This window comes from Physella acuta, unplaced genomic scaffold, assembly GCF_028476545.2.
Source record: "Physella acuta isolate Inbredline_101_S28 unplaced genomic scaffold, ASM2847654v3 ptg000175l, whole genome shotgun sequence".
NCBI classification, from domain to species: domain Eukaryota; kingdom Metazoa; phylum Mollusca; class Gastropoda; family Physidae; genus Physella; species Physella acuta.
In genome coordinates, this window is record NW_026731694.1 from 500,454 (window position 1) to 753,945 (window position 253,492).

Sequence of the window (253,492 nt, forward strand, 5' to 3'; positions counted from 1 at the left end):
TCATTTGCATAACGCCGCCTGTGAAAATGACCCGGGTCATTTACGAGCTCATCGCTCCGCGAAGTTAGAATACAACTGGATGACGTCAACGGAGATAAACAACAACAATAACAACAACGAACATCAAAATAGTGTCAAGGTCACGGAACAGGGGGCAGGGTCTCTGCCAAGGTCAAATCTGGGCAAGGAGTTGACTGTCTCGACCTGGTGTCAGCAGACGATACAGGCGAAGTTGTCTCCCTGTGACCCGAGTGACCCGCGTGACCCGTACGATGAGCCCGGGTCCCCGGAGATTGACGTCACGGACAGTGAAGACGAGAAGCCATTTCCGTACCCGGAACAGCAGACTTGCAGCAGAACCTAGGTGGGAATGTTATAGGACTCATGGCGCCGATATAAGCAGAAACTAGATGAGGATTTCATAGGAGTCAGTTGATGCTGCTAGAAGCAGAAACTAGGGGGGGGGGGGGGGATTTCATAGGAGTCAGTTGATGCTGATAGAAGCAGAAACTGTGTGTGGGATTTTATAGGAGTCAGTTGACGCTGCTAGAAGCAGAAACAAGTTGGAGCTTTGTTAGGAGTCATATTTGGCTCTGATAGAAACAGAAACTATGGCGGAGTTTGTATATAAGCTAGATTTGGAGCTGCTAAAATAGGGTACCTGTCTGGGATTAGAAAAACCCCACCTAAGCAGCGCACAAACTAATTATTGGTATTTAATTACTTGTACATACACTTTTCGTGCTCAGAAGACAATGTCGCAGGTAGTTTTTCAATTAAAGAGTTGACTTTTTGTTTCAAGTTTAGGTGAGATTTATGGTGAAACAAAATATCGTTGTGAAAATTATGGTGAGACTTTCCATTGTGAGATATTCAGTGAGACATTGTGAGATATGTTCAGAGTGAGACTTATGCTGTCAGTGAAAGATTTATTACACGGCATAACACTCAAGTTTAATATTATTTCTTAAAGTGTACTGTAAGAAAAAAAATAGCTTGCCATTATGTGTCTTGTAAGACTTAATGAAACATGTGGTGACATAGGATTTGACAAGGCGTGGTGACACCATTTTTGTCACTTAGTGATACAGCTCTCGTGTCACCAATTTCTTTGTGTGGTGATACAGCCATTGTGTCACCAATTTCACCGTGTGGTGATACAACCATTGTGTCACCAATTTCACCGAGATTTGATACAGCCCTTGTATCACCAATTTCATCGAGATTTGATACAGCCCTTGTATCACCAATTTCACCGAGATTTGATACAGCGCTTGTATCACCAATTTCACCGAGATTTGATACAGCCCTTGTATCACCAATTTCATCGAGATTTGATACAGCCCTTGTATCACCAATTTCACCGAGATTTGATACAGCCCTTGTATCACCAATTTCACCGAGATTTGATACAGCCCTTGTATCACCAATTTCACCGAGATTTGATACAGCGCTTGTATCACCAATTTCACCGAGATTTGATACAGCCCTTGTATCACCAATTTCACCGAGATTTGATACAGCCATTGTGTCACCAATTTCACCGATATTTGATACAGCCCTTGTATCACCAATTTCACCGAGATTTGATACAGCCATTGTGTCACCAATATCACCGAGTGGTGAAATCAGCATAAACTTGTAGCCGGTGATAATTATCTTAATGAAAACAAATGAATTTCACACCCTGAAATAATTACGCCACGGTAATTAAGCAAATTTGAGACTTGTGATTAAACATTGTAAATAGGTGTATAGTTATGTTAGCATACATAAGAAAGTAGCGAAAAGTATGGTTTATGTGACGACTTACGTACAACTTGCATGTTAACAATTTCAGCTTATTTGTCTACACGAGTAAGATTTCAATGTTTACATTAGCATGAAGGTTTCTAATTTCATAATCTACGGCGCTAACACCTTCAAGTAAGATGGTTTAAATAAGGTTTATAAACATAAAATGTAATGAAAAAAGAAAGAGAGAGAAAGAGAGAAAGACAGTAAAAGAAATGGAAAGTGAAAGCATAAATTATAAAGGAATAAATGCTAGAATGTTTCGATGAGTGTTGGTTATGGAGTAAAATATAGTTTTTTTTTGTCATACAATGTGTGATAAAGTAATACAGAGTTGTAATACAGTGTGTAATACAGTGTGTAATACAGTGTGTCATACAGTGTGTCGGTGTAGCGTCAGTACTAGAGTGTCAGCAGAGGAGTGTATGAATTAGAGTGTCACTTTAGATTGTCAGTGTATGTGTGTCAGTGATTCAGTGTCAGTTGTGGAGTATCAAAATTGGTGTGACGGTATCAGTGTCAGTGATACAGTGTCAGTATTAGGATGTCAGTAATAGTGACAGAGTTAGAATGCCAATATTTGCGTGTCGGTATTATTGTGTGTTTATAATAGTATGTCAGTAGTGGCTTCAGTATAAGAAGATCAGTATTACAAAGTTTATAATAATACGTTAGTAGTAGCATCAGTATTAGAAGGTCAGTATTACTATTTTTATAATAGTATGTCAGTTTTAGAAGGCCAATATTACTATGTTTATAATAGTATGTCAGTATTAGCTTCGGAGAAAGTCCGTATTATTGTATTTATAATAGTATGACTGTTGCAGCGTAGTATTCGATTACTATGTTTATAATAGAATGTCATTAGAGTCAGAATTAAAATGTCATTTGCAAGTGTCAGTAAAACAGTGGTGGCATTAGAAAGTCGATGTGAGAATGTCAGTTGTATGGTTGCTTCAGAATGTCAGACATTTTATGATAACGCTAGGCTGAACATATCACTGTGTGTAAATATTAAAACCTGTTTATTTATTTATTCATACTTTTATTCTCTTCAACACAATGGATGCGAACCTGAATTGAATATGTTCTTCACCGGAGTATCTGAAGTAGTTAATGACTTAAACATTTCTACCCCCCCCCCCCCCCTTAATCTTTCAATAATTTCTACTGTATTGGAGAATACAAATAATATCCCCCCCTCCCCTCCATCAACAAAACATTACTAGAAGAGTCACCCCTTCCCACACCTTTTTCTACAGTAGTGGCATATGCCCCCTAAAGTAAAGGGGCATGAGCAAATAGTTACTTTTTTCATATAATGCCTAACATAGATTAGCGTCTTCTAATAAAATGAACATATTTTATTCATCGTCTGATTTGTTATTTCAATGTTTATATGAGAATGTGGTCAAGGTGTAGAGCTCATGGGTACGAACCCAGACGTTTAAGTCTCGACATTGGGGTCGGAGTGGTCGAGTCGGTAAAGCTCATGGTTGTTAAACCGAAAAATCTTAAGTTTGTACCTCCGGGCAGAAGAGTCTCGAAATCTGGGGGCGGCCACTCTACAAGGTAAGACAACTCCAAACTCAAACAACTGCTTTCCTGTTGGACAAATACTATGGATGCAAAACCAATAAAAAGACACATAAGGTGCATAACAAGTTGACACGTAATATTTAATTTGTATTGTAGGGAATCCCTTTTAACATTAAAAATTAAGAACGATGATGAGCTCTCGACATCAAACAGTCTTTACTAACATTTTTACCGTTGCCTTGTTTTAAAATAAATATCACAGGCAGAGATATACCTTTATAGCACGGTTCATGATAAAAAGTTTCTAATTTCAAGGGGTAAAGACGAGTTCATGTACACATATAGAGCTAGATGATCTTGAAGACTGATCTTGATGTGCAATGTAAGATCGTCAAATCAAAGCTTTAAGAAGTTGCTGGTCGACTTGAATTCATGCATGCTAACCAGAAAGTCTGGAGTTCGGAACCCAGCACTGATGGGTACCTGACTAACATTGGGTAAATCAAGGCGGCTGAACATACTGAAACAGATGCACTCTACTTCATCTGCCCCATTTATCTCTTTAATACGAACGGGAAAAGATGAAGATCGATTAAACCATGTATAAAAGGAACAACGTTAAAAATTGAACTATGTTTTTAAAAAGAAAAAAGAAAAAAAAAAATTCTCATTTAAGCGTTAGATTGTCCATAAATGCAACTTATGATAAGACAGTATTGTGAGGTGAGCGGTAGTACTGGGCTTAATAACAAGATTCGACCCAGTTCCAAATTAGAGACAAGTAAATTTATTGAAGAGCCGGACCCGAACTCGAGACTTTTCGGTTACCAGTCGAGTGCTCTACGCCATTACTATAATTAACTAACAATAATATTAATTAATTTCGATTTGACAAATATAAAAAAAAAATGATACGGCAGCAAAAATGGCACATCATTCTGTTCCACACACTTTCACTTTATCAGACCATTTGGTTTGTTTTAAACCAAAGAGCGAACTCAATTTTTTATATTTTTGCGTTAATTAATTACATACAACCAAAGATTGGCTATAAATTAATTTAATTTACCCAGATAATTCTGTGCATATGCATATTTCCGCCAGACCTTGATTAAAAATGCTGTTTTGTGTTTTTAGACGGCAACACAACACAACAGAGCGCTCTAGTATCTGTTGACAGACGCCTTAATTAGCACTAATTAGCTCAACAATATTGCTTGATTTGATTAGGCCCTATTTTAAAAAAAAAAAAAGGACATCTCGCTCAGCATGATAAAAACTGAAACGGTTTTGGCTCTCGTAGTGTAGCTACAGCACAACAATACAGCAAGGGGTCGTCATCAGCAATCCTATACCATTTGCGTAATTACCAGAATCTCTAAAAAAAAATAAAAAAGGAGCATTAGCCAGATTACTGCAGTGGTGTAATACACACATAGCATGGCCCTCCTGGCATAAAAATTCTGGCCCCCGTGGCACACAAAACCTGGCCACAATCGCAAATAAAACCCGTACTCACCCAGATAGGATTCGCCGTGCTCAGATTTTCAAAAAGAATTATAAATATCACATGACCCTAGAGACCAGCCCATTGGCTGGTCTCTACACGAATTCTCATTAGTTAATTCGGCGGCGCATGCGCACTGATCTCGCGTGTGACTTTGGCGTTTTGGTGGAGTGTTTTTTTTTTTCGTCCGAGGGCGCAGGTGCCGAGTCGTGGAACGGCAATCAGTAAAAGTGGCAGAAAGACCATCAAAATTTGGACCTTTGCTGTCGTGCGGCACGCGACGTCAGCGTTCATCGTCTGCTCTGTACCGTGCTGGTCTAACGTTTTCATCGTCAAGTTTTAGTCAAATTTAGTCATGATCAAGTTTTAGTCGAATTTAGTCGGGTCAAGTGTTTTTTCGACCTAAGTCGTGGTCAATTTTTATTCAGCTGTAGTTGTGGTCAAGTTTTAGTCAAATTTAGTCGGGTCAAGATTTGTTCAAAAGTAGTCATCGTCAGTTTTTTTTCAATTTAAGCCGTTGTGAATTTTTGGTCAGCTGTAGTCGTGGTCAAGGTTTAGTCAAATGTAATCATGGTCAAATTTTGCTTACATTTAATCATGGTCAGGTCTTAATCAGTTTTAGTCATGATGAAATTTTAGTCAAGGTTAGTCATGGTCGAGCTTGCTTTAACTATTGTCATTGTTAAGTTTGAGTCAACTTTAGTCATGGTCAAGGCTGATTCTAGTATAGTATTGTCTAAGTTTTTTTTTTACTAAGTCAAGGTCAAGTTTTGTTTTATTAGTCAATGTCAAGTTTTTTAGTTAATGTCAGATATTGTAAAATTTAGTCAAGGTCAAGCTTTGTTTAGGTTCCTCGAGGTCAAATTTGTTAATGTCAATTTTTTCCAGCTTAGTGAAATCCAAGTTGTTGTTTTTTTTTTTATCTATGTTAGAACTGTTCAACACTTTCGTTTGTTCAAAATTAACTTCTGTCCTAACTTAGTCATGGTCAAGTTTTGTTCTAGTACAGCTTGGTCCAGTTTTGTTCTGGTACAGCTTGGTCAAGTTTTGTTCTAGTACAGCTTGGTCAAGTTTTGTTCTAGTACAGCTTGGTCCAGTTTTGTTCTGGTACAGCTTGGTCAAGTTTTGTTCTAGCACAGCTTGGTCAAGTTTTGTTCTGGTACAGCTTGGTCAAGTTTTGTTCTAGTACAGCTTGGTCAAGTTTTGTTCCAGTACAGCTTGGACAAGTTTTATTTTTTAACTCCGTGATCTCCAAGTACTGACCGAGCTAAGCCCGTGCAAGTCAAGTCAGAATTTAGCCCGCTCATGACCAACTCTCTAACTCTAGCCCCAGCATATCGTGGTCACATTTTGTTCCAACCTGTTAGTTCAAATATACTTCACACACAGACATCTTATCAATCAATTCGTCGAAATCTTTATAAAACAAAATAAAACATATTCTAAAAATTTTAAGGTTTAGTTTTCTCCTTAGTAATCATGTTAAAAAGTAAAAAAAAAATTGTAATTCTTTTTTTTACAAACTTCCTATGGTGTTTTGGCCGGAATAGGGAAAGATTGAAAAATCTGGCCATGCAAATATGACAGACGACGAGTTTCGCAGATGAGTGACTCACGCCCAAACTGTTATGTTTCATTTTGTGACCAAATCAGAAATCACACCCATCGTCCCCACACCCGGCGCCCCTCGCAGCGCCCCTGGGGAGTGGGGGTGTTTTGATTTAGTCACAGTCAGGGATTTTATAGGCGGGGCAGTACAGGGTACATTAATGTGATGACACTAGGGCGATACAGGGTACTTTAATGTGGTGACACTACGGTGATACAGGTTGCATTAATGTGGTGACACTAGGGTGATAAGGGTACACTAAAGTGGTTTAGTACAGAGTACATTATGGTAGTGACACCACGGTTATACGAAGTAAATTAATGAGGTGGCGCAATTGTTACTGGATGTTTCGGTGTGGTGTCACCATAAAGACAGCCATCTTGTGGTGAATTCATATGGTAACTTCGTGCATGTACAAAGGGAAAGGTTTAATAATTATACATTAAGAAATTCCAATTACTTAAAAATGTTTTAGTTAAAGAACCAACAAACACAATAGTGTGTACTGTAATATATATTTCGTAACCAACTCTTTAAAACCTAAAAATCAACATATACAAAATAAAAATATGGCTGTATAAAGTATTTATTTGACAAGAAAACATAATTAAAATAGACAAATAAGTTTTAAAATTAAATATTATACAGGGCATACAATTAACGTTTTGATCCAAGGTTATCGTTAGCAATTAATTTAAGCTCTGTGGGATACACAACACAAAAAAAGTAAAGAGAAAAAAATAACATGATAATGACGTAGAAATCTAATAATAGTCACACTTGACCTTGTGGTTCATCTTAGCCTCGGGTTTACAATTAAAGGCTTTAGAAAACTCTTCCAGTTGACCCAATGCCATGTTGACCCGGATATCGTTAGCAACTTGACCCCTCATCCAGGCATTTAACTTCTGACGGTCGTCGTTTGCCACACAGTATGATTGCGCATGCGCTAGGAAAATCATCTGCTCGTTGGTCAACCCAGTTCCGGGTAAAACTTTTTCAACGATCCCTTGACCTTTGACCCAATCTTGATAACCAATCAACGCGAGCCTTATCCCATTGGTCCAGGCGATCGCCATGGGCGTGTACCATTGGACGTTTAACTGGGCGTTGACTGACGTCCCATCCGGGTAGGTGTACGTCTTCGTGACGTTGCTGTAGACGTCTGAGACGCATTTCCGGACTGTCTCGTACGCCGTGAGTGAAGCGTTGGACCACCACGTCCCATACTCGTCCATATAGTCGCCATTTTTGTCGTGCCATTTCCCCCACTCGTCAACCACGTGATGTAGGGTACGACCGAGGATGGTGCCGAGTGAACCAAACGTCGCGTGGTGCGGCTGTTTCTTAGAGTAGATCGGGTACTGAAGAATTCCTAAGGTTAAAAAAATATTTTTTTTTTCTACATAATTATAACCATTATTTATCTTGATAAATAAGAAACTGACTTCACTAAAATTCTCATAATTTACACAAAAAAGTTATAAATAAGTGCAATAAATAACGTTGCTCGAAATAATATCTAATAATATATATATCTGCATAATGAGATCTTTGCTTGTTTGCGTTTACAAAATTATAAATGGAACCAAGCTTTATTAAACAACCACAAATAAATTACAATTTGAGAGTTTAAAGTTATTGTAATAAAAGTTCTTATTCAATTTGTTTGTTGCCGTAAACTTACATTGTGTTCTGATTCTTATTTTGTGTTTTTGTGTTGCATATTTTACTACTGTTATCATGTAAAACAAGATATTTCTTCTACACAAATGTTATTCTGTAATAATTCGACTATACTTACATTGTATTTGTATATGAATTTTTACATCGCAAACGCCTATGTTTAAGAATTATTCCACCAATCCACCACACTAGTGTTAAATCTTAAAGGTCATGGGGGGAGGTGGGGGAGAGGTGGAGGGGGGTAATTAACATGGGCAATTGATCCAGGCTTAATGACGGATTGGAGTGGGGAATTAGCAAGGGGGGGGGGTGGATAAGTCAAACGGGGTAATTGATAACGGGGGGGGGGTGATTTACTAGACCAAGCCCACCCAGCTAAACCTTCACCACAACCGCCAACAACAACCAAACATTACAACCGCCCACAAACAACGGCGTACCTGCAGGGGCCGACAACTCGTTCCACGGCCAGTACAGGTAGAGCACGGTGGAGTAGGTGGGGTCGTACCACTCCTCCCGATCCTCCCCCACCCTGGTCAGCTCCTCGATCATCAGGCTGCGGTAGTACTGGTTGATGCTGAGCAGGTTGGCGAAGTGGTCGCTGGCGTTGATGGTCAACCCGTTGTACATCTCGTCAACCTGGTGGTTACATCCAAACATTAGCAGTTAAAAAACAATTTTTCGACGATTTGAAAAGTCTCAAATTGTACTCAAGGAAGGTTTCTCGAGCCGGTTTCTTGTCTATGAGAAACAAACACCTCCTACCACGTGGAAATGAACTCAAAGTTTAACTAGAGCATCCATGATTGAACCTCATTTAGCCAGATAGGCCGAAACAACAACACAGTTTGGCTAACTGGTTAAAACAAATACCGGCTTCAGCACATTTTATGTGACTATTTTGGAGATCTTGAAGCTTTTTTACTTGTGATTGTATTGGATTGTATCGCAAATCTTAACGATATTCATACATAAAAAAGCTATAATATATATATATATATATATATATATATATATATATATATATATATATATATATATATATATATATATATATGTAATGGAATTATTAAACACACGGCAACAGACTATCATTTCCCCTATTTCTAGCCGTAATAATAAAAGCCATAGTGTTGATTGAACATCATATGTGTACCCACATTTGCCTGGTTGCCCATCCAGTCTGGATACCCCATCTTGAAGAGGATGTTATCCAGCTTCTCCTTGGCGTATTGTTTGGTTGTTGCATCCATCCATGGCGTCTTCTCTAGCTGTGACTGTAAGGCCAGCTTGATGTTGTCTGTGATCTCGTGAACCTGGACAGGGGGAGAAAGTCAAATGTAATAATAGACAAAGCTAGTCGTTCTTTAACGTCAAAGTAAAAATAATACTAGAAAAACCGAACACATAACAAACCAAGGAGAACTACGGTGAAAAGAGAAATAAATATCATATTTTAGACTTTACAATTTGTCTTTTTTTTGTTTTACTAACGGGTAGGATTACCTGACTTATATTTGGGAAATTAAAGACGGTTTGTGATTTTACGATCGATGGAAAACACATAAGCTAGACTGCCTTTATCTTTTTTTTTAGACTCTCAGTGTTAAGAGTTGTTTACTATCATCACTTGTTCACACACTGTCTTATTGTCATTCGGCACACACAGAGCTTGCACTTGACCATGTCTTACCACCATTCATGCCCCTGACCCTGTCTACCACCATTCATGCCCTCGAGCCTGTCTTACCACCATTCATGCATGTAACCATGTCTTACCACCATTCATGTCCTCGACCCTGTCTTACCACCATTCATGCACTTGTCTTACCGCCATCTTGTTCTCCTCACTGAAGAAGTGCCGCACATAGAGTGCACTGAGTGCGTCCTGCATATGCCACTGGGCAGTGAGGAAGCAGTACTTGTACAGACCCTGAAAGTTCTCCACCTTGTGAAGCAACACGTAGACCTCCTTATTGGCGTGGATGTAGTCCCAGGACATTTCCGTGCTGTGGAGTGGGGAGAGACGTACCGAAAGGTGAATCGGGATAGGTGAAGTAGAGTTAATCTGTTACTAAACGGCCAGCAGAACCGCGAATGTTTCCCATGAATTATTTTTTCTCTTCTCTATTCCCTTGTGGTCCCTGGGGAGCAAAGGGATGCAGCCACACCCCTCAGTTTTGGGCTGCTCTATCTATTTGTGCCCACGTGAACCCCGCAGGCCTTGTCTGTTTTTCAACTCTTCTTCACCTGGCCGGCCTACTTTCCTCTTCCCCGGGAATTCCAGTCTAACGCTTTCCGGTGAAATACCATTAAATTTAGCATTTATTTTCATGGTATTTCACTATAGGGCTGGTAAGTAGGTCACCAACCAGCTCTACGGCTCAATAAAACCTGCGTGAGCCATAAAACTAGTTGGTGACCTACTTACCAGCCCTATATCATATTTTTTAAAATAAAATAAAATTATCGAGTGTTTTGTTACAAAAATTAGCTAGCTTGCCGAACTAAGGAAGGATCATTGATTATACGACCAATATATATATGATAGTCTTAACCCTGAGACTTCAAACATAGCTTATTTTCATGATCGCCGCCGTTGCCAATAGTTACCATGGCAACCGTACTTTCAGAAGAGTGTCTGATTCTGGCACTATGCCCAGCTGCCTTTACTTTCTCTAACGTTATTGAGGTAGCCTACCCATCAAAATGTGCTGGACACAGGGGCGTGCCACTGACTTGAACCAGGGATACGAACTCACGACTTTCATGTAAGCAGTCAATTGTTCTATCACCAGACCACACCTGTCACGTTACAGTGCTTTGAGTTTTTATACCAATATAAGCTTGTAACTATACTTTTTAAATGATAAAAATACCAACACATAACGTTCAACCAGGCGCCATATCAGGTAGTTATGCAACATCCGGCTCCGGTGTTCGGCAGGAAGTGACGCAATCAGCTCCGTCAGTTCCCGGATGTAGTTCCTGCGTGTCAGCACGACCTTAGTGGCGCCGGTGATCCTGGCGGTGCTGAAGAGATAGGACAACTGCTGGACCCAGTTGATCAGGTTGTTGGACTCACTGGTCAGCTCGGTCAAGGTCACCTAAAAATAAACAGCATTCTAATTTAGGTCAAGGTCACCTAAAAATAAACAACTTTCTATTTCGTTTGGGAAAGATCTCTTAAGAAACATTTTACTATTATAGATGAAAGAAAGACAACTTAGCTTTGTTTCAAAGTTTTAATTTATTTTAAAGTTAAAAAAAAATTCCCTTTTAAACCTGATGGTGTAAGGGCAAGTGAAGTAGAGTTTACTTGTTTTTGTGACCTCGGCATATGAAGAGATAGTGTGATCAGCACTAAGTCCAGCCGCCTTTTCTCTCCCTAACGTGAGTTAGGTACCTATCAGAGCTGAGTGGACTCAGGGACGGTCTACTGACTTGAACCCGGATTCAACCTCGAGACTTACGGGTTAGCAGTCCAGCTCTCTACCGCTGGTATAATGTTTTTTTAAACAAAGTTTTAATCTAGTTTAAACTTTGTTGTGTTCAGTGCCGGCGCCAGGTTATTTAGCGCCCTTGGCAAGACTTATTAAAACGCCCCTTTTCACACAAATAAATTATTAAAACATATGTATCAGAAAACAATTCATTAAAAGTGACATATTAATTTATTATCAATTGCATACACGTTATAAGTAGACATCAAAATCTAATTTTACTTGCCTCCTTCGTCTCAAAAATTTGTACTAATTCCTTCAATTCCAGTTTGCAAGCGTAATCACATTTTATTGAAATTGTTGCTCAGCCCACGATTCTACTTTGTACTTTACGACATAGTCCCGTCCCCCCCCCCCTCCCCCCCCCTTAGAAAATTTTAAGTGCTGGAAAAAACCACTGAAAAAAAATTCTTGTAGTGTTGGACTCTGCAGTCCTCCCAAGGTGAGTTCCAAAACGGAACTTACCTGTTTTAAGCTTGACTGTCTTTAGTTATAATTGTAAAATGTCTATATTGTGTGATTATGTAACGATTTTTCGCTTTTTGAAAAATAAAATGTTATAAATGTATAGATTCCAACCTAAAATTGTTATATATGAATCCTTTAACAGAGGGTGAAAAATATGAAAAGACAATCAATTAGATGTTTAATATACGACTAAAACTGTATGTTTACTAACATTAAGTATTGCAATCTACAACGGCTACTGATGTATTTGTTTTAAACTTGATAATGCTAAAAAAAAAAACCTACCAAACTATTTTTTTAGACCTTAACTTAAGTTCTATATGATTTTTACAGTAGCAAATAATAACTTAAAGTTGTATTTATATGTATCTTCTTTTGAAAATCAAAATAACAAAATTGTATTCAAGGGAAATAACTTACACTAGAATTGCTAAATTAACCAAGTGTTACTAAGACATGTTTGAAAAACACAATAAAACTGTATAAATTTAATTACGTAATAATTATAACACATCTTTTAAATTAGCTTTGTAACCTTGTAAAAAGAATATATTTTACCTATTGATTACTTAACTGTAGGTTTTGTTTGAAAGTCTAAAAATTGTAGCTTTATTATAACATATTTCTGTTGAATTTTGATGACATACGTAACATCAATGGGATCTTAATGAAACTTTCATGAAATTTTGGATCCCCTAATAAAGGGATGTCATACAAAAAATCAAACACGGGTGACTGTTTTAGACTGCTAGAATTATTGATTAAATATAGACAAAAGTGTAATTTAAAAAAAAACAAATTTTTACGGTTAGTTATAAATTCCATCCTATTTAATAAATATTAATACTTTAAGAGTGGTAATATAGATTCCTAAAAATCAAGATTTTTCAGCTAGAGAACGCCTACCTTTCTTTGTAGTGTGTTCCGTACTGAATTAAAATAATCTAACTTACGATAAACTCGACTACTCGATATACTCTACTACATTCACAACACATATCAAACTTCGATATATAAACATAACTAGACTCAATGCTCCAGAACTACGACACTAACTCGCTTAACTTCACCAAGCTCTACAAACGGTACTCCCATCAACAACGATTTCACTGGACCTACTAATACACTTTAACAGTCACTATAATTCGATACCTTAGTACCACAATACTCGATAGTCCCGAACTCCAGAACTATCATACCTCATCACCAACATTCTCATTTCTCTACTACCAATCAGATTTCACATTTAGTTTAGTAACGTTTAAGCCCGTCTAATTTATGAGTGTACGAAAGGGTAGGATTTAAAGATCGTCGGTCACATTTGTTACATATTTTAGTGACACTTAAAATAATATGATGCACACTGAGCTATTTAGGCATCTCTCGAGGGGGTGATGGGGGGGGGGGGGGCGGTGTTTTTTGCGCCTGGTTGAACAAATAAAAAAAATATTTTATTCATATAGAAAATATATAACTTAGCCAGTGTCCACTCCCTCCCTCCCTTCCTCCCTCATCCACTTCGGAAGTTTCAAGTGAAACCCTGTATTCCGAATGTTTCTAATACTCTCCCCTTCATTTGAAAGAAACCCTGTTTACTGTAATGAATGTTGCGACGCGATCTGACCTTGTTAGCGTCTTGATAGGCGTCATACGTGTATTCAGATTCTGACGCCACTGACGCCAGGTGTGACTCTATGGTGAAGGTATCGTTGACAAACTCGTCCAGATCTGACTCTGTTGTCCCGTTGTCCTGGGTGATATTCATAGTAATGGCGTCATTGACTAGAAGGGAGCCAACTCTTCGAATAAACTTTTTGTACGCGTCCCGATATGATTCAGCGTTTGGGTTAGTGTACCTGAATATGCGAGAAAAAAAAATCTTTGAACAAACCATTTGGCAATGATTACAAAATGTAACTAAGCTAATCAAGGCTTATAAACCTACAAGAAGATGGGGAAAATATGAGTGTATACCACAAGCATATCACGGCAATTGTCAATATTTTCCTTGTTTGAGCAAATAATTTTTTCAGTACTCACCAACTCCAGTACATGTACTTCCCCGTACCTGCCGGAGAAATTTCAATGGCTCTTTTAGTGTGGTCGTACCAATCTCTTCCTACCTGTAAAAGTAGATAGTTTTGTCCGTTTGATTTTATTTTAGGGCAGTTATGAAATTATTCCAGTTATTTACGTTTTTATTTTATAATGTTGGAATGGATTTCCACCAACATAAATAATACTTGTGAATTTATTATGCCCCTATAGACCGTTGACTCCGATTCCAACAACAAACTAAAAAGGAACAGTTGTTTTATTTTGGAGTTGTCTCTCTTAGATGAGTGGCTGTCCCCAACTCGAGACTTTTCGGTTCAGCAACCATGAGCTTAACCGACCCGACGACGCCGACCTCTTCTCTCATTGACAATTCTTTCAACTTCGTAGTCAGAGAATATGTATACAATTTTTGTAACTATTTAACATAAAAACCCAAATGAATATTTTAAAGTCTCCACGTGAACAATATAAAATCCCCATTCCATCTAATTCCTACTTCCACATAATAAAAAGAAATAGTGTTCTAACTTTAAGAAAACCGATCAACAATTTTAACCCAGAGTTATGCTCACCAACACACATGTGATAGAAGGCAACCTCCCAAGAATGTACTCACGTGAAGGGAGTAGAAGGCCTCCACCCAGAACTCCGACTGAACTTTCTTCAGGGCGTCGTTGAAGTCCCAGTCTTGTTTCCAGTTACCCAAAAGTTTCCACCCCCCAAGTTCAGAATTGATTAGTTCCAGTAACGGTCTTCCTGTACAATTGGACGACCACATTGACAAAAATGTTAGGGGTGTTAAAATCTTGTTCAGTAAAAACGAAGATTTACAGATTTGTTATTTGTAAAGCGTCCAGTGTAAATAAACGAATGATAAGCATAAGTCATTAGTAACAAAACAGACAGTGTTAAATACCTCATAAGTTAAAGACAAGTTACAAATAGTTTGGACGTTTCGACCTAAGGTCTTCGTCAGCACACAAAAGTGTGGTGGCGAAGACTCAATGCAGCTACCATTTGTATTTATCTTTAAGTAATATCTACCTTCATAAATTAATGGGTAGTGTGTTTGAATATAGTCGATGGAGATGGTATTCAATATATATTTGCAGTTATATGGGTGAATCAAGAGGTGGTTGGTGGATTGGTTGCGATGGAGAAGCTGGGTGGTGTGTAAAGGTGACGGGACCTGTGCAGATAAGCCCCGCAAAAAAGTAATTCCCGGCCACCAAAAAACTATTATAGAAATATTATATAGAAATATTATAATATTATCTATTATATTCAATAGATTTTATTGAAGAAAGTGATATTGGGACATGATAGTGATAATTTGAATGAAAAGGTTTGCATTTTGGTACCTTTAACCATAACTTTAACTCTAAGCTTAACCCCCAACCCCAATCCTAACCCCAACCCCAATCCTAACCCAAACCCCAACCCTAATCCTAAAGGCAGATAAGAAGTTTCTTTAATGCCTTGTGTTTAAATATTCAAATGTAAAGACATCGGAAATAAATTATGTGTGGCGGGGCTTAACTTTTCGCCCTTGCACTTTTTGCATTAGTCGCGGGCTTTAACTGGACAATATCCAAGGTGGCATAGTGGGTGGGGTCGGATGAGGCACGTATTCAAGTCTGATTATTCACGTCAGAAATATTGGACATGCCGAGCTTACAGCTATAGAGTTAGATGTTGGAACTTTGAAAGTGTACAGACATCCAATTTACACGTAAAGTCATATTTCTACATTATACTCACCTCTCTTCTTGTCGCGGGTGTACAAATTGTTACAGCCCTGGAAATATTGTTTGAGTTTTCTTTCAGACGAAGCGTCGTGCATCTTTGATATGGGAGTCTCCATCAGGTCGATGAGACGATCTTCGTTCTGTCGCCTCAAGTCTTGTAGCACACTACGGGTGCCTAAGGTGATACAAAATGTCTTAATTTTTTTTACATAGAATTACACTCATTAGAACCGATATTAATGCTCAATGGCAAACACCCACAAATACATAGATACGTGGGTTTTTTTTTTTTTTTTTTTTTTTTTTTTTTTGTGAGGAAGAAATACTAGATAACATAGTAAGGGAATTAACTCAGTAATTGAATAACTTTCCTGGTTCCCGCAGTTGTTTCCCATTGCAATATTTTAGTATTTTTTTTTATTTTTTTATTTTTTTTTTACAAATATGCATTATGAAATACTGAAGTTACTAGATTTCTTTACCAAAAAGATGCAACAAATTAACCTGCACTTACCCCCATCCAGGTAAACCGATGCTACATTCTGGTAGTTGCCACAAGCGTACTCATAAAAGTTCTCACACGGGTCAACACTTTTGTTCCGTAGTTCCATGGCCCTGGTGGCCGTCTCCATACAGCCGATATCAACACACATACGCTCGTCTGGTTAGAATAACAACATACGATTTAATATTTATTAACCATTGTATCAATTTTTAATGACTAGATGAAAGGACCGTTAAGGAGAATCATAAAAGGCGCAAGGCTGATAGTGCTGTATTTTCTCTAAACCGAAACCAAAATCTCCACCTCAACCCGGAAATTTTCCCGGAAGGATGCTGAAATTTAGGCAGAAATGGGAATAACACACATGTGTTTCATAAACATACAGTACGTATATGCAATAAAACGTAATTTAGGTTTAAATTCTTTCCTATATTGGTTTCGAAGCTCAATTTGTTAACATTTTTGTGCGTTTTGAACAGAAATAATGTAAAACGGGATTCTAAACACAATAACAGTACAGCATTAACTGTACGGTTGTTTGCAAATGTTTTCTTAAAATACTAATTATCAGGTGGGAATGTGGTTGAGTGGTAGTGCGCACGACTGCCAACCTGGAAGTCAAAAGTTCGGATGCCGGACCTAACTTGAGTCTGCAGCATTCCCTGAATCGACATATCTATGGTAGGTACCTAAATCACGTTAGGGAAAGTAACAGTGCCCGGACACAAGGCTGACCGCACCATCCCTTCAAATGCCGAGGTTAAGAAACACACGCACTCTACTTCATCTGCCATAAGGATCATAAGGTCTTAATGGACCTTTACTTATATATATATATATATATATATATATATATATATATATATATATATATATATATATATATATATATATATATATATATATATATATATATATATATATATATATATATACAAGGAAAGAACCTTAATGTGAAGCCGATGTCGACATTTTGGTTGTATTTGAACGATTATTACAAAAGGAAGGAATTATCCGTATCCGTAGCACGAAACTCTTACCAATGTAAGCTTGGCTTTGTGTAGCCGCCAGTTCCGATAACTCATTGTTGGCTTTACCAAACAGACTGGCTAAAATGACGCAGAGAAACAAGAGCAAAAGGGCGATGGCTCCGAGAATAATCTCCCTTAGACCAAACTTCCATCTGTTTAGATTGATGAGGTTAATGATGGGTGTCTTGTCAAACGACTTAAATTCGTCCGCCATTTTGAAAATACGTCAACAACTTGGTCGATGTATTAACATCCGCTTGATCGTCTGTGAAAAAATATATGTAAATCGATGAAAAGTAACTTGCACATTTTTGATTTGTTAAATATGTCTGGACTGAGTCAAGTTGGTTTCTTTGGTCAGATCTGCTTTTTTCCCCCCAAAAATAAAATAGTAGTAAAAAAAATAAAATCCTTGATAAGAGATTTAATTCCAATAAAATTTAACTGATGTTTTCTATTCAATTTCGAAAATAAATACATTTCAACTCTACTTAAATCGAACAATATCAAAAAGTCACGAATAATTTAGTTTATACTTAACAATATTTTTGTAATAATAAGAACTTAAATTTCTTAAATCACAATCGTTTAAATACAAAAGTCTTAATTAGATCACGACAAAACAAAGACGGAAAATGTGATTAGATATTGTTAGCACCTTCGGAAAATAAAATTGAAGATCTTTAACATAAAATAGATATCATAAATTTATCTATAGTACACCGAGATGTGTATATTTTTAAAAGTTCTCTAAATAGATTTAAACAGTATTTGGAAAATAAAATTAATATTTGGAAAAACAAAAAACAAAATATTAAAATATACTTAATAGTAATATCGGATATGTAATTTTATAATAAAACAAAATTTTACAAATTGTAACAATATTTACACACTATTTAAACGTAATATTTATATGTCACAAAATACCAGTTCAACAATCCACATAGAAAGATAATCAAGAAAACGCTCACTAATTTCCCTTCATTCCAGCGTCTACCTGTGGTACAGCGTCACCTGCAGACAGGTGTTCAGGTGCTGACCTGTGACACGTGACCTGTGACACGTGACCTGGATGCTATGGACACCAGGTCCGGTTGTGAATTTTAATTGACATAATGAAACGTGATCTAGACTTGTCAGGTACTGTCACGCTAACTTTTGTTTCGCTTCCTACAAAAATTATCTCTCGGCGACTGCTTGTAGAACTTTAAGCTCAGTGGTAGGTGTAATAGTCTTCACTCATGGTTGCCTATAAAATATTAGCACAGGGGGGATTACTCTTTTAATTGACATTCTCAGAAACTTGCTGGGTTATCGTTGCTAACTCGTTATTGAAAGAAAAAAAAAAAACGAAATCATACAAAAGTTTGGAAATAGAATTACAAAATTTAGTTTCCTTTCAGTAGCTTCTGCAATTGAACTTGGTACAAAACACCACGTAGCTTAGCAATTCTTGTGACTTCACCAGCAAAGATCGAGAGAAGAATTACGAAGTTTAGGCTATATAAGGTCCCCAATCTAATGCCCCGATTCACAATCTAATATTCTACTTAGCTGGGTACCTCCATTGTCTAAACAGATAAAAGGAAGACATTTTTAATGTCTATATATAAATGTGTGTGTGTGAGCGTGTGTGTATGTGTGTTATGCATGGCTCCCATTTTGTCTTAAAGTATGTGGATATCAAACTTTAAAATCCTAACCTTGTCCTTATGAGAGGGTTAATTTGATAACACATTGAGCTGTCTGGTTGGATGACTAAATAACGCCGTCACCCACCCTCCTCCCTCACACAAACACTGACATACACGCACAGAAACAAACCTACCCTCGACTCATATCTTCCATTGTTATTCAGATAATCAGATACAGGATCGAGTTGTGAGATAATTTTCGTTTTTAAAATTTGTTTTTAATTAATATTGTTCATTTGATGTGATTTTGTCTTTCTTTTATCAAATGATTGCCCAGTACTAGATCTTTACATGCCAATGCTGGCCATGTCTAAAACTGACAGCCTTTCCTGAGTCAGGGCTTTGTTGTATTTATTTGCTGGTAAAAACAACAACGTTGTCTTGTTTGGTATAACTCAGTGTATATGGCATGTTTTATTTCGCCGTTGTACCACCTACCAAATAGCCCATGGTTTATTATATTTAAATATGTGTCTTGTTTGTTATAACTCATTGTATGTGGCATGTTATATTACGCCGTTAAACCACCTACCAAATAGTCCATTGTTTATTCTATCTAGATATTTGTCTCAGTATTCACACTATGAATACAAGCAGACGCATTCAGTAGAAAATTGATTACATCTGTTGTCCACACAAACTGACATTTGACAAATAAACCACACGTGATGTATCACAGATACGGTCATTAAGCCGATAGTTGTGGCTGATTCATTAACTTACGTATCATTCTGTACCATGCACAAGCCTGAAGTACTACATCGTTTGTTAGGTCTCATAAAATGAAACTATTTCAGTCATACACATTACAATGTAGTCAGCTATGGGTAAACAATTGAATCTTACAATGGTATTGATCGATTGCTTAATAAATGATGTTATCAGAGGCGTAGCGAGGGGGAGGGCGGGGGGGGGGTGGTACATATGTCCCCGGGCGCCCACTCTAGGGTGCGCCAAAATGGGTTTAAAAAACAAATTAAAAGCTCCTTTTAGCTGGAGTTTTGCATTATAACTATTAAAATAAGTGGGGGGGGGGGGCAAATTAAAAGTTTGTCCCGAGGGGGGGGGGGTCGCCAAATTGAAAGTTTGTACCCAGGCACCGGGAGGGGTCGCTACGCCTCTGTGTGTTAAAATTATTCTTTAATCCTAAGAATTAAAAAAAAAAGCAATTGAATACAGTCCACTTTCAGACAACGATCAAGCAGTCAGTAGAATAGAGCTTTAGTTTATGGGACGGTCGTCAGGCTTCGTTCTAACGCCTTAGAGCTTAGATCGTGTTCCTATATAACAATGTTCATGAACAAATCCAACCATTTTCACCAACATATGATACCTTGTTCATAAAAAAATCCAAAATTTTCGTGAACAAATGAAACAATGTTCATAAACAAGTCAAAAATGTTCGTGAACAAATCAAACAATGTTCAACATACTTGAAAGTTGTTACTACACCACACATACTCGGATTGTTAAATAAATGAGGTTGACCCTCATGAAATAACTACTTTAAAATATGTTGGTAGTTACCCCTGAATTGTGAATTAAGTTGCTTTTTTTCCGAACCGTCAACTTTAGTCACAAACAACCTTTAATGTAATGTGTCTTTAAACTAACATTCATTCACAAATTGCAGAGCAATGTAATTGTTGTACGTGTTTTTATTGAAAAGAAATTATTCTTTAAGCAGTTACAAGCCATTGAAAAATCTGATAACATTCAAAATTGTAGTGATTTACAAAATTCAGTATAGCAATGACGATAAATTTGAGTTGTAAAATTTAGAAGCGAGGTACTAACAAGAAATTGATAACATTAAACAGAAATTCAATAGAAATGTAACAGAAGTTAAGGTATTGATAATCTCCAACACTGATATAAGCAATTAAAATAATGGCGTATAAAATCTAATAATAGTCACACTTGACCTTGTGGTTCATCTTAGCCTCGGGTTTACAATTAAAAGCTTTAGAAAACTCTTTAAGTTGACCCAGTGCCATGTTGACCTTCACATCGTTAACAACTTGACCTTTCATCCAGGCATTTAAATTCTGACGGTCATCGTTTGCGAAACAAAACGTCTGCGCATGCGCAAGGAAAATCATCTGCTCGTTGGTCAACCCAGTTCCGGGTAAAACTTTCTCAACGATCCCTTGACTTTTGACCCAATCCTTGTAGCCAATCAACGCGAGCCTTATCCCATTGGTCCAAGCAATCGCCATGGGCGTGTGTCTTTCAGCATTTAGTTTGGCGTTGACTGACGTCCCGTCAGGATAAATATACGTCTTCGTGACGTTAGTATAGACGTCCAAGACGCATTTTCTGACCGTCTCGTACGCCGTGAGGGAAGCGTTAGACCACCATGAACCCTGTTCTTTCATGTAGTTGCCATTTTGGTCGTACCATTTCCCCCACTCGTCCACCACGTGATGTAGGGTACGACCCAGGAGGCTGCCGAGTGAACCAAACGTCGCGTGGTGCGGCTGTTTCTTGGAGTAGATCGGGTACTGAAGAACTCCTGGGAGTAAAAAACAAACACACATTTTAAAAGGCTTTCTTGCATTCTTTACTTTTTAAGTTGTGATATGTATACATTTTTGAACAATTTAGACCGTTGTTGGTAAAAAGAAAAACTATTTCGATTAAACACTAAGTAACAGTCCAAACATCAGTCACTACCTTAGGAAATGTGGGCTTAAAGTTTAACGTTGAAGAAGGATGTATAAAAATTATAACTAAGAATAGTCAATTAAATGTATACTTTGCTAAAATAACGTACAAAAATATAACCTCTTCTTACACTATTCAATTCTGATTAATTACAAAATGGAGCATTTTTTCTGGATTTCTATTTAATTAATAAGAATTGGTCTATCCCCCCCCCCTCGTTCTGTTGAAATAGCTTTATAGTATCCTACAATGTAAATAGATACAAATTAGCACAAATATTGAATTCATAAAAAATGCATAGGTCCCGTTTTCCTTTCTTTATGAGCAATCATTTAATTATCGCCTACCTGCCGGAGCAGCCACTTCGTTCCACGGCCAGTACAGGTAAAGTAGAGTGTAGTAGATAGGGACCAGCCACTCCTCGCGCCCTTCGTCAGCCTTGATCAGATCGTCTATCATCAGACTGCGGTAGTACTGGTTGATGCTCAGCAGGTTGGCGAAGTGGTCGCTGACGTTGATGGTCAACCCGTTGTACATCTCGTCAACCTGGTGGAGACAACCCGTTGATGTATTATACAACACACGAAGTTAGTTTTAACAAAACCATTTGGTTGTTGTTAAGTATAACGTTTAAAGCATGATAAAAATAGTTTCGATCCTCTGGGGTAGCGAGTGTGAGTTGTAGTTAGTCCTGAGTTCTCGTATTATTTGCCCTAAGGTCGAATGGGGATATAAAAGTGGTGTGAACGATTGTTACGGCAGAGTTTTGACTTAATAGCTTGTTGTTGTGAAATGTGTATAACGTAAGAAAAATAAAGGACTAAACAGTGTGTATTATTTTGAATTCGGTAAATCGACTTGAACAATAGTCCCCCATTGTTTAGGAGATTAAAGTCTATGTAGAGTTAAAGGGAAAATGTTAATAACAAGGGAGACAAATAAATATGAGTGTAGCCGTTGTTGACATGTGCGACATCTAGAACGTAAAACGTAGGTAAAATACTTTTCGGGGTCATCCATAAATGACGTCACGCTTTCTTTGACGATTTTCACCTCCTCCCCCATCCCCTCCGTCACACATCGTCACAAAAATCAAGACCCCCCCCCCCCCAAATGACGTCACACCTCAGCCTACAACCTCCCCTCAAAATTGCAGTTGAATTTTTCTTAAAACATCGATATTTTTCCAAAATCTTGTCTGAAGTCTGTCAAAATGGAGTATTTCAATCAATTCATAATACAATTCATTAAAACAGTTTTCTAAAACGCGAAATAACGTCTAAATTTCGTTTTCTAGCATTGCTTTTTTGTAATGCAAAAGTGTGACGTCGCACCATCTGAACCCCCCCCCCCCCCACCCCCTCTCCCCCTCATCACACACCGTCACACGTACGGACCCCCCTACGAGTGTGACTACATTTATGAACGACCCCCTTCGATAATTTAGCTGATATCTTTGTCCCAGTCTAACGCTACCCTTATCTCTAAGGATATTTCTGCCACTTATCATAATCGTAAACCTGAATGTACTAAATTAAAAAAAAAATAACATTCATTAACAATCGGAGTAGCCGATTTCATCGATAATGTATTGCTTGATTGATTGATTTAGAACTTAGCGCCGCTCATGCTAACCTTTTGAAACAACTCCCTTTAAATACTCCAGTCGTGTGTAGTTTATGATAAGATTCTCGGGCAACAACAAGGAAAACACAGCTACTTCTCTTATTTTATAACACACCATACAACAAAGTAGGACTCACATTAGCCTGATTGCCCATCCAGTCGGGGTACCCCATTTTGAAGATGGTTTTATCCAGCTTTTCCTTGGCGTATTGTTTGGTTGTTGCATCCATCCATGGCGCCTTCTCTAGCTGTGACTGTAAGGCCAGCTTGATGTTGTCTGTGATCTCGTGAACCTGGAGAAAGAAAGAATTTAAACACATTACATCAGTAGCTTGCTAACACAAGAGTCAAGGTAGCTTGCTAATGTAACCAAAGGCTATTTAGCGACAAAACAGCTGGTTATTATTATAAAAAATAAGAAATGGAAAATGGAAATTCCGAATAAACTATTAGCTTTCTATATTTAACAACATCAATAATTACGTAGCTAAGTATTCAAGTAATGAAGAGGTGAATGTCTTCAATTTTAGCAAAGAAAAACAAAACAAAAATATCATTGAGTAATTGAAACTTGGATAAATTGCGTTTTGCTCTTTGTCCTTTTCTCAGTAGCGTAGCGAGGGGGGGGGGGGGGGGCAAAATGGGTTGGAAAAATAAATTGAAAGGTTGAGAGGGGGGGGGGGGGTGCAAATCGAAAGTTTGAGGGGGGGGGGGAGGGGGGTGCAAATCGAAATCTTAAGGGGGGTGCAAATTGAAAAGTTTGTCCCCGGATGCCGGGAAGGGTCGCTACGCCTCTGCCTTTTCTCCCTAACAAATTTGAAATTCTTGTTTATCAATTGAACTAAAATAATTAGATAATTGACTAAAACACATTTCAAACCAATTCAAGTATAAAATTTATTAAAATTATAAGTTTTGCACTTGTTACAACCTAATCACTGAAACTGGTCACGTGATTAATTAGTTGACTAAAATGCACATAAGAAAATTAGAGATCCATTATTTAAAAAACGATGAGTTTGCCACTTGCTACAGCATAATCACTAAACCTGGTCACGTGACCACCACCCACCGTCTCTTTGTTCTCCTGGCTGAAGAAGTGACGCACATAGAGGGCGCTCAGCGCGTCCTGCAGGTGCCGTTGGGCAGTGTACAGACAGTACCTGTAGGTGCCCAGGAAGTTCTCTCGCTTGTGCAGCAGCACGTAGACCTCGCGGTTGGCGTGGACGTAGTCCCAGGACATCTCCATGCTGTGGGGGACACACACGTGTGAGATAACCATCAATGGTAAGTGGGACAGTAACGTGTGAGATATTCATCAATGGTAAATGGAACAATAACGTGTGAGATATTCATCAATGGTTAATGGAACAATTACGTGCGAGATATTCATCAATGGTAAATGGAACAATAACGTGTGAGATATTCATCAATGGTTAATGGAACAATTACGTGCGAGATATTCATCAATGGTAAATGGAACAATAACGTGTGAGATATTCATCAATGGTTAATGGAACAATTACGTGCGAGATATTCATCAATGGTTAATGGAACAATACCGTGCTAGATATCATCAATGGTTGGTAAATGGGACAATAACGTGTGAGAGATCAGCAATGGTAAATGGAACAATAATGGGTTGTAAATTCTTATAGTACATATGGGATGGAGTCTGGTGGTTTGTTAAATTGGGTTGTATATTAATACGGAGCATTATTATAGTATATAACAATGTTTTAATACGTCGGACCATTACATACTAATTCCAAAGTCTAGGAAACACTAATCCTTGAAGACAAACAGTTAAAGGAATTTGTTGAATTAATATTTTAGGAAAGTGGAGTCATAACTGTTGTAGATGTCTTCAGACGGCTATAAATAGAATAGGAAAAGCTTATATATTCTTTGGAGTACTGATGAAATCGGGAATGATAAAATGTATCTACCAAAATACGTATATTTAAAAGTAATGTGCTGCGTGTCATTTTGTATAGCTTTGAACAGAGGGAAAACAATGTTTAAAATATAAAACGAAAAGCATTCCAATATACGTGCTAGCGCTAAATATTTAGAATATGATGGTCCAATACAATGTTAAATGAGGAGTATGATAAGAACAACAGTAATTTGAATATTAACGGCAGTTATCGGACCCAAAAGATGAGATTGTTGGATCTTATTCAAAGAATGACAGTTGACGCATTGGACTCATTATACCACTCCTAGGCGTAGACCAGAGGGCAAGAGAAAACGATAGGCCAAGAAAAAACACGGAAAAGATCAATGGGAAAAAATGAGTATTTAGGCTTAATGCCAAACAGGCAGTTTTCTACATAGAGGTAGAACAAAGTAGTGATAATTTGATGCCTCTTGAGACAGTGGGCGTTACGATCATACATTAGTACCAATAAAGGTTCAAAATAGATTTCTCTAATTTTTTTTTTTTTACATCTTTTAACGTACACGTAATTCTCTGCTGCGCGCCATATCAGATAGTTATGCAGCATCCGGTTGCGGTGCTTGGCAGGAAGTGACGCAATCAGCTCCGTCAGGTCCCGGATGTAGTCCCTGCGTGTCAGCACGACCTTAGTGGCGCCGGTGATCCTGGCGGTGCTGAAGAGATAGGACAACTGCTGGACCCAGTTGATCAGGTTGTTGGACTCACTGGTCAGCTCGGTCAAGGTCACCTAAAAATAAACAACTTTCTAATTTCGGCCAAGGTCACCTAATAAAATTGATTCACAAATCAAACGATTACAAGATACTGATACTGATTAATAGTAATTATGGAGTAAAAGATGGGTTTTGGAGTAAATTTGTATATTTGGCTTTAAAGCAGATTATTTAAAAAGCGCAAATACAAATTAAATACTGAGAAATTGCATAATGTATTGAAAATCGTTTTTTTTTGTATTGTTAAATGTTAAGTAAGCAGTAACGTAGAGTTCACCTTTTGAATTGACGATTCATAGGCTAGATAAAGTAAAATTCATTTTTTTCTTGACCACAGTATATTAAAATAACGGTGGGGTTAGGACTATGCTTAGTTGCTTTTACTTTCCCTAACGTTAGCCAGGTACCTCTTAGAAAATAAACCGGGAGTGATAATAATAATAATAATAATAATAACATTAACATTAACATTAACATTAACCTTAATAATAATAATAATAATAATAATAATAATAATAATAATAATAATAATAATAATAATAATAATAATAATAATAATAATAATAATAATAATAATAATAATAATAATAATAATAATAATAATAATAATAATAATAATAATAATAATAATAATAATAATAATAATAATAATAATAATAATAATAATAATATTCGCTGCGTGATTATTTTTTAATCAAACATTTTCAAATCCATGTAATTTTACAACAAAATACCCCAGCTTTCTACAAATAAATAAATAAATAAAATTTGGAGCAAATAGCCACAACATTTCTAGATTGGACATAATGTATCTGACTTGTCCTGTGACGTAACACCCGTTACCAGGTCAAGGAGGAAAATTGATAAAAATAACTTTCTGAGAAAAATTCACCCCCCCCCCCCCCTTGTCGGGGTCGTCATTATACAATTTAAATACAACCATTAACTGGGAAAAAAATCATTCATTCTAAATATCTTGCATTTTTTTCTTGGTGTCGCCCCCCCCCCCCCCCCCCCTCCTTAATGGTGTCATCCGATGCGATCCGTACTCCCCGTCCTCGCATTTCGTCGCATCTGCCACAGTGTCTAATATTAACACCACCAATGATCAACTTATGCAATTACTTACCTTGTTAGCGTCCTTGTATACGTCGGACGTGTAGGCAGATTTAGACGCCACTGACGCCAGGTGTGACTCTATGGTGAAGGTATCGTTGACAAACTCGTCCAGATCTGACTCTGTTGTCCCGTTGTCCTGGGTGATGTTCAGAGTAATGGCGTCATTGACCAGAAGGGAGCCAACTCTTCTAATATACGTCTTGTACGCGTCACGGTATGATTCAGCGTTTGGACTTGTGTACCTAGTATGATAGGATGAAAACCATGCGGATAATTGAATATTATAAACCAAGTAAGTGTCAATCTTTGAAGGTCAATTTTTCTGTAATTAAAACAATAAGTACAGCAAAGCATATGGGACGGAGTGGTCTAGTGGTAGAGAGCTGGACTGCTAACCCGTGTGTCTCAAGTTCGAATCCGGGTTCAAGTTAGTAGAACGTCCCTGAGTCCACCCAACTCTGATGGGTACCTAACTCACGTTAGGGAAAGTAAAGGCGGCTGGGCATAGTGCTGACCACACTATCTCTTCATATGCCGAAGTCACAGAAACAAGTGAACTCTACTTGTCCTATAGACCGTCAGGTTTGAAAAGGGAACTTTTATTTTTACAGCAAAGCATAGATTATCGATTATTTTGATGAAATAATTTTAGATAATTTTTAAAATTTGCAATTCTGTGGCTCGTGTATTTATAACTTCTTTTCAAAATGTATGGAGCTTCTATTAAATTTAAAGACATAAATCTTTCAATACTCACCAGCGCCAGTACATGTACCTGCCCGTCCCCGCGGGGGAAATCTCAATAGCCCTCTTGGTGGAGTCAAACCAGTCCTTCCACACCTAGACACGTTTAAAGTTTAGTCAAATCTTTTAGTTCATTATACCAGTCCATTGTAACAGTCGTTTTTATATCACTCAAACTAGTCATTCCACACCTAGACACGTTTAAAGTTTAGTCAAATCTTTTAGTTCATTATACCAGTCCATTGTAACAGTCGTTTTTATATCACTCAAACTAGTCATTCCACACCTAGACACGTTTAAAGTTTAGTCAAATCTTTTAGTCCATTATACCAGTCCATTGTAACAGTCGTTTTTATATCACTCAAACCAGTCCTTCCACACCTAGACATGTTCAAATTTGTGTCAATTCTTTTAGTTCATTATACCAGCCCATTGTATCAGTTTATTATATCAGTCCATTATACCAGTCCATTATATCAGTCCATTATACCAGTCCATTATATCAGTCTAGTATATCACTCAAACCAGTCCTTCCAGACTTTAATATGTTCAAAGTTTAGTCCATTATATCAGTCCATAATTTCATTCCATTTTACCAGTCGATTATATTATTATACCAGTTCAATATATCAGTCCATTATATATGTCCATTATATCATTACATTATACTAGTCCATTATGTAATTCCATTATATCAGCCCATTATGTCTTTCCACATCTAGACATATCAGCCCATTATATCAGCCCATTATATCAGCCCATTATATCAGCCCAGTATATCATACAAACCAGTCATTCCACAGCTAGACACGTAAAAACTTTAGTCAACGACCTATCTGTCTCTACTGACCAGTTACAGTTCTATTCTATCATAAAGTTTGATCTTTACCCTAATTGAATAGAAGGCGTCGACCCAAAACTCCGACTGAACCTTCTTCAGGGCGTCATTAAAATCCCAGTCCTGTCTCCAGTTGCCTAAAAGTTTCCACCCCCTAAGTTCAGGGACGATCTGGGTCAGGATAGGAAAGCCTGGGGAAATGTGTACCAACATGTTTACATTATCAAACATTATTCATCATTTCAAAAATAATCTTTCATTATTTACACATTAAATGTGACTTCTTTTAGTTGAAAAAAATGTACTTGCTAATTTATTTAATACTATAAGACTTATCATAATTGAATGCAGAAGGAGAGCATTTTCTATACCATGCATGAAGTGTATTGTAATCTATTACTTCTTTAGTTTATTTTCATTAAAACATTTCCCACGTTTAGCTTTTTTTTTCATTATAGGTTTTTAATCTGGCAAAGTGTGATTCTCTATTTGAATCTTAACCTAATTAAAAATTACAATAATAATTAATCTCCACACTAAAATTAGTGATATAATCTACACTATGCAACATTTCAAAACCAACAATTTAAAACATTAAAAGAACACCAGTACATTTATATTTAAAAATTGAATATCTGCAAATGAATGCTACAAAGTGAATTAAAAAGAAAATGTTTATTCCGCAGAATTCCGTGAATCTTCTCTTTCCTCTTTATCTGATTTTTCAGGGGATCTTGTCTTTGACCGACTTCTTGAGCCATTTTCTTTCTTTCTATCATATGATGCTGATCTACTTCTGGAATGACTGTAGGATCTCCTTTCTCTTTTAGGTGTACGACTTCTTGTCCTACTGCGTCTGCTGCCTTTATAAGGACTCCTTGAGTGTGATCTGTTTCTGGGGCTTCGACTTCTAGAACGATTGCGTCTACGATCATAATCATCATATCTGGAATATGGAGAGCAACGTGAAGACCTTTCTTTACCTCTCATCTGACCTGGGATTTTCTGTCTCCTCTTCTCCTCTTGCAAACTATCTCTAACTCTCTTCCATAAAATTGTGTGCGATCAAGATGATATAATACATCATCTGCATCACGAGGATCTGCAAATTGCACGTATGCAAATCCACGTGGGCGGTTTTTTTTTTTGTTTTTTTTTTTTTTTTCGCCTCAGACACGTAATTTATAGCGTCAGTTGTGTGTTCGCTTTAGTATTACAGTTTTCATCATCGGCTTGTGAGGACTGATACAGATTTACAATAGTAATATTTCTTTCTTACTTGTAGCCTGCTTTCATTCATTTAAGCTGGTTTACTTATACATAGATCTAATACAAAACGTCTAAATATAAAGAAATTTTTTTTTTTTAAATTTAAAAAAAAAACCAACCTGAAACTGAAAATGCAAATGTGTAATTAAATGATGATTCAATGGATTTTTTTTCTCGGCGTGATGGACTGAGGGGACGGGGGAGGGGGGGGGGGGGGTAGAATTTGGGTTTTTAAGAAGAGCTGAAGAAAAAATTGGGATTACCGAGAATTAAAATCATACAAATTTTAAGCAATCGGAAAAGTTATGTTATTACAATGAGACACATCAAAGCAAACATTCTTCCCTTTCAAACATCTATATCTATACAGTCCTCAAACAGTTTTTTTTAATTTAATTTAATTTTTTAAATTTTTTTATTAATTCAATTGTTTTAAACATTTAAATCAGTAATAATAATATATTTGATAGATTTTACACAGCATCAAAGACATGAACAATGAACATCAATTGCATATATAATAATTAAAGGGAGAAAATAAAATGGCATAAGAACTAGACTAAAATAAGGTGTGCAAACTAGGTTTCTCTTGACTGCTTAGTTTACTGTGCTGCGGAGTCAAAAGTTCACATTGTAGCCACCCATGGACAGAAATAGAAACGACCGTGGGAGAAGTGTCTCTGTAATACACATACTGATCTATCATTCCAAAACTTTCCATGACATAAAATTGACCCTTGGCGATGAAGGCACGCTACCTTGAAATATCCGCCAGTCCGGTTGAGTGGGGGGAAGTGTGTGTGTGTGTGGGGGGGGCGGGGGTTGAGGTGTGTATCTCTTTCTACCATTCAGGTTGTGCACTTTAAAAACCTGGGAAACAGAAGACTGTTCTAATGTTAATTTACTTGGGGGCTGATCGAGTGATGTTTGGCTTGAGACTGTCTAAATTAAAATTAATACTTTATTTATTTATTTCCTGTACATTTCTTTTTTTCTCAGTTAAGTGAGAGTTCCCAGTCTATGTCTTAGCTTTGCTTGAAATATTTCTTTTAACTCGATGTCCGTGTATTTTGTGAAAAAATATCTGACTTTATTCCTAATTTGCCATATAGTCGATCTATAAATAGCCGTTGCTACTAGTCTGTTTTCGTCTTCTGTTCTTTGTCTAGTCGTGTTAATTAAATTAAGTGTGATTGCTTTATTTGTTGTGGCTGTTTGATTGGTGGTGTTTAATATTTTCGCAAGTGTTTGCTTTGCTTTCCGTACTAATATACAATCTAAATAAATGTGTTTCTCAGTTTCTTGTATATTTTGTTTACACGTTTGACATGTTATTTTAACATTTTGATTTGACTTTGTGTTTCATGAAACTGGAGTTGTATTAAAAATCAGTCTGTATGCTACTTCCCTTTCTTTTGATGTAATGCGTTTATTATATATGTAGGTTTCTAAATGTATCTTTAATGTCTATTATATTGTGTTCCCTGGCCCAACTAATTCTCGTGTATAAGGGTGTCGCTTGTTGTTTGATTAGGATGTCGTGTATATTTTTTTGTGTCGTCCCCAATAATGCTTTTGTTTCCTTGAAATGTTGCAAGCATTTCTTTATAAAAGCTGCCTATGTCATTTCCCCCATAGTGTGGTGTTATGATGTTTAATTTTAAAATGCTCTTTATGTTTAACCCTATGTAGTATTGTGCTAATGGATGATAATGTGGTTCTATCCTTATTCTATCCAGGTGTTTTAAATGAAAGGTGTTTATTTTAGTTTGAATGTCGTGTAGCCCTATACCTCCATTTAATTTATTTTGTATTAAGGTTTTGTGGCTAATGTTTCTAATCGTGTTTTTGAAAATGAACTCTCTAATGTGCTTGTTTTTTTTTTAAATAAATGAGTTGGGTATTGTAGAGTTCGTCGCTATGAAAATTATTTTTGGAATGATATATCTGTTTACTAATGCAGCTCTGGCAAAAATGGTTGTATTACAGTATTGGTATTTTTCCTGATTGTGATTTATTTCATTTTTCAGTGTGGTCCAAGTTTCTTGGTCGTTTATTGTGGGATCGCTGGTATAGGTTATTCCATAAATTCTGGGTTTGTCAGTTATTGTTATATCTATGTGATAGTTATCTTTACCTTTCCATTTACCTATACCCATTACTTTTGATTTTTCTGCGTTTATTTTTCCCCCGCTCCCTTTCCCAAAGTTGTTGAATTTTTCTATTACAGTCTGTATTGCTTTTTCTGTTTGTACTAAGAAAGTAGTGTCGTCTGCGTATGCAAGTATTTTCTTGCCTATCGTGTTTGGAATGTACAGTACTTTAATCGAGTTGTCCTGTCTAGTGTTTTCTAGTAGGGGTTCTAAGCTAAGGATGCATACTAGGGGAGATAAAGGACAACCTTGTCTAACTGATTTCTGTATGTGAAAAGCGCTTTTCGAGTTTTTTAACTAAAGTTTTTGTCAATATTTTATAATCACTGTTGAGTAAAGATATAGGTCTGTAATTTATAATTTTTGTCCTGTCCGTATCATTTTTGGGAATGAGTGTTATATATGCCCAGTGTTTCTTCCAGACTTTTTTCTCCGGGGGGGCACTTGAAATCTTCGGGGGGGCGGTAAACTTTCTTCGGGGGGGCGGACACTGTTAAAAGTATATATTTTCTATATAGATTATATAAATTTCATTTCGTTCGGGGGGGGGGCGGTAAAAATTTTTCGGGGGGGCTTCGCCCCCCCGAAGAGATGCCTGGAAGAAACTCTGTATATGCCCTGTTAAAATCTGTAGAACAATCCCCTCTTTCATGTATGTCTTGAAATGTAGCGTGTAAAGGGAGTATTAAGTCATTTTTGAAGGTTTTATAAAATTCACTGGTTAGTTCGTCTGGTCATGGAGCTTTATTTAGTTTTAGTCCGTCTACTCTATAGTCTTGGATATTTCCTTTGTTTGTTTTTTTAATTTTTATTTTTTTTTTATATAATAGTAATCATCGTTTTTACGTCTGGAAGTAATAAAAAAAAAAAAAGTTATTTTTATTTGTTTGTTTTTTTAACCGCAAGAATCAGAATATCCAATTAGTTTTTATAATGTCAATACTTTTAGTACTTGTTTTACGTACAAAAGCTATTGTTAAATAGTTTAAAGTTTCACACTTTTACATATTTAAACATATATAGTTATCAAAATTGCATATAAAAGGCGTTGACTCCTATCTTTATTAACATCGCTAAAATAATAAAACAGTTTATAAAAAAGCTCAGATTATTTTTAGGGTGGAGTAGCATGCTTGGGATATATTTATACTTTCATGTTTGGAAGATATCTCTGAGTTACCTCTCTTGATGTCCCGCCTGTACATGTTATTACATCCCTGGAAATATTGTTTGAGTTTTCTCTCAGACGAAGCGTCGTGCATCTTTGATATGGGAGTCTCCATCAGGTCGATGAGACGATCTTCGTTCTGTTGCCTCAAGTCTTGTAGCACACTACGGGTGCCTAAGACGACACAATTTTAGTTTACGGATACATTTACCCCTTTATAAATAAAACAGCAGCAAGCGTGAATAGATTTGTTGTAGAAATAATTAACAAAAATTTGATCCCACAGAAGTAAAAAGGTAACAACGCAATGTATTCGAGATCTAGGATCTAAACTTGGGATGTAGTTTGATATGGGTAAATTATTATTTTTATAAATAATGATGTTTTCGGTTCAATTTTATCTCGCCACTAGAATAGTTTCGTATCTCAGATTATGTATATCTTTCTAGCACCAACCTTATATCTTACTTTCTATGTATATTCTTATATCTTTGACAGTGTATATCATAGCACAGCATTTTAAGGGCTACTTTTTTGTTTACGCCGACAATGTGGTCGAACGGTAGAGCTTAAGACTGCTAACCCGAAAGTCTCGAGTTCGGATCCCGAGCTCAAGTCTGTAGGTCGTCTTTGAGTCTAACCGACTCTGACTCATGTTAAGAAAACTAAGGGTGGCTGGGCATAGTGAAGAGCATATCACGCTGTGGTTACTAAAACGTGTGAACTCTACTTCATCTGCCCCATGTGTCTTAGGCACGAACCGGATAATATGATGATGTTATATATACCTAATAAGCCTTACCTCCATCCAGGTAAACCGGTGCCACGCTCTGGTAGTTGCCACAAGCGTACTCATAGAAGTTCTCACACGGGTCAACACTTTTGTTCCGTAGTTCCATGGCCCTGGTGGCCGTCTCCATACAGCCGATATCAACACACATACGCTCGTCTGGTTAGGATAACAACATACGCTTTAGTGTATTATCATAAATATATAACTTATTTGTGTGATATGGGACTTTATGGTAGAGTTATAGAGCGCTCGACTGTTAAACCGAATGTCTTAAGTTCAGCACGCAATTCTCATGTCTTCCTCAGTATTAGGTACCTAACTCACGTTAAGGAAATTATAGGCGATTGATAAACGCTGACCATTATATCCTTTCATAAGCCGATTTCAAGAAACATATTAACTCTTCTTCATCTGCACTATGGATCGTTATGTTGTAAAAGCTATCGAATATAAGTTGGATTTGAACCTGATCAGTCTAATCTCAAGCTAGTGAATCTTCAAATAAGCTTTCAGAAAATGGGTCACTTAATCTTAATTCCCATGAAAACAAGAGCTTATTATGTGACGATTAAGACTTAGTTATCTTACTTTTCGCTCTTTAAAAATAATACAAAAATTATATTTGTTTCAAATTCGTGAATACACTACGTTAATTAATCACTTACATTCTTTAAGTCTTACCAATGTAAGCTTGGCTTTGTGTAGCCGCCAGTTCCGATAACTCATTGTTGGCTTTACCAACCAGACTGGCTAAAATGACACAGAGAAACAAGAGCAAAAGGGCGATGACTCCGAGAATGATCTCCCTTAGACCAAACTTCCATCTGTTTATATTGATGAGACTAATGATGGGTGTCTTGTCGTATGTCTTAAATTCGTCCGCCATTTAGAAGAAAAAAACCTAATATTAAAAATACCACAACAATTTATTAATTACCGTGGCAACGTAAATTAAAAAACAAAAACAATTCAAAGTTTAAATTAATTCAAATTCTAATTAATCAGCAAAAACGAGTTTATTGTATTTCAAGTTTCGAAAAACCATAGTTCCATAAAATAATATAATAATATTTAAACATTAAGTAATCACAAACTATATCTCAATAGAATTGAGTTCAGTACAAACCAGCTTTTTAAAAAAATTTAAACTTCCAGCGTTACTGAGTACCATCCAGTTGAAATTGTTTTTTAAAAGTGTAAAAGTGATAAAAATAGTGTAAGCATTTGTGTTGATGTTTTACAAATTCCGTATAGACCAGTGCAAACGGAATCTTCTGCACTTTAACACTAGCAGCATACGAGGTGTATGAGTCACGTGATAATAGGGTAAAGGTGCCATAAATTCACCCATGACAAATATGCAATACTGTAATAGCTCAACATTTTAGAAGACCACGCTACCACCAATAACATACTTAAAAATACGTTTATATATGAACTGAAAATTTGGAAAAAATAATTAAAAATTAAAAAGAAACTTGCTTTCTTTAATAAAATGTGTGAAAGATTTGAAGCGCGAACAATGCTTGCAATGGGTAAAACGTTTCCTGGCATACTATAGTTAAACCTGTCTTTTCCATCGCCTCTTTTTGAAAGTTTTACTATAAGTCATTCTCAGAGGCGTAGCGATGGGGGGGGGGGGGGCAGGGGGGGACATATGTCCCCGGGCGCCGACCTTAGGGGGCGCCAAAATGGGTTGTAAAAACAAATTAAAATGTCATTTTAGCTGCAGTTTTGCAGTTTGAGGGGAGGTGCAGAATGAAAATTTGCTCCCGAGGGGGGCGCCAGGTTGAAAGTTTGTCCCCGGGCGCCGGGAAGGGTCGCTACGCCTCTGGTCATTCTTTCATATCCGTAGGTAATTTACACATATTTTGTACTTACTATGTTGTGGAGTTTACATGTATATATATATATATATATATATATATATATATATATATATATATATATATATATATATATATATATATATATATATATATATATATATATATGTATATATGTTATATAGATACATACATATATATGCTTTGTTTTGATAGCTATGGCAAGTTTACCTTCCTCCCCAGTAGCTTTTCCAACCTTTTGTATTTTTATGCTATTATTTATTTGTCATTTGTGTTGCGTTGTGTTCAATAGGTAGCTCTGAGCTGGTTTAATATCTAGAGTATTTAATTGGTGTTGGTTTAGTTAGAAGAAATTACTGTACCGATTTTTTTCTTGCTCCTCCACAGGTTTTACATTGTATTGTATTGTGTTATTGTGTTACTGAAATTTCCCTGATAGTTATTTAGTTATTCTTTATATGTCTTTTTTGTGATCTTTAGATGGTGATATTTTTCCCTCCATAGCCAGACTGTCTATGTATTGTAATTAGTCTAATGTTTTCGGTGTTTCTCTGTACCTCTCCGCAAGCTTCTGAATACGGCTCTATGGACTCCCGTAGAGCAGTTCTTAGTCGGCTTTACATTTAACGTATTTCATGGCCGGAGTACAGAATTATTTGTCATATATGAATTTTAACGTTACTTGATTGCGTCTATCTTGCCTCGTTTACTCCAAGTAGACTTGCATATATTTTCTCATTTCCATTGAGCCTTCATCTCACACATCCATGTCAAAAACCAACCTAATATTCCAGTTCTTTCTCAAAGTTCGGTTCCCTTCCGGGGATAAGCATAGTAAATACAAAATATTGACAGAAAGAAGTTTGCATAACAACAAGTCTGAGCTACTTCTATACGTCACCGTCTTATGAAGGGTATAGAGAGCTTGGAAATCGTTCTTACGTTCTTTCAGTCAGAGCATAACATGATACAGAATCAAGCATTTTTTGTATTCAGATTACTACATACCATATTCGTTTAATTATTTAGACTAACCCCGCCTACTTCCTTGGAATTAAAAAGATTTCTAGTATGCATGTGGATGTCGATGTTGTCAGTGGAAGCTAGACCATTACAAAATGAGTACCACAGGTAACTCTTACGTAAACAAAGCGAACATTCTAGCCCTATACGATAACGAGTTGACTGTAAGACATGTTCTATTCTGCAAACAACAGGTACTTATACGAGTAAACTAATTACATCCATACCTACATAGGTGGACAGGATGGCACATGAGCACGCATGACAGGTCACAGATATGGTCATTACGGCTATCGTTCCGGCTGACCAATTAAAATACGTATAGGTGTGTGCCAGGTACTTGGATAAAGTTAGTTGCCCTAGTGTCCATCAGTAAACTTTCTATTTAAATCTCACATATATTTTTACGGTACTGTCCATAGAACTGTTTGTTCTTATTTGTTCTTATTAATTTCAGACCCCCACAAATAATAGGTCGTATATTATTGTTTCAATTAGTAGGGTGATGCGTATATAATAGGTTAATGTTGCAGTTTACAGCCAGCTTTTTGTATTTGAACCACCTTTTTAGATTTAATTTATGTTATTGTGTTTGCAATGTAATATAGTTATTGAAGTTCAAGACTACATTTTTATTTATTTGTATCAAGCTTAAGGGGATATGCTCTTTTTTTACAAGCTTTTATTACACTCATTTCCTCGTCAGAATGTCGGACACTTCTAACTAACAGATACGGTTCGTAATTGGTACGTTGGTCAAGACATGAAGACAATGCATCGTGACATTCAATTTGACTAAATTAGTCGCCTATTTATTTTTTTATAAATTAATTAAAATTTGGACCGAATTAGTAGGCAGCTCTATCCACACGCGTCATGACGGCCGTGTTGGGCGTGGAGCGAGGGGGGCTCTACGTCACAAGCGTCATCACGTTCCATAGGCGCGCGATGGGTTATAGTTTTATAAAAGCTTGTAATTATAAACGTTTTTATGTATTTATTATTTTTCTATTTTTTACAATGTAAGATCAAAATCTTTTTGAATACTTTTACCGTGTTTGGCACATGAAAGTAGGTATTTATCAGCAAAATAGTGGTATTTTAAATACATTATTTTTCATTATTTATATTATTTTCTATATAAAAAAATGGACAAGTATCCAAAAAATGCTAAAAAAAAAAAAAAATTATCATGACAAAAAACCAGGAATTTTGTCGTTAAATTATAACCTAAAGTTTCACTTTCGTAAGACAATCATTAATTATAGGAACTCCATGGTTGACTTTCTGAAAGACACACTTAAAAAACATCCTATTTTAAATTACATTTTAAAAACAACCAAAAGGCTTAGTTTAGCCATTTTATTTTTATTTTACAATTTAATTTTTTACATTTATGTTTGATACCGAAAATACTAAAAAAAATCAATTACATCCAATCTTGAGTAAAATCCAACAAAAATCAAGAATATTTTTAGAATCGTGTCTTTATAACATCGTACATGATTTTTAAAATATTTAATGGACCTTTTGAATAATTTTGAAATAATTCTCGGTTGAGCATATTGACGCGGGAAGTACAATGAGTGTGATGAGAATAAGACAAGGTAAAAGTTGGCGCTCTTTCTTCTTTTAACATGCCATTAAAAAAAAAGAAATCGCTAATGCAGACAAAACGTTAATTACAATAAACATTAAGAAATGTTAACGCGCAGATTGAAATAACCAGCAAAAACTAATTAGGGCAATGTCGTAGATATCTAATAACAACCGCATTTGACCTCGTGGTTCATCTTAGCCTCGGGTTTGCAATTAAAAGCTTTAGAAAACTCTTTAAGTTGACCCAGTGCCATGTTGACATTGACATCATTCCCGCTAAAGTACATCAACTTCCGATCGGGTAGATCTTCTTTTACGTAACAGAACGTCTGCGCAAACGCTAGGAAAATCATCTGCTCGTTGGTTAACCCAGTTCCGGGTAAAACCTTTTCAACAATCCCTCGACTTTTGACCCAATCCTTGTAGCCAATCAGAGCTAGCCGTACGCCACTGGTCCGGTCGATGTGTCCTTTAAGTTCCAGGGAGTCCTGCGTCTTGGAGACATTTGAGACACATTTTGAAACTGTGTCGTATGCTGCGATTGAAGCTTCAGTCCACCAAGCGGCTGTCGTTTGGTCGTACCTGCTTCCCCCAAAGTCTATTATTTGAACAATGACCTGGCCCAAGATGGCGCCGAGAGATCCGAAAGTTGAATGATGGGGTTGATTGCTGGAGTAGATGGGGTACTGGAGAACACCTAGGATCAAAATGAAAATAATTACACAATTATTTCTTTACTCGTTCTAAATTACAATATCTCTGTATCGTAACTGAAATATTAGGCCGATTTTTTTCAACTTAACACTTCAATACAAAGTTATATCTGTAACTTATTTTATGAAACTAATTTCTCTTGTAATTATCCTACCAGCTGTAGCGTACACCTCGTTAACTTGCGGCATTGCGTACACCATTGTTTTGAATGTGGCTCCGTACGCGTTATCAAACCGTACCCTTTCGTTGTTTAGCTGCTTGATAGTGCGTCTTAAACGGAAACGCTGCACGCTGAGCAAGTTGGCAAAGTGATCGCTGTCGCTTATGTTCAAGCCGCTGTACATATGATCAACCTGAAAAAAAAAATTCAACAGTTTTCTAAGAAAGATGGAAAGTGAATTGGACAAGTTGTGTTGCATGATTAGTGAGAGTTATCAACTCTACAAAGCATAGTTTCTGTTACTGAGCTCTAAGTCATCTGAACTGAAACAAAGATTGAGGGATGATTTTTAAGCAAGCACACAAAAAGTGTGGATAGCGATGATGACAGTAGCATAAAATATATTGTATGTGAAAGTAAATGTAAGAATAAGAATGAAGATGAACACATTTTTGTCTGGATCACATGAAGTTGTGCCTGTTGGCGAATATTACGTTGATATTTTAAGCATAAAGTGTTTTAGTTTTGATTTGCTTTGAAAGAGAGAAATGAGGTAAGGTATTATGAAGCGGAAAAACTCAGGACGCAGCATGTCCGTGAAAATATTTGCAGTAGAGAAATCTTTGTTAAGTCGAAACTATTGATAATGTACCTAAGGAGAACATCGCGACACTTTTGCCGCAACCCATAACATAGAGGCACTAAACGAATAATAAGAAACATGTTATTCTGTTAATTTAAATTTTGGAAAGTTAAATTTTCGCTAACTATTTTTTCTCAAATCACACAGTGTATTCTGCTATTTAATACAAGAAATGTTTGTTCACAAGCTTTTTATCTCCAATTTTCCTTCGCCAACTCCTATTTCTAACTGCCTTTTCTACGATAATTCAAATTTGTCACATGTAAGTCTATACTTTCAAATATGTTTTTGTTTCTAGATGGGTTCATTCTAGACTGAAAAAAAGCGAAAATTTTATTTGTGTTGAGGGGCTAAATTGTTGTCCAATATCTCACTCGTTTTTCCTAAACGACTTGGTGATGGGGAGAAAGGTAATGGCTGTAAATCCCACGGACATATTAGGCTCGTCAGTTAGGGACAGCAACACACTTTAGTGTAGTAAGCTCCAAATTCAACTTGGAGTGGTGCCCCATTAAACGATAGGAATACACGCTCTGGTATCTTTGTCCAACTCTGGATCTTTTTCTGCAGCTAAGTTGGAAGAAAAGCAAAGCTCGGCAATGCATATATAAATATATAAATATATATATATATATATATATATATATATATATATATATATATATATATATATATATATATATATATATATATATATGGACCCTTTACCTGCAACGTATACAATTATCCGAGGTAATACTACCTGTGATTGATTCTTCATCCAGTCTGGGTACCCCATCTTGAAGATGGTTTTATCCAGCTTCTCCTTGGCGTATTGTTTGGTTGTTGCATCCATCCATGGCGTCTTCTCTAGCTGTGACTGTAAGGCCAGCTTGATGTTGTCTGTGATCTCGTGAACCTGGACAGGGAGTGATTGAATTTTAAAAAAAAACAATAATGACTTCATTAAACTACTGTTTATTGGATTTCACTTAATGTTCCTGCTAGTTTTTATCTATCTAAAAGCTGGTTTGAGTTACCATATACAAAAGTAAATAGTTCATATACTTTCCACCAACACACTGCTTAAAAATAATATCTCTTTAACAACAAAACCAGGGGAATTATATTTTCCTTATTTAAATTGCATCGAGCCAATAGCTTGTGCTAAACGTTTCATTGGTTATCTTGCAAATGTTTTGGGTATGTCATCGAATAGGCATTCATCTTAAATGTTAAAAAAAAATAAGATGGTATTTACGAATTAAAAAGAATATATATTCAATTTATTAATGTCTTTTTTTTTACATTTCGTTTGTTTATTACAATGTCAACACCATTTACGACTAAATATCAGGACTTAAAAACGGTTCAGTAGCATGAAAACTATTTGCCACTTCTTAGTCCAGTGTCGGCTCCCAGTAATAAAACCAATCTACCATGACCAACATTTCAAGCTTATCGATCGATATTGTTGTCATTGTTTAAAAGAACATTGTCAATCTTGATTTTATATCACATACTGTATTTATATCAGGTTGCTTTATTTGTTTATTTGATGTGTACGTTGGTGATATTCTATTGTATGTACACTAGATTTTGGTTTCATTTGTGTTTTTGTTAAAGGGTACTAAAATATTTTTGTACCTTACTTCTGATTGATTGATTGCTTTATTTATGAGATCCTTCATTGTTTTCGAATTTGGCTTTTAGTTGGTTATTTTTTAGCATATTTCTTTAGATTAATTATACTAGCCGTCCCAGCCAGGCCCTGCTCTGGCTTCTGTGAAAAACCTTTCTGTTAAAGACCATTACCTGTGTGTTTAATAATCATCATAAACCCTGCACTACCCACCCAAACTACAACCAACCAAACCCAAAACAACAAAACGCAAACATAACGCTAACACAATTACAAATACAAACGAAAACAAAAACCTAACAACAAACCCAACCACAAACACCAATACAAACACAAAGAAAAAACTAACAAAAAAGCAAACAAAAACCAAACCAAACCACAACCACAAGATTACTTTCTCGTATGTTACATTTTAAAATGAAATAGAATCACGGAGAAAAAGAAAATGAGCACCAAATGAACGCAAAAAATGTTTGTATAATAAAGCGGAAAAAAGTGCTTATATAGGAAACATGGATTTTTACAAGCTTTTATTTAATTCGCTTCATCTGTTTCTCTGTCTTTCTTTCTGTCCTTATATATCAAAACTGGAGAGCACAATTTCGAGCACTTCTAACTGACCGTTCTTAATTTCTCCTATTTTAGCCAAGTCACTATATAAGTCAATATATAAAAATATATAACCGTCCTTTTAATTAATTGGTCACTATATTAAAATATCTCACCGTTTGTTTTATTCACATTGTCTGGTCACTATATTAAAATATCTCACCGTTTGTTTTATTCACATTGTCTGGTCACTATATTAAAATATCTCACTGTTTGTTTTATTCACATTGTCTGGTCACTATATTAAAATATCTCACCTTTTGTTTTTTCACATTGTCTGGTCACTATATTTAAAATATCTCACCGTTTGTTTTATTCACATTGTCTGGTCACTATATTAAAATATCTCACCGTTTGTTTTATTCACATTGTCTGGTCACTATATTAAAATATCTCACCGTTTGTTTTATTCACATTGTCTGGTCACTATATTAAAATATCTCACCGTTTGTTTTATTCACATTGTCTGGTCACTATATTAAAATATCTCACCGTTTGTTTTATTCACATTGTCTGGTCACTATATTAAAATATCTCACCGTTTGTTTTATTCACATTGTCTGGTCACTATATTAAAATATCTCACCGTCCTTTTGTTCTCCTCATTGAAAAAGTGGCGAACATAAAGTGCACTCAGTCCGTCTTGAAAAACAGAAATGGCAGTCAAAATACAAATGGTGCGAGGTTGAACTGTTAATGGTATCCTTAACTTGACCAGATTTTCCTTGAAGAGGTGTATATAATTTGAGGACACAGAGAGCCTGTTTTGAAAATTGGACATATTTGGTATGCTACGCTGAATTTACATTCTTGCGAAAGGTTTACCCGAAAAAAAATCATTTTAACAATAGATTAGCTCATGTCACCAATTTTTTGAAATGTGTGATATCAAAAGATATTCTTAAATTGTAACATACTAGACGGTCTTAATGCGGGGGGGGGGGGGGGGGGGGTCAGACTTTTAAGGCGTGTATTGGGTGTTCGCATAGTTTGCCCAGCACTTTTTTGGTGATGTAAACGAAGAGAAATGGGGGGGGGGGGGAAATATGTTAAAATCAACAACGATTCGCTTGGTTGCATCGAGCGAAATTCTAAGCTGTCTATGCGGCGTTAGCTGTCAAGCTGAAACAAAGCCTATTCAAAATTGAATTGAGCACATGGACTAAAGCTTATTGGAAACGTGCGGAAACAAAGAATAGCTATTCAGAAGCAAATAACAGTTAAGTTTTGCATAGTTATTCTGAATATATTGGAAACGCATTTGTAAATAGCTAGTATGTAGAAAATAGATTGATTATTGTAATTATCATTTAAAAGCCAGGTAAATACATTTAATGAACGCTATTTTCATGGGATTTCTATTATATTATAGGAGCGTTGTTTGTATCAGAGGCGTAGCGAGGGGGGGGGGTGGGGGTGCGGACCGCACCGGGTGACACCAGTTAGGGGGGTGACACCAAGGCAAAAAATAGTAAAATATATAGAGAAAAAGTTGAGGGGGGGGGTGCAAAGCGATAGTTTGAAGGGGGGGGGGTGCAAATCGAAATTTAAAGGTCTGTCCCTGGTAAGAGTCGCTACGCCTCTGAGGGCGTGACACCATTAAGTGCCGCACCGGGTGACGCCCGACCTCGCTACACCTTTCCCCTTTACAGTTTTGGATTAGAAGAGTTCAAATAAAAAGCTAGTCTCTAATATAATGTAGTTAGCAGTATACCGGTCATTTCAAGATGTGTAGTTTTATTACCCAAATGATTCAGCTACTCGCCAAATGAGGTAGTTATGTAGCATCCGGTTCATTTCATGAACAGGAAATGACGTAAGCCAGCTCGTAATTTTCTCAGTGAAGGTTCTGTTAAACAGAATCACCTCTTGATCACCTGTGATGTTGGCTGTGCCCAACAAATTGCCCAGTTGTTGGACCCAGTCCATGAGACCATGAGACTCGGCGTTTAGAGCAGTCAAGTTCGTCTAAAGAGATATCTTCCATGTTCAAACTTACATACACTTTAAATAGAGGGATTAAGATTTTAAAACTAAATTGTTTGAAATACATCAATTTAATTACACACACACACACACACACACACACACATATATATATATATATATATATATATATATATATATATATATATATATATATATATATACATATAGCTTTAAAAATTAAATACAAAAATGAATTTAATACAAACTTGAATCCTATCTTGATGTCCTAACATTGCTGACGCCAGGTGTGACTCTATGGCGAAGGTATCGTTGACAAACTCGTCCAGATCTAACTCTGTTGTCCCGTTGTCCTGGGTGATATTCATAGTAATGGCGTCATTGACTAGAAGGGAGCCAACTCTTCTAATATACGTCTTGTACGATTTTCTGCCCTCTTTCGATAAGTACCTTATAATAGTATCGGAATCAGATTTGAAATTTAATGCAATGTCTGATATCAGAGGTGTAGTGAGGGGGGGGGTGGTGTGGACCGCATCGGGTGACACCATTTAGGGGGTGACACCAAGGCAAAAAATAGCAAAATATATAGAGAAAAATTTGAGGGGGGGGGGGGTGCAATTCGAAAGTTTGAGGGGAGGGGGTGGTGGTGGTGGTTGTGCAAATCAAAAGTTTGAGAAGGTGCAAATCGAAAGTTTGAGGGAGGGGGGGGGGGTGCAAATCGAAAGTTTGAGGGGGGGGGGTGCAAATCGAAAATTGAAAGTTTGTCCCCGGGAAGGGTCTCTACGCCTCTGGGGAGTGACACCATTAAGTGCCGCACCGGGTGACACCCGACCTCGCTACGCCACTGTCTGATATTCAGAGTGCTATTTCAAAAGGCATGCATCACATGTTAGACTAAAACAGAAAGGTTTCAACACAACCCATGTACAACTTACACTAGCCGAAAGCCGAATTGGCTTGTACCTGAAGGATATATTGCAATGTTGAATTTGTTGCTATTAGACGACTGTTTTTCCACCTTAAACCAAAAAAAAAATTGTTTCCACGATATAATGCAATTTATAACTCAAAAACATTTTATGTAATATAATGGGTTAATACTTACTATAACTCTAAACATAGCCCGTACACCGAAATCTGCCTGAACCTTTTTCAGAGCGTCATTGAAGTTCCAGTCTTGTTTCCAGTTGCCTAAAAGTTTCCACCCTCCAAGCTCAGAAATTATCTTAAGCAACGGAGCACCTGAAGGAATAGTTTACGAAATCGTCGTCTAAAGTTACAGCAAACCCTTGCTTACACGATAGTAAGGAATTCAGTTCACGGGATCATGATCCCAATGCCATTACTTTAAGTGAATCCCTTCCCCCCCCCACCAGTCTTCTCAAACTATTTCCAAACCAGTTGGAAACCGGGAAAGAAAAAAATCGGTAATTGCAAAAACAAATCGAAATTTTTTTAAGGATAAAAATTATGTTTTTATTAAACGCTCTGAAAATGAAATCATGTTCTATCGCTATTAACAGCATAGAACGTTCATAAAATATCTTAGTCATTCTAACTATTTCTTACAACATAAGAGAGATAGAAAGCAGGGTATGTTTACCCATATTCAGTCATTAGAAACGAATGCAGTGTTAAGTATTTTTTTAAATTTATTTTTCTCTACATTTTAGTGTTTAACTATTGTTAAATTTTAAGTGAAAATTAATGCTTTATTTTAAAAACAACTTGACCACCCGTCATCCTTTGGATAACTGTGGGTTTCGGGGGTCATCCATAAATGACATCACGTCTGTCACTTATCGTAACGAAAAATCAGACCCACACCTCAGACGTTTTTGTCTTTTAAAAACACCGATTTCGGCTGAGCATGGGTCTGACCACACTATCCCTTCATATGCTGACGTCACAAGTGAAATCTACACCTACCCAACTCCTAGTTCACTTGCCCTATGTCCCGCCAATTCTCAGACAACATGTTTTATCGTTTAAAAAAAGATTTCGGCCGAGCATGGCTCTGACCACACTATCCACTTCATACGCTTAATTAGGCATCCAATTAAGTCAAATTTAATATCATCTTGCATTGTCCTCATGTCTGCTAACGTTGAAATAGATATGTCGGCTTGAAGTGGCCGAAATTTAGCTCGGGCGTTTTGATCTAGACAGACTGACGACAGAAAAAGGAAGTGAGTTAAATAACAGCTTGTAAAAACATGCTCCACTCCTATTCATAGCACGACATAACTAAATATGATTGTGGGGAAAGGCTACCATTGGTGTAAACAGATCTTGAAAGGTTTACTGTATTACGTTAAGTTATAATTATTTTGCCGCTATCATTTAGGACTTAAACACTAAACACTTAAGCCGGGTCGCAGCCTCTAGAACAACAATGTAAACCATTGTCATGAGATTTGCCTTTAGATCTTATTTACGATTTTTTTTATCGCGCTATATTATTTTAGAATAACCTTGAATGCAGTAGACACAAGGAAAGTTGGTCACCGTTAGATCAGTTAAGGAGTATCGAGGATGGGGGGAGGGGGTGGTCTAAACCACCTGTGTAGGCCTAGCTGTCTAATATTCGGTGTTGTGACACACCATCGCTGACACTGTGTTGGGAGATAGAAACGTATTAGGTTATATTATAAACCCGGAAATATACAATTAGAAAAACACAGTCTAGAAAGTAAAAAAAAGAATTGATTCAGGAGCGTTTTTTATGCGCATAGTGGTTTTATATTGTATATAATTTCAAAGCCCCGCTGTGGCCAAAGCATCTATGGTCAAAGCCCCTCTGTGGTCAAAACCCCATATAGCCAAACCCCTATGGTCTAAGCACCTGTGGGCAAAGGTCCGTGCACCCTTCTTAGCCCTCGCCGTGCGAGCAGAGGCTGACCGATAGATTATCCATAAAGCCTATACATTTATCAATGATTATGGAAAAAAATGAGCCAGATGTACAGAGCCAAAGTTCCAAAACATTGTTTTGAAAGTATCCATCGCTTTTCACCAAATAACCAATGTTTATATAGGGAAAATTTGGACCGGTGAGTTCTTAAGCACTTCCGGAATTTTCCGGAATATATCGTCGGTCTACGACCTCGGGAGTTTTGAAGAGGTTTCTACGTGGGAAATCTTTTTCGATACATAGCTCATATAAGGCGCCGGTCAGTCGGGGTCAAATTTGAACCATTATTCATGGACTTTGTGGCCAACCGGCACAAGGCCCTGTGTTCTAATGCCCCAAGACAGGAGACTGCCAAATTTGACGCGAATGCGGGGCCGAGTAGTGCCCTATCGGGCACCCGAGCAATTTGCTATATATATATATATATATATATATATATATATATATATATATATATATATATAAAGAGAGAGAGAGAGAGAGAGAGAGAGAGAGAGAGAGAGAAAACAAATCGCGCCCTGCCGGGTCGCCACCCCTGCGAATTTAATTTAAAAAAAACTCACAGAAACCTCCCAATGTGTATTCTCAACAACTATATATATACATATATATGTATATGTATATATATTTGTATATATATAAGTTGATGTTTTAAATCTATCGCCTTCCCCTCCCTACCCCCCCCCCCCCCCCCCATCCCCACCCCCCTCCGCATGAAATTATCTTGATACGCCAATATCGACTACGATCTCCCTAATCCTGAATTTTGTTTTAGAAAGCTCGCATATCACCACCCTTACCCCTGGGAATGTCTATAATTAAGTTTTACCCTGACTTTTAACCTACCTCTCTTCGTGTCCCGATCAAACATATTGTTGCAAGCCTGAAAATATTGTTTCAGTTTTCTTTCATACGAGGCATCGTGAGCATCTGATATAGGGCTATCCAACAGGTCCATCATGCGATCTTCGTTCTGTCGTGTTAAATCTTCCAGAACACTTCTGGCGAAAGAATAACTATTATCCGATAGGGGTGCAACCCTTGACATTCTTAACAGTTGCGTTGAATCTATAGAAAGAAATAACGAAAATAAATTTATTACATAATTTGTTCAACTTAAAAGAAAACTAATGTATATTCAATCAACTAAAATTTTGAACTCTAATATATTTTAGTATGTTTGATTTCCGCACACATATTGAAGCTTGTTTAAGAATTGAAATAATTAGTATATATTGATGGCATAATTAATTTTCAAAAGCAGGGGCGTAGCAAGGGGGGGGTGGGGCGGGGGGTGCGGACCGCACCGGGTGACACCATTTAGGGGGGTGACACCAAGGCAAAAAATAGCAAAATATATAGAGAAAAACTTAAGGGGGGGGGGTGCAAATCGAAAACTTGAGGGGGGGTGCAATTCGAAAATTTGAAAGTTTGTCTCCGAGAAGGGTCGCTACGTCTCTGGGGGGGGGGGGGGGTGACACCATTAAGTGCCGAACCGGGTGACACCCGACCTCGCTACGCCACTGTTCAAAAGAGACCGTATACGTTATCCAAAATGACAAATCTATTGATGTGTAAAATACCCAATACTTTACTACAAAGCTCGGGGTCGTTAAGTAGCGCGCACACCCACTAACCATATATGTTGAGTTCAGAACACTGGCTTCATCTAGTGTATATTGTACTTTTAACAGTGTCCGCCCCCTCCCTCCCCCGGAAATTGTATCCTGCCCTCCCGGCCACCCCGACAATTTCAAGTTACCCCCCCCCCCATAGGTACATTACTGTTTCTTTTAACTTAGTCTTCGAATGACGTATATATCACATACACGTGTACAGTATCATTTATTATTTGTCAACGATACTGCTCTATGATATAATCGTAACATTTTAATTGTTTAAAAAAAATGTTTAAACTATTTACCCGAATCCAGGTAAACCGGTGCCACGCTCTGGTAGTTGCCACAAGCGTACTCATAGAAGTTCTCACACGGGTCAACACTTTTGTTCCGTAGTTCCATGGCCCTGGTGGCCGTCTCCATACAGCCGATATCAACACACATACGCTCGTCTGGTTAGGATGACATAAACTTTAATATTTTTTAAACAATATACCAAAATATGAATGATTATAGGCTACAGAACTGTTGAGTAAAATATTTTCAGAAAGAAAAATATAAAATTTAAGAAAAAAAGTGAATCCAGCCTTTTTACCTAGGTAAGCTTGACTTGTTGAAGCCGCTAACTCGTTGCTGACTTTGTTAAACAAACCGGATAAAATAAAGCAGATCAACAAGAGCAAAAGGGCGATCACCCCGAGAATAATCTCCCTTAGACGAAACTTCCATCGCTTTATGCGAATGAATTTAATGATGGGCTCCTTGTCGTTCAGATCATAACTGTTGGCCATTCTAGAAATGTGCATGTATACTTTACATATAATACAGTTATTGTATGATATATATATATATATATATATATATATATATATATTGCCTTGAAACGTTGAAGAGTTGTTGAAAATATATATATTAACAGAAGTTTTTAGGACATCTGTTTTTGAAATGTATTGTCATTATAGATATTTAAAAACTCCAGAATAATTGTATGTAATATACTTGACATTTTTTATAATAAATTAATTGGCTTGTTAAGTTATTTATAAGTAAGGATCTATAATAGAAACGAAGATGTATCCTTTCAATCGATTGCCTTGAAACTTTGAAGAGGTGTTGAAAATATTCCTGGAGAGGTTTCTGAGAGAAAATGTTTAATTTTGCAAGAGAGGGCACCCCGGTAGTGTGCGATTTGGCGCCCAAGGCTTTCCCGTGAGCGCTAATGCGCCAACTATTGTTTTAAAATGTGCGATAGACTATGGACAAGATGGGGTATTACAGTCGTTCACTAAATTGCATTAAAGTTAGGAAATTTAATTTAGAAAATTCTAAAATCCTATTTAAATCAAACGTTTAAGTAGTTTTTAAGATTATATTTTATCTAATTGCTTGTTTGCAAGAAAGGACATCGAAACCATATAATCAAATCAAATTCAAAATATATGTATTTAAATTTTAACGACACAATATGCTATTTAAACAATCATAACATGAAATAGTATTACATTTCAAATGTAAAACATTTTGTAAAGCAAAGAAACTAAAGTGTAAAGAGAATACATTGTTACTACATACGTGATGAGATTCCCACTACCACTTTATACACTGTTGACCAAGTACAGACTAATTTTGTTCTCAGTGCTGAAGTGACTCACATTACATCACGTTTAGATATCTCATAAGACAAACCCAGGGGGGGGGCGAGGTGGTCTGGAGGGCGTATTTAGGGCAGATAACATGTCAAACAAATACATGTTCATTTTACACTAGGTCAAAATGTTCCCTGACCAAAGTCAATGTTCATTTCTCACAACACAGTCTTCTGACACATACAGAAGATGGTGATACAAACAGTGTTTCTTCCAGACTTTTTTCTCCGGGGGGGGGGGGGCACTTGAAAATTTTCGGGGGGGGGGGGGGGTCGGTAAACTTTCTTCGGGGGGGGGGGGGGGTGGTGGGCGGACACTGTTAAATATATATATTTTATATATAAATTATATAATTTCATTTCGTTCGGGGGGGGGGGGGGGGCGGTAAAAAAAATTCGGGGGGAGGGTCGTCCCCCCCCCCCCCCCCCCCCGAAGAGATGCCTAGAAGAAACTCTGGATACAAAATAGGAGGATTACAGTTTATTTAATCAGTAGCAATACTGAAAACCGGCTTGATCAATATAAGGGCTCAACAGCAGTTCAAAATAAAAAGCCTAAATATGTTTAATATGTCAGGAATTTACATACATCATGCAATCAACTTACAAACAAAAATATTAAAAGCCCAGTCTTTTCTTTTTTCGAAAACACATAATGATAACAATAATAACACTATCTAAATAAACATTTTTTTTTAAATATCTAAGTTTATCTTGAAGAATGTTACTAATATTATTGCGGTTGTAATCTAGTAGTAATATAATGCGGTTGAAATAAAAGTGCTCAAATCTGTGACAATCGTGTTTTGAAAGCCTTAGCTTTATAAGAAGAGAAAATCCTTTTTAAAAGGCTACATGCCCATGTTATGTTTAAAAGCGCTCGTCTTTTTAAAAGCTTTTATTTAACTTGATTCCTCTGTCTGTTGTCAGTCTGTCTATCTGTCTTTAGTCTGTCGTCATTGATTGAAACACTCGAGCAAAATGTCGGGCACTTGTAACTGACAGATTTTTTTTCAAAGGTGGCACGTGGGTAAAGACATGAATGCAATGCAATCTGACAATAAATTTTACTGAATTGGATGCCTAATTAAGCTTTTTTTAAATTAATTATTGTGTCCAAATTAGTAGGCAATCTTGTCTAAATTTTCTGCACTATTAATCGCGTATTATCATGTTTATTAGAAATGCATTGGTTTTTAGTCATGCAACTCTATTGCAAATTTTAAAAAAATAATTAAAGTAGGCCCCCCCTACTGAAAAAATAATTCACAAAAAAACGTTTGAATAACAAGCTTTATGTTATAATGTACTAAAAAGTAGAAAAAAATATTTTCTATAAATATATAATAATACACTACTATTAAAATAACTATAAAGAATAGCGTGGGTATCTTCCTAATATAGTATCCAATAGACAATAAAGCGACCCGCTCTTCCACACGTAACATTTCAAACCAGGTATGAGGCAAGAGTGTCTTAACGTTCATTGCGTTTTTTAAACAAATTAAATTAAATTTCTAATTTTGTTTCGGATACTTACGATAAGCTGACAATCACTGTCTGCATATATTAGAGACAGACTGACACACTACCTGCCGTAATATATTTTATAGCTTTTTTCAAACAACATACTTTGCACACTTTTGTCCTAACCCAATCCCAAAACAAAAACAGTTTTGGAATAAAAAGAAAACTTAGTAGTAAATTGTTTAATATTTCAAATAAAAATCAATAGCAGATGAAGATCAGAAAAATAATTTAACTAATATAACATCAGAATAACGGCATTTAAATCTAATAATAGTCACACTTGACCTCGTGGTTCATCCTAGCCCCGGGTTTGCAATTAAAAGCTTTAGAAAACTCTTTAAGTTGGCTCAGGACCATGTTAACCATGACATCATTTTCATTTCGGTACATCCTCACCCAGTCGGGAAGATCTTCTTTTACGTAACAGAACGTCTGCGCATGCGCTAGGAAAATCATCTGCTCGTTGTTTAACCCAGTTCCGGGTAAAACTTTTTCAACAATCCCTCGACTTTTGACCCAATCCTTGTAGCCAATCAGAGCTAGCCTCACGCCATTGGTCCAGGCGATGAAAACCGTGTCGTCATTTTCGTAATTCTTGTCTTTATTCAACGTGACGTCGTTGTAGATTTGTGAAAAACATCGCCTCGTTGCGTTATATGCTGTGAGAGTAGCATCAGACCACCACGTAGAAAGTAGTGGTGTGCCATTTTTGTCGTAGTCTCTTCCAATGTCACCAATCATGCCGTGAATAAACCGGCCCAAGATGGCGCCGAGGGATCCGAAATTTGCATAGTGGGGCTGCTTGTTGGAGTAGATGGGATACTGGAGAACACCTGGGTAGAATAAAATGAAATATGAATCATCATTCTTTGAACACTGTATATACAGGGTTTTTACCTAGCCTCCCATTATAATTTTATATATATATATATATATATATATATATATATATATATATATATATATATATATATATATATATATATATATATATATATATATATATATATAATAGACAAACACAATGTCTATGATAGACTGAAACACTAGAAAAAAGGTGTATATAATTTTTATCCCACACGAAGATAGTACAGAGTATTTTGTCAGAATGTCAGAAACATGTACATTAAAATGTTTAAACACCTTACAGTGGTGATCCGTGAGATAGCTTTCTAGCCCACATAAATATAAATGTACATAAATATTTGGCATACATAATGTGTCTTTTATACAGTTTATTCAATTCTTGCATTCTGTCATGACATCGTAAAATTAAAAAAAATAAAGTTAATGTGTTAACAAATCCGCTATTGTAAGCTTCGTACCTGCTGAGGCATGCACTTCGTTTCCATAGAATTGTGGGGTAATAGTTGTTACGAATGTTTGAGAATACGAGTCTTCAGGCCAAACACTTAGATTGTTGAACTCGTTTCTTCTATGTCTGACAAGGAAACGATTAATGCCGATCAGGTTATCAAAATGATCGAGAGCGGTGACTGTCAGGTCGCTGTACATCAAATCAACCTGGATTACAGATTTGTAAATATAAAAGATAATCAAATCAGAATTTTAAATACAAAAGATATTTTGTACGAAGTATTTTGTGGGAGATATTTTGGTCTAGCATGCAGCTCTTGTTAAAAAGAACGCTCAATATACCGCATCTTGAAAAATGGGCACCAGACTATATGTTTGTATGTAGTTCATAATGGGTTATTTTTAATCAGAAGCTCATATCAAGTACACCAGCACTGAACGAACAGTACATACCTCTGATTGATTCTTCATCCAGTCAGGGTACCCCATCTTGAAGATGGTTTTATCCAGCTTCTCCTTGGCGTATTGTTTGGTTGTTGCATCCATCCATGGCGTCTTCTCTAGCTGTGACTGTAAGGCCAGCTTGATGTTGTCTGTGATCTCGTGAACCTGGACAGGGGAGGGGGGGGTGATTGAGTTTTAAAAACATAATGAACTGAATTAACGTGCTTTTCTCTATCTTGTTTTCTGGTCACTATATGAACATATCTCACCGTCCTTTTGTTTTCCTCATTGAAGAAGTGGCGGACATAGAGTGCACTCAGAGCATCTTCAAGTAGACTCTCGGACTTGATGATACAACTGTATCGTGCATCTAAGTGGACTGCTGGCGCTTCTAAATGGACTAAAAACATCTTGAAAGCTTGCGTATAATCCCACGACAATTCGAACCTGTTTAAAATGTGAAACTATTTTAGTGACCTTAAGAACTAATTTAAATACGCTGTCTAGTCCATGGTTTTAGTCGAAGTCAACCAGTTGTGATCTGATACAGACTTAATTCACATAGTGTGGAATATAATACAGTTAAATTAAAATTACGTCTACATTAGAATTTTTACTTAAATAACATATGTTGTGTTTTTCAAAAATGTGTCCATGCTTTTGTATATTGTATACATTAGTTTTGGTTTTGAACTAAACTGATATTATTCGGTTTGTTTCGCGCCATGAGTTGTTTTTTTTTTTTTTTTGCAATTTTAATTTACTATTGTATTTTCATATATTTCATAAACATGATTGTGTTAGGTGACGTCTGTATTCTCTTTATTGTTTTTTTTCCGGGTTTTTTTTCTTTGTCGGATAAATCGGACTGTTTCCGCAAGGTAGAAAAAAAATCTTCATTTAGTTGTTGGAGATGTCTGAATATTTTAGCCTGGTCCAATATAGCAAAATGCAAGTCGACCTACATTTTTATGAAGTGCTCTATCAGGTCTGTTTTTATGCTCTAAGTTGATTGCTGTTTATATTTTATCTATTTTTTTAGAGATTTATTTTTTCTCCTATCTTTTCAAGTACTTCTTAATACGTCATTGAGTATGTTAGAAAGCTAAGCCTCATCATGTGAAATTTATAAGTTTTCCAGATTGTTTTTCTATTAGATTATTTGTCTTTAGGGGAAACGTATGGCCAAGGAACAAATTTTCATTTTCCCTTTAACAAACTTACGGTTGTTTGAACGTCCCGTACAGTGGGGTAGAACAGGTCAAAACACTAGTCTCTAATATACCACCAGTCGTTTCAACATTGTTTTATATTTGTAATACCCATATGATTCAGCGACGCGCCATATGAGGTAATTATGTAGCATCCGTGGCAGATTTTGAACAGGCAGTGATTTGAACACAGACATTATGTCCCTAAAAAAGAATCTATGAAAGTGCTTCACTTCTGTAGCGCCGGTTATGTTGGTTGTGTTGAAATAATAGCTCAGTTGCTCGGTCCAGTCGATGAGACCAAGAGATTCAGCGTTTATTGCGGTTAAGTTCATCTACAGAAAAATGGCAATAAAAAAAGTTGAAGTAATATCCCATTTTATAACATGTATTCAAAGCAATTTGTGAAATATATTCAGGTTAATGAGACGACTTAAAGTGTAAAACTATCTGAAATAAAATTGAAATGTAATACTTGAAAGAATTCATGATATTCAAACATTGCTGCAGCTGCTATGTAAGACTCTATGGTGAAGGTATCGTTGACAAACTCGTCCAGATCTGACCCTGTTGTCCCGTTGTCCTGGGTGATATTCATAGTAATGGCGTCTTTGACTAGAAGGGAGCCAACTCCTCTAATAAACGTCTTGTACGTTTGCTGGTGTTGTTCAGCGTTCGAGTCAATGTAACTGATATGGTATAAGGAAATTTAATATAACATATGTCAGCCTACAACATATAATGAATGAAATAAAAGTGAATAAAGAACATGTAAATAGCTCACATCAAAGGCGACATGTACCAGCTTGTCCCCGATTCATAAATTTCAATGTCGAGCGTGTTGCCGTGTGAAGATCCTCTGAGCACCTAAAAACCATAAGAAGTCTGTACCATGGAAGTGTAAATTTTATAGCTCAAAAACTGTATTTATGTAATACAGTGTGTTGATACTTACGTCAATTGAATATAGGGCTTCTACGCCGAAATCTGCCTGAACCTTCTTCAGAGCGTCATTGAAGTTCCAGTCTTGTTTCCAGTTGCCTAAAAGTTTCCACCCTCCAAGCTCAGAAATTATCTTGTTAAGTAAAGGAGCACCTGAAGGAATAGTTGGTTTTATTGTTAATCTCTACCGCATAAGTATTGCTAATGTAATTAGCCTAATGAAAAATATTGCGGTCGACACTTAGAGCATGTGCTTGTTGACTTTAAAGTCTTAAGTTTGGTAACTGTTTTTATTATGTGTTTTAGTAATGGATTTAAGTGCGAAAGAACAGTGGTGCACGTAAGTAATTACTGTACTGCATGGAATCATGACACGATAAATAAGATAAGGGAAGCCTCAGTTGCTGTGAAAAGAAAGCCTAGTTTTATTTAGTCTTTATTGTTCAGGAGTAAGGAAGTTTTAGTTCGTCTGGGTATTGTAAGAAAGAGCCTCGTGTAGTTGGCCTAAGAAGCCTGGAGCAAGTCTTCGGAAAGAATGAAGAATAGCATGTGTAAATCACCCAAATTTGTAGGCTATTGCTTTAATTGATTAGAGACTGAGCATGCGCATCCTGTCCCGTCAAGTATGGCTTATTGAATCACTACCCTCAAATGCTTAACACACGACACCAAATGCTCTCCGACTACCTCAGTTTTAAAACAAGGGTTGTGCAATTAACATGGGTTACATAGTACACACTATGAAACGCATGTTCCCCACTTTCTGTGATCTCGGCCTGGTGAGGGGATAGTGTGGTCAGACGCGTGAGTCACCTACTGTAATAAGGATACGAGCTCTTGATACTTCGGTTAGAAATCTACATATCAACCATAAAGTCCACGATGCACCGTGGGTTAAAATAAATGACTGACAGAAGCCGGAGCATCTATATAAAACAACATCAGTGAGAAAATACTCAATTTTTTATGCAATGGAGGCCACCGACTTGACGGAAATCCTTCGATCATATTGTTGACATGAATGAAATTCGTTTTTTTTTTAAATATATGTGACTTTATAGCGGCCGTAAAAATATTAAAAAATAAAAACTTAAACCTAAGTATAATTCCAAAATTTAATATTTTAGAATCAATGTTATAAAGTTGCCCATATCCAGAGAACTTGAAAATATTTTTTTTTTGAGTTTAAGGCGACATTTCGATTTGTTTTTATGAAGCCTGAATTATAACCGGATGTTTCACTTTCGTAAGACAAACATTGATTGGCTGTACAGGATCTCCGCGATCGATAGTTATTTATTTACAAAACTTTGACGATAAAGTTTTCAAATAACATAATACTATTTTTAACCAGATAAACTAGTTCTGCTAATTTTGTTTATATCTGCCTATCGATTGGCAGGATGTCTTGTTTATATCGCCATTACCATGTTCAAATTAAATTGCTTTTGCCTTTTTTTTACTTTCTCGAATGCAGATTATAGAGGAAGTATTGTAATCGTGCACAAAAATCACAGGAAAATTAGGACAATTTTCATCGTTTTACACATCAGTACAGAGTATAGGAGTCTTATTTTAATCGGGCAAAAATTATATAAATGCAGATTTATCAAATTTTCGGCGTTTTATGAGTAATCGAGTCGGAAATACGGGCTTTGCAATTCTGGTCGTAAGTTTGTGTGTGTATGTACGTGTGTGTGTGTGTGTGTGTGTGTGTGTGTGTGTGTGTGTGTGTGTGTTAACACGATAACTTGAGTACCGTTACAGCTAAGTTGATGAAATTTCATATATAAGGACTAACAAATGTGTAGTTCTGAATCAAATTTTTAGCGATTTCCGATACACGGAAGTGGAACTCATTCTACTTTTTGTTTTTCAAAAGCCTATAACTTGAGTACTGTTTCAGATAGTTAAACTGAATTTTTCATATAAGCAAAATATCTAATACTCTGCTTTTTTTTAAATTTTGAGTAATTTCTGTCGACCGGAAGTAGTAGTTTACGCTATTTCAAGTTTTTCAAAAAACACAAATGAATTTTTAAAGTACTAATAATATTCAGCACTATTATACACATATTGTTTGCTGTTCACTTGGTGCGCAATTCTTGTTTTTACGAGATTCTATTCTATTTTTAGCAGTTTAAATAATTAAAATTTATTAAAATTCATGTCAACATCCCTAGTTGCAATCCCTAGCAGAGTTGTATAAGAATATTTGAGAAAGTTTATGAGAGATCACTCCCGCTTTATTTAAATAGTGTTCAATAACCGAAAATACTGAAACGTCAAATACATTTACTCTTTTTTTAGTCTTAAAGAACCCATCACTCAGTATTTTATAATTATATTAATTTTAATTTCATCGTGCATGAATTTTGGGTCCATTAACGCCCGCAGACTTGTATTGATAGCTCGAATCAGAATAGAAATCAAGCGGGAGTGAACTCCCCTTAAGTTTACAAGCATATTGATATATAACAGGGCTACAGAAATATTTTTATTATTTTTATGTAAAAATTGCAAAAAATTTAAAAATGTTCTTTAAATTATTTTTTTTTGCCGATTACAATACGTCCTCTTTTCTCTGTATAATATAATCAAAACTCATTTAAGCTTTTGAGCAATGATCATAGAAACATCAACAACCGATGCATTTTTTATAAATAAATTACTGTCTGTAACGATACACATATAGAACAATATCTTTTTTTTTCTTACAACTATCAATTGCATTTTCAGTATATAATGTGGAGAAAAAAAGTAAGTAAAATTGTTGACATATTATGAATTATATACTATTGTCCTTTCAATAACTAATTTATATAACATACCGATGTAACAAAACGATCCAATTAATAAAGTAAGATTATCCAGCTTTTTACTTTGTATTAAATTTATTAATTACATTTTACATCCAGTTCGCGATTTTTTTGGAGATACCTAGCGCGAACCTTAGCGCTAGGCCACGCTGAACCCAAAATTTGTGAGTTTAAATTCTACCCCGACCTTGAACCTACCTCTCTTCGTGTCCCGATCAAACATATTGTTACAAGCCTGAAAATATTGTTTCAGTTTTCTTTCATACGAGGCATCGTGAGCATCTGATATAGGGCTATCCAACAGGTCCATCATGCGATCTTCGTTCTGTCGTGTTAAATCTTCCAGAACACTTCTGGCATAAGGGGGACTTAATCTCGATAATGCAGATCTCCATCTATATCTCATGATTTTCCTTGAATCTGTTCAAAGAACATCATACAAATTAACACACACATTATATATTTTTTTAATCAAGCTCAAAAAATAAATTAAAATTTAAAAAACAAACATCTTGAAAACTGTATTTCCAAAAAATATATTTTAACACAGATGGAAAGTTGTTTTAGAAATCAATGCATTCATATGTATTGCGATAATACAAATAATCTTCAACGAACATCGTTTTGTTCTTAATGTTGTATCAATTAGAGATTCAATACAATACTTCCAGCTGCTTTATTCTCTAGACGTTAAATAGTAAAGAGCCACAATATTCTATGAGCAGGAGAACGCACGATTACTAGCTCAAATGTATAGAGTCCAGGAATTGTAGGAATTCCTCATATTAAACCATCGCTACAGTACAAGACATTGAGCTGACAACACTACCTTCACATCAGCCGATGATAGAGAAACTTATAAACTCTAAGTTTTCTACTTTTTTGGACAAATAGTCTAAATATATTATTTAGTTTCTGTACCATACCAGAGATGTTTGTAGTACTGCCCAAGGTAAATTGCCCTTCTTTTTACAAAGTATATAGGAACAATTGTAATCGTGCTAAATAATTAACATATATTTTAACCGTTTTCGCCGTGTTACACATTCATAATTTATACGCAACATAAAAGCAGGCATTACACTAGTTCCAAGAAATCTAAACATAGATTTTGACAAAGTTTGATGCTTTACACCCTTCCGAAATGGTAAAATTTAGCTATTTTCTTTGTGTCTGTGTGTGTCTGTAAACATGATAACTTTAATACCGTCTCTGTTACGTTGAGAAAATTGTATACATTAGTATTGTATCGAAAGTGTAGTTCCGTATCAAATTTTGAGCGATTTCCAGGAACCAAAAGTGGTGTATACTCTATTTCCGGGTTCTTAAAGGCAAATAGCTAGTGTTTAACAAAAACGGAATTTCATATATTATGCATAGTAAATTGCATGCGCAAAAATCTTTACACTTTTTAACGATTTCGGGTAATCGGGTGTGATACATTACTTTCTGTAAGGTGAAAACTTTATCTTGAGTACTGTTTCAGTTAGTTTAAAGAAACTTCATATATGAATTAATAGAAGAAAGAATGATTATACAAGAAAGTTTAGGGTAGATTACTCCCACTTTATTTTTCCCGCTGCTGATAATAATAATTTATTTGACAATGACGGTGTTCGTTGAAGTCAAAGAATTTAAATAACCGCAAACCTCACCTCTATCCAGGTAAACCGGTGCCACATTCTTGTAGTTTCCACAAGCGTACTCAAAGAAGTTCTCACACGGGTCAACACTTTTGTTCCGTAGTTCCATGGCCCTGGTGGCCGTCTCCATACAGCCGATATCAACACACATCCGCTCGTCTGGTTAAGATGACATACATTTTAATATTTTTTAAACAATGTACCAAACTATGAATGATTATAGGCTACAGAACTGTTGAGTAAAACTATTTTCAGAAAGAAAAATATAAAATTTAAGAGAAAAAAGTGAATCCAGCCTTCCTACCTAGGTAAGCTTGACTTGTTGAAGCCCCTAACTCGTTGCTGACTTTGTTAAACAAACCGGACAATATAAAGCAGATCAACAAGAGCAAAAGGGCGATCACCCCGAGAATAATCTCCCTTAGACCAAACTTCCATTTCCTTATGTGAATGAATCCAATGATGGGCTCCTTGTCATACATTTCCAATATATCTGCCATTTTCTAATATATGAGGATTTTTTTATATCTGAAGTGTTGAATGGCTGAAATTGATAAAATGATTACAATAATTGAAATAAATATATACTAGCACAGGTTCCATCGCTTTATGTGAATGAATTTAATGATGGGCTCCTTGTCGTTCAGATCATAACTGCTGGCCATTCTAGAAATGTGCATAATTTAAATACTTTGCAAATAGTATTATGGCATTATATGTGTTATCTATATAATTAGAATTTAGATACGAGGATGCTTGGGTAAGAATTAAAAAGGAGTGTGTAACCTTTATAATTTTACATTTTCTAACAATAATTTCTATTTTCAAGTTTTTTACTTGAAACGGAAAGTGTTAGTTCTTAGTAGTTAAGTCATACTTTACATCTACGTTATTTATAGTTTTAAATCGCAACATTTTTTAAAGACTTGAATAATTCTAATCTAATCATTTATAAAGTTTGCATCAAAAGAAGAATAAGTCCGAAGTCATCTTTATTACAATTTACCTAAAAAATAGTTTTATAATTAAAATATAAAACAAAATATCTAACCTGCAGAGAAACTAAAGTGTAAAAAAAAATTTAAATAAAAATTGTATCACATACGCGATGAGATGCCAACTATAACTTTATGCACTTTTGACCATCTACAGATTGGTTTTGCTTTAAGTGCTTAACCGGATAATATTAGAACAGTTCTTTGTATCTCAGAAGACCAACCTAGAGGCGAGGTAGTCTGGAGGTCAAGAGGCGTATTTAGGGCAGATAACATGTCAAATAAAAACATGCTAAATTTGCACTGGGTCAACATGTCCTCTGACCAAAGTAAACCAAGATTTTCCACAGCGTACACGCAGAACTGAAATATCATAGCGTTTATGTATTAGTGGTACTTCTGATTACTGTCTGGTAAAGTCTAGTTCACTTAAAAGTTCGAACAACACTACTTTTTAAAATCGCAAACCTCAAAGTCGACAATCTGATAGATATTTAAATAAATCATGTAAACTAGCTACATAGTTCGCTATTTTACTACATTGGTGGATTTTTTTTTAATGTGACTTATCTCACATAAATTTAGAGAGATCATGTAGACCACGGGTTCCCAACCTGGGGGTCGCGACCCCCCTGGGGGTCGCGAAGGTCTTTCTGGGGGGTCGCCAACTGGTATACTAAACCTTAGTAATTTGAAACAAAACATAAATATTTAGAAGAATTTTTGAAATTCGGCTTCATTAACATCACTGGAAATGTAATAGAGAAGAAACACAGCGCACTGTACAAAGTTGTTCTCAGTCACGAATCTAAGATTCAAAACTAAAACGTCATTTGAGACGAGTCATTCGGAACACACCAAAAAATATATGGAGTTCTTTCGTCGGTAATAAGCTAGTTGCAAACGCCAGAGACTTGATCGAACAAGAAGTTTTCACCAGCATTAGTGCAAGCATCAAATGAAGTCGCGATAGAAAATGCCAAGCAAAAAAAAACAAAAAAAAAAAAACAATAGGAGAAAATCCCATCAAACGCTACATGTACGTAAATGTTAAATAACATTTTTATTGAAATTAAGCTTTCACCATTGTTTGCTTTTCAAGATGATAAATCAACAGACGTGAGTTCGTGTTCGCAGTTGCTGGTCTGTGTCTATATTCACGCGGATGATAGCAAAGATAAAAGAGTTGCTCTTTTGTGAAGATAGCATGGAGAAGATAAATATCTTTTTTGAAACTGGATGATTAAATTGGGTTAGAACGGCTGTGGGGGTTTGTACGGATGGTGCGCCATCTATGTTTAGCTCAAAATCGGGCTTTCAGAAAACAGAAAAGATTTAGCTCCCTAACCACTGCCCTAACCAATCGACATCAAGAGTCCATTACTAGTATAAGTCGTAAATTATAAAAAATCTGGAGCCTTCAAAGAACTGAGCAAAAACATTAATATAGATCACGAGGTTCTGCTCTTCTACACAACAGTACGCTGGCTGTCAAACGAAATGTTGTGAATCGTGTTTTTGAATTGAAATCTGAAATCCAATTGTTCTTGGAAGTGCAAAGGAAACAAGACATTTTGGCATACTTAAAACGAAACGACATAGAGTGGTTGGAGAGAGTATCATACCTAGCAGATGTGTTCGAACATCAAGATAAGATTAACCTGAAGCTTCAGGGAAAATGAACGAATATTATCACTTTCCATGATAATCTCGGGGCATTTTTATCAAAGCTGCAAAATCGGTAAAAAAACAAATCTTGGAAATACTGTAAATTTGAGAAACTCTGCGGTGTGGTAGATGAATCTGATTGTGAGATAATTAAAATTTTGAAAGAAGCGATTTCTGGGCATCTTGAATCTCTTGAAAACGAACTGCATCGCTATTTCTCTGAGCTGAAAAAAGAAGAATCTGCATTTACGCATTACCCATTCTCTTCTTCCCTTGATGTTGCCAGCATTCCCGATGAATTACAAGATGAATTCTTTGATTTGCAGAATGATTCCGTGTAAGATGAAAAACTGTAGACACAATTTTTGTGTAGTATTCACCATTCATACCCAAGCGTAAAATTGATTGACTTTTCGAGAATATATTTATTTTCATTACTATTCTTCGATTAAAAGCAAAATTAAGAAAATTATAATGACATAGGTTGGCGTTAAATTTTTTTTTTTTAAATTAAAAACTTAACCACGAAGATTTAGTGAATAGTATGCAATTTTACTCATGCTATAAAACAGTTATCAAGAGTAGTTCATATTGAAAGTCTACTAGAAAATCTTATTTTAGTGCTTATTAATTTCCATACTAATTTCAGCTTTTTAATTCTATGGGGGTCGCGGGTCACTTAATTTTTATAAAAGGGGGTCGCCACTCGAAAAAGGTTGGGAACCACTGATGTAGACTAACAACAAATAATGATGATATTACTGACGTCTATTGTTCATAAAAAACGGTAGACAATAAAGTAACACTTTTTTATCGTTAAATAACTCAAATTAAATATATATATATATATATATATATATATATATATATATATATATATACCGGGTGACACCATTTAGGGGGGTGACACCAAGACAAAAAAATTACATGATATATAGAATATATGTATTTTGCCAGTTCAATGAATGCTTAACTAGAGTTAAAAGTATTATAAGTACATAATGACAATCCCTACAAAGGAGGGGGGATCACACCATAATAATTTAAACTATAGAGGAAACAATAATACATCCGGCTGTATTAGCAGCCGACTATAGATAAACATCATTAGTATTGAATGTGAACACTTTAAAGCTTTTACTGGGAGGGGTGTCGAACTCAACTGCAAAATTTACACAGGAAAAAGAAAAAGGGGGGAGGGGTGACACCATACGTACCGCGTCGGGTGACACCTGACCTAGCGACGCCACTTCGTCCTTGCGAGCGCGCGCGTGTGTGTATGTGTGTGTGTGTGTTACTCATACCTAGTAGATAGAGTACTTGCAGGTAAGTTTCAGGGAAATGGTATGGCAAAAAAGTTTGCTGTTCACTCTAGTTGTAAAGGGAAAAACAGAGTCAACTCAATAATCGAGTTTTAAATAGCCGAAAACGGACCTAGAATGACAGCGGCCTTGCACAAACTATACATTTTTAGGAGGTTGAACTAGATCGACCACTTGCAGATGAGATTCAAACTTAATATTTGGTCATGAGATAGCCCTGATGCAGTAGGCACCTTCAAATTATATTATATTTTCATAGATATATTATGGTGTTGAAAACTAACCAGCTTGACTTACAGAACTGCTTTACCTATCAAAGGGAGTAACCGCATAAAATAATATAATTTTCATTTTCCACATTCTTTGACTACACTAAAATAAACCGGGAGTGATCTCCCTTAAACTCTTATATAAAACAACAGGGGATGGGAACTCGGGATATAGTTATGATTTTTAATTCATTTTAAATACTTACACTTTTTAAAATAGAATAGAATCTCATAGAAAAAATAATTGCGCACCAAGCGAACGCCGAATAAAGATGTGTATAATAGTGTGGTATATTATTGGTACTTTTTAAATTCACATGCGTTTTTTAAGAAATCAGAAATAGTGAAAATTACTACTTCCGGTCAACGAAAATTACTCAAAATTTGACAGAAGGTAGAGAATTAGATCTTATACATACATGTGAAATTTCATTTATTTATCTGAAATTGTACTCAAGTTATAGGCTTTTGAAAAATTCAAATTAGAAAAAGTTCCACTTCCGGTTATCGGAAATCGCTCAAAAGTTGATACGGATCTACGATTTCATCAACCTAGCTGTAACGGTACTCAAGTTATTGTGTTTACACACACATACAGACACACACAGACACACAGACATACGAACAAGATTGCAACATTTTATTTTTTAGTCTCAGTGAGGTGTAAAACGTCAAGATTTGCAAAAATCTCGATTTTTTTTTTGCACGATTACAAGACTTTCTCTATTCTTCGTATATACGAGAAAGTAAAAACGAAAACATTTGAATAAAAGAAAGATTCTATTAAACTTTATACTAGACGGTTTCCAGATAGCAGAGAAAAATAATTAATAATGACTAACAATAATGATTGCTTTACGGCTGATGTCAACAAAACAAATACGTCACAAATACCATTGGCGACTACTAATGTTCCTAATTTCCTTCTTGAAAATAAACCGGGAATGATCTCCCCTAAACTTTCTCGAATATTCTTATATAAAAAAAACAGGGGGTGGGAACTCGGGATATAGACATGATTTTTAATCCATTTTAAATACTTAAACCTTTTAAAATAGAATAAAATCTCGTAGAAAAAAGAATTGCACACCAGTGAACGCCAAAAAAAAATGTACATAATAGTTAGGAATATTATTAGTATGTTATAAATTTTCATTAGTTTTTTGAGAAATCGGAAATAGCGCAAATTAGTACTTCCTGTCAACGGAAATTACTCAAAATTGACAGCTGGTAGAGAATTAGACCTTTTACTTACATGTGAAATTTCATTTATCTATCTGAAATAGTACTCAAGTTATAGGCTTTTGAAAAATTCAAAGTAGAAAAAGTACCACTTCCGGTTATCTGAAATCGCTCAAAAGTTGATCAGGATCTACGATTTTGATAAAATACTTATATATGAAATTTCATCAACCTAGCTGTAACGGTACTCAAGTTATTTTGTTTACACACCCATACAGACACACACAGACACTTAGACATACGAACAAGATTGCAAAATTATATTTTTCAGTATCAGTGAGGTGTAAAACGTCAAGATTTGCAAAAATCTCAATTTTTTTTTATTTTTTGCACGATACAAGACTTTCTCTATACTTCGTATATACGAGAAAGTAAAAACGAAAACATTTGAATAAAAGAAAGATTCTATTAAACTTTATACTAGACGGTTTCCAGATAGCAGAGAAAAATAATTAATAATGACTAACAATAATGATTGCTTTACGGCTGATGTCAACAAAACAAATACGTCACAAATACCATTGGCGACTACTAATGTTCCTAATTTCCTTCTTAAATATAGTCAAATTTGAGTGTTGTCACCGTCTTATTTCTCTTGTCTACAATTGGGTGTGCGAAATTTTAATACTTCTAAACATTTGTTTAGTTTACCAAAATGTTTAGTGTTTAGTTTTTTTGAGCTCCAAAAAAATTCAATTTAAAAACATTTTGCAAAACATTTTGCCAATGTGTGTGTTTTTAAAAACAGTCATTTTGTTATAGACGTTTTAAAATTAAGAGTAGGTTTCTTACCAAAAGAAACAATACACAATGCTATTAGTAGCAGTATTGTTGTCGTTCTTGTACTGGCTTTCAATCGACCCGATTCCTCGAGATTAGTCACTTTCTTACAGGCTGCGTCATGGGTTGAAACCAGAAAATCAAATTTACATTATTAAGCTGAATCCACTCGTTTCAAATTGGACACGAATCTCCAATCCCAATAACAATCAAATGTTACACAAACATTGAAATAGCTAAATGTTTAATTTTTTTTAAATTTAATAACAAATAATATATTTAGCACTAATCTTTACAAGTGCTTTTACTTATTAAATTGTATTTTTAAACATGTACCTACAAATGTTTCTAAAAACAATCTTTCAGTCTGTATATGCACTAACGAGAAAAAAACCCAATGTATTTTAAGATATAATAATACAAACCCTATTTAAACAACAATAAAAGAAAACAATTGGTCGCTCATAAAATATAACAAAGATTTTATTCTTTTACTACAAAACTTCTGTAAGGCTGCTTGAAAGTTCATAAGCTACAAACAACGACATAGACCTACTTCTACTGTAAAAAAAATTAAACAAGTGATTTTTACAATGATTTTAAACACATTATTTTATTATTAGATAATTTATAAACTAATTTGAAATATAATGTAGCACAAACTATCAATTAGAAAGTAGGTAGTTTAATTTTATATATGCATATTAAATTTGTTCTTTACTATATTGTTAATGCTGGAAAATCATCACCAGATTTTTTACCACTTTGATTTCTTAGGGTGTTTGCTGATCTTTTTTTCTTTTTTAATTGTTTTATATTTTACTTTAGTTTTGCTACGTGATCGGCTAGGTATAGTCTAAGCATTGTATTGGCTGCCAATGTCAGGTTTCTTATTTTTGGATATCACACGCGGTAACTGCTGTACAAATAACATCATTTAATCTTGTAAACATCTAAAACCTTCTAGATTACTGTTCGGTAGGCGGGTTGTTGTTTTTTTCTAATTCTTTGCACAACACTTGAAAAGTTCAAAAAGAATATGTCTTTTCATTTAGTTAAGAAACCTTAAGTGTATTTTGATTTTTCAGTGGGGAAATTTTAGTTTAAAACATAATCCCATTTACTTTTTATTAAACATCTTTTGCAGGTAGTTTAATTAGATTTTTTAACCTCATTCATGCACGTGGAGATTGTATGCCTTGAATTGCGTCTTCGCAATTTTTTTAGTGGAGGATCGAAACACAACTGGCTTAAAGGCTTAATGTATTTCTGCATAAATTGACATCAAATTAACACTTTTGTTCCAGATATTCACTGTAAGCAACTAATCAATGTTTTAACTTGCGATAGACGGACTGACACACTACCTGGCGTATTATTTTAGTGTCGGTTACATCTAGTGGCTTGATATATTCGTCCTAATCTTGAACGTGTCTATCACCCTTTGGAAAATTTGAACATTCTATTGATTATCCTAACACATTATAATGCCGAAGCAATATCAAACAAACATAAACATAATAAAACAACTGACATAAACTATAAGGAATAAAGATACATAAATCTAATAATAGCCGCAATTGCCTTTGTGGTTCATCTTAGCCTCGGGTTTACAATTAAAGGCTTTAGAAAACTCTTTAAGTTGGCCCAGGGCCTTGTTAACCCTGTCGTCATTTTGTATATCAGAAAATCTTAACCAATCAGGAATATCGTCTTTCACGTAACAGAACGTCTGCGCATGCGCTAGTAAAATCATCTGCTCGTTGTTTAATCCAATTCCCGGTAAAACTTTTTCAACAATCCCTCGACTTTTGACCCAATCCTTGTAGCCAATCAGAGCTAGCCGTACGCCATTTATCCAGGCGGTTAAGTCTGCAATGTCCTGTCTGCCGTACCGCCTTACGTCAGTTTTTGTGGCATCATTGCAGAAATCGGTTAAACATGTCCTGACTTTTTCATATGCTGTGACAGAAGCGTCCGACCACCATGTCTCTGAAAGTTGGTGGCCCTGTCTGTCGAAGTCTTTTCCTATGTCTCCAATCATGTGATGGATGGCCCGACCCAAGATGGCGCCGAGGGATCCAAAACTTGCAAAATGGGGTTGCTTGCTGGAGTAGATGGGATACTGAAGAACACCTGGGTTAAATGAGAAAAAATTTGCACATTGCATTCACTTTATTCCTTTCAAAAACAAATGTTACATCTCAACGGAAGAAGAAATACAATTCATAAATTCACAAAACGTTTTAAAACTGGTAAAAGCATGGACGGAGTGGTAGAGACCTGGACTGCTAACCCGTAAGTCTCGAGTTCGAATCCGGGTTCAAGTCAGTAGACCTTGCTTGAGTCATCCCAACTCTGATGGGTACCTAACTCACGTTAGGGAAAGTAAGGCGACTGGGCATAGTGCCACACTATCTCTTCATATGCCGAGGTCACAGGAACAAGTGAACTCCACTTGTCCAGTTTGACTCTTTTGTTTAAAATCATGCTAAACCTCTAGCTATTACGGCTAGGCTTGCTCCAGAAATTTCGAAACTATATTTTCGCGATTGAAACAAATAACGTACTGTACAACTGCTATTAACTCGGTTACACGATTTTTTTACTTTAAAAAAAATCATTGGTGTAACAATAGATTATACAAAACAATACATATTAATATTATTATAAACAATAATTGCAAAGCTTGATTAGTGGTCATGGCTACAGTATTTTTCTAAATTTATTAATTAATTAATTCCATAACTGACCATTACGAAATGCGAATTTCGAATGCACCTAAGCCTAAATCTATTCATAAACATAATATACCTTATGTAAGGAAAAAATCGCCCCCTCCCGTGAATTTTTTTTTCCTTTCTCGTATACGAATTAGGCAATAGAGGAAGTATTCCACATTTTTAGTGCTATGTTACTGCTATGTTTTTTTTTTTTTTTTTTTTTTTTTTAATGCTGTTATTGAATTGTTGTTTTTTTTTGTTTAAATGGCCAATGTGAAAAAAAGGCCTTCGTGCCTACAATTGTTACTGTTTTTTTTTTAATAAATTTGAATTTGAATAAATTTGAATATTGTAAGCGTGTAAAAATAGCGAAATTTTTACAAATCTCGACGTATTACACCTCCCTGAGTTAGAAAAACATAGTTTTGCAATTGTGTCCGAATGACTGCGTGTGTGTATGTAAGTATGTATGTTTGTGTTTGTGTGTCTGTGAACACGATAACTTGAGTGCCGTTACTTGGTTGATGAAATTTCATATATAAGTATTATATCAAATTAATAGTTCTACATCAATTTTTCAACGTTTTCCGATAACCGAAAGAGGAACTTATTCTAATTTTAATTTTTTAATAGCCTATAACTTGAGTACTGTTTCAGACTGATAAATGAAATTTCACATGTAAGTAAACGATCTAATTCTCTGCCCTCTGTCAAATTTTGGGTAATGTTTGTTGACCGAAAGTAGTAATTTACGCTATTTTTGATTTCTCAAATGTGAATTTATAAAGTAGGCCTATCAATTAATATTCCGCGCTATTATACACATATTGTTTGGCGTTCACTTGGTGCGCAATTATTTTTTCTACGCGATTCTTTTTTACTTTAAAAAGTTTAAGTAATTCAAAATGAAAACAAAATCCTGTTTATATCCGAGTTTCCATTCCCAGTATGGTTATATAAGAATATTCGAGAAAGTTTAGGGGAGCTCACTATCGATTTATTTAAATGCCACTTTTAGCACATTTAGAAAATGACACCAAAAAATTGAGAAAATTAAGTTTAATTATTAGATTAGTTTATTTTTTTTTATTTTGGTATACAAACCCGCAGTTTTAAGTTTCGTACCTGCTGAGGCAAACACGATATTTTCTTCAATAAGTGGTCCCAAAGTTGTGATGAAGTCGGAGAACAAAAAATCTTCTGGCCAAAATCGTTGGTTGTTGAATTCATATCTTTTACATCTCACGAGGAAACGATTAATGCTGATCAGGTTGTCAAAATGATCACTAGCGTTGATGGTCAGGTCGCTGTACATCACATCAACCTGAAAAATAAAATCAGAATTTTAAATATGAAAGATTGTGAAATCAGAATTTAATTTACAATATAAAAGATAATGAAATCAGAATTTTAAAATAAAAGACAATAAAATAAAAATTAAAAAATAACTACTGTCTGATGTAATCGTTCTGAGGTATTTGGTCTGATATATGGTGTTTCTATTTTTTGTCTAATGTATTAAGTCGAAGGCATTTTGTCTGAATCGTTTTGTCGGCGGCCTTTTTGTATAACGTATTTTATTTAAGGTGTCTTTTTAGAATAAAGGTTTTTAAATGTTTTTTACGGCCACTCTTAAGGGAAAATTGTCGAAATTGAATTGTATCAATGACAACAGTAATCATGGAAGGATTTTTGTAAATTCGTTGATATTCACTCATAATAAGAACTAAAATAATGTGCGTGCTCCAATCAATTTTACACCACCAATGAGCAAATATCGCATACGTATGTCTGGTTACCAATCCAGTCAGGGTACCCCATTCTGAAGATGGTTTTATCCAGCTTCTCCTTGGCGTATTGTTTGGTTGTTGCATCCATCCACGGCGTCTTCTCTAACTGTGACTGTAAGGCCAGCTTGATGTTGTCTGTGATCTCGTGAACCTGGACAAGGGGTGATTGAATTTTAAAAACTTAATGAAGAGAACCTACGTTTCAATGTGTTATTTTCTAGTCACTATATGAAAATATTTCGGGTCCTTTTGAAGAAAACATATCAACTTCATTTTGCTCTCATTATCCGGTCGCTATATCAAAATATCTCACAGTCCTTTTGTTCTCATAGTGTGGTCACTATTTGAAAATATCTCACCGTCCTTTTGTTCTCCTCATTGAAAAAGTGGTGGACATAGAGTGCACTCATAGCATCTTCAAGTTTATTCTCCGCTGTAAGGATGCAAAAGTATCGTGAATCCAAGTGGACAAGTATGCTGGTTAACTGTTTCCCAAACGATTTGACAGTTTGCATATAATCCCACGACAAACCCAACCTGTAGAACATATTAGGCATTTTTAGTTTACATAAACAATTAGCATTAGCAGTTCCCTTCCCGTGGAATTAATGATGCCTTATTTGTATATCAATAAGTCATTAACTGGTAGACTACATTAAAAAATTAAAATTTAAAATTTAAAATTCCTATTACATACTTACGTCGTGGTCTAGGCTGCTAACCCGAGTCTCGAGTTCAAAACCGGGTTTAAATTAGTGGAACGTCCGTGAGTCAACCCAGCTCTAATCAGTACCTAACTTATTTTAGAGAAAAAGGCGACTAGCCATAGTGCTGACTACACTATCCATTCATATGCCGAGGTCGCTGCAGTAGATAAACTCTACTTCATCCGCCCCATGTGTCTTGGGATGATTTTTTTTTTAATTTAATTAAAAGGCTAGTCTGTAATCTAAGGCAGTTAGCACTGAGCCATTTGTTGTACATAATTACAATACCCATATGGTTCAGCAACGCGCCATATTAGGTAGTTATGCAACATCCGGCGCATATGTTGAGCAGGAAGTGACGTAATCATATCCGAGAGAAAGTCTTTGTTCTGGAACTTGGCCTCCGTAGCACCTGTGATGTTGGTTGTGCCGAAGAAATAGTTCAGTTGTTGGACCCAGTCGATAAGACAATGAGACTCGGCGTTTAGAGCAGTCAAGTTCGTCTAAAAACAATATCAAGTATGAAATATCTTCAATGTTCGAACATAATAAGATTCGAATTAAGAAATAATTTTAGCGGAATTATCTGACTTTAGTGTTAATTGTATATTATGTACATATCTTTTTTTTTAAATTAATTAAATACAAACAAGAAAATTATCTGTATTATAAAATGCAAATTTTGCTAGACGAGACTCTATGGTGAAGGTATCGTTGACAAACTCGTCCAGATCTGACTCTGTTGTCCCGTTGTCCTGGGTGATATTCATAGTAATGGCGTCATTAACTAGAAGGTTACCAACTTTTCTAATAAACGTCTTGTACGCATTCTGGAAACGTTTGTCTAGGTACCTAAAATGGTATGGGAAAAATTAAGTTTCATTATAAACTATCAAGTCTTGTTTCTTGTCATAGCGGAGATAGAATGGATGAAGGTAAAGAAAAATTTTAAGATTCACTATAATCTTTTAAATCTTTTAGGAAATAGAAAGGAATGAAAATCTACAAGTGAAACAACTCACATATCTACACCCATGATCTCACTTGTACCGGATTGAAAAATTTCAACGTCAGCCTTTTCGCTGCTAAAGTAGTCTTTTCGCACCTAAAAAAATCGTTTAATAACTAACACTTTTATGCACCTGAATATTTGTTTTATACTTTATTTCTTTTAGCCATCACAAATAATATATTTATTGTAACGTGGATTGTCTGTAACGAAAATGTGTAGGCACGGAGAGTGTGTGTGTGTGTGTGTAAGTAGCCTCCCTTTGAAAGTGGTGTGCTAGCGGGACAAAGTGTGTGAACCAGGCAGTGTGTGAACGAGGCGGTGTGTGAACGAGGCAATGTGTGAACGAGGCAGTGTGTGAACGAGGAAGTGTGTGAACGAGGAAGTGTGTGAACGAGGAAGTGTGTGAACGAGGCAGTGTGTGAACGAGGCAGTGTGTGAACGAGGAAGTGTGTGAACGAGGAAGTGTGTGAACGAGGCAGTGTGAGAACCAATGTAGTGTGGTGTCAACTTCGTGTACATACTCGCCAGTTTTTCTTCTGGTAATGTGTTCTTGTGATTGATGATAATTATACACCCATGATATAGATTCTCGTTGTGGATTGTGTTTATATACAATTGATACACTTGGCTAAAATGGGCAAAAAATACATAAGAAGCCGAGTGTAACAAATTGTGTGTTTGTCCAGGATTTAAACACACACAACACAAGATTCAAGCTTGGCAAAGAACGTAAAAAATGGCAGAGCATCAGAAAGACAGTAGATGGGGAGCTAAAAATAAAATTAAAACAAATGAAAATTGAGGGACAGAAGGAACTTGAAAGAATGAAAATAGAGAAAGAATTGGAACTGAAGGATAGAGTTGAAGATCAAACAAGTAGTGGCTGAAAACGAAAAATAGGTAGCAAAGGAAAAAAATCGCAGCTACAAAACCAAGTACATGAGAGAGAAATAATAGAAAAAAGCCAAATCAGAAACAGAAGAACTCAAACTAGAAATTGAAACGGCAGAATTTAAAGTGCACATTGACGAAGAGAATATCCCTAATATTGACACACAAATGAATAAAGAGCTCATTAACATAATTTTACAAAGATTTGAAACCAAAGGAGAAAATAGAGATTGAACTTAGCAAAGATTTCAAGGTAATAGAAATTTCAAAGTTTACTAATCAGATTAACTTTATGTTGAATCATACCCTTGTGAGCGAAACAGACAGTATCGTTAGACCATCAGAGAATGGCAGTAATAGTGATAACATAAGACCATCAGAGAAAGGTAGTCAAACAAATAATATAAGACCATCAGAGAAAGGCAGTCAAACAAATAACATAATACCATCAGAAAGTGGCAGTTACATTGATAACATAAGACCATTGGAGAATGCAGTAATCAAGATACAATAAGGCTATCTGATGACAGCGAACAAGTTAGTCAACGAAACAAGTAATACTGGAGAGAACGCAAATATAGCAGAACTCCTACGAAACCTGAAGTCAAAATGTAAAGAAGATGTACTGAAAATTAAAAATAAATTTTACAGAGAGGTGAGGAACTTGACAAATAAATTGATATTTGAATTAGTGTTAATACTGAATCACAATTAAGTTAATAAATATGAAACCAGAAGTAAAAACTACAAAGTAATTAACCAAGTCCAAACTCAAAGAAGTAATGTATCGAGTTGTGGATACAGTGATCCTAAATATAAGAGACCACAGTCTAATAGATATTTTTACTGCGGGAAACCAGGTCACTGCCATGATCAATACGAGTATAGATCGGCAGATCAGAGAAAGAACAATATTGCAAAGAACTTCAAATCAAAATAGACATGACTATAACCAGAACTTTAGAAAAATGCATCTTATTCCGATACAAATAACTAGAGTAATGTAAATGTAAATATGTGTATCAAATTGATTGATATTCCAAGTAGGCAAATTGAGAAAACTACTGATGAAAGTCAGAAACTAAAGAAGAAAGAAATTATGCAGATACCAAAGAAAATAAAGATAAGGGTGAAGAAAAACATGACAGCAACAATATAAATGAAGTGAGATATATTGAAAGAAATCTATTCAATGATGACAGAATGAAAGCTAGAAGCTATTCATAAATTACAAAAGAAAGACGGCGAAGATGTCATAACTTATATAGGGGTTAACAATATACCAGTATCGAGCAATTAAAGGTTCAATTATGTCTAATGAGCACTAAGTAACTAAAGTGTAACATTGTGTAAAAAAAAGTTTGATATTTACTTTAATTGAATATAACGCCTCTATACCGAAATCTGCCTGAACCTTCTTCAGAGCGTCATTGAAGTTCCAGTCTTGTTTCCAGTTGCCTAAAAGTTTCCATCCTCCAAGCTCAGAAATTATCTTAAGTAACGGAGCACCTGAAAAAAATAGTTGGTTGTATTGTTAATCTCTACCACATAATTATTACTGGTGTAAGTTATGGTATACAAGAAAATCGTGGTCCAGCTTTACAGTGTGTGCTTGTTAATGACGGGTCCTGGTCTGTTGTCTGAAATTCTTATTATTCTTAATGGCTTCCTCCGCCCTATTGGCAAAATTGTCGTGTAGAACTTCTTCAGATTTTTGCTAAGTCAAAACCATTTTTAAAAATTATTTTTTCTCCTAATAATGAGCATTCATTTAGTCAATAATTTGTGTTGTTTTTTTTAATTGCGGCTTGCGGCAAATTTTGTAACTTATTTTAAACCACTTCTAAAGCATTGATTTCGTTTTAAATTTTAATATGCATTCATCTTCGGCGACAACGCCAAAATATCTAATTCGTTATTTTATTAGATTTTAAATTGATCATTACAAATTAAATAAGCACAAAAGGAGATAATTATTACATTAGACTATAACGATATTTTGATCAGCAAGCTCTAAACTGTTAATTGGATTTGATGAGTATTAGTCTCACGGGCGTTAAGTTGTGGTAGGTAATTGTCTTTTTAGGTCGCAAGCTACTAATCGGGTTTCAAAGCAAATATTTTAACTCGTATTAGGTTTATACTTAATTTAAAACTATCAACTAAAATAAGGGAAAATAAAACAAATATAAAAACAGTTATACGATAAGCTTTTAATTGCATTGAATATAATAACATAAAACACATTTGTTTTCGTTAATAAAATCTTTGGTGGCTAACTTGATCTATAATATGTATTACAGAAATGCATGATTATTTTATTTTCTTATTTTCCGTGAAGCCTCCAGCCTATTATTACAGAGTTTTTTTTTATGTTTGTTTAAATGAATACCCAACTGGTTAGCAAGCGCGCGCTGCATCTCTACCTCGCTGTCGCATTTATCTTGTTTAATTTGACCCTGACCTTTAACCTACCTCTCTTCGTGTCCCGATCAAACATATTGTTACAAGCCTGAAAATATTGTTTCAGTTTTCTTTCATACGAGGCATCGTGAGCATCTGATATAGGGCTGTCCAATAGGTCCATCATGCGATCTTCGTTCTGTCGTGTTAAATCTTCCAGAACACTTCTGGCATAAGGGAATCTAATCCTATTCTCCACAAACGGTACCCACCTCCTATATCTAAGAAGTTTCATTGAATCTATAGAGAAAAAAATAATATTAATCCATACTTTAATGTATTGAACTAAACAAAAATTTCCATTTAGGTAAATAATAATTTTAATCATGCGATAGAAACAAAAATTAGTTCATTTTTTGTTGAGGTCATAGAATTTAAATAACCGCAAACCTCACCTCTATCCAGGTAAACCGGTGCCACATTCTGGTAGTTGCCACAAGCGTACTCATAGAAGTTCTCACACGGGTCAACACTTTTGCTCCGTAGTTCCATGGCCCTGGTGGCCGTCTCCATACAGCCGATATCAACACACATACGCTCGTCTGGTTAAGATGATATAAACTTTAATATTTTTTTTATTTAATGTGCCAAACTATGAATGATTATAGGCTACAGAAATGTATAATAAAATTTTCACCAGAAAGCAAAATATAAAATTCGAGGAAAAAAAAATGAAGCCAGCCTCCCTACCTAGGTAAGCTTGACTTGTTGAAGCCACTAACTCGTTGTTGACTTTGTTAAACAAACCGGACAATATAAAGCAGATCAACAAGAGCAAAAGGGCGATCACACCAAGAATAATCTCCCTTAGACCAAACTTCCATTTCTTAATGTTAATGAATCCAATGATGGGCTCCTTGTCATGCATTTCCAATATATCTGCCATTTTCTAATATATGAGGATTTTTTTTTTACATGTGAAGTGTTGAATGGCTGAAATCGATAAAATGATTACAATAATTGAAATAAATATATGTTTGCACAGGTTCCTATTCTTTATGGTTTATTTTTTAATTAGTTTGAGGACAGTTCAAAGCTGAATGAAGAAGGAAAATGCAAAACAAAACTGAACAAGACAAGACTAAGCGTGTAGTGTATGCTATCACATTGGCGTAGTACATGCATACGTCATAATTTAAAACATTTTACTAAATTACAATTAGACTTTCGTTTACTTTTAATTAAGCGAGTATACTATCACAGTATAGATTTCTGGGTCACTTATTCTAAAGTATAAAATATAAACAATTTACAATTTACATCAAAGTCTCCAGATGAAGCGATTACTATTCATATAACAACATAAATCCAGCAGCGTATGCAGTGGCGGAACTAGAAATCAAGGGCTCCCCCGCAAAGAAAAATCTAGGGCCCCCTATATCAGGGGTCGGCAACCTGCGGCTCGCGAGCCGCATGCGGCTCTTTGATATAAAGTGGCGGCTCTCCAGCTCCTTGCACAAATACTAATAATCTTAATAAAAAAAAAATATTTGAAATAAAAAGATGTTAGTGGCTCTTTAAAACCAGGGAAATTTTGAAAAGTGTAACTTTTGGCTCTTCCGCTTCAAAAGGTTGCCGACCCCTGCCCTATATATATATATATATATATATATATATATATATAAATATATATATATATATATATATGATCTATATCCTGAGTAATTTAGTTTACTTCATTGCAATATATAACCATTCTGAGAGAACAAAACAGAAAAAATTTAGTCCAAACTCAATGTAAGTCAGAAAGAACGTCATAAATATGCTGATCAAAAATATATAAAGACGTTAGTTTGATTCGTGAATGGTTTCTCGCGTTATGTTTATTTTTTTCATTTTTGGCTTTTATAATATCAATTTTGAAAACATTGATTTCTATAGCTATACTGTTGTATAGTACGTCTTATTTAAGTAACAATTCAGAGAATCAATTGCTTTTTAATATACATAGTACAAAACTATTTAAATGAGCTTCGTGGGCATCCCTATTTTAAAGAAGGGCAGTAAGTCATGGAAGTAGTGTGAATGTTTACCTACCTTTCAAACTATAGCTCTTGTAGATTTTAAAATATTTTTCTACGCAACAATCTCTGCTATAGTAGACCTGTTTTTTTTTTGTTTTTTTTTTTACAAAACCACTTTCAAGATGCATGAAAACATAATTTTTGAAAAAAAAAAATGCATTGTTTTTTGGTCGGAACTGGGCCCCTAAACGTCCTGGGTCCCCCCGCATTGCGGGGTCTGGCGGTATGGTAGTTCCGCCCCTGAGCGTATGATAAACTATACTCACTACCAACCTATGGCGTAACAACCATGCAACCAGGTTGGACTGAGTCCACGGGCCACGAGGTACAGGGCCACCGAGTTGTTAAGGGAAATAAAATTGAGCCATTGAAACAACTGACGCTGATTGAATTTTTTAAATTACTAGTATTTTAAAAGAGATATTCGATCTAGTTCATTTTGACAAATCTTTACGTAGAAACTTAGTTTTGCGATCTTGTCCGTCTGTCTCTATGTCTGTCTGTGTGTACATGAACACAATAACTTGAGAACCAATTAAATTAGGTTGACGTAATTTCAAATTATATCAAATATTTAGTTTACTTTTATGGCGATTTACGGTAAACGGAAGTGTTACCTTAGTCTCTTGCTTGTTAATATTTAGTTAGGTAAACAAAGTTTCATATTTAATTTTAAAATCTTGTACTTAGATAACTTTCAATTCTTTTTTTGGGAACTCAGAAAACCGAAAGTGGTACTTAACTCTATTTCCGGTTTCTAAAATACCGATAACATAAGTACAGTTTCAGTTCGGCGAACGAAATGTCGTACATAGGTTTAAAATCGTATTCTCTTGATTTTCGCCATTACTGAGTTAATTTCGGTGACCAAAAATAGTACTTTACGCTAATTCTGATTTCTCAACAACAACAAAAATTTCAAACATTTTCAAGCATTGTAACATGTGAATTAATTAGAAGTTGAGGTTGAGTTAAAAAAATTGATCAATGTTTATTCATAAAGTAGCCCACTAATCTTCCACTCTATCATATACACATTGTATATGACATTATTAAAAAAATTTAAAAGGTCGGAAAAACTTAATTCTACTTAAAATTTCACCACATACCCAAAAGATCAACAACGTCCTCTATGTCCACTCAACGACGGGTTTATTTTTTCTAATGCTGAGCTAAATCACTCTTACATGAGATACAATCTCCCACACTTGCACGTGACAATCTACCACAATTACATGAGACGATCTTCCACACTTACATGAGACGATCTTCCACACTTACATGAGACAATCTCCCACACTTACATGAGACAATCCTCCACACTTACATGAGACAATCTTCCACACAACCAGCTCTTGGGCCGAAGTCCTCTGAGGGCGTATACAGGGCAGATAAGCATGTCAGACAGGGGGTCATGCTGACCTATACAACCTTGGCGTTAATGGAATTCAATTATATCTTACGAGCCGACCCGCGGCGTATCTTACGCCGCTATTTAGTTGTTTTATTTTCTACTTTTCAGAAATTCATAATTTATGAATTCGACAGTACCAATGCTGCAACTGAAAATATTTGCTTTAAAACACTACCCCCCCCCCCTTTCCTCAACCCCTACTTTATACCCCCCCCTCCCGTGAAAGCAGCCTCCTCTTAGTTACCTCCTCTAAGTTTAAAATAGTTTCAAACTAAATTATCTGCCCCTAATAGCCGTCACTAAACCCGGCTCTATGATTGTAAACATTTAGAGTGAACCACCGCTCACCAGACCATGTGGGGGTGGGGGGGTGGGGGTGGTAGTGATAGAGAGGAAGAGAGGGGACTGCAAGGCGCGTTTGCAGCTTGTTTTCTAACGTCTCCCAGAAGAGAATTATATATATAGATAGTGTGGTCATTACCCGGGTCATTACACATCCCCGATATCCCCGTCCCCGAGTGTACCGACTCACACCCATAAACCTTGTGAGAATACATGAATACATTATACCTAATCATTTCAATTTGTATACACATCATCTTATCCCTAGCTCTAACCCAAGCCTATTTGCTATCCACGATTTTAAGTTGCGTAGTCGACACTAAAATAAATAAGGAGTAATATTTTCAAGTTGTTTGTACCATTAGTTTATGAAAAAATATTAAGAATAAATTATCAAAGCATTTAATTTGGTGATTTGTTGTTTTTTTTATCTAATTGTGTTTCTTTTTAAATGACCTTAATGCACTAATGTAAATAAAGTTACGTATAAATAGTACAGTCATTGAGAAAGGAATTTTAATAGTCACCAACAGCTGTAACTTAAAATGTATCTTTCATTCAGTCAGTTCCTGGGGTATATGGTACCCACCCCTCCACATCACTGAATTACTTTGCACACGAACTGAAAAATTCATACATATTTCAGTGTTCACCATTGCAGATTCGTCCCAGTTGGCCTATATCTACGTTCCTCTCGGGCATACAAAAACAAAACAGTCTCAGATTTCTTTGGTTGCGTCAGTGTCTGTTACTTAATTTACATCTGCTAATCTCCAGACAGGGCGTATTTGTACTGAAGTTACAAGCATGCCTGTCATTGGCTGTAATTGGAATTGTACAATAAAGTAGAATTGCTGGTTCGGTCTTAACTAATACGTTGCTGTTTTATACATATCAAGGATTTAATTTTCCCTGTGTTACAGAAATTATAAATTTTGGAACGCTTTGAAATTTTGATACATTACTTTACGTGTGTGTTGATTATTTTTTTCACGTTTAGACAAATTTATCAAAAAATTAATTTTCAATATGGATGACGAATTTCAAACACGCATGACTCTGCCACTGTTTAGCAGTTTCAGCACGATAAGGAGATACACTTTCAGTAAAATGGAAATCATCCTCGGAGTGATCGCCCTTTCCTTGTTCGTTCTATGCATGACTTTGATGGGTCTTCTGGGTACAGCCAATAGTAAATTAGACGTTCAAGGTAAAACTATATTCAAATAAACGACAGAGTGGCAAGTTGAAGCTCATTTTTTTTTGTAAAACATGCATGTCACATTAAACACACACACATATATGCATATATATATATATATATATATATATATATATATATATATATATATATATATCACATACATATATATATATATATATATATATATATATATATATATATATATATATATATATATATATATATATATATATATATATATATATATATATATATGTATATATATATATATATATATATAGCTGCATTCCTTTAAACACATACACACACATATATATGTATGTGATATATATATATATATATATATATATATATATATATATATATATATATATATATATATATATATATATATATATATATATATATATATATATATATATATATATATATATATATATATATCACATACATATATATATGTGTGTGTGTATGTGTTTAAAGGAATGCAGCTATAGATAGGGTAGACCTCTGAGATTTTAAAAAAGGACATTTTTAGAGAGAAAGTAATGTGTCGCCTGCCATTACACCGCTCCACCTATACCAGCTTCCCCCCCCCCCCCCCCCCCTCACCGCCCACCATCTCGCCCGCCCACATTCCGACGTGTTAAAATTGTTTTCTTTTCTACTCTATAAAGTCGAGTATTAAACCGCTGAGTTGATGACTGACACACTACCGAGCGGATTTCTTTAAAGCTCAAAAACTAAGTGTGTGCATTGAAATGTAAGTCATGTCTCTTTGATGCTGGATATTATTTTTGCTAGATGACCACGTGTGTTTTGATATCGGCTGTATGGAGACGGCCACCAGGGCCATGGAACTACGGAACAAAAGTGTTGACCCGTGTGAGAACTTCTATGAGTACGCTTGTGGCAACTACCAGAACGTGGAGCATTTTTATGTCGACGGGCGTAAGCGAGTTTTTATATAGTATCATCTACTTAGTTATTGTCATACATATTTCATCAATAAACTGACAACTTCATAATGCATGTATTTTAACCATTCAGAAATATCATCTTCAAAGCGAAGTGTGCAGTTGGATATGCTGAGACAGAATGAAAATAGAGTCCTTGATCTTTTAGAAAAGCCCATTAAAAAAAACCATGACAGTTCATCTGAACGTAAGGTGAAAGAATTCTTTCGGGCTTGTAACGATATAAATAGCCGCAAGAAAAACAAAGGTAAACTCCACCCACAAAGTTTTACGTTCAATTTAAATGAACAATAATACGAATATTTATTATATATATATATATATATATATATATATATATATATATATATATATATATATATATATATATATATATGATATTTTATTTATAATGGATTCGTTTTGTGATATAAAATAAATTGGAAATTATATTTATTGTGCTTCCTGCATATGGGATAACGAATAACCTTCAAATATGTGTTTTTCTCTGTCTGAAAAGTTGGTTAGAGTTATTTACATTTGTACACATAAGCTATACCCCCCTCCCCTCTTCCCCACCCGCCACAGGAACACCAATAGTGAGGCAGATAATTTCAAAGTTAGGGGGCTGGAAACTTCTGGGAAATTGGAAGCCAGACTGGGATTTTAACGATGCACTGCAGAAGGTTCAAACTGATTTACTGGTTGACCCATTTTATTCCGTTCACGTAAGTTCTTTTAACATGTCTTGTTGATTGGTTTTAAAATATACATTTTTATAAGGCTAGTTAAATGTATCATTGTATATAAACATTTATATAAAAAACAAAGTATTATGATTTACAAAAAAATATTTCATTTATGATAATTTATAAAAATCAAGCACGACTCTTATACATATTATAGGTTTTCAGTTTTGGAATATATGTGTACCCACTTGATGCACTTTACAGAACTTATCATCGGGAAAGTTGGTCTGTATCTGATTCATAGTGATACATTTGTTCGAAAACTTGTAATAGAATAGCTCTTGTACATGTCCACTTTAGACGTCTAAACATTACCTGACTGTTAAACTTCAATAACTTAAATGCAACCGATTATAACAGGTATACATAAACAAATGACATCAAGATATATATATATATATATATATATATATATATATATATATATATATATATATATATATATATATATATTCCAACAACTACAAACGAAAACGATTTATTTCAAACTAGACACGTTGGTAAAGATCTGATGACAATGCAATAAGTTTAATTAGTTTTTAGACTATTAACATACAATTTTCTAGATAAAGAAACCTTTTTGAGCGATTACAAACATTTGGTTAACACGAGTTTTAAATTTGCGATGTGATTTTATTCAAACTAAAACGTATTAATTAAATATTTGGACCTAGATTGATTTTATTCTCAACCCGTTTGTTAACAATATCGATTGTAATTGAGATAAATCTCTTAAACTACTTTTTTAGAAACTAAATTTAAGAAAAATAGTTGTTGTCCAGTGATAATTCTTGAGTGAGATTGGTAAAAGTAAAGTTCCCTTTCAAACCTGACGGTCTATGGGGCAAGTGAAGAGTTCACTTGTTTCTGTAACCTCGGCATATGAAGAGATGGAGATTGGTATGGTTACAAAAAGTCCTTTATACTTCGTGTATGTAAAACGGCAAAATAAGACCGAATTTCATGTGAGTTTTCAGCACGATTAAAATACTTTCTCTATACTCAGCATACAATGAAGTAAAAGGTGGAAAGTAATTTTATAAAAAACTTTTTCATGCACTATTACTTAAAATTGTTGGCATTGGACATATATATTAAAGAACTAAACTTTTTAAAAATTATTTTTAGAAATTTTTATTTCAGTTTTATACAATGCTAAACATATTAAGCATGATTTACTTGCTAAAGATGGACCCTCTTTCTGTAGGGTAAAACACAAAACCTACCGCACAGCCTACGGTATGTTCATTAGAAGAGTGGTCACCCATCTAGTTAACGACGCCATCAGTGCCAACCTGACACAGAAAACCCGTGTACACAACGCTGATGTTGACGAATTTATAGACGATGTTTTCACTATATTCAATGGTTCGGTAGCACCTGAAAAAACTGTCTACCAGCGATTTAAGAAAGTAAGTACTTACAAGTACAAGATATATATATATATATATATATATATATATATATATATATATATATATATATATATATATATATATATATGTGTGGTGTGTGTGTGTGTGTGTGTATATATATATATATATATATATATATATATATATATATATATATATATATATATATATATATATATATATATGTATATATGCATAGGGGAGATAAATAGCTAGACGCGATCACCATAACAGTCTAGTGAGCTGTAGTTCACGAATGTTTACAATCGTAGAGCCGGTCGATCTAGTGAAGGCTTTTAAGGACAGTTAATATAGCTTTAAAATGATTTCAAAGTAAGGGGAGGTAACAAGATCTGTTTGATTTGGTAGCCGTCGTTTGTAAACTGTAACCACGGACGGTTATTTCCGCTAAGGATAGGGATATGAGGATAATTGTCTTTTAAAGGAAATATGTTTAGTTGCAGCACTAGTTGAATTTTATTATGAACTACTAAACAGTAGAAAAATAAAACAAATATTAAAAGCATCATAAAAGCTTTGGTTGCTAAAATATATAAAAGATCTCATAAGATTTCCAAGCCATTGTGAGAGACAGTAAAAGAGTTTTATTTTTTTTATTTTCAGTGCATTTGAAAGCTTGATATTAGAAATGTTTTCTGTATTTTGTTATATTGCTTTTCTGCAAACGGAAAGATAGAAGTAAACATAGAGGATATTTAGGAGAGGCTTCTAAACTGTTATTGATTAAAAATAATAATTAATAAATAGTACGTTCAGTGTATAAAACCAAAATAGGCAGTATTCAAAATTTCCGTGTTTTACCTACCACATTGCACTTTATCAATCCATGCTAATAGTATAATTATTCTTTTCCAACATCAAAACAAACTTATAAAAAGTATATATATATATATATATATATATATATATATATATATATATATATATATATATATATATATATATATATATATATCAAGAAAGAGAGTGAGAGTATGAGTAAAAGAGAAAGAGAGTTAATCTTTTGAAATAGACAAGTATTTGAGGACAAATGTGCGCAAACGTATTTATCTTTATTTTATATTTTTAAAAATAAAGTAGCTGTTTTTGGACGTTATGGTTATCCCTTGACAATTTGAATCTATAAATTCATTGTTGATTGTTTGATTGAGATGTTGTGTCAAAATGTGTGAGCAGCTTGTCAGTATACTATTTTTTCACCAACAGAAACCAATGCAAACGGTTTAAAAAAAGTGTGTTAAATAAATTGTTTATAGTGACATTAATCATGTTTACAATATGAGGCTGTAGAAAATGAAAGCAATATATATATATATATATATATATATATATATATATATATATATATATATATATATATATATATATATATATATATATATATATATATATATTATATTGACAACACCCAGCATTTTGCAAGTCTATTTTATATGTTTTTTTTTTCTTTGTACACAACGGTTGTGTTTTGTTTTAGTCCTTATTTTTTTTAGCTGTGTTTTGAATTATTTTCATATAAAGCGACACGTTTCCGTAATTATACGCTTATCTGACTGTGTATGTTTGTCTGCAATTTAATCTAATTAAGAAACAAAGTATGTTAGCCTGAAGGTGTCGAGTGCGATCTTGGTTCCGGAGTCTGGTGGACCTGCCTGAGTCCACCAGCTGTAATGGGTACCTGAATTAAGTTAGTGAAACAAACGCAGCTGGGCATGGTGCTTACTACATTATCCTCATTGAAACAAATGAACTCTACTTTGTCCGCCCCATGTGTCTTAAGCAGGAACTGGAAAAGATGATGATGATCATGGAGAAATAAACACAGCTTGTTTTAGCTGAATGAACTAAGTCGTTTGTTTCTAAAATACACTTCAAATATGTCTTGAGCCAGCAATGCTCTTATTATATATTATCTAAAATTTCTCTTTTTTACTATTCTGTTTACTATATGTATAAGTATATTTCTAGGTGTCATTAGGAGAGCTAACTAACGTCACTGAGAACCACATTAACTGGGTCAAGCAATTGTCCTACTTTTTCAACAACGACTCGGTTACTAACGAGACCATGGTAACATTTGACAACGAAGCGGAAATCCACTTATTGCGTAACCTGATGACTTCCCTTCCTGTCCAGAACCAAAACAGAATTCTGCATAATTATTTAATTTGGTGCCTTGTAGAAGCCTACAGGTTCGTATCTGTAACAGACTGTACGTAGGGTCAGTGTTTCTTCCAGACTTTTTCTCCGGGGGGGGGGGGGGGCACTTGAAATTTTCGGGGGGGCTGTAGACTTTCTTCGGGGGGGGGGGGGGCGGACACTGTTAAAAGTATATATTTTCTATTTAAATTATATAAATTTCATTTCGTTCGGGGGGGGGGGGGGGGGCGGACACTGTTAAAAGTATATATTTTCTATATACATTATATAAATTTCATTTCGTTCGGGGGGGGGCGGAAAAATTTTTTTCGGGGGGGGGGGCTCGTCCTGGAAGAAACTCTGCGTAGGGTATATAGTATTTATATTGTATTTAGTATGAACTTAGTATGGGAGAGGAACACCCTTGCTTACGGAAGGACTGTTTGAGCGATTGGTCATGTTTTTCCATGCTTTTTGTTGATCTCTCTCACTGTCGTTGGGGAGAGAATAGGGGTATAAGAAGGGGGATTGGAAGATGGACCGGGGTGCCTCGGTAGAAAAATGTAAGCTGTTACTACGTCAGTTCGTTTGTGGATTGTTCCTGTATTATTCCAACTGTGGGTATATATTAGTGCTTGTCTCAACTTCAAGGTGTACAAAAGTGTAATAAAGTTACCAAGTTCAACAAAGAAGTGTTACTCTCACGCTTATATCACGAACCCACAAACCAGTGTTACCAATCATTTAGCACTGTTACAGTATCTTTTAGAAGCAAAATCACCCTTGTGTAGGTTAATGACACATTACTCTTCTTTGTTGTTCATTGCATCATTGAAGAGGATATTCTTCGAGTCATGTAAAACACCTGTAAACACGTTATGCGCCGTATGACATGTTGAATCAAATTAGAGACTTCTTTACTCTCTGTATTTGCTTCCATAGCCAGTGTCCACCAAAGAACAATCTACAAGGTAGTAGTTTCATTTTTGTGTTTCCTCCCCTTAATTTGTTGATACCCCATCTAACAAGCTTCGTCAGTCCGGGGTCCGAACTCGGGAATTTGGAGATAGCAATCATACGCTCTCCTTCCTGAAGCAATCATACGCTCTCCTTCCCGAAGCAATCATACGCTCTCCTTCCCGAAGCAATCATACGCTCTCCTTCCCGAAGCAATCATACGCTCTCCTTCCCGAAGCAATCATACGCTCTCCTTCCCGAAGCAATCATACGCTTTCCTTCCCGACATGTTTCGTAGGATTTAGATTTTTAGCCAGAGCTATTTTCAGAAATATTCCAGCGATATCACACAGAGAACTAATGTATAGTTAACACACACTTTAGTCTTATTTTAGTTAAGAGTTACTTGAAATAGCGACGTCAAGGTAACAAAAGTGTCAAGTAAAATATAACTTTATAAAAACCTCATATTTTATTCTCCATAAAGAAGCTAATTATAGCAATAAACGTGTCGGATACATTCCTTTTTAGCCAATAAAATATGTTGACAATGGTCTTTTATACGTATTAACTGATGAAAAAAAAAAACCACTGCACAATAGTAAGCATAGCCTATAGGTCTAAGGGGTCGTCCATAAATGACGTTACAATCGTAAAGGGGGGGGGGGGGGGGGGGGGGGGCTCCGTGCTTTTGTGACGTGGGTGATGAGGGGGAGGGGGGGGGGATCAGATGGTGTGACGTCATATTTTTGCATTAAAAAAAAAGCAAAGTTAGAAAACGAGTTTTAGCCGTTATTTCGCGTTTCAGAAAACGGTTTTAATAAATTGCAATAGGAATTGATCAAAATAATCTGTGTTGACAGTGTTCTGACACGATTTTGGAAAAAATATCGATGTTTTAAGACAAATGAAAACTGCAATTATGAGAGGGGGGTAGGCTGAGGTGTGACGTCATTTTAGGGGGGGGGGGGTGTCTGGATTTTTGTGACGATGTGTGACAGAGGGGAAGGGGGGGGTGTAAAAATCGTCAAAAAAGTGTGACGTCATTTATGGGTGACCCCTAAAATGTTAATGATGATCTATGTTTCAACAGGAAAGATTTATCAATGGAATATTTTAACGCTGACAGCGAACTGTACGAGCTTGAGACAGACCGACTCGAAGTTTTGAGTTTTCCCAGACTCTGTTTACATTCAGCCTCGTGGGTACTAACCCATGCTGTCAACTTCCTTTTTATCAAACATTATTTTAGCGAGGAACAGAAGAAAGCGGTAGGTAGAACGTTAATTGACTCAAAACTTTCATTGTTATTGCAATAGTTTATTTTTATTATAGTTTGGTACGGCAAGGTATCATTTTTCGATATACCTTTCAAACAAAGTTTACCATATAATAAAGCAACAAAGTGCATATGTAATCTTTTATTTTAGATATAGGTTCCTAATACCTTGTAATACTTAACACTAGAATTCTGTATCACATATCGTTGACAACTTGCAAGGATACATAATCTTAACACTACTCCATAATCTTAATAACTTAGACCTTAATTTAGCACTAACTCTTACACTAACCCTAACCCTTACTTTTTCAAACCATCGCAACAACAATTATAGATAAAAATGCAGCTGTAAGCATGTATGATCAAAATCATAATCTCAGATTTTAAAAATCTAAATCACAATACCCCAAAATATCAATCTAAAATTTTCAAAATCTCTTGGGGAAATTACCCCTTTTAATAATATGGTTATTGTTTACGTTTTTGTTTAGGCTCAGGAAATCGTAAACAATATAAAGCTAGCTTCAATCGCACAAATGGAGAGGGCTCAGTGGATGAGTGCAAAAACAATACAAGAGGTCAAGGGTCAGCTGGAGGCGTTTACTCTCCACGTCGGATACCCGGATTGGATGGGAAATCAAGAAAATGTAATTTCATTTCACTGTTTGCGATTTTAAATTTTTATATTTAACATTTTTAAATATAATTGTCATTACTGTGAATATCTTTTTTTTCTATTTTAAAAATAACATTTTTAATATAATTGTCATTATTCTGAAAATCTTTTCTTTTCGATTATAAATTGTCAAATTTAACATTTTTACTTTCTCGTATTTACGAAGTATAGAGAAAGTCTTGTAATCGTGCAAAAAAAATCAACATTTTTGCAAATCTCGACGTTTTACAGCTACCTGAGCCGGAAATCATAGTTTTGCATATTAAGTCCGTATGTCTGTGTGTGTGTGTATGTGTGTTTGTGCGCGCATGTGTGTGGTGTCTGTAAACACGATAACTTGAGTATCGTTACAGCTAGGTTGATGAAATTTCATATATAAGTTTAATTAAAATAGTAAATCCGTATAAATTTTTGAGCGATTTCCGATAACCGGAAGTGTAATTTTTTTTTACTTTGAATTTTTCAAAAGCCTATAACTTTAGTACTATTTCAGATAGATAAATAAAATTTCAAAAGTAAGTAAAAGATTTAATTCTCTACCTTCTGTCAAATTTTGATTAATTTCTGTTGATCGGAATTAGTAATGAACGCTATTTCCGATTTCTCAAAAATCGCATGTGAATTTAAAAAGTACTAATAATCGTCCGCACCATTATGCACATATTTGGCGTTCACTTGGTGTGCAATAGGTTTTTCTACGAGACTCTATTCTATTTTAAAATGTTTAAGTACTTAAAATGGATTAAAAATCATGTCTACATCCCGAGCTGCCATCCCCTGTTGTTTTATACAAGAATATTCGAGAAAGTTTAGGGGAGATCACTCCCGGTTTATTAAATTTATCATTTTTTAATATCATTATCGTGAAAATCTTTTCTTTTCGGTTTCCAGGACACATTTAGCCACCATAGAATGTACTTTCCACTTCAGTAAGTGGAATATTGCGAGGGTTAGGGTTAAGGCTAGGGTTAAGGTTATGGTTAGGTTTAGGGTTAGGGTTAAGGTTAGGAAAACAGTCAGAATCTTGTTAGTTATTTTTCGACAGTGCGTTTTTACTTCTCCCTCGCCCTTTCCTGTGTTCTTTCCCCTGAGTCGTCCATTTCTGCGCTGTTGCTGTAATTTGATCTGGCCTTATCATTTTCCGAATGCAACTGAAGCCTCTCAAAATTTCCGTTTCTCTAGTAACTTATCATTGGAAATGGTGTTGGGTTAGTGGATGCCTTATGTCCCTTATGTCCCTAGCACCAACATGCACTTAGTATGAAATAAATAAAGTGGCTGAATAGTAGCGGTGATTTTTTCCAGCATTCACTGCATTGGGATGAGCGGTGTTGAACCGCATTCGATTTTTATTTTGTATATATCCTATATAGAGTAAAATTGCACCCTCCCGGGGCCCCGCCCTTTCGAAATTAAAAAAAAAAAGATTTTTATTCCTTCCCCGATGTGTTTTAATCAAATCCTCAACGCGTCATGACGGTCGGATGAGCGGTGTAAAACCGCTATCGACTTTTATTTTTTATAAACCATATATAGAGAAGAATAGATTCGTGCCCTGCCGGGGCGCCCTCCCTGCAAATTTGAAACTTTTTCCACAGAAACCTCCCCAGGAGTATTCTCAACAACTTCCCAAAGTTTCATGGCGATCAGATGAAAGGTGTAGTAATGCATAAAAGACAAACAAACAGACATTCATTGCTTTATATTGCTTTATATATAGAGGTATATATGTGTATATATATATATATATATATATATATATATATATATATATTGCGATTCTTTCAACAAGATTGACGAAATGTACAAATACTTGCGGATCAATGTTAGTGACCACTTTGAAAACTTACTGGAGAGAAACCAGCACTTTATCAGAGTGAGAAGCGCTAATCTACAAAAACGTGAATCATTCGATTGGATAGTTTACGGTGTTTACTCAGCTCAATTTTCCGATTACCTTTACATCACAGCAGGTAATGTTGTTCATCTAAAATATTTGTCGAACATCATATTTAAAAAAAAAAAAAAAAAAAAATTAATCCAAAATGCAATCTGGTTTTAATTTGTTATTTTCAACATTCAACACAATTTGCTATTTCAAGATCCAGCACAATTTGTTATATTCAACAACCAACACAATTTGTTATTTTTAACATCAACACAATTTGTTATTTTCAATATCCAACAAAATTTGTTGTTTTTAACACCCAACACAATTTGGTAATTTCAACATCCAACACTTTCTGTTATTTTCATTATCCAACACAATTTGTTATTTTCAACATACAACACAATTTGTTATCTCAAAATCCAACACAACCGCAGTATAGCGGGACTAAAACGTCTACAAGGACGTACTCGCAAAAAAAAGATAAATACAATATTTGTAAAATTAATATTTTTAATAGGTGGTTTGCAGCCTCCAAGCTTCTCAATGAATCAGCCGTATTTTTATAATTTCGGCTCCATTGGTGTTGCTGCGGCGCTACTACTACGTATGAAAATCATCTTGCACGTTTTCGATGTTGTTCCGGCTTTTCATTGTATCCAAGATCTACACAGTGGAACTTCTATCGATGACAAGTCACTCGCTTATTATTCGACTATTAAAGCTTTTGTGTATTCAAGCAGCTTAAAACTTGCTTTGAATGGTTACCAGAACTGGCTCAAGAATCGAGGTAGTGAAGAGAAAATATTGCCCGGGATGGGTTTAACCAAGGAACAGATATTTTTTTTAGCACACGCACAAGGACAATGCTCTGTGGGGGGAAATGAACTGCACCCGTATCGAAATAACGATGAAGAGGAGCTCAATATGGCTATTGGTCAGCTGGAGGAGTTCTCTAAAGCATTCAACTGCAGGCCAGGCTCAAAGATGAACCACAAGGTCAAATGTAACTACGATTAGCATGACCACACACACAGACTTATATACAGACACACGTCCTCACACCAACTGGATCTGTGTTTTGTAGCTCCAATCACTTTTTCATTATGTTTAATTGTTAATATCGACTTTATTAGCCAATTGAATAATTTACCAAAATGTTTTCAATTAAGAAAGTAGCTTCAATATTCAGAATTATTTTTCATAAAAATCTCAAATGTGTCGGAACAATAATCTTATAGCCACGATAACTTTCGTGAACAAACGCCCCTCCTATAAATAAATTTCCGCGACGAAATCCCATGATTATTAAAACTTCTTTAAAGTTTACAAAAGAACGAAATAAATGTTGTTGTTAATAATAAGATTGGTAGTTCATTTTCCATGTTTATTTGTGCATTTATTATATTATATTATTTTTAAAAATCTTTGCAGTTTTATAAAATAAATACATTTATTTATTTAAACGTACTGTTTTGAAGTTAAATCGGACAAAATATAGAACAATACATAACAGATAAAGAGGAATGACTTATTTGCATTATTCGACATAAAACATATGATCACAGAAAACGTATTAACTCATTAGAACAACTGTGACAACTAGTGCATTATTATTTCATCACATTGTTTAGCGTAAACCTTTAAAATAAAATTATTCCTAGTATTATTACAAATTTTTATTTTAAAAACGTAAAAGATGTGTTTTTGTCAATGTGTGTTTTTTCTTAAATAATTCACAACGTAACATAATTGTGACGGTCCTTAAATTATAATTGGCCTTGTTTGAGTCCAGATCAAGGAAGTAACCTAGAAGGTCAAATAAATAAAGCATAGGTTTATCATCATGTTTGATTGAAAACAAAACTTTTAAAATAAAATAGTATTCACATCCAACTTATTCAGTCCTTCATGAGCAGCAAAAAGATCTGCTCTAGCGACGTCTGCTGGGCCGTGAAATGTTGAAGGTCAAAGGTCGACTTGGCATGTAATGAAAGCCTGAAGATTTCAGACAATCGTGCGGTTTCTGGAATTTGTAGGTGGCAGTAAGATGGTTGGTCGTTGAAAACCTTAGGATGGAGAGAGTTATGACTTCATAAAGAAATTGTAGGTGGGTAGTAAGAAGAATGATCACTGAAAACCTAAGGAAAGACAGTAATGACTGAGTATGCTACTTGTAATGACTAAGAGACGAGAATTTTAATGTCCAATTCTTATAACGATTGGTCTCTTGACGCCTGTGTCTTAACTAATCAATGCCGCAAAGAATGTCCATATTTTAGATGCTTTATTTTAGGCGCTTAACGCTTATGGCTAATTACAGTTGTTTTTTTTTTCAAACATTCCAAAAGCCATTTCGACACTGACTCGAGTCGGCGTGGGCGGGTCGGTCATTGTTGGCTTAACATAAAAGTCCAGGGTTCGAATCTGGGGCAGATGAGGCTCGATAGCTAGAGACAGCAACCCATCTAACAAAAAACTCCAAAATCAAATAACGGTTGCGTTGTAGTTTGTTCTTGATTGGACAAACGTTATGAAAGTAAAGCCAGAAATGAAGGAGGCTGGATTCGGAGTCAACAATTAGATTCTTAATACATAATTTTGTTGGAAAAAATCCATAGCAACATTACAATTAAGAAAGGAGAAGAAGAAAAGGAAAAGAAAAAAATGACTTCAGATGTGAATACCGTCCAGGATTTAGACCAGTCATTGCTATGAAGTAATAGTTTTACTTGTCGCTCTATTCTCAATCTGACTACATTTATACCAGGTATACTATTTGCTATTTTAAAAGAAAAACATTATCATACTTTGTTATAATTTTAGATTATTCCACCACTTAGGTGAGTCTTTACGAATAAATACTTATAAATGTAACAAAACTAATAAGATAGACCACACTCTGTCATATTTTCAACCCTAGCTCTATATAACTGGAACTTCGAACAGACGTATTTCGTCGTGTGGTTACATATCGTATTATTAAAAATTAAATTGACCTTGGTCCCTGGTATGGACGATATCAGGAAATCTACGGCAGGTTTTAAGGAAAAGATGGTCCCGTCCTCCTGGCGTTTGGCGTGGAGGATGACGGTATAGCCCTGGGCGAACTTGTTCTTCAAGTGCTGCGTGCTACCTAGACTTATCAGCCGCCCCTTTTTGAGGATCGCAATTTTGGTACACAGCGCTTCGCATTCCTCCATGCTGAAACACAATAAATATAAATTTTTTTTTGCAATATAATGATGTAAACACAAACAATAATGTGTTTATGGTGGTTTGCTATATTGTATAATGAGACAGGGGTGGCTTAATCTCCTTCATTAACCTTTAAGCCAGAACGATCTATAATCTCAGCTAACCACTACTGTAAATCAACGAAACAATATAACAAACATCAATGTAAACCAAGGAAGTAACACAACATACGTGAATGTAAACCAACACAAAATACATCAATGTAAACCAAGGAAGTAACACAACATACGTGAATGTAAACCAACACAAAATACATCAATGTAAACCAAGGAAGTAACACAACATACTTCAATCTAAACCAACACAACATACACAATGTAAACAAACACAAAATACATCAATGTAAACCAATGAAGTAATACAACATACATCAGTGTAAATCAACACAACATACATAAATGTAAACCAACACAACATACATCAATGTAAACCAATGAAGTAATACAACATACATCAGTGTAAACCAACAAAAGAACACAACATACATTAATGTAAACCAAGGAAACACAACATACATCAATGTAAACCAACAAATGACGCCAACCACATCACTAAACCAACGAAGCACACACAACCCACACCAATGTGAACCAACAAAAACTTACAACCCCCAACCAAGCCATACCACTCCAACTAAAACACTAACGTAGAGTACTCACCTGTGTGAGGTCAGCACCAAGGTTCTCTCCATTGACCTGATCATGTGCAGACATTGCCACAGACTTCTCCTGGAGATGGGATCCATGCCAGCAGTCGGCTCGTCTAGCATTATAAAGTGGGGGTCACCGATTATCGCTATTCCCATCGACAGTTTTCTTTTGTTGCCTCCGCTGACAGAGTATAAATATGTTTTTAGAGCTCCAAACGTCATCTCTATCTTCTTCTTCTTAGTTCTTAATTTTTTTTACTGATGGAAGGGATACCCTTCCACACAGTTAAGGATACGTGTCAACTGGTTATGTGCCATTGAGGCCATTCACTTCGATTTCAGCCTGCTTTTCTTTTTGGATTTGCTTCCATAGCCTTTGTCCAACCAAAGTACAAAGCAGCAGTTGTTTCATTTTGGAGTTTTCTCTCCTAGAAGAGTGGCTGTCTCCAGCTAACGAGTCTCATCTGCATCTCTATCAATACTTGATTTTTTTTTTTTAAATATCCAGTTTTGACAATTTAAAATTGATCAAAAGAACAACATACTTATTTAAGCGGATTTGTAATTAGGCAAAATTATACTATTTTTAGTTTAACATCTATAAAAACAATATCAAAATATTAAAAAAAAATATTCCGAATATTAATTAAAATGTTTATTGTTTAATGCATTTTAAGGTTGTAATGTTGATGTACGTTATGATGTTAGTCTTTCTAAAATTTGAGAATTTAAAGAGATTGGATCTCTAACTCTGTTGATTTGCTACATTGTTATCCCTTATTACTGTTGGTTTTCATTGCGACCACCTTTACAGCAAATTTCTACTGATAACCTACCTGTAAGTAGATGTTGTTTTGTTCTCGTGTGGTCTCAGGGTAATAAAATCGAGGATAATTTCCGTGATTTCAGATAGATACTGCTCTTTAACCCCCCTCAACCTGCCGTACAGGTACAGCGTCTCACATCCGGTCAAACCGTCATGGAGGGCGTTAACCTGGGGGCAGTAACTCATCATAGACTGGACCTGTAACATTAAGGGCAGTAACTCATCATAGACTGGACCTGTAACATTAAGGGCAGTAACTCATCATAAACTGGACCTAACATTAAGGGCAGTAACTCATGAAAACTGGACCTGTAACATTAAGGGCAGTAACTCATCATAAACTGGACCTAACATTAAGGGCAGTAACTCATGAAAACTGGACCTGTAACATTAAGGGCAGTAACTCATCATAGACTGGATATAAAACATTAAGGGCAGTAACTCATCATAGACTGGATATAAAACATTAAGGGCAGTAACTCATCATAGACTGGACCTGTAACATTAAGGGCAATAATTTATCACGGAGTAGACCTGGAAAATTAAGAGCAGTAAATCGTCATGGGCTGGATATAAAACATTAAGAGCAGTAACTCATCATAGACTGGATATAAAACATTAAGGGCAGTAACTCATCATGGACTGGATCAGAAACATTAAGGGCAGTAACTCATCATAGACTGGACCTGTAACATTAAGGGCAGTAACTCATCATAGACTGGACCTAAAACATTAAGGGCAGTAACTCATCATAGACTGGACCTAAAACATTAAGGGCAGTAACTCATCGTGGACTGGACTAGAAATATTAAAAGCTGTAATTTATCAGGGAATAATTTAAAATAATGAAATTCACTACCCTACGAAGATTTTTTAAAAATTATAAAGAAAACTGTAGACTACTATAAGCTATTTACAACTCGGTATGTCGAAAATAATTAGGTCCAAAATTTGCGGCACCTACTATAGAATTTACAGAAAGGTGTATCGTTTTTTTTCCATCAGTTGATACTCTACAAAGAAATACCTGTACACCGAACTTTACATCATAGTCAATACTATGACATATGGCGGAAAAAGACACAATATCATTAACACTATACAATATTAAATGTAAAAGAAATGCAAAATATTCTCTGCAAAAAAAAAAAAATAAAGTGGAAAAACTAAAGGAGATTTTGAGGAGTGGAATTACTGTATCAACAAAAATGTAAAAACTCTTAAACAATCCAACAATGTTTTTTGATGGTGTTCATAAAATTCTGGCAAAATACTACGCAAATTTTTCCATTTTCATTTTTATATATTTTTTAGGATATCTTTTTCTTCATTATCTTTAGTAAATTGTGTACATTAGGCGTACAAAGAAACCCAACTAACTTTTTTGAGATGTTGTTTGATGTTATATCCCCCAACATAAGCTTCTCCGCTCGACAGAGTAATGTCCCCTGTCAAGATTTTGAAGACGGTTGTCTTGCCTGCACCATTCTGTCCCAGCAGCCCTAGACACTCCTTGTCTGGCACCCCAAAGCTTAAGGGCTGGACCGCCGTCTGGGTCGTACAGCAGTTGCAGTAGACTTTCTTCAGGTCGATCAGAAGCAGAGCGTCTAGAATCGAGAAGATTTAGGGTTGGAGCATTGCAGACAATCTGAATCTTTGTTTAGTTAGACACTGTACTCTATGTCGATTGTGTTATGCTGTAAAATCTAGAGTATAATGTACATCATATAAATTGCGTCATGTTATAAAATTTAGATGACGACAGAGTATCAAGATTTATGTAAATAATTTCCTGTTAAAATCTAAAGGTAAAGTAGAGTTGACCTGTTTTTGTGACCTCAGCATATGAAGGGATATTGTGGTCAGACCCATGCTCAGTCGAAATAGGTGTTTTTAAAAGACAAAAACGTCTTAGGTGTGACGTATATTTTGATGTGGAGTACGGTTGTTGTTTTTGTGACGATAAGTGACAGACATGAATGTCATTTTTGGATGCCCCCCGAAACCCACAGTTATCCAAGGATAACGGGTAATCTAGTTGTGTATAAAACGAGACATTCTACCTCACTTCACATTTGTTATCGAAACAATTATGCATAAAATCTCACCCTAGACATAACGCAACTACTAATACTAAACAATACTAAACTTCAGACTGCTGTAAATTTAACTTCGACATTCTAAATTTATGTACGAATATTTTTAATCATTAAAAAAAGATGAGACTTACTTTTTTCAGTTATTTTCATTGTCTAACCGATTCAATACATTTGATATTTAGAATGTTAGGAGATAAACGCTGAACCTTCATTCCGCAAATTTTATCACCCGTAAAATAGTTTAAGGATTCCCAACTATCCTAACGTCAATCAAACTATGAACTATGTGAGTGGTTGTGTGTGGGTGTGGTTGTGGGTGTGTGTGGTTGTGTGTGTGTGTGTGTGGCTGTGTGTGAGTGGTTGTATGTGTGTGTGTGTGGCTGTGTGTGTGAGTGGTTGTGGGTGTGTGTGGTTGTGTGGTTGTGTGTGTGTGTGTGGCTGTGTATGGGAGTGGTTGTGTGTGTGTGGTTGTGAGTGTGTGTGTGTGTGTGTGGTTGTGTGTGTGTGTGTGTGGCTGCTTGTGGAAGTGGTTGTGGGTGTGTGTGGTTGTGTGTGTGTGTGAGTGGCTGTGTGTGTGAGTGGTTGTGTGTGTGTGGCAGTGTGTAGTTACCGCTTGTCAAAAGATCTTCCTTCCTAGTCTCGTGAACCCGCTTGTGCTCATTGATGACGTCAGCATCCTCTTCAACACTCTTCGAGTCGTCTGGTGATTTCTGGCCGCAGGCAAGTTCCTGAACACACAACACACGATACCTTGTAGACAGGTGAAGCAGAGTTAAGGCAATTCATTTTGCTTTGTATGGGTGGGTGTGGCACGTGGTGGGAACGAAGAATATCACTCCCAGCTTCCGCCCTGCACCCAGTTCCATTGTGTCTTAATTTATCAGGCTTTGTTTTTGTTAGCAGCCATTTTGTCGGCAGCCGAATTGTCGAGAAAAAAATTGCTTTAGGCCCATGAGTAAATGTCCAGCTGGTCGCAGACTGTTGTAGGGAGTCGTTTGGTCAAGAATTTTTCGAAGTGGGTCTATGAGCCAAGAGCCGTTTTGTATTTGTCGTGGGTCTATGAGCCAAGAGCCGATTTGTATTTGTCGTGGGTCAATGTCTAGAGCCACTTTTTTCAGAAGAATTTCTTGAGAGACTGATTTTCAGGTCATCTTATCATTTGCAGCTCTGGTGGGGTTTATCTAATTATGCCAGTCTTTCATCTACACAAAGTAAAGATTCCCCTCTAGGCCTATTGATGCATCGGGTAGATGAAGTAGAGTGGGTACCTGGGCATAGTGCTAACCTAACAGCGCTGATGTAAGTTTGACTACCAATATATCGATACAATGGAAGTATTTTTTACAAAAACATTATTCACAGTTATATTATTTCTTCTCAGCGATGAAGCAGATATTTATATTCGTTCCGTTTATACCTGGAATACTATCTGACATGTATATTTTAGGTCATATAGCTTGAGACCTTAATTAGTGTACTTGAGTAATTGGGTGTAACGATATTTTAATTAGTGTACTTGAGTAATTGGGTGTAACGATATTTTAATTAGTGTACTTGAGTAATTGGGTGTAACGATATTTTAATTAGTGTTCTTGAGTAATTGGGTGTAATGATATTTTAATTAGTGTACTTGAGTAATTAGTTATAACGATATTTTAATTAGTGTACTTGATTAATTGGGTGTAACGATATTTTAATTAGTGTACTTGAGTTATTAGGTGTAACTATAGTCTTTAGTAAAGCAGAAAACGTTACTAACCAAATCAATCTGTGAACTTTGAACTCGATCAACATAAGGACTACCCACGACACTGCTGCTTGCCCGAGTAACCTGTAGTACGTTGTCAGCAATTCATAATCCATCGCAGCCATAAAGCTTGTGAAATCGCCTGTGTACACAAACGATTCATGTGTTGTTTTTTTTTTATCCTAAGCTTTTATTTAGTTCACAATAGTCTACAGTTTGTATATGCCTGTTTGTCTTTTGATTTGTGGCAAATTTGCAGCTCAATTTTTGACCAACTAATGCAGTAATTTTGTTCAGACTTTCCAGAAATCTTCATCTTCAAAGACAATAAAATAATATCTAATTTGTAATCTAATAAGATATCAAATTTTAGTGTTTCGTGACTAATCACAAATAGGATCAACCCCCAGCCCCCCTTCCCATCCCTCTGTTTACAGTTTGTTTAGCTACTCACCAGCTTGTGTGTTGACAGACACCATCAGTAAAATGCCAGACAGCGAGTAGTTTGGGGACAGGTAGGCAAACAGTCGGTCCAGATGAGAAACGGTACTGTCAAGTTTCTCTCCCGTAAACTTGAAAATGGTGATCACTAAACTGACGATAATACCTGCAACACAAGGCAGAGATAATGCTGAACACTAAGGGGGTCATCCATAAATGACGTCACGCTTTTTTTGACAATTTTTACCTCCCCCCTCCGTCACACGTCGTCACAAAAAGCCAGACCCACCCCCCTAAAATGACGTCACACCCCAGCCTACAACCCCCCTCAAAATTTTCCGGGTGTGGCGGACACACTGGTAAAAGTATATATTTTCTATATAAATTCCATTTCGTTGGGGGGGTACACTTTCTTCGGGGGGGGGGGGAGGACTGAGTACCCCCGTCCGTCCGCCCCCCCTTCGTCGTCGTCGTCCGTCGTCCCCCCCCCCCCCCCCCCCCCCCCCCCGAAGAGATGCCTGGAAGAAACTCTGTATAGAGCCAACATTTACATAAATTATATAAGCCTATGTATCCAATCACTACATAAATATTACTTTCATATAGCTAATCACTACATCAATCACTTTTATATAGCCAATCGCTACATATGTTATATACTTTTATATAGCTAATCACTACATCAATTAATCACTTTTATATAGCCAATCACTACATAAATTATACACTGTTATATAGCCAATCACTACATCAATTAATCACTTTTATATAGCCAATCACTACACCAATCAATCACTTATATTTATATCTAACCAACTTACCAATGTTGATGTTGACGACAAGAAGGACGACGATTCCTCTAGACGGGGTGGAGAAGATGTTCTGGAGTAGGTAGAGATAAGGAAACGATGCGATACCAAACGCTAGGAACCCAAACAGCAGAACCACCCAGCGGCTGTTGTCGGTGAAAGCCTTGGAGTTGTACGTCAGCATGCACAGAAGGATGATGGTTATGGCTAAAAACACCAAGAAGTCACATACAAACGTGCCGAGCCAGTAGGCGACTGGGTGGACCCCGCTCAACGTTTGGAGATGTTTGGCGCCAGTCTAAAGGTGAAAATAAAACTCTGCCGTTTGTTATTTAAAGTATGGTGTGGTCGGGTAGTAGAGCTTATGACTGATAACCCAAAAGTCTCGAGTTCGAATCACGAGTTGTAATCTGTAGATTTTCCCTGAGTCCACCCAGCTCTGATGGGTACCTGACTCACGTTAGGAAAACCTACGCGACCGGGCAGTGTGCTGACCAAACAATCCCTTAATATACCAAGGTCGTTGAAACATAAACTCTACTTCATCTGCCCCATGCATCTTAGAACGTACTTTGAAATGATGATGGGATGATTTTTTTTGTAAATCAGAAAGAAGACAGAAGACAAACGACCAAATAGGAGACGGAAAACTAAAGACACACAACCGAAGACCAGAGAAAAGACACAGTAATCATAGTTTCTTCCAGACATCTTTCCGAAGAAAGTCCACCGCCCCCCCCCCCCCATCGAACGAGATAGAATTTATATAGTAAACATATACCTTTACTAGTGTCCGCCCCCGCCCCCCCCCCCCCCCCCACCCGGAGAAAAAAGTCTGAAAGAAACGCTGACAGTAATTGAGACGCAAAACTTGAAACAACAGACGGTAAATTTCGACATACAACATGATTGTGTGCTCAGCACTATGCCTTAACGTCCGTCATGTACCCACTAAGGAAATTCTACAGACTTGAGTCCGGGATCCGAACTCGAGACGCCTAGGTTATAAGTCGTGAGCTCTACCTCCCTACCACGCAGTAAAAACAACATACCCTTCAAGATAAATGTCAGGAAAATATGAAAATCTAAGCTCTCGCATACTAATGTTCAATGTTGCTGATAAACTTACCGCACATTAAACACGAATGTTCAACCTAGCTGATAAACTTACCGCACGTTCAACTATTAGACCGTAAATAAAAAAGACGGGCAGGAGCGCCATGGCAAAGAGGACGCCATACAAGGTGCTGATCACATGATTGGCTATGTCCTCTTTAGCGAAATACTGGAGCCCTAGCTGTACCGTGTGGTCCTCGCCCAGAGCGTGCTGTACCTCAGCGTTCAGCATCAGTTGTAGCTGGAAGATGTGTGATGATTGTTATGTAGCCAAAGCTCAAGATTTGGTTTAGATTTTGAATTGAAATTAGATTTAACTTAGATCGGAGGCGTAGCGCCCCTTCCCGGCGCCCGGGGACAAACTTTCAATTTGGCGCCCCTCTCGGGAGCAAACTTTCAATTTTCAATTTGCACCCCCCCCCCACCCATATATTTTTAACATTTATGCAAAACTGCAACTAAAATAAGATTTTAATTTGTTTTTCCAACCCATTTTGGCGCCCGCTAAGGTCGGCGCCCGGGGACATATGTACCCCCCCCCCCCCCGTCGTTACGCCTCTGACTTAGAACAGCCTAGTTGCTAGTCGTAAACAAGAGTAAACAAGAACAGGAGAAATCTAACCACTAGTCCTGGGTTGTGTGTGAGCCTCTCATTGTACAAAACCTCCGTCAGCGTCTCGTCTTTTATATGCACCCCAAAGGCCATTTTGTCAAATTGTTTTTGGCTGTTGGCGTCAGCCCAGTCGCGAACGTAAATTAGAGGGTTTGTCTGGAAAATGTAACCACCAAATATGAAAAAAATCAAATACACACATAGACATCAAATACACGTGTAAACATAAAAATAAATATGTAAATATCAAACATATCAAACACACATGTAAACATGTAAACATCAAATACCAACATTCATCATCTTTTCCCGTTTGTGCCTGAGACAAATTTGGGCAGATGAAGTAGAGTTCATCTGTTTCAATAACCTTTGCTTAAAAGGGGATAACGTGATCAGTACTATGCCAGCCGCCTTTATTTCCCTAACGTGAGTTAGGTCACAGTTGGGTGGACTCAGGGACTTTCTACTGGTTTAAACACGGATTCAAACTCGAGACAGTCGGGTTAACAGTCTAGCTTTCTACGGCGAGGCCTAAATACCAGTTAACATCAAATAAACATGTAGAGATCAAATATAAATGTAAACATCAAAGACACATGTAAAAAGCAAATATACATATAAACATCAAAGACGCGTGTAAAAAGCAAATACACAGATACTCAATATAAATTGTTATTGTGAAGTAACTGAAAGCACTTTGAATATTGGCTGTTTTAACTTTTTTTATTTATTCAAGAGCGGTATCTATGACTTTAGGAGATGTTCTCATTTATTAATGAATGTATGCTAATTTTATACTACAATTTTATACGCTAATTACCGTAGCTAAATATGCCAGCTCTTACATATTCTGGTTCAATAAATTCAGAATTTGGAAGCAGTTTTTTGTACGTGTCCAAGAGATCTTTGGGGGTGTTGGGGGACGTAAAGAAGGGCGTGATCAGGTTGGGCAGACGCTCCGGGTGGTACGTCATGGGCTTGAGCGCCCCCCACGTCGTCTGCATGTCCGAGTACAGACCAAAGGCGACGAAGAAAACGGGCAGTAGAATTAGAATCGAGGAGGACACGACGTTTCTTCGGAACAATATGAACTTTTTAACAACGATGCCGGCTAGTTGCTGAATAAAGATAGTCCATCTCGTGGTACTCTTGCATTCGTTAAAAGTTCTGAAGATTTTATCTGTGAAGATATTTAGCATTTGGTTAATAGGAAACATTCTTGAACACACTTCAAGTAATGAACAAGAATAAATAAAGTTGTAGGTCATAAATTGCAAAATACAAATGAAATAAATGCTTTGTTCATTGTCCAAAAGCTTTAGGTTAGACAACGATAGAAAATGTATTTAAAATGACAAAATCAAATAAAATGTGAAATATAAATCTAAGTATTAAATTGATGACCTAGCTATAAAGAGTTTAATAAAGAATAATGTATTCCCTTAGATCTGCTGTATAAGTGGGCAATTTAAAGGTAAAAGTGTGATTTTATAAAATGTAAAATAGCCTACTCTTTCGTACCAGATTATCAATCGGGTAAAGGCTTCAATTGTATGAGTGTGTAGGGTTTGACAAACGATGATTTTTAGGGTCAGATGCATTGTGTGTGCATGAGTGTGTAATGAGAAGGGTAATGAGCAATTTTAGTCAGGTGAAACGTTGTGTAGGGAAAAGTGAATGAATGTAACTGTTAAACACCGCCCCCACTCCCCCTCCATGGGCATAGAAAGCTAGACAAACTAATACACACAACCTTCAATGCTCCCCACCACATACTGTGTACATGTGCTACGGAGCTGACAGGAGCAGATATTTTGTTACTCTATCTCATTGCCTCAAATCTAGACAGTGTTATACAGCTGACTAGGGCGCTGAATACGATGTTCATTTCGACGGCAAACTTAGATCAGAATACCACCCTCAGTACGACTCTGAATACGATGTTCATTTCGACGCCAAACTTAGATCAGAATACCACCCTCAGTACGACTCCGAATACGATGTTCATTTCGACGGCAAACTTAGATCAAAATACCACCCTCAGTACGACTCCGAATACGATGTTCATTTCGACGGCAAACTTAGATCAGAATACCACCCTTAGTACGACTCTGAATACGATGTTCATTTCGACGGCAAACGTAGATCAGAATACCACCCTTAGTACGACTCTGAATACGATGTTCATTTCGACGGCAAACGTAGATCAGAATACCACCCTTAGTACGACTCTGAATACGACCGTGAACACGGCTCTAACTAAAGCCGGAATCCGGCAGGTAATGGCCTGATCAAAGCCCTTAATTCTAAACACTTCAAAGCTAGTATTATATATCCAAAAATAAGACCAAAATGTGGTTGTAAATTCTGACAAGCTTACGGCGAACATTAAGGATCTAAAATGGCACAAAATATGGTTGTAAATTATGTCATGCTAACGTCGAACATTACGGATCTAAAATGGCACTAAATATGGTTGTAAATTATGTCATGCTAACGTCGAACATTACGGATCTAAAATGGCACTAAATGATGGTTGTAAATTCTGACAAGCTTACGGTGAACATTAAAGGATCTAAAATGGCACTAACTATGGTTGTAAATTCTGACAAGCTAACGTCGAACATTACGGATCTAAAATGGCACTAAATATGGTTGTAAATTCTGACAAGCTTACGGTGAACATTAAAGGATCTAAAATGGCACTAAATATGGTTGTAAATTCTGACAAGCTTACGGTGAACATTACGGATCTAAAATGGCACTAAATATGGTAGTAAATTATGCCAAGCTAACGGTTAACATTAGGATGTAAAATGGCACTAAATATGGTTGTAAATTATGCCAGACAAACGGCAACTAAAACGGACCTGCATATGGATCTGAACACGCATCGACCGGCTGCACGCTAGTACCTGTTGGTTGTGGTTGCGTTACTTTAGGTGGGTCCACAGCCGAGGATTCAAAGCTGCAAGAAAATGTTGCAAAAGCATCAAATCAAAGATCTATGTAGTAAGTAGCATTATGGTCCTTTAGAAGCTTCTGTATAGTATCTATTATTTACCAAACCGAACTGTAGAAGGTAAAGTTTAAGCTGGTGTACCAAACCTAACTCTGCAATATCTTGTCAATATCAGTTCTTTCAATACGATGAAACACTTTGAGGCGTAACAAGGCAAAACAATTATTTGTGCTAATAGTGTGTCTGTCTTTCTGTCCTTACAAGTGACCAAAACAAGACTTTTTTGAGAGTTTAATTAAGTAAGTGCTGAAGCTATTCTTCTTTCTTATTCGTTCTTAGTTTTTAGTGTTGAAGGGATCGAGCCTTATCTGCCATAGGGATCGAACCCGAGACTTTTCGGGTTAGCAACCATGAGCATTACCGACTCGACCACGCTATTAAAATTATTTACCGTTGGAACATATTTAACTGGATTTGGTTATCACAACAGAATGCAGACTATGATTTATAAGTTTAAAACAAAGTTTTGAACGTCAACGACGGAGCTTCGATTGGTTTTTTAATGTAAAACTTCTACTAAATCAGTGAACTATTATAATGTGACGGCTTAGTGTGAAAGTAGATGTTAGACCTAGGATCTTGTTTACACACAATTATTTTGTTTTTGTTGAGACACTACACGTAGCAATGGGGGAGCAGAGTTTCTTCCACGCATTTCTTCGGGGGGGGGGGGGGGGGCAGAGCCCCCACGAAGAAAGTCTACCACCCCACCCCTAAACGAGATGGTAATTATATAGTAAACATATACTTTTACTAGAGTCCGCCCTCCCCCCCGAAAAATGTTGACCGCCGACCCGAAAATAACAAGTGCCCCCCCCCCCCCCCCCCCGAGAAAAAAGTCTGGAAGAAACACTGTAGGGGAGTTGTTCCGATGATTGCTTGTGGTTACTATCGGGAAATTATTGAATGATTGCAAGACAGACTAATACATACACAAACATAAAATAAATTCAAAAACATACTTTATTATTTGTACTAAGCTAGCATAAGTAAATAACAAAAAAAACAAAGCGTGCACTTGCCTTTCATTCTGTCCTGAATCGGTCATTTCGATAACACTAAAAATAAGTAAATATATATATATATATATATATATATATATATATATATATATATATATATATATATATATATATATATATATATATATATATATATATATATATATATATATATATATATATGTTTTGTTTATTTATTTACATACTCATGTAATGTAATACTTATGTATTTACATACTCATGTAATGTAATACTCATGTATTTACATACTCATGTAATGTAATACTCATGTATTTACATACTCATGTAATGTAATACTCATGTAACACTACCTCAGTGAGGATAAGGTGTAATGATCGCCCATGGTATGTGTTACACTCATACAATACACTATCTATGTTTATGTTCTTATGTGTGTCCGTCTATGCGTAGGCATATGTGTACGTTCCTTCACAAATGCATGACGTAGGCAATATCAGTAAGTATGGCGATAGTGTGATACTGATAGTTTATGAGGGGCTGATATTCCTAGTTGGACATGGTTCAATGAACCTTTAATTTAAAAAAAACATAACATACACTGTAGACCTGCCATCCGTAGTATTAACCTCAGCTATATCCCCGGGTGATCTGCCGTCTCCAACACTGTAAAATAAACATCGGTATGGTGTTATAGTGAAGTGACTATTCGATGAATTTGTCTTGCTATCAGTGTTTCTTCTAGACTTTTTTTTCTCCGGGTGGGGGGGGGGGGGATTGGCTTACTAAATTTTCTGGGGGGGGGGGGGGAGAGAAGAGACGCCTGGAATAAACTCTACTTGCTATGAACACATGAAAACATTTTGCCGTATGCAGGTTTGTACTTCGCCACAAAAGTAGCGCGGCAAATAGCTGCGCCAGTTGTGAAATATGTCTTGTGTTTGGTTGATGGCAAATGGGTTAAAATGTATGTCTTATTGTCTCATGTTGCAAACGCAAGGATCCAGCTGGTGTAAAGAGTTGATATACTTTTGCATCATTTTGGTTCTAGCTGAATTCTATGCGACTATGTTCTTGTCCTCTATGTTCTTATCACTGCTTCACTGTTTCGTCCCTCGCCTTCAAACAAACCGTCGTGACAACAGCTTTTTTATGTTTTCACTACATAGCTATTCATATAGATATGCATCGGGGAACTCACATCTAAAAAACCATTTCTAGAATAACTCAAGGCGAGTTCAATGTCGTCTAAAGACCGAAATCCAAAATAATTTCAGACAATGGTTGACAAAGGGAAATAGTTTGTTTGTAGGGGGGGGGGACGTATGGGGTAATATTTTGTTAACAGAGAGACCGCTGAAATAGTTCTTGACAGAGTTATATTTCTAGCTGAACAAATATTTAAAAATCATAACATACACTGAAGACTTGCCATCTGTATTATCTACTTGAATTAAACCTTCAGATAATCTGCTTTCTCCAACTCTGTAAAAAAATAAACATCGGTACGATGTTACAGTTATATCCCTTGAGACTTCGGTCTTTGCGAAAAACGAAAAGCGAAAAGGGTAAAAAGTCTAGAAACAAAACAAGACGGACTTTACAAAAAAAGGTAAAAAGTCTAGAAACAAAACAAGACGAACTTTACAAAAAAAGGTAAAAAGTCTAGAAACAAAACAAGACGAACTTTACAAAAAAAGGTAAAAAGTCTAGAAACAAAACAAGACGAACTTTACAAAAATTGGTAAAAAGTCTAGAAAACAAAACAAGACGAACTTTACAAAAAAATGTAAAAAGTCTAGAAACAAAACAAAACGAACTTTACAAAAAAAGGTAAAACGTCTAGAAACAAAACAAGACGAACTTTATAAAAAAGAGTAAAAAGTCTAGAAACAAAACAAGATAAATTTTACAAAAAAAAAAGGGTAAAAAGTCTAGAAACAAAACAAGACGAACTTTACAAAAAAAAGGGTAAAAAGTCTAGAAACAAAACAAGGCGAACTTTACAAAAAAAGGTAAAAAGTCTAGAAACAAAACAAGACGAACTTTACAAAAAAAAAGTCAAAATCTAGATAGGACCTACAAACCAAGACGAATTTTACAAAAAAGGGTAAAACGTCTAGAAACAAAACAAGACAAACTTTACAAAAAAAAAAAGGTAGAAAGTCTAGGAACAAAAAAAAAGACGAACTTAACAAAAAAGGTAAAAAGTCTAGAAACAAAACAAGACGAACTTTACAAAGACATCCTCCATCGAGGTGGCTGTTAGCCCAAATCCGTTGATCGCCAGCTTCTCCGCGTCGTCTTCTAGAACCGTCAGCAAACGTGGGTACATTTCTGTCATGTTCTCTGGCAGTAGGTAGTCGATCTCTGAGTTGGTTTCACTCTACAAGAGAAATTAATAGATGGTCCAACAGTTGGCTTGACAAGAATAATATATACATACATACATATATATATATATATATATATATATAAATATATATATATATACATATATATATATATATATATATTATTCTTGTCGAGCCAACTGTTGGACCATCTATTAATTTTATTCTCACTTCGACTTGTGACTTTGGAACCTAGCTTGACAGTTATAATCTTGCCCAAAGTTTCCACACTTACTATATACTGGGCTTGGGGAATTAGTTTGAGGATCTGTTGAGTCACCTTAGCTGCCAAGCACTTTGGCCGCTTCACAATCTTCAGCTTGTATCCCGTACCTGATGAACATAGCATTTTTTTCAACATTACTGGCCAAATTAGAAATATCAAAGTTGTGGTGAAAAGTGAACGTGTTTATTAGTTGATGGCAAGGGTTATATGTCAGGGGTTATATGTCAGGATTTATAATTCAGGGGTTACAATCATGGGTTATATGTCAGGGGTTATATATCAGGGGTTATATATCAGGGGTTATATGTCAGCAGGGGTTTATGTCAGGAGGTATATGTCAGGGGTTATATGTCAGGAGCTATATGTCAAGGGTATTGGCTAGGGGTATATGTCAGGGGCTATATACCAGGAGGTATATGTCAGGGGTACATGTCAGAGAGTATATTTAAGGAGTTATATGTCAGGGGCTATATGTCAGGAGGTATATGTCAGTTGTATATGTTAGGGGTATATCAAGGTGTATATGGTAGTGTGTATATGTCATGGGTCTATGTCAGGGAGTAAATGTCAGGGGTATATGTCAGGGGCTATATGTCAAGGTGTAATATGTCAGGGGTATATGTCAGTGTTTCATGTCAGTGGCTTTTTTTCATGGGCTATAATTATGTCAAGTGTATTTCATCAAAGCCTTAATTGCCATAGACTATTTAGAAACATAGGCGTACCACAACACTAAATCCTCTAATAAACTTACCGTACACCCTCTTTAAAAACATAGATGTGCCGCAGCATTTAACCCTCCCCTCCGCCATGATGGCGATTCTGTCGCCCAGTACATCTGCCTCGTCCATGTAATGGGTCGTTAAAAGGATGGTTCGACCTTCTCTCATTGTCTTTAGGAAAGCCCACATTTCCTGTCTGGCGGCGGGGTCAAGGCCGGTCGACGGCTCGTCCAGAAATAGGACCTGTGAAATACAAGACATATCATAGCTGTGATTCATATCACGTATGGGCCAGATATAGGATCTACGACTAATGCCCGAAAGGCGACGCTTGCTCTAATGGACGTTAGCCCCAGTGTTTCTTCCAGGCATCTTTTACCACACACCCCTCCAACGAACTGGAGTTTATACAGAAAATATATACTTTTAACAAAATCCGCCCCCCCCCCCCCAAACAACGGAAATTTTAGTCCGCCCCCCCCCGAAAATTCAAGTGCCTCTTCCCTCTTCCCTCTTACCCTGGTGAAAAAAAAGTCTGGAAGAAACACTGATTAGCCCGAATGCGAGAGATTCATTCTGGCAAACGTCGATTCGGATAAATGTCTTTCGGTAAAACTATCAGTTCCCCATTAATGTTATTGCTGTGTCCAATACATCTCTTACCACAATACCACAATGATGAAAAAATATAGTTCTAATATCCACTGCGGGACAAGATATATATATATATATATATATACATATATATATATATATATATATATATATATATATATATATATATATATATATATATATATATATATTTACGCCATTGTGGGACCAGATACATCTCTTATAACACCGATGGGTCCGCGAACTCTTTTATCCTATTACTAAGCCAGATATTAATTTACATAAAAAACCTCTTAAGCTGAGCTGTACCTCCGTGTAATGTATCTGTTCAAAGGTTGAATGACTCACCTTTGTGTTACCGCTGAAGGCACAGGCTAGTGACAACTTCCGCTTTTGACCATCGGACAGTTTCGACGCCAAGCATTTCATCTTCTCGCCCCCCAGACCAATAGCATCAAGACGCTTAAGGCTTTCGGATACATTTTCTTCATTGTACAGGCCCTTAATCTTGGGAAAGTAACACAGAAGATATAGACATCCGAAAAGGGAAGTGGGGTGAGGGAAGTTTCATTATTTATAGAAATAGAGCTCTGTCCTATTTCTATACGGGGATCGCCTTTCTATATGGGACGGCGAGGCCAAGCGGTAGAAAGCTAGACTGTTAACCCGAAAAGGCTCGAGTTCGATTGCGGGTTAAAGTAGAAAGTTTCTGAGTCTAATCAATTAGATAATTATTCTATTCTACCTCTCCTTTCTTTTACCTATTTTTCAGAATTACCCTTGACATCAATGGAAATGTCACACACGAGCAGAAAGGAAGTAGAGTTTATCTGTTTCTGTGACCTTGACATATGAAGAGCCACCTTTATTTTCCCTAGAGTAAATCAGGTACCCGTCAGAAATGGGTGGACTCAGACCCATCCTACGTAAAACAGCCCGAGATCCAACCTCGAGACGACTCGGTCATGCACTCATCCATTCAACCCCGTTGTCCCACATCACCATCAATTTTCTTTACGTTCCTTGTGGACCATAGGGCCTCTGTCAAAGCTTTCCACTCCCCACAGTCTCCTGCCACGCTATTCAAGTTGTTCCCAATTCCTTCCTATCCTTACAGCCTCCTCCAGCATACTACATCATCATGTCTTCCTGAGCTGACCCCTGCGTCGTCATGTCTTCCTGAGCTGACCCCTGCGTCGTCATGTCTTCCTGAGCTGACCCCTGCGTCGTCATGTCTTCCTGAGCTGACCCCTGCGTCGTCATTTCTTCCTGAGCTGATCCCTGCGTCGTCATTTCTTCCTGAGCTGACCCCTGCGTCGTCTTGTCTTCCTGGGTCGACCCCTGCGTCGTCATTTCTTCCTGAGCTGACCCCTGCGTCGTCTTGTCTTCCTGAGTCGACCCCTACGTCATCATGTCTTTCTGAGTCGACCCCTGTGTCGTCTTGTCTTCCTGAGATGACCCCTGTGTCGTCTTGTCTTCCTGGGTCGACCCCTGTGTCGTCTTGTCTTCCTGAGTCGACCCCTACCTCATCATGTCTTCCTGAGTCGACCCCTACGTCATCATGTCTTCCTGAGTCGACCCCTACGTCATCATGTTTTCCTGAGTCGACCCCTGCGTCGCCATGTCTTCCTGTGTCGCCCCTGCGTCGCCATGTCTTCCTGGGTCGCCATGTCTTCCTGGGTCGACCCCTACCCACCATGTCTTCCTGGGTCGACCCCTGTGTCGCCATGTTTCCTGGGTCGATCCCTACCCACCTTATCTTCCTGGGTCGACCCTTGCGTCATCATGTCTTCCTGGGTCGACCCTTGCGTCATCATGTCTTCCTGTGTCGACCCTTGCGTCGTTTGCTTGAGGGATTCCACTTCAAGGCCTATCTGACAGTGCCAGTGTCCTACAATAGCGTGTTCCCAATCCATCGCCATTTCCTCTCCATGGTTTACCTTTCTATTGCTCCCTGTCCACACATCTCCCATAGTTTAGTTTTGTGGGTTTTCTACCTTGTCTTGCCATTTTATTTTAACCTACTCCATTGGCACCCATTTACTAAAGTCTGGATTCTGTTTGTAGTTAATTCGGTTGTTCTCGCGTCGCCCCACTCGTGTGCTTTACCCAATCTAAAATATTAGACTACACCAGAGGCGTAGCTACCCTTCCCGGCGCCCGGGAGCAAACTTTCAATTTGGCGCCTCCCCCTCCACCCCGGAAACAAACTTTCAATTCGGCGCCCCCCATATATTTTTTATATTTATAATGCAAAACTGCAGCTAAAATGAGCTTTTAATTTTTTTTTCAACCCAATTTGGCACCCCCTAGGGTCGGCGCCCGGGGACATATGTACCCCCCCCCCTCGCTACGCCTCTGGACTACACATCCCACTTTGCTAGTCTGTGGTTACGATTTGAACATCACTGATTAACTAACAAGTGTTTATTCGACTTCTGAGTAGTATCCTTACCTTCAAGAAAAAGATCATGTGTTCTGCGCATGTTAGCTTAGGAAACAGGATATCCTGTTGCGGGCACAGACCAATGGCCGTTCTTGCTGCTTTCGTGTTCTTGCGCATGTCCAGACCTTCCACCATGATGGTTCCACTGGTGGGGGGCAGGAAACCTAAGAGGCATCAAACAAGTCAACAATCTTTCGTTTGGCTGCGGTCCTCCGCATTAAGACTCAACAAAAAAATTAATAAATGCGATGCCATTTTTTAAAGTTAGTCAACAACCTGTGATCATGTTGATTGTAGTTGTCTTCCCTGCCCCGTTGTGTCCTAGCAACACGGTTATCTGCCCTTCGTAAACGTCCATGCTTAACCCAGCAACGGCGACCTCTTGACCAAACATCTGGGGAGCAGGAGAGAGCAGTATAATTTATATCTGGGGAGCAGTAGAGAGCAGTATAAATTATATCAGGGGAGCAGTAGAGAGCAGTATAAATTATATCTGGGAGCATTTGAGAGCAGTATAAATTATATCTGGGAGCAGCAGTATAAATTATACCTGGGAGCAGCAGTATTATTTAAACATAAAATGTCTATGCTCTGAAAATAACTAGTATATTGGCCTACCCCATCTTAAACGTTTTGCATGGTCTTTTAAAGAAACAAATATCTCCTTACTTTGATTAAATTTCGGACTTGGATCCCAGATTTTAAATCGCCCTCCGGTTTCTCAAAATAGTTTTCGTCCTGCGGGGGAATAGTTGGAATCTGCCCTTCATCTACGCCTGTGGGGACCCAGTAGCTCCGCTAGTAAATTAAACAAGAATAAATGCATCCATACATCCATTCATCAATCCATACATCCATACATCCATACATCCATACATCCACACATCCACACATCCATACATCCATACATCCATACATCCACACATCCACACATCCACACATCCACACATCCACACATCCATACATCCATACATCCACACATCCATACATCCATACATCCATACATCCATACATCCATACATCCATACACCCACACACCCATACATCCATAGCAAGTTCTCACACTAAATGTTCATGCCCCTCGCTCTCAACCACCCACCCTCCCACCCAGCCCACCACCACACGCCCATCCAGGCCCATCCAACCACCCACGCCTCCTCCCACCCACCCACCATACCCACCAACCCTCCCACCCACCCACCGCATCCCCCCCCCCCCGACCCACCCCCCCCACACACCCACCCACCAACCATCCACCTCCATACACCCTACCACCCTACCACCCCCATACCACCATCATCCACATACCACCCACCCACCCACATCCTACACCAACCATCTCATACACATCATCATACAGTCATACCTTCCACATCACACATCCATACATCTACACATCCACCACACCACACATCCATCCATCCATACATCCATACATCCCTCCCTCACATCCATACATCCATACCCTCCCATACAACCAACCTCCATACATCCATACATCCTACATCCATACATCCATACATCCATACATCCATACATCCATACATCCATACATCCATACATCCATACATCCATACATCCATACATCCATACATCCATACATCCATACATCCACCATACATCCATACATCCACACACCCATACATCCATACATCCATACACCCATACATCCATACATCCATACATCCATACATCCATACATCCATACATCCATACATCCATACATCCATACATCCATACATCCATACATCCATACATCCATACATCCATACATCTATACATCCATACATCTATACATCCATACATCTATACATCCATACATCCATCCATCTACACATCCATACATCTATACATCCATACCTCCACACATCCACACATCCACACATCCATACATCCATACATCCATACATCCATACATCCATACATCCATACATCCATACATCCATACATCCATACATCCATACATCCATACATCCATACATCCATACATCCATACATCCATACATCCATACATCCATACATCCATACATCCATACATCCATACATCCATACATCCATACATCCATACATCCATACATCCATACATCCATACATCCATACATCCATACATCCATACATCCATACATCCATACATCCATACATCCATACATCCATACATCCATACATCCATACATCCATACATCCATACATCCATACATCCACATATCCACACACCCATACACCCACCCACTACACTTACAGTAAAGAGAAAATTCAACGGTTTGGCAATGCCATATTCTCCAGGGAAAACGTTGCTGATGTACCAGACACAAAAGACATTAAACACAGTGTTGAACATCATCAAATTTAGAGCATCCAGAAAGGTCCTGTTTGGATCGTTTTCATTGACATCAATGGTTGAAAAATATATCGGTCTATCTGTAAAACAGTTCATTTAAATTGAATATTAAATTAGACTTTGTGGAGGCAAAAGGATTGGGAAAAAAAAACCATCTTAATACGAACATTTGATGTGTTTGAAAAACAGTGATGTTATTTTAAATAGGGTTGGACGGGGGGAGGGTGAGTCATAGGAAAAAATTAATTAGACATATAATTAAGTCAAATTTAATGTCATGTTGCACTGTCTTCATGTCTTGATCCACGTGCCAACTATGAAACGAATCTGTCAGATGTGCCCGAAATTTCGCTCTGGCGTTTCGATCTAGCTAAAGATAGTGGGTTAAATAAAAGCTTTCAAAATATGTTTTGTTATGAAATTAAACTGCATTGTCGTAGGGCTTTCGTGTGTCAACTTTGTCCGTCAACATTGTGTACTGCTGACGTTTTACGTAAGCATCGGCTTTTGAGCTGTTACATAAAGTTTATTTTCTGTAACTTTTTACCTAGATTCGTTTCCTAAGTTATTCGTTTATTCATTGAAAAATCGAACCTTTCTTACCTGTGGCGTAGCGAGGTCGGGTGTCACCCAGTGCGGCACTTAATGGTGTCACCCCTCTAGAGGCGTAGCGACCCATTTTCGATTTGCACCCCACCCCCTCAAACTTTCGATTTGCAACCCCCCTCAATTTTTCGATTTGCACCCCCCCCCCCCTCAAACTTTCGATTTGCACCCCCCCTCAAGTTTTTCTCTATATATTTTGCCAATTTTTGCCTTGGTGTCACCCCCTAAATGGTGTCACCCGGTGCGGTCCGCACCCCCCGCCCTCCCTCCTCGCTACGCCCCTGTTTCTTACATTGCCGTTAGGTTCAGTACAAAGTGTAGGGAAATGACTAAGTTTATGCTCCGCTCGTTCTACGTACAAATGCTAAGTTAGCTTCTCATCTGAGGCGGGTGGACATACAAGCACATTACACATGTACCAATCAATTACCTGATTCTTCGAGGTCTGCCAAAACGTTGATCGCCATTTTTAATCCGAACCCGAACACGACGATGCCGAACGGGAACACCAAACTCTGGACAAAGTCTAGCAAGAGGATGATGTCTGCGACCATTGGCGCCACAAAGAAGCCGTACACCACAGCAAGGACGCCTGCTAGACGACCTGAGCACACGTTTCAAGATGAGAGTGGTGGATGGTGAAATGTACACTGTTGAGGACCTGGCGGTTCGTGGGGCAGGTGAAGTAGAGTTCACCTGTTTCAGTGACCTCGGTCTATGAAGTTTAGTGTTCAGCACTATGACAACCCGCCTATACTCTTCCTGACGTGAGTCAGGTACCCATTAGAGCTGGGTGGACTCAGGGAGGTTCCAGGGACATGAACCTGGGATTATAATTGTTTGTATTTCCCGGAAATTAACTGAACGGTATTCATATTCTTAAAAAAAAACCTGAACCCGCCACATACTTCTTTATCATGGAATTGAACTTTGACTTTACAGACTACAGCTAGACCTAGCTCATAGCTCACACGTCACGATGAACTTTGAACTTACAGACTACAGCTAGACCTAGCTCATAGCTCACACGTCACGATGAACTTTGAACTTACAGACTACAGCTAGACCTAGCTCATAGCTCACACGTCACGATGAACTTTGAACTTACAGACTACAGCTAGACCTAGCTCATAGCTCACACGTCACGATGAACTTTGAACTTACAGACTACAGCTAGACCTAGCTCATAGCTCACACGTCACGATGAACTTTGAACTTACAGACTACAGCTAGACCTAGCTCATAGCTCACACGTCACGATGAACTTTGAACTTACAGACTACAGCTAGACCTAGCTCATAGCTCACACGTCACGATGAACTTTGAACTTACAGACTACAGCTAGACCTAGCTCATAGCTCACACGTCACGATGAACTTTGAACTTACAGACTACAGCTAGACCTAGCTCATAGCTCACACGTCACGATGAACTTTGAACTTACAGACTACAGCTAGACCTAGCTCATAGCTCACACGTCACGATGAACTTTGAACTTACAGACTACAGCTAGACCTAGCTCATAGCTCACACGTCACGATGAACTTTGAACTTACAGACTACAGCTAGACCTAGCTCATAGCTCACACGTCACGATGAACTTTGAACTTACAGACTACAGCTAGACCTAGCTCATAGCTCACACGTCACGATGAACTTTGAACTTACAGACTACAGCTAGACCTAGCTCATAGCTCACACGTCACGATGAACTTTGAACTTACAGACTACAGCTAGACCTAGCTCATAGCTCACACGTCACGATGAACTTTGAACTTACAGACTACAGCTAGACCTAGCTCATAGCTCACACGTCACGATGAACTTTGAACTTACAGACTACAGCTAGACCTAGCTCATAGCTCACACGTCACGATGAACTTTGAACTTACAGACTACAGCTAGACCTAGCTCATAGCTCACACGTCACGATGAACTTTGAACTTACAGACTACAGCTAGACCTAGCTCATAGCTCACACGTCACGATGAACTTTAACCCTGTAGACTACAGCTAGTCCTAGCTCATAGCTCACACGTCACGATGAACTTTGAACTTACAGACTACAGCTAGACCTAGCTCATAGCTCACACGTCACGATGAACTTTGAACTTACAGACTACAGCTAGACCTAGCTCATAGCTCACACGTCACGATGAACTTTGAACTTACAGACTACAGCTAGACCTAGCTCATAGCTAATACGTCACGATGCACTTTAACCCTGTAGACTACAGCTAGACCTAGCTCATAGCTCACACGTCACGATGAACTTTGAACTTACAGACTACAGCTAGACCTAGCTCATAGCTCACACGTCACGATGAACTTTGAACTTACAGACTACAGCTAGACCTAGCTCATAGCTCACACGTCACGATGAACTTTGAACTTACAGACTACAGCTAGACCTAGCTCATAGCTCACACGTCACGATGAACTTTGAACTTACAGACTACAGCTAGACCTAGCTCATAGCTCACACGTCACGATGAACTTTGAACTTACAGACTACAGCTAGACCTAGCTCATAGCTCACACGTCACGATGAACTTTGAACTTACAGACTACAGCTAGACCTAGCTCATAGCTCACACGTCACGATGAACTTTGAACTTACAGACTACAGCTAGACCTAGCTCATAGCTAATACGTTACGATGAACTTTAACCCTGTAGACTACAGCTAGTCCTAGCTCACAGCTCACACGTCACGATGAACTTTGAACTTACAGACTACAGCTAGACCTGTAATGAAACTACACCTCCCATCTCTGTAATGTAACCACACCCCCCCCCCCCATCTCTGTAAATAAACCACACCTCCCATCTCTGTAATGTAACCACACCTCCCATTTCTGTAATGCAACCACACCTCCCATCTCTGTAATAAAACCACACCTCCCATCTCTGTAATTAAACCACACCTCCCATCTCTGTAATGAAACCACACCTCCCATCTGTAATGCAACCACACCTCCCATCGTCTGTAATGAAACCACTCCCCCAACCCCTGTAATAAAACCACACCTCCCATCTCTGTAATAAAATCACACCTCCCATCTCTGTAATAAAACCACACCTTCCATCTCTGTAATAAAACCACACCTCCATCGTCTGTAATGAAACCACTCCCCCAACCCCTGTAATAAAACCACACCTCCCATCTCTGTAAGAAAACCACACCTCCCATCTCTGTAATGAAACCACACCTCCCATCTCTGTAATAAAACCACACCTCCATTACCTGTAATAAAACCACACCTCCCATCTCTGTAATGCAACCACACCTCCCATTTCTGTAATGCAACCACATCTCCCATCTCTGTAATAAAACCACACCTCCATCGCCTGTAATAAAACCACACCTCCCATCTCTGTAATAAAACCACACCTCCCATCTCTGTAAGAAAACAATAGTCATATTCTTAAAAAAAAACTGAACCCGCCACATACTTCTTTATCATGGATTTGAACTTTGACTTTACAGACTACAGCTAGACCTAGCTCATAGCTCACACGTCACGATGAACTTAGAACTTACAGACTACAGCTAGACCTGTAATAAAACCACACCTCCCATCTCTGTAATGAAACCCCACCTCCCATCTCTGTAATGAAACCCCACCTCCCACCTCTGTAATAAAACCCCACCTCCCATCTCTGTAATGAAACCCCACCTCCCATCTCTGTAATAAAACCACACCTCCCATCTCTGTAATGAAACCCCACCTCCCATCTCTGTAATGAAACCCCACCTCCCACCTCTGTAATAAAACCACACCTCCCAGCTCTGTAATAAAACCCCACCTCCCATCTCTGTAATGAAACCCCACCTCCCATCTCTGTAATAAAACCCCACCTCCCATCTGTGTAATGAAACCCCACCTCCCATCTCTGTAATGTAACCACACCTCCCATTTCTGTAATGCAACCACACCTCCCATCTCTGTAATAAAACCACACCTCCCATCTCTGTAATTAAACCACACCTCCCATCTCTGTAATGAAACCACACCTCCCATCTGTAATGCAACCACACCTCCCATCGTCTGTAATGAAACCACTCCCCCAACCCCTGTAATAAAACCACACCTCCCATCTCTGTAATAAAACCACACCTCCCATCTCTGTAATAAAACCACACCTCCCATCTCTGTAATAAAACCACACCTCCATCGTCTGTAATGAAACCACTCCCCCAACCCCTGTAATAAAACCACACCTCCCATCTCTGTAATAAAACCACACCTCCCATCTCTGTAATGAAACCACACCTCCCATCTCTGTAATAAAACCACACCTCCATTACCTGTAATAAAACCACACCTCCCATCTCTGTAATGCAACCACACCTCCCATTTCTGTAATGCAACCACATCTCCCATCTCTGTAATAAAACCACACCTCCATCGCCTGTAATAAAACCACACCTCCCATCTCTGTAATAAAACCACACCTCCCATCTCTGTAAGAAAACAATAGTCATATTCTTAAAAAAAACCTGAACCCGCCACATACTTCTTTATCATGGAATTGAACTTTGACTTTACAGACTACAGCTAGACCTAGCTCATAGCTCACACGTCACGATGAACTTAGAACTTACAGACTACAGCTAGACCTGTAATAAAACCACACCTCCCATCTCTGTAATAAAACCCCACCTCCCACCTCTGTAATGAAACCCCACCTCCCATCTCTGTAATGTAACCACACCTCCCATTTCTGTAATGCAACCACACCTCCCATCTCTGTAATAAAACCACACCTCCCATCTCTGTAATTAAACCACACCTCCCATCTCTGTAATGAAACCACACCTCCCATCTGTAATGCAACCACACCTCCCATCGTCTGTAATGAAACCACTCCCCCAACCCCTGTAATAAAACCACACCTCCCATCTCTGTAATAAAACCACACCTCCCATCTCTGTAATAAAACCACACCTCCCATCTCTGTAATAAAACCACACCTCCATCGTCTGTAATGAAACCACTCCCCCAACCCCTGTAATAAAACCACACCTCCCATCTCTGTAATAAAACCACACCTCCCATCTCTGTAATGAAACCACACCTCCCATCTCTGTAATAAAACCACACCTCCATTACCTGTAATAAAACCACACCTCCCATCTCTGTAATGCAACAACACCTCCCATTTCTGTAATGCAACCACACCTCCCATCTCTGTAATAAAACCACACCTCCATCGCCTGTAATAAAACCACACCTCCCATCTCTGTAATAAAACCACACCTCCCATCTCTGTAAGAAAACAATAGTCATATTCTTAAAAAAAACCTGAACCCGCCACATACTTCTTTATCATGGAATTGAACTTTGACTTTACAGACTACAGCTAGACCTAGCTCATAGCTCACACGTCACGATGAACTTAGAACTTACAGACTACAGCTAGACCTGTAATAAAACCACACCTCCCATCTCTGTAATGAAACCCCACCTCCCATCTCTGTAATGAAACCCCACCTCCCACCTCTGTAATAAAACCCCACCTCCCATCTCTGTAATAAAACCACACCTCCCACCTCTGTAATAAAACCACGCCTCCCATCTCTGTAATAAAACCCCACCTCCCATCTCTGTAATGAAACCCCACCTCCCACCTCTGTAATAAAACCACACCTCCCACCTCTGTAATAAAACCCCACCTCCCACCTCTGTAATAAAACCACACCTCCCACCTCTGTAATAAAACCACACCTCCCATCTCTGTAATAAAACCACACCTCCCACCTCTGTAATAAAACCCCACCTCCCATCTCTGTAATGAAACCCCACCTCCCACCTCTGTAATAAAACCACACCTCCCACCTCTGTAATAAAACCACACCTCCCACCTCTGTAATAAAACCACACCTCCCACCTCTGTAATAAAACCACACCTCCCACCTCTGTAATAAAACCCCACCTCCCACCTCTGTAATAAAACCACACCTCCCATCTCTGTAATAAAACCACACCTCCCACCTCTGTAATAAAACCACACCTCCCACCTCTGTAATAAAACCACACCTCCCACCTCTGTAATGAAACCCCACCTCCCATCTCTGTAATGAAACCCCACCTCCCACCTCTGTAATAAAACCACACCTCCCATCTCTGTAATGAAACCCCACCTCCCATCTCTGTAATGAAACCCCACCTCCCACCTCTGTAATAAAACCACACCTCCCACCTCTGTAATAAAACCCCACCTCCCATCTCTGTAATGAAACCCCACCTCCCACCTCTGTAATAAAACCACTCCCCCAACCCCTGTAATAAAACCCCACCTCCCACCTCTGTAATAAAACCACACCTCCCACCTCTGTAATGAAACCCCACCTCCCATCTCTGTAATGAAACCCCACCTCCCACCTCTGTAATAAAACCACACCTCCCATCTCTGTAATGAAACCCCACCTCCCATCTCTGTAATGAAACCCCACCTCCCACCTCTGTAATAAAACCACACCTCCCACCTCTGTAATAAAACCCCACCTCCCATCTCTGTAATGAAACCCCACCTCCCACCTCTGTAATAAAACCACTCCCCCAACCCCTGTAATAAAACCCCACCTCCCACCTCTGTAATAAAACCACACCTCCCACCTCTGTAATAAAACCCCACCTCCCATCTGTGTAATGAAACCCCACCTCCCATCTCTGTAATTAAACCACACCTCCCATCTCTGTAATGTAACCACACCTCCCATCTCTGTAATAAAAAAAAACCACACCTCCCATCTCTGTAATGTAACCACACCTCCCTTCTCTGTAATTAAACCACACCTCACATCTCTGCAATGCAACCACACCTCCCATCTCTGTAATGAAACCACACCTTCATCGTCTGTAATGAAACGACTGCCCCAACCCCTGTAATAAAACCACACTTATTCATAAAACAACCACTCTCCACTGAAACTTTACCGTTCTTGAAAAACGTTGACATAAGAAACGCCGCTGTTATCGTGTTGGTGACTGCCCACAGCTCAAAAATAACAAACAGACCGGACGAAGACTGGAACAGCGGCCCGGAGTCGGAGTAGTTCCCGTAGACGACAAAAAAGGCGAGCAGGCTCATGAAGAGGCCGTAGATGAAGTTCATGGCGAACCAGGACATCCAGTAGATCGACTCGCCCAACCCCATCAGTTTCATGGACTCCTGGGGAGGGATGGGTATACGTGTTAGTTAGACACAGAGTTTCTTCCAGACTTTTTTCTCCGGGGGGGGGGGGCATGATATTTTCGGGCGGGGGGGGGGGTACAATATTTTACGGGGGGGGGGGATGGCAGACACTGGTAAAAGTATATGTTTTCTATATGAATTCCATTTTTTTCGGAGGGGGGGTGGGGGGGAGCGGTAGACTTTCTTCAGGAGGAGGGGGGGGGGGAGCATCATTGGATGCTTGTAGGGCCTACAACTAGTTTACTTTTATTATTAGATTATTGTAAAACTAGTTTACCTTAATCATTAAGTGCTTGTAAACCAGTTCACCTTAATCAATAAATTCTTGTAAAAACCAGTTTACCTAAATCATTAAATGCTTGTATTACGAGTTTACCTTAATCATAAAATGCTTGTACTACAAGTTTACCTTAATCATAAAATGCTTGTATTACGAGTTTACCTTAATCATAAAATGCTTGTACTACGAGTTTACCTTAATCATAAAATGCTTGAATTACGATTTTACCTTAATCATTAAATGCTTGTATTACGAGTTTACCTTAATCATTAAATGCTTGTATTACGAATTTACCTTAATCATTAAATGCTTGTATTACGAGTTTACCTTAATCATTAAATGCTTGTATTACGAGTTTACCTTAATCATTAAATGCTTGTATTACGAGTTTACCTTAACCATTAAATGCTTGTAAAACCAGTTTATCTTAATGCTTATACAGCCAGTTTCTCTAATCATTAAATGCTTGTATTACGAGTTCACCTTAATCATTAAATAATTGTAAAACTAGTTCACCTTAATCATTAAAAGTTTGACCTTAATCATTAAATGCTTGTAAAAACCAGGTTACCTTAATCTTCCTCTCGCGTTCCTCCACCAGCGTTATTGTGGCAAAACAAAACAGAGGCATGTACCACAATGCCAACAGAGATTGCATGAATCTCACGGTACTTTCGCCAGTTCTATTCAAATCATGTTTGGGTTTGCTCGGCATTCTGGTCAAGACGAGTTGTTTCATAGTTGCCTCGGTGCCATTTCGGTTCTGCCAATAGTCCATGTATAGCCTCGTAACCTGATACATGGCGCTGTGTACCTCCGGCCAGTTCGAGAAAGTGGGAATCAGTGGTAAAACTAGAAAAATAAAACGAGAGTTGTTTCCCATAAACTTTCATGTATATATATATATATATATATATATATATATATATATATATATATATATATATATATATATATAATTCTCTTCTGGGAGACGCTAGAAAACAAGCTGTAAACGCGCTCCCTACCATCCCCACCCCTACATGGTCTCAGTGAGCTGTGGTTCACGCTATGTTTACCTTCGTGGAGTCGGGTTTAGTGACGGCTATTAGGGGAAGATAATTTAGTTTGAAACGATTTTTAAACGTTGGGGGGGGGGGGGGGAGAGGAAAGGGGGGGGGGGGGGGGTATGGTCCTTAACGAGCTACTTATAGTGTTTTAAAGAAATATTTTCAGTGCCAGCGTTGGTACTGTCGAATTCACAAATTATGAATTACTGAAAAGTAGAATAAACAAAAACTAAATAGCGGCGTATGTTATGCCGCGGGCCGGCTCGTATATATATAATTCTCTTCTGGGAGCCGATAGAAAACAAGCTGCAAGCGCGCCTTTGCAGTCCCCTCTTTTCCTCTCTATCACTACCACCCCCACCCCACCCCCATAAGATCTGGTGAGCTGTGGTTCACTCTAAATGTTTACAAATCGTAGAGCCGGGTTTGTTGACGGCTATTAGGGGCAGATAATTTAGTTTGAAACGATTTTAAACTTACAGGAGGTAACTAAGAGGAGGCTGCTTTCACGGGGGGGGGGGGGGGTGTAGGGTAGTAGGGTAGGGGTTGGGGGAAAGGGGGGGGGGTAGTGTTTTAAAGCAAATATTTTCAGTGGCAGCATTGGTGCTGTCGAATTCACAAATTATGAATTACTGAAAAGTAGAAAATAAAACAACTAAATAGCGGCGTATGATACGCTGCGGGTCGGCTCGTTCTTTTATAAGAAGGATGGTACTGTCAGTGCAATCGTGCTGTATTAATGTTTTTTTATCATTTGTTAAAGACTTAATGTTTTAAATAGAATAGACTCGAGTAAAAAATAAAGCGGGAGTAATCTTCCCTAAACTTTCTCGAACATTCTTATTTAACGGTAAGCGTTATGGCTAGGCGTGAGAGTGGGGATTGAAAAGGAGGGAACAACGAAGCCGATGTACGTCAACATCAATTGTGTCGACTGTTTAGGATGGTGGCCGACTTGCTGCTATATTTACCGCAGCTCAGGAGGAATAACTTTAATGTATTCTAATCTAATAGTGATCGATTGATTGTGAAAAAAAAAAAGAGAGAATTGGGACTACACAACGGGTTAAAAAAATTTTGAAGACGATTTTTTGAGAATCCTCATCGGAAAACTGGCCTATGGTCAACTCAGAAACTGAATAAGCTTATTACTCCATTAGGTTTATAACATATTACTATAAGCTTAAATTGGAAAAATTGACTCACTCTCGCTTTTTCCATAGACCTTGTATGGGTGGTATTTGTAATCCACAACGACGAAGAACTTGAGATGTTTGGGCACCGTGGTGACGTCATCCAACTGAAAACTGACCACAGGCGTCGTGTTGTTGCCCTTAGCCTTGTTCTTGTCATAGCGAATGGTAGCTGCTTCCACCGTCGAATGGGAGGAGCTAGAGGCAACTAAAGATGATTGACAAAGTAACCTTTGGGGTAGTGGGAGGAGCTAGAGGAAACTAAAGATGATTGACAAAGTAACCTTTGGGGTAGTGGGAGGAGCTAGAAGTAACTAAAGATGATTGACAAAGTAACCTTCGGGGTAGTGGGAGGAGCTAGAGGCAACTAAAGATGATTGACAAAGTAACCTTCGGGGTAGTGGGAGGAGCTAGAGGAAACTAAAGATGGACAAAGTAACCTTCGGGGTAGTGGGAGGAGCTAGAGGAAACTAAAGATGATGGATACAGTAACCTTTGGGTAGTGGGGGGGGGGGGGGAGCTAGAGGCAACTAAAGATGATTGACAAAGTAACCTTTTGGGTAGTGGGGGGGGGGGGAGCTAGAGGCAACTAAAGATGATTGACAAAGTAACCTTTGGGGTAGTGGAGGAGCTAGAGGCAACTAAAGATGATTGACAAAGTAAGCTTCGGGGTAGTGGGAGGAGCTAGAGGCAACTAAAGATGATTGAAAAAGTAACCTTCGGGGTAGTGGGAGGAGCTAGAGGTAACTAAAGATGATTGACAAAGTAACCTTTGTGGTAATGGGAGGAGCTAGAGGAAACTAAAGATGATGGATACAGTAACCACCATTTGGTTAAATTTACTGACAGATTTTCTTCCAGGCATCCTCAAGGACGGGAAGGGGGGGGGGGGTGGACCATTCCCCCCCCCCCCCCCCCCCACTCGAACGAAATGAAATTTTACATAGAAAATATATACTTTTATAAGTGTTCGCCCCGCCCCCTCCCTTAAAGTTTTAGTATGTTAATCCGTCCCTCCCCCACGGAAAATTTTAAATTTTAAGTGCCCCCGAACCCCTCAACCCCCACTCCTCCTCACCCCCGGAGAAAAAAAAAGTCAGAAAGAAACACTGCTGACAGATCTAAGCCAAAGATATAAACCTGTGAGATAAAATAGTAAAGACTAGGCAAGGCTTAGTTTAAGTTCATTAATTAGCTAGAGCAAAACTTCGGGTTATAAATTTGTTTATAAGACTGGGGCTAATTAATTAAGTCTTGCTCTAAAAATAAAAAACTTCGCGTTTGCTCTTACATATGTTGGTCACTAGCAGCATCTGTTCCACGGCGTGCGACACGGGCGTGTAGACTAGTTCCGTGTTCGGCTGATGCTCCAAAATTTTCCTGCCCAGCAAGTCCAACTCCACAGACTTGCGATGGGGCGCACTCGAGTGAACCGAAAACATGAACCCGGACACTGCTAGCGGGAGCACTGGAACAAGATAGCAACTTGTGTGCAGAGTTTCTTTCAGGTGTATCTTCGGGGAAACGGGGGGGGGGGGGGGGTACATCACCAGGAAGCAAATATATGCCCCCCCACCCCACCCCCGAATGATATAGAAAAATATATTATACGAGCCGACCCGCGGCGTATCACACGTCGCTATTTAGTTTTATTTTCTACTTTTCAGTCATTCATAATTTGTGAATTCGACAGTACCATTGCTGTCACTGAAAAAATTTGCTTTAAAAACGCTAAAACCCTCCTTTACCCCAACCCCATTCCCCACCCCGTGAAAACAGCCTCCTCTTAGTTACACACCCCCCCCCCCCCTCTAAGTTTACAATAGTTTCAAACTACATTATCTGCCCCTAATGGGCGTCACTAAACCCGGCTCTACGATTGTAAACATTTAGCGTGAACCACAGCTCAACAATGTGGGGTGAGGGTGGTTGCGATGTGCATAGAGAGGAAGAGAGAGGACTCTTAGGCGCGCTTACAGCTTGTTTTCTAACGTCTCCAAGAAGAGAATTTTATATAGAGAAAATACATACTTCAACGACACCACGCCCCCCTGAAGAGATGCCAGAAAGAAACACTACTTAAGTAGCCGCTGTAGAGTTTCTTCCAGGCAATACCCCCCCCCCCCCTCCTCCCGAACTGGCTGCAAACGTTTATTTAAGTAAACAATCTAAAGACTTACTTTATAAAAAAACTAAATCAGCTCCAAACATTTAAGTAACCAAAGTAAATACTTATTTAAATGCTGCAAAGACTTACTTAAATAAACAAAGTAAACACTTACTTAAATGTTGCGAAGACTTACTTCAAGTAATACTTGAATAAACAAAGTAAACACTTACTTAAGACTTGGGTAGCTAATGTAAACACTTGGATAACCTTCGATTGCTCTTATTATAACTTAAGTAACAAACGTTAACAATTACTTAAGTAACCAATGTAAGGACGTACGTAGCTCTGATATAATGCTTCCCCATGAGCGATACTTAATTTTCCAATTTTTCCACAACAGCGCCAAGAACTGTTCAAATTGTCCCATGACTGCTAGCAAGCGACTTCCGCCTTCAACAATCGTCTGCTACTTGTTCCACTTGCCTGCAACTTGTTTCGCTTGTCTACTACACATTATACTTTCAAGATTTGCAACCAAATGCCCGAACGAAAAAAAAAATTTATGCATCTTTTAAATTAAAAATAAATAGATTCTAATTATAAGCAAGTAAACACCATTACTTAATCACGTTTGATGTTACTTTAAAAAGATTATCAACACAAAACGTCACATCCGGTATGTAAAATAAGCAGTGCAGACACGATCGGGAAAACCTCATACTTAAATATATTTTTTTCACAAGTTTCTAAATGTTCATGAATGGGGCAGATCAAGTAGAGTTACCCGTTTCTGTAATCTCGTCATATGAAGGGACGTCCTGCACACTAGTGCCCAGATACCCACGCTCTGGGCTTTTTAGTTAAGTTATCGCGCCGTTCGAGTGCAGACAATACTAACTAGATATCTACCTTGTACATTATAACATGGACATACAGCTCTGATCTCTATAATAACCCATAGAGGAAACGAGAGAAAAATAAATCTTACTCATTCGATCAATTTTTTTTTAAATTTTTGCTTGAACTTTAAAATTTTCTTCTGACCTGTTCAACTACCCCCCCCCCCCCCCCCCCCCGCAAGATTTTGCATACATGTAATCAGATTTTTTTTTAAATACGTTTTCTTTGCATTCTTAAGCTGTATTGGAATACTTGTCATTATTTAAGAATCACTCATGTCTATCCCTATGTGAGAACTGTAGACACACATTTCCTACATATTTATACACCAAAAACAACAGACACACTTAAACCACAAACATTTTCTACACATTCTGAAGGGAGCTTCACACCAGAAACAACAGACTCGCACTTAAACCACAAACATTTTCTACACATTCTGAAGGGAGCTTCAAACCAGAAACAACAGACACACTTAAACCACAAACATTTCCTACACATTCTGAAGAGAGCTTCACACCAGAAACAACAGACTCGCACTTAAACCACAAACATTTTCTACACATTCTGAAGGGAGCTTCACACCAGAAACAACAGACTCGCACTTAAACCACAAACATTTTCTACACATTCTGAAGGGAGTTTAACACCAAAAACAACAGACACACTTAAACCACAAACATTTTCTACACATTCTGAAGGGAGCTTCACACCAGAAACAACAGACTGAACTTAAACCACATACATTTTCAACACATTCTGAATGGAGCTTTACCCCATGAACATCAAACTAATACTATTGAAACAACACAAAAAGATTTAAGTCAGCAGTTGTTTTTAAAAAAAATCATGACATCAGTTTAATACATTTTCAGTATAATACATAAGGATGATCAATTATAAATAAGCATTCATTAGTCCAGACAAACTGTAACTGGTCACTTACACGAAACAAACAAAATGTTAACTGACCAGGCCTGTGTTAATGCTAGGTCAGCCAGTGACCAATGGCTGAACTTGACCTGGCCGTTCAAAACCTTTTAAAATCATGTGTTAAAAAAAACAGCACGTTATTTCAATACTCAAGGATTTTCTTCGTAGAACTGAGTTGTAAAACTTAAAACAATTTGAATACATGGGCTTCGTATAACATAATTGTGCTGTGCTAAACAATGTCTTCATTAAGATAAATTATATAACAATACATTAATTAGTAAAAATTAGTCACAGCATTAAAATGTTCTTAGTTACATTAAAAAGGGGATATAACTTACACCCTAGAGTATTCCACATTTAAAAATTCAAAAATTTAAGCTTAAAAAATTTTAAAACCAGACAACAGACCAGTATTAACCTGTCAAGCTTAATGTTAACTCCAGATAAAAATACAACATTCAATTATGCAATTCTATTATACATAATTTCTCTCTATGATACTGTACAGGGTAGATGGAATATTATGTGTATTCCTGGGGTGGCAGATGCAGCTTCAATTATTTAAATGGTACAGCTTTTATTTTAAACAGTTAAAATTTATAAAGAAATATAAAATTAAGAAGTATCATTCACTAATAGGTCATGACAATAGGATTTAAAACAACTTTTCTGACAAAAATATGTTAAATTTGTTACAGCTAACAGAAATGACAAAAATTATTTAATGAGCATCTATAGGCCTGAGCTTTGTTTTTTATTTTATTTTTTATTTAGTCATTCAATATTTTGTTTAAAAAAAAACAACCTAGTTCTATAAACAGTACTTCAATTTGTTAATGACATGAACATTTCAGAACAAAACACACATAAACATCACATATTGATTCATCTAAATCTACTCATGGCAAATTGAGCATTAGAGGCAGCTAACAAAGGCCAGTAACCATCACTAGTTCATAAAGTCTACAGTAACTCGAGCAAAAAAAAAAAATCACGTTCCAAAAACTTAATTTTTTTTTAATAGATTTATAAGTAGTCTATTCATGATTTCATTTTATTAAAATTAAGTGGCTAGAATCTCATTATGAATCAGTTACAATTTAAAAAGGCGATTTTTAAAAATTATAAATAATTTTTTAAGACAAAATAAAAAACCATTTTTTAAGATAAAATAAAAAATCATTTTTAAGACAAAATAAAAATGCGATGAGCTACTTTGATAATGGTGTAGTACACCTGGTTACATCACATCCAGTAGCATAATTAATAACTGCAAAACAGCATGGCTATTGACCACCTCACCACAGTAAATTCAGGATAAATTGTCATACATGACTCAACAATAAAACAAGTAGATATAGCAGAACAAAGCACTTCTTAACCTCAATCCTTTCATAAATTACAATTATGCTTCATTAAAGACAATGTATCAGAAAATTAATCGGACTACAGTTTCAACAAAAATAAACACTCTGTATTGTTATTTTAGAAAACAACTGCTAATACAACCATAACTTTCCTTATTTGTACCACTGAAATCGCTGGATACAGCAAGGATTAAGTTAACGAAAAACCTTTAGGTTCAATTAGTATTTGAGTTTGTTTTACGATTTTCTTGAAAAGAAAAAATTAGATTTTTCTGAACTAAAAAAGTCAGTTCTCTGGTAACATCTACTTTCTTTTTCACGGTAAAAAAAAATTTCTATTTTTAAATTTTCTGTTGAGTATCCAATATGACTTATATATTTTAACAATAGTCTTCAAACGAAGTTCAAAGCTCAGGAATAAAATTGGACTAGTACAAAAATAATATTCAATAGCCTATAATAAGCCAAATAGCTTAATCAGACTACAAGACAATCATTTTTTTGGCTAGTCTAAGCCTGGTTTTTAAGTTCTGAGACTGAACCAAGACTACAGATATCATCATAGACATACCACAAACATGGTTGCAGGTTAGATATTTTTTTAAAAGTCTGGGTTTAAAAGAGAAATGAATATGTTAACTTAGCAGAAGAAATTACTAGTTTACTCAATCTTCTTTTTTGTAACAAACACCTTGAACCAAAATGAAAAAAAATTTTTTTAAATCTTTTAAAGGGACATAATACAAGCTATTCTTATTTATTACATTTCCAAGTAAAAAAAAATTGTTTTTGTTGTATGACTATGATGATGGGTTTTGTACCACTGAAAGATAGCGGAAACAAATTTCAACAGATTATATTGCACTGTCACTACTTTATGGGTGATCAATTTCGCGGAAATATCAGATCAATAAATGCTTTCTTTACAACAAAATACTATCATCTACCCTACAAGGTTAACTCCCCTGTCTGAAATAACAAAGGTAAATTGTACACAGAAAGGAACTAAATCCTTTTGTAAAATGGTCAAAATATTATTTCACACTGTTGAAGGCCATTGGTTGTTCACATGCTACAAACATTTAAACAATAAATCAAACAGTATGACATTATCAAAAAGGAAGGTTAACTTGTTTTTAGGAGAGATAAACATGTTATGGTAATCTAGAAGAGAACAAAATTTTTTTTATCAGCTCTTGTTATAGGTTTAAGTCAACACAGTTTAAGAATCAGATAAGAGAAAAACACAACATGAAGAGGATTTTGAAATGACGAGCATTAACTTAGAAGAAGATGACAGTCAAGAAATACATAACACAGACACGATGAACAAGTTTTTGTTCGTATTGATACAATAGAATCCATGTGGTGTAACCAACAATCTAGCATCCCCATAAACTGACATATGCCAACTACAGCCATGCAAATGACATCCAGTGATATTTTATACTTTAGAATTCCGAATTATTTATACGAGTTCCGGTTTTTCAACACATAAAATTTGAAGGTTAATTAATCCACACACATCCCCAGCTAAGAATCTACAAGGCAATTTTTTCTAATTTAAATTTTTTTTTTACAAAATTGTATGACCGTACAAAAGTGATGTATAGCTCAAGCAAAAGACAGACATCAGCCAACATGACCCATACCTTGAACTGCACTTCCCACACAATACTATTTATATTAATTTGATCCAAAAAAAACAAGGCTCATAAATTAAAAATGTGAGTTAAAATATTTTATCATCAATTTGACACCCTCAACACTTACATAAATGGAAATTTAAAATATAAATGAACATTGTTTTTAAAATTTCTTCACAATAAATAAAATTAGTAATATTACAGTAGAGATGAAAGTAAAAACTACAATTGTAAAAATGTGTACATTCATTTTTTTTTTAAAAAAGGCTGTATACAGTAAAACATTTAAATAATTTGTTTCAATATAATGCTTGCAATTAATTTTGTACAAGTAAACTCAAGGGTTAAAAAAAATGAACCAATCTGTCAGTACATAATAAAAATACATCATGTTGCATAACATTAATATAATGTTAAAAATGATATCTAAAACAAACGAAATAGTTCTCCATCCCACAGCATGCTATATGTAAGCACGACTTGAAGAATTCTGCTGCAGTGTAAATTCAAATGAGCCGAACCATTCCTGCACAGCAAACCTTCAGTCCGATTGTCTTATTTTTTCACAGGGGCATAAAGACTAATTTACAAACTCTGAAGCACTACTCTATATAAACTTTGCCATTCCAATGTACAAAGCTGGGCAATAGTTTTTCATCTAATTATTATAAACTGTTCAGGAAAATATAATACTTCCACATGCTAACCAAAAAGAGCAAGAGTCTCTTCTCAGTTGGGATTCTTGAGTATCACAGTAGAAATGCAACCACTTTAGTTTGACTCACATTCCAAATAGAACAATTTGTTTTCAGGGAACAGCACACACAGGGGGAGGAGGGGGGGGGGGCAGCCAAAACAATGTACTTAGTTGACTGATCTTTGGCTTTTAAATTAACATTGTCACCTTCATATGTACACGCAGTCATCCAGGAAAATTTTGTTATGTTTGAATTCAAACTGCTACTTAATGAGCACTGTGATTCATATCACCCACACAACTCTGCAGTGTTCTTTGGGTTGGGATGTTTCTTGAGCTACCACCAACATGAATTAACCATCCAAGAAATTAGCACAAACCCTATTCTTTCATTCAAAGCTAGACTTGATCCCCGTCATAATAGTGACATTCTATATAGGATGTAGGAACAAAGCCCTCACTGCCGTCATTTTTGCGAACACGTGTCCACCCATCCCCTTGGTCTTGTTCAAGTATTTGCATTTCCTCATTCTCCCCCATGTGGACTGAACCTTCATTGATGGCTGCAGATAAAAGATCATTATAATAAGACCAGAGATAAAAGATTATTATTGCAATATTGATGGCTGTTGGTAACAAGTTTTGAGTAACATTAAATGTTTCATAGAGGGAACTTATTATATCAATAATTGTTTCATACATGGAACAATGTACCAATGATTGTTTCATAGAAGACAATTGTTTCATTTAGGGAACTTACTATACTAATGATTGTTTCGTAGAGGGAACTGTATACCAATAATTGTTTCATAGCGAGAACATTGTGTACCAATAATTGTTTCATAAAGGGAACTTTGTATACCAATGATTGTTTAATAGAGGGAACTGTATACCAATGATTGTTTCATAGAGGGAACTTGGTATACCAATGATTGTTTAATAGAGGGAACTGTATACCAATGATTGTTTCATAGAGGGAACTTGGTATACCAATGATTGTTTAATAGAGGGAACTGTATACCAATGATTGTTTCATAGAGGGAACCAATGGGAACTACACAGCTGATCTTGGACAAAATGAACAGGATTTGAGGAAAACTTCAATTCAAAAGCTGTGACTAAAAACTACAGTCAGCAGAAAACCATCTGTGAAAATCATTTACCTTCAAATGCATACAGAGCTCTACATCGCCCAATGACAGGAAAGTTGTCAAAGTCATCTTCAACATCTTCATCACCATCTATAGGCCTGCAGGATAAAAGAACAGTAAATCAATTGTTATTTCAGTGATTTAAAACCAACAGCATTGATGCAAGTAATTACTGCGCCGTATATTATAAATCAGGGAAACAATTCAAGTATCTAGTACCTTATTAAGTTCTAAGCTTAAGATTACAATTCTACATATTTTATTTGGCAAAATGTATGAGGAACATAAAACATGATTTTCTTCAGCATAAAATTATATTATTTAAAATATCATAGACATGCTGATTGTTAGGCCACATGTGAACAAAACTTACTGGTAAACGTTATGTTGGTTGTGAGGTGTGCCAGGTGCTGACACCTGCTGAATGTGTGGGGTGTCGCCACTGCCAGATGTACTCAATGAATGGCTGTCTTCTGATGCACTGTGGCGCCTGGCATTCTTGCCCTCTGCTTCTGCCAGATATCCCTAAACACAAAAGATTTCTTAATTAACATAGCTAAAGAACATCTTTTTGATTAAGTATTTTTTAAAATTAAATGTACCAAACTCTAGTTCACTTATAAGTTTGTTAAAAGCATGCAATGCATGATTATATTGTAAAAAAATCCGAACTCAATGTAACTCTGTATATGATATAATTTATTAAAAAAAATCAAAATGAAGGTTGTAAATTGATATGAATGTAAAACAGGATAGGATTAGACATACTTCATATTTTGATAACTCTTGTCTCAAGCCATCCAGTTTTTGAGAATTCTCTTCAATTTTTTTCTCTAAGGTGCTGGGGTCACCAAGTGCAGGATTGCTGGCATACACATCTTTCAGTTTCATGATCCCCTCCCTAAGGACACAAATAGTTTAAGTGTTACATTCCATTTTTTTTTTTGCTTTAAATAATCATTAAAATATTTGTCTTTCTAGTACTGACAAAACAACAAAAACAAGCTTTTCAAAGAGTATTTCTTGACTGCTGTTAATGGTAATGGCCATCAATACTAATACAATAATCTTAAAATACCTTTCTTGATTTTCTTTGTACATCTCTTTTTTAATGCTGTCAATTTTTTGTTGAAGCTTCCTCTTCCTCTGGTTAGGTGGTAGATCACTAAAGTCTTCTTTTAGTTCATCAACCTAGAAATTCAAGAATATTCCTGTATTTAACTGGTATAAAGGATAAATCACTCAAGTCTTCATTCACTTTATCAACCTAGAAATGCAATAATACCCTTGTGTTTATCTAGAACAAAGAATACATACAATTACAGTTTTAAGCTGGAAGTACTGGCTATACTAATGAAAAAATGTTTATTCAATTCTTTCAGGGTAAAATTTTTCAAGCAAAAATATTTTTTTGCTGATTTAGACAGTATTTTAATTATTTTTTCTCTTATTTAATTAATCCCACTCGGACTTGATCAATACAATTTACTCTTAAGCAAGATTTTGATTTATTAAAAGCCAAAAAACATACCATTAATTTAAAGTGAAAATCAGAAATAAATTAAAAGTAAAAGCTTCCAACCAAATAAAAAAAATATTTCTTTGAAATTAAAAAGAATCTTTAAAAAGACTCAAAAATGATTGCTATGCTTGGGTGCTGATTTACATTTGAAAATCTTGAGTAATGCAATAAAAATTTAAGTGATAAACTCAGAAACCATTCTGACCGGCAAAAAGCTTTTAAAAATAAGATCTTTTTTCTCTTAAAAATCATGCAATGAATCAGGTTAAAACAGAAAGGGTGCATTTTCAGATGGTACTGACATGAAAAAGTTTTTACTAAGGGGAAAAGAAACCTAAAATTCAAACTGTAAATCTAAATTCCCCTCAACAGGAAATGTTTTTTTTACTACTTACTGTTGACCAAAGCTGTCTCAAAAACAGTAAACATAAACAGCAAATAAAAATGGATGGCCATAAAAAAACATGTTACATTTTGGATTAAGCAATAGGTTTTAAACTGTGCAACACAATATAGGAATAACAGTGGGTAACAACACTTAAACTCTAGAAAAATTCAGCTATGAAAAGAAGTAGCAAAATCAGAACGTTTTACTCTTTTAATGTCCCGTAACGCCCGCTGCCGCCCGACACCGTTAATGTCCCGTAACGCCCGCTGCCGCCCGCTTACAATACGCATAGAAAAATTAAATTTGTTTCATTAAAATTTGGCCTACAAATCCTAATTTTTAACTAAACAGGAAGTCGGATTGTTTCAGCATCCTTTTCCGGTCTTTTAATTTCAATGGCGCTTTTGAAAGATATAAAATAATAGTTTCTTTCTATCTCGAAATTTTAGACTCATCTGTCCTATTTTTAGTAGATTTAATATTAAAAATAAAATAAAGTAATGCCTCTAAATGTATCTAGGCATGTATTTTATGAATTATATATCTTAAACATAACCAAATTGATATTTAACTGTTAAATTCGATGCATAGTTGTTTAGAAAAAAATAAATAAAGTTGACTACCGAAAATGACCTGTTTTGAATTTTCTCCGACATTTTTTATTTTTATACTGTACTTTTACCAAATATAATATATTCTATTTAATACTGTTGGAAAGCCAGGTTTATTCCCAACATTAAGCAATAGTTTTTATCTTAATTTTTAATTTCATTTAGACAAAAACAAATATTTTGTGAAACTATTCACTTGATCATACAGAGTTATGCTCCTTACATCGGGCCGTCATGGGTGGAGTTTTGGTAGAATTAATGGGACATTAATGGTTAAGTATCAGGTTTAGTTAAAAAGACAAAATAATTTTTAAAACTACAATACACACCATTAAATATACCACCATTAAAAGAATAATATTTTCACAGAAAGGACAGATATCAAGACTGGAATACAAAATTTACATTTGAAAATTTACAAAAAGATAGAATCTACATCCTTGAAATAATTTCATTCGAAGCATAATATTCTACATATTTTTAAAATACTTTTTAAATAGTTAAAAAGACAGGCAGGCTAAAAAAGTCTACCTAGAAAAAATTCTAGTAACCTAAGCAGATGTTTCATGTCCACTATTAAAACACCTTCATGCAAGAGACTTTAAAGAAATGTAACACCATAAACACTAATTCGCATTAGCTATGTTAATGTAGAATTGCTGATTAACAACAATGGAAGTAAGCACACTTCTCTGAAATTCAAACATTCGTGTGGAAATCAAGAGGAATTTTTGCTGAGATAAAAACAGACTGCTAAACATAAAAACTGCAGAGGGTGATTTGTAACACTGGAGACTGACAGGATCAATAGAAAATTATTAAAATATTTTACTTATTCATGCTTTGTTAAATACAAAATGCTATTATTTTAACAATATTTAATATGGTAGCAAAACATTACAGATTTTTTGGGCAATAGTTGTTACAATTACCAAATAAAACACAAGCCTGCTTTAAAATAAATACATTTTTGGGATATAATTTTGTTCAGCTACTAGTTAGACCAGCCTGGACGGTGGTGCCAAGGCAAGAGACTGTCATGTGACCAGAGACAACTACAGGAACACACCAATCTAGGTTTACTTACTTTTCCCTTGATAGAGAGAAGCAGAAAAGGAAATGACAGATCATTTTTATTACAGTAATAAAACAAAAAGTGCCCATTCAAAATATAAACCATGTAATGCTAATGTTGAACTGAAGAGCATGTGAGAATACAATAAAGAAAAGTATTCAACCATAAAGAGGTAAGAAATTGATGATATAGATTATTTGTTTTTTATATTTAATTTTTTAGAAGTTACTGAAATGCAAAAAGTGTTAATAAAGCTACGAGTAAACAGTAAAACATACACAATACAAAATACTGCTTTATAAACTAACCTTTGAAGAGCCGAACAGACCAAATATTCCTCCTCTTTTCTTGGACTTGCCTGACAGTGTTGCGCTTTTCACAGTGTTTGATGGTGTGTTCACGCGTGAGGGTAGGGGGTTGTTTGTTGGCTCAAAAGGCTGGCCGGTGCTCAGGTCTTCAAAGGGCAGGTCGTCAGGTATAGGAAAACCTGACTTGTAGCGCTCTATCACTGATTTACTATCCTGTGGAAATTAATAGAGTTAAGTACACTTTTGAACTTTGTGTGGGCAGGTGAAGTAGAGTTCGGCAGTTGAAGTGATAGTGTGTTTGGCTATGCACAGTTCCCTTTAACTAAGGTGAGACATGATACCAGCAGAGCTAGGTGGACCCATGGACATCTCAAGTCCAAACTGTTTAAGTCCAAAGATTTTCAGACTAGCAGTTGTACTCTTAATCATCTGACAACTATGTCCCATAACATAAAGAATTATTTTCAAAATATTTACACTACTTGGTTTAGTGTAACAATGCTGTGTTTTAAAACAAAGGACAGATGGATGCAACTAACAACATTTAGCTTACTTGTGTAGGATCAATATTAGCTGCAGCTCTAGCAATGCCCTCTATACATGTGTTTATAATGGGTATGACATTTTTTTCTATTTCTGCACACTGGAGAATACATTCCTGAATCTTTAAAATCCTTTTCTCATCCATGTCTTGAAGTAACTGTAAGAATGTAAAACACTAATTTAATTGATTATATCACACAGAATGTATCATTTGTCTTCGTTACAGAGTAAAAACAATTATAAAGCCTTTACAGCAAGAAGCTTTTAAATGAACTAAAATTAAGAAAACTAAGTTTTAATAGGAGAAATGAACAAGAAGCTTTTAAATGAACTAGAATTAAGAAATTAAGTTTTGAAAGGAGAAATGAAAGCATTTGTCAATCCATAAATCTTTTCAATACATTTTATTTTCATTTCTTGGATTAAATTAGAAAAGATTTGAAATGTCTACGAGGAAGAATGACAATTAAATAGCCTTTACAGAATTGTAATGCCAAAGGAATTTAATCGTGTAGGACTTGAACATTTCTGTGAGTCAAGTTGGCAATCACATTTAAAGCAATATCAAACAAAAGGAACAGAACCTGAAAGACTTGAGGCATTGACATGGTGTAGTACTCATTCTGTTGGTGGTTGTAGTTTTGGATCTGAGTTGCATATTCACTCTTACATTCTTCATTCAGCTGCACTTTCTGGTTCATGGTCATACGGTACTGAAAAAATGTAACAAAACTATTTAGAACCAGATATAAAATCTAATATATAAAGCTCAGTTCTGTATGTAATGCATTTGTATGTCGTTGGAATTGTACGATTTTAAGTGTTAGAAAAATTATCATGCGCATTTGTCTAAATTTATGAGCTACAAAATTACTATTGAAAGTGTTGGGAAATAATTTTCATTTTTCAAATTATAGTAATAATTGTCGGCATGTTCATTAAACACAAGTTTTAAAAAAAATATCATCTTTTACAAAAATTCTAATTATGTCTTTATTTAGTCCTATAGCACTTACTTCCCTTTGATAAATTAGGAAAAACACAATTACTTCCCTTTATAAAACCATTGCATTCCGTGAAAATAATTTACTTTTTAATTACTTTGTTTTGGTGTTGGGAAAAAAAATAATTACATAATTAGCGGGGATTGATCAAGTGCAAATGTTGTAGGTATTTTACGGATAAGCTTGGAGTATTAAAATTGTTTATTAAATTGAAACAGGCGCGTTCGTTTAAGTGAGTGCAAAAGACTGTGAATAAGTTGGGGTACTATAGTCGTTCATTAAGCTAAAACAGGTGATTCCGCCCCGGGCGTTTATGTTCGCGTTAGTGTTTTCTTTGTGTTTAGGTGGGTTTGCGTTAGTGGTTGCGTTTTAATTTGGTTCGTTTTTGTTCTTTCTTTTTTCGTTTTTGTTTGTGTTTTTTTTGTTTGGGTTTGTATTTGTGTTTTTGGTTGGTTTTGCGTTTGGATTTGGTTTGTTTTCGTTTGCTTTTTTCGTTGATTTTTTTTTTGTTGGTATTGGTGTTTGTGGTTGGGTTTGTTGTTAGGTTTTTGTTTTCGTTTGCTTTTTTGTTTGTTTTTTCTTTGTGTTTGTATTGGTGTTTGTGGGTGTGGTTGTGTTTGTTGTTAAGTTTTTGTTTTCGTTTGTATTTGTAATTGTGTTAGCGTTATGTTTGCGTTTTGTTGTTTTGGTTTTGGTTGGTTGTGGTTTGGGTGGGCAATGCCGGGTTTATGATGATTACTAAACACACAGGTAATGGTCTTTAACAGAAAGGTTTTTCACAGAAGCCAGAGCAGGGCCTGGCCGGGACGGCTAGTTATACTATAATTGTCAAAGACTTCCATTTTTAATTGAGAACCCAATGTGGTGTAACCATAATTATTCATAGGTCATTAATGTGTAACTGCCTCATAAATACAAAGGCTTTCTGTGTGGAGACAAAAATAAAAAATTTGAATGCGTTTTACCTTTTCTACTTCTGCCCGGGATAAGTTGATATCTGCATCTGCTTTCCTATAGTTATCTAAGGCTTTCTCTGATTCAAAGTGGGACCGCTCATACTTGCGCTTTGTCTGAAGAATAAAATAACAAATTAACAAAAAAAAATTGTATAAAAATAAATTAATATCTCTATCTATGAATCTATGCAGTTTTAGATCAAACCTTATTTAAAACATTTCTCTAAGTGATATGTAAATAAATAAATAATTAATTTATAAGAAATAATACAGGAAACAGGCATGCGCTTACTTTCTCTAAAGATTGGACTGACTGTCTTAATACATCTTGAAGTCTGGCTCCTTCTTGTAAATTCTGACCAAAAAAAAATATTTCAGTTTGAAATGCGTTTAACTTGACTGTGTAAATGTACCAGTTATTCAACAACTTTACAAATGTCAAGGTCAGGATATAAGAGACCAATGAATCTTTGCTTACTTTTGAACTAACAGCTAATCAAACAATGTGCATTTATCCCCCCCCCCCCCCCCCAACTTGATTAAGTTATTACATGGTTATTTTTCTTAGGTGATTGTTAATCCTAACATCCATTTTTTTCTTCTAAAGAAGTGTATTTTAAAATATTATAACCTGTAACAATTTAAGCATTATTTTAGAATGACTGAATTTAAAATTTTAAAAAAATCTATTGAAAAAAAAACTAATGCAAAAAAGTGATTGCGGTGGTATGTTGTCAAAATTCTGACCTTTTTTCTATCTGTTTTTAATTCTTGGACCAGATCAGAAACATTCTTGTTGACTGTCCCTTGTATGTTTTCAGCAATGACCTCATGTTGACCAGCCATATCATAGACTTCTTTTAGCATGTCAAGAAATGCTCTAGACCAAGTAAACCTGGAGGCAGATTTCCAGCAGTTTAAAAATAAAATTTACAATATCACAAGCACAAGATTTTAACTAAAATTTGGGTTCAGAAAAGTGTGGATGTAAGTAATGTTTAGCTAACTTTTAATGGAAGACTGGTAATGTACACTATTAATTTAAATCATCAAAATCCAAACAATCTAAATCTTTTTTTTTTTAAATGAACAATAGACTAAGTTGCAAGAATAAAGATTTTACTTACGAGAACTCATCTTCTTCTTTTTTCTTGGGGCTAAAATTTTTTACTAATCTTCTGTAAATAGATAAAAATAACAATGGTTATTAGCAAATATGTTAATATTAGGCTAATATTTATTTAAAAATATCAAGTCAATATCCCTTAATTTGGAAACACAGTAAGAAAAGGAAATAAGTAAATTAAAGGGCTTAACATGTTATAGTTATAGGTGTACAAAGTTTAAAGTAGGAAGAATAAACAAAACATAAAAGATTAAAATCAATGAAAAGGGAACAATATTCAGATGAAATGGATTGCTGTGTAGGAGTACAATCTCCTATATGAATCACTTATACCCCGGCACACAAATATCTACTGCTGGTTCTCAGAGTTTTATTGTTTAAATTTTTTCTTGTCACTAAACATTAGACATTCCCAAATTTAAAACACAGTAAGATGCTGATATAAGTAAATCGGGAAACAAATGCAATAGAATCTTAGAAGTAAACAATGAGAATTGAATATTTAAGGGAAAGCTCTTTCAACCATGAAAGGAGCAACAAGTGAAGGGACAAGTGAAGAATATAAAGAAGTTAAACTTGAGGGACACACCTAATGACTGCTAGGAACACCTTGTTGCCAAAGAGAACTTTTTACATTAACCCTAAAGCGTAATACAGCAATAAGTCAAAGGTCAGACTAAACTAGGTTAATGAGGGAGTTAGTCTGGTTGGTTACTCTCCTTGTTACTACCATGTACAGAGAATGTTTAGGGAGGGGAGGGGTGTCTGAAATCAATGTACGCAAAATCACAAGTCCACACCCACAACTACACCACGTGACTCAGCAACGAGGAATTTTTTTCCGCTAATTTTTTTTTGTTTTAGCAGGAGCGTGAGCAGAGGTGGGGGGGGGAGGGGGGGAGAGAAAAAAATTAGCAAATTTGTGTATGAAAGTGCGGGTGAGAGAAGGGGCAAGGGGGAAAAAAATCTGTACCGTAGAAGTTAATGTGACAAAGCATCCAACAGCTGTTGTTTTTAAAGGAGGAGGAAAATTTCAAGACCAGTCCACGCTAATGGAAGGGTGATAATTTACGTGGAAATTAAGGATTCTATAGGGATATGTAAGTCGGCTACGTGCTTACTGAAGCGCACTAAATACTACGTTTGGTTGGGCTACATCCAATACACGGATAGGCCATACGTCTATAGGTGTATGGTCAACGACAGTGTAGCGTCAAAGAAATCAACGGAGAAGCTCTTTCACCTTTGTCGTATCAACATGTAAGGTCATAACTTTACATATTAAAGAAAACAAGTACAAAAACCTTTGATAATTACAAACTTTTAAATTTAAATGCACTAAAAATAAGAAAATAAACACCATACATGTTTTAGCAATAATAGATGCGTAGGCAACAAAATATAATAAAAATATTTCAACTACTTTCAATACACTTCGAAAGAAAATTTGCGCTTATCTAATTGTTTATAGTGCATCTGAAAGCTTATTGTTAAGGTATTTATACTAGTTTTATTTTGTACTGTTTAGTATTTGTATTTTGTAAACACATAAGCACAAATCGATACTTCAGTTTAAAAGACAATTAGTACAATATTTATTTTTTCTACGCCGATCGTTCTTGTCGCTAATACTCCTAGACTTGATAAAATCTCTTTAGACAGACTAGTAGTTCTATTCTCTGCCCGATAGCAACAGGTATCTAAGATTTATAACCATACGTCGTGAACCAAGGTCACCCGACTTATCGGGATGGCCTACGATCTGCTGTTCTAAACTTAGGTTAGTCAATGTAGACATCTTTCATTTTTATAATTATTTTTTTTTAAACTAATTACATTGCAGACGATTATACTCTTGCTTTGTCTCTGGTAATTACACACAAAAAAAACAGTAAATTTTAAAAAAATATTAGGTTGTAATCGAATTACATGGTTTGACAACAAACCCACAAGCTTACAACTTATGGGGCGCAAGTACTGGGCAAGCTATAAAATAGAATAGAGGACTAATCTCTGAACGACAAGCGTACTACACATGTAATTGGGACAGAAGACGAGATAGGCACGTAACAAACAATTAACGATGTAAACAAACACGGGCATCATGTCGGCCAGTGCACAGAGATGACAACACAGACACAGATAAAAACACAGACAGGTTATAACGCAGAGATAAAAAAAAAAACAGACAGAGGGTTCCCATTTTACTTCTCACCACCCACTCCCACAAACACTGGCTCTGTTCACAAATGTACACAAACCGAACGACTTTCTAATTGTAGTTTGTGGCCAATCACGGCTCACCTAGCAAGAGATTTACTAGGTAAAATATATACCAACAGAACGACTTTCTGACTGCCCCCGTCCCACACGAGCTTTTACAGAGTAAATAAACAGGGGCGTCTAGGAAGGGAAGAGTCATGGCTGATTACTTGAACACCTGGAGTCTGCAGGCACTGCATGCAGCCACGAGAGCATTGTGAGAGCACGCCCCTCCCCCCTCCTACACAAAGAAGCGAAAGCCGCTAGCGTGCATGACTTTTAAAAAAAAAAAGTGTACTCGAATGCCGACATCGCACTGTAGCGGCCTTCACATAAACGCAGGTGGGGGAGGGGGTGGACTAGACACTACAGTCGACCCTGACTCCAATATTATATAACCTTGTTGATTTAGTTACCTGCAGGGGGGAGGGGGGATGGATGGTATAAACAAAATAAACAATAGGCCCTCTACGACACTGTTTAACATAAAGGCGGGAGAGCAAAGTCGAATCGCCCAAGCGGGGAAACCAATCTAGCAATCAGACCTATAATCTAGATCGTGTCGTTTTATCAACTGTTCGCACACATGGAAAGCCACAGCGACAGATTATTTAAAGCCGCATATCGGCAAGATACAAATGAGGAAGTTTGTTTACATTTAACCCTGTACATTTTATCATCCGGTATGATGGCCACTAAGTTAACAATACAACAAAATGTAGTGTGGTGAAAGCGTGATAGCGTAAAGGAAGTTATAAAATTCAACAAAATGTAGTGTGGTGAAAGTGTGATAGCGTAAAGGAAGTTATAAAATACAACAAAATGTATTGTGGTGAAAGCCTGATATCGTAAAGGAAGTTATAAAATACAACAAAATGTAGTGAGGTGAAAGCCTGATACTGTAAAGGAAGTTATAAAATACAACAAAATGTAGTGTGGTGAAAGCGTGATAGCGTAAAGGAAGTTATAAAATTCAACAAAATGTAGTGTGGTGAAAGCGTGATAGCGTAAAGGAAGTTATAAAATACAACAAAATGTATTGTGGTGAAAGCGTGATAGCGTAAAGGAAGTTATAAAATACAACAAAATGTAGTGAGGTTAAAGCCTGATACTGTAAAGGAAGTTATAAAATACAACAAAATGTAGTGAGGTGAAAGCCTGATAGCGTAAAGGAAGTTATAAAATACAACAAAATGTAGTGTGGTGAAAGCGTGATAGCGTAAAGGAAGTTATAAAATACAACAAAATGTATTGTGGTGAAAGCGTGATAGCGTAAAGGAAGTTATAAAATACAACAAAATGTAGTGTGGTGAAAGTGTGATAGCGTAAAGGAAGTTATAAAATACAACAAAATGTATTGTGGTGAAAGTGTGATAGCGTAAAGGAAGTTATAAAATTCAACAAAATGTAGTGTGGTGAAAGCGTGATAGCGTAAAGGAAGTTATAAAATACAACAAAATGTATTGTGGTGAAAGCGTGATAGCGTAAAGGAAGTTATAAAATACAACAAAATGTATTGTGGTGAAAGTGTGATACTGTAAAGGAAGTTATAAAATACAACAAAATGTATTGTGGTGAAAGTGTGATACTGTAAAGGAAGTTATAAAATACAACAAAATGTAGTGTGGTGAAAGCGTGATAGCGTAAAGGAAGTTATAAAATACAACAAAATGTATTGTGGTGAAAGCTTGATACTGTAAAGGAAGTTATAAAATACAACTAATTAAAAAATGTACTAGGCGAATAAATGTCAAATAACCAAACGCAACACGGCCAAAACGACAGCAGCGATTCATTATTTATCATTGCCATTGATTTACAACGCCATCATACCAAATCGTTTGAAGCCCAGTAATCAAACACCCATTCAATTACTTGTCCGGTGCATTCCTATTACCTCCTAAGCAAAGAAAGAAATCTCCCTACCAGGAATTTAGCCTGTGGTTATAAGTGAATCTACTGTAAGGTTAGGTTGTTTTTTAACTAGATCTATAAATAAAGCAGATAATCTGATTTCCTGATTTAGGTTGAAAAAAATGCACTATAAATCTTCAACAAACTGCCTTTAAAAGTCTATCTTATACAAATCAAGCAATTTAAAATCGATTCTTCTCATGGGAGGTCATGTTTGTCTACCTAGTTGTTTAAAGTTTGAAGAGAAGACCCAGCCACCACGAGCCAGGGGAGGTAACCACCAGACAGGGGCGGTAAGGCGGTGGGACGAGGTGTGAAATTTTCAACGGTCAGTCCGCACAACCAGCGTCCAGTTGGAGGGGCTTCAATATTTTTTTTTTACACGTAACGGGTTTCTCCGATGATGCAAGCGACGTTGGTCCAGATGTAAAAATTTCAGCCATGTTCGGGACTCCGGGCCAGGAGATTAGAAATGTTGACCCAAGAGATTTGACCCACGCGATTTTTTTTAATAAGGCAACATCGCTATACAAGTCAGAAATATCGATGGGGAGGGCTAGCCAACATATGCGTGGACAGTGCGCCAGGTCGTATGTGGGCAAGCTTTGGGTCACCATGACATGTGTACACGTACTCGGTGACCGGTAGTCTACTAGACGTATGTATAAGTCTTGTGAGACCAGTAGACGACCAGACGTATGTATAAGTATTGTGAGACCAGTAGACGGCCAGACGTATGTATAAGTCTTGTGAGACCAGTAGACGGCCAGACGTATGTATAAATATTGTGAGACCAGTAGACAGCCAGACGTATGTATAAGTATTGTGAGACCAGTAGACGGCCAGACGTATGTATAAGTATTGTGAGACCAGTAGACGGCCAGACGTATGTATAAATATTGTGAGACCAGTAGACGGCCAGACGTATGTATAAATATTGTGAGACCAGTAGACGGCCAGACGTATGTATAAATATTGTGAGACCAGTAGACGGCCAGACGTATGTATAAATATTGTGAAACCAGTAGACGGCCAGACGTATGTATAAGTCTTGTGAGACAAGTAGACGGCCAGACGTATGTATAAATATTGTGAGACCAGTAGACGGCCAGACGTATGTATAAATATTGTGAGACCAGTAGACGGCCAGACGTATGTATAAATATTGTGAGACCAGTAGACGGCCAGACGTATGTATAAATATTGTGAGACCAGTAGACGGCCAGACGTATATATAAATATTGTGAGACCAGTAGACGGCCAGACGTATGTATAAATATTGTGAGACCAGTAGACGGCCAGACGTATGTATAAATATTGTGAGACCAGTAGACGGCCAGGCGTATAAGAATTGTGTGACCACTAGACGGCCATTTAAGTATTGTGTGACCAGTAGATAACCAGACGTGTACATAAATTGTGTGACAACTGGACGGCCAGACGTGTGTACAAGTATTGTGTGACCAGTAGCCGAGCAGACGTGTGTACAAGTATTGAGTGTCCAGAAGACAGCTAGTCACTGTGTACAAGTACACAACCACCACAAAACCACATGTGTAGCACCAATAGACCACAGCAAGCTAACCAATCACCCTATCTACAATAACACATGCAAATTGTAATGACACACTCGCCGGTGATCCTACGATATTATAACCAAGTACACTTGGAGGCTATCTGCCATATCAGACCACACAGAGACAATGAAAACAAAAAAAAACTAAACCACGAGGGAAGGGGTGGTTTCGGTTTAGAAAATGAGGTATGGCGTGCCAAGATTGTGTAGCGAAGGCACGTCTAAAAAATAAAACACTTAATCGATAGCGTGTTGTCTTTTTTTTTAACCACTTCTTTCAAAATGTAGATAGATACACACACGACGCCTCAGCTGTACTAGAGTATAGCCAGGGCAACGTTTATACAGCTGTCACTCTAAGTGCTGAAAGGAAACGGTCATAAGTGTTTTCAAAACGTTAGTTCCCTTTTGGCAAATCTTTTCACAACACGAAGGGTAATGCATTCTTCCTGATCTACAACACAAGGAAGTGATAAGTATTAGTATATGTATCAGGCAGTGACGTGGTGTACAATAAATTAATTTTCTGGCGCAGAACATACATTATCAAAAAGGGGGAAAATACAAAAAATGTCCATAGTGAAACACGAGGCTAGCTCTAGATTTCTACCTGATTAATATTTGCTACTTTAAACAGAAATTCTTAATGGACACCAGCGAGAAAAGTCTCAAAGGTATTTGAGAGGTCCATAAATTAATTTAAAAATCTTGCACGGCGTAGTTACAATTAATATGGTTATAAAATCCTGTCTGTCTGTTTTTTTTTCGGACTTTACTAAAGATTGGATGTATTTGATGTTTTTAATATTTTTGGTAACTAAATAAAAAATTTTAAAAAAAAAAGCAAAAACAATTTGGTTTTCACGTGTAATGGCGACATAAACAATGGCATCCTGTTATTCGATAGGCCGCCATAAATTTTACTGTACACGTTGTAAGCTAAAAATAGAAAAACTAGGTCATGGGGTTTACATTTGCATTGTTATTTAAAACTTGATCTGCAAAGTTTTGTAAACAAAATAACTATAAAGTGGGGCTGTCAGAAATCGATCACGGAGTTCCTTTACAGCCAATCAATGTTTGTCTTACGAAAGTGAAACATCGGGTTAAAACTTAGGCTTGATGAAAATAAATAGAAATGTAGCCTTAAACTCAACAAATTATTTTCAAGTTCTCTGGATCTGCAACTTGTATAGCATTGATTCTAAAAATATTAAATTTCTGAATTAATTTTAGGCTTAAGTTTTTAATAAAATTGTATCTTTTATTATTTTTTTGGTCCTAAATCTAAAAAAGCACATTTTGATTCCATGTCAACAACATTACGGAAGGATTTTCGTCAACTCACTGGTGTCCATTTATCAAATTTGTTCTATCAATTTGAGCCATGGTAAACTGCAGACACCACTGTTTCTGTGGTATTGCTTAAATTTTGTATGACGTGGATGCCCCGACCCATTACGGCTTTAAGGTATACAGCTGTGAATCAAGCAATGCTAACGCCCTATTGTTCTATTTTTACTTTTAAATCGAGGGCGCAAGGCTTAGGCTGACCAGCACATACCCCGAAAGCAATGAACCGTGACCGTCTTTGTCACGGCTATGCGTGTGTAGTTTTTGGCCATTCGCCTCTTGCACGACTACACATAGACCATACCGGACGTACCAATTAGCATTAAGAACCTCAATGTTACAATAGGTACAGCTAATGAAGTGATCAGTAGCATTGTGAATGTTACAATCAAGTTACATAAATGAAGTGATCGGTAAGATTGTAAATGTTACGGTAAGACTGTGAATGTTGCAAACAATCACAAATGAAGTGATCAGAAAGATTGTAAATGTTACGGTAAGACTGTGAATGTTGCAAACAAGAATCACAAATGAAGTGATCAGAAAGATTGTAAATGTTACGGTAAGACTGTGAATGTTGCTAACAAGAATCACAAATGAAGTGATCGTTAAGATTGTATATGTTACAGTAAGACCGTGAATGCTACAATCAAGTATCAAAAATGAAGGTATCAGTGAGATCGTAAATGTTACGGTAAGATTGCGAATGCTACAATCAAGAATCACTAATGAAGTGAACAGTATCATTGTTATCATTGTTATCAGTATCATTGTTATCAGTATCATTGTATATGTTACAGTAAGACCGTGAATGCTACAATCAAGTATCACTAATGAAGGTATCAGTAAGATCGTAAATGTTACAGTAAGATTGCGAATGCTACAAACAAGTATCACTAATGAGGTGAACAGTATCATCAGTAAGATTGTAAATGTTACTGTAAGACTGTGAATGGTACAAACAAGAATCACAAATGAGGTGAACAGTATCCTCAGTAAGACTGTAAATGTTACTGTAAGACTGTAAATGTTACAAACAAGAATCACAAATGAGGTGAACAGTATCATCAGTAAGATTGTAAATGTTACTGTAAGACTGTGAATGTTGCAAACAAGAATCACAAATGAAGTTATCGTTAAGATTGTATATGTTACAGTAAGACCGTGAATGCCACAATCAAGTATCACCAATGAAGGTATCAGTAAGATCGTAAATGTTACGGTAAGATTGCGAATGCTACAATCAAGAATCACTAATGAAGTGAACAGTATCATCAGTAAGATTGTAAATGTTAAGGTAAGACTATGAGTGTTAAATCAAGTATCACAAGCGCGGTACTTTTGTGTGTGAATACTGATCACTTTACAACCCTCGATGCTACGGAACAATGTGCTCAAGCGGCGGACACACATGGGGAATATTCCCGATCAAAGTGGCCACGAGTGGCAGTTAATGTGGCCAAACGTGATGGCCTACTTGAGCTGAATGCACTGAAAAGTGCCAGTTAAATCAGAATCAATTCACGCTAATTAATTGCAACACAAACAGTAGTGCTTAATCAGATGCTAGCTACATCGAAAGAGGAATCTAAAACAGAACTTAAGTGCTAACAAGCTACTATAGAGGGCCTCGTAATTTGGCTAACAGAAGAATATAACATGATGGTATTAGCACAGTTGAGCAACACGTAAATAACTAACCGATGAATTTAAGTAATGTCTATCACTACAGTCTTTCTTTACCCGCGGTCCATTAGTCACACTGAGCCACTTTATGCGACTAAGCGCTGTTTGTTCTATTCAATATACAGATGTTTCTACGAAAAAAATGCCAGAAAAAAAACACCTGTACAAGTTAAAGTTAAAGTACAAGAAAAAGAACCAACTTTCCGTGCAGGTGTTTTTTAGTGTAATAATAGCAGCAGAACTAATGTTTAAGGTTGCTGACACCTGAGCTAGCCCAAGTGAGGACCCCTGTAGCATACAGACATCTCGACGTCCAATGTTGTTGACCTTGAACAAAAATAACTGACTGAAAGAATTTAGACGAAGGTTATCGTTGCAGTAAAAAGGGTGGAGACGAACAATCCCCTTTTTATCGCCTTGCGCCATGAGAGTTCGCTTCATTCACAAAAAGAACAGTAACAGAAAGGGGGGAGGGTCGAACTAAGACGCTGAAGTAGGCCGTCGTACGGATGATTACTCAAGATGGCGGAGATCAACACTTGTTCCACTTGAAGTTAGGGGTCAGATGTCTAAGGTTCAACAGGTCAAGTGTACACTGCCAATTAACGAGGTGGAGTTAAAGAAAGGAAACAAACCTGGTCACAAGGTAAACAAGTGAGCGACACATTAGCCGGGACATTAAGTCTGTCAACACGATGGCTGGTGGGGGCAGCTGCCAGCTGATGATAGTACAAGTCCTAGTCACCACGCTGCTCGTCAGCCGTGCAACGACAACAGAGTCGGGCAAGTGTGAAGAGATCCAGATCCCCATGTGCCGGGGGCTCATCAAATACAACTCCACCAAACTCCCCAACAAGTTCGGCCACGCCACACAATCTCAAGTCTACTGGGCCCTACAGCCCTGGTGGCCGTTCGCCGACACCGGATGCTCGGACAATCTCCGGAACTTTCTGTGCGGCATGTACCTCCCCAGGTGCGCCGGGGACGAGACCGAGCCGCACTACCCGTGTAGAGAGACGTGCAAGAAGGCTAAAATCCGGTGCAAGAAAGCCATGAAGGAGCAGAACACCAACTGGAGCGAGCAGTTCAAGTGTATACAGCTCCTGCCCAAGGACTCGCACCGCTGCGTCAAGCCCGAGAGAGAGACCAAGAAGAAGCAGAACAAGAGCAACGCCCTGTGTCAGAGCAACAAGTTAGCCATGTGCCAGACTATGCCGTACCCCCTAGGGTCCCTACCCAACATGTTTCTTCAGGTGAGTCACTCAATTTGCTCATTTATTGTTTACTTCAGCGTAATAACAACACTTCCTGTTTAAACTGCACGTTCTTTGTTCTACATTTATAAGCCTAATCTAAAACTAAGCTCAACAAATACATCATTAACATAGCATACCAGCATAACTATTGCCAATTTCATCTAACTTCAATAATAATAAATATTTACTTTGTTTTTATTGAACAAAGTTACAAAAATGCATACAAAAATAAAGCAACTTAGATCCACTCTGAAAAACTTGACTAGGCCGATGTGTCAGAAATCGACGCGGAAATGCAACAATTCCAACCCCTCATGGACACCGGATGCTCCAAGAAGCTGCGGTTCTTCCTGTGCGGCGTGTACATGCCGTTTTGTATCCCAGACCCGCACAAGAAAACAAAACCGGGAACGGAACTGAAGAAGCCATTGTCCAATAAACTACCGCTGGTGGTGCCGTGTCGCGAGCTGTGCCAGGTAAGGAATCTAACAACAACTTCTCGCATACAGATGTTGACATTTGAATACAATTCATAGTGTCGGATTACTCGGCTTTAGAAATAACAGAGGGAATAAATGGCATATACTGACAACTTAACAAAGATAAACACTCACGGTCACATGTCTTGGCAATAAAATAAAAAAGTCTATAAGATTTTTTTTTCAAATTAATGGAGAAAAAAACCCACTCACGTTACTACGAACACACGAAATACAGAGTATGTATAACATAACCTAATTGCGACACAAAATACTTCGTGCTCAGCCAAGTGAAACCTGACAGTTAAAAAGTGAAGAAACCTTATTGCCCTTACAGCATTCCACTCTTTTCACTTAGTTTATTTAAACAGAGGGCCGCTACGTGCTCTGTCCCCGTCTGTCGGTGTCTGGCTGTTAACGGCCCTGGTTATAGACCAGAGTTTATTCACTTGAGTCAAACGCTAATCAATACTCGTTTCATTAACTGGTAATAGTCTAGAAATATGTAACTTACATTGATTTTTTTGTAGCGTACTATAAAAATTATGAAGGAAAAAAAAACTAATGCTCATGTACGTATATCCCACAATCAGGAGATCTTTGCTAAGTGTAACGACGAGTACCAGCTGATGTCACAAGGACTGCCGTGGCCGGCAAAGTTCCACTGTAACAGGTTTCCGTCCTACCTCGACCAGAACAACAAAACTGCCAAGAAGGTGCCCAGGGAGGGGGGAGAAGGGAGCAGAGTCACGTGCATCATGCCGCCCCCTGATTACCAGGGATAAAATGATCTCAGTAGCAAAACTACAACAGTGCTACTTTGGGGCAGCATTACTACCCTACCCTTAGGTAGCAATACCAAAGTTAGAACCACATTGTAAATACCCAAACATTGTCAATACTGTCAAACATATGCATGCTTTCTGGTGTGTGATATATTTGTTAAAAAAGAAAAATCTGACCAAAACTGTAATAGTTATGTTATATATAACGAGCGTATATGTAATGTATTAGTTAACATTTGCCTACTACGTGTTTATTCTGAATGTAAATTAAATCTCTGATTACACCAACAACATGTTTTAAACTGCTTCATTCCAACAACACATTGTGAGTGCTCATCCGACAGCCACACCCACTACAAGCTCGATGATAGCGAGACTTCAACGCCGAACAAAACGCTAATGGCCAAAAGTTCTGTTATCGGTGAATTCCGCTACACCTGGGTACGGCTAATCGATCAGACCGCAACCTAAAAAAAAAAAATCCCCGGCTACATTTCCCAACGAACACTTGACCGGTCGTGATTTCTACACAGCCCAGGCTCCCATCAGAGCGAGTGTGTAGGTGATGTCAAGCGATTCCCTCCCCTATCTATCATTTATTTCCTCCCCGGGTGACGGCACACTTCAGCCGGCTTTACCCAGCCAACCGCAAAGGTAAATCTCAGGTAAATCAATCAGCAGCATCTACCTGGCCAACTGAAATCTCGGCGCTTAACACAGCTTAATACACACTTTTTTTTAAGAAAACAACAAGAGAAAATCCGATACAATATCAAAACGACAGAAATGTCATTGAAGTTGGGCGGTGACCTACAAGTTTCCGGTATCAAGTGAATTAAAATTGCCTCAAGCTAAAATAACAAACGATTCTGGTTTGTTTTTAAGGGGTTGAATTTTACATTGAAAAAAAAAAGGTTTCACCGGAAGGACAAAACTGCATCGTAATGAGAATGAATTTTTTTTTCGCCGACACCGCAGTTAAGGTCAGGGCCAGAAACTGGACAGAAAAACTAGAACCAGAAACGACAAATATTATAAGCACTGCGACGTCTCTCAAGCACCAAAACATTAACTTCTATGCAACATGACTCGTCTCAAATTACAACTAGCAACCAGTCGTCGTTCACGGGACAGCCTCAACACACAGAGACAGACACAATCCTCACTTATACAGAAAAGGACCACGAAAGCAGAACATACCCCCCTCCCCAAAAATTAGCACAACGACTATACAACAAGAGCCTAGAGATCAATGCGGATAGAGACAAGGTAAGGATCGGGATATGGAGCTGGATAGGTATCCTAAGTATTCTTTCTCTCTAGTTGGGGGAGTGGGGGGATATAATGACCTAGGCACATGTGTCACAACCGCAACCCCTATTTTGCCTGCACTTGATTTGCAAGAGGTTATTCCCTAGCCAATAAAGATTGAACACAGAGAATGAATTAGAACAGCACAAGTGCAGAAATTGAATCCCTGCAAGGGTAGAACAAAGGAAGAGGAAGTGAACAACCACCACTACAATGTCAGAACAAAAGTCATGTTTATTTACAGCAACAGCAAAGTTGGCACTGGACCATTAATACATTACACAGCAAAAACTAAACTATCAAAAGGAAAGTAAAATCACTCGATAAAAGATATCTAACTTGCTAAATGATACAAAGAACTATTTTTGTCTTAGTTAAATTTTAATTTTGTTGCATTTATTTCCTTCAACTAATCAGCAATGTCATAAAAAAAAGTTTTTTTTAAAAAAAAATAGGACAAACAGCTTGTTTACAAGTAATATATTTGGCTATAACTACAACTCAGTCATACTTTGATTCCAACAAGATAAAACAACAGCCCCCCCCCCCAACATAAACAACAACAAAGAAAAAAGCACAAACATAACAATAACATTCCACTTGAACACTTGTTAGAAGAAATAAAATCCATCGTCAGATCATGACATTTAAATTCTTATCTAGAGATCTACACACTACTTGTTCCCCTGACAGAAAGTTTAATGTTCAAGCTGTTTTAATATCAAATACAATGACAATGGACAGATTGTAAACAAGCAGTGGGCTTATTCCAGATTTAGCATTGCAAGAATTTAGTTAGGACCTGCTTGTAATCCATAAAACGCATACAGTATCAAGTCATTTCAAGGATACCAGCAACACCAATGTGTGCAGTACAAAGCTGAGCTCTCATACACAAGTAGCATAAAACTACAAGGCTACCACACACAGACATGCATGGTGTATAAAAACTACAATACAAGAAGGCTACCAACCACACAAAAACATACAGCATAAAGTAACGATAAAGCCACAAGGCTACCTGGCACAGAATAGTCTATTAAACTACAATACAAGAAGGCTACCAACCAAACAAACATACAGCCTCACTAATGCTGGGTAGCACATAGCAATATCCAGACTAACTATACATGTAGCATTAGGCTACAATCAAGTTACACTACCCAGAGAAGAACCAGATTAGAAAGAAAGACCATGGTACAGTATAACCAGTGGTATAACATCCTGACTAACTATACATGTAGCATTAAGCTACAACCAAGTTACACTTCCAAGAGAATGACCATAGAAAGAAAGACTATAGTACAGTATAGCCAGTGATATAATACAAATATGGAAGCTGACGCCAAGTTAGTCAGTTTGCTATTGGTACAGAAAGCTTAGCAAATGACTATTTAAAATCATCATGATCATAAGAAGGAACGAAACTTGATTACAAGAAAAGACGAGTAATGTAAAGCTGTATGTACCATTGTTCAAAAGCCCTACCAAACTATCCTTTACTATGACCCAATTCAGAAATGATTTTAAAATATGTCTTGAAGGCATTAAATTAATCCACAAAGCTTTTGAAAATTGAGAGCTTAGCTAAAATATTCTGACAAATGTAGCCACTTGCAAATCAAAGGTCAAAACAATTTTAATCCAACTCAAGTGATTTTGTGAAAACAAACATTAACAAACAACAAAAAAGGGAAAGAATTAAATGAAATAAAGATAGATAACAAAAACACAGAACCAATATTGCAAGTATACCAGAAGATATCTGATGGGCATGAGGTGTTCACTTACTTCAAATTCCTGGCATATTCCATTTCTACTGCTGTCCTTTCTTTCAGAAAGTGATTGAAGCGCTCACAGAAGTCAATGCCTCTCTGTGTGAGAGAGCTGACATTGTCCCACTGATCCTGGTAAAAAAGGAAACAAAAAAAATATTATTTTATTAAACCAAAAACATTTTGAAACCCTGCTCAAGTACTGACCAATGGAAACACTGCTCTAGTATTGGCTAATTTAACAAAATGGTCTGGTCTAAAGAATAATAAACAGCCTGTATTGTATTTTATTTTTATCTAATCTCTCCACACTCTATACACAACATTAAATTTAATATTAAATAATAATTTGGCTTGATTTTTAAAAAAATAATAACTATATCAAATATGTGACCCCAGGCTATCATAGCAGTGGTAGAAACACACTTTAGATGATAGCAGAAATAAGAAATTACTAATCACCAAAAAAAAGTTTCTACAACAATGGGATTCTAAAAAAAGGTCAGAGGTCAAAATGAAGTGGTGGTACACTTAAGTCAATGAAAAAACAACTAATTAACTTAAGATAGCTAGTCTACACAACTTGAATTCATGAGAAATCTAGTCTGACAGCATTTTTCAAACTAAAACACAGCAACAATAGTCATAGGTGTTAGTACTTAAGAGAACTTAGTATTACATATTCTTAACACAGTAAGAGTTTTAACATTTGCTACATCGAAATGGCAGAAATTTAAAATTATATTTGTTAACAAATCTGAATGAACACTTTGCCAAAGTTAAAATCAGAGGCCAAATTAGTATATAAAATTGTCATGCCAAATAAGATACTAAACAGAAGATATATATATTCAGTAGATTAAATTTAACTACACAGGGAGCCTGCATTGCAAACTACGAGTAACCTTATTCCATTAAAGTTTATAAAAATATGACATACATGGGCTATACAAAAATTTTATGAACATCACTAATTTTACAGCAGAAATAGTCTGGCTCTCACACACTTGGAGTGGTAATGAATATCCACTCCAAACTTACTTTTAAAAGGTTAAATAACATAAAATCGTAGTAACAATTTGCTACGTTTTGTTTGAGAGATGCTTTTCCTTTACGTATATTATGAAAGCATCCCAAATGTTTAAAAATGTGTAAGAATGAGAGATGTACAGCCATTGTTGGCAACCATTTTGTCTATGGCACTTGTAGTTTAAAATTAGTTATTATCAAGCAGAAAGTCATTACTTTAACTGATTACTACTACTAGCATTGGAAATCCTACGAAATTTTTTAATGGGGCTCTTGATGTTTCACCATGAGGCCTATCAAGTCTTTGTGATCAGCAGCTGATGCCAAAGGATTATGTTCTTACATAAAATAATCCAAATCAAAAGTTAAAATAGATAACATAGCAATGAATTAAAGATTAACTGCATAAGTCCTTCATTCTCTTGGTAACAGCAACTAGATCTAGGTAGTTTATTGAGTATGCTACAGAAAGTGCGGATATAGGTGTACAGCCTAGAATGAGTGATTTATGACTGAGGCCTAAATCTTTAGCAAAAAAGCTTGAGTAGCTAACCGTATTTACTACATCTGAGTGTTGGTAGCATACCAAATAACATGATTGACTAGCCTAAACTAAATGTCTTTTATAGTGATTAGGATAGGTTCACTTTCATTCAGTTTCATTGGCTTTTAAAATTTTGTGTAGCCTATCTGGCTTAGCTTAACTCAGTTAACTGGCTATCTAAATAGCTAGGCCAATGCCGCTGCCGAGAAAATCGGACAAATCGGCTTTTCCCTACCCCCTGCATGTTTAACTCTGTTTTTTGCATGCTTTTATTGTGTTTATGTTAACATATTATACATCATTCTGTTCGTAATTGAACAACCTTTTTAACTGTATAAGTTTGATTTCTTTATTATTTCAGACGTTGAAGAAATCGCCGATTTAATCGCATTTTTTACCCCCCGCGGCGACGTGCCGTTTAGGGGGGAGGCTTTTTCACCTTTTTAAAAGAGGGGTGTTACTTAGAGTCTATAGACTCTTTGAGTTTTCGTACTACAACAGTGAAACTTGGTAGAAGAATAGATTAAATGTTCACGTATAACGCTCAAGGTTCTTGGGGAAAATATGTTAAATACTTTTGGAGATATCGAACGGCAAAGTTGAACTAAGTTATTTGGGCTATTAATGAACCGATTTTTAATTTGAACCTTGAGCTGTATTCCTGAAATCTCGACGTTTATTAATATGTATGATATGTCATATTAGGCCCTATAATAAGGACGTCTATAGACTTTGAAGTGGACCGAAAATCAAAACATGACGCGCCGACCGCTGTCCGACTGAACCGCTCGGCTGTGCTTCGAATTGCTGTGTTTTAAATATGACGCGTTACAATTTTTTTTTATAGACGTATCGAGTTTACGTACTACAACAATCAAATTTGGCAGACGAACAGATTAAATGTAGACGTACAACGCTCAAGGTTCGTGGTCAAAATAAGTTAAATACTTCGGGAGATATCGGACCGCAAAGTTGAACTAAGTTTCCCGGTCTATTATTTGACCTATTTTACATTTGAACCTTGAGCTGTATTCCTGAAATCCCGCCGATTATTTTAATGTATGACATGTATTATAACACCTCGTAATAAAGCCGTCCATACATTTTAAGACGGAACGAAAATAAAAATTAACGCGTCGGCCGCCGTCCGACTGAATCGTGATCTACACATCGTGTAGCACAGCAGAGTGTGTGGTCACGTGCCGCTAGGCGGTCGATCCGATTGGATGAGACTATAAACAATTTCTAAAGATAGATACGTGTGTTCCCGTATTTGACTCGTCGGGTATTGCTATTTTATATTTAAGTAGACAGGCATGTTTCATAACTTTGTTTTAAACCATTGAAACGGCAAAAAAAAGTCGTAATAGTATTTACTAATCGTCAAAATTAATCTTCTTTAGAAATTAATCCGGATAGCTGCGACCCGACCAAACAATGCTGACGTGATTCGCGTGCCGTAACGTTTCATTATTGTGTACATTACTTTTCCTTAAAAATGGCTTTAAAAAATAAATTAAATTTTACCCCGGGCTCTTTTTTCGGTTGACTAAAAAATTTTAAAACCCTTAACAACGTGGAGGTTACTAGCTTGCCAAATCGACCAAAATGGGATGGGGTGGGTATGGGGAGTCACTGACCATCCTACACGGTTTGTAACTATTGTAACACCGTATGTAACATCCATAGCCTCACCCCGCCCCCACTACTCCGTGACGCGACAAGCCGAGGGTCGGCGCCTTTGATGTTGTATAACACCCGTACGGTACCCGAGCGGCTCGCGGTGGTTTCATACCCCACCTCCCTTCCCCTTCACTTTGTGGAGTTGATGTTACTAACCCTCGGGCATAGATCAGGAAATCTTCCCAGACTTTTGTCTCTAAAATTACGTAATATTCGTCTGACACGTTCATCGGGTTGGCCGACTAGCCTATCTAGCCTCGTGTTTACGTAATACGGCAATAAAATTCGTTGGTCAGAAAACCTGGTTACCCACGTCTGATTGAACTAAATCTAGGCAAATGCTGATGGTGATAAACGCCTCCGTGTGTAGCTAGACACGGGAAACTTTTAAAAATACCTAGCATCTACTACACACAGTCAAGCACTCAAACACGTGCTTTTTTTCCTAATGTAATAGGCCTATGGTAGGCCTACAAAATACACACGCTTACAACTAGCATAAACATTGAGCATATATAAATCTATGTTATAGACCTATAACTTACACTACCTTGTACAAGCTAAAAAAAAAAAATTTTCCTCCAATGTTTATGTTATTAAAATTGTAAAAATGAGCAATTTTTTTGTGTTTAAAAATATTACAAAATTGTCATAAAGCACACTGATTCTGATAAGACACATTTGTAACTAGGCTAATTCTATAGAAGAAAGTTGTATCAATGGTATGACATTTAAAGTAACAAGAAATATAAATATAATAAGATATGCCTATATTTTTGGAATAGAGTAGGCCTGTAGGATTGCACATAGATTACATATTTTAAGAAGTTACATCATCACAAATATACTATTGTTAGGCCTATAGCATCCTTCTCTTTGTATTAAAACTGTATTAGTTATCTTTTCTTTAAGTAGGCTATTCACTTAAGTTAACTGGCAATGAGCAAAAGAGATTTTAAAATAAATACATGGTAAATTATGAGCAAAAGGTGCGAATTACATAACCTGACCTTTATAGTTTTGTAATAATGTTCGACCATTTTAAATATCACCATTAGCTTCAGCATATTCAAATGTCATATTATGGTTTAAAACAGTGTTTAATTTAAAGAATGACTTCTTATCACACGTATTATCAGATGTTGTAAAAAAAAATTGAAGGGGGGTATTACATAATCCATGAAATAAGTCTGTTATGTAATCAAAAGACACTTTTTAAAATAGCATCATTGGATTCGGCATACAAAAATCTACAAAATATCATAAAATGACATCAATTGGTGAAGTCTGCTTACTTTTATACCACTTTTAGTGAAAAACTCTTAAAAATTTGGTCCATACCCTCCCAGTATTTTTCCTCTTTCAGGGTCTACCCCGGTTGTCTGAAAAAACTGCTGTTTTTTAATGACAAAAAAATTCATAACTTTTTTGTTTATGGTCAGATTTTGAAAATTCAAACTGATCTGTAATCAGATTGACAGCCCCTATCTAAATATGTAACTATTATATTGTTTTACTGAAATTAAATTTTTGCATTGGCCTAGCTAATCTAAATGCACTTTCACCAAAACTATGATTGAACTAGTTCTATATATCTAGATCTAAGTCTACTACAAGATCTAGATAGACTTAACTCTAGAGATTCTATTGACAACAATAAAAATCATAATGACACTGGCCGACAGGTCTGCAACAGCTTTAGTGACTTTAGTTAGGGAGTTTAGTCTGTGCTTTCGGCTTTAGATTTTAGAGCTTAAATTCGTTCAATTACAAGCACAGGCTTCGAAAAGCCAACGCATCTGGAATAGTTTAAATTGAGCTTATGCTATTCTAATAAAAAAACATCGATTACAGAAATTATAAATCTCTACTTTAGTTAGTGACTAGTGAAATGCCTGCATCGAATAAATCAAATCGCGGTAATCTATCGTTTTGGGTACGTAAAATCGCCCGCGACTTGTTATGTGAAAACCAGGTGACTCCTTAAATTTTAATAATTCTTTCACATTTTGAGGAGGATTTATGTTTTGAAAAATACAAAAATGTTTCCTTGTTTCATTTAAGTACCTGTTTTTATTCAATTGAATTAAAACTTTTCAGTAATAAATGAACACCAGCGATGTTTCCAACCAGTGTTTCTTCCAGACATTTTTCTCCGGGGGGGCACTTGAAATCTTCGGGGGGGCGGTAAACTTTCTTCGGGGGGGCGGACACTGTTAAAAGTATATATTTTCTATATAAATTATATAAATTTCATTTCGTTCGGGGGGGGCGGTAAAAATTTTTCGGGGGGGCTTTGCCCCCCCGAAGAGATGCCTGGAAGAAACTCTGTTTCCAACAGATACAACCATGCTCATTTACTATAGTAGCCATCTTGTTAAAGTTTTATTTTTATAGACTTCAAGCGTGAGATTCAGGCGGAAGTCACTCTATTTTACAAATGGCTGCTGTTTATATAGCAAATCTTGCTTGCAGACACTGCTGTTTAAAGTTAATTTCTGGCCTAGAGTAAAGTTCCACGCGCGGTTAAAACACCGGTGCGATCATCGCCTGTTTATCGCTTCGTACAATATTTGTTTTGATGTTTTATACGAAACTACCGATATCTGCTGTAAACCTGTCCATTTCTAAATATATCCAGGTCAAATTCTTTTGTTTTTCTCCTTCTGGAAGTCGAGTTTTTAAATTTTAAAGTTTCGAGGTATGACGTCGTAGGCGGTTCTAGTTCCCCCTATGAAAAACACTAGGTCCCGGATGAGATGAATAAAACCAACTAATCAAAGCTTTTTATAACTAGGTTAACTATAAATAGCTTCTACAATATATGCGGGACACTTTACATACGATAGATAAGGCTAATAAAGCAACCTGATAGGTAAATAGGGGTGGCCGCAGCTTGGGTGTCGATTACGGTGGTTTCACATCGCTGCGTAACCAACGACTTGAGCTAGACTAGCCTAGTTCTAGATGCTCTATATTTCAAACTAAGCCTAGAATCTGTATACTTTCTATTTTTTTCTGCTGTTTTAAATTATTTCGATCATCTACTTCTTCTAAATCTAGTTTGTGTCTCTACATACAAGCATATCTAAGCAAATGTTACGTTATGTCTTTTAGTGGTTGTTACGTCCCTTTGTTATGATTATTATAGTTGCGTCCCTTGAGTCATCACTGGGTCAACTTTTAATGTCTTTAATTAATTTAATTAACATGTTTTTAATTATTATTTTTGCAATCTATTAATTAATAATACAATCAACAACACGTTTAAGTGTGTAAAATATTTATTTCAATTATTAAAATTGGATCAAAACGTATACAATACGCTCGTTGGCAAGCAGGTTCTTGCGTACGCAGGCAAAAAAAAAAGGGAAAAAAAATATCGCAAGGAGGGACGTCACTAAAACATGAATATCTTAAATACTATGCGTAGGAATACAAAATGACTCATACATATTACAGTAGAATGGCAGCGGAGTAATACAGTGCTTTCGGTTTGTTTCTGTGTGAAACGGTTATAAAATAGCGCCCGATGAAAATCGGGAATTTGGAATTTTCCGCTATGTGTGACCGCGCGTGGAACTTTACTCTATATTGATATATTTAGCCATTGATTTAGGTTTATTATTCATTTATCTATAATATTTGACACAAACATATCACAATATACTTCTATTACAGCCTTGATAATGAGGTAACGTTTTCGTACATTAATAGCCGCGAGCGATTTTACGTACCCAAAACGATAGATTACCCAAATCGCTTTTTATTTCTGGCATTTTAAATTATTTTAATTTCATTTATTTTATAAATAAGAAGACAACGCTGATTTTGCTTAAGTATTAAAAAATCTGAACTTACCCACAACTCCGTTCCCCAACTCATGGCTATTTAATGACCCGTAAGAGTTTTGGATTGAATTTCAACCATACACTTGTCCGACTATCTATCACCTTCCTCCTACTTTCCTATCACCAAAATTAAACATGGCGGACGAGATGACTCACGTTTCGTCTCGCGGCAAAGCGAGAGATGTTGCTCAAAATAAATGCAAGGAAATTCTACGTATTGATCCACTTGTATTATGTAATCACGAAATTTCAGTGAGAATATACTGTTTTTTGCATGTAAAAAGACATGCAGCCATACAAGATATATGAGAAATTAATAATAAGTGGTGAAGTAGCTACCCTCGGCGGTGGATTTATGGTTTGGAAAACTACCGGTAGACCAATAGGCCTTGTATTATTAGGATATACCAGGGGAAAATACCAAGTAAATTTTAGATGGTCAGAAGAGAATAATAAGGTAGTCTCCCGTAATTAATGGCAATGACTGGAATAAACAATGGCTGATGTTTACAACGAATTCGTAAGAAATGTCTGAGACGCAATGTTACCAAGTGGCATATTATAGAACTACTCGCTTGAACTAAGAGATTTTTCTTTATTTAAAGCTTGCTATTATAAAAGTATTAAAAGTTTGTATGTCTATTTTAAAGTAATGATTAGTTTTAAATAATTAATCATATCTATTTATAACAAACTTTTATAAATATTAGTTTATTTTGACGGAGATATATTCGCAAAAGTATATAATAGCAAATCGATTGTTTGTCACTTGGTTCTATTCCCTGTGTTATTTTAAAACCAAGCAAGAAAACAAAACACGATTACGCCATCACACTGATTTTTAAAAATGCGTTGCACGTCATCGGGTTTGTAGTAAAAGAAATGGCGTACATCAGTGAAAGCGAGCTTCGAAAAGAAAGGTGAAGATCAGATTACAAACATAGATGTTATTTTGCTTTCCGACTCTAGACTTCAACACATCTGTCGTCATTCATTTCTTGTAAAAACATCAGTAACAAACCATAGTGTATTATTAGACTTTTAAAATGGTAAAGTATTAAAAAGCTGAAACACCCTTGTCATCTAAGAAAGAAGTTTTAATCACATCCTGTAAAGTTAATGATAGGTGTATGGGGAGAATGAGTACATTGCATGTAGATTCAAAAGTCAAAGTCGAAAGCTTTTAACAAAAACCTGTGTGGATTTTAAAAGTTAAAAGGTGAACCACCAACATCATGATTGAATATCGAAAGCGCGCGAGATAATGCGAGCTTCTGATGCCTTGAAATGGAATATGAACCAGGAGAGTCTCATCATCCCAAGGCCGAGTCACGTGGGAAGCAGGACTTCCTGCGCCATCATGCAGGAAAAAACAAAAGAAAAAGAAATGCAACTTTAACGCAGGAGAGTTACAGTCTTCATTTCGAAGGACAGAGGTACCGTGATGGAAATACGGAAGCCCCTAAGCCGGAATACAGGAATAACATGGCAGATATTACCTATATGGAAAACCACCGGCCCAATAAAGCAAGTTACACCATGTATTCGCCTATATTGGATAGAAAACCTGGACCAAACGCTGTTTCTAAAACGGGAGATTTCTGCAGCAGATCAAAACTAGAAAACGATAAAGTGATCCCCCATCATGAACTTCCGAGATGCTGTTGTTTGCATGATCATGACAGCGAATCTTCCGGGACCAGCCAGGGTCATTTGATTTCGGCATATGATAAGAACACAACAAAGAACTGTAAGCTCTCTACCTCCAGCAACTGGAACTGTGGGATCAACCGGAAAATCGAATACCTCCGCGCTAAAGAAAGGCAAAGCGACCCAGCGCTTGTAAAGCGGTGCCCCCAAAACAGCCACAGTGAACCAAAGCAGTATGAGATGGCTAAAAATTTTACCCACTTGTGCGATTCGGATAGCGATGCTTCTGACAAATCCACTTCGAATACAGCGAGTGTGAACAGCGGCAGGGGTATTCATAAAAGCGATGGCTACCACGTGAAAACGTTTCGTTTGAAAAGTGATGCATCACCTTGTGATGTGAGCCCCGAGAACCATCCGTATCGACGTTTAGAGCGGAAGCACTACATCAGCAACAGGAAAGGAAAAGGGGATAAGCACACTGCTAAGGATGAAAGGTCAAGCCTCGCTAAATGTGATGTCAAGCCTTTCAACACAACCATCCTGTATGACGTCAAACCCTTCAACAAGAGCACCTCTGGAGTCAAACCGTGCACAGCAGCAACCGCAACTGACGTCAAACCTTACTCTACAGCCACGGTATGTGATGTCAAACCTTACTCTACGTCTACCGTATGTGACGTCAAACCTTACTCTACGGCGACCGTGTGTGACGTCAAACCCTACAGCGTATCAACGAGGACACGTGACGTCAAGCCCACCATTACAGCCGCACCCCACGAAGTCAAGCCTTACACCCCAGCGTGTGACGTCAAGCCGCACGGCGTCTCCACCAGACGTGACGTCGGACTCCCTGCCACAACTCATGAGGTCAGGCCTTACACGGCCGAGTGTGACGTCACCCACCACAAAGCATCAACATTTGACGTCGAGCCCAACAGCACTTTGCGAGAGGTAAACAAACAACCACGCAGACCTAACCCGACTCCACGCGATAGCAAGTCTCTTCCTGATAAGAAGAAAGACACCTTACACTCATTGGAGAAGACGATAAACGCACACAAATATCTTCCTGCTCCATACATCGATGTATCTTCTTACCAAGGTGACGTTGAGAGCGTGCGAGCGGCATCCAAAGTTTGCAATCACTTAGACCCCCATCGTCGGGAAGACTCCGCTAGAACCCCGTGGACTTGCACAAAGTGGGTCGACCAGGGTGACAAAGCCTGGACCTGCGAGGTATATTCGGACACAGCGATTCCGGAAGTAGCCAGTGCGCATGTCGTCAAGACCTACATTGATAACCGGAAACCGAAACCAGATCAGCAGTATCAGCAGCAGAGATACGCTACGTGCGATGAGGTGAAAAACGTTGCACAGTGCACCATGGGGAATATGGACGAATCCAAATTGGCGAGAAATCCGGGAAATTCAGTTGACGCAAGCCGTCAAGCCCAACAGAGGAATAGCCTTTCCCACACTGAACTCAACGGTCGTAATGAGTTCAAAGGTCAAGGTGAATTCTCGCTCCTTATGAAAGACAACAACGCAAGTAACACGCACATACACGAAGCTCCTTACGGCAGTGAGGCTCTCCGCCTTATAGAATCCCAAAACTACTTCAACGAGGATATAAAAGAACAAACGCCTTCGCATCATTCAGAGAACAAGATCGGGTCATGGATCGAGAATAAACTCCGACCGAACCAAACCTTAACCATGGAGAACAGTCAAGTCGTCAGCAACCCTGCGCTAACCAGCTGCTCCCAGGGTCAGTACATCAGCTATCTTACATCTGAGACCTTCAAACCCACCACTGCAAGCGACGCCAGCAAAAAAAATGACACAAACCTACAACAAAACAACCAACACTGTCCCGAAGATACAAAACATTGCCAGAACAATGAACCAACATCGCCGAATGATACGAACATGATGCAGTGTAAGTACGAGAAACGCAGTTGTCTGACTGGTATTATTGAGAAAATGAGCAAAAAAAGCCAACGAGCAAAAAGTGTGGACAAGGCTACCCAGAGCGAAACGGTCTACGCCATCATCGCGGGGCATCCAGTCCCAATCATCTCCTCCTCCGATACCGACAACGCTACATACTACACCGCCAGTACTTCCGGTTTCGACAAGAACCAAACTTCACTGAGAAGCTCCGTTTTAGCTGATATTCCACACATCTTCGAAAACCGCACCAGCACTGATATACAGGATAAGATCTCCTACGAGGAATACAAATCTGGTCGAAAGAGATACGCTGAGAGGCAGGAGAAGAGAACTGATTACGAAATAGAGGAGTTAACTTACGAAATAGAAAACAACACCGATAAGGGCAAGCAGATACACTGCCGCTCCAAGTGCCACCTACCGGGCAAAAAATACGGTCCAAATATCAAACCACACTTGCATTTTAATTACACTAAAAGCTCTGAAGAAAACAAACTCCGAAAAAAATCGCCTCTTCGATTAAAACCCGAAAATGATCTTTCATATACCAACATCTCGTACGTAGATAAACAGACAGTGGGGGAAGTACACACGACAAATGATGGAGATTATGTAACGTGCGAAGAATCCAACCCGAAGCAAACCTCTAGCTCTGCCTCCAACCAGCAGACGACGATTCGGGATCCTAGAAGAAAGCAGAAAAGCCCAGACATGTCTCAAGGTGCTAAGCGCAAAAAGAGACGCAAAAGAAAAACCCCGGTGCCGCTGTCTGCCAAAAGCTCCAAAGTCTCCGTCTCCGACACCAGCGTCTACAAAGGGAAACGCAAAAAGAAAAGGACACCAAAGACAGCTCGCTCGGCCACTGACCAATCTAGCCTACCAGTTTTTGTTATTGCCAAACCCGGATCATCAGCCCACAAGTCGGTTTCTAAGGTTGACCAAGACGCCGCAACGAAAACGGAGGTCCAATATTCCCTGTCCTTCGCCCGTCCGCCACTTCCCAGCGGGGGGAAGGGAATGGAACCCGTCCAGCGCACGTCAACACCCACCGAGCCTTATAAGATGGACGGCATGTTGATTATTCCAAACCCCAGTTCACGAATAACCCGACGCCTGGTCGAGGGATCCAAGGAAAAAGAAAAGAAAAAGGCGACTCAAGTTGTAAATGTCCCAACGTTTTACAGAAATGTCGAACAACAGTGTTCAACAAATGAGCTTCTACAAGATGGCGGGCGACGGAGCGACGACCCCTCGGCTTTTACATGGCCAAGCGGGGCGCCGCGCATAAAACGCCAACAACATTACCGCCAAGAAAAAATATCAAGATACGAAGAGCAGAATCCAAGCTCTGAAAGCGAGCAAGTCAGTACTATTAACACGAATGAATTAAACGCATCCATAATGCGACTTTACGAAGAGATTCACAAACTCAAACTACAGCTGGACGCCTCAACTGATGCATCTTTATCTTCCTGTGGGCCATACTTGGATCACTACGACGTCTCACCTGCCAGCAAACTGAATAAAAAAGAACGTGACGAAGTGATGAAAAACAGCTCTGCTTCACCTAGCAGGACAAAAGTCCCGCTTAAAAAATTCAGAAAGGCTCAATCCCCTGGTGACGGTTTTACAGCCAAGCAACTTGAATCAAAACCAAAGAGCTTCAAGGTCAAGCTGTTTCAAGCAACCCAGAAAGAAGAGTGCACAAATCCAAAACGTTATCGAGAAGACAGCGTAAAAGCCATGGCCAGTCCAAATAGCCAAGCTGGCCACAAACTCGAACTGGCCAAGGCTGATAAAAAGCTGAAATTCTGTCAACAATCTCCAGCTAAGTTGAGGCCAAGACACGCCCATAAAGTCAAAGAGCATTTTGACCCGTCGGATCCACAGCCTTGTTTTAATTGTGTGAAGGGTCGAAATTCGTCCAGCGGCTCCGTTAGAGAAGTCGATCGAAGCTACGGCTCTGTGGACGATTTCACTTCACAGGACAGTAGCTCCGAGCCCATAGAATTCCGGAAAATGAAAAGTGAAACAGGGCAGGATAGCAGCTCGGGGGGAAGTTCGGCTCGGGCGAGGAACCTGATAAGTGAGAATTACGAGCTTCTCAGGGAGATTACACCTGAAATAATACAGCTTAAAACGGATACAAGAGCGTTCCGTACAAGTCACTTTGTGCTGACTGCGAAAGACGATTACAGTCCCGTCGAAACGTGTTTCACCGGATCTAGTTGCTTGTCTAGATCATCTTCAGAAGCCGGCGAGGTAAGTGAGCTTGGCGAAGAGGATAAAACTCTACACGGGCAGAATGAAGAAGGCGGGGACCCTCCCGAGGAGAGCAGCTCAGCCAGATTGAAACGTTTAGACGAAATGATCCAACTTCTGATCAACCCTTCATCGCCCGCCAGTTCCACCCCTTCACAAACCAGCCAGCTCTTCGTTCCCGGACCTTCCCAGATCATCGGAGACGGCAAACATGTGGATAACTGCTCTAATCAAATACTTCAGCATGTTCTACCCTGCCAACAGTTCTCAAATTACAGCTCGCCTGACGCTGGGCATCCGATCCCCTCCGACTCGGATCAAAGCTTATCTCAGTCGACAAGCGATGAATTACACTGCAGTGTATGCGAGAGTTCTCCGGCGTCCCTCCAAGACCACCCGACACTGGCTAAATCGGAAAGTGGGCAGAACAATGATAATAATTCCAGGTTAGACGATGGCACTGCGGAGAGTGACAGCTCTCGGGAGAGCGCCGAGCAGAACATCCCCGTGAGCCTGACGTGCGGGAAATTGAAAATATTTGGGAACACGCGAGATACGACGATCAAGTTCTACAAGAACATGGTTCTAGAGCTGCCAGAGGCGCATCAGAAAATGTCCCGGATGTTGATGCCACAAAAACAGGCTCGTCGTCAGAACCAGACGACGGGGGAACCTTCCGGAACTAAAGCCTCCAAAACAGAATCTGCAGTCTCTAAAAGCGACGTCGGGTCGGCGCCTGTATCACAGGGCAAGGCTGATGGGGATCATCAACAGGATAAGACGCGAACATCTGGAGATACAGCATCAGCAATCAATGACGATGGTCCCCACATTAATGGGAAAGAATCCAGCACGCAAAAAGACTCAGCCAAAACAGACATCCCATCGTCAAGCTATAAAATCCCACCCCGGGACCAGAAAGTACCGAACGACTATTCCTCGCCTTACGTCAGACCGAGGAGCTTTCAAGATCGTCTCGGCGAGCAAATCGTCCCGCCCTTTACAGAGGGAAGAAACTCGCAGACTGACATTCTTCCAGGAATCACTATGGACGCCATCGATATGACGACGAAGAAACTTGGTATTGACCTCAATACAACGACAAAAGAACCACATATCAGAAAAGTTTACGAGCCGAACGACTCCTATTCGGACTTCCGCGAAGCCGAGGCACCGGTTGGGAAAAAGAAGCCGTTGAATTCCAGACGTATGTACAATAAAAGCTACGATTCAAAACCGCTTAACAAAAGCAGCGCCAAACCCCCAACCCAGAGATATACACCAACAGCCGTAAGTCCAGAAAGTAATAAGCACAGTCAGCAGTCAACAAACTCTACAAAATCAGATGCTTCCCATAATCCCTCCAACGACAAGGGGAAAGACCTCGCAGCTGAGCTCGCTAAGGACAAGACCATTCATTCCGAGCCCCTTACAGCTCAGCAAAATACAAATCCTGGCGTGCGCGCTGCTACGGGTAGAAATGATAGAACTTTCGTTGCCTCAGATACCCGCCGTGAAAAGGGAAGTCAGGACAATAGCCAAGGTAATAATAAACAATTGGAATTCCCAAACAGCGGCTCTACGTCTGCCGAGAAATTAAAAACCGGCAAGGAGGGAGAGCGCCACACACATCATTCGCCGGCTGACAGTGCCGGCAATTCAACCTCAAGTGAGGCGTACGCCGGCTTAAAAACAAAATCTGAAACGAGAAACCTAGGCATCCGAAACCCGCGCTCAAGTTCTGACGCCCAGGGGGTATCAGAGCCCGGACAAGAGAGCACATCGGCAGGCGGCAACACGCCTTGGGCAAAAGGTCACCGGAGATACGTCATTCAGCTGAGTGACAATAAATCTCAGCGAAAAAACGCAAACAACAGCTACGATTCTATGATGTACGGACAGACAAGCAGAGAAAGAAAAGGTGCCGTCACGGCCCAACCACAGCTTCCCAGTGAAGAGACATTGAGAGTAAGGGAACAAGAATTCATGAGACTCACGCGCCTCGCGGAAAATTGTAATGGTAAATTGAATCCAGATACAGATGCGAATAGCGGCCCTAAAGCGAGAAGAAGATTAAAAATTCCTTACCACTCTGGACGCAGTCCTTCTGGGGAAAAACCGGCACTTGATCCTTCCGCTTATGATAAAGTAGACACGATGCTGGCCCCGAAGTTTCAGACGAGCCAAGGTTCACCTCGTGAGTTTCTTACACCGAGTCCCATCAACACAAACAGCAACCACGGTACGAACGAAGCCTGCGATGCAGAGGGCATCAAGAAAAAAAAGTTCTCTCCAAACAGCCTAAACCTCAGCTCCGGCGCTTTCGCTGAGTCGGGGGCCAACCAGCCCGTCTTGTGTATACCAGAGAGCGTGGCCTACATCGCTGGACGAAAGTCTAGGCGACACCGTCAACTCAACAAAAACCCGCTGTCCCCAGACCTAGCGGATTCAAGTTTTAAAATGTTAAACTTGGTCGATTGCGTCAAGAACATGTTTTTCAAAAACTCCAAAGCTTTTGAGAATTCCGGCGACGTTAGCAACCATGCGCATTCTCCAAAATCTAGATCACCGGTCAACCGGCCGACAATGGGGAACATGGCTGAAGGTAAAGATTGCAGTGCCTTAAAACAGATCCACATGCAAGAGTTTATGAGACCAGGGTACATCACCTCAAGAAGAAACAGGAAACGAATTTCGCCAACGAGAAGCCTAGACAGCAATAAAAGCTACCAATGGCATCCGCCTAGCAAAATCTCCCCTAGAGCTTCACCGTTGATAAGAGAAGTCAGTAAATTATGTCCACCATCCCTCGACAAAGAACCCCCAATGAACGAGACTTCGAAACGGGCGTCCTCAGAAGACGAGCTGTGGATCAGCGGTGAGCTGAGCGTGTGTAGCAACATCCCCATCGTTGAAACACCTCTCCAGAACTTCCAAGCCAATCAAAGCTCCAAAGAGCTCCCGCTACCGTGCCAAGAGGTAGAGTTTTCCAACAAAGCTATCCCACATTACTCGGACGCCATCAGGAGAAAATTCACCCAAATCCGCAGCACCAAAGCAGATGAAGCGACGGAGCTCTATGGTGGTTTGCGCTGGGAAGACCAACCGCCTAGAGAAGAACTTGATGAAAACTGGATGAGCCGCTCCTTCGATGATGAACGCATACATATTAATGACTTTAACTTCACCGGAGAATTTGACATCCAGTTTGAGAAATTTCAGTATCAGCAACCCAACACGAATGACGACGATCCGGAAAACATTATCTCATCTTTTGAACGGATGATGCAGGACAAAAAACCGTGCTACGCCGAGCAGTGCGGCCTACACAAAAAAGACAGCAATTCAGTCTCGTCGCAGAAAACCGATGGGAATAATTCCAGCAATCAGTGTGAATTTATAGAGTCGGATCGTTGGTCAGGACCGCAGTCAAAAGAAAAACGGGAACAACATGGCAACAAAGGAGCGGTGGAACCGGAAGGAAAAGACCGTTATTGTGACGTTTGTCAAGGCGACGCGGGGATTAAGAGCCTCGGTTCTAGACACTCACCAGCAGGGTCGTACGGCGGAGGAGGCGGGAAGCCAGACGAGAATTGGAGAGCTGTTGAAGAGGAGGAGGAGAAGTTGAGCGAGTGCTCTGATGACAGAGAGCAGCAAGCGGAACTGGCTGAAGGGGAGCACAGTGATGACTTCAGTGAAGGAACAGCTCTGGAAGGCAGCTATGATGTCTGGTACGAGCAGAATGGGGAGGATACAGGCGATGATGTGGAAACTATTGAAGATGAAGATGTGGGTTATCAGGAGGTAATATGCGATGACGAGGAAGAAGATGACGCTGAAGAAGACGATGAGGATGGTGAAGAAGATGAAGAAGGGGAACACGAAGGCGGTGAGGTGGGTAATGAGGAAGAGGATGATAACGAGGAAGAGGAAAGCGATGATGAAGACGATGAGGATGAGAATACTTACAACAAAAACGGCAATAATAATTAGGACAGCCCAAGGTTACGCCGGCTGCTGGAAATGCGTGACGTCATCGGCGAGAAGGGTGTTACGCAATCGAAATCTACCCAGGGAGACATCTTAGAAAATGTTTTAATCCTACAACAAAATAAATGCAATATCATCTAGAGAGTTGTTTTTTTAATGATGTGCTCATCTCGTTCTCTGTTTGTTTTGGTTTTGAAAACAAAGGCGAAGGTGGGGGTTGGGGGGGGGGGGGGTTGGTGTGTTAGAAAAAGCTAGGAGCAGTTCTTCAACTTCCAAGAATGTTACTATTTTACTTTAAGTTACAACCACACAACTATGCTATTAGTAAGGGTGGGTTGATTTCGCAAAAAAAAAATTGAAAATCTCAAAATCAAATTCTTGTTTTATATATATATATATATATATATATATATATATATATATATATATATATATATATATATATATATATATATATATATATATATGAACATTATTTAAAACCCAAAGGTGGTGAAAAAATATCAGATATACTATCACAAAAAGATAGTGGGTACAATATCCTTACACACCGTGGGTAGCTTCACAAACAATCGATTTCCTCCCTTCACACACCGTGGGTTCCTTGGTCTCATATACCATGAGTACCCTAACCTTGTACACCACTGGTACCAATATCTCACACAACACGAGTACCCATATCTCACACAAAACGGGTACCCATATCTCACACATCTAGGGTACCCATATCGCAGAAACCTCGGATACCCATATCTCACACACCACGGGTACCCATATCTCACACACCAGGTACCTATTTCTCACACACCACGGGTACCCATAACTCACACACCTCGGGTACCCATATCGCACAAACCTCGGGTACCCATATCTCACACACCACGGGTACCCATATCTCACACACCACGGGAACCTACATCTCACACACAGATACCCTTATCTCACACACAGGTACCCAAATCTCACACACAGGTACCCAAATCTCACACACAGGTACCCAAATCTCACACACAGGTACCTAAATCTCACACACGGGTACCCTAATCTAAAACATTGTGGGTACCCTTATCTCACACACCACGGGTACCCAAATCTCACACACCACGGGTACCCAAATCTCACACACCACAGGTACCTAAATCTCACACACGGGTACCCAAATCTCACACACGGGTACCTAAATCTAAAACACTGTGGGTACTCTAATCTCACACACCACGGGTACCCAAATCTCACACACTATGGGTACCCTAATCACACACACACCACGGATACCGTCCCCACACACACCACACCTACTCTCCCCTCACACGACAGCACACCTGACGTCCCTCTGCCTCTAATCCTAATCACACACCTCCCCGAAACACCATTCAGATTTATCGATCTATGGCCAATATTGAGTATCGCGGTGCTATTTTTTTAAATCGATCGATTTGATCGTGTCATAACAGAGAAATGGAAAGCTTCAGGATATTTATCCATGATACCCCTGGCATACATGGATTTCTTCTTTACATGCCCTGTGTCAGTTAGAGAAACGTTCCTATTTATAACATTCTACTCTAAAGCAGTAAGTAAAATTGTCTACAGCAGTTAGTATTACTTAATCTTCATTATCAAACTACCGAAGTCCTACACTGGTACACGAGAATAAAGTAAATTTCCCTTTCAAACCTGACGGTCTATAGGCGAGGGAAGTAGAGTTCACTTGTTTCTGTGACCTCGGCAAGAGATAGTGTGGTCAGCACTATGCCCAGCCGCCTTTACTTTCGGAGTTGGGTGGACTCAGGGACAATCTACTGATTTGAACCCGGATTCGAACTCGAGATTTACGGGTTAGCAGTCCAGCTCTCTACCGCTAGACCACGAGAATATTAGCTGTAAATATATATATATATATATATATATATATATATATATATATATATATATATATATATATATATATATATATATATATTTATATATATATATATATATATATATATATATATATATATATATATATATATATATATATATATATATATATATATATTTTTTTTTTATTTTTTTTTTATTTATTTATTTATTTATTTATTTATTTATTCATTTATTTATTTTTTAATTTATTTATACCTAATTTAGTATTGATTCAATTAAAAATATAAATTTACAGAAGTATGCGTAAATATATTAAGCTTTTAAAATATAAAGGCATGTATATGTTGCTTATATAGAAATATAAAGTATCCTTAAATTTAAAAATTTAGTATAAACTAAATCGTACTCGCATAAAACTAATCGTCTGTAAGCCAACCTATTGTAGGTGTACAGATTACATTATCGTGTCATCGACTGCTAAATCCTGGAGATAAAAGAGGATTAATGACGCTTTAGCCAATTGTTTTTATCGGTGTAGGAAATTAATTTTTTTGTTATCGATCTCGTCTGATCAATAAAATCAATAAGTAAAAAAAAAAACTGGAACTCAGGACGGTAGAATCAGCGCTGGGTCGTGTTGAATTGCAGATTTGCGTTTACTGTCGTATTCAGAACACGGATTATTTCCCTTGTTTAGCGGTTGTCGACCATGAAAAAGGTAAAACTTTAAGTGGTAGCTAGAATACATTTTTGAAACAGTATATCTGCGCATATATATATATATATATATATATATATATATATATATATATATATATATATATATATATATATATATATATATATATATATATATATATATATATATATATATATATATATATATATATATATATATATAATAAACACTTGTTGTCTATGAGAATTGACTTGCTTTTATACAAGCTATTTCTGATTTGTCGTTTTTATAAAGTGAAACGCTAATTCATCTAGAATATCTCTTACTTATTTTTATATAGTTGTGAAATGTATTGTTGTGAATTACCTTTGTGCAATTACGACATTTTCAAGTTCAATGAAAAGTTCCACTGATTCTAGATTTCTTGTCCATAATAAAAACACTGCTTGTTTACATAAGTAAAAAAACCAACCAACCGGATACGTTTTGCAATGGTTATTTTTAGCTCTAGTAAAAGCGTGTTACTCTGCTTGTACGTAACCAAGAGACTAGTGGGCGGGGCTTGTTTATGACGTAAGCTTGTGACAAAACGGCGGTAAGCCTTCGTGTGTATTTCTCCGGGCATAAAAGGGATAAATAAAATAGGTAAGAATAATTACAGTGTAATGGTTAGTTTATTGTCAAATTTTAAATAGACCTTTATTGGTGTGTAGGTCGTGATTCTAAATCAGACAACGGATTAGTGTGTTTGTGTGTGGTTTGTTGTGTAAAATTAGCACGCTCTAACATGCTCGGCATTTAACTTCATTACAAATCAACATACGAACTTCAAGTTTAAGTATTTAGCGATCTAAAATAATCTTTTGTATTTAACAATATGATTAAGTTGTTACTCTTTTAGATTTATCTAGGAAAATTAATGTTTATTGATCTGTATACTGAAGTGTGTACACTCCCCAGTGGCGTAGCGAGGTCGGGTGTCACCCGGTGCGGCACTTAATGGTGTCACCCCCCCCCCCCCAGAAGCGTAGCGACCCTTCCCGGGGACAAACTTTCAAATTTTCGATTTGCCCCCCCCCCCCTCAAGTTTTCGATTTGCACCCCCCCCCCTCAAACTTTCGATTTGCACCCCCCTCAAGTTTTTCTTTATATATTTTGCTATTTTTTGCCTTGGTGTCACCCCCCTAAATGGTGTCACCCGGTGTGGTCCGCACCCCCCGCCCCCCCCCCCCCCTTAGCTACGCCCCTGCACTTCCCTTTATATACCGATGTCACAGAAACAGGTGAACTCTACTCCACTTGTTCCATGGACCGTCATGTTCGAATAGAGAACTTTACTATAGTGTGAGTGTGTGTGTGTAAAAGAGGGGTGTGTATTGTTATGTGTCTAGGTGTAAAGACGTAGGAATTGCTTTATTTTGATAGGGCTACAAGCTTTAACTTCTTCAGCTTAATAGCTCAAAAACTCATTATGCGCTAATCAGTGTAATTATGTTGTCTGTGTTATAATGATACTCCTCTTCCCTATTGTTTTTGTTTTCTTTATTTCCTTTTACTAACATGTCCTTTATTTAATTTATTTTTTATGCATTTTTGTAAATAATTGACTTCAACAATGTGAATCATCAGAATATCGTAACACTTTCTATTGTAAAATACAATGGTTTTGTGCTAAAATTATTTATAAAATATGAGTTGTTTACCTATATCTAGACTGCATTATGGAGTTGCAGTGTGGAACAGCTTTTTGTCGTAGGACACACACAACAAAGGACACACACAACGTAGGACACACAACCTAGGACACACACAAACTAGGACACACACAAACTAGGACACACAAAAACTAGGACACATACAACGTAGGACACACACAACATAGGACACACACAACCTAGGACACACACAACCTAGGACACACACAACGTAGGACACACACAACCTAGGACACACACAACCTAGGACACACACAACGTAGGACACACACAACCTAGGACACACACAACGTAGGACACACACAACCTAGGACACACACAAACTAGGACACACACAAACTAGGACACACACAACCTAGGACACACACAACCTAGGACACACACAACGTAGGACACACAACGTAGGACACACACAACGTAGGACACACACAACCTAGGACACACAACCTAGGACACACAACCTAGGACACACACAAACTAGGACACACACAACGTAGGACACACACAACCTAGGACACACACAACCTAGGACACACACAAACTAGGACACACACAACCTAGGACACACACAACCTAAGACACACATAACGTAGGACACACATAAACTAGGACACACACAACGTAGGACACACACAAACTAGGACACACACAACCTAGGACACACATAACGTAGGACACATACAACGTAGGACACACACAACCTAGGACACACACAACCTCGAACGCACATAACGTAGGACACACACAACGCAGGACACACACAACCTAGGACACACACAACCTAGGACACACATAACGTAGGGCGCACTTAACGTAGGACACACACAACGCAGGACACACACAACCTAGGACACACACAACACATGGCACGGTTCATTGAACACAGAACATGCCACACTAGGTCTATCGTAAATTGTCTGTTGTTGATTCATGGCTTAGTCTTCTGTCTTCATACGTCCGCACACCACAGTGTATTGTTTCTCGTACTTTATTACATTAATAATGTGTGTACATAGGCTAGGGTACGCCAGAGGCGTAGCGAGAGGGGGGGCGTACCGCACCGGGCGACACCAATTAGTGGGGGGGTGACACCAAGGCAAAAAATAGCAAAATATATTGAGAAAAACTTGAGGGGGGGGGGGGTGCAAATCGAAAGTTTGAAAGTTTGTCCCCGGGAAGGGTCGCTACGCCTCTGGGAGTGACACCATTTAGTGCCGCACCGGGTGACACCTGACCTCGCTACGCCACTGGGGTACGCACATTGTATTTATAGGTTTTGTTACTCGTAGGCTAGGTACCCACTTTCAGTGTTTCTTTCAGACATTTGTTCAAGGGGCACTTTGAATCTTCGGGGGGGGGGGGAGGGGCGGACACTAGTAAAAAAATATTTTCTACTTCGGGGATGGGGGGGGGTGGAAGAGATGCCTTGAAGAAGTTCTGCCCACTTTGTATATTGGTTAAGATACCCACAATATAGGAAAGACCACCCACTGTGTATATATGTAAGCTAGGTACCCACAATGCAGGCTAGGGTATCCACTGTGTATATCCAGGCTAGGTACCCATAATATAAGCAAAGCTGCTTACAGGATCTGTACCGACACTATAGGCTAGAGTACCTACAGTGCATCTGTAGGCTAAGGTACTCAAACTATAGGCTAGGGCAACCACAGTGAATCTCTAGGCTAAGACACCCACAATTATCTGTAGGCTAGGTACCCACAGTATATGTTAGCGTACCCGCAGTGTATGTGTAGGCTAAGGTACCCACAATACAGGTTAGGCTTCTAACCCGAAAGACTTGAGTACGGATTCCGAAGTCCCTGAGTTCACCCAGCTCTGATGGGTACCTGACACATTTTAAAGAAAACTAAGGCGACTTGGTACTGACCACACTATCTCTTTATACGCCCAGGTAGTTTAAACAGATAAACTTTCCTCTCCATGTGTCTTTTAGCACTAACAGTGAAACATCATCACGATAATGCTACTAGAGAATCAACGCTTAAATTTAACTGTTTCACCCATTTTCTTTTCAGACATTAAGTCCAAAACAATGACGGTTCAACTAGAAATATGGTAGGGGAGAATTCGTCACGTAGTACTGCCAGCAATGGCACTGGAAGTCACAAGACTAACCGCAGATCGGACAGTAAACCCAAGCGGGCCAAGAACGTCAACCATAAAATCATCCAAGACGTCGTCTTGCACGTTCGCAGAAAACTAAAAGCGTTCAAGAAATCCCATCTGGTGAAAGGGTCGAGCTATAATTTCGAACAATGCTCAGAGTGCCTGAATAATGAGATATTGCCGGCGTGGAAGATGAGACCGGATGGAATTCACGATTTTCGACATTTTTTAAAACTCAGCCTCCGGAAAGAACTGCCGGATGAAGTAGCATCAGCGGATGAATTCCTCGATTTAACCGCCATCAGTAAAAGAGCGGAAGAGTTCGACGCGCTCATCCCAGAATGTAACGGGCAAATTTTAAACTGCTTGGAGAAATACGTCGTGAAGACTTGCATCAGTTTGAAGCAAATGACGGGTAAAGAGGTGTTGCTTTGTGTTGAAGATTACGAAAACAATATCGTGAAACACAAGGGTGATATCGAATCGAAATGGGAGGAGATTCAGACGAGCCAGAAGGAATACGATCAGATGCTGAAACCTTTCGTGGAGTTTATCCAAGAGGGGAGCAGGCACACGGAGGCCATGAGCCGTCTCAGCGATCTTTACTTGGAGCTGTGTAGGCTTATAGAAAACTGGTTGCGGGAGGATGAAGAGTTCCCAAATAAAGTGGAGGAGGAGATTGAGGTCAACCGGAAGTTGAAGGAGAATCTGAAGGAGTCACTGGTACAGGTAACGCCTGGGGATTGCAAAGGTGGGGGTAGTGGCGTAGGCAGGGGGGGGGGGTTAGGGGGGTCATACCCCCCCATAGACCCCTAGGTATATATATAAGTATGATGGGGGGTGCAAATCGAAAGTTTGAGGGGGGTGCTAATCGAAAGTTTGAGGGTGGGGGTGCAAATCGAAAGTCTGAGGGGGGGGGGGGGTGCAAATCGAAAGTTTGTCCCCGGGTAAAAATTGTAACCCCCCCCCCCCCCCTTGAGACGATCCTGGCTACGCCACTGGGTGGGGGTAATGTATAAAGCTGGTATCGCCTATAAATGCTATAACCCTCATATTATTTCAACGTTAATGCTTATGGTTAAGGTATAGGTTTGTGTTAATTTAGAGCTTAAACATGGTTGTTGGGGATATTAAAGCTAAGAGTATAGTTCCCCGTGGTACCAATAACAGATGAAGTAGAGTTCATCTATTTCTCTTACTTTGGCACACGAAAGGAACGTGTAATCACTATAATGGTGCGTCGACTTTACATTTCCTAAGTAGTCAGGAACCCAACAGACTTAAGTTGCTCTCTGCAACTTCCGGGTACCGAACTCGAGATTCTCTACTTATCAGTCATATGCTCTACCACCAGACCATACTAGAAATATAATTTGTTTGGGACGGGAATACACAGCCGGTAAGCTGTAGTTGAGGTTAGGTTACTATGAGAGGCGTCTTACATACGCTGATAAACAAAAGCACATACATGTTAAAACGGTGGTGTAACTTAAAGTTCAGAATCTGATCGTGTTGAAGGGCAATAATCCATCACAACTTTGACTTTAGCATACACCATAACGGGACACATATCTGATGAAAGCTTTGAGTAGTTTTAACACATAAAAATCATTAGGAGTTGTTCATAAATGACAACACACATTAGCTAGCGATTTTTACCCCCCTCCCCATCGTCATACACAGTGTTTCTTTCAGGCATTTTTTCTCCGGGTATGTAGGCACTTTAACTCTCAGATGTGGGGGGGGGGGGGCAGACTTCAAATTTCCGGGGAGGGGGTAGGTCGGATACTGGTTGGAGAATATATTGTGTACATCGATTATATTTCGCGTGGGGAATGGGGGGGGGGAGGCGGTAGAAGTTCTTTGGATAAATATGCAACCCCCCCCCCCCCGACCGTTTAAGAGCAAGATGTGTTTATAGACGACTCCTTAATTTAATTAGTATTCATGTCTGTTTTTTTTTCCCTAGTATATAACACAATAAGACATACAGTTACTGTGGTAGATTTGCCGCGAGTATGTCATAGAATTTTTAAAGTAACATTTGAGATTGTGATTATATAACAAAAGGAATGGAGTAGTTCTCATTTTGTTATAATTTAATATAGGGATGTGGAGGTGGACAAGAGCAACATCATATAATTTTATTATTATAACTTGTTTGCTTCACTATGTCGGTATTATCAAGTGATAAGAAGGTATCATTCTCTTACATTAAAGGAGGCGACGTAGGATTGTGAACGCTAATAGGGCTGGTAAATAGGTCAACAATCAGTTCTATGGCTCATGCAGGTTTTATTGAGCCGTAGAACTGGTTGGTGACCTACTTACCAGCCCTATTGTTTGTAAACAAGAGAAGATTTCAGATAAGACCACAGCAGTTTGGGTTTATGAGTTATGTGTGGGTAGGGGTGGTCACGTTGCTACCCCCCCCCCCCCCCACCCACTAAATTCCCCCCCCCCCCCTCATTTCCGACCAAGATTTTAAAATTAAAATCAATGCTATTCAATATTTTTGGACTGTATACAGTGTTTCTTCCATACTTTTTTCTCCGGGGGGGGGGGGGGGGGGCGGACAACAGAATAGTAAAAGTATATATTTACTATATAAATTTTATCTCGTTCGGGGCCGGTAGACTTTCTTCGGGAGGGGCTCAGCCCCCCCCCCCCCCCTACCGAAGAGATACCTGGAAGAAACTCTGACTGTATATAAGTAAGATTTTTTTTTTAAATAGCTGCTTAGCAAATATCAAACTAAGTGATAAAAATCGTGAATGTCACGGTGACTTCCCACAATTCTCAGCCATGATTAAAAAACCAACCCCTTAATCCTTCCTTTGTTTCCACACTTGTAATGCTGCCAACACATCAATCATGACAATACTCTTACAATACAGCTAGAGAACAAGAAACAAGAAAACGCCCAACACATCGCGAAACTACAAAAGAAAGAAAACAAAGCGACCCAGCACTACTACACACACCGGACTAAAAAACATCGGCTCAAGACAAAGCTTGGGTATCTGGAGAACAAAGGAGAGAGAACCGACAAAAAGATTCAAACAAAAAGGTTGTTTTTTTTTTTCTGTTGTGGTGTTTTTATGTATACGATCTTTGACAAAATCGATATGTTTCTTATCAAATATTGACACGTTTAAACAATCACGAGCTATGCATACTGAGCATACTGTGTAGGTTCAAATTGTAAACATTACGGTATATCGAAGTAGGTGAAGTAGAGTTCATCTGTTTCAATGTGCTCAGCATATGAAAGGATAGTGTGGTCAGCACTATGTCCAGCCGCCTTGATTTCCCTAACGTGAGTCAGGTACACATCAGAGCAGGGAGGAATCAGGGATGTTCTAGACTCGAGCCCGGGATCCGAACTCAAAACTTTCGGTTTAGCAGGCTAGCGCTCTACCGCTAGGCCACAATACCAAAGTTAACATAAAAAAACATGTAACCTTCAATACAAGCTAACATCCTTTTAGTTGAAACTGCATGGGTTAGTTTCTTAGATCAAGTTTTAACCGTAAAGATGGTAAATTTTGAATGTATTTTCTAATTCGTATAGTCTCATCTTGGTAATGTTTCTACCGACTACCTTTCTACTGATTTGTTTCTACTGCGGTAGCTACTAGCTATCTCTCAGCAAGGCTACCTCCAATGATATTGCTACTCAGTGTTCATGGCTTAGCTACTCGTTACCCGCTACCTGCAAGTGTCACATGTAACAAGCTTGTTAAACACTTTTCACACTCGTAACATCAAATATAAGTCAGAGTAAGTTGGACGTCGCTGAGCCCACCCAGCTCTAAATGGTACCTGACTCACGTTAGAAAAAAACCGAACAGGCTGGGCTAAAGTACTGCCTTATACATACCGAGGTCGTTGAAACAGGTGAACTCTATCTGCCCCATGTTTTGGGCACAGACTAGAGAAGATAAAAGTAAAAATAAGAGTTATGTGCCCTTTTCTGTCCCCTACTGTTGATTTGTTTAATCACAAACCACCCTCCAGCTTATATATATGTATATATATATATATATATGTATATATGTATATATATATATTATATATAAGTATTATATATATGTATTATATATATACATATATATATACATATATATAATACATATATATGTACATATATATAATACATATATATCTATATATATGTATCATATATATATATATATATATATATATATATATATATATATATATATGTATATATATGTATGTATGTATGTATATATGTATATGTATATATATATATATATATATATATATATATATATATATATATATATATATATATATATATATATATATATATATATATATGTATGTATGTATGAGACAATTTTATCAGCACTCAGGCTAAGGTATCGATTTCACTGATACATTTTTAATCTGTGTATTATTATTTTTATTTATTTTTTGTGCTGTTTCTGATGCTTTGTACACATATTAAATAAGAAATGGAACGTATGTTGTATTTATGTATTTTTAGCACTGGCATTTTTGTTAGAAGTAAGGCTGCAAACAAAAGATAGAAATGTTGTGTATCCTCTATTCCATGTTAAAGCTATGTGTAGTAACGTGTGTACTGTTGTTTCATCTCTGCTGACCTTTAACGTGTGCTTCTCGTGTGTTGCAGGGCTGAGAGAGACGGGGTCTCTGAGACCGATGCTAAAACACAGAGAGAAAAGGAAGAGGTGAGAGAAAGTCTGGCCTCTCTCGATGCCGACATTGAGAAATTAGAGAAAGAAAAAGTCGAAGTGGAAAAACAGACGGAGACATTGAAAAAACAGTTAAAGACTGAAATAGATAGAACGTATGAATATAAGGTGGGTCTGGGGATTTAGCCAAATGGGGGTGGGTCCAGTGGCGTAGCTAGGTCGGGTGTCACGCTGTGCGGCACTTCGTGATGTCACCCCCCCCCCCCCAAGAAACGAAGTATATATATATGTATATATATATATATATAAATATATTTATATATATATACATTTATATAGGCTATATGAGTGCGTCGGCCTATAATTTAAATATATGCCACATACGCGTAAATGTAAGTGTATAGGCTTTAATCACTGTAGACTTAATCGTTATGTTGTTTATCTATGGTCTGTTTATAATACAGTTGGATGTAGCATTGTTTTTTCTATAATTAGCACGTTTACGTCATGGTGTCGACCCCCCCCCCCCCCCCACTCTTGTAATAGTTGTCGATTTGTACTTAAAAGACTATTTCACTTAATTTAATCAATAATGTAACTGGCAAAAGGCATTTTTTTCTTGCACATGTTTGCAATTTTTTGCCCCGGTGTCACCCATATAAATGGTGTCACCCGGTGCGGTCCCCCCCCCCCCCCCGCTACGCCTCTGGAACTTGGGTCCAAGCGTTTAGAACACTCCACTGCAGGCTAGAAACTGTAGAGGGAATCGGGTGTGTTCAGATAGTTGTTGCTTCAGAAATTGATACTGTGTCAGTCTTTAGAGTCGCCTTAACTCGTAGAATGCTTAATTAAGTAAACACAGATTAAAATTAATGTTATAAATTAATTAGTGGTAGTGAAATTCTAAGGCGATGTAAGCATGCGAACTGTCCTTAGGTTTTCACTTATATTATCTATTCAATTATTAGTTTACTCTCGTTCTGTTTGTCTTCTGTCTAAAAATGATCTTGTTTAAAGAGTTGAAAACATCAAAGGGAAAATTAGCTCGCTAAGTGATTTCACTTTCATTGTAAACTAGCGTGACAAATCAGTATCATGCGTCGCTTTATTTTAAGGTAAAATGTACAATGAAAATTTCAATCTGGGGTTGGAGACCCCTTTTAAAATATCCTGGCCTCTTTTTATATATCACAAAAGGTGGCTTATTGTTTTGTTGTATTGGCTATCATCATATTTTCCGTTCGCGACCAAGACACAAGGGGCAGATGACGTAGAATTTATCTGTCTCAGTGACCTCGGCATATCAAGGGATAATGTAGTCAGCACTATGCCCAGCCGCCATAATTTTCCCTAACGTGAGTTAGGTACCCATCAGAGCTGGGTCGACTCAGGGATGGTCTACTGACTTGAACCCAGATTCGAACTCGCGACTAACGGATTAGCCCTACTACCGTCCCATTGTATTGGCGAGCTGTTTTTTTTGTGTGTGTGTGTGTGCGATTTAAAAGACTGAATGAAAAACATCTATGTTTGTTCAATGTTGAATGTCTGAATGAGGAAGGTTGAAATGTATGGTTGTTCAATATGAAATCGCGGAATGAGGAAGGTTGATATGGGTGAGTCAATGCCACGTTCTTGTGATATAGATATGGAGCGCGATCATTTAGATTGTTAGGCTGGCATTCTTAGTACTTTTGACATTTCTATGCCTGCATGTCTAGAATTCTCCCATTCACCTGTCGCAGGTGGAGTCAGTGACCTGCAGGCATGACAGGGAAGACATCCACAAAGAGAACCGGAAGTTGGACAGCGACATGTCATCTGTGAAGGAGAGGATCTCGGAGATCGAGCAGCAGATTCTCGTCCTGATGAAGATACGCGAGATGAAGATATCGGACGACGCCTTCAGGCGAAACATTCGAGACAAGGAGAGGCAGGACGCGGCGCTATCGAGTGAGTGGACTTCATGTCGTTTTTTATCTCTGATTTTTAAAAAAAAATGTTATTTTTCTTAACGGTTTCTGTTTCCCCCTTAGTAGAATAAAAATTAGGTTATAGATCTATGGGGTCATTCATAAATGACGTCACGCTTTTTTTGACGATTTTTACCTCCCCCCTCACCTTCCGTCACACATCGCCACAAAAAGCCAGACCCCCCCCCCCCCCACTAAAATGACGTCACACCTCAGTCTACAACCCCCTCAAAATTGCAGTTGAATTTTTCTTAAAACATCGATATTTTTCCAAAATCTTGTCTAAACTCTCAACAAAGAGTATTTTAATCAATTCCTATTACAATTTATTAAAACAGTTTTCTAAAACGCGAAATAACGGTTAAAATTAGTTTTCTAACATTGCTGTTTTATAATACAAAAGTGTAACGTCCCACCATCAGATCCACCCCCCTCCCCCTCATCACGCACCGTCACAAAATTACGGACCCACCCCTCCCCCCTACGAGTGTGACGTCATTTATGGACCCCTATTTAAAACAAACATCTCCTCAACTATATACATCGTAAATTACAATAGGGGTTGGGAATTTATAGTTTTTTTTCACAAGGCAATTTCGAGTGACATAGAAGATGAGGGCTTGTGTAAGATAAAACAGATGAATAAATTGAAAAGGTTGCTGATTATATCATCAATATAAATCATGAATAACGGCGAAATTGTGTTTCGTTTAGTAACCAGGTGTAGTGTGTAAATTGTATTTACAGCCGATATTATTGGGTTAGGAATGGAATAAGGATAAAGCGTCAATAAGGTTCAGGCAAAATAAAATAGATCAGTTATAGTACAAATGTTTTACTATTATAACATTTATTTTTGCATCAGTTTAACACATTTTTGTTGACTACTATAACATTTTCTTTTTTTTTTTGCCTACTACTGGGACAAATATTTGTTGACCACTATAACACGTACATTATTTGTTGACCACTAAAACACTTTCATTATTTTTGACTACTATAAAATTGACCTTTTTCTTTGCTTACCACTAGGACACATCAGTTGACCACTACAGCACTTACATTGTTAGTTGACCACCATAACATTATTTGTTGACCATTATAATACTTACAGTATATGTTGACCACTATATCACAATATTTGTTGACCACAATAAAACTTACATTATTTGTTGACCACCATATCACAATATTTGTTGACCATTATAACACTTATATTACTTACTGACCACTATAGCACGTCATCTAAACTTCACATAATCTATTAACCCTATGACCCCAAATTGCAGACGGCAGCCTCCATCTGAGTGAGGCCTGCCAGTTCGCAGCACCCTCTATCGGCCGCGACTGGAAGAAAGTCTACCTCTGTCTGCCCTTCACCCCGCTCCGCGAGCAAGCAAAACGCCAACACGACATCGACCTCCTGGACGACATTGGTGCACGGAGGGACATACCTGAGGGCGAGTTGGCCCTGAAGAGTCTGGGCAAATGGCAGATGTTCCACCGCAGGGGGACGGTCAGCGATCTGGTGCTGGCACTCAAAGACTCGCGGAAGTCCCAGCTGGCACAGGATGTGGAGAAAAAGTTCGGTGCCAGTGGCACGGCGTAGTGGGGGTCGCTTCAAGACATTGGCGGCTTAGCTATGTGGACATCTTTGTGTTGATCAGTGGGAAAGAAATAGAAACATTTTTCTCACAGAACCAGATCTAGTGCCAAATAACTCTTCTTCTCGCTCCTATTATATATATATATATATATATATATATATATATATATATATATATATATATATATATATATATATATATACACGTTGTCATAATTTTGGGTTTCTACTCTAGTGTCATTCTGTTGACTCAGAAAAAAAAGAATCTAAAAGTTACATTTAATTATATAAATATATATATATATATATATATATATATATATATATATATATATATATATATATATATATATATATATATATATATACGTTGTCATAATTTTGGGTTTCTACTCTAGTGTCATTCTGTTGACTGAAAAAAAAGAATCTAAAAGTTAAATTTAATTATTAATCGTTACTTAGAAATTTTTGAAATCCTTCTGACCTCCCGTGTCACAAGGTCATCTTTTTGTCAGAGACCTTAAAGCTTTCTTCTCACACAAGTATGTCGTCGTGGGAGACTGGTGATACAGATGTTAAAGATGACATACAGGTTACACATGACACGTGCGTTACAGATGACAGATGTCATAGATAACAGATGACAAAATGTAACAGAAAACAGATGTTACACATGACATAAATGTTACAGATGACAGATGTTAATAAAACACAGATGTTTCATATGACAGATGCCGCGGATGTCACAGATGACAAAGATGTTTCAGATAACCCAAATTTTACAGATGACACTAATGTTACTAATGACATAGATGTTTCAGATAACCCAAATTTTACAGATGACACTAATGTTACTAATGACAAAGATGTTTCAGATAACCCAAATTTTACAGATGACACTAATGTTACTAATGACAAAGATGTTTCAGATAACCCAAATTTTACAGATGACACTAATGTTACTAATGACAAAGATGTTTCAGATAACCCAAATTTTACAGATGACACAAATGTTACTAATGACAAAGATGTTTCAGATAACCCAAATTTTACAGATGACACTAATGTTACTAATGACAAAGATGTTTTAGATAACCCAAATTTTACAGATGACACGGATGTCATGCCATGTAATGGAGTTGTTATGAGACGCCTTTCCTGCCCACGACCACCCCCTCCCCCCACCCGTTAACACATTTCTTATGACATGATTTTACCGTCCATTCCGTGTCTTTTACCTGCTATGTAAAAATACTGTTGCCATACAAACTGTCTCCTATTTTGTATTTAAACACACTATAATCATGCATGTACAGATAGAATATGATTACATTTATGATCATGTATTTAATTACTTTGGCATGGTGTAGCCAAGTTGTTATGTTATATTTAAAATACGAAAACTAATTATGGCAAATGTATAATTATACAACCAATTTTAATAACTGATACCATATCAATAAAAATGACTGTATCCATGAAAATGTACGACTTTTCTTCATCACACTCCCTCCATAAGCTACCTGTCTACCGGGTTTTCCCCGGTAAAATGGAAAAATCTGCTACGTCGAAACATGGCTAAGTAAAATCCCTGTATTGTAACGCATATTTTAAGTTGTCCCTACAGTACATCTTTTGTAGAGCCTACACTTATAAATACGCGTTTAAGCTTTCTGTTTTAACACTTTCAACACTCTTAACTGTTCTAATTCTTTTAAACACATGTACGCTATCGGTTCTAATACTAAATTAACACTTTTAAGCAATAGATTTCAACATTCATTCAACAGTTACAAAATAAATTTTGAAAAAAAAAACACAGTATTAAACACATGTTTAATAATATTTGAACACATTATTACATACATTTCTGACAGTATTATACTATACATTAATAAACCGGGAGTGATCTCCCCTAAACTTTCTCGAATATTTTTATATAAAATAACAGGGGATGGGAACTCGGGCTATAGACATGATTTTTAATCCATTTTAAATACTTAAAGTTTTAAAAATAGAATAAAATCTCGTAGACAAATTAATTGCACACCAAGTGAACGCGAAATAAAAAAGCGCATAATAGTGCGCAATATTATTAGTACTTTTAAAATTTACATTAGTTTTTTGAGAAATCGGAAGTAGCGTAAATTACTACTTCCGGTCAACGGAAATTACTCAAAATTTAACAGAAGGTAGAGAATTAGATCTTTTACTTACATGTGAAATTTCATGTATCTATCTGAAATAGTACTCAAGTTATAGGCTTTTGAAAAATTCAAAGTAGAAAAAGTACCACTTCCGGTTGTCTGAAATCGCTCAAAAGTTGATACGGATCAACGATTTTGATATAATACTTATATATGAAATTTCATCAACCTAGCTGTAACGGTACTCAAGTTATCGTGTTTACACACGGACACACAGACACACACAAAGACATACGGACAAGATTGCAAAATTATGTTTTTCCGTATCAGTGAGGTGTAAAACGCCGAGATTTGTGAAAATCTCGATTTTTTTTTGCACGATTACAATACTTTCTCTATACTACGTATATACGAGAAAGTAAAAAACTACCAAAGCTAACACTAAAAACACTATTAAACACGTTAAAGCGACCAGTTTTAACACTCTTAAACACATAGAAGCGACCAGTTTTAACACTCTTAAAAACATAGAATCAACCTGATTTAACACTCTAAATAACTTCCATTACTAATGTGTGCTTACATTCATAAAAAAAAGTTTAACCAAACTTACGTTTTGAACCAAAATTTATACTTACCGATGTAAAAATCATCATTAAAAAAAACCAGCAATTCAATTTAGCTGTTGTTGAAATACCACTTCACCAAGCGCTTAATCGGGTGCAGTATCTTCCTCTTCATAACCTGTGACCGCATACTCAAAAACAACGCAAACAATAGTCTACTAACCTTATCGTTTTTGTGTCTGTATATTCAGTGACCAGAGAACCAATTTAGCTTGATACTGTCATTGTCTTTAGGGGTCATCCATAAATGACGTCACGCTTTTTTTGACGAATTTTACCTCCCCCCCTCCCCTCCGTCACAAATAGCCAGAACCCACCCCCCCCCCCCCATAAAATGACGTCACACCTCAGTCTACAACCCCACTCAAAATTGCAGTTGAATTTTTCTTAAAACATCGAAAAAAAATTTAAATCTAGTCTGAACTCTGTCAAAATACAGTAATTTAATCAATTCCTATTTCAAAAGTGTTCTAAAACGCGAAATAACGTCTAAAATTCGTTTTCTAACATTGCTTTTTTTATAATGCAAAAGTGTGACGTCGCACGATCTGAACCCCCCCCCCCCCTCCCCCTCATCACACACCGTCACAAAATTACGGACCTCCCTCCCCCCTACGAATGTGACGTCATTTATGGACGACCCCTTATCTGTCCGTATATTTAAAAACCACATAATTGGCAGTCATCAACTTTCCTTGGGTGTGGCATATGATTACCGTCATTTTCTGGTAACATTAACTTTATTATAACATTCCATAGCACACTCGATTGCATGCATGAATTACATCAAGAGATTCATCAGAGTTATCTTAAAACTTACACTATTCTTTGAGTCACGTCCCTTTTCTTACACTGACTTTTAAGATGTTTTATTTTTTTTAAACCTGTGTGCAGTGAAACAACGGTATATAAACCGTGATGAAACAAGGAATTTCTGCGTGCCTCTATCGACGCACAATGTTTTTTAAAGATTCATTAGACATTATCGTTAATCAATTACAAAAGCACTGCAGAACTGTACCACGTTGACAAGTAATAAACATAAACAGCACTGAACAGTGGCGTAGCGAGGTCGGGTGTCACCCCCAGAGACGTAGCGACCCTTCCTGGGGACGAACTTTGAATTTTTTCGATTTGCACCCCCTCCCCCTCAAATTTTTCTCTATATATATTACTATTTTTTGCCTTGGTGTCACCCGGTGCGGTCCGCACCCCCCGCCCCTCCCCCCCCCCCCCCGCTACGCCTCTGGCACTGAAAGAGATTGCATATACTATCAGATAGTCTCATACAATAGTTACTCCCTGAAGATCTAGGATTGTAATTTGTTTTCATTCTTTGGTAGTGATATGATAGTCGCCTGAACGTAACTTGATAATTTACATAAATAGGCCAACAACACCAAAGCATCCATTCGGTGTATATTAATTGTGTTTATTTATTATTTTTATTAATATTATCACTCTAGATTTTTTTACTTTCTCGTATATACGAAGTATAGAGAAAGTATTGTAATCGTGCACAAAAATCACTTGAAATTTTAACTATTTTCACCGTATTACACCTCAGTCCTTCATCACATCCGAAGTATAGAGGACTTATTTTAATCGGGCAAAAATTATCAATCCAGATTTATCAAAATTAAAAGGTTTTATGCGTATTCCAGTCTGAAAAACTGGGCTTTGCAATTCTGTCCGTATGTCTGTGTGTCTGTGTGTCTGTGTGTGTGTGTGTCCGTGTGTAAACACGATAACTTGAGTACCGTTACAGCTAGGTTGATGAAATTTCATATATAAGTATTTTATCAAAATCGTAGATCCGTATCAACTTTTGAGCGATTTCGGATAACCGGAAGTGGTACTTTTTCTACTTTGAATTTTTCAAAAGCCTATAACTTGAGTACTATTTCAGATAGATAAATGAAATTTGATATGTAAGTAAAAGATCTAATTCTCTACCTTCTGTCAAATTTTGAGAATTTTTCGTTGACCGGAAGTACTTATTTACGCTACTTCCGATTTCTCAAAAAACTAATGTAAATTTTAAAAGTACTAATAATATTGCGCACTATTATGCGCTTTTTTATTCGCGTTCACTTGGTGTGCAATTAATTTGTCTACGAGATTTTATTCTATTTTTAAAACTTTAAGTATTTAAAATGGATTAAAAATCATGTCTATAGCCCGAGTTCCCATCCCCTGTTATTTTTTTATATAAGAATATTCGAGAAAGTTTAGGGGAGATCACTCCCGGTTTATTTTTCTCTGTGCCACGCTGAGGGTCTGGTAATGCTTGATTCAAATGTCTAGTGTTGAATATATCGGATTGTGTCAAATAGACTATTTGTGGGAGAACTCTACTCCACCTGAAACTATGGACGGGTTTTTTTTTAAAGCCCAATGTCATTTGGATGAAGTGTAAATCTAGTTTTGGGTGGAGTGTAAATCTAGTTTTGGGTGGAGTGTAAATCTAGTTTTGGGTGGAGTGTAAATCTAGTTTTGGGTGAAGTGTAAATCTAGTTTTGTGTGGAGTGTAAATCTTGTTTTGGGTGGAGTGTAAATCTAGTTTTGGGTGGAGTGTAAATCTAGTTTTGGGTGGAGTGTAAATCTAGTTTTGGGTGGAGTGTAAATCTAGTTTTGGGTGGAGTGTAAATCTAGTTTTAGATGGAGTGTAAATCTAGTTTTGGATGAAGTGTCAATTTAGTTTTGGATGGAGTGTAAATCTAGTTTTGGATGGAGTGTAAATCTAGTTTTGGATGGAGTGTAAATCTAGTTTTGGGTGGAGTGTAAATCTAGTTTTGGATGAAGTGTCAATTTAGTTTTGGATGGAGTGTAAATCTAGTTTTGGATGGAGTGTAAATCTAGTTTTGGATGAAGTGTCAATTTAGTTTTGGATGGAGTGTAAATCTAGTTTTGGGTGGAGTGTAAATCTAGTTTTGTGTGGAGTGTAAATCTAGTTTTGGGTGGAGTGTAAATCTAGTTTTAGATGGAGTGTAAATCTAGTTTTGGATGAAGTGTCAATTTAGTTTTGGATGGAGTGTAAATCTAGTTTTGGATGGAGTGTAAATCTAGTTTTGGGTGGAGTGTAAATCTAGTTTTGGGTGGAGTGTAAATCTAGTTTTGGGTGGAGTGTAAATCTTGTTTTGGGTGGAGTGTAAATCTAGTTTTGGGTGGAGTGTCAATCTAGTTTTGGGTGGAGTGTGTAAATCTAGTTTTGGGTGGAGTGTAAATCTAGTTTTGGGTGGAGTGTAAATCTAGTTTTAGGTGGAGTGTAAATCTAGTTTTGGGTGGAGTGTAAATCTAGTTTTGGGTGGAGTGTGTAAATCTAGTTTTGGGTGGAGTGTAAATCTAGTTTTGGATGGAGTGTAAATCTGGTTTTGGGTGGAGTGTAAATTTAGTTTTGGATGGAGTGTAAATCTAGTTTTCGGTTGAGTGTAAAATTGTCTTTGGATTGAATGTAAATCTATCTTTGTAAATCTGTGAAACGTTATTGTCAAATCGGGTGTAAATCTATTGTCAGATGGAGTGTAAATTTATCGTCGGATGGAGAGTAAATCTATCGTCGGATGGAGTGTAAATTTATCGTTGGATGTAGTGTAAATATATCGTCTGATGTAGTGTAAATCTATCGTCGGCTAGAGAGTAAATCTATCGTCGGATAGAGTGTAAATCTATTGTCGGATGGAGTGTAAATCTAATAAAGACCATAACATTTCGATCAGAATTGAGAGCCCTGTCAACACCAGCCCATAACATAATATATAAGTGTATATCATATATCTCCACATATATCAAAATGATTCTGGTTAACTATGACTTCCATTTCATTTTTAGCCCACAATCTCAACATAATTTCCACATTTTTAACATGTTGTTAGGAAACTTTGTGTAGGCTAGATTAAAATATGTCAGTGAATTTGAATTGTTTTTAATGTCTTTAATTTGTTATTTAACTGTGAAAACATAATGTAATGGCGTGTTTCTTTTTGTTTGTTTTGGTTACTGAAGAGTAGCTGAAACATTCATGTCAATGGTATAGTGTTGTGGTTTTTATAGTTTGTGTTATACAATCACCAATGTTATACCACAGCCAGAGAAATGACCTGACTACGTCACAGCTAGAACACTGACCATGACATGACTTACTGACAACAGCTTGGCTGTGAGTTTTCAGTCAGTCTTTACCTGTAGCGCATGTACCTTCAGTTAGGTAATTATGCGGGTTCTCTCTTCATATCGTGGATAAGATTTCAACAAGTGAATAAACTAGGGCCACACAAGATTTAAGTGTGATATGTATAAGTGCTGGACCACGGGTCACAAATATATTTAGTGTTGGTCCACAGGCAACATTGATATATCTGAGGGTAGGGCTACAAGCCACTTTGATATATCTGAGTACTGGACCACGGGCCACTTTGATATATCTGAGTGCTGGACCACGGGCCACTGATATATCTGAGTACTGGACCACGGGCCACTTTGATATATCTGAGTGCTGGACCACGGGCCACTGATATATCTGAGTACTGGACCACGGGCCACTCTGATATATCTGAGTGCTGGACCACGGGCCACTGATATATCTGAGTACTGGACCACGGGCCACTAATATATCTGAGTGCTGGACCACGGGCCACTTTGATATATCTGAGTGCTGGACCACGGGCCACTGATATATCTGAGTACTGGACCACGGGCCACTGATATATCTGAGTGCTGGACCACGGGCCACTGATATATCTGAGTGCTGGACCACGGGCCACTTTGATATATCTAAGTGCTGGACCACGGGCCACTGATATATCTGAGTACTGGACCACGGGCCACTGATATATCTGAGTGCTGGACCACGGGCCACTGATATATCTGAGTGCTTGACCACGGGCCACTTTGATATATCTGATTGCTGGACCACGGACCACTTTGATATATCTGAGTACTGGACCACGGGCCACTTTGATATATCTGAGTACTGGACCACGGCCACTGATATATCTTGATTGTTGGACCACGGACCACTTTGATATATCTAAGCGCTGGACCTCGGGCCACTTTATATCTGAGTGCTGGACCTCGGGCCACTGATAAATCTGAGTGATGGACCACGGGCCACTTTGATATATCTAAGTGCTGGACCTCGGGCCACTGATATATCTGAGTGATGGACCACGGGCCACTTTGATATATCTAAGTGCTGGACCTCGGGTCACTTTGATATATCTGAGTGGTGAGACACGAGCCACTGATATATCTGAGTGCTGGACCACTTTGATATACCCAAGTACTGGACCACTTTGATATATCTGAGTGCTGGACCACGGGCCACTTTGATATATATAGTAGTACTGGACCACGGGTCACTGATATATCTAAGTGCTGGACCACTAATATATCTAAGTGCTGGACCACGGGTCACTGATATATCTGAGAGCTGGACCACGGACCACTAATATATCTAAGTGCTGGACCACGGGTCATTGATATATTTGAGTACTGGACCACGGGCCACTTTAATATATCTGAGAACTGGACCACGAGCCACTTTGATATATATAGTAGTACTGGACAACGGGTCACTGATATATCTGAGTGCTGGACCAAGGACCACTAATATGTCTAAGTGCTAGACCACGGGCCACTGATATATCTGAGTACTGGACCACGGGCCACTTGGATATATCTGAGTGCTGGACCACAGGCCACTTTATATCTGAGTGCTGGACCACGGGCCACTTTGATATATCTGAGTGCTGTACCACGGGCCACTTTGATATATCTAAGTGTTGGACCTCGGGTCACTTTGATATATCTAAGTGCTGGACCACGGGCCACTTTAATATATCTGAGTACTGGACCACGGGCCACTGATATATCTGAGTGCTGGACCACGGGCCACTGATATATCTGAGTGCTGGACCACGGGCCACTGATATATCTGAGTGTTGGACCTCGGGTCACTTTGATATATCTGAGTACTGGACCACGGGCCACTTTAATATATCTGAGTACTGGACCACGGGCCACTGATAAATCTAAATGCTGGACCACGGGCCACTGATATATCTGAGTGCTGGACCACTGATATATCTGAGTGCTGGACCACGGGCCACTGATATATCTGAGTACTGGACCACGGGCCACTCATAATGTACTCAAGCCACAGCTAGATAGCAATGTGATTATGAGTCAACATTATCTACTTTGATAAAACTTTGTCACAATTTTGTCAAGTCTAAATATTCATTAAATTAGCGAGCTCATTTTAGCATAAACACAAAAAGAGAAATTTGAAGCAAAGAGAACTCGAAGTACCATAGCAAATATAGAAGTTTTGGTTTAATTTCTATAAGATGACATTTTTACTCTTGGTGATGGTTCTCATATCATCATTTGGAGAGTACATTTTCCAAACATTGTTTATGATGACGTAATTTACGTAAGGCTAATTTTCATTTTGCAAATAGACCTTCGTGGATTTGATAATATTGACAGATGTTTTTACATTTTTGTTGTCGGCTTTTCTCGCAGTAAACTTATACAGCAAGTTCATTTTGAGATGTTTAAACAAAGTGTATAAATGTTAAGGTGCTCAGATATGAATTGAGCGATCAAGATAGCTGGGTTAGGGAAAATGTAATTCTTGTGATTGATTTCTAGAAGGCGGTATGTTGGTTTACGAGTTGCAGGTTCGGTTTAGCTTGAAAGTGGATTGAAGTTTGAATTTCGGAGACGGTTTAGCTTACGTATGTTGGCAGTTATTGTTGGAAGAGGTGACGCAAACGGCTTAGTTACATTCTTTGGGGTACCGACCAGTCAGCCAGAGGTAGGCGCTTGTTAGGTAAGAGAAGTTGCATTCTGGCTTAGGGTGATCGAAGCCGAAGTAAAAAAAAAAGCTGCTGTGTTTCCGAAGCTGGTGCAGTTGGGTGGTGACGTCAGCGACGTAGTCGTCGCCGATTTCGTTGGTCTCTGGCATCCGAGCATTGGCAGCGTAGGGTTCGGCGGTGTTGACGACTGGCGCGCCGGTCGATCTCATGATTGAGAGTCCAGTGAGGTTGGTGAAGAGAGTGTACATGGAGGCGAAAACCGTTTTTGTAGTGCACATGATGGCCGTGTTGACCGCGCTAAGGAAGGGTCCAATGATAAGGAAAGGCAGGGATAGTATAGGGACGACAACGTAACCTATGAAGTACACAATCGCTTTCAGAAGCGCCAGAACCACGTTGTATACGAACGAGTAAAAAACTCCCTTCGATGGTTCCTTGGCTCCGAAATGAAAAAGAGACCACAGAGATATCCTGGATGGTTCGAACCACTTGTAAATCATGACATCGAGCCCAAGTGGGACCAGGAAATAAGTTGAGAATCCTTTCCAAGCAGAGGGTATAGGACAAGCCAGTAGATTGGGTAGTAATCCAGGAACGAAACCAGCTAGGAAGAGGAGAAACAGCACGCTGGATGCGATGATGTTCCACTCTAGCAGCGTGGTAAACGTGGAGTTGAGCTCGGCTAGCGAGGATCCCTCCAGCGATTCTTTACACTTTTTCCATCGAAAAATTGGCCCTTTCGGGTCGTTGCGCCGTGCTTCTTCGATCAGAGCGATCTGGTCATCTTCTAGCACCGGGGGCGCTGGGGGCGCTGGGGGTGGCTTAGCCGCCTGCTGTTTTTGATTCATGGCATTCAGTTGTTCACGCAAAAACTCCGCTTGTTTTTCTGCTTCTCTTTTCTTTCTTTCATTTTCTAGAACTTCGGCTTTCTTTCTTTTCCTCTCAGCTAGGTACGTATCAGCGTTGCAGTTGATATTTGCCATAAAATCTTTGCTGGGCAAGAACGTTTCCTCGCCATGAGTTTTATCCTCGTTAAACAGATTCATATTAGCCTTGGAGTTTAACACTGCGTCGCTTTGAAATTCAGAAATCTGAAAATGTTTGTCGGTCTGCAGCAAATACATTTCTTCTGGTTCCCCCATGCCAAGACCCTCAGTGCTGTGGCCGAGGGGTAGGGCGTTGTGGTTGACGTTCTCAGCACGCGCGCTTTTCCCGTTAGAAACTTGGTTCTTTTTCTTATTATCACTTTTTTTAACTAGTTTATCGGCACTTTTAGGAAACTTTTCCTCGGATTTGGATTTACTTGTTTTTGTCTCTTCTGGTTTTGGGCACTGCTTCGTTTGACGCGAAAAAGTGCTTAATATTCGAGATAGGATTCCTACCGCTGGAGACGCTGGAGGTTTTGGTTTTTCAGGATAAGAAACCTCTTCGACTGTAATCTCCGGGGATTGGGGTTTCGGTAGAGCAGGTATTTCTTCCGCCGCGGTGGCACTCTTTGATATCTGGTTGTTTTGTGGTGGCTGTTGTTGTTGTTGGGTTGGTTTCGATCTGCTAGATTTAGTAATGGTTGACTTGATTTGCGTGGCACTGCCAACCTTTCGTACCTGCGTCGTACTCGAGGTTTTAGTATCAGATTTGGCTGAGGGTTTGTCTTTTGACGTGTTTTTAGACAAAATACCTTTCAAGTGTGTGGCACTACCAGATTTCTTAAGCTGCCCAGCACTGCCAGATGATTTGGCGTTTGATCCTGCACTCTTCGAGGGAGTGGACGTTAAGAATGAGGGCGGGACGTACGTCGAGCTTATTTTAAAACTAGATGGTGGTATAACCTCAGCGCTGTCCACAGGTTGTTGTGACTTGGAAATCAAGTACTGATTTACTTGCGGTCCAGACGTTTTTTCAGAGCGAGGGCGTGGCTCGTATGTATTTAAACTACCCCTGAAAGCCGAGTACTCATTATAACTCATGTAGCTATGGTCAGTCTCGCTGAGTTTTGTAGTAGAGTCTTGCTTCTTCGCTTTGAGACCCGGTTGGTTCGTATAGTTAGGCGAACCTGGTTCGAAATAGGGCATTTCCGGAGTTGCTGGTCTCCAGGGTTCGGTTTTCGTGTCGACTGGATCAACGTCACTGTACCACGGGCTGGGTAGGGCCCGGAAGGGTCTGTAGCTTGAGGCGACCTCCTCTTTGTTGCCGTACCGGGTGCTGTAGTCGATGACGGTGGTGTTTTTACAGACAGCTTGGTTCCGCTGTTGTCGCAGCACTTTCTCGGGGTCGAAGGAGGTATGCGACTGGTAGGCCGCGACTCTATTGGGGTCGTTGTTCAAGGCACGGGATATGTTGTCCGCCACAGACCCAAAGTGGGCGTTTGTCCGCTGCTCAAAACCTCTACCGGGGTTGAATTCTTTGATATTGACAGCACTGTTCGCGGAATTTGAGCTCTCCACCTTAAAAGATTTCAGTCCATGTTTCGTGTAGTTACCTCGTGATGAAGTGGTTTCTTCCACAACATTTTCTTCTTCCATTTCTTTGTCGGTAACCACTTCTTGTTTTTCAGGTTTTTTGTTCTTTTTACTCATTTCTGTTTTCTTAGCGTTAAACGCTGATGAGCGCTTATGTATGGTGTTGGCCAAACTTGTCTGAATGTTTTCTTTTGATGTGGAGCTACGCATCTTCCTCTGTGAAGCAGAGGTACGATCTATTCTTGACCCTCGATTTTCCTCTTTTACTTGAGTTGTAGAGTATTCATGCCTTGAACCTCGACTTTCGTCTTTTTGACTTGTAGAATATTCGGACCTCGAACCTCGAGTATCTTCTTTTACTTTAGCCAACGTCGGACGTGAACTGGAAGCATATTTTGTAGATGCTTTTTTAGCGAATTCCTCTCGCTTTTTAGCTAATTTCAATGCCAGTTCCTTGGTTATTTCCCTAGTGATCTTGTCGTCAGAAGCTGAAGATCTCATGCGGTATGAGCTAGGATTGGGTCTGGAGCTTGAACTGTTAGCATGGGCCTTGTATGGGTTGTATGTTTTAATGATCTCCGTGGCCTGATATGGGGTCGATCGACTTGTTTCATGTATTCCTTTGCCGTGACGGTCCCGCTGCTTAAGACCGCGACTGGCCGGTGTATAGCCATCTTCACTGGCCGAGGTATCGTTGTTATGATCCTGTTTGTTCTTGCTCAACATCCACTGCTGACGGTTGGATTCCTGTGGCTGTGGGCTCTTCCACCTGGGGCGGCCGATAAACTGTTTGGCGTGTCTCCCATCATCCCGGTCGGCCGAGGTTAACCGTTTCTTCTTCGCAAGTGAGGACTCGTGGTCTTTTCTAAGTTGTTGAAATGTTGTAAGTTTGAGATCGTTCTCCGAAAGACGTATATCATTCTCTGTGGTCGTGAACTCGGGAATATAATCCACAGAAGAAGACAGGTCTTGTCTTTCTTCCAGTTTTTCCTCTTTTTCTTTTTTCTCATTTTTCTTAGTTCTCATTTGCACCCATTTGCTAACTTTACGGTTCGTCCCGAGTGATGTTGCGCCTTCAGTTTCTTCCTCTAATTCGCCGTTCTCAGCGGCTTTAGTTGGAGGACTTCTCTTTTCTTGAAGAGTTAAGTCGTACTCGGTTGGTGGTGCCTTGCTTCTCGATTTCACTGAGATGGCGGTTGTATTTGGGCTGTTTGGGCGACCTCCGCTAGCATCAGGCGATAGGTAGTTGTCTACACTTTTATTGTTATTGGCCTCCTCTTCGTTTCTATTTTTACTTGGTGAACGTTGAGAGTTAAATGAAACGTTTTTGGTTATCGCTAAAATCGGACTACGTTTCACGCAAAGTCGTTGTTTGGGTGATTCATCATCCGGAGTTGGCATTTCAACCTCAAACCCGCAATTCTGCGCTCGCGGTACAGATTTACAAGCTCTCCAACCCCATTTCTCGTTCGGTTCAGCGTCCTCTGGTTTCTCGTTGTTTTCAGGATACGGTTGCTCGTGGTAATCCCCCGCGCTATCCTGGCTTTCGTTTTCAAAAGGGGGACTGGGTTTCTTTCCATCAGATTGCAGCATTGTCTGCAAGTACGTTAGCGCTTGGTTCTCTGAAATAAAGATTTCAGTGTCACCAATGACGTCAGTATGACCCTGTTCACCCTGTGTGTCGGCGCCAGTGCCGTTTACCTGTATGCCGTCACCGGTTGTGTTCTCACAACGGCTCCCGGCTACACCGTCCTGAATTTTACAATCGCCCGAAAAACCAGCGACTGTTTGTATATTCTGGGCCGTATCTAAACTCTGACCATTCGTTGCTAATTCTATGATCTCCTGAATCAACGAATTCCCTTGCTTCATATCGCGGTGCAGCTCCTGGGTGTGAACGATGTTCACCGCGCCCAAATGACTCCACCATTTGGTGTCGTTGAGTGGCGCCCCATCGCTGGCCACACTCCCCGCCTCCTGTGGCACCGTGTAGCTCACGTTTTGAACTGGGTATCCTTTTGAGGACACGTATCCGTCGCAGAATTCTAACGGCATTATTCTTTCCATAAACTCTTCCTGTCTGGAGTTAGAGGAAGGTGGGACAGCAGTGGGCGAGCTACGGCGCTGCAGCGCTTTCTCTTTGATTCGTTTATACTGCGTCAACTTCTGGCCGTTGGTCCTGTAGGACTCGGACGCTGAGCCCCGGCTGCTAACCTTCCAGCTGTGAGTGCTCCTTGACCTTTCGTGAACTTTTGGTACAATTTTATTATTACTATCAGGTTCTTTGTCCGATGAAGGTTTATTCATCATTGTATTACCAATGTACTTTTGAAGACCCACTAACAATTGTTTACTCTCAATAATTTTTTGAAAGCCTTTGCTGGAATCGCCGTATTCCTTGACGTTTGAGGTCTTGACGTCCTTGTTTTTCGTTTCCGGCTCTGGTTTGTAATTTCTCTGTACGTTTTGCACACCATGTTTATGATTTTCATCAGAGTCCACTTTTTTTACGGCGAGTTTCGGTGTATCCATTTTCGCGTTAGCCCTCGTGTTTTCTTTTTTATCGCCATTTTTTTTATGAAACTGGCTAAAGCTGAAGTTTTTAGGCGCGTTTTCCCCGCTCTCACCCCGTGCTGACTGTCTTTGAGTTTTCACACTGCCGAAACCTTCGTAATCTTCTTTCTCGACCAGCTTGTTTGGCTCGGTACTAGATGGCGCGACTTTTTTTTCCGTCGCTGGTTGTTTAGGTGTTTCTGGTTGCTTAGGTGTTTCTGGTTGCTTGGGTTTTTCTGTTTTCCCCGGCTTGTTGAGGATCAATGACTCCTGTAACGAACCAAAAAACACCGGGTCGGCTGTCGTAACCTGCGCCGGTCTGGGTGAGAGACGTTTCGGCGCTCTTTTGAAACGGTTTGATTTTAATACTGGTGATTTGTTTACTTTGCCGGAGTTTAACTTTGGAGGTTTAACATCTTCTTTTAACTTCTGATCAGTTTTGGAAACTTCGCTTTCGGCGTCCTCGACAACTGGACTTTCAACTTTACGAACTTCCCTTACCACAGAATTTGGACTGGGGCTTTTCCTCTGTGCCGAATGAGATTCGCGCTTATAATATTTTGATCTACTCGTCGTGCCACCTATAGATTTTCTAAAGTTAACAGGTTCCACAAAAGAAGGCGAGGAAGCCGAAATGGAAGCATGAGGTGCAGATCTCACTGGCGTTTTAGATGTCGCTAAATTCTCAGTTTCAGCATCATCTTGTCCTAAAGCTTTCTTTTTTAAAGATTCGAATATCCGTAAGCAGTGCGCGACCGTGAATGACGCCAGGGACATGCCACCAGGAAGTTCTTGATTCTCAACCGGAACTTCTAAAACTGGCGAACATTCAGATAATCGTTTAACGCATAGTTCAGACTCGCCAGACTGGCGCTTGGGATCAGTTGCCGTGTTGCCGTCGGTTGAAAAATCAAGAAACCCCGACATCGGTGAATATCTGTCGTGGGAGAGAAGTGTGACAATCGGCGATGTTTCTTTCATCGACAGTTTGAAGGCGCCTTCTAGCACGTTTGGCGCCTCTTCAGCAATCAGGTAGGTTTCTTTATCATCCGGGTCTCGCGTGAAATATATCTCTTCATCGCTGTTATTCACTTGATACGAGTTTTCAAAAATTTTCCTGCCCGTTGGTGGAGTGCGGCAGTACGTCTCTTCATCACTGCTCTCTGACTGATGCTGTACGCTCTCTGTATAATCAACATAGTTATGATTAGATGGTTCTGACTTCTCGCTTGACCAGCCGCTCCAAAAGCCAGTCCAGCTTTTCTCTGAACTGTGATAACAGCCTTCATTCTCCGAGTCTTCAGGGGGGATAAATGATGCATTGAAAGATGTGTTGACGCATTTACTTTCCCCAAGCTTCAACGCCTCCATAAGGTTGTTGTTGTTTACATACGGGTCATCGTTTGAAAGTGGACTCGATGTTTCCGACACTTGACATGGATTTTCTGAATGATAATCATCCTGTGGTCCATCCTCTACGTAAAACGCTTCGCTTTCCTTCACAGGGATAGCGTCACCTTCACCTTGATAAACGCCCTCGCTACAAATATAATCCTCTTTACAATCACATACACCCTCATCATACTGATACTCACCCTCCTCACCTTGATATGCAACCTCATCACATTGATAATCATCCTCCTTACTTTCATATCCGTCCCCTCTACCTTCCTGTTCATTGTCTTTACATTGATACTCTTCCGCACTACTTCGATTCTCAACCTCAACTTCATTGCTAATCTCATTATCCTCAGTTCGATTTTCCTCATCTAGTACTGAATCACCCTCACCCTCACATTGAACCACATCGTTCAAGTTGTTATCTGATTCATCGCCGACAATAACCACATCATCGATGTCTACATTACAAGCATCGCCATCGCCTTCATTCGTATCATCATCATCATCATCATCATCGTTGTTATTATTTCTATTACTATACGAACTATACTTCTCCATGTAGCTCAAAGATTCGTTGGATTTTTTGCCGCTTGGAGCCAGAGAATCTTTCACCGGTGCTTTACCGGAGAGATTGGTTGGGGAACAAGGGCACCCGGTATAGTAATCATTCTCTTTGCGTTCCTTGCTAACGCTTCTTTTTCGCTGTACGACGACGGGTTTCTCAACTTCACCAAAATACAACGCCGATTTAGGGGAAACGCTTCTTCGTTTCGGGCTGCTGGGTTTGGGTTCGAAAGCACAATCGCCTGTATCCGACTTAGTGCGGTTACTGCGATACATCAAATAATCTCCCTTGGGTGATTTTTCTCTTGATCTTGATCGTGAAGTCTTGGTTTCACTTTCGAAACTGGGTTTTAAATCCCCGCTGTGGTATTCAGATTCGGACCCGGAGTCATCCAGAGAAATACAACTGCAGTCAATCTCTTCGGCGTTTTCTTCACAAACTACTTCATCATCTTGGATGGCCAGGGCTTCACACGGGTCGACTTCGAGTTCTTCCTCACATTCGGCATCTTTCTTCGCTTTTTCTTCGGCCTCTTTCTTAGCTTTCTCTTCTAGACGTTTCTTCTTACAGATTAGTTCCCTGCACTGGGCTTTTTTATCGTAGCTTCTGTACTTCAAGCAGATTTTCTCTAGCTCTTCTTCAGCCAGATAGCCATCGTCTTCTGGCATTTTCTCCGCTTCTATCGCTACTAATTCCCCCTTATCGAGCTGGTCTTCATTGGACTTTTCATTCTCTTCTTCTTCTTCTTCTTCGTCGTCCTCCTCATCACATTCAACTTCCGGTACATCGCGACAAGGTCTCTTGCAAGGATCAGGTTCTTCTTCTTCTTCTTCCTCTTCTTCTTCATCTTCACATTCTTCATCTTCTTCTTCCTCATCGACGCATTCCTCTTCGTCTTCCTCTTCTTCCTCCTCCTCTGGGTCGTCTCTGCAGAATCGTTGGTTATTACACGGGTTATCTATTTCATTATTAGGCCCCACTGTGTCTCGACACGGGATGCCGGCACATGGGATACATTGCATATCACAAGTAGGCGATATCCCATAATTGTTTGCAAAGATAGTTTCACCGCGCGAGTTGGCCAGCATCTCCGCGTTCGGATTCACCACAAACTCCATGATTTCATTCAACAGTCCTTCTCTAGACAGTGTGTTATTGGCTAGTGTATTCTTCAGTTTACTTATAATGCCCTGAACGTTAAACGTATCACCTTCCATGCTAAGTTCAAATACTCACTTCAACAGCAGCAGCTGCGCCGATTCAGACATTTAAAAAGTTTTAATAGGAATTAACAAGTTCCTGAAATAGTAACAGACCCTGTCGACGTGGTTTCTAGGCAAAAAATTGATGTCTATAAAGCCGATTTGTACTTAACCCCGATGACCTCTTCCAAATAATTTTAGCCGTAAAGGCTGATGGTAAGGAACAGATCTGAAAACGTATTACCTTATTATCGAAATCCACTTTACATGTTTGCTTTTAACTACCCGGGCAACTCACCTCCCTTGTTTACTTGGCAAATTATTTCAGTTCTTCAGAATTTACCATACAACCGAAAATCTTCGCCCTGATCACTACGAGAACAATGAATGACATCATTTCCGGTCTAAGCGCGGTGCGGTTTGGTGCGAAGAAACGAAAACGTTCTTTTTACTTTTCATGCACACCGAATCGATTTGGTTGGCTGGTAATAAAAACACTGCTTTCTTTTATAACATGGATATTGTAAACAGAGCACTTTATTTAAAATAACTTTGACGTGTATTTTATAAATGAATATCGCACAAAAAAGACTTTATATGATTGAAATTTACTTTTCCGTCATTAACTGCAATTATTATTATTAGGACTTACATTTTCGACGTTATGACCGATAAATTGAAATGTTAGTATCTTTTAAAACGTTGATTTAGAGTTAGGATTAGCGGTATCCACGCGACTGTGATAAGGCTTATATTTACAAAACTATGATATTGATTTTTTTTTTAGATTAGGAAAGTGCAAACAAAACCATCTAGATCTACTAATAAAACAAAAGTCGGCTATATATTAGCCGTACCGACATAATATGGTATAGCAAGCAGTGTTTCTTCCAGACATTTTTCTCCGTGGGGGCACTTGAAATTTTCTTTCGGGGGGGGGGGGGGGTGGTGCGGTAGACTTTCTGATTAAAATATATATTTTCTATATAAATTATATAAATTTTATTTCGTTCGGGAGGCCGGTAGAATTTTTTCAGGGGGGTTTCGCGTCCCCCCCCCCTGAAGAGTTGCCTGGAAGAAACTCTGATAGCAAGTACAAAACATTAAGACGCAGATAGGGACTTGGGTTCATGTTTTTAAAAGTTTAGGGTCGAAGTAATGATATCGCCGCACCAACTATGCAAATAGTTCAAAGGTAGGCTAGGGCTAATCGACGAGAATAAACATAATTCTGTTTAAGTGGGCTACTGGGTCTTCAGAGTTTTACATTTCACAATAACAAAATTGATAGATCGATTTAAATGCTGCCCTTTCATCTGCCTTGGGACAACAACATGGCCTAAGCGGTAGAGCGCTAGGCTGGTGACCCGCAAGTCTTGTGTTCGAATCTTCTGTCCCTGAGTCCACCCAGCTCTGATGGGTACCTAGCTCATATAAGGGAAAGTAAAGACGGCTGGTCAAAGTGCTGACTACACCTTACCTTCACATGCCGAGGATAAGAAACATATGAACTCTACTTCATCTTCCCAATGGATTGCTAGGTAAAGAGGATTCTTTACTTTTTTAATGTACTTTCATCTGCCACAATGGCACAACATAAGAGAGAACTGACGTCTATCATATGACTTCAAGCCCGACCATGTCTATCATATGACTTCAAGCCTCACCATGTCTATCATATGACTTCAAGTCTCACCAAATCTATCATATGACTTCAAGTCTCACCAAATCTATCATATAACTTCAAGGCTTGACCATGTCTATCTTATGACTTCAAGGCCTGACCATGTCTATCATATGACTTCAAGCCTCACCATGTCTATCATATGACTTCAAGTCTCACCAAATCTATCATATAACTTCAAGGCTTGACCATGTCTATCATATGACTTTAAGGCTCACCATGTCTATCATATGAATTCAAGGCCTGACCATGTCTATCATATGACTTCAAGGCTCACTATGTCTATCATATGACTTTAAGGCTTGACCATGTCTATCATATGACTTCAAGGCCTGACCATGTCTATCATATGACTTCAAGGCTTGACCATGTCTATCATATGACTTCAAGGACTGACCATGTCTATCATATGACTTCAAGGCCTGACCATGTCTATCATATGACTTCAAGGCTTGACCATGTCTATCATATGACTTCAAGGCCTGACCATGTCTATCATATGACTTCAAGGCCTGACCATGTCTATCATATGACTTCAAGGACTGACCATGTCTATCATATGACTTCAAGGCCTGACCATGTCTATCATATGACTTCAAGGCCTGACCATGTCTATCATATGACTTCAAGGCCTGACCATGTCTATCATATGACTTCAAGGCCTGACCATGTCTATCATATGACTTCAAGGCTCACCATGTCTATCATATGACTTCAAGGCCTGACCATGTCTATCATATGACTTCAAGGACTGACCATGTCTATCATATGACTTCAAGGCTCACCATGTCTATCATATGACTTCAAGGCCTGACCATGTCTATCATATGACTTCAAGGACTGACCATGTCTATCATATGACTTCAAGGCTCACCATGTCTATCATATGACTTCAAGGCCTGACCATGTTTATCATATGACTTCAAGCCTCACCATGTCTATCATATGACTTCAAGGTCTGACCATGTCTATCTTATGACTTCAAGGCCTGACCATGTCTATCATATGACTTCAAGGCCTGACCATGTCTATCATATGACTTCAAGGCCTGACAATGTCTATCATATGACTTCAAGCCTCACCATGTCTATCATATGACTTCAAGGCCTGACCATGTCTATCATATGACTTCAAGGCCTGACCATGTCTATCATATGACTTCAAGGCCTGACCATGTCTATCATATGACTTCAAGGCCTCACCATGTCTATCATATGACTTCAAGGCCTGACCATGTCTATCTTATGAATTCAAGGCCTGACCATGTTTATCATATGACTTCAAGGCTCACCATGTCTATCATATGACTTCAAGGCCTGACCATGTCTATCATATGACTTCAAGGCTCACCATGTCTATCATATGACTTCAAGGTCTGACCATGTCTATCATATGACTTCAAGGCCTGACCACGTCCATCAAATGACTTCAAGGCCTGACCATGTCTATCATATGACTTCAAGGCTCACCATGTCTATCATATGACTTCAAGGCCTGACCATGTCTATCTTATGAATTCAAGGCCTGACCATGTTTATCATATGACTTCAAGGCTCACCATGTCTATCATATGACTTCAAGGCCTGACCATGTCTATCATATGACTTCAAGGCTCACCATGTCTATCATATGACTTCAAGGCCTGACCATGTCTATCATATGACTTCAAGGCCTGACCATGTCTATCATATGACTTCAAGGCCTGACCATGTCTATCATATGACTTCAATGCCTGACCATGTCCATCATATGACTTCAAGCCTCACCAAATCTATCATATGACTTCAAGGCTCACCAAATCTATCATATGACTTCAAGGCTCACCATGTCTGTCTCATACTCATATTTCAAACTAAAATGAGCATATGTTTTCTTTCTCTTTTTGTAAAATACAAAATTATTACTAAGTCATATGTTCTAACCCTCTTCTTCCTCATACAGCTCATAGTAACCCAAAAAAATACCCACAGTACCACAAATAAACACATTGAAACTTTTCATTTACGTGACGTCACATATTATTTCACTGTCCAATAGTCTGAAGATTTTTATTTCAAATTGTTTTCCATTTGGCTGAAAACAACAACAGACCCCATGTCTCATATGAAGCAAGCTAAAGAGCAAACAGTGTCATTGTACCCAGGTTTTTTAAAAAATAAACCACAAACCCTAACATACCAACCCTAACATACTGACCCTAACATATCAACCCTCGAATACCAACCAAACATACCAACCCTAACATACCAACCCTAACATAGCAACCCTAACATACCAACAAAACATACCAACCCTAACATACCAACCCTAACATACCAACTCTAACATACCAACCCTAAAATACCAACCCAAACATACCAACCCAAACATACCGACCCTAACATACCAACCCTAACATACGAACCCTAACATACCAACCCTAAAATACCAACCCTCGAATACCAACCAAACATACCACCCCTAACATACCAACCCTAACATACCAACTCTAACATACCAACCCTAAAATACCAACCCTAACATACCAACCCAAACATACCGACCCTAACATACCAACCCTAACATACCAACCCTAACATACCAACCCTGACACACCAACCCTAAAACACCAACCCTAACACACCAACCCTAACATACCAACTTTAATATACCAACTCTAACATACCAACCCTAACATACCAACCCTAACACACCAACCCTAAAACACCAACCCTAACACACCTACCCTAACATAGCAACCCTAACATACCAACCCTAACACACCTACCCTAACATACCAACCCTAACATACCAACCCTAACATACCAACCCTAACATACCAACCCTAACATACCAACCCTAACATACCAACCCTAACATACCAACCCTAACACACCAACCAAACATACCAACCAAACATACCAACCAAACATACCAACCCTAACATACCAACAAAACATACCAACCCTAACATACCAACCCTAACATACCAATGCTAACATACCAACCCTAACAAACCAACCCTAACATAAAAAATAATAACACCAGTGATGTTAGTTACAAAAACGAAAGCTTTTATATCACCCAAGTTGGATAATGTTAACAGATTGTGTGATATTTAACAGTTACTGCCCATCTCCTTCATGCTCACTGTAGTAAATTCTTACAACTGCATTGGGTCTGTCCAGTTTTAGCATCAACGAAGAGCATGGCAATCAGGCATAGAGCTCCAACTATCATGCAAGAGCCTAGACCAAAATATGAATTAATTACCCTACTGTTAATTGTAGCATGACATAGACTACTCATAGAAACAAAACAAAAAGTATTCATAAAAATTATTATTAAGACAAAATATTTTTAAAACAAAAACCCAACCTTAACCTCAATTAGGTTTTAATTGAAATCTTTTTGAGAAGCTTTATTTAATACCACATTTTTGGATATAGATGTATAGGCCTATATGTATGGTGAGAAATGAAATGTATTATGTAAAATAAATCTAGAAGTGTTTTCCCTAAAAAATGGAACAGATAAGCTAAAATCAAATTTTGTCCCTTGTCAGAAACAACATACTAAGTTAATTCTTCTTACCTCCCATAACCATAGGAAAGTCGTATGTGTGAGTCACATCATATATAAAACCTGTAAAAAAATTAACTTATTAATTTTTTTATTAATGAAACAGTGTTCTGTTGGCCCTACATTAAATTACTCATACATGAAAGTTTAAAATCTTGGTATAAAAATGTTTTAATTTCTTTAGGGGAATGGGTTACTTATAATGGTACAGACTGAAAAGTCAACTGTAGTTACTACTTACTTAATTAATTAATTGTATTATACCAGCAAGGGATTTTTTTAATCAATACTAAAATAACAATTTTAAAATTTCAGAGGTACTCTGTAAGATTTGAAAAGTGTGGGTGGATTAGGGATACTCTAATGGAACAAATGAGGGTGGGGATCACTATAAAAGACAAAAGGGTTGTGGGGTCATTTTAAAAGACAAAAGGGTTGTGGGGTCACTCTAAAAGACAAAAGGGGAGTGGGGTCACTCTAAAAGACAATAGGGTTGTGGGATCACTCTAAAAGACAAAAGGGTTGTGGGGTCACTCTAAAAGACAATAGGGTTGTGGGATCACTCTAAAAGACAAAAGGGGAGTGGGGTCACTCTAAAAGACAAAAGGGTTGTGGGGTCACTCTAAAAGACAAAAGGGTTGTGGGGTCACTCTAAAAGACAAAAGGGGAGTGGGGTCACTCTAAAAGACAATAGGGTTGTAGGATCACTCTAAAAGACAAAAGGGGAGTGGGGTCACTCTAAAAGACAATAGGGTTGTGGGATCACTCTAAAAGACAAAAGGGTTGTGGGGTCACTCTAAAAGACAAAAGGGTTGTGGGGTCACTCTAAAAGACTTACCCCTTAGTGAGGGTTCTATAATAATGTACAATTTACTTAGGATTAACAATCAAAGATTAACAATCAAAGATTACAAATCAAAGAATAAGAATTAAAATAACAACAATAATCAATTAGACATGTACTGACATAAAACACTCAACCAACCTGCGAGTATGGGTGCGGAGATAGGGAACAGGGCATTCCCCCCCCCCCCCTGGACATCCCCCCCCCTCCCCTGACATTACCCCCCGGAGTAATTACCCCCTGTCAATTACCCCCCCCCCCCCACCCAGTAGGACATTACCCCCCCTCACGGACAGGGTTAGGGCTAGGTTTAGGGCTAGGGCTAGGGTTAGGGTTAGGGTTAGGGTTAGGGTTAGAGTTTGAGTTAGGGCTAGGGTTAGGGTTAGGCTTGAACCAATGTCTAGCGTTGGTTTTGTGTGAAGTTTTAGGCTAAGGTGGATGCTTAGGTTTTTGTCTTTTTCTTAAGGTTTGGATTAAAGTAATTAAGGTAATTCCCCAGAGGTGGGGGGAAGTAAATGACAGGGGGGTAATTGCTCCAGGGGAAAATACGGGGGCGGGAAATGTCCTGGGGGTAATTTCCGGGGGGTAATGTCCTGTAGCCATGGAGATATACCCTATTCCAACAAACATGTGATTAAAATAAAACATTCCACCAACCTGCGAGTATGGGTGCAGAGATATAACCTATCCCAACAAACATGTGATTAAAATAAAACACTCAACCAACCTGCGAGTATGGGTGCAGAGATATAACCTATTCCAACAAACATGTGATTAAAATAAAACACTCAACCAACCTGTGATTATGGGTGCAGAGATATTCAAGCAAACATGTGATTAAAATTAAACATGCAACCAACCTGCGAGTATGGGTGCAGAGATGTAACCTATCCCAACAAACATGTGATTAAAATAAAACACTCAACCAACCTGCGAGTATGGGTGCAGAGATATAACCTATCCCAACAAACATGTGATTAAAATAAAACACTCAACCAACCTGTGATTATGGGTGCGGAGATATTCAAGCAAACATGTGATTAAAATTAAACATGCAACCAACCTGCGAGTATGGGTGCGGAGATATACCCTATCCCAACAAACATGTGATTAAAATAAAACACGCAACCAACCTGCGAGTATGGGTGCGGAGATATAACCTATCCCAACAAACATGTGATTAATTCCAAAAGCTATATGCAGGTCACTGACACCAGTGAGTTTGGCTAACATGGGTGAGATTAGCATGTATGCTTGTCCGTAGAACAGTGCTATTCCTGCCTGAAATGTGACATAACATATCCTGGGTTCAGTTAAAATTTGCATATATACATGCACAAAAAGATTAATGCGATCATTTACATACACTTACAGAAAGATAAATAAACATAAAAAGATGCTTATAAATATGCATGTGCACACACATGCACACACATTCAAGTATAAAGACACACTCTGTGAAACTGCATACACATACCTATGCCCATGCTCATGCACACATACACTCACACATATAAGTATACATATATAAGTAAAGATACCCACACACATATACAGATGAAAAAGGCACATAATTTTATGTTTTATCATTGGCTTCCAAAAAAACTAAGTAACACATATAGGCCTACATACATATACACATACACATACATTGATAAAAAGGCACATATTTTCATATTTTATAATCAGCCACGCACAAAAAATTTGTTACAAATATACATATACGCCTACAAGTATCTAAGCAATCACATACCTATATCTACACACATTCACAAACATGGATAAAAACTGTCATATTTTTATTTTCAGATACAAAAAAACCCCACTTTGTTACACATATGCATACATTTACAAATACAAATATAATAGCACACACATACCTATACACACACACATACATACACATGGATGAAAAAGGCAAATATATTTTCATATTTTATTATCGACTGCATAAAAACTTAGTTACACATATAGGCCTACATACATATACACATACAAGTATACAAGGACACATTTCTATACCTGCACACACACACACACACACATACAAACATACAAATGAAAAACGCACATAATTTTAAATTTTTTATATGATCAGCTCCAAAAAAAAAAAAAAAATTCCTTACCTCCATGACAAATATTCCTGGAGCTGTGATAGAGTAGACAGGTGCCAGAGCCATACACAGCCCATTCAACAGTTGCAGGATGAATGTTAAGAGAACCAGTGGTGGCTTCAGTCTACAGAGTAGAGAAAAATATACATTGTATGAATGGTGAATTGGTTAGATAAGAATAGAATTATTGACAATGACAAGCTATTACTTTTAGGTGTAGTGAAAATATGAAAACAAGCTATTAAGTGATTGTTCAATAATATATGGGTAGAAATCAAATTGGGAAATTTGTTGATATAGTCACAAAGATATTGGGGTGTGTATTGGAGGGGTATGATAAGCTTTTTCTACAGGGAAACAGTTCTCCCTGTTCACTAATACATGGAGGGGGGGGGGGGTAGTAAGATAAATAGTTTGTTGTTTTAGTTGCTATATTGGTGTATCTATGACAGGAAGACACATTACTTAGGGGCAACTTCTATGAGAGGCTAAACATATGTGACATGAGAAAATCAAATTTGTACTTGTTATTATGAACATGTGATAATTAAAATAAAATCTTTGACAGTCACTCATCATTATGAGCACTCACTAGTAAAAGAATATGTACATTCTATCACTGACATAAAAGATCTTTACTGAAGATATAAATTTTGTCAGTGAAAATAAAAATCTGTGTTGAGAATGCAGAATTTGTCAGTGAAAAAAAAGATCTGTACTGGAGATATATTTTACACAAGAATCACAACAGAGGTTACAGAAAACACATTGAACATTTAAGACTGAATTTTTGTTATCTCCCTTTAACAAAACCAAGCCAGGAATCACATTAAATTTTTAAGATAGTGTTAGTGTTTTACCTCCCCTGGGAAAGCACTCTAGAAAAACATTCATCATTAAAGCCAGTGTTAGTGTTGTGTAAGGTTTTAGCTACCATTGATGGCTTTTATGTTAAAATATCTAAGGATGAGTTGCTATATTGATTTCCAGATTTCTCTAAACAAAGATAAGTAACAGTTTTATAAGGTACAGTTCTATAAGCAGATGAAGTTCATCTGTTTATTTGGTATTTGCATAAATTAGAACTAGTTGATCTGCACATGGTCTAGTCATCTTGAAATTCCCTGATTCAAGCCGGGTACCTATTAAAGCTGAGTTTACTCTGACTCTTGCAATCCCAGTTTCCAAACACAAGAGACTTCTGATGTGGCATTATAGTGTCCTAGCTTTTGTTATCCCACTGAACTGAGTCAACAATTTAGTTGTGCCCCCTCTACCCCCCACCCCCTGAAAAGAAAAATTTGTTTTGTCTCTTTCCCCCCCCCCCCCCCCACCCCCCCCCCCCCCCCAACATAACTTGTAATCAATAAAAAATCAATTAAAAAAACCACAAGACCTGTTGAACAAAGCGCCACCTAGCAGTCTGCCGGCCATCATGACCACTCCATAGACTGTGAAGAACTCAGAGACCTGGTGCGGAGACATGCCTTTACTCCGGGCGTACGCTGGGAAGTGCACACTGTGGATGCCCACCCCAAACATAAACAACAAACTGTTGATGTTTAGTATCCACATCACCTTTGATTTGCTTAGCCTGTTTAAAAAAAGATAGATAAAAATAATCATCAAAACAACACAATGAGTATTTTAAACCAAAATTTAAACTTAAATAAGTTGAAGGACTTCCCTTCCAACACTAAAATTAAGAATGAAGAAGAAAAGTATTTTAAAATATGTTGTATCAATAGCCATGAATACAAGTTTCAAGATTTCAACAACAAAAAAAACATTTATATAAGGTGTTATGTACAGACGTCAGAAATAATATTATCTTAACATGATGTTTTATAAGACATGTAAAATATGGGGGATAAATATTGTTACCTTTAATTCCAAATTTTTATCTGGAAATAAATTTTAGCTTTTTTTTTTACTTTTGTTTAACTGTTAATTTTCTTTTCAGCAATAAGACAGTTTCAGCTATATCTTGATTTGACCTTCTAGATGTAAAAACTAAATGGTTCTTCTAAGGTGATTAAAACATTTAATGATAATTATTGACACTTTTGAAATCTTGGGTAAATCTTTAAATGAAGAATCAGACATATAGCATTGATACTTGAAAAATTGTGTAAAAAAAAATAAAATGACGCCGTACTATTTTCATGCATTAACACTTCATTATTTTAAAACAAACAGTAATGGTGTTTAAGTTTTAAACAATGTTGCCTAATTGTCTTATTGTATACTTTTTAAGTATGGTTAGAGCACAAAGGCTCTTATCAGTTAAACAAAAGTTAACTTTTCTAATACCTTTTGATTTTAGCAATAACACAGACTTCTTCTCACTTTAACCAATTTAAACTTTTTACCTTTTGATTTTGGATAAAACACAAGTGTTCTGAGTCTCCTCCTCATTGCATGCCTCCTCTTCTGGCTGCGGAGGTACAATCATGGAGCTGCCCATCACCGATGATGCCCACACCAGACTGTTGCCAAGGTAACCACTCTCAGTTGAGGTCTGTTTTCTTAGCTGCCCAAAGGTGAAGGTCTGGGAACAATTTTTTGACTGCTGCCTAACACTGGGTCTTCTGGACAGCTGACTAGCATCAGAAACACTGTCTTCATGAAAAATGTACTTCTGAGATTCTTCTATTCTAATATTGATCACACTCTTCGGTAAAAGTGTTTCGTCCACTGAGTTTTCTGGTGGGAAATTCAAATTTTTAACAGGAATCTCTAGGTCAAGGTTACTGGATATATCAATTTCTGATTGGCTACAGAATGTTAGTTTGTCGGTCTCCTCCAAATGAAGAATGGACCTGATCAAGGGTTCAAAATTTTTGGAATAATTTTGATAATCTGGTTGTTGAAATTCTGATACTCCATTACTGATCACCTCCAGGTAATTTTGATTATTTGAATGTTGATCATCTGCGACTACATTATTGCAGAACTCTGATTTCTGACATTCAGTCGTATGATATTTCTTTTCAACGAGCCTGGTATTTCTCCAAAAGCAAAGAGGAGATAAATCCAACATACTTTTTTGTTCTAATTCAGTCGGGAAAAAAGTGGCGGCGAAAACAATAACATGCAGCATGATGGCGCCGTTTAATGCCGTACAGAACCTCCAGCCATGGGAATCTATGACGTAACGGATCAGGTAGGGCAGGGACAGTAGAGCAGTGCCTGGCGCACAGAATAAAATTCCGTTGGCCAGCATTCGTTGCTTGTCGAAATAGTAGCTTACGATAACAATAACGGGGGAATAAGCCAGTCCATAGCCTACACCTGTAATAAAATAAAATATATTTACTACCAGTCATAAAACAAACGATAACATTTTGACAATATTTAGGACTATGTAACTGACTGTAATACTCTAAACATTATAAACTCAAATTATACTAGGTCTACTAATGAATGAAATGACAAATGTCTAAAAATAATAATGTCTAAAAATACTAATGTCTAAAAATATGACTGCTAATGCCTAATAGTACTTATACTTAATTGCACTAATGAGGGCCAATACAAAATATTTTCTATCATAAGCTTTGGACTTTCAATTTATTTGGACAAATACATTTTGAGATGGTATTTTTATACTGCAGAGCAAGGTTTTGTACTAAGGTAGTTATTTTATTTATATTAGAAAAAGTTTTAATCACAAGTTTTTGGATTAGGGTTAATAGCCAGGTTATTACATTTAGATGTATTTTGAAGATTGTACAATGTAAGCCCTTTTTTAACAGAGTAAACTATGATTTTGTCCCAGAGTAACTGTTTGATTTTGAACAAGTTTTGATACAATGTTTTGGTATTTTAACAAATTTAGATAAATATTAAAGATAGTGTAAAGTGTTGTAACAGAATGCTTGGGTATTTATTCTAGGGTAGATGTTAAGTTTAGAATTAGTAGGCGTTTAAGGATTTGTACTAGAGTTTATGATAGGGAATATTATAAACCTATAATACTTGGGTTAATACAATCTAAAACTAATTGGTTTTTGGTACAAGTCTTCATCTGATGTTTTTGGATTAGATTTAATATTAGAGTTAAAAGGGCCTGCAAGCTTTACAATAGTGTCTAAACATGCTATAGCCTATAAGCTACACCATGAATACTCCTATAATTAATCTCCACAAGATGACCCAAACAAAAAGTCTATACCTTAATTACAGACTACCTTTCCCTGACCTGTAACTATTGCATAATAAAACATCATGGATGCCAGTGAGTGGGACATGCTCAGGCCCAGCATGCCCAGTGAGATGAGGACCACGCCCAGAAACACTGCATATCTGGCAGATAGGAGACTGGCCACCACGCCACTTAATGGCCCTGTAGAGCAAACATACAAAGAAACTGAAGGATGGCTATGAAATATAGTATTATATGAATATATATATATATACATATTTATATGGGCCACTGGCTTTTACATACATATATATATAATATATATATATATATATATATATATATATTATATATATATATATATATATATATATATATATATATATATATATATAGGCCTATATATATATATATATATATATATATAGGCCTATATATATATATATATATATATATATATATATATATATATATATATAAATATATAAATATATATATATATATATATATATATATATATATATATATATATATATATTATATATATATGTATGTAAAAGCCAATGACCTATTTAAATATGTTCCCATATATTAAGAGACTGTTTTGAAAACTTCACCCTAGATTAATTGTCCCTAGCTATTGAGCCTCATCTGCCTACTACTAGATCTACTAAGGGTTTCAACTAGGATCTTTTTGGTTTAGCAAATGTGAACTTTACCAACCCAACCACAAAGAGCCGTTGAGACTGTCTATTCTAAATAGTCACATGGATAACAGATGTTCCACACAAACAATTCAAACAATGATTTTTTAAGAATGTGAAAGTCATACAATTCAAATTAGCCTACAAACAAATGCATCAGAAACCTACCACACCCAAGCCTCCACCAACCACAAATTAAATTTAAAAAAAAAAAAAAAACTAATACAAAAAAGTAGGCTATTACTATAGCTAAAACATATCTTTAAAATAAACAAAATTAGATCTAGATTTTCTAGATCTAGAATCTAGTAGTGGTTAGAAAATCTTTAGCTTTTGGGAGATAACTCACTAACCAAGTTTTTCAGTTGCTCTTGTCTACCCTAGCAACTTAGCAAGGGAAATTACTCAGCCAGCAAGTTTTTGACTGCTAGTGTTCTACCTAAACAAGGGAGATCACTCACCCAGCAAACACGACATGCCCAGTGCTAGAGACGTCATGGTTGAAACAATGCCCGAACCGACACCTAGGTCGTCTATGATCTCCACCTGTTTAAAAACTACAATCAGTGCTTTCAATAAAATATTTGTTTCGTACAAAGATCTGAGCTAGATGCTTAAAATAAACATATAGGGGAGCGAAGCTAATTTGTGAGGGGTTTAAAACATACCTAGTTATCTCCCATTTTACTAATAGATATAAAGTAATATAAACAAATATAAAAATCAATTACTTTTATGACTAATTTAATATCAAATTCAAATCAAAATTAAATATTATTACGTTGTTATCGAGGATGAAACCATGCGTATGTTTGAGAAAAATCGTTCACTTAGTTGAATTTCATATTAAATTAGTCATTAAAAAGTTAATTTACATTTGTATGTAGATCTATCCAGTAAAAGGAATGAGAAAAGTACATATTTAAAACCAAGAACACTGCAGAGGCGTAGACCCTTACCGGCGCCCGGGGACAAACTTTCAATTTGGCGCCCCCCTCGGGAACAAACCTTCAATTTTCAATTCCCCCCCCCCCCTTTTCAAACTTTCCATTTGCACACCCCCCCCCCTCAAACTTTCCATTTGCACCCCCCCCCTCCCATATATATATTTTTTTTATATTTATAATGCAAAACTGCACTAAAATGAGATTTTAATGTAACTAGTGTAGTTACTAAAGACTATTGATAAGAACGCAATACAGTCTGACGCAACGGGTGCAGGTGTTGTGACAGAAATAGAAACAAAAGTCTAATAATAGGATGGCACGACAGAAGTGCGGAGTTAATAGCTTTGATGAAACGAATAGAATCGATTACGAATACAAGGCGACTGGGTATTTTGGGAAGCGATATAAGGAGAGGGCAGGACAGAAGGAGACGGAACAGTTGAGAACAGAAGTTGAAGCCTGAACTGTAGATACGTGCTTTAGTTAGGAAGAACAGAGTTGAAGACTGAACTGTGGAGACGTGTTGTGATTTGTGAGAATAGGAACCATGGACTCGTGTATTCTGATGTGTGAGAACTAGTGAGGACAGTGGGGGTCAGTTGGTTCATTGTATTCTTGTGGAACATTGATGCATTGCTATGTGGAGCATTTCTATTGATTCATGTAATAAACAGATAAATGTAAACCTGCACTTCCGAGTATCTGTATTGTGGTTGATGTTGTGTGCTGGTCAAAGATAGCACAAGTAAATAGACTCGGTAACATTTGGCACTGCGAGTAAATACACTCGGTAACATTAATTTGTTTTTCCAACCTATTTTGGCGCACCCTAAGGTCGGCGCCCGGGGAAATATGTACCCCCCTGCCTCCCCCCCTTCGCTACGCCTCTGGCACACTGTCCTAATTAATTTTAGAAGGTCACCTCGTGTCAATTACACTTACCGTAATGTCGAATCAAGCCCACAAATGGGCCAATCGTAGGCCCATCCTAAATAACAAAACCTAACTGAGTTAATTAAAAAAAAATTGCCGGCCTACTAATTAGATGACTTACGTGGTGCAAACCACGAGTTGGTGTTAGCTATAATGTTGTTTCCTTTATCTATGTTATCTTACAATTTTCACGTTATATTCTTTAAATATTTTCTCGCCCAAACACAGTTTCTTGCAGGAATCTCTAAGGGGGGGGGGGGGGGGGGGTGCGGTAGACATTCTTATCCCCTTATCATAACGAAAAGAATGTATATAGAAACTATATATATATATATATATATATATATATATATATATATATATATATATATATATATATATATATATACTTTTACCAGTATCCGGACCTCCCCCCCCCCTACCCCAAAAAAAACTCCGAAAATTTCAAGTGACCCAACCCTCCCCGGAGAAAAAAGTACGAAAGAAACACTTCCCAAACACCCATCAGATTTTTTTTTAAATTTTTATCCAGAAATTGAAACTAAAAACTAACTCAATAAATAATCTGAATTACTTTTTCCGACACTCAACCCGAAACAACTTTAACTCAAGAGTCTACCCTAACACTGACTATAGCCTAGCAATGAAAAGAACCATTCGCATCTGTTTCGCTGTTTCGCACTATAGACAGCTCTCTACTCACTTCCTTACAATCGTACGCCAGTAGATCAAGTTAAATAAAGATCGTGATCTGCCGAATACCGGCCCGGGGGCAGAGGCGTAGCTAGGGGGGGGGGCGGGGGGGGCGGCCGCCCCGGGCGCCGACCCTATGGGGGCGCCAAAAGGGGTGGGAAAATTTTTTTAAAGCTGATTTTATGCTGCAGTTTTGAATTATAAACTGTCTAAGTTAAGAAATATAATGGCTACACGCATTTACATACTGATTTAACTGTTTTCTATCTTGATTTCTTAATGTAAAACATATACTCTTAAGAAACAGTGACCGGCAAAACCGCTTTGAAGCTTTTCCTAGATGGGGGGGGGGCGCTTTTTCGAGACTTAAAACGGAAGAATTTACACTAGATTGTTGAGTCGATAAACGTTACCACTATTAAAAGAAACCAATTGTATTAAAACGTATTGTACGATTGTTGAACTGTAAAATACGTTAGTGACTTTTATCAAGATGGTGCAGGGGGGCGCTTTTAGGCTAAATAAAATAGCAAAATTACACAGGATTCTGAGTAAACAACCTTTAGCTCTCAGAAAGAAACGAATTGTACTGTGCATTGTATAATTGTGTAACATTTTTTAAAAAAAAGTTAGTTACGTTAAAAACCGCTCTACAAACTTTGTCCAAGATGGTTGTGATGAGTGTGTGTGGGGGTGGGGGGGGGCGCTTTTTTCGCTAACAAAAATCGCAAGTATTTGTACTGGATTGGTGAGTAGATAACTCTCTTAACACTTAGTAAAGAAACCAAGTGTATTAACGCGTAATGTACAATTTCAATAGCCAGTTTTGTTAAAAAAAAAGACGCGACTAGTTCTTTGTAAGATTCTTACGATTCTCTCAACTTCAACGTGAGAGATCAGATACTTTTGATCAGTGTTTCTTCCAGACTTTTTTCTCCGGGGGGGCACTTGAAATCTTCGGGGGGAGGGGGGAGGCGGTAAACTTTCTTCGGGGGGGGGCGGACACTGTTAAAAGTATATATTTTCTATATATAAATTATATAAATTTCATTTCGTTCGGGGGGGCGTAAAAATTTTTCCGGGGGGCTTCGCCCCCCCGAAAAGATGCCTGGAAGAAACTGTTTGCGAGAAGGCAGGGCAAATCTGCGAAATCCAAGACTACGAGCTGTTAACATCTGTTGGATTCCAGTTTGTTTTCTCTAGCTTGTTTTGTCATACCATCAACCAATCAACGAAATACCCATGTCGTATTCCAATGTGAACAATAAATATTTCTGATAACTTCTTCTTGTATGTCACTTGTGTGTCCTTACTCTAACAAACTTCGAATCCAATATGTACCATATCACAACAGAGATCGTTCAAAACTAGAACATAAAAGGCTGGTCTAAACATATTAGCGTTAGCTACAAACTACCCTCTAACACAGATCAGGCTTATTTTTTTTTACTGACATTACTAATCTTTCGCAAAAAAAGTTAAACGCATCTTAATGGGAATTAAATTGTCGTAAAGTTTTAAGGAATGAAAATCATACAATGTAATTATTAAACCTTGTCCGGACTGTAGCATACACGCTTACACACACGCTTACACACACAAATACACTCTTACCCACACACAAGCTTATATATAAACACACTATCACACACACATAATTATACACACACACACACACACACACACATATATATATATATATATATATATATATATATATATATATATATATATATATATATATATATATATATATATATATATATAAGCGGGGGGGGGGGCGCCAAATTGAAAGTTCGCCCCGGGCGCCGGGAAGGGTCGCTACGCCTCTGCCCGGGGGTCAAATCAAAGATCATTACCTGCAGAATACCGGCCCGGGGGTCAAATCAAAGATCATTACCTGCAGGATACCGGCCCGGGGGTCAAATCAAAGATCATTACCTGCAGGATACCGGCCCGGGGGTCAAATCAAAGATCATTACCTGCAGGATACCGGCCCGGGGGTCAAATCAAAGATCATTACCTGCAGGATACCGGCCCGGGGGTCAAATCAAAGATCATTACCTGCAGGATACCAGCCCAGGGTCAAATCAAAGATCATTACCTGCAGGATACCGCCCCGGGGGTCAAATCAAAGATCATTACCTGCAGGATACCGGCCCGGGGGTCAAATCAAAGATCATTACCTGCAGGATACCGGCCCGGGGGTCAAATCAAAGATCATTACCTGCAGGATACCGGCCCGGGGGTCAAATCAAAGATCATTACCTGCAGGATACCGGCCCGGGGGTCAAATCAAAGATCATTACCTGCAGAATACCGGCCCGGGGGTCAAATCAAAGATCATTACCTGCAGGATACCGGCCCGGGGGTCAAATCAAAGATCATTACCTGCAGGATACCGGCCCGGGGGTCAAATCAAAGATCATTACCTGCAGGATACCGGCCCGGGGGTCTAATCAAAGATCATTACCTGCAGGATACCAGCCCAGGGTCAAATCAAAGATCATTACCTGCAGGATACCGCCCCGGGGGTCAAATCAAAGATCATTACCTGCAGGATACCGGCCCGGGGGTCAAATCAAAGATCATTACCTGCAGGATACCGGCCCGGGGGTCAAATCAAAGATCATTACCTGCAGAATACCGGGCCGGGGGTCAAATCAAAGATCATTACCTGCAGAATACCGGCCCGGGGGTCAAATCAAAGATCATTACCTGCAGGATACCGGCCCGGGGGTCAAATCAAAGATCATTACCTGCAGGATACCGGCCCGGGGGTCAAATCAAAGATCATTACCTGTAGAATACCGGCCCGGGGGTCAAATCAAAGATCATTACCTGCAGGATACCGGCCCGGGGGTCAAATCAAAGATCATTACCTGCAAGATGCCCGCCCCTGCAGACATGAAGGTCAAGGTGAACAGGGACAACCAGCTGCTGACCAGGACAACCCAGGACCACCCCTTGTCCGTCTGACCTTGACCTCCTCCAGCCATCCTGCTCACGTGTGAGTGAAGGTCAATCAGATGTGCACGTTCAAGGCATCTGTCAAGTACAAGTTAAAGGATTAAAGATAACATAAATACAAGTTAGGATTAAATATGCTCTTACCGATAGAAGTTAGGATTAAAGGTACCCTAAATACAAATTAGGATTTTAGGTGTTATAACCAACTTTTTTCTCAAATTAAAATAAAAACTATTATTTGTTTACAGAGAAAACCACTTGCTACATCCTCGTTAGAAACAATTTTAAAACCGTATCTAGTTGACCATGCATAACGTCACGCTCCCCCCCCCCCCCGATTCCTCTCCCCGTACTTCCATCGTCGCCAAAAGTCCACCCTCCCTTTCTCTCCCCCCCCCCCCCCCCCACCCCAAGAAATGCCTGGAAAAAACTGCCCAGTACATGATTTAATGTAGGCTAGATCTATATGTAAAAAAAAATTACCATTTCATACTGTTATATATTAAAGGCTATTTGTACCAGATTAATGTTATGCTTTCCAAGACCTTATCTAATTAAATATAATAATTAAAAGTAAGATAACTTGCAACGTACAAAGTGTCTTATAATTGTTGGAAAGGTCGTACGATGATTACAAAAAAGGTTAATTAAGAATTGTGAACTTTTGACCGCAGACAATCTTCCACAAATAGGAACGATTAGTCTCGCTAGCGTAGTGTATTTCACGGCTGTCGCGAGATTTAGCACGAGATGATACGGTGTGGGAGGATGGGGGCGTGACAGTGTGACGTAACGAACATTCTTTTGTGAGTAACTATAAAGTCACTCACTCCACAGCTACCACCCCTGGGGCACATCACATGCTGATGTGTGGTACATCACATGCACGTCTTTAAAATATTGACAGTATAGGATACTTGAGCACTAGATGAATGAAGTGTATACATTAGCACTCCTTAACGACAGCACATAGGCTACTGTAGTATGGATGACATCACATATAATCTGGCACTAGATTACAAAAACATATACTGTAGTAGTGGATGACAACAACATATACTCTTGCACAAGATGATAACAACATATACTGAAGTACTAGATGATATCTACGTATACTGTAGTACTAGATGACATCTACGTATACTGTAGTACTAAACAACACTAACGTATACTGTAGTACTAGATGACATCTACGTATACTGTAGTACTAAACAACACTAACGTATACTGTAGTACTATATGACAACAACATATACTGTAGTACTAGATGACATCTACGTACACTGTAGTACTAGATGACATCTACGTATACTGTAGTACATGATGACATCTACGTATACTGTAGTACTAGATGACATCTACGTACAGAGGCGTAGCGAGGGGGGCGGGGGGGGGGGGCGGACCGCACCGGGTGACACCATTTAGGGGGGTGACACCAAGGCAAAAAAATAACAAAATATATAGAGAAAAATGATAATTCCACTTAATTAAGTGATTAATTCGAGTGTTAAATAGACTTTTAAGAGGTGCAAATCGAAAGTTTGGGGGGGGGGTGCAAATCGAAAGTTTTAGGGGTGGGTGTAAATCGAAAGTTCAAAGTTTGTCCTCGGGGAAGGGTCGCTACGCCTCTGGGGGGGGGGGGGGGGTGACACCATTAAGTGCCGCACCGGGTGACACCCGACCTCGCTACGCCACTGTCTACGTATACTGTAGTACTAGATGACAACATAGACTGTAGCACTGGATGACAACAACATATACTGTAGCACTAGATGCCAACAACATATACCGTAGCAGTTAAAGACAACATAATATACTGTAGCACCAGATGACAACACGACATAGTAAGGACGCAAAATTTTACTCCAGCATCCAAATCTACACACGTCATCACAGTTTGTCAACGCCTTCCCTTCACACACACACACACTCACACACACAAGCGCACACACAATCATTTAAATAGATCCCCTCAATCATTCCAATTACATTTGATGAACATACACTTGATTTAGGCTAGGCAATTAAACGTGAATATCGTTACAGTGTGCCCAAAGACGCAAGATTAACCTAGGGGTAATCATTGCATGACGTCACGCATTGAGAAAATGTCTATGAACCCCAACCCATCACCAAAAAATGTCAACTGCCCCCCCCCCTCCACACACACAAATTGTGACACAAATAATAGTATACATAAATGATGGTTTGTCTTTTTTTTTTTCAAAGTTGGCTTTTCTTTCTAAGATAATTACTGACCTTGGTCAAAATTGTAGAGATCGGTCAATTTATTAATTCCAGTTAATGCAAAATAACTTCGATAATAATTTTACGAAAATACTTTTCAAAATACAAATATGTGACATCACACTTACTGTCGCCCCTAACTCACGACAAAGTCCACCTACTCCCATTGAAGTCATTTGTATACCAACACCAACCCCCACCCCCCATCTATAGTAGATTACGCTATGACATGACTGTGTCGGTATGGTTAATCGATTTATAAATAAACAAACTTGCTCAGAAGAAACAGAGAAACCGAAATTCGCGCAGGTTTGTTGGCCTATCTATAGTCAGTGTTTCTTCAAGACTTTTTTCTCTCTCTCTCTCCCCCCTCCCCCCCCTCTTCGAAGAGATGTCTGGAAGAAACTGTCTATATTGATAGTTAGATATAAATAGTCAAGAACAGAAAAAAAAAAACTTACCAGTCTTTGTCTTAGTTTCATGACATCCTAAAAGAACTGTTACAGTTTCAAGTTTCTCCACTGTCGTGTTCTGTCAATCGTTTAGCTACTGATCACATTAATTGAACAGACTAGATTAAGATTACGTTCGAACGGATTAAAAATGAAATTAAAAATGAACCCAAACAACACACCGGCTGATTTAATCGTTACATCTGATGAAACGTTTCACCACTTCAAATCCTTGTTTTCGCATAATGAGGGGAGTATCCATCACAAAACAAATTAATTCAACAATAAAGAAAAAACCCAATGTTGTCATTGTTGCTACAAGCCAGCTGTTTGACCTACATTTGACAGGGGCGACAACTCTCAGAAATTGCGACACAGTAGTCGTCAAACCAAGTATCGATTACGTCGTCATTCTTGCATATTGAAGGGAGGAATTGGGGACAGGTGACGTCATTTGTTTGGGGGAACGAGGTCAACCTTGTGTGCTGTAAGGCCGGGTCAAAAAAGATGAGTGGGGCCAACAACACAAAGGAAGTCTGCCCTTATCTAAGTAACTTGTACTTTGTATTGTACTGTAGGTTGATTTTCTGTTTCATGCAGCGCTTTGATCAACGATGGGTCAACTTTTGAGGACTCATATGGACCAGAGGAGTCGCGAGGCGGGGGTGCGGACCGCACCGGGTGACACCATTTAGGAGGTGACACCAAGACGTAAACATGCAAACTGTAGAGAAAACAATGCTACACCCAGCTGTATTAACAAACGACTATCGATAAACATCATTAGTATTAAATGTGAACACCTTAAAATTTTTATCGGGGGGGGGGGGGGGTATGTCGACACCATCTGCAAAGGTTACAGAGAAAATAAAAGAGGAGGGGGTGACACCATGAGGTGCCTTACCGGATTACACCGACCTAGCGACGCCACTATGTGGACAGGAGGTGGTTGCTTGTGTGTGTGTTTTAAGATAAACATAAAACTCCTTTCAACCTGCATACAGACTGGATACCAATAGTAGCTTATTCAGTATGTTATGCAACTCAGCTAGCAATTTAATCACAGTGTTACTAACATTTACAACACCGTCCGTATTTATAAAGATTGGCAGATTTGAGTGAACGGTGAATAAAACGGTAACAAGGGCCGATAACCCAATGTTGCCCCGCGACTAACAGCCATCCACTCGAGAAAATAGTTTTCCTAGCCTAGGTTTTTTTCTTTCTTTAATTATGGGTAAAACTGTAAAACTAAAAAAAAAAATTCATAAAAAACGTTTTAATAACAAGCTTTTATGTAATGATGCACTAAAAAGTAGAAAATAAATTATAGACTACTATTTAAATAACTATAAAGAAAAGCGTTGGTCACTTTAGTATCTATTGGATACCTTTACTAATGTTAAGGAAGACACCCACGCTTTTCTTTATAGTTATTTAAATAGTAGTCTATAATTTATTTTCTACTTTTTAGTGCATCATTACATAAAAGCTTGTTATTAAAACGTTTTTTATGAATTTTTTTTTCAGTACTTTACATGTTTTATTTACAATAGAGTTACATGACTAAAAACCATTGCGCGCCTAATGAACATCACGTTCAGTAGGCGCGCAATGGTTTTTGAACGCAGCCATTACGTGATGGCGCAGCTATTGAAGGTGATGACGCGTGTGGTGTGGTTGGCTAGACATGCCTACTAATTCGGTCCAAATTTTTATTAATTCATAAAAAATTAATTAGGCATCCAATTAAGTCAAATTTAGTTTCAGATTGCATTGTCTTCATGTCTTGACCCACGTGCCAACTGTGAATCGTATCGGTCAAGTAGAACTGTCCGAATTTTCACTCCTGCGTTTCCGTCAAGACAGACTGACGACAGACAGAGGAAGTGAGTTAAATAAAAGCTTGTAACAAGCGCTTGACAAAAAATATTTTATATTTATTTTTCTTAGCACATTCCAGATCTAATACTAATTTTCTTCTTTATTGTAAATGCAGGTGCAGTGGATTTCCTCCGTTTAAGTAAAACGTGTCAGCTTGGCAGAGGCGTAGCGAGGGGGGGGGGACATATGTCCCCGGGTGCCAACCTTAGGGGGCGCCAAAATGTGTTGGAAAAATAAATTGAAAGCTTGAGGGGGGTGCAAATCGAAATCTTGATGGGGGGTGCAAATCGAAAGTTTGAGAGAGGGGGGTGCAAATCGAAAGTTTGTCCCGGGGCGCCGGGAAGGGTCGCTACGCCTCTGCAGCTTGGTATGCACTATTTAGCTTGTCGCCTCAAACTGACGCCTGATTTTCTTTCACACAAGAACAATATGCTAGGCAGTTGTTTGATTTTTAAGTGTTTCTCTCCTAGATGGAAACGGGATACTGCCACCAAGCCACATCTGCCCCGGGTTCGAACTCTCGACTTCATAGAGTCTGCAAGGGGTCATCCATAAATGACGTCACGCTTTTTACCTCCCCCCCTCCCCACGTCGTCACAAAAAGCCAGACCCCCCCCCCTAAAATCACTTCACACCTCAGCCTACGACCCCCCCTCAAAGTTGCAGTTGAATTTTTTTTAAACATCGATATCTTTCTAACATCTTGTCTAAACTATTACAATTTATTAAAACAGTTATCTAAAACGCGAAATAACGTCTAAAATTCGTTTTCTAACATTGCTTTTTTTAATGCAAAAGTGTGACGTCGCAACATCTGAAACCGCCTCCCCCCTCCCCCTCATCACAAAATTACGGACCCCCCTCCCCCCCTACGAGTGTGACGTCATTTATGGATAAACCCCTATCACACTGTGTCTCGTTCGACCATGGGCAGTGGAGCACACGTGATATTGTCATGAGATGGTGGCACATTTTCACCACACGATAAATGACTTCCAGCTTCTTTGACGACCCTTTCCCCCCCCCCCCCCACTCTTTCCACACCACTACAGCCCCTTCCCCCCCCCCCTAAAATGACGCCACTCTTCATCCTACAAAATTGCAGTTTGCGTATTTTTAAAACATCGATTTTTTTTTCCCAAAAATATTAACTGAGCTCGGTCAATATAGAGCATATTAATCAATTTATATTACGATTTACAAAAACATTTTTAAAACGCAATATAACACTTACAGCTAAAATTTAATACGTTGCATTACGTTTTAATTGAAAAAAATGTGACGTTTCTAAGCCCCTTGTCAAACAATTCGGAGCCCCCCCCCCCCTCCCTCCCAACAGTGTCACGTCATTTATAGATGACTCCTTACTTTTAACATACAAAAATGCATTCGTCACACTTTCTTAACTTCCCCCCCCCCCCCCCCGCCTAAAAATTTCAAATTCCTTACCCTGTAAGAATGTGACGTCTTTTATGCACGACCCCAAATGTATGAATGAAAACACATCCACAAGCCGTAACACAACACTATATTGAAATAGGCGGCGATCATGATGCAATATTTGTCCACAGCTCCTGAACAAATCGCGAGCATTGGCAGGCCGGATCTAGTATGGTCTCGATTCCTTCGGTCTAGGCAGCTTTCTATCGACCTTGTCGAACTGAACGGCGCCGCGCACTTTAAACCTCATTGATACGAGGTGTCGCTCTTGACGTTTCGTTTCAATTTTGTTCTGTTCCGTAGGGGTGGGGGCTTGAAATTTTAGCGGAGGAAGACACTAATTGAAAGGATTGCTTCACCCCCCCCCCCTCCCACAAAGTGTTGCCTGAAGAAAAAGATTCACTTGAGGATAGGGGGAGGAGTTTCAAACTCTTGTTGCTGTGTGCGGAGTGGGGGTCGGTTTGGGCAGGGGAAGGGGATATATGACGTAGCATGCATATTGTTAAATCTAGATCAAAATGAAAACTATATGAGAGGGGAACATGAGCTTCGTGAGGTCATTTTTTTTTTCTGCTGATGGAGGTGGCATTTTTTAAAAATACGCATTTGGTTAACTCCCGAGTTCAAATTAAGTGAGTTAAAATAGCTTGACACCATAATGGACATCTAAACTCAGTCCATTGGCCCACAGATTCCCAACTTTTTCGGGTGGTGACCCCCCATCCCCCCTTTAAAAAAAAATATTTAAGTCCACTGACACGCGACCCCCATTCAATTACAAAAATATATATATTTGTTTGGTCCAGTGTACTAGAGTAGGCGACCCCCTAACAACCCTTCTCGGCCCATAGATAGGGAACCCATGCGTTAGCCAATACTTCCTACACAAACGTGTGTTATGTAGATTCGGTGTGCTGGCTGTCACAAAAATAGAACTGTTTCTTCTTTGTCTACATGTTTTTTTTTTTCCAAACAGGTAGAGTACAGGTTGGCTTATGCCTGGCAGTGGGCGGTTGGTTGATATTGCTCAACAAAGCCATTCAGGCATGACCCGTCTGGATAGCTTTTAAAGTACATACACGCCTTTGTTTAAAGAGAGAAAAACAGCAATGCTTGAAAGGGGAAATAATTCACTCTAGTCTCAATAATAGGGTGGAAAAAAAATGTTTAAGACCATTCTTGAAAATGAGGAGTAACAAATTTGACATGAATCTTTTCAATGAATAAAAGAACGGGCACTTTAAACATTTTGTTTTGGTGCAGGGCTGATGGAGACCAACCATACAGCCTGCTCAGGGGCGTAGCGAGGGGGGGTGGTGCGAACCACACTGGGTGACACCATTTAGGGGGGTGACACCAAGGTGAAAAATAGCAAAATATATAGAGAAAAACTTGAGGCGGGGGTGCAAATCGAAAGTTTGGGAGGGGGGTGGTGCAAATCGAAAGTTTCAGGGTGGGGGGTGCAAATCGAAAACTTGAAAGTTTGTCCCCAGGAAGGGTCGCTACGCCTCTGGGGGGTGACACCATTAAGTGCCGCACCGGGTAACACCCGACCTCGCTACGCCACTGAGCCTGCTAACCATACAACTACATACACATGTTATTATTTTCAGCTTTGTACAGACTTGAGTGGTCAATTAAAAAAAAAAAGGTTCACTCAGCTGATTACTTGTTGTACTCTCTTTAAAATTTATCAGCTTTTTGTTTGTTTTCAAAATTACAATTTACAGTACTATCATTAGTTATATTCACACTGGTTTATAAACATACTACAATACAAATAAGTAAAAACAAGAAAATTGATTTTTTTTAAAGGACTTTTTAATTAATTTACAGTAATCATCAACAAAATAAAATTCGTTAATTAAAAAGAATGATTCTCTGCTGTGGAATTTTTATGTGTTAATATTTTGTTTGATTTTTTTTAATAAGCTTTACAAAAATGTTAACCATATTGATATTTAAATAAAGTGAAAAGCTAGACCAACCAGATATTAACAGTCTTTATTACAATTATTCATGATTGTTAATTATTGGTACACAAACCTTCATATTTGAATTACTTTTATTTCCAATATAACATGAGATGAAGGTATAGCTGGGTACAAACCCTAAGACTAAGAGCAATGTGAAATATTTTGGTTAATTAGCCATGTGCTCCAGCAGCTCACCACACCATCTCCATCACGGCTTGACCTAATGGCCACTGCTGACATAACTGTCACATAACCTGTGTGCTAAGACAAGAGTCAGTGCTCACTCTACAAAGGCATATTTTGGGTAAAGTTAAAAAAATTATTATAGTAAAGTAATACCAACATGTCATGAAACTAAAAATAAATTCGTTACACATTTTAAAAAAGATTATTTTACACCTAACAATCATATGATGTGAATTAATAAATGCTTAAATATTCGTCTTGTATAGGCCTAGTAAATTTTGTAAACGAAGATATTGTTAATATTATACTACCAAGTAAAGATGAGTCTTGCTGAATGACAATGATAAAACCTAAAGTTTTTTTTTAAATTATGTCACCTTAACAGCAATAAGAATTTATTTTACAACTAATATAACAAGAATTATTTTAATCTTTAGAAGAGAATTAAAATTAATAAAAAGTAATGGTATTTTAGTATTTACTTATAATTAATAAGTAGGCCTATAAATAGTGTTTTTTTTCATTAACATAAAACAAATCAGTAAAGTATACATAAAACCATATAATTTTTATGATAGAATTAGAAATAATTTAACTGTCCTGTCTTTTCCTTTTTAATCTTGCAGAACGAGTCACTTGCGCATTTCCTTGGATCATCATTCTAGCCTTTTTCTCTTCGTTGAAGCCTTTCACTTTAAGATCACTATTAGGTAGGACTTCAGTAACAAGACCTGTTAATGTAGTAATGTTATTTTCACGTACAGTAAATCTTTGCCCTGCGGAAACAACCATAGGCAGTCTTAGTAACACGCTGCCCTGAATGGCTTCACCTGGCATCAACATGGTGGTATCATCCGGAAGCTGCACACAACAGGAAATATTCCAAGTATTGCTGTACATCATTTGAATGTAATTATTAGTTATCGGACGGTCACGACCTCCTTCATTTTTTGTAAGTAAATACATGTGAGCTTTGAATGCATTACACTGAAACAAGCTATTAGGGGCGCCAGCGATCATGCCACGTTGCAGTATTTCATTTTTAACTCCGCGCAGTAGAGCACCAACATTTTCACCAGCTGCGCATTCTTTTACAGATTTATTAAACACATGTAGATCAGAAACAACTGACTTAACGAGGTTACCATAGCCAACTAGTTCTATTGGTTCTCCTTTTCGAATAATTCCACGTTTTATTGTTCCAATAGCTACTGTGCCACGTCCAGGAACACTTATCACTTTTTCAACTGGCATCATAAAAGGTTCATCTAATTTTCTTTCAGGTGTGGGAATACTTGTATCTACTGCCTGTAGTAATTCAAGAATTTTATCTCTACCAATGGGATGGTTTTCTCCTTTCAAAGCATGTAGCGCTGAACCAGACACAACACTGCATTTACTTCCATTGAAACCATACTCCTCTAGAACCTCCCTGATTTCCATCTCAACTAGCTCAACCATTTCACTGTCTACAGCATCAGCTTTGTTTATGAATACAACAATATTTTCAAGCCCGATCTGCTTAGCCAGCAATAAATGTTCTCTTGTTTGTGGCATAGTACCATCAGTAGCTGCAACAACTAAAATTGCACCATCCATCTGTGATGCCCCTGTTATCATATTTTTTACATAATCAATGTGACCTGGGCAATCTGTGTGTGCATAGTGTCTGTATGGTGTAACATACTCAACATGCGCAGAATTTATAGTTATACCTCGTTTAATTTCATCAGGGGCTTTATCAATTGCCTCATATGCAACAAATTTATTTTCATTACTGTATTTTTCTGATAATACTTTTGTTATAGCAGCGGTAAGGGTTGTTTTACCATGGTCTACATGGCCTATCGTCCCGACATTACAATGCGGCTTTTTGGGAGAAGGCGAAGATCCCGAATCATCTTTAGCTTTTGCATTAGTTGAAAAATGACGGTGCGTGTTCAGAAATTTATTTACATTGCTTTTACATAAACAAGAACAAGGAGTAAATAGCTGATCCCGTCGTAGGACATGTCTTTGGTTTAATAGGGTAATAAATGTTTTATTCCAACCCAAAGCACTTTTCATCAAGCGGGCTGCCATCTTTGTTGACCTTGACAATGAAAACTGTAGGGCTAAATCTATCTCCTTGTAAAAGAGATCACTATTATACTCTACAACATTCGACTAAAAAACAATATTTAATAATTTATTGAAATTATTTGTGGCTCATTGACATTCGCTACATTGGTTGACCTGGATATGTAAATTCTCTAATTATTTTGGTAAAACCTTAGTTTAGCGTCGGAAATTATCGGGTAATGTTTGTTGAGTTTCGGTAACTAGAGTTACGGTAAACCATGGTTTATTTGACCATTGAAATATAAATAAATTGAAAGTTGATTGTAGTAAATTAATGTTTTAATTTTTTAAGTTTAATCGACAAAAGGAAACAAGAATAAATATTATTATTCGATTTTATTTAGTACATCTATAAATTAAAAAAAACATATATTAATATAAATAATGAAGTCAAATGTAATAATTTAATGTTTTTGGCTTGCAGCGGATTTGCGACCATTAATTAATTAGATCTAGCTAGCTGCTAGGCCAAGTAAAAAAATCTAGATTACGAAACTAGTAAAAATTATTACAAAGATGTAAGAATGATTACAAAAAGAGTAAGAGTGACTGGAAACAGGGTTCGTACACTATTTTGAAAATGAAACAAGACCTTTGTAACCACACCATTATTTGTGCTTATAGTTATAGCTGAGAAACTTGGATGATATTTCGAGTCGTCCCTTTGAATCCCGGGGTCACTGTGAGGTCACAGTAGCCCTGTCTAATACGTCATATCATGAACTGTACAGTAACTTCTATTCCCCCCCTCATCCATCACCTAGCCAAACAGCACCGTCTACGTACTTGGGGTCACCGTGAGCTCATACAAGTTTAGATATCAGTGACCTTGGTTGCAATGAGGGGCGGGTTAGTCTAGCCCTAAACTTTTTCACGGTCAGTCAAGCAACAACAACAAAAAAGACAGGTCTTACACTCTTCCCCCCCCCCCTCCCCCAACGACGTAGTAACTGAGAAATCAGGTTTCATCTGCGATACCCAGCTAAAAATGTCATACCACAGTCTGTAGACCCGTCCAGACTTTTTAAAGTCGACTTTTTCCAGACTGTGTACGAACCCTGTTAAACAATGTTTAGTAGCAGAAATATTTAGAAATCTAGCTGAAAGACTTAAAAATAACTAGTTATACAAAATGAGTAATAAAGCAGTATTTAACACGCAATTAAAATAAATCTATCCAAATTTTAAACGTTCTGTATTAAAAATAAAAGATGACGCCAAATAACGTATGGTTTACAGTACTTCCGGTGAATTCCGGAAGTGTGTGACAGACTTTAGCATTGTTTTACTGTTTTTTACTGCTATACGATTCCGGAATAATAACCGACGCTAAACTAAGGTTTTACCATTATTTTTATATAACAGAGAAGAGAAAAACAAAAACAACACATGTAAAAGTATTTAAAAATACACCATAATTATGCACTAAGATTAATAAAATGTGCTCCTATAGGCTAACACTAGTTACGAGGAGATACGCTACTTCATTTATGTTTTTAAAATGTTATCGTCCTAATTAAAGTAAAAAAAAAAAAATTAATGCCCTTCATCATCTGCTTAATCCGCTACAAATTCTAGCTGTAGTGTAGGCCGTAGTAAGAACCATGTACTTTTTTTTAATTCATCATCAGTGTTTCTTTCAGACTTTTTTTTCCGGGGTGGGAGGGCGGGGTGGGAGGACCACTTGATATTTTCGGGGGCGGACTAAAATTGTCCTTTTCCGGAGGGGGTGGGGGCGGACACAGGTAAAAATATTTATTTTCTATATCAATTCCATTTTGTGGGGGGGGGGGGGGGGGGGGGGTAGACTTTTTTAGGGGGTCAGAGACCCCCCGAAAATATTGCCTGGAAGAAACTCTGTTCATCATTAATCTTGCACTTTCTTCATCGAGCGACAATTAATCAAAGATACTTTCCTTTTGGTCAGGGAGAGAAAAGGGGGAGGGGGGGGTTAAAATCTTTGTACTTATTTTTTCCCCCCTCTTTAGTAACTGAATTGTATTTGAATTAGTTAGGTCTACAATGAATCACTTTATGAGATAAACTTCCAATAGGTATTGCAAACAAGCACATACACGTCCCGGAGCTTTAAAAAAAATATCAAGTTAGCTAGACAATGCACATATAAGTAAACCAATTAAAACATGCCAGGATTGCTTTTTACACCCCCCACACAACACAATATAGGCATCGCAAATTGATAAACCACATGCACCCACAACCCCTTCATTTGGGCCCACCTTTTCTGACATGAGGCATTTTGTCGGGGCCCTTTTATCTTGGCTATTATGATACTGTCGTTTTGTCGGGGCCGTTTTGATAGATCAGACATGCAGGCGTCATAGTTTCTTACAGGCATATCTCTGTCCGTCCCTCCTCCCCCAAAGAAAGTCTCCCCCCCCCCCTCCCCGGAACGAAATGGAATTAATTTAGAAAATATATACTTTTAACAGTGTCCATCGCACCTCCCCCCAGAAAAAAGTTTGGAAGAATCACTGGTAGGCGTAAGCACTATAACCCTTTGACTCAGAGCCGGCGTTAGTAATACGCGGGGCCTAGTGCCAACCATCCGCGCGGGGCCTTTCCATTATATATATATATATATATATATATATATATATATATATATATATATATATATATATATATATATATATATATATATATATATATATATGTATATATATATATATATAGGCCTATATAATGTGATGTACACATAATAACACAAATGTTTTGGAGTTTATAAGCTAATGTCAAACTTTCCACTATAATAACAGATTTTTATCTCTCCCATGTATTAACCCAATGTTCGTAGTTTTTTTCCTTTGCTAAGATATTAAATCACTTTTGACCAGTGGCGTAGCCAGGATCGTCTCAAGGGGGGGGGTTCCAATTTTTACCCGGGGACAAACTTTCGATTTGCACCCCCCCTCATACTTTTTATATATACCGAGGGGTCTATGGGGGGGGGTTATGACCCCCCCTAACCCCCCCCTGCCTACGCCACTGCTTTTGACAGTTATGTAATTCATACCAAGTCACTTAAGAAAATTTAATCACGTGCCGAATAATTAGGAAAATAAAGTTTACAATACAGCGAACTCGGCTTGATGTATCAAAACAGTATAGACTTCAAAATGTGTTTAGAATTCATACAATATTTTAAAACCAAAAACATTATTGTCTTAATTATTGAACGGGTGAATCCTTAAGGTGACACAACATAACAACAGTTTTAACTTTCTTCCAAAAAATAAAAAAAATTCATAAAAAACGTTTTAATAACAAGCTTTTATGTAATGATGCACTAAAAAGTAGAAAATAAATTATACACTACTATTTAAATAACTATAAAGAAAAGCGTGGGTCACTTTAGTACCTAGGCCTATTGGATACCTTTACTAATATTCGAGAAGAGACACACGCTTTTCTTTATAGTTATTTAAATAGTAGTGTATAATTTATTTTCTACTTTTTAGTGCATCATTACATAAAAGCTTGTTATTAAAACGTTTTTTATGAATTTTTTTTTTAGTACTTTACATGTTTTATTTACAATAGTGTTACATGACTAAAAACCATTGCGCGTCTATTGAACGTGATGGCGCGCCTACTGAAGGTGATGGCGCAGCTATTGAATGTGATGACGCGTGTGGTGTGGTTGGATAGACATGCCTATTGATTCGGTCCAAATTTTAATTAATTCATAAAAAATTAATTAGGCATCCAATTAAGTCAAATTTAGTTTCAGATTGCATTGTCTTCATGTCTTGACCCACGTGCCAAGTGTGAATCGTATCGGTCAAGTAGAAGTTTCCGAATTGTCACTCCTGCGTTTCGGTCTAGACTGACGACTGACGACTGGCGACTGACGAGGAAGTGAGTTAAATAAAAGCTTGTAATAATAAATCACTCTGTGTATTGCCGCCTGATATAGATCCTAAGGCGCCCCCCCCCCCCTCGTCGCCCTCCTCCCACCCCTCTGCACGCAACTGAATGTTAATTTTGTTATACCGGCCTACATATAGAGTTTCTTCCAGGCATCTCTTCGGGGGGGGGGGGGACAAGCCCCCCCCCCCCCGAAAACGAAATGAAATTTATATAATTTATATAGAAAATATATACTTTTAACAGTGTCCGCCCCCCCCCCCGAAGAAAATCTACCGCCCCCCCCCCCTCGAAAATTTCAAGTGCCCCTCCCCCTTCCCGGAGAAAAAAGTCTGGAAGAAACACTGTACATATACGACATTATACGACATCTACAACAAGAAAATCAGGACTAGAGTTCATCAGGTCACTAACTGTCTACTACAGGCATCCCGTCTGCTCACTAAAAGGACGTCTTCATGGGTCCGCATACAATAGGGTATCTCTTTACGTCGTGGGCTAATTCTCGACCGCCATCTCCAGTCAGCTCAGGTCAAATGCCAGGCGACCGTACCCTACACAAAGGGGAGGTGTGACACTATTTTTGTATCGAATTACGGCCTGTCCCAGTTCAGGTGGGACTCACCAACATCAACCGTGGCCTCGGTTATAACAATCAACAACGTCGGCATTCGACCATTTAGTTTTTTTTCCAATTGAATTCAGCAACACTTTTTTTAAGTTTACGAATTCATTCAGATAACAATGACATTGCTGAAGCGCGGGGCCCCTTCAAGCGCGGGGCCTATGGCGACCGCCCCGTTCGCCACCCCCTAACGCCGGCTCTGCTTTGACTCCACGGTCCCCTGACCCTGCCGTAGTGAATGCAAATGTGTGTTCAAGCTTGAAATGTGACCGGGCAAGTCCTTGAAATAAACGTGTTCGGTGTTTTCCAAGAAAGTCAGCGAGCTAGGTCCTGGCGTGTAACGTCTTCATTTAAAAAATGTACACACCCGTGTGTTCTATATTGCCTAGCGTTTAAAGGCCTGTAAAATTATTTCATGGGTCGTTCATAAATGCCCTCACACTCAAGGTAGACTTGTGATGATGGTGAGAAGTAGAGGTAACTCTCGTTGAAATAACGTGACATCGTATTTGGATGCCCCCCCCCTCACACAAAAACGGTAATCAACATACCCAAAGACGTTTACACCGTATATTAATTCCTAAACCACTCTTATCAACAGAATTTTTTTTTTTTTTTTTGCATACAAATTTGAGGTATTGGATACAATACGATAAGAATGGTTTTGTTTTTCAATTAGATGGTGAATGTGCATAGATCTAGGTCTTTTATCACATCTGAAATACAGCTCGTAGGGGTCATCCATAAATGACGTCACGCTTTTTTGGACGATGTTTACCCCCCCCCCCTCCTCTCCGTCACACATGGTCACAAAAAGCCAGACCCCCCTAAAATGACGTCACACCTCAGCCTACAATCCCCCTCAAAATTGCAGTTGAAGTTTTTCTGCTGAACTCTGTCAAAATAGAGTATTTTAATCAATTCCCATTTCAATTTATTAAATCAGTTTTCTAAAACGCGAAATAACGTCTAAAATTCGTTTTCTAACATTGCTTTTTTATAATGCAAAAGTGTGACGTAGCACCATCTGAACCCCCCCCCCCCCTTCCACATCGTCACAAAATTACGGACCCCCCTCCCACATGTGAGTGTGACGTCATTTATGGACGACCCCTTAATTATGCAGCTATTGACTTCTAGATCAACAATTTCTAAACTCATTCCATATACTCTATAGGCCTATATATCATGTATTAAAATATATTTCTCCTTTTGTAATATTAGTATAAACATAATTCTTTTGGGTAGAAACTTTGAGGTTCAGATTGCTAAAGGTCTAACAATTGTGAAAAATCCATCATGGAAAGAAAACAATATATTATGGGATAGTCAATGCATTCCTAATTTTAACTTAAATGGACCCACAACATTGTTTAAAATTATTTTAAAAAATGAAACAAATATTAAAGTGTTGGTAATACAAAGAACAATAACAACCAAGATATTCATTTACAAGTTTTATTTATTCTAAGATAAAGATTCATAAACTGCTACCGTTGATATACATTTTCACTCTTTGCTTACCATAATTATTATAATAAGAGTAGCAAAAATTAAATTGACATGGAGTAATATGACAAGGAATACAAAAATGTACTCAACACTTGAAAAGTTACAGGAAAAAATAAACCGGGAGTGATCTCCCCTAAACTTTCTCGAATATTCTTATATAGCACTGCGGGAGATGGGAACTCAGGTTATAGACATGGTTTTTAATCCATTTTTAATTACTTGAACTTCTTAAAATAGAATAGACTCTCATCGAAAAAAAGAATTGCGCACCAAGTGAACGCCAAACAATCTGTGAATAATAGTGCACAATATTATTAGTACTTTATAAATTCATTTTTTTTTTAGAAATATCGCAAAAAGCGTAAATTACTACTTCCGGTCAACGGAAATTACTCAAAGTTTGACAGGAGGTAGAAAAAATTAGATCTTTTTCTTATATGTGAAATTTCATTTATCTATCTGAAACAGGCTTTTGAAAAACTAAAAGTAGAACAAGTCCCACTTCCGGTTATCGGAAATCGCTGAAAAGTTGATACAGAACTACAAATTTTATATAACTTATATATGAAATTTCATCTACCTAGCTGTAATGGTACTCAAGTTATCCTGTTTACAAACATACACACACAAGGACAGAATTGCATAGTCTGCAGAGTTCAGTTTTTCCGTCTCGATTACGCGTAAAGCGTGGAAATTTTGAAAAATTGGGATTTAGAATTTTTGCCTGATTAAAATAAGTCCCCTATACTCCTTATATGAGGAAGTACTGAGAAGTAAAATGGTGAAAACTCAAAATTTCATGTGATTTTTGTGCACGATTACAATACTTTCACTATACTCTGTATACGAGAAAGTAAAAAAGTGCTATTTACAGAGATAAATTGTAATGACCCATGTTAAGTAGTGTATGGTTGTTTACTTTCTATGTTTACTGTAGCAAATCCTATGAATGGTGGCAATGACATAAGTGATATCCCTGATTTAGATTAAATAGAGAGACTTAAAATGAGGTGATGGAAAAAAAATTGCAGTGAAGTAGTTACATTTCAGACCAGATGGCACATCTGGAAAATGAAGTAGAGTTAATCTATGCATCAGATGAAATGATGGTTGGGTTAGCACAATGCCGAGCTACTTTATTTCTTCTGATTTGGGTACGGTACCCATCAGAGTTGAGTGCACTAATAGACATTCTAAAACCTCAAGAATCTGAACTATAGGGTTGTAATCAATTTATTAGATCAAAGGGTAAACTTTAACACAATAACATGTAAAGTAAAAAGTTTAGTTTGGTATGCTGTACTGATGATGAAGAAAACAAATCTTAACATAAAAATACATGTGTGACTGTATATTTGCCATGTATAAGTATTTGTACTTTCGGGCTGATTTTTGGGGATAATGTGTTTTTAAAAAATATCTTGTCAATCTTAGAATGTTTTTTTACCGTTAAAAGACAAGATTTAAGTACACATTTTTTAATGAAAATTTGTAAAAAAAAAAAAGGTTAGACAGGCACTTCATAAAAAATTGATGGCAATTATCATTATTATGGGAATTAAATAATTTTTCAAATAGTCAGAATTGCATGCTTTGCTTTACATACAATAAAATCAGCATAATGTGATACAAGATATGCTTATTGACTGAGCAAAAAGCTATTATTAAAAGTTTTTATGACAAAGATTTACACACTGATAGTAACAAGCAAATTGTTTTAATACAAATAGTTATCTACTGGTGCTACACAACATCACAACAACATTAATCAAAGCAACAATGACAATGTTCAGTATTTGGTTACACTACAATCTCATTAACTTTACAAATACATGGTACATAAAAAAATACAATACTAATACCTTACTGAAATAAACAAAAAGACGCCTGCATGTCTAGTTTTTAGTTAAAATGTATCTTTCTCTTAATCGTGAATGCATTTTTTTTAATCTGATGAGGGACTCAGAAGGTAAAAAATTAAATGGTTGTAGAATCTAGTTATGTTTAACAATAACAGTAAATACATCTGAAGTTGAACAGTTTTTGTTACAACTTGAAGCTTACAAACTGATTAGCACCATACAAACTATACACTGATTACATGGGATGGCATTAACAAACAGTGTAAGAGTACATGCTTGCGAACCCAAGAATCTTAAATTTAGATCTGTGTTTTAACCACAACAAGGTGTGAAGTGTACCAGACCATGGAAAGTAAAAATGACTGGGGATAACACTGACTTCATAATCCTTTCATATATCGTCATTTGCGGAAACAAATGATTTCTACTTCTATATTTATTTATATATGTAACATATATTTTATGTGTAATTACATACATTTTTCTAAAAGCACAATAAAAAAATAAACTTTTACAAGTTTATTAACTTTTTAATATTCATCATAAAACCTACATGTTAACAACTGATTCACATCACAACTTGCCGTACCTAGAGCTCATGTAAGTACCGTCCCAACTACCGAGAAGTTTGGGTGCTTCTGGGGTGGACAACAATTTATTTTTACTCTCAGCAGCAACCAGCTTAGGGTTTTCAGGAGGCAAAACATGGTCAGATATTTTCTTACTGGACATGGGCGGCTTGGGTGGAGAGAGTTTAGGCCTAGTCATGCCTAAATTTAATGGGGGAGTGGGCATGAAGTTTTCTTTCATCTTAGTTTGGTAGGAGAAGTAGCTGGTAAAATCCTGGGTTGGAGGTTCAGGTGTCTGTGGTTTACACAACACTCTGGCAGAGTTAATATCTTGTTCTGCAGTATTTTCCCTTAAGGGCTTCAGTTTAAACCCAGGCGTTGCCAACAGTTTAGGTGTTTCAGGCATTGCAGGAGTTGGTCTTACATTGTATGGGGTGAAGATTTCTTTTGGTTCTTCTCTTCTGGTTTCCTCAAAATTGTGTTTAGTTTGAGAAAAGTCTGCGACTGTAATGTCTCTTTCCTGATTAAAGGGGACACCATGTTTAATGATGAAGATTGTGCTCTCTGATAAACTACTGTAATAATCCTCAAGTTTTGGAGTCTTTAGTTTGCTTTGCTCAGCTGACTGTCTTTGCTCAGAGGGCAGCGGAGTTGAAGGCAATTTCTCAGCAGAATTACCAGCATCATCTTCACTAGCACCATTATCAGGACTCACTTCACATTGTTCACAAGGGTCATCTGTTGGTTTTGTGTAGCCGTAGTCTTCAAGAAAAGATTCAATTTCTTCAAATCGAGATTTCTGGGCGTCCAGGACATTTTTCATCAGCTCCCCAATTTTCACTAACTTCATTCTTTCTTGATTTAATTCTTCATTTTTGGTTTTGATGGCCTGCATCATAACACCCATGTCTTTTTTTGTGTGCAGAAGAAACGTAACAGCTTCTGCGTGCTCCTCAGACGACGGTTCATTTTTATTTTTATGAGATGAACTCTGAAGTGCCTGTTGTAAAAACTCGACACCGCTATCAACTTCCACAGCAAGGTGACGTAATTGGGAAAAAAATGACCTTGTCGACTTTTTATCTGATTCTTTTGTATCTCCACCACTTTTTGATTTCGTGGGACCTAAAAAGAAGCAATTAAAAGAATTATTAACTTAATGAATTAAATTAGTACGGCTCAAAGAATATAAGTTTACATTTGGTTTTTTTTTACATAGTAGAGTTGAGTTAAGCTTATAACATTATAACCACAAAATGAGAGATAATTATATTCAATGTTAGAGGGTAGATAATGCAAGAAGTCACAAAGAAATAAGTGAAAACCTCTGGAAATAAGCGATCATTTATCATATTTTTTTGCCTTGTGTAATCTTATACTTATACTGACTTGTATACCATCTTGTTAAGTGCAGATATGTCTGTTACTCCACTGGAGATACAGATAAGTCAAGTGATATATAATATTATATATAGATTATAGATCTAGGCCTAGATATAGATCTATATATATAATAAAGGCCGATGCTAGCCGGAATAAGATACCCATGCGATACGCATGCGCAATGGAGAGAAACTACGACTTGCCTTCGCGGTGACTGTGATGTTTTCGATGGTACTGCGCATGCGTGTGTTTACAACCGCAGAACCATAACACCAACCCTTATCCTATCCCTAATCCTACCCCTAACCCTAGCCATAGGTCACTGCGCATGCGCAGAGCTATCCTTTGCCGACTAAGTGGAGACATTGGGGAGAAAAATCTTCTTCCGAGTAGTCACTTCGTATAATAAATATTAAAATACTAAAATAGGTCTCTCACTCTTCATCTCTTCTTCATTCAATATTTCATTATAATTATTAATTAGTTAATTAGGCCTATATTAATATTTATTTAGTATTAGGTAGTAGACTATTAGTTTTAGTTAGTTCTAGAACTAGAAATACTACTCTAGGGTTAGGGTTACTCTAGATTCTTGTTAGTATAAGTATAGTTAGATCTAGATTATTCTAGATCTAGATCTAGTCTAGATCTTTTGTCTTTTAGTTTTAGTTTGAACTTTTTACTAATTTTTACGCCACGCCAAAGTTACAGTTACGCGGCTAAGGCCTTTTTAGTTTTTAGTCTAGCTCTAGGTAGGCTACTTCACATTTAGTTTAGATCTACTTACCCAATTTAGATTTTTCCATTCTATTTTAAATAGATTCTAGGTTAATCAAAACAGATCAAGGAATCTAATTTTAGACAGAGGTGGCTAAAAAAACACTGCCATTTGTTTTAAACTTTTGTAAATCCCGGTCACTGTAAAATCGTCACTCTTCACTACTGAAAATTATAGACGTCTAATTTCAAGTCACATGATCTTAAAAATGGTTACCAAGCGTCCATGGCGAAAAATTTTGTATGAAGAACAGGATTACCCTGATAATTATGTTGATCGTTCATTTTTGGAAGAGCTAAGGAAAAATCGTATGTTCCTTGAATTCCATCGTTACGCAGTCCTGTTCGGAAATATTGAGATAGCCCACCCCCCCCCAAAAAAAGAATAAAATAAACAATAGGCCCTAGCAAAGCCAGAGACCAAAGATTGCAAAAAAAAAAATAGGCCCTAAACCTAAACTGTTTACTAAACTGCTTTCTAAACTCAGTAAACTGCCCCAAACTAAACTGTACAATACCCTATTACTATTTAGTATTTGGAGAGTTAAATAAAAGATAAAAACTCTGTAGGCCTACTAAATTAAATAGTTTATAGAGTAGGCCTACTAAAAAAATTTCAGTCAGTCACATTTTCATTTACACTGTGTTTGTAAACTTTGTTTGTAGTGTTGCCTGCCTAATAATATAGGGCCTATAGTCCTATAGGCTAATATATGATTATTTAAAAATGTTTAGGGCTTTGGGCAGTTTGGGATATAGATCTAGAATTCTAGATTTATTATAAATAAAATGTGTTGTAAATAAAAATGATCAACATTTAGATCTAATTAAATTAGTTATGCACTAACTGAACCATTTTTTGCTTTTGATTTAACACATTAGGCCTAATACATTTTTTGTTTGGATATACATTTTTTTAGTTCATGTTTGCACTTATGATTACACAACTCTTCTGTTTGAGTCAACAAGTATTACCCAACAGATTAGCAGGTAAATAATTTACATTATTATGTTAATACATGTGTTTTTAGATTTTGTATTATTTTTGTGCTTGTAGCGGTATTGCTATCAGATATTTTAAAACTGAGATATGATTGGCCTACTTAAATAAAAGTAGCTTTGTATTTGTAGTTTTGTTGTTCAATTTTTAAAATGTCACAAAATTGTAATTTAAAATATTCTTCAATTATATTTATTTATATTTTCATAGCATAGTTGAATATCATTAAATTCTTAGAAGCCTTCTATGATTTAATGGCATGTTTTAACTCCATCTTTACATTTGGAAGAATTTCTATTTTCAATACTTGCCTCTTTTTATCTTCAGTTATGCGCTGTATTAAACAAACCATAATTATAGAAAATGAAAACATTTAATAGCCATAGCCATTCTATGGGATAAATGAAGTAGAGTTAATCCTTTTCTTTGAGCTTAGCATTTGAAAGGATTATGCGGTCAGTTAAATGCCTAGAAATCCTTACTTTTCCTTGAGTCATGTGAAGCAGGCTAGTCATAGGAGCTGGGTGGGCCTTTGGGGTCATCCATTAATGATGTCATGCTTTTTTGTCGATTTTTACCTCCCCCCTCCCCTTTGTCACATGTCATCACAAAAAGCCAGACCCTCCGCCTATAATGACATCACACCTCAGCCTACAGCCCCCCTGAAAAATTGCTGTTGAATTTTTCTTAAAACATCGATAATTTTCCAAAATCTTGTCAGAACTCTGTCAACATAGAGTATTTAGATCAATTCCTATTACAATTTATTAAAACCGTTTTCTAAAACGTGAGACGTCATTTATGGACAATCCCTTTGGGTGTCCTGTGGATGAGCTCAAGGGCCAAACTTGAGACTTATGGATTGGCACTCATTAAAGAGTCATTATACAATATTATAGCTGAGTTCAGATGCCTGCTGACAACATTCATTAACTAACGAAATTTAATTGCAATTTCAGCATTGGGATTTTTATTACAATGTTCTTTTATATGGAGGATCATTCGATATCAGCTCAAATCTTGTGGCTTATGATGTCAGCTTTAACTATCATTGGGTACATTTGTAATGTTGTTCTGACCACCTGGCTAGGCCAGACATTATCTGTGGCTACTTGTAAGTCCTAAGTATGACCATTTCAATCTTTATATTAACATTTGATTGATGGCTAGGTTTAGAATTGGGGTTTATTTTGTTAATGATGATACCCATTTAAAAATACCCCATTTCGAAAGTAAAAATAAATATTGTGCTTGAGTTTCAACATTCTGCATTCTGTTTATGTTATGAATATGATACTGAATTTAAAAAAAAAATTAACTAAAAGTTGTACATGTTGCAGTAGTTAGACTAATTAAAAATTAATTAAAAATTAATTTCATAATGCATGCTATGATCAACATCCTCTCCTCAGTTTTACAGCACTTGAAGACGTGTCTGCTGTTTCAAGGCTTTAGCGCCACCTTGTCCCCAGTGCTCGTGTCTCTCACTGAGACCATTAGCACTGACACAATCTATGCTATGACTACTGTCATGCTGTTTGCTAATTTATTGTTCTACAACTACAACTGTAATAACCACAGGTAAGCTGTGCAGTTAGTTGCATGCTACAGTATACAATTGACATCACAGAGGTAAAGTCGGTAAAGCTCAAGGTTGCTAAAACGAAAAGTCTTGAGTTGGAACCCTCGGGCAGATGAGGCTCGATAGCTGGGGACAGCCACTCTTTAAGAGAGATAACTCCAAAATCAAACATCTGCTGCCTTGTAGTTTGTTCTTGGTTGGACAAAGGCTATGAAAGCAAATCCAAAAAGAAAAGCAGGCTGAAATCTGAGTCAATGGCTCAATGGCGCTAACCAGTTGACACATATCCTTAATTGTGTTGGAGGGAGATCCCTTTGAACACTAAAATTAAGAACGAAGAAGAAGAACATCACAGAAGACTTTTACTTGAGAATACTATTGTACTGGGTATTTTTATTTCATTTCAGTACTTCTGGCTTTGCCAAACTTTAGGGCTTTATTTAAAAAAAAAATAGTTTAACAATGTGAATTGTGCAGAAATGGGGAACAGTGGGGTCGGATAGTTGAGCTTGCAACTGCTAACCCAAAAATGTTGAGTAGGATCCCAGGCTCTAGTTGGTACCATGTCCCTGAGTCCACCCAGCTCTGATGGGTACCTGACTTTTGTTTGGGAAACAAGGGTGGTTGAGGATAGTGCTGACCACACAGTCCTTTATATGCCAAGGTTATTGAAACAGATCAATTCTTGTTTATCTGTCCCATGTGATTGGGCATGAATGTTAAAAGATGATGATGATTGTACAGAAATATGTTATAAAGTTTCTATTTATTTACAGTGTGCCAGGGGCATTGTCTTTAAATGCTGCCATATTTGCTTCAGTGTGTTTGGCATCAAGGCTCCACACAACCTGGCATGCTTTCACCACAGTGACAACATCTTTTCAACTTTTTGCCTTGTGGCCAGTTCTACGACAAAACATCAAAGTAAATTTTTACCAATACAATTGTAGCATACCATAATTTTCTATAATTTGCGACACTACCTGGAAATAATTAACTATAATTTTTACATATTTTAGATTTTTATTTTACTATATATTATATCTTGATATAACATTTTCAGGTGAGTCATCCCAGAGTCCACACATGGCTGACGCTGTTTGTGGCCGTCATCTGTATTATTGGTTTAGGGTCTAAGACCATAGTTGGGGCTGTGCTGTATACACTAATCATCTTTCTAGTGACTTTCATCTTTCCCGCCTGGTTCTGCTCACTACAGCCACAGAAAAAGTAAGTTTGTGTTTAACCTTAGGTAAAGAAGTTAAGTACCTGTAGCCAAAGAGTTAGGAAATTGGGGTCAATGGGGAGGTGTTGTTGAGTACACAATAACTAGCCTGCATGATTTTGGTTTACTTAAAAGGAAAGTGTGTTCAACATTAGATAAAGATATTTTACCCAAATAGTTAGGATCTTGGATCATTAGAAGCGTGTGGTAGACCTTGCATTATTTTGGTTTCCTTAAAAAGTATAAGTTGCTTAGTTTAAATGGACAATCACTTTATATACCAATGTAGAAGATGCAGTTAAACTTTACCGTATGAGGATAAGGAACATTAAATCTCAAAGGGTGTTATATCTTCTTTAATATATGGAAAAAAAAATTGGGGGTATTGTAATACTATTCATTTGTATTATGTTGTTATTTTATGCTGTTATTTGAAACACTCCTACTAATTCATTTTTTCCTGTATTGCAGCAATATTTATGGACCTTGGGATGAAGCTGTTATTTCTGAGCCTTCCTGACCCCAGATTCTAGTGTTAGACCTAATCAAAGAGAGACAACTGCTGACTGCTAATTCAGGGAAAAAAGCTGTTGACAAACCAAAGCTCAAGATATTTCTTACACAATTTGATGAAAGTGATGATGTTACATTATTATTTTATATATTATTATTTGATATATTTTGCAATATAGATGTAAAACGGCTGTCAAGGTTTGATTTATATTTTTGTTAAGATAAAAAAATTATGACACATATAGTATCAAGTTTTTCTAAGCCATGTTTTTTGTACTGGTCATGATTTTTGTTGAAATATATTTGGGCAATCATTACACTGTTTAAACCACACATTTTATTAGATCTGCCAGCATTTTATTAAGCACCAACAATAATTGTGATATTTTTTTGTGCAAAAGTAATATTTGTGTGTAGTTTCTTTTATTTTATTGTGAAAGTGTGACTAAAAATATGAAATATGATTTGTATATAAAGCTTTTGTCAAAAATGTATTTAAAAATATGTTTGAATGTATTTTTGTAATTCATATTGCATCTCATTTTTATTACAAAGCATATTAACATTAAGTGTAAATGTGTACCTGATTTGTTAAGGTGTGCATTTTGGCAAAATATGTGATATGTGATGCACAGATAGAAGTTGTTGGCAATTTTGTAATAATTTTTCTTTCCAAATATTAGTCTGTCTATAGCAAATATGACATGTTACATATGTAAGATTAAAATGTTCCAATGTAAATTTGATGATTAATTTATAAATTATATTTTCTGGTTACAATCAAACATTTTATTAAAAGAATAATGCATTATCTGAAACATGTTTAATTTCTTAAATAAATGAGCAACACACACATTTTTTTTGTTTTAACACCATTCACTCTGGCCTCAAGTATAAAACACCATAAAGCTTATCACAAGCATTTCATGTAAGCAATAATTTGCTAATTATTTGAATACAGATTGACTCTTTGTTTACATTGGAAGCTTCTCTATGTCTGGCTTAATTCCCTTGGGCTTGGAGAAAAAAAATTCAATTTAATCAAAATAAATAAGGGAACTAACTATGTCAGTCATGATTTCTACCATTATTAAAATAGTGTCCCCTCTTTATTTTGATTCAGCTTCTCTTTATTTTTTCGTGTACAATTAGTACAAAGTATAAATGTAGTATTCCAATCGATCAAAAAAATCGAGATGTTCCCAAATTTCGACGTTTTACACCTCCATGAGTCGGAAATACATTTTTTTTTGCAATTTTCTGTGTGTGTGTGTATGTCTGTGAACATTATAACTTGTACCGTTACAGCTAGGTTGATGAAATTTCATAAATAAGTATTGTATCAAATTTGTAGTTCTGTATCAACTTTTCAGCGATCTCCGGTAACCGGAAGTGGAACTTACTCTACTTTTGGTTTTTCAAAAGCCTATAAGGAGGTCGTCCATAAATGACGTCACACTCACAGGGGGGGGGGGGGGTCCGTAAATTTTAAACGTTATTTCGCGTTTAAGAAAACTGTTTTAATCAATTGAAATAGGAACTGATTAAAATACTCTATTTTGACAGAGTTTATACAAGATTTTGGAAAAATATCGATGTTTTAAGAAAAATTCAACTGCAATTTTGAGGGGGGGGGGGGTCGTAGGCTTAGGTGTGACGTCTTTTTAGGGGGGGGGTCCGGCCTTTTGCTACAATGTGTGACGGAGGGGAGGGGGGAGGTAAAAATCGTCCAAAAAAAGCGTGACGTCATTTATGGATGACCCCCTAAGCTGAGTACTGTTTCAGAAAGATAAACGAAATTTCACGTATAAGTAAAAGATCAAATTTTCAGCCTTCTTTCAAATTTCCGTTGACCAGAAGTAGTGCTTCACGCTTATTTGCGATTTCTCAAAAACGGATTTCATGCAGTGTTTCTTCCAGACTTTTTTCTCCCGGGGGGCACTTGAAATCTTCGGGGGGGGGGGCGGTAAACTTTCTTCGGGGGGGCCGACACTGTTAAAAGTATATATTTTCTATATAAATTATATAAATTTCATTTCGTTCGGGGGGGGGGGGGGGCGGTAAAAAATTTTCGGGGGGGGGGGGGGGGCTTCGCCCCCCCGAAGAGATGCCTGGAAGAAACTCTGATTTCATGTACTAATATTCCGCATTATTATACACACATTATTTGCTGTTCAATTTGTACGCAATTCTTTTTTCTACGTGATTGTACTCTATTTAAAAAATTTCAAATAATTAAACATAGATTTTTAAAATTCATAAAAAAACGTTTTAATAACAAGCTTTTATGTACTAATGCACTAAAAAGTAGAAAATAAATCAGTTTCTTTAAATATATAGTAATATAATACACTACTATTTATATAAAGAGTAAGTAAAGATTCCCTTTCAAACCTAACGGTCTATGGGGCAAGTGAAGTAGAGTTCACTTGTTTCTGTGACCTCGGCATATGAAGAGATAGTGTGGTCAGCACTATGCCCACTATTTATATAACTATAAAGAAAAAAAATTTCAAATGAAACAAAAACTGTCAATTAACTCACGGTATTTTTGAGGCTAATCTAATTAATCTGAGCGATCAATAAAACAGGGGTCATGAACCCGATGAAACCAAACGTCCGTGACAACCAACATAAACGGACGACTCAGTGGTAATTAAGCCTATTTAAAGTTTACTAAAAAAATTATCAACAAAATAAGTTCGCGTATTGTGAAAAAAAAATTTGAAAGAAAGTCTAATTAAAGAGGTAAGGCTATGTAGGGTGCAGAGGCGTAACGACCCCTCCCGGGGACAAACTTTCGATTTGCACCCCCCTCTGAAGATTTCGATTTGCACCCCCCCCCCCCGCTCAAACTTTCGATTTGCACCCCCCCCCTCAAAATTTCGATTTGCACCCCCCTCAAGCTTTCAATTTATTTTTCCAACATATGTCCCCCGTCAATCACCACCTAACCTTTACCCCCTTCCCACAGATAAATTAGTCCCCTCTTATCCTCCCGTGGTAATTACCCCCTCTTGAAAATACGTAGGCCCTATACGTATTACCGGTTGTGAAATAAACATTTTAACGTATATCTTGCTAGGGAATTAGCTTATTGCTCCACCCCTTCCCCCCTTCCCCTGTAAATTTCCTACATCTAACCATAGTCCAAGCACTATCTTTTGATTAGATTATGTTTAATTTTCTGGTCAATTATAGGGGGTAATGTCATACTTCATTTTACTGGACGTTGTTATATAGTTAAATACAATGTGTAATTAATGTGAAGGTTATGTGGGGAGGGGAGGGGGGGGGGGAGGAGATATCAGCCATTTAGCAAATCGCTGTTATGTAGCATTTACATCTTCTTCTTCGCTCTTAATAATTAAGTTGGAAGGAATTTCCTCCAACACAATTAAGTATAACGTGTCAACTTTTTATGGGCAATATAGACCGCTGGCTCCGATTTCAGCCTGCTTTTTCTGGATTTCCTTCCAAGGTGTTTGTCCATCCAGTGGCGTAGCTAGG

General features: G+C 37.6%; 14 protein-coding genes across 21 annotated transcripts; 4 read left to right on the forward strand and 10 right to left on the reverse strand.

Moving 5' to 3' along the window:
- Nucleotides 1-6,948: 6,948 nt before the first annotated feature.
- LOC131936305 (endothelin-converting enzyme homolog) lies at nt 6,949-18,512 on the reverse strand. 3 transcript variants are annotated; one of them, XM_059293231.1, is made up of 12 exons: nt 18,423-18,512; nt 17,458-17,713; nt 16,427-16,573; nt 15,926-16,087; nt 14,781-14,920; nt 14,147-14,229; nt 13,731-13,962; nt 11,019-11,242; nt 9,967-10,144; nt 9,296-9,451; nt 8,576-8,774; nt 6,949-7,824 (listed from the first exon to the last, which is right to left on the reverse strand). In XM_059293231.1, exons 2-12 carry the CDS (start codon nt 17,660-17,662, stop codon nt 7,214-7,216), a joined length of 2,337 nt encoding a protein of 778 aa, XP_059149214.1. In that variant the 5' UTR covers nt 17,663-17,713; nt 18,423-18,512; the 3' UTR covers nt 6,949-7,213. The 3 variants fall into 3 exon arrangements, with proteins under 3 accessions (XP_059149214.1, XP_059149213.1, XP_059149215.1); XM_059293230.1 differs by having other exon boundaries at nt 18,379-18,495; XM_059293232.1 differs by having other exon boundaries at nt 18,345-18,489.
- A 2,294-nt stretch (nt 18,513-20,806) lies between these two features.
- Nucleotides 20,807-35,497, reverse strand: LOC131936307 (endothelin-converting enzyme homolog). The gene is made up of 12 exons (XM_059293233.1): nt 35,325-35,497; nt 34,880-35,099; nt 34,208-34,354; nt 33,418-33,579; nt 28,867-29,006; nt 27,991-28,073; nt 27,244-27,475; nt 25,905-26,128; nt 24,511-24,688; nt 23,576-23,731; nt 22,160-22,358; nt 20,807-21,660 (listed from the first exon to the last, which is right to left on the reverse strand). The coding sequence occupies exons 2-12, from the start codon at nt 35,082-35,084 to the stop codon at nt 21,050-21,052; spliced, it is 2,337 nt and encodes a 778-aa protein (XP_059149216.1). The 5' UTR covers nt 35,085-35,099; nt 35,325-35,497; the 3' UTR covers nt 20,807-21,049.
- Nucleotides 35,498-38,501: 3,004 nt separating this feature from the next.
- On the reverse strand, nt 38,502-61,601 carry LOC131936308 (endothelin-converting enzyme 1). 2 transcript variants are annotated; one of them, XM_059293235.1, is made up of 12 exons: nt 61,554-61,601; nt 60,753-60,992; nt 49,203-49,349; nt 48,125-48,346; nt 45,470-45,606; nt 45,300-45,382; nt 44,610-44,811; nt 44,159-44,382; nt 43,001-43,175; nt 40,927-41,082; nt 39,536-39,734; nt 38,502-39,364 (listed from the first exon to the last, which is right to left on the reverse strand). In XM_059293235.1, the coding sequence occupies exons 2-12, from the start codon at nt 60,946-60,948 to the stop codon at nt 38,829-38,831; spliced, it is 2,277 nt and encodes a 758-aa protein (XP_059149218.1). In that variant the 5' UTR covers nt 60,949-60,992; nt 61,554-61,601; the 3' UTR covers nt 38,502-38,828. The 2 variants fall into 2 exon arrangements, with proteins under 2 accessions (XP_059149218.1, XP_059149217.1); XM_059293234.1 differs by lacking the exons at nt 60,753-60,992; nt 61,554-61,601 and adding exons at nt 49,493-49,689; nt 50,470-50,526 and having other exon boundaries at nt 38,503-39,364.
- Nucleotides 61,602-67,706: 6,105 nt separating this feature from the next.
- Nucleotides 67,707-76,526, reverse strand: LOC131936309 (endothelin-converting enzyme 1-like). Its single transcript, XM_059293236.1, has 9 exons — nt 76,323-76,526; nt 75,220-75,356; nt 72,967-73,049; nt 72,595-72,796; nt 72,233-72,447; nt 71,597-71,774; nt 71,233-71,388; nt 70,573-70,771; nt 67,707-68,860 (listed from the first exon to the last, which is right to left on the reverse strand). The coding sequence occupies exons 1-9, from the start codon at nt 76,435-76,437 to the stop codon at nt 68,289-68,291; spliced, it is 1,857 nt and encodes a 618-aa protein (XP_059149219.1). The 5' UTR covers nt 76,438-76,526; the 3' UTR covers nt 67,707-68,288.
- Nucleotides 76,458-79,583, reverse strand: LOC131936350 (neprilysin-2-like). The gene is made up of 4 exons (XM_059293286.1): nt 79,570-79,583; nt 77,001-77,243; nt 76,706-76,852; nt 76,458-76,531 (listed from the first exon to the last, which is right to left on the reverse strand). The coding sequence occupies exons 2-4, from the start codon at nt 77,194-77,196 to the stop codon at nt 76,458-76,460; spliced, it is 417 nt and encodes a 138-aa protein (XP_059149269.1). The 5' UTR covers nt 77,197-77,243; nt 79,570-79,583.
- Nucleotides 79,584-80,962: 1,379 nt separating this feature from the next.
- On the forward strand, nt 80,963-92,412 carry LOC131936338 (endothelin-converting enzyme 1-like). Its single transcript, XM_059293273.1, has 11 exons — nt 80,963-81,300; nt 82,099-82,245; nt 82,345-82,518; nt 82,839-82,978; nt 83,157-83,224; nt 84,207-84,411; nt 86,404-86,627; nt 88,625-88,802; nt 89,305-89,460; nt 91,282-91,462; nt 91,898-92,412. The coding sequence occupies exons 1-11, from the start codon at nt 81,120-81,122 to the stop codon at nt 92,395-92,397; spliced, it is 2,154 nt and encodes a 717-aa protein (XP_059149256.1). The 5' UTR covers nt 80,963-81,119; the 3' UTR covers nt 92,398-92,412.
- Nucleotides 92,413-93,001: 589 nt separating this feature from the next.
- LOC131936351 (phospholipid-transporting ATPase ABCA1) lies at nt 93,002-126,872 on the reverse strand. The gene is made up of 30 exons (XM_059293287.1): nt 126,851-126,872; nt 126,021-126,215; nt 124,337-124,617; nt 123,227-123,461; nt 116,714-116,887; nt 115,579-115,757; nt 114,009-114,137; nt 113,616-113,733; nt 113,349-113,503; nt 111,242-111,400; nt 110,311-110,521; nt 109,566-109,663; nt 109,172-109,323; nt 108,357-108,422; nt 107,538-107,603; nt 106,980-107,015; nt 105,806-105,903; nt 103,781-104,115; nt 102,945-103,091; nt 102,378-102,563; nt 101,219-101,504; nt 100,411-100,563; nt 100,256-100,272; nt 99,969-100,040; nt 98,820-98,937; nt 97,491-97,717; nt 96,121-96,308; nt 95,295-95,465; nt 94,377-94,581; nt 93,002-93,446 (listed from the first exon to the last, which is right to left on the reverse strand). The coding sequence occupies exons 1-30, from the start codon at nt 126,870-126,872 to the stop codon at nt 93,279-93,281; spliced, it is 4,647 nt and encodes a 1,548-aa protein (XP_059149270.1). The 3' UTR covers nt 93,002-93,278.
- A 3,875-nt stretch (nt 126,873-130,747) lies between these two features.
- Nucleotides 130,748-164,012, reverse strand: LOC131936303 (formin-binding protein 1-like). Its single transcript, XM_059293227.1, has 14 exons — nt 163,862-164,012; nt 156,761-156,876; nt 142,349-142,399; nt 141,969-142,116; nt 141,514-141,576; nt 141,231-141,335; nt 139,846-139,974; nt 139,272-139,418; nt 138,719-138,931; nt 135,893-136,005; nt 135,583-135,715; nt 135,188-135,339; nt 134,827-134,912; nt 130,748-134,226 (listed from the first exon to the last, which is right to left on the reverse strand). The coding sequence occupies exons 1-14, from the start codon at nt 163,883-163,885 to the stop codon at nt 134,063-134,065; spliced, it is 1,644 nt and encodes a 547-aa protein (XP_059149210.1). The 5' UTR covers nt 163,886-164,012; the 3' UTR covers nt 130,748-134,062.
- On the forward strand, nt 151,611-153,947 carry LOC131936304 (frizzled-10). The gene is made up of 3 exons (XM_059293228.1): nt 151,611-152,391; nt 152,661-152,870; nt 153,467-153,947. Exons 1-3 carry the CDS (start codon nt 151,834-151,836, stop codon nt 153,656-153,658), a joined length of 960 nt encoding a protein of 319 aa, XP_059149211.1. The 5' UTR covers nt 151,611-151,833; the 3' UTR covers nt 153,659-153,947.
- Nucleotides 164,013-175,185: 11,173 nt separating the features above from the next.
- LOC131936300 (uncharacterized) lies at nt 175,186-188,481 on the forward strand. 4 transcript variants are annotated; one of them, XM_059293223.1, is made up of 6 exons: nt 175,186-175,282; nt 180,009-180,828; nt 182,997-183,169; nt 184,763-184,952; nt 186,530-186,737; nt 188,047-188,481. In XM_059293223.1, exons 2-6 carry the CDS (start codon nt 180,046-180,048, stop codon nt 188,364-188,366), a joined length of 1,674 nt encoding a protein of 557 aa, XP_059149206.1. In that variant the 5' UTR covers nt 175,186-175,282; nt 180,009-180,045; the 3' UTR covers nt 188,367-188,481. The 4 variants fall into 4 exon arrangements, with proteins under 4 accessions (XP_059149206.1, XP_059149205.1, XP_059149203.1 ...); XM_059293222.1 differs by lacking the exon at nt 175,186-175,282 and adding an exon at nt 176,219-176,293; XM_059293220.1 differs by lacking the exon at nt 175,186-175,282 and adding an exon at nt 176,801-176,899.
- Nucleotides 188,482-210,856: 22,375 nt separating this feature from the next.
- Nucleotides 210,857-227,815, reverse strand: LOC131936342 (uncharacterized). 2 transcript variants are annotated; one of them, XM_059293278.1, is made up of 11 exons: nt 227,446-227,815; nt 224,650-224,815; nt 219,656-219,740; nt 218,548-218,691; nt 216,716-217,637; nt 215,740-215,937; nt 214,356-214,467; nt 213,390-213,510; nt 213,293-213,319; nt 211,398-211,448; nt 210,857-211,051 (listed from the first exon to the last, which is right to left on the reverse strand). In XM_059293278.1, exons 2-11 carry the CDS (start codon nt 224,764-224,766, stop codon nt 210,951-210,953), a joined length of 1,878 nt encoding a protein of 625 aa, XP_059149261.1. In that variant the 5' UTR covers nt 224,767-224,815; nt 227,446-227,815; the 3' UTR covers nt 210,857-210,950. The 2 variants fall into 2 exon arrangements, with proteins under 2 accessions (XP_059149261.1, XP_059149262.1); XM_059293279.1 differs by lacking the exon at nt 213,293-213,319 and having other exon boundaries at nt 213,363-213,510; nt 227,446-227,814.
- Nucleotides 227,816-232,593: 4,778 nt separating this feature from the next.
- Nucleotides 232,594-235,017, reverse strand: LOC131936301 (elongation factor Tu-like). The gene has a single exon (XM_059293225.1). The coding sequence runs from the start codon at nt 235,002-235,004 to the stop codon at nt 233,514-233,516; it is 1,491 nt and encodes a 496-aa protein (XP_059149208.1). The 5' UTR covers nt 235,005-235,017; the 3' UTR covers nt 232,594-233,513.
- A 7,593-nt stretch (nt 235,018-242,610) lies between these two features.
- Nucleotides 242,611-245,796, reverse strand: LOC131936310 (uncharacterized). Its single transcript, XM_059293237.1, has 2 exons — nt 245,673-245,796; nt 242,611-244,627 (listed from the first exon to the last, which is right to left on the reverse strand). The coding sequence occupies exons 1-2, from the start codon at nt 245,689-245,691 to the stop codon at nt 243,507-243,509; spliced, it is 1,140 nt and encodes a 379-aa protein (XP_059149220.1). The 5' UTR covers nt 245,692-245,796; the 3' UTR covers nt 242,611-243,506.
- A 74-nt stretch (nt 245,797-245,870) lies between these two features.
- LOC131936335 (phosphatidylinositol N-acetylglucosaminyltransferase subunit C) lies at nt 245,871-250,627 on the forward strand. The gene is made up of 7 exons (XM_059293270.1): nt 245,871-245,971; nt 246,583-246,652; nt 247,622-247,776; nt 248,075-248,243; nt 249,021-249,168; nt 249,308-249,474; nt 249,941-250,627. Exons 1-7 carry the CDS (start codon nt 245,872-245,874, stop codon nt 249,987-249,989), a joined length of 858 nt encoding a protein of 285 aa, XP_059149253.1. The 5' UTR covers nt 245,871; the 3' UTR covers nt 249,990-250,627.
- Nucleotides 250,628-253,492: the final 2,865 nt, after the last annotated feature.

What these genes read in the sequence shown, in the direction of transcription:
- LOC131936305 (XM_059293231.1), bottom strand. Translation starts at nt 17,662, where the DNA reads ATGGCGGACGAATTTAAGTCGTTTGACAAGACACCCATCATTAACCTC. An exon ending in CGCCTGGTTGAACGTTATGT is followed by an intron (nt 10,145 to 11,018) that starts GTTGGTATTTTT and finishes CCCACTCCACAG; the next exon opens with CACGGAAATGTCCTGGGACT. An exon ending in GTGAGGAGAACAAGATGGCG is followed by an intron (nt 9,452 to 9,966) that starts GTAAGACAAGTG and finishes CCCCCTGTCCAG; the next exon opens with GTTCACGAGATCACAGACAA.
- LOC131936307 (XM_059293233.1), bottom strand. Translation starts at nt 35,084, where the DNA reads ATGGCGGACGAATTTAAGACATACGACAAGACACCCATCATTAGTCTC. An exon ending in ACCGGTTTACCTGGATGGAG is followed by an intron (nt 33,580 to 34,207) that starts GTAAGGCTTATT and finishes GTGTCGTCTTAG; the next exon opens with GCACCCGTAGTGTGCTACAA. An exon ending in AGGTACATGTACTGGCGCTG is followed by an intron (nt 27,476 to 27,990) that starts GTGAGTATTGAA and finishes CTATCATACTAG; the next exon opens with GTACACAAGTCCAAACGCTG.
- LOC131936309 (XM_059293236.1), bottom strand. Translation starts at nt 76,437, where the DNA reads ATGATGGACCTATTGGACAGCCCTATATCAGATGCTCACGATGCCTCG. An exon ending in AGGCGTTATATTCAATTAAA is followed by an intron (nt 73,050 to 75,219) that starts GTAAATATCAAA and finishes CGATTTTTTTAG; the next exon opens with GTGCGAAAAGACTACTTTAG. An exon ending in ATGAGGAGAACAAAAGGACG is followed by an intron (nt 71,389 to 71,596) that starts GTGAGATATTTT and finishes CCCCTTGTCCAG; the next exon opens with GTTCACGAGATCACAGACAA.
- LOC131936301 (XM_059293225.1), bottom strand. Translation starts at nt 235,004, where the DNA reads ATGGCAGCCCGCTTGATGAAAAGTGCTTTGGGTTGGAATAAAACATTT.
- LOC131936338 (XM_059293273.1), top strand. Translation starts at nt 81,120, where the DNA reads ATGGATGACGAATTTCAAACACGCATGACTCTGCCACTGTTTAGCAGT. An exon ending in TAGCCGCAAGAAAAACAAAG is followed by an intron (nt 82,519 to 82,838) that starts GTAAACTCCACC and finishes CACCCGCCACAG; the next exon opens with GAACACCAATAGTGAGGCAG. An exon ending in GGATGGGAAATCAAGAAAAT is followed by an intron (nt 89,461 to 91,281) that starts GTAATTTCATTT and finishes TCTTTCAACAAG; the next exon opens with ATTGACGAAATGTACAAATA.
- LOC131936304 (XM_059293228.1), top strand. Translation starts at nt 151,834, where the DNA reads ATGGCTGGTGGGGGCAGCTGCCAGCTGATGATAGTACAAGTCCTAGTC. An exon ending in TACCCAACATGTTTCTTCAG is followed by an intron (nt 152,392 to 152,660) that starts GTGAGTCACTCA and finishes AAACTTGACTAG; the next exon opens with GCCGATGTGTCAGAAATCGA. An exon ending in CGTGTCGCGAGCTGTGCCAG is followed by an intron (nt 152,871 to 153,466) that starts GTAAGGAATCTA and finishes TCCCACAATCAG; the next exon opens with GAGATCTTTGCTAAGTGTAA.
- LOC131936308 (XM_059293235.1), bottom strand. Translation starts at nt 60,948, where the DNA reads ATGGCAGATATATTGGAAATGTATGACAAGGAGCCCATCATTGGATTC. An exon ending in CAATTCGGCTTTCGGCTAGT is followed by an intron (nt 44,812 to 45,299) that starts GTAAGTTGTACA and finishes TACTATTATAAG; the next exon opens with GTACTTATCGAAAGAGGGCA. An exon ending in GACATCAAGATAGGATTCAA is followed by an intron (nt 44,383 to 44,609) that starts GTTTGTATTAAA and finishes ATATCTCTTTAG; the next exon opens with ACGAACTTGACTGCTCTAAA.
- LOC131936350 (XM_059293286.1), bottom strand. Translation starts at nt 77,196, where the DNA reads ATGGCAGATATATTGGAAATGCATGACAAGGAGCCCATCATTGGATTC. An exon ending in AACAAGTCAAGCTTACCTAG is followed by an intron (nt 76,853 to 77,000) that starts GTAGGGAGGCTG and finishes CATCTTAACCAG; the next exon opens with ACGAGCGTATGTGTGTTGAT. An exon ending in ACCGGTTTACCTGGATAGAG is followed by an intron (nt 76,532 to 76,705) that starts GTGAGGTTTGCG and finishes GAAACTTCTTAG; the next exon opens with ATATAGGAGGTGGGTACCGT.
- LOC131936342 (XM_059293278.1), bottom strand. Translation starts at nt 224,766, where the DNA reads ATGGCTGGAGGAGGTCAAGGTCAGACGGACAAGGGGTGGTCCTGGGTT. An exon ending in GGTGGCGCTTTGTTCAACAG is followed by an intron (nt 214,468 to 215,739) that starts GTCTTGTGGTTT and finishes TCTACTCTGTAG; the next exon opens with ACTGAAGCCACCACTGGTTC. An exon ending in CTTTCCTATGGTTATGGGAG is followed by an intron (nt 211,052 to 211,397) that starts GTAAGAAGAATT and finishes ATTTTGGTCTAG; the next exon opens with GCTCTTGCATGATAGTTGGA.
- LOC131936303 (XM_059293227.1), bottom strand. Translation starts at nt 163,885, where the DNA reads ATGAGTTGGGGAACGGAGTTGTGG. An exon ending in GTCTGTTCGGCTCTTCAAAG is followed by an intron (nt 136,006 to 138,718) that starts GTTAGTTTATAA and finishes TTGAATTTCTAG; the next exon opens with GTTGATGAACTAAAAGAAGA. An exon ending in AGCTCTGTATGCATTTGAAG is followed by an intron (nt 134,227 to 134,826) that starts GTAAATGATTTT and finishes TTTTATCTGCAG; the next exon opens with CCATCAATGAAGGTTCAGTC.
- LOC131936351 (XM_059293287.1), bottom strand. Translation starts at nt 126,872, where the DNA reads ATGCCTGGAAGAAAATCTGTCA. An exon ending in AACGCGAGAGGAAGATTAAG is followed by an intron (nt 123,462 to 124,336) that starts GTAACCTGGTTT and finishes ATCCCTCCCCAG; the next exon opens with GAGTCCATGAAACTGATGGG. An exon ending in TGTCGTCAACATCAACATTG is followed by an intron (nt 100,564 to 101,218) that starts GTAAGTTGGTTA and finishes CTTGTGTTGCAG; the next exon opens with GTATTATCGTCAGTTTAGTG.
- LOC131936335 (XM_059293270.1), top strand. Translation starts at nt 245,872, where the DNA reads ATGGTTACCAAGCGTCCATGGCGAAAAATTTTGTATGAAGAACAGGAT. An exon ending in GGAAGAGCTAAGGAAAAATC is followed by an intron (nt 245,972 to 246,582) that starts GTATGTTCCTTG and finishes ACATTTTTTTAG; the next exon opens with TTCATGTTTGCACTTATGAT. An exon ending in GACATTATCTGTGGCTACTT is followed by an intron (nt 247,777 to 248,074) that starts GTAAGTCCTAAG and finishes TCCTCTCCTCAG; the next exon opens with TTTTACAGCACTTGAAGACG.
- LOC131936300 (XM_059293223.1), top strand. Translation starts at nt 180,046, where the DNA reads ATGGTAGGGGAGAATTCGTCACGTAGTACTGCCAGCAATGGCACTGGA. An exon ending in AAAAAGATTCAAACAAAAAG is followed by an intron (nt 183,170 to 184,762) that starts GTTGTTTTTTTT and finishes CGTGTGTTGCAG; the next exon opens with GGCTGAGAGAGACGGGGTCT. An exon ending in GCAGGACGCGGCGCTATCGA is followed by an intron (nt 186,738 to 188,046) that starts GTGAGTGGACTT and finishes CCCAAATTGCAG; the next exon opens with ACGGCAGCCTCCATCTGAGT.